This window comes from Pristis pectinata, chromosome 1 (assembly GCF_009764475.1).
Source record: "Pristis pectinata isolate sPriPec2 chromosome 1, sPriPec2.1.pri, whole genome shotgun sequence".
NCBI classification, from domain to species: Eukaryota; Metazoa; Chordata; class Chondrichthyes; order Rhinopristiformes; family Pristidae; genus Pristis; species Pristis pectinata.
The window spans coordinates 26,883,945-27,172,302 of NC_067405.1; the positions used below are offsets into that span (position 1 = coordinate 26,883,945).

The window sequence follows — 288,358 nt, forward strand, 5'->3', positions numbered from 1 at the left end:
TTCATTTAGATAAATAATTAATTTTTTAAAAGCTAGCATGCATTTATGAAAGGAAGATTGTGACTGACATGATCATATTTTTGAGTTGGCAAGGTCTGATGAGCAAATTGTGTTTGATGTTGTTACCTACCTGGATTTCAGCAAGGCTTTTGACTGACATCCCAAATGGCAAGCCAATCAAAAAAAGCCCATGCGACCCAAGGAAGAATAAAATTGGATCCTAAACTGGCTCAGTTTCAGAAAGCAAATGGTAACAGTTAATGTTTTTGTGGCTGAAAGGCTATTACTAGTGGTGTTTCAGCTTTTGGTACTTTGGGTCTTAATTATTAATATAACTTAAGAAAAACAAAAGATTGGGTGCATGATCAAATGTTTGCCGATGATACAAAAGTTGGCCAGTGAGGAATTTTTTTTAAAAACCAGACTGCAGGAACATACTGAGAGTATGATAGGTTAGGCAACAAAATGGCAAATGGAACCATGAGGTAATGCAATTAGGGAGATGCAACAGATAAAATATCCAATAAATAGGAGGGTACTAAATGGTGTGGAGGAACAGAGGGATCTTTAAGTGTGCATATACAAATCCTTAGAGGTAGCAGGGCAGGTTAATAAGGTGGTTAAATACACAAACACAATGCTATCCTTTTTTAGCTGAGGAATAGATACAGTAGTGAGGTTCTGCGAGAAAAACAAACACCAGTGGGCTATGGCTTGATTATTACATACTAGACTGGTCACCATACAACTGGAAAGATGCGATTGATCTGGAAAGTGCAGAGGTGATTTACGGGAAAGTTGCTAAAATTATACGTGAGGAAAGACTAGATAAATTGCAGCTGTTTTCTATTGAGCAGAAGGGAGGGTCAATGGAAGGGTTGGATAAAGTAAATAGGAAAGGCTTTTTTCCATCCCATAGTGGGGGGTGGGGCGCAATGTCAAAAACCAAGGGACACAAGTAATTGGTAGAAGGGTTAGAGGAGAAATATGGAAATTGGTACAGGTGGGGGTCAGGAACCCACTGTCTGAAAGGCTGATAGAGGTAGAAACCCTCATCACATTTAAAAAGGACTTGGTCTGTGCACTGCTCTTCAAGCACACATCCAAGTACTTAAAAGTGGAATTAAGCAAAGTACAGATAGGGGCCAAGTGGCCTCCTTTTAAGTTGAAGATTTCTGTGATTTTGTGAATTGAAAAGTGCTGATAGTTTTGTATATAACCAGACACCACGAATCTTATCATTCACTGTATACACACACAAAGCAGACAAGGAAAGATCTAGTGATACCAGAAACTGCACAATTTCAGTTTCTCCTTCTGATCCCCTTTCTTCTTTTCACAAGCAGTAGAATGTTTAGTCAGCATAAATGATTTCAGCTTTTGATACTTTCTATTCCTTCATAATCACGAAAACAAATTGCTTCCATTTGGTTTCAATCTGACATGCTCTTCAGAAATAGCTGCAAGGAACTATTATTGGGTGTGTTTTTTCCTTTGCATCAAAAGACTCAGTCACATCCCAGAAGTTCTGCCAGTAGCAACATCAGAAACTTTTGAGGCATGATGAATTAAGTTAAACCACTGACATCAAAGGAAGACACTAATTTCCATTAACAACATTATCCTCAAAATTATTTTAATTGCATATTTTACTTCTAGAAAACTAATTTTGTACCAGAGTTCTAATATTTATTTCAAAAGGTACAGGAAGAGACCAACTAACAAAGATTTCTTTTAAATTATCAAGACTCTCCCACCCCCCCCCCCCCCACCCCAAAAGTTAAAGCCCTCTGTAAAAATAAAGGGGAAGAAATTGCTAATTGGTATTTAGGATTGTTTTGATACAAGACCATAAGTATTTAAATTTTATCATTCATATTGCACATCTTTTGATCATGCATAAGATAGGAAGAATAGTTTATGGATTTAAAGGTATTTAGCAATCACAAGACAAACTCTTTTCTTAAAAAAGCAAAAACAACCAATCACATACGAATGTTTACAGATCTAAACACCAGCAAGAGCACGAGAAACCTAAACCAGGAGAAAGCATTGGATAAAAATCTCGTCCAGAAATTTAACCCACCACCTCATCAGGAGAGAGTAGTATGTGGAAGTTAAAATTAATTCTTTCTAGCTTGGGGTTCTAAACACGTAATTTTTATGATTGTGTTTGCAATGGGTGCTTCACTGATTCGAAGGCAGGCAAATGTTGTTTTAACATTTTAAAGATGTAGTGGTTTAGGAATATGATGACCACTTAGCATTGAGATCCAAGGCAAATTTTGCAAGTTACATTTACAACAGTACCTTGCGGTTAACATGAAGAAATACAACCGTTGCCTTTGCACAGGGGGTGAATGTGGAGGCAGAGGCTGGAAGGTGATAAGTGGAGACAAAGGCCTGCAGATTCTGGAAGCAAATAAGGCAATAAGTGGAACTGGATAAGGGAGGGGATGGATGATGAGCAGATGGAACTAGTGATAAGCAGCAGATGGATCTAGTTCATAACATTGGATTGTAGACTACCCAGGCGGAATACGAGGTGTTGCTCCTCTAGTGTGCGTTGTGCCTCACCCTGGCAGTGGAGAAGGCTGGGAATGGACAGGTCAGTGTGGGAATAGGAAGGGGAGTTGAAATGGCATGCAACCAGGAGCTTGGGATGGTCACTGTGTACAGAGTGCAGGTGCTTAGCAAAGCAATTGCATACTTTACACTTGATCTCACTGATGTAGAGGTCACATCACCAACACCAAATGTAGTAGACAAAGTTGGAGGAGGTGCATGTGAATTGTTACCTCAAGTGGAAGGGCTGTTTAGATCCCTGGATGGGGGCAAGGTGGTGGTGTAGGGACAGGCAGAAAGCAGAAAAAGTTGGGGAGGGGAATGTGTGACTGATGATGGGATTGTGTAGCAACTGGTAACAAAGGATGTGCTGAATATGGAGGCTGGTGGAGTGAAAGAAACAGACCAAGAGAACTCCATCTCTGTTCTGTCTGGGGGAGTCAGGGTGAGCAGGACATGGAGGAAATGTGGGTGAGGGCTCTACTAGCAGAGTAGAGGGAAGCCACATTTCCTAAAAAAAAGTTAACATTTCAGACGTCCTGGAACAGAAAGGCTCATCTCGAAAATAGATGCAGTGGAGATAGAGAAACTGAGAGAAAGGGATGGTGCCCTTACAAGAGACATGGTGGGAGTTGGTGTAATCTGGGAATCAGTGGGTTTATAATAAGTGTCAGTGGATTGTTTGTCTCCTGAGATGGGGACAAAAGATCTAAAGGGGACAGTGTGAGAAGTGCTCCAAGTGAATTTGGGGGCAGGGTGAAAATTGGTAGCGAAGTTGATAAAAGTGACGAGTTCCACACAGGTAGAGGAGGCAACACCAATGCAGTCATTGATGTAGTGGGGAAAGAGTTGGGGAGTGGTGCCAGAGTGTAGGTTTGGAACAAGGACTGTTCCATGTAGCCAACGAAAAGGCAGGAATAGCTAGGGCCCATTTGAGTGCCCATGGTTACACCTTTGATTTGAAGGAAGTGAAAGGAATTAAACTGCAAGGTTGTATTGATAGATTAAATAAATAAACTGTCATTCACCTTGAATCTGAAAAGACAACACTATGTAATTAGTGAAAAGTGAGACAACATGAAGATTCTTTGACTAGAATGGTTAGGAGATACTTCTACATGTGGATACTGATAGAAGTTTGGAACTCTTCTGTAAATGGGATCATTATCTGAGATTGTTTGTCTTAAATCCAAGACTGATAGATTGTTATTAACCAAAGGCATTACAAGATATTAGGATTAGTGTATATGGAATTAGGTCACAAATCAGCCATAATCTCATTGAATGATGGAACACTCAAAGGGCAAAAAGTCTACTCCTGTTCTTCTAGTTATTAGCAGAACCCCAGTAACCGTTAAATAAGTGAAATCTGGTTGTTAAGTTCAACAAGTCTACTCTTTTCAAAGTGCCCCACTTTAAAAAAGCCCCAGTTTCAAATGACATTGAAAATATGCTCGAAGGCTTTGTCAGCTCTCTTCTCAATCACTAGATTGAGCATATTTATTTGGATTAGGAATAAGAAAATAAATTAGAATCTGAGAAAGAAATTCAAAGTGAACAAGAGAGGTTCTGTCCAGCACAAAGATGAATGCCATTAGACAGTGATGCTTCACCGTCATCCAAAGGTTAATCCATATTCTTATCTTCCCTAGTTCTGGAAAGAAGAAATGGTTAAATGAAACAAGATTATTCAAGGTCATACATCCTAGCTGAAATCATTAATTCATAAATAAATGAAGTTAAAAAAAACTATTCATATTCAAACTCCTCAGTAGAAGCACTGAGCATTATTTTTGAACAAGCAGTTCAAAACTCATTTTAAAGATTTGTTTTATTCAAATTTTCATGGTGTGTAGTTCATGCAACCATACTCTCTGAATTTGTGATATGACAGTAAACAGATACATTGACAACTTAAACCCATTGACTTCTTTAACTTCCAATTTTTAAAAATATTTGAGCACTCTTCTCTAACAAAAAATGATTTTCACAAAACAATAGCCTACAGAATGAACGCTGATACAAATTAGTGCATTCAATTGCATTTATAAAGTTTTACAAAGTTTCTTTAACCTAACACAAGTTTTATGAAATATATTGATGCATAATAAATAAAATAGCAAAACATAAGCAAATCAATTGCCATGTAACGTCAATTCGAGGCATTGCAAAATCATTGTCCTGAAATGTGGAGTTTTCTACAAAATTTACAGTGTTACCTCAGCAGTGTCTCAGACAAATGACTTGATAACAATACCTGTTCATTCTAAAAAAAGGAATTCTCCTTAGAGTGGCTCAGTAAATTTATCCAGTGAGTAGTTGAGCCACATGCACCAGGAAGATCTGTTTCAAATGCTAAGCTGTGCTGAGCTGGATGATTTAGCTGAACTAGCAGTAGAACTGCTTTAGTGGGCTATGAACCCACTCAGGTAAAATGGGAAATTATCCAGGGTTCTCATTTCTGATCGCTATCCAACAATGTAATTGGAACTGCATATGTGGATGTTGGGCAAGCATTGCAATATGCTTGGCTGCAATGTCCCCAGTGTTTAAATAGCCATATGAAACTCACACTCGAACAACAGCCACTTGGGCGAGATACTGGACGGTGGTGGGTGGCCGGCACCCATGGATCTAGATCCAAAAGAATCAGCACCTCAGGGAAAATGGGTAGAACAGAAAATTTGTGTGAAATTCCTTGTTAAAGGGATAGAAACATCGTAAACATATTCTGGGAAACTAATTTGATCAAGTGATCTTCAGTGTCTTAACATTGTTATTAGGAGTTTCAAAAGGGGTAGTCTTCAGAAATGCTCTTTCATTATTCAAGTTTAAATATATTTAATTGAATCATTCCAATGTTTTGGGTACATCAGTATCACAAAATTATAGTGTTTTTACTTTAGTTATGTTGCAATCTCAAGTTCTAGAAGGTTGCTGAACATTACAAACCATTTTCACACAATTGTAACAAAGGTCTTTAACATTTCTGCCAAAATTGTGAATTTAATCTTCAAAAAAAATCTGTACAGTAGAAATTCCAAACTGTAAACAAAGTTTACAAACACTGAAAAAGAAAATGGTGGTTCACGAACCAACCACGTACTTCATATACCACTGGCCCATTAAGGACACGTGCTATTGAATGGTACATCCTTTTCAGGCTGTCATGCAGAATTTCAACAGTATCCACAATGCAAATGTGTAATGAGGAAAGTCACAAATCAAAAATATTGAAAAGATGACTGGTTACAGCTAATTGCTCCAATTGCTGGCTAATTAGGGTTAATAGGTAGACTCCCAGGGAAATCAATTATTAATTATACTTGTGTGGAAGGGCAAACATTTAGAAAAGTGTTAAAGGCTATGTTTGCCTTTCCCAACTATTCAATGGATGGTTCTGCATTTTGGTTGCTGATGCAATTCTGCATAGCCTAGTCTTTTGACAAGGCACACATTAATTTAAAAAAAAGAAACTTAAAAAATATTTAAACTGAACTAGAAGGATGAAAATCATTTAAGGCTGTTTAAGTGGCTGAGAGAAAAGCATGTAAACTAATTTAAAGCTGAAGACCATACTGGAACACATCCTTCAGCAGAGCAATTAAAAGACGGTTAAAGTTCAGGTTGTGTCCTGTATATGCAAGTGACAAGGACTTCATCCTGCATGGGTGCAAGGTAGAAATACCTCTACACAAAGTCAGTAGCGAGATCAGTACCTAATGTCCTCTAGCGCAATTATGACTGTTTTAATCGTTTGCGTGGAATACCAAAGGGTGGGCACTGTGCAGTTGCCAGTGCTCGGAAGGCCTCTGCAACTAAATGAGGGTGGGAGTGGATCATCGATTTCCAGCCTTCTGTCTCCATTACATCAGTGGCATGGCTGCGAGTAAAAGTGATAAAAACCTATCAGAAAATCAGCATCAATAATATCTGTAAATAATTAGTACAAGTATTAATAACTGCTGTTTAAAGATCTGCAAGAATAATGATTTTATTAATGAGGGATTCATTTTAGACGAGCAAGTTTTTTTTTTGGAATTACTGCACATTTAATGCTCTTTCCTCAAGGATAAAACCAGGTTTCCATGGGACTGATCCAGCTAGCTGCTGATGGGGAAGATTCTTTTGCTTTGTAATTTTCTTTTTCAGTCATCCCTTTATTCACCCTCCATTTTATTCCCTCGCCCCTCTGCTGTATCAGACTCTTGGCCACTTTGTGTACTCTTCCATTCCACCTTTTGACCTCTAAAGGCCAATCTTCCCTCTACTCTAAATGAAGCTCAACTCTTCCTCTTAAATGCTGAATAAAAAAGCAAAATGAACAAACTGATGCAGTTATATTTCACCCAACACTGCACTATTTAGGCCTTTGCACTTGCTTATACTGTCATAAGATGAAATATGGCTTAAAAATTATATATAGATATTGTATTTTGAAAAATCTGTACATTTTAGTTTACAAAACTTGTGTTTTTTTTTTAAAAGAATGTCTTTGGATTCAAGAGACATTTATAAACCGACTCTCACTGCCTTACCAGCTAGTTTCATCGATAACAATTTTCAGATAAGAACAAAACATTAGATTAGAGAGAAATGACTGAAAGTGCCTATTAACAAGTAGATAAGAAAATCACAATAAAGCATGTGTGAAATGGATGAAGGTCCTATTAAAAATTTTCTTCACAATACTTCACAAACTCTTTTCCTAAAACTTTCCAGTCTGAGATGGTAAACCTTTCAAGTCTCATTTTGCTCTCTGGATAGCTTTTTGTACAATTGTCTACATTGCAAGTGCCATTCTATGTTAAATTATAAATGGATAGAAAGGTCCAAAACAAAAACAGACTACTCTGCCATTAGACTGGTGCAAAAATTACACAAATGCACAGTGACAAACCCAAAATTAAATATTCCATCACATTGCTTACTTGTTACTCCAGTTTTTCCCATCCTTACACCCAAGTTGTCGGAGAACACTGCACCTATAAGGAAAAATAGTAAGAAAAAGAATAAATAACATCAGCAATTTAAAATAAACATTTAGCAGTCTAAACATCACATAACAGAAAGTGATAACACTTGCCTGTTAATGAAGTCTATTGCTTGTGCTTTCAGTTGCTCTGCACTGTGCAAATCTGCAAGAATGAGAATTTCTGCAACATTTTCAACTGAGAGGTTACTACACAAAGTTTCTTCACACATGACCTTTAGTCGATCTAGTGCATACTGTAAGGAGATAGAAAAAATCTATTACTTGACCATGATGGGAACTGGCAACTAAAAATGCAATTTACTAACTGAAGATTTAATCTAGATCAAAATGCCCATTGTCTCTGCAAGCAAATTCCATCTTTCCAACACAGCTGAAATGAATCCCTTTCAAAACAAAAATCATCTTTCTAATGAAAGAAAAAATACATTAATGTACAAGACCAATATTTTAAATTCACAATGAACACATTAAAAAATAATGATGCCCTACCACTTTTAAAGAATTCTCAGATATCTGCTTATTTTATGGCCCAAATTCCAAGCAGAAGAATATGGTCAGTTGGGCAGAGCAGTGGTCAATGAATCAACTCATACACTTCTGTGCAATTTAACGTACATCAAGTGATACTTTAGGGGAAATACAACAAGGTGAAGAATGTACAATAATGGGAGGATACCAAATGATGGGGAGGAACTTGAGAGTATGTGCACTGCAAGGCAGCAGAACAGGTTTAAAAAAAATTGATGGCATTTTCCATTGGAGTCAGAAATTTGTAAGCACGGATTTTTACCATGGATAAACTCATAACCCAGGCCAACATTTCCATGCAATTTGAGGGAGTGATGCACATTTGGACATGGGTGTTTGACAGATCATTCAACTAACGCACTGCTTCCCCATTCAACATTGAAGATTTTATGATACTATTTGAAAAATGGAAACTGTACAATATTTATGGCAATATTTCTTCCCCTGACACTTTCCACAAGTAGATCTGATCTCATTTGCTGTATGCAAGACAACAACAGTCACTGCCCTTCAAAAATATTTTTGTATGACATTTACTTGCCAGTGCCATAAGTGCTTCAGGGCATCTAGATGACTTAAGGTGCACATATAACTTACTTACATCTTCTTGGACACCTGTTTCAGAATACTCATTACTTACTTTGTCTGCAGCTGCCAACAGGTTGTCAGCCATTTTATCGAGGTTTGGTGCTTTTCCTGTGTAGATAAATCTCATCATTTCCTTAAAAACTTCTGGATCTACATCATTAATTTCTACTCTATTCTGTTGGGAAAAATTGAAAAGAAAAACCCAATATAAATGAGTATAAATGAACAGTGTTCAAAACTGGATAACCTCTTTAATATTCCATCAATTTATCAACTGCACTTCCACTTGCTCATCCAAGTCACATTAATGCCAAAACTAAAATCAAACTGTGAAACCAATTTCTCTATCAAGACTTCACTTTAACTTAAAACTAACAAGTACATAGAATTCTTACCTTCTTGCTTTCTTCCATTTCATGTTCAAACATAGCATTAAAAACAGGAGAACGAGCTGTCAAATAGAAAGGAAAAGACTATAAAAATCAGGATTTCTTTTTGCTAATAAGATGCATGTAACTTTACATCCAAGCTTACCTACCTGCTAAAATTGATTTGTGAGCTTTGAATTCTTGCCCTCCTACATAAAGGGAGCAATCTGTGAATCTAGAACTTTCCAACAGATTCCCCAAATCATCTGCCAGACGACATTCTGGAACCTTTAACGTATTCATATTTGATTGGCCGGATATATTAACAGAGTCTTGAACTACACTCACCTGAACCAGAGCAGAAAGAAAACAACAAATTTCAAAACCAATATACATTAGATTTTTTAAAATAAACTAGTATTTATTTCAGCTAAAAGAAATATCAATAGATTGATTGCTAAGGAACTACTTATTTGCCCCTCAGGATGTATTTAGTTTAACAACAGTCTCAAATTTCTTGTAGTCCAGGTGGCAAGACACATGGTTCCTGGGGTGAAGGACTATTGTTGCAAGGATGGATTAGAAGGACTGGGATTATTTTGTTTGAGAAGGCTGAGGGGAGATTTGATGGAAGTATATAAAATGACGAGGGGTCTGAAGAGAATGGATCATGGGAGGCTGTTCTCTTTGGTAGATGGTGTCAAGGACCAGTTGTCACAGATGTGAAATAAAAGGGAAGAGAAGAGAATGAAGATTGACACAAGGAAATACTTTTTTCTTTTGAAAAAACATAACGTGTAATTGGAATATGAAATGCATTGTCTGCAGATGTGACAGAGGCAGGTTCTTTACTGTGGCCTTCAAGAGGGAATTTAATAAATACATAATGATGAAAAATTTGCCAGGGTGCAGAGAAAGAGCCAGGAATTGGTGGAATTACTGAGTCATTCTGGTAGAGAGCTGGCAGGGACATGGGCTGAATGACCTCCCTCAGTAAGGCAACCATTCTAAGAAGGTTAACTTAATAAGGAAGAATATTTGTTCCGTGACAGCTGAGGCACATGTTTTTCCACAAGGTTAAATTTTTAATTTTGAATTGGGAAGAGAATGCATTAACTGTTATTATTAACAATAATGTGCTTCCCTTGAGCTTATTTACCAGCTGAATGGTTTTGCGTCCACTGTCATATTGTTTGACAGGCATCTGAACACATGACTGGATTCTTAGCTAAAACGTAGTAGGATTTAAAAGAAATTTATAAAACAAATATATATTCAAAAATTAGAAACTATGTAGAAATCTCTACAAGCACCATGATCCTTAACACTGTCACAATCACTTCAATTTCATGGAGCACAATACATCCAGAAATACAGATTATTGACATTCAAATTCATTTCTTGTAAAATGTTCCAATTTTCCAAAAATTAGCAACAGATGACATTTAGCAAACCACCTGACACTTCATGTAATCTCTATCAACCAAATGATTATATTTATGACAAATACATCACACAGCATATTCAATTTGTCTGACCAAGTGAAAATAAGATGCATTAGATTCATTGTAATTACTCCCATAGGCCACATTTCAATTATTCTTTACGCAGAGTAAAATGACATAAGCAACAAACTTGCCAATGTAGTTTCTCACATATCCTGTAAATACGAGGATCAAAATGAAATGATGCTATCATCTGGCATTCTTGAAACCTGCTCATCAGTCAACTGTTCCAGTGATAACCTGACAATCTAACTTTAGTATAATTCTAACCTGCATAGCACAGAAGTTCAACACTCTTGAGATAACAACTGCGTACTTCCAAACAATTTCACTTTACCTTTTGATATGTTATAATCCCACCATGTCAGATGATGTACATATGCAACATTACAAGTATACATAAAGCTAGCTCTTATAAAAGTATGTCATTGACTACATTAATTATTAGGTACTTTCTGAAGGGTGCCTAGAAGTTCACATTAAGTACATAGAAACTAGTGAACACAACACTAGTTCAACACTAAAAACAAACCACTCTACATGGTTTTAAATTCAAATCTAGAACCAGTACAAGAGGAAAAAAGTAATTATTCAGAAGAGTTGTGCTTTTGGGAATCAAAATTAGAGTTTCCATTTCTGATTGCCATCCATAAAAGTTGGATTACCCTTCACAAGTGATTTTCCTTTTTTTAAATAAGCAAAGAACTACCGATTGCATGAAACACCAAATTCTAAAGCTGGTGCACAGCATGTTGAATTAGGTTTAAAAAAGATAACGTTTTTGCATACTAAAATGGGAAGTCTAATTTTGAATAAGGTATTTTAGAAGTGTTTTCTAGAAGCAAATAGGGACAGCAAAGCAGAATGATAAGAAAAGCCTGCAAGAAACAAATGAACTTTGTAATGATTATAAATATTATGAAAGAAATACAGTAAAATCCCAATAACCCAGCTCCTTCAGGACCATGGTGATACTGGACAGGTGGATTTTCCAGATTATTGGAGAGTTTTTTTTTTAGTAATAAACTAAACACTTTCATTAAAGATTGTTACACAGCTATATAATAAAATTTCCAAAGAACAACATGTTCAAAAAGATTGAGAGAAAGGGCCCTGGTATATTTAAAAGGAGCAAGACAAACAGGGCCTGGTGAGTTTAAAGCAAGCACAAGAACTAGGGCCCTGATGAGCTTGTTCAGGAAATAGAACATGGTGAGCCAGATACCGAACCATCAGGATTTCCGAACAACAGGAGAGCAAATTATCAGTGTTATTGTACGATCATTTACTAGGAATGGTGGCAAAAATTCCTATTTAGGCCTTAGAACTTCTGAGTGGATAGTGTACAAAGTCAAAAGTTGATCAAGATCAAGTAAACTTGGAATGAATGGTTCATCAAATAAACCAAACTGATACAGCAAGATTTTACATTAAAATGCACAGCTACCTAAGCATTTGTGATTTAAAACATTCACCTACTTCACAAAACAGCGTAAGTTTATCGTCTGGAAGAAGACCATTCGCTTCATCTAGAAGAAAGTCTCTACGGATAAATTTTTTGAAACCCCAGTCCTTGCCTTGGACAAATCGATATGCCCTTTGACTTTCTATTAAAAATAAATTAAGAGAAAGAGGTATTTAAAAAAAAAAGCAGCAAAATGTACATTTATGTAGCAATCATATGAATACATTAGACAATATGCAGAATAGTTTTCCAACATTCATTATTTCTGGCAAAAGCTATTTATGTAAATAAAGAGGAAATCTGATCCACTTTTGAACCAAAACAAAAATTCTATTTCAATCTTTATGAAAAATGTCCTTCTATATTTTGCTTAATAAAACTGGTCTAATTCTTAGACAGATTAGTTAACTGACAATTACAATGTTTGCTCTCTTTGTAGTCTATACAAACATAACACTGATTATAGCTCTCCAGAAAAGATTGTAAGACAGTGCAATATTTATTTCTCTTAACATTAATGCTCAAAACAACAAACACTGCACTTCTTTGTTAATGATAGTAGACATCTTAAGTAAAGGCTCTTTGCACGTATCCTGGTCTGAGTACTGGACAGAACTGGAATCCGTCACATACCCATCATGCAGGATCGTCTTGGATCCAGCCAGCTGCCCGAACTCAACATCCACAGTGCCTGCCTGCACTAACACATTCCGAATATGGATGGCCAGTCAAGCTGAGTTTTTATACACGAGACTCAACCCAAGAGTTGAGTGTGTTCTTTAGGAAGACCTTAGGCATTGGATCCTGAAGCCCCAACACCCGATGATTTTGGCGCTTACTGCTATCAAAAACATTTGCAACTGCATGTGAAATTTTTTCGATACATAAAGACAACTTAAAAATTGTTCAAATAAATTTAAGTTTTAAAAACAGTAATTTGTAAAAAAAAAAATCAAATACTTTTAAACCTGTGGAAGACCAATAACCTTTAGCAGAGAAGACTGCAAGTACAGTGGAGGAAGTTTTTCAGCAATTTTGAACCTAGAAGGATTGCATCGCTTTCGTAGCCCTGATTAGCAGGCTGGTTGACAGAGGCAAAATGAGGGTACGGCAGAGCGACAGAACACTTAACACTGTCAAGCTGAGAAATTAAAGAGAATAGTGCTCTACAGAGCTATTGGCAATTCCCAAGCATGAGAGGTGCATATTCTTAGTAAATTGTTGAGATTGATAGACTGCTGAGTAACATGGCAAGCCACTGAACAGTGCAGCATACATCCAGTCTGACACCATGACAGTAAGCTGACCTAGACTGGCAACAATTGGTGCATCCATTGTAGCACTGGCAGCAGATGGTTTCTGCTTGCAATGTAACCCGCAACATCAGCCACCAAATATTGCACCAGTTGGGCGCATGTGGGGAAGTGGAACTGGGCACCACATCCACAAAGACTGTGCTTGAAATTACATAAACAGAGGAACATGCGCTAGTCAGGGAAGGAATAGAAAGATAGAACAGATGAATGTGTGGCTGAGGAACTGGTGTAGGGAGCAGTGTTTCAGGATCTTGGATCACTGGAACCTCCTCTGGGGCAGGGGTGGCCTGTACAAGAGGGACTGGTTACACCTTAACTGGAAGGGAAAAAATATCCTGGCCAGGAGGTTTGCTAATGCTACTCAGAAGGGTTTAAACTAGTTTGGCAGGTGGATGTGAACCAGAGCACCAAGTCAGAAAGTGGAGGATTGAGAGGAAGATGGATGTCATATCCAGTAAGAACAGCCAGGAGCAAGGTAATAGACACAATGGGATCGACAGGTTGAAGTGTCTGTATATTGCTAAGAGTATTATGGGTAAGGATGATGAACTTAGAGCATGGATCAGTACATGGAAGTATGACATTGTGGCCAAAACAGAGAGACTTGATTGAGAGGGGGACAGGAATCGATTCTTAATGTTCCAGGGTTTTGATTTTTTATTAAAGATGGAGGTGGTAAAATAAGGGTGAGGGGGGAGAGTTGTGCTATTAAATCAGGGACAATATCACAGCTGCACTGAGAGGGGACATAATGGAGGGCTCATCCACTGAGTCTATGGGTAGAACTCAAAAATAAGAAAGGTGCAACTACTCTGATGGGATTATACTGCAGACCCTGTGACCACAACTCCTTGTCCTTCAGCATAGCCAGGACAAGGATAGGTGCAGACGATATGGCAATGTTTTTAATTGGGCTGAGGGCTAATTACAACCATATTAGGCATCACTTAGGAACATAAATTGGGAAAAGATGCTCTCAGGGAAATGCATGGCAGAAATATGGAGGCTGCTCAGGGAACACTTGCATAGGGTTTTGGATAGGTTTGTCCCACTGAAACAGGGAAAGGATGGTAGGGTGAAGGAACCATGGTTGACAAGAGAGGTGATACATTTAGTCAAGAGGAAGAAGGAAGTATACTCTTCAGAATTGTGAGGTAGCCAGGAAGGAGCTTAAGAAGGTACTTAGGAGAGCTTGAAGGGGACACGAGAAGGCCTTGGCAAGTAGAATTAAGGAAAACCCCAAGGCGTTCTACGTGAAGAACAGAAAGATGAACTAGAGTGAGGGTAGGACTGCTCAAGGATAAAGGGGGAACATGTGCCAGGAGGTGGAAGAGGGGAGGTCCTTAATGAATACTTTGCTTCAGAGTTCACCAAGGAGAGGGACTTCGAATGTGAGATCAGGCTAATGTGCTGGAGCACATTGAGGTTAAGAAAAAGGTAGTGTGTGAGCTTCTGAAGAACGTTGGAATAGATAAGCCCCCGGGGCCAGATGGGATGTACCCCAGTTTACTGCGGGATGGGATGTACCCCAGGTTACTGCAGGAAGCGAGGGAAGAGATTACTGGGGTGTTGATGATGATATTTTCATCCTTCCTGGCCACAGGAGTGGTACCAGAGGATTGGAAGATGGCAAATGTTGTTCCCTTGTTCAAGAAAGGTAATAGGGATAACCCTGGGAATTATAAACCATAGAGTCTACATCAGTGATAGGCAAGCTATTGGAGAGGATTCTTAGGGACAGAATTTACAATCATTTGGAAAAACAGTCTTATTAGGGATAGTCAGCATGGATTTGTGAGGGGCCTCGAGAGTCTAAGAGTTTTTCAAGGAAGTGATAAAACAAATTGATGAAGGTAGAGCAGTGGATGTGGTGTATATGGACTTTAGTAAGGCATTTGACAAGGTTCTCCATGGTAGGCTCATCCAGAAAGTCATGAGGCATGGGATCCATGGAGACTTGACTGCATGGATTTGGAATTAACTTGCTGACAGAAGGCAGAGAGTGGTAGTAGATGGACAGTATTCTGCCTGGAGGTCGGTGATGTGGTGTTCTGCAGGGATCTGTTCTGGGACCCCAGCTCTTTGTGATTTTTACAAATGACTTGGAGGAGGAAATGAAAGGATGGGTTAGTAAGTTTGCAAATTACACAAAGGTTGGAGGTGTTGTGGATAGTGTAGAAGGTTACAACTGGATATAGACAGGATGCAGTGTTGAGTGGAGAAGTGGCAGATGGAGTTCAATCCAGAAAAGTGTGAAGTGATACACTTTGGAAGATTGAACTTGAAGGCAGAGTACAAGGTTAATGGTAGGATTCTTAGTGGTGTGGATGAACAGAGGGATCTTGTGGTCCAAGTCCATAGATACCTCAAAGTTGATGCACGTTGATAGGGTGGTTAACGTGGCATATGGTGTGCTGGCCTTCATTAGTCGAGGGATTGAGTTCAAGAGCCACAAGGTAATATTGCAGCTCTATAAAACCTTGGTTGGACCACACACTGTGTTCCATTCTGGTCACCTCATTATAAGAAGGATGTGGAAGCTTTACAGAGGGTGCAGAAGAAATTTACCACAACATTGCCTGGATTAGAGAACATGTCTTATGAGGAAAGGTTCAGCAAGCTAGGGCTTTTCTCTTTGGAGTGATGCAGGATGAGAAGCGGTTTAATAGAGATGTACAAGATTATGAGAGGCATACATGGACAGACAGCACTTTTACCCCAGGGCAGCAATGGCCAATACCAGAGGATATCTATCTGTTTAAGGTGAGTGGAGAAAAGTTTAGGGGAGATGTCAGAGGTAGGTTTTTGTTTTAAACACACAGTGGTGGCTGCCTGGAAGGCACTGCTTGGGGTGGTGGTAGAGGCTGATGCAATAGAGACATTTTAAAAAAACTCTTAGATAGGCACATAGATGTAAGAAAAATGGAGAATTATGGGCTGTGTGGAAGGGAAGAGTTAGATTGATCATAGTGTCCATATGTGCTGTACCATTTTATGTTCTAGACCCTACCATAGCCAATGGGACATTGAGGAACAAATATGCTGGCAGATTAGGGAAAGGTGCAAAAACAACAGGGTTGTTGCAATGGGTGACTTCAACTTCCCTAACATAGACTGGGGCCTCCTTAGTGCAAGAGGTTTAGACAGGGCAGAATTTGTTCAGTGCATCAGGGAGGGTTTCTTAAATCAATACGTAGACAATCCATTAAGAGGAGGGGCCATACTGGACCTGGTATTGGGTAATGAGCCTGGCCAGGTAACTGACCTTTCAGTGGGAGGACAGTTAGGAACAGTGACCACAACTCCTTAAGTTTTAAGATAGGTATAGATGAGCATAAGTATGGACCTTACAGGAGAGTATTAAATTGGAGTAGGGCAAATTATAAGAGTATTAGGCAGGAACGAGGGAGAGTTAGAGAAACAAAGTACTGCAGATGCTGGAATCTAAATGAAAAACACGATGCTGCTGGAGGAACTCAGGTCAGGCAGCATGAAGAAAGGTCCTGACCCGAAACGTTGACCGCCTGCTTTTCTCCATGGATGCTGCCTAGCCTGCTGAGTTTCTTTAGCATCATCATGTTTTTCAACTAGGGAGAGTTAATTAGGGACAGCTGTTATTGGGCAAGTCCACATCTGACTTGTGGAGGGTGTTTAAAGACAAACTGAGCAGAGTACAGGACAAGTATGTTCTAGAAAGAAGGAAGGACAAGTATGGCAAGGTAAGGGAACTTTGGATGATGAGACAGGTGGTGAATTTAGTCAAGGTGGTAAAAGGAAGCACATACAAGGTTTAGGAAGCTAAAAATCAAACAGAGCCCTTGGGGATTGTAAAGAGGCCAGAAAAGAACTCAAGAAGGGAATTAGGAGAGCCAGGAGGGGCCATGAAAAGTCTTTGTCAAGTAGGATTAAAGAGAATCCCAAGGCATTCTACACATACATCAAGAACAAGAGGATAACTAGGGAGCAGGTAAGACCACTCAAGGATAAAGGAGGGAACAGGTGCTTGGAGGCAGAAGATGTGGGAGAGGTCCTAAATGAGTACTTTACATCAGTATTTACCAAGGATGGAGGATAGGGAGGTCATTATAGAGCGTGCCAATATGCTAGGGCATTTTGAGATAAAGGAGGTAGTGTTCAGTCTCAAAGAACATTAAGGTAGATAAGTCCCCAAGGCCTGATGGGATATACCCCAGGTTAAGAGAGGGCCTTGACCAATATCTTCGTGTCCTGCCTACCCAAAGGTGAGGTCCTGGAAGAGTGGCGAGTAGCTAATGTTGTTCCATTATTCAAGAAGGGAAATAAGGATAATCCTGGAAACTACAGAGCAGTGAGTCTTACGTCAATGGTAGGGAAGTTACTGGAGAGGATTCTTAAGGATAGGATTTATGAGCCTTTGGAAAACCAAATTAGGGACAGTCAGCATGGCTTTGTACAGGGCAAGTCATGTCTTACTAATGATTGAGTTTTGAGGTGGTCACAAAGTGAATTGAAAAAGATAGACAACATCCACAGCTCTACATGGATGGCGTTTGACAAGGTCCTTCATGGGAGGCTCATCTAGAAGATTAAGATGTATGGGATTCACGGCAAATTGGTCATTTGGATTCAGAACTGGCTTGCCCATAGAAGAGGGGGTAGTGGTCGATGAGACTTATTCTGGCTGGAGGTCTGTGACCAGTGGTGTTGTGCAGGGATCCAGGGACCTATGTTTGTGATCTATATAAATGACCTGGATGAAAATGTAGATGGGTGGGTAAATTTGCAGACAATACAAAGATCAGTGGTGTTGTGGGTAGCATAGAAGATTGCTAAAGGATACAGCAAGATATAGATCAGTTGCAGATATGGGCAGAGAAATGGCAGATGGAGTTTAACCCAGCCAAATCTGAAGTGTTGCACTTTGGGAGATCAAACATAAAGGGATTGTACACTTAATGGCAAGACCCTTAACACTGTTGATGTGCAGAGGGATCTTGAGGTCCAAGTCCATAGCTCCCTGAAAGTAGCTACACAGCTTGATAGGGTGGTAAAGGTGGCATATGGCATGCTTGCCTTTATTTGTCGAGGAACTGAGTTCAAGAGTTGGGAAGTTATATTGCAGCTTTATAAAGCTCTAGTTAGGCCGCATTCAACTCTGGTCACCACATTACAGGAAGAATGTGGAGGCTTTGGAGAGGTTGCAGAAGAGGTTTACATGCCTAGATTAGGGGGCATGTGCTACAAGGATAGGTTGGACAAACTTAGGTTGTTTTCTCTGGAGTGAAAGAGACTGAGGGGTGATCTGATAGAAGTTTACAAGATTATGAGATGCATAGACATTTGTTATCTTTTTCCCAGGGTTGAAATGTCTAATACCAGAGGGCATGCATTTAAGGTGAGAGGGGTTAAGTTTAAAAGAAGACATGAGGGGTAAGTGTTTTTTTTAAAAAATGGAAAGTGGAGGGACATGGACATTGTGTGGGCAAAAGGGATTAGTTTAGTTGGACATTTGATTATTAATTTAATTAGTTTGGCACAACATTGTGGGCCGAAGGTGCTTGTTCTTGCGCTGTACTGCTCTATATGAAATAGGAGCAGAAGGCCATTTGGCCCTTAAGCAGTGGTTGAGGTTACAATCAGGATATGAGAAATGAAAACAAAACAAACAGGAGTAGGGGTGAGAAGATAGTTGATGTAGGAAGTGACAGGGTTGGAAAAAAGAGAGGTGCATGTTTACACCATCTGCAGGTTGTAAATCAGAAGGTGTGGACTGACGGATAGGACCAATGACAGTCAACACACTTAACTTCTATTGCTTCTTGTCTGTAACCTTCTGCAAGAGGGAGAAGCTTGATAACGAGTGCTGTGCAATCTATTTGTATAATGTGACCAGCCAGCAGTGTGCACACATGAATTCTGCGTCTTCCCAATTAGGAGTCAATGACATAAATAAGATTAAGGAGGTTCTGCTGTAAAAGAATGAGTAGTTTGGGTCCAAATGAAAAAAAGCAGAGCAACAAAAGGAACAATCTCTGGGTTATTCCACTTCCAGAGTCTTAAGTGGCATGGATTCAATAAGCACAGAGTTCAAATGAAAATCAGAAAACTGCAAATCTTGTAATCTGAAATAAAAACAGAATATGGAAACACTCAGCAAGTTAGGTACCAACTATGGAGGAGAAAAAAAAAGGTCCAAATTCTGATGAAGGGTCTTCGATCAGATACATTGACTCTGCATCTCTTTACGTAGATGTTGCCTGACCTGCTGCGTGTTATCAGCATCTTCTGAATTTAAAGCTCAAAGATTGGCAAGGGAGAAGTGCCTTTAAGTTCACGCAGCACTGGCACCAGTAATGAAAAGTGGGAGCTACTCCATAGGGATAGTCTTCACTTAAATTGATCTGGCATCAATGCCTTATGAATTCAATAACTAGGGCTGTGTTAACGCTTTACCTTAACTAGAGGAAGGAAGAAAGAAAGAACTCAGGCAAGGCAAAATCCAGAAAGTTAGAAGAGAAATGACAAGAGTATCATTCAGGGTAGCAAAATGGATAATGATAATCTGAATCTGTCAAAAAAGCAGCATACAAACACTATAGTGCCAATAAAGTCAAAATAGGGAAAAAGGTAAATGCACAAAGCATTCACAATAATATTGACAAATCAACAGGACAAATGGAAATAATTAGGTACATTTAATAGCTACTCTGGAGAATTGGTAGCAGAGGTGAGCAGAGTTTGGAATTAAATAGGCCAGGATACTTGACTTTTAAAAGAGATAGGCAAAATGGAAAAGAGGTAGCCCTGATAATAAATGATGTGATAAACAGTGTGGACAGAAAGGAGCTTAACTATGAAAATCATGAAATAGGAACAATACATGGCAGGAAACATTGGTGGGGGTAATCTACAGGCTTTCAGACAGTAGCAGTAAAATAGGGTGTGGTATAAATCAGAATTAAAAGGTACATTTAATAAGTATAATATAATAATCATGGGGAATTTTAATCTACATATAGACTGGGTAAACCCAATTAGCAGTAATATGCAAAGGATGAATTCATGGAGTCTAAACGAGATAGTTTCTTACATCAGTAGGCAAGAACCAATTTAAACCAGGTTATTTTAGATTTAGTATTATGCAATGAGAAAGATAAGATTTTAAGATATCTTTCATTAACCACATGCACATCGAAACACACAGTGAAATGCATCTTTGGGTAGAGTGTTCTGGGGGCAGCCCACAAGTGTTGCCACGCTTCCAGTGCCAACATAGCATGCCCACAACTTCCTAACCCGTATGTCTTTTGGAATGTGGGAGGAAGCCAGAGCACCCAGAGGAAACCCACGCAGACACGGGGAGAACGTACAAACTCCTTTCAGACAGTGGCTGGAATTGAACTCTGGTTGCTGGCGCTGTAATAGCGTTACGCTAACCGCTACACTACCATGCCTGATTAATACAATTAATATTTACATAGCTGATTAATATAGTTTTAGTTAAAGGGCCTTAAGGGAAAAGTGGCCATAATACAAGAGAATCTTATCTTAAGAAAAAACATGATCCAATTTGATCTGAAACCAGAATCTATAGATACAGATTAATAGAACCTGGGCTGGGACAAACAAATAACCCCCACAACTGGGGTATCTTATAATTAATCTATGTAATATAGTGGAACGTGGTTTCCACAGGTGTTGACAACACCCAGGAGGTGCAGAAGATGGACTCAATATTAACATCAATAATCTCTTATAGTTTTATTTCAGGAGGCACATGGCCCTTAAATTCTAGAGTTGTTCCAAATCTTTAACCCAGTTTTCACTAAGGAACAGAGAATGACCAAACCAAATAATTGGGACCAATTCATACACAGAATATTCACTGAGGATTCAATGGAAAACAAATGATGAACAAGGTAATAAAATGTTCCTATATTGCTAAGTTATTTGCCTTAAGCACATGTAGAGAACAACCTTAGCAGTGCTCTGGCAATTTCCAGTGCTGCATCCCTGAAGAGTTGGGGAGCCACTGTCCTACAGGAAATCACTAACATAAATAGGTGCGCTTAATTATGCATGTCCAATGTATTTCTACTGAGATAGTGCTAATGATTTGGTCTGAAGAAATCAAATCAGGAATATGACATCAAGATATTAAGCCACAACACCAGGAAGCTCCAGTCAAAAGAGCTGAAGCACAAAAATCAATTGGTACTAAAATACAAGATCCTAAAACGAAGGGACAAAGTTGAGCCAATGAATGGATCCATGCTGGAGGGCTATAAAATTATGAAGGCTGTAGAGAGATAGTAGTGCAAATCAAGAGGGTTTCCTGCCCCAAAATACTTTTTCAAGTGTAGCTAAGAAATTTAGATCAAAATCAATTCCCAATAGAGTACATTTCCTGGGACTGGTGACTGCCAGAATTCATCACACACAAGCATTTGTTAACACTGTAGAGCAGCTTCTCCACCCTGACAATAATGCTGAATTGTACATATTAATTAGATAAGGTTCAAAAGCAATCACATATTTTGTGTTGCATAATATTCACACGGAGGTCTTTCAACTTTGTTCTTTGATTAGACAGGGAGCCATGACCTCATACATGTTTGAAAACCCAAGTCATAAATGACTGTCATAATTGTTCTGTATAAGCTGTCATTTAATTTATGCTTGCCTACAAATGAAAACAGATCTGTCTTCAAAATACTTATAGCTATGCTAATCTTTTGCATTAATTCCCCATATTTGTTATGTACCCTCATGTTAGATTTAGATTTTATGTACCCAGATCAGTAAAGATGAACCATCTAGTCACCGTCTCAATGATAGTTTGATGGACTTAGGGGGCTGCCACATTTCCTTGCATTAGATATTGAGAAGCTCTGAGATATCCTGATGTTACAAAAGTAATTTTATAGTGCAAGTTCTTCCATTTAAAAAAAAAGGGAAGAAAGTGAAAAAGGAGGAAATGTTTTACTCTAATTACACCCATGTTCACTGAGACATCATCCCACATTAAAGGGTCTGCATAAATTCAAATTATGATTTTACTGCAGTTAACTCAATAGTTATCTTTAAGCTTTCAGAAGCTTGGGTTAAGCTCAGAAGTCATGGCAATTTAGGAACAGATGTTTAACAATGTGTTCCCACAAAATTATCAAATAGTTTGCGAATTGTTGAACAATAATAATTTTAAAAAATGTTAAACTGTTTAAGAATTCTACCAAAGATGAATTGACATGTATTTGATACATCAATATTCACAACTTAAGTATTGTAATAATTGAGGGAAACAATAGCAATGGGATAATAATAAAGCCAACTGTTGAGATGTTGAGGATATGTCAGCTGCAACATTGGCAAAGGTTTTTTATTACTTTAAATAATGCTATGGGATCTTTTGCACCCACCACTGAGGGCAGATGAAATTACAGTTTTCAGCAATGAAATATAGTTACTTCAGTGAAGCAATGTCTCAGCTCGAAAGTTGCTATTGTTCAGGTCTGCATAATGGGATTTGAGCCCATTGCCTTCCAATTTAAAAATAAAGATGCAACTGAGCCAGGACTGAGATCACCTAAAAGAATAAATGCCCATGCATGTATAAATTCCAGTACACATTGTTACTCCAATCAAAAAAGTGCCAATAAATAATTAAACATTTAGACATGCAGAACATAGCAAATTGCGTTTTTCAACATTTCAGCAAGAACAAACACTGGAAATATATGTCTTCAATTAAAAATTAATGCAACATATATGCAAGCACTTACCCATAGCTTTTGTTTCTTCTCTTTTTGCATTTAATAAAGAAAATTTAAATTTTGCTCGAACTTCACTTTTTGGACAACTAACTAAAAGCAAATACAAGGAAAGGTAGTCTTTGCTTTCTTCATCTAAACCCTTTGGGTTTACTCTGAGGCACCTGCAACATGTGCATTAAAAAAAGTATCAGTTAAGAGAAAAGATTAAGTACTTTCCCAATTAAGCATAACACAACAAATCATTAAGAACATAACTGCCAGTACTCACAGTATTCATTAAATACTCTGTACACTGTATATGTTGAACCCTGTTCTCCAAGATTCAACAGCTACATGGCGTAGAGACAGAAATTTGTCATCCATAAGTAAACAGTTAACAGTCCAACAGACAATTTAATATTTCTGCTATGTAGAATTTCCAAGAACGTGATTCTTCCCACAGCCATAAATCAGACCTTGATCTTGACCACAAGAGTGGGTTGTTCATCAAAAAGACTAATTTGAATCATTGTAAAAGGAAGGATGTCAGCTGTGACAGTCTACCTTTAAAGGAGCTAACCATTAAATCACTTACTTCCAAAATCAAATCTATTATGACAATGTATTTGTATACCATCTTTAGCACTTTAAAATGTCCCAAGATACCATATAGGAATGAAGTGATATTAAACCAAATGCTACAACAGTCAAGATACAAACAACCATGTTCAAAGGCTTAATCAAAAAGTTTATAAAAGAGTATCCTAAATAATGAAAGTGTTTTGGAGAGTTGCAAGTATATTTTTTGGGGCAAGGGTGTAAACTGCAGCCAAAGAAGCAATTCTTCACTTTTGAACCATAACATATGGCAGTGATTAAAATTTGCAATGTGGAATCTTTAAATCCTAATTGGAGAGCAGATATCTCAAATAGTTGCAGAGTGAAGATGATGTTAGTGATAAAGAGGGCATAGGAAAGGTGAAATCTAAAAACAATGATAATCTTAAAAATCACTTAATGACCTATTGTAGGTCAGCATGCCTAGACACAATGGGTAATCAGGTATCATGCAAATTAGGGTACACAGCAGAGTTTTAGATTGCCTAAAAGGCAGCGAGGATAGAAAGTAGGAGGCTAGCCAGCAGTACACTGGAATGGTCATACAATTAGCTCATGTATTGATGAGAGCTTCAGCAATAGATCAGATAAATTAGCCAACATTACAGGAGTTAGAAACAAGCAGCTTTGGTGATGGTGTGGCAAGCAGTATGAAGGGCATCTTGTAGTCAAATACGTCATTGAGGTTGTGAACGGTTTGGTTTAGTCTTGGACAGCTACAAGTAGGCTTGGTGGAGTTTGTTCCAGGAACCAAATCCATGGTTTTGATCATCCTGATGTTTGGTTGGATGAAATTCTGCTCATCCAGTATCGATTAATCTGCATAGCATACAAAGTGATATACCTGGCATGTGTCTTGAATTTTCTTGGTTTGCACTTTTAAAGTCTTTATACATGTGTTAGGCACTTGAGGTCTGAATCAATGCAGCAATAAATTTTATGCATACTCCCTATAAATCAACCATGACCAAGAGAATATTGTGATCTATAGGTTATGATATTAGACTAGCAATTGTTATGACTTCCAAGGTGGTACCAAGTCAATATATATTTTCATCTGTGGACTAGCTGAAGAGGGATCATAAAAACTCAAAGTCAAGAAAGCCTACTAACCTGTCCCAAACCAGTTCAAATACAAATCTCATCTCACACAATACAGCTGATTTTTAACACCCCTGTATTACCTTAGTAAATGTCTTCTATCAAATTTCATCAGAAAATCAAAGTAGCCCAATTTAAAAAAATACAGGTTTATTGGGATAAAGCTATAGTAAGCTCTTCCTCATCAATTCTACAAATTCCATCCCACCACTTCAACTCATAACTTGACCTATCAACCAATAAAACTCCTTTGTCACCATCCCTTTACAACTCGTAGCATAGCAGAGATAGACGCAGAATGGTTCTTAGTGGGGGGTGACCACTGAACCACCCTGCAACAAATGAAGTCTTTTGAGTTTAGACAATGAAGATCTAATTCCTTTATTGGTCACCCTGTCAAAAAACAAGTAAAGATAAGCCCTCAGTAACATTAGCATATGGTAACATTAGCATATGAAAACTTTGAAGACAAAATCTACTGCCACTTGCGAGGACATCAAAAGTTACTACATAGTAACATAGAACTATAGAACATTGAGCCATATGCCACTTGCTGCCCAAAGGACCTCTAACTCCATCTACGACAGTCTATACACCTTCATCTGTAGAACTGTATACTACCACATTTGAAATCTCATTTCTTTGTTTACACCTATCTTGTTGATCAGCAACAAGCCAAGAAACAACTGTCTCATTCTGCAAAAGTGAATGCCGAATTGGCAGACAAACCTTGGAATGGAATATATACCATGGGAAGGTACAAACAGCATATAGAAAGAAGAAACAGAGGAGATAACATTGTTCAAATCACTTTCTCGACCAATGGATCAGAACACCTAACTCTGTAAATGTTCCCATCCTCAACCAGTTTTTAGCCCAGCACACCTAGTGCAAGAGAATCAACACTGCATCCTTTTCAAGTGTTTCCCTTAAAAAGAGAAGATGATTCTGTCTGGCATCCTGCCAAGGTCTCAATGTCCATCTTCTCTGGATGAACTCATGGACTTAAGGATGCAGCTGAGTGCACTTAAAAAAAGGAAAAATTAGACATTGCAATCCTGGCAGAAGTGTTAAATGCCAGCTGCTCACTTAGTTAATCTTTCAATTGCATCTGTCAATATGGAAGACTGCTAGACATATTTAATTTTCATGAAACAGATCAAATCTAGGTAACAGACTCCTTTCAATCAATATAACATCAACTTATTGATAATGAGCTACACATGCTCAGTTACTGTTCCACTACAAACATTCTTCATCAACTCAGATATGGAAACAAGAGCTGAACAACAGTAGAGAACAGTAACCCTCTTGCACCAAAATAGCATTCAATTTAAGAGCAACACCAAATGACCCAAGTAAAACACAGTGGTCAATAGAGGTCAAAGGAAAACAAAGGCAGTGGCTGGGGCGTACTTGAAAAAGGAAAATGGATACAATTGTCCTTTTGCTCTGGTCTCAAATAATTACTCAACCATCCTCAGCTAATTCATCAATGGCCATTCCTCCATCACAAGTCCAGACTACATTCACATTCTTGCACTGCAAACATTCGAATAGTGTACATTATCAATACCAAAGTAATGATGAGAGAGCAGTCACCAGTACAAATGAACAACAAATGTGTGCCAAGTATTTACCGTGATATTTCCTAATCACTGAATTAAAATTGCTGTTATATGCCCATGTCTCAGCTGGCTAACTTTAGAATTGGCGACAAATGCCCAATGTAACCCTTTTTCTCCTGCAACCCTGCCAAATGACTTCATTGTTCAAACGTTTGCTTAAAAATGATCTCACATGAACACTTAATCCAAGAATTTGGGGCCTGTTACAAAGTAGAAGGGAAAATGCTTCTCTAGTTTTCCTCAATAATGACAAATGTATTCAGTCAAAACTTCATTGATATTGTGGCAAAAATTTACTGAAAGATAGAATGCAGGCATGATTACTGGAAAACTGCAGACAGTCACAGATGTGAAAAATAATCTCTTTACAATGCAGGAGCATTGTTTTTCTTGTAAAAGAAATAAATTGAGTTGACCTGAAGCAACTTTGTGGAACAATGACCAAGACAGTCATAAGTTTACACAAAATCCAAAGTAACAGTTTACCTAGGTATGCTTTACATCTTGCAGAGGAATAAACTCTAGACCATGAAGTTTGGGCAAATGACAATAAACACATCCATTACAAACATTTTAATTATATGTTGGTCACTTTTTTCTAAGAACTGTTAGAACATTAAACTTGGACTCATTATTTGAAAAAAGTTGTTTAATTAAAACTACACATTCACTCTGTATAAAATATCATTTCACAAGGATTCATCCTGGTGAAGTCAGTTGACTTGAACTGTGCATGTTAAAAATCAACTGAACTAAGACTATCCTAGGAATTTATCTGGATCATCTTAAAAGCATTGAAAGCCAAAGAACAATTCTCGTCCTTGCAGTAGAATCATTCTCAAAATTACTTTCTGGTATATGGCCATATCTGGGAAAAAAATGCATCTGATTTGGCTGCAGCTTAATGATACAGCTCAAATTTGAAGCAGTTGAATACTAAACATTTTTCTATTCTAAATATCTGATGGAACAGCTTTCACCCAAATACAAATTATCACTCACCTAAATCCATTGAAAGCAAATAAGCTTTGTTACAAGCTGACCATGTATTATATACACATACTAAAGAACAGGAGGTGAAGGAGAGAGAATAGCAGATCAAGTGCATAGTGTTGTGGATTCCAAATAAACAAGAGTAGGAGTGGGCTAGGAGTAGGTCAGTGTGTTCTCTAAAGTGAGAACAGTACCAATCATCACAATGACTACACATCAGGATGCTTTCAACACCATACTTCCTACCCAAAACAGTACACTAAATTTGAAGTCTTGCATACAATTATACACAGTAATTTGTAATTATAAATAGGAATTTGAGTGCTGAGAAATAAAATCAGTTATTTTGCATCAATTTATAAATAATTTTTATTGTTGCGCAAAGCATTAACCTTTTAATTATGGAGTCTTTGAAGCCATTACCAGGTATCCAGAAGTGATTACAGTCACAAGTGTACACAGTCAGATGTAAGTATAATCAGCTGTATTGAATTATTTCCTATATTCCATTCACATAGTCTTTTTGATAAGGTGACCAAAATAAAATGCATTTTATGTTGTTTCAATACATAGAAATAAAACTTACCACTTCATTTTATCATTTGGCCCAGATGAGAAAGTTGAACTCTTTAAAACTTCACCCATTTCCTCTCGACAAAAGCTGAAGTTATTGATGGTCCACATGTAGGAGAACTTTACCACTTTTACCTAGACATTAACCAAAAGAAAGGATTTGAAAGAAATAATAAAAATACAGCCCTAAGATGGATATGTTAAGTAGATTGCCCAGCAACTGAACTGTGACAATTTCATACAAGTGGAATAAAGGCATTTACCACTATTAGCTTTCTACCAAACATTGTTCTCTCTCTGGTTATAAATAGGCATGGAGAGCTTCCTCTGATGTCAAGCAGGAGTACCCAAGAGGAGTCATTAAGCTTTGGCCAAAAAGCTTGCAGCACATCATGGGTCTACATGATACTCAGCAAAACAATGAAGGTAAATGAGAAATGATTGCTATTCCTTTATTACTGGCCCAAATGCTGGATTTCTCCACCCAACAACGCTGCAGTATTTTTCTTCAAAGTTCACTGTCACCTTCTTCAAAGGCAAAAATGCTGGCCTTTGCAGCAACACACTCACCCCATAAAATGAATATTGATAAAAAGCATTACCTGGAGAGCACTACTAAAATATAATGGCTATACGAAAGGTTTCACTCCATTTTGCACGTATCCCAGTGGCACGCAGTTAATGAAGCACTTATTAGAAAAAAATGCCAATTTTCTATCACTTAAAAACTCTTCACCGTGCTTTAAGCTTTTGCTGAAAAGAACATTTTGCTTTGCTTTTCAGGATCACAAGTTGTCCCACATATTCATGACCACCTAAATTTTAGGTGTAGCCATTTTACACAGAGCAGGAAATGGATTTGCAATTCTTTGAGGTGTCACACTACCAAAGGAAACTTTGCAGATAAATGGCCAACATCTGAACACAATGGAACAAGCATTTATGGATCGCAAACATTAGAATTTGAACAAAGAATATCCCGCTTTTATCTCATAGCTTAATCTGCTCAAAAGACTAAATCTAGAATAGGTGATTATTTCAGCAATCTGTGTCTTATGATCGTTATTTGTAGATGTTCTGCCTGATCAGCAAGGTACAGTTGAGTGCAGAGGCTGCATAGAATCAGACCAAGAACAATGATGTGCATCTGTTCCTCCCTTGGAAGTTAGAACTTGTTTTTGACCAGGTTCTTGCACTTTTACTGCGCTTTTGTGCATTGCACTCTGGGGACGATAATTCCATTATGTCTCACAATACAAACACACAGCAGCTAAAAATAAGCACCAACTGCAGCCACTTGGCTCTCCAATGCCCTGTGGGAAAGGAAATTTGCTGTCCTCAACAGCCTCCAGATCAGTGGCAGACTACAACTTATTGCAGAGACAGAAATTTGGACAACTCCCACAGCCCACTGTGTGGTGGGGGGGGGGGGGGGGCGCGGGGGGTGGCAAAACAACAACAAAACCTAAAGCATTACAGAAAATCCCAGTAGTAGCTCAGGTCAATGGCTAAAGAGACATAGAATGAAGTGATATTAATTGAAAAAGGAAATGGAAAATCCAATTTAAGGATCCATTCACTTTAAGTCACTCATTCCTAAAATCCCACTTTTTTTTAAGAAAAGCAATGCAGTCCTTTAAGTGTGTAGAATTAAATTTAGAGGCAAACCCAACATAAGAAACAGGAGGAGTAACCATTTCGGCCTTCGAGTCCTCACTGCTCTTCATCAAGGTCATGTCTGGCCTCCTACCTCAACATTTTCCTATACTATCCCAAATAAAGTAAAATTTTGATAACCCACTCTCTAACCATGTGGAAATCCCAACAGTTTGGCATCTGGCTCAAGAGGTAATGTTTGCTATGCTCCCTTCTGATTTGCCAGGGCCTTGGTTCGCACCCTCTCCCTGTCCTTCAGGGTACAAAATTCCAGGTTTCTTCTGTGTTAAGAAATTTCTCCTCAGCTTAGTCACTGACTGGCCTACCCCTCATTTTGTGACTTTAAAGCACTATTCTAGACTCATAAGCCAGGGTAATCATCCTCCCTGCATCCAGCCCGTTGAGTCTTGCAAATTTTAATGAGATTTTCTCTCATCTAAAATCTGGAGAATACTGTTTCAGTCTATTCAATCTTTCCTCATATGGCAAACCCACAATCCCTGGAAGTAGTCTAGTGAATCTTCAGTGCACTCCGTGTGGCAAGGATATCAGTTGGTTTTTATGCAAGGAGACTAAAACTGTACACAATTGTCCAGGTGTGATCTCATCAAGCACCCATAAAATTGCAGTAGGATATCTCTTTCCTTGTATTCAAATCCTCTCATAATAAACACCAACAAATGACTTGTCTCCTAATCATTTGCTGCACCCGCATTTTTTTCTTTCAGCAACTTATGCGCATAGACAGAGCTTTGTGCATTCACTCCAAAGGCTCTATAGGGAAAGACCACAGTTCTCCCATTGGATACCAAGAGGCTGGACCCTGCTTTAATAAGCTCTCAAATCTTTTGGTAATGGAATATTTTGGAATGAAAAGCTGAAGCCAAAAAGTATTCTAAGTAAACACAATGATACACTCGGTACAGTAAAATAGACTAACATCCTGAATTACATACTTGCAAATTTTATTCAACAGTATTTTGGGGGAAAATACATGGACTGACATGGTCTGAGGGGTAGGCTGCAGCTGGTGCTGAAGGCTGGGTCCAGTTTGGTTGGTACTATTTGGATCTCAAGGTGCAGGTTGATAGGGGCAGGTGCCGAGTCTGATATAATCAGCCTGTCGTCATAAAGAGCTGAGGCTAGTCTGAGGAATTCCCAGCTCAGCCACCACACCTCAAAAAGGAGAGTAAGTATTCCTCAGCTGTTGGCAACCCTAGCCCTGGGCATCAAGTCACACACCTATAAGCTCTGCGATTTTTCCAAGGACACGCTTGTCCCAGACCCTCCAAGCATGCCGCCTCCATCCAAACCACTGCTATGTGTCCACCTTAGCAGCCAATTCAAAGGCAAGTAGGAACAGGCAATAAATGCTGATCTTGCCAGCAATGCCCACATTCTCTGACAAACTTTTAAAAATTTATTTTCTTTCTAGCCATAGAAACAGAAAAGTGGTAAATATTTAAGTGATTTCATTAGCCTCTGCCTTCTTTGAAATTAAGTGAATTTACCAGTTTTGCTCAAACTTCATTATAAGTTTATCTCCTTTTAATCTGTGCATGCTCATTTCATCAAGGGGCAAATGTAATAGAAAAATACATAAAGTCAGAGACTTGCAGCATGGAAATAGGCCCTTCAGTCCACCGTCTATGCTGACCATTAACCCCCATTTACACCGGTCCTATTTTGTTTTAATTCTTCCTATATTCCCAGAAACATTAATTCATCTATACAGCTATGTGATACAACTCCTCTGCATGGCACTTCTGGGTGCCAAATACGATGGTCTTATGCAAGTTAAGAAACAGCATTAAACAGACATGCATTTTCCAAAGTGGTAATGTCTAAATATAGTGCTTATTAAATTTATGCATTAAATTTCAAATAAACTGCACATGCCTATTTTTTTTTCTAAATTGACTTTAGTTCTCAATGAGGTTACCTCTCATTCCCCTAAATTCAAGAGGTACAGGACTAGCCTGTTTAAACTCTCTTCTTATGCCAAGCCTGTCTTTCCAAGAATTACTCTGGTAAATCTTTGCTGAACTGCCTCTATCTTTCCTTAGGGAGACCAGAACTGCACAATATTCTAGATATGGGCCCTATATAATTGGAACAAAACATGTTTACACATGTACCCAAGTTATCTTGCAATAAGTTTGCATTCCTAATGGCCTGCTGAACCCACATACCAACTTTCAGTGATTCATGTACATAGAAATCCTGGTCCCTCTGAACACTAACATGTTTCAATTTCTTGTGATTAAATAATTCTCCTTTCAATTTTTTCCTACCAAAGTTGATGACCTCACGTTTTCCGCTTGACATTCAATCTTCCACATGCTCGTCCATTCACTTAACCTGTTTATATTCTCTTGAAGTCTCTCTGGATCTTCTTTGCAAACAACATTACCCCCTAAGCTTTGTGCAACATATCCTGATTTGGCAATTATACAATCCCCTCATTGATTATAGATAACGACAGGGACTCAGCACCCGTCTCTGCGGCACATCACTGGTCACAGCCTCGCAACTCAAAAATGTTGCATTTATTCCTATTTTTGTTTTCTGTTCTAACCAAATCTCAGTCCATTCCAGTATTTAATCCTCAATACCGTGCTCTTTTAACACCTCCTTCATAATAGCTTCTTCACACACCTGTAGTCTATGATTCATTTTCTCTCTCCCTTCTTTCTTAAACAATAGGATTACATTTATTACCTTCCAAACCGTGGGAGCAGTTCTAGAACCTGGAATTTTGGAAGATGTCTGCTGTTGTATCCACCATCGTCACTGTCTCTTTCTTTAAACCTTTAAGATGCCAGTCTTTAAGTTAAGGTGTTTGCTTTTCAGTCCCATTAATTTTTCCATCCCTACCCTCCCCCCCCACCCCCCAAAATGTGAATTTGAGCTTCTCATTTTCTCTACATACATAAATCCTCTACCACAACAGGAAGACTCGTGTTTTCCTCCCCCAAGTCCGATACAAAATATCTGTTTAACTTCCTGGCCATTTCCTTATCCTCAGTCTGTAAAGGAACCACATTAACCTTTGCTAATCTCTTCCTTTTATGTATCGATAGAAACTTTCTCATTACACAATAGTAGATCTAAAATAGCTTGCTCCCATGTTGGTTTCCTAAATCAGTTTAAGTAACCATCTCACATACATCTGATATATTCATCCTCCACATTTGGGTGCCTATATAACACTTCCTGCCCATTCACAGCCCCTCCCAGGCTTCTATTTCAAAATCACCTGCCTTCAGGTTATCTACTTTGCCCCATGTTTTTAAAAATATTGAGTTCAAAAGGATACAAAAAAGGGAAGGGAACCAATAAAGTCCTTATTGTTGCACTTATGAGCTCAAGAAGTTGCTCCCCTGGCCAAGTTGGCCCAGTAAAGTTCCAGCACTGGCTTTGACAATAGGAGGAATTTGCTCGAGAATGACATGTCTATATAAAGGAGTAAAAACCCAAACCATCCAATTAGCTCCACCAGTCTACTTTTAACCATCTATAAAATGATAGGTGCTTTGGTAGGGCAGGTATCACTTATTCAGCAATAACCTAATCACAGATGCCCATTTTGAGCTCAGACAATGCCACATTGTTCAAAATCTCTGACAGCCTTTATCAAAACATAGACAAAAGAGCCGATTTCTAGATGTGTGAGCAGGACTGACCTGCACAACAAGATAACACTTGACCAAGAGTATCATCAAGAAACCCTGGTAATATTTGAGCAAGCTGTAATAGAAGGGGACACTTTAGCATTCCATGGCTAAATATAAACTTAACGCGAGATGAAGAAAAAATGTTTTCATGAAACATGCTACATGAATGCAAGGATATCCCAGGGCATTTTAGAAACAATAAAATGTTTTGTGATGTGTCATTTGCTGTTGTAACACAGGAAATGGAAAAGAATTTGATAATGACCAAATAATTTACTTTAGTAATGTTGATTAGACAATAAATATGTCAGGACAACAGAAATATCACAACTATTCCTCAAATACTGCCCTAGGATCTTTTACACCCAGAAAGCAATAGGGTTCAGAACCATTTGCTTTCATTTTACAATCACAGCTCCAACACCCAGTGCCTATCTGGCACTGCCTACGTATCCTGCTTTCTTTACCCAGCCCAGGGGTTCCAAATAGATAGTTTAAAAAAGATTTAACTACCATAACCACCGAATATGGGTTATTCATTCCAGTTCTGTTGCCTAGTTTCATTAATCAAAGACAAACTTTTATTACCAAATCCTCAGTAATGAACAATTGAGAAGCTCTCATGACTTAGAAAATTCCTGTAACGATGCAATCAAAAACAAAAGTGAATAGCAACAAGATTGCGCGATTACACCACAATTATTTTTTAAAAACTTCGAGGGATGTTATGAGTAAATTGTTGGAATGAATACCAAAATAAAAGGCTGCCCTGAAAGATTGAATGGAAAGCGAAACTAACAGCTCAGCCTTTTCTTCAGCAATATCCACAGTGGGCCCTTAATCACCCTCTCTGCATTTTGCCCATAAGGATCACCTGCTTTTCTACCAGATATGCACAACATTTACAATCAATCATGAATGAATGCCTCAAGTAAGATGTGAATACCAAAACCAACTACTATTACTTTTACCCATTTGGCAATCTTTGATTACACTGTTGTAGCCCATGTCTCACACAAGTTGTCTCTCTCCGTTCATACCCAACTATGAAGTAAAACAATTCAAATTTAAAGCTAAATGCCAGGTGAATGTCATAACACTTAAATTTGCTTTTCCAGAGAAAGTAGGTCCCACTGTCATGACTTTGTAATCAACCACAGAAGCATTGGGATGTACAGTACCTGGGTGTAACACCAACTCTCTGCCACAGGTCCACTAGACATTTCTCCAGGCGGAGGGGGTGTTGGCACCCTTGACATTGCCAGCTTGTCCACTGTTTTGAACCTAGATGCCACAGCGAATTTCAGGGTTTCTCCTGCAATGAAACAGTTAAATTACTAACCTCTAAATATAGAGACTGTGTGAGACAGAATCAAGTTAAAAATTCTAAGCAATTGAATTACTGAATCTCTTAAATAATTCCAAATTGCTGGAATTTGCCTGCACTGAAAAAATAGTATGTGTATTAGTTTTCTCTCTCATAGAGAACTATGCAAAATATACTGCTTTTTCAATCTTCCATTTACAACATCTGTAATGTTCAGTGTTACGGAAATAGAATACAGGGACATAATGGGTCAAATGTGACATCTTTGGCAAGCATTTTCACATTGATAAATCCTTTCCCAAACCAACTTCCCCTGTGCAATGCAAACTACCTAGTGAAATTCCCATAGATTAATGGGGAGGGGATCTAATAAAATAGCAATGTATTGTTAATTCCAATTAGATCAACAATGGCATCTTTTATACTATGATTGACATAAATTCATTTACACGTTGGGTGCTTCTAGCTTAAGCAATAATGCTTTCCATCATACACCAATTAATTTCGATCTGCACATCAGCATTAAAATGTGGCGGTGGAGTGGACTGGTTTCTTTTCAAAAAATTGAAGAACATAAATTATTACTAAGACAGAACATGAGGAGCAGAAGCCAATAAGGAGTGGGCAAAACAGCTCATCACAAAGCAGATGGCACCTGAAGCAAATAACCCAACTCTATATACTTGTTCATACCAACTTCCATGAAACACAATATTTTTTTTTCCCCAACAATTTATTTGCATACTTTCACACTTGTTAAATGAGTGGCATGCCAACCTGGCTGTATCCAAATTACTGTTCATGTAAATAAAAAGTAATCTAAAAATTTACAATCTGGCATAGCCAGCTAGCGTCACAAATATAGATAATGTTTCATCAGATTTTGGAATAGAAAAGGTCATTGACCCGAAATGTTAACTTGATTTGGGGGAATAAAAAGCCACGTAGTCCATTTCCATATTCCAAAACTAGATCCACATCTCTGTAGGTCATAGCTTCACAAGTACTTTTTAAGAAGTCTGAGAGTTTCTACCTTTACTACCACCCTTTCAGGGAGCAAGTTCCAGACCCCTAGCACCCACAAGTTAATTTCTTCCCCCACTCATCTCCCCTCCATCAATTACTTTAATTCCATCTCCCTTGGTTTTTGACCCCTCTGATAATAAAGGAAAATATTCTATTTGTCTTTCTAAATACCTTATTTAGAAGTCTTGCTACCTTTGAGGATCTGAGGAGTCACACACCAACTGTTCTGTTCCTCCATAACACTCAGCATTGTTCCACTTGTTGTGTATTCCCTTGTTTTTATACCACCCTAATGTACTACTTCACATTTCTCTGGATTTTAAATTCTAATTATCTTGTTTCTACCTAACTGACCAGTCTGTTCCAGGCACCTACCACTCTTTGTAAAAAAAAACTTGCCTCGCACGTCTCCTTTAAACTTAAATCTATCCCTCCACCCTGGGAAAATGACCTTCACTGTCTATCCTATCTATGCCTCTCATAAGTTTATGTACTTCAATCAGATTGCCCCTCAGCCTCCAACACTCCAGAAAAAAAATAATCCATGTTTGACCAATCTCTCCTTATAGCTGATACATTCATGTCAGGCAATATCTTGGCGAGCATCTTTTACACCCTCTCCAAAGCCTCCATAACCTTCCTGTAATGCAGTGACAAAAAGAGCACTCAATACTCCAAATGTGGCCTAACCAGTTTCATACAGCTGCAACATGTATTCCCAACTTTTGTACTCAATGTTCCAACTGACAAAGGCAGTATACCATGTGCCTTCTTTTTTAAAATCACAATATCTACTTGTGTTGCCATTTGGTGTTCACAATGTTAATCTCCTCTACACTGGAGAAGAGAAACACAGAACAGATGATCCCTTTGCAGAGCACCTGCTCTCAGTACACAGAGGTGATCCTGAGTATCCTGTAGCAGGCTACTTTAAATGTTCAATCCCACTCCCATTCTGACCTGTCTGCAGCTTTATCATCTTCTATCTCAACACTTTGCAACCCTTTGAAATGAACACTGAATTTTCCAACTTCAGGTAAACTGCACTCTCATTATTACCCATTATCATGATCATGTCTTATTTCTTTAAAATGTCTTGCTAACAGCTAGTACTCACGTTCCTTATATCTGATCCATCTTTCCCCATCTCCACATGGTCTTCTTTTACAACTCACCCCTTCCTCCAGTTCTGCTTTGAAAACCATAAACCCTCCACTCTTCCCCATTCTGAGGAAGGATCATTAACCCAAAACATTGACTGTTTTCTCCTTCCACAAATGTTGCTCAACTGGCTGATTTTTCCCAGCATTTCTACAGTTTTATTCGTTTTCCAGTTTTGCTAAGTAGTCCCTTGTACATGGCAAGGGACAAAAAGCTGTTGTGTGTGCAATTATGAATGCTACTTTTTGCCCCCTTGCTAATTCAGTGGCCAATACACTTCCAGTGTGGAATGCATTAATGCCTTCCACATGGGATTGTTTTAAGTTTTTCACCTGCAAAGTGGCACATCTCTCAAACCCATTAAATAGCTTATAGCAAATGCTAATTAACCAATCATTTAAAAAAAATTAAGATTTAACAGCAGAAGCTGCAACCTCCCCTCACCACTGCATACACAGCACTAAAACAGTAAGAGTAGCATCAAGTGCAAAGAGACTGAACTACACTGATTGAGGAAGCCTTATTTATTGTGACAACATAATTACTGGTCCATTCTCAAATCAAAAGCACACCAGAGCCTACCATTAGAATGTTGGAAACGCATATACAAGTTATCATAGTTGTACTGATATCCACCTTGAATTGGCATATCAAGGTTTTGACCGGCACTGTTCAGTAGCTTTCTGTACAAAATGGCTGCAAAGCTCATCAACCAGCAAACCCCAGGTGATGCTGTTGGATGCTTGACTGAATTATAAAGACAAAATACTGCAGTTCCAGAAATATACTAAGTCAGGCAGCATCTGTGGAAAGAAACAGAGTTAACATTTCAAGTTGAGACCTGAAAGGTTAGCAAGCCGAAACATTAACACTGCTTCTCCCTCTAGATGCTACCCAACCTACTTAGCGTAGATGTGCGCACATGTATACGTTTGCACATGGTCATAGTCTTTGGGTCTTCTAATAAAGTCAGCATTAAAAAATGCACCTTTCAAAAATTTGTGTTTCCAATTTGTCCAAAGCCTGCTGGCAGTTGACATGCACAACAGTTCACTGCAACAAGTTCCAGCCTGTAGAAATACAAGCGTTACTACCAGCACTTCAGATCAATTGAGGGCATTTATCACCAATACTCCCAAAACTACTTTTTACTTTTCTTTCTAAAACCAATCTTTAACATTTATATAATTTTAAAAACTGTCAGACCTCCTGCTAGTTCTACTCAAATCTTTGGAAATTCTCTCTAATAACAGACCTTGTAATAATTTTTAAAGCTATCCTTTCTCTGCAGTTTAAAATAAAGGTTAAGTACTGAGCCGACAGAGTTCAGTACTCAGTCCTTTACTATTTACAGCCAGATAGAGGTGAAATGACAGTCAAGCTTGGATAAGCCCAAAAATCAGTTTTTTTTTAAGAACACATTTGCTTGTTTCAAATTAAAAGCTGATTTACCAATGTATTACTCCGATGAATTTGGAGTCTTAATTGTGCATCGGCTGATGATTATTTGGTAAAATCATTACATGCAGAACATTTAATACCACATGAAAAGGCATGAAAACAGATTATTTGCCATATTACTTTAAGCACATGCAGTGATGAACTAGGGCTAAAAGAAAAATAAAATCAGCCCCAGCATTTCAAGTTGGACACAATTTAAAAAGAGATTTTTATGGTGTTTACAAGACCCACTTTGTTTTTGGGTCATCCATAGCCTGGTATTGACCAAAGTGTCCTTTAGACTTGCATCTCACTTAAAGGCTGACAGTGCATTGGCTAAATGTTGACCTTACACCCAAGTTGCTCAATAAATTTGTGACTTAAATTTACAGACACTGTGGGCCATAGCGCTGCGAGCTTATATCAAACGTAGCCCCAGTGTTGCCTTGTTTTGTGGCCTAGGGTGCTCCAACTTCAAAAAATTTGATTTGATGCAACTAAGCCACCTTTTTGCATAAACCCTAGTTAGGAGTACAGCTGCAGCAGGGGACCAGAGTGAGGTTAGATGTGCAGCGAGTCAGAGGCTGGAATGCAGTTACATAAGCAGCTGGCAGAGGGGACTGGAGGCACCGTTACTTGTGTGGGCTGAACTAGCGAATGGAAATGGAGCCTAGTATGCAGCTGCGATCGAGGGCTGGCAACAGGTGTAGTGATGAAGTTGATGAGAAGCTAAAGGGAGAGCTTCCTTGTCTCATGCAGGCCTACATACACACACAAGTGTATGTGCACCTGCTGGGTAGCATCTTACATATGAATTCATGACTCAGCATGAACAATTGTGCAGCAGAGCTGGTCTACAATTATCGTGGGCCCTCTTGCCACTGGATCAAAACCAATGACAACTGGTTTGCAACAGCTATTCTAGAAAAAAAGCTATTATCAACTGAGAAGGATTCTTGAAAATCACGACATCAATCCTGGCGCAAAATTCATTGTCTACCACAGCAGTGATCCTTGTGGTTCTGAGACCTGCACACATAACAGGCAAATACCAAAGTTGTATCTGCAAAATCTAAATTCACTGGCAGGACAAATAAACCAATCTCAGCACTTGCTCCCAGTCTAGTACCACCAGTATTAAGGCCCTAGTTACAGCAAGTTGACCATATTGAGAAGACCATGTTGTTCATGTCTGCCATCACGTTCTTGAAACTGAGCTCAGAATAGAGCATCTGTCATTGGAAGAGACTACCAGATGGACAGAGGAAAAAAAAAATTAAGATTGTGCTCAGGGCCTCCTTGAAGAATTGCAACATTCCCAGACTCCTGCGAATCTCTGGTCGATGACTGCTCAAAGTGGGAGGAGGAACAATTGGGATGGTATTAATAACCAAGGTCATTCATTGAGTGCACACGGAGCCCTATGTAAGTGGCAAAGAAGCATACCACCTCAGACTACCTACCTGCCCTACCCTATTGGTCACCATTTGTACCATCTGTGAAAGGGTCTGGGTTTCTACACTGGCTTCATTAGCCAACTTAGAGCTCAAGAAACCAGAGTTGAAGTCTTTCATCTTCGACCCACAAAGGAATGCCCAAGAAAAAGCTACAATTTGCAATGTATTAATATTCTGTTATAACTACTAGGATAACACTGCATTTTGTTTCACCTGGCAGTAGGCAATCCGAATAACTAGTCAACACACAAAGAACCAAAAAAAAGCAACCTGAAGGTTAATATCATGAAAAAAAATCACAGTAGAAATATAGCAACATGTTACTTTAGGTTTTTTCTATAGCTTGAAACATGCAGTCAACTGCAACACGAGATTTCATTTGCAGCAATCTCAGAAAAGGATGTTTTTTTTCGCTAATATTGCCATGTTCTTATTCCCCTCCATTCATAAGATAATATGTAACAGGTTATATTTGTTGAGCCTTACTGTCATTATTCAAATCCTACTGCAAATTTTGATGGCTTTTTCCATTCCCTCTCCCACCCAATACCCTAGATGGAGCCAGAATCCGGATTCTCACGCAGGCACCAAGAATACTGGGAAAACTAGGCAGATTAGCTCAGTGCCTGTGGAAATCACTCACCAACATAAATTTTTTTTAATATTTTATTTACAGAGTGGTAACAGGCCCTTCCAGCCCAACGAGTCCACGCCGCCCATTTTAAACCCCCAAATTAACCTACCCGTACGTCTTTAGAATGTGGGAGGAAACCGGAGCACTCAGAGGAAACCCACGCAGATACGGGAGAACGCACAAACTCCTTACAGACAGCGACGGGAATCGAACCCCGATCACTGGTGCTGTAATAGCGTCGCACTAACTGCTATGCTACCGTGCCGTAACCAGTAAATTCCTCACTCCCAAATAGTGTGGTGAAATCACATGAAAATGGTAAATCACCCTCAAATCTCCCCCAACATTCAATATGATCATGGCTGATCTGCCCCAGGTCTCAATTGCCCACAAACTTCCAGAGTAGAAAATTCCTACAATTTTAAAATACCTTGCAACTATGTCCCTTGCTCAAGGCTCTTCCACAATTGGAAACATCTCAATTTCTACCCATCATGTACCCTTAGAATCTTATCTATTTCAATATGATCACTCCTCATTCTTCTAAACTTCCACAGAATTTGGATCTCTTTCTTCATAATCCGTGATATTATTGCACCTTATTGAATAGGTTTTAATGGTGCACTAAACCAAAGTTACTGCTTAACAATGCCTTTGGCCCCAAAACAAAATGTGCCAGATAGTGTGGACTGCCATTCCCCTACAAAATACTGAATTTTGATATTTAAGGTTATGTTTTTCAGCTTCCACCTTACTTAACCTTATGTTCTATTCCTAATTTTGCACTCAATAATATGAAATATTAGCTGAAATGGAGCTTGTTGCTTCCTGGTTTGCAGCCATGACTATTAATGGATACAGGACGTCACCTTGACTTTACACCTGACAGCAACCAACAATGGAAATGGATAAATTTGCATAGGGTTTCACTAGATCTATAGGTAAATTTTCTTCTACTGCTTTGTCAACAATTGTAAAATTTGGTCAACACACAGTGAAACTAGTAGTTAGGTTACGACTTTAAATAACTTCGTGAAAACCCATCAGCAGTTCAGCCAAGGGTTGGTCCCTTAGTGCCTGTTGCTAGCCAGACATCAACGCAAAATATTTTCTATTGCTTCATTCACAAAATCTTTAAATTAATCTGCTTGACGTTTTATTTTAATCCAACAGAAATCACAAAGCTAGATAATAAAACTAAAGAACCTCAAATACAAGGTGAAACGCAAAGCTTCAGTGGTAATACTTCCATGTAAATTAAACTAAAAATGCTTCTGTACTTATTTTCATTTCAATCATAGACGAATACTCTGTCCACATTCTTCCACATTTGCAGTGCCAACTAGGCTGAAAGATGGGTCCACCTCTTTCCATCTATCTCATGTTAAAGAATCCATTAAATTACTCTAATGTTACTCTAACAGGAATATGACAAATACAGAACCTAGCAACCAGATCCACAGCTTCTCATCACAGTGGATTATGACAGTTTTCTATACTAATTTGATCACAATGAAATAATACAAAGAATAGTTAATTCATATTCATTTGAAACAGTGTACTTATGAAAAATGATTGACGCAAACCTATTTATTGGACTGCTTAACAAATATAATAGATTACAGACTATTCCAAAACTTTTGTTTATTATTCCACCTTTGAGTTTCAGGAATGCACGACAGTCAAAACGTGCATTTGTTCTAATTCTGAGCTAGCTATATTTAATTAGATACTGTCATGAGATGGATTTCTAACTTCTAAAAATTTTAACAACCAAATTTCTGACAAAAGCTTGCTAATTGCAGAACTACAATTAATATGAAGCCTCAAGCAGGATTATTCTGATATTTTGTTCCTCCTCTAACTGCAACAATTATAGAGGTAGTTGCATCAAGGTGAGTATAGAATTGAGCAGAACACAACTTGTATAATTATATGATAGCAGTCGAATGTTATGAAAATCAGGACACGTAGGTCATACTGCCCAAAATACACCCCCACCAGTAAAAGGAAGGTTATTAATAAAAGCCATCTTAATATGCAACTTTGGGCATGAACAGAAATTAGTTACATGGGAAGCAACTTCTGTTAGCTAATGATAGGTTTCAAATTTGGTGTGTCAAATAGATGTCTATTTTAACGCAAGAGTGTTGTGAACAAGGCGGATGAGCTTAGAGCTTGGATCGATACTTGGAGCTATGATGTGGTGGCCATTACGGAGACTTGGATGGCTCCAGGGCTGGAATGGTTGATTCAAGTGCCAGGTTTTTAGATGTTTCAGGAAGGACAGGGAGGGAGGCAAGAGAGGTGGGGGAGTGGCTCTGTTGATTAGAGATAGTGTCACGGCTGCGGAAAAGGTGGACGTTGTGGAGGGATTGTCTACGGAGTCTCTGTGGGTGGAGGTTAGGAACAGGAAGGGGTCGATAACTGTGCTGGGTGTTTTTTATAGGCCGCCCAATGGTGACAGGGTTATTGAGGAGCAGATAGGGAAGCAGATCCTAGAAAGGTGTGAGAATAACAGAGTTGTTGTGATGGGGGATTTTAATTTCCCAAACATCGATTGGCATCTCCAGACAGTGAGGGGTTTAGATGGGGTGGAGTTTGTTAGGTGTGTTCAGGAAGGGTTCTTGACACAGTATGTAGATAGACCTACAAGAGGGGAGGCTGTGCTTGATTTGATATTGGGAAATGAACCTGGTCAGGTGTCAGATCTCTCAGTGGGTGAACATTTTGGTGATAGTGATCATAATTTTATCTCCTTTATGTTAGCACTGGAGAGGGATAGGAGCAGACAGGCTAGAAAGGTGTTTACTTGAAGTAAAGGGAATTATGAGGCTCTCAGACAGGAAATTGGAAGATTAAATTGGGAACAGATGTTCTCTGGGAAAAGTACGGAAGATATGTGGCAAATATTCAGAGGATATTTGTGTGGAGCTCTGCATAGACATGTTCCGATGAGACAGGGGAGTCATGACAGGATACAGGAAACATGGTGTATGAAGGCTATAATAAATCTACAAGCATTCAAAAGGTACAGAGAGGTAGGTAATGTTAGAGATCTGGACGAGTACAAGGCTAAAAGGAAGGAACTTAAGATACAGATTAGGAGAGCCAGAAGGGGACATGAGAAGGCCTTGGTGGGCAGGATAAAGGAAAACCAAGGTGTTCTACAAGTATGTGAAGAGTAAGAGGATGAGATGCAAAAGGATAGGGCCTGTCAAGTGCAGCAGTGGGAAAGTGTATATGGATCCGGAAGAAATAGCAGGAGGTACTTAATTAATACTTTACGTCAGTATTCACCATGGAAAAAGATCTGGGGGATTGTAGTGGGGACTTGCAGCAGCCTGAAAAGCTTGAGCATGTAGATATTAGAAAAGAGGTGGTGCTGAAACTTTTGGAAAGTATCAAGTTAGATAAGTCGCCGGGACCAGATGAGATGTACCCCAGGTTGCTGTGGGAGGCGAGGGAGGAGAATGCGGAGCCTCTGACGATGATCTTTGCGTCGTCGATAGAGATGGGAGAGTTTCCAGAAGACTGGAGGGTTGCAGATGTTGTTCCCTTATTCAAGAAGGGGAGTAGGGATAGCCCAGGGAATTATAGACCTGTGAGTCTTACTTCAGTGGTTGGTAAGCTGATGGAGAAGATCCTGACAGGCAGGATTTATGAACATTTGGAGAGGTATAATATGATTAGGAATAGTCAGCATGGCTTTGTCAAAGGCAGGTCCTGTCTTACGAGCCTGATTGAATTTTTTGAGGATGTGACTAAGCACATCGATGAGAGCAGTAGATGTAGCGTATATGGATTTCAGCAAGGCGTTTGATAAGGTACCCCATGCGAGGCTTATGGAGAAGATGAGGAGACATGGGATCCAAGGGGACATTGTAGTGTGGATCCAGAACTGGCTGGCCCACAGAAGGCAAAAAGTGGTTGTTGAAGGGTCGTATTCTGAGTGGAAGTCGGTGACCAGTGGTGTACCTCAGGGATCTGTACTGGGACCCTTACTCTGTGATTTTTTATAAACGACCTGGATGAGAAAGTGGAGAGGTGGGTTAGGAAGTTTGCGGATGACACGAAGGTTGGTGGTGTTGTGGATAGTTTGGAGGGCTATCAGAGGTTACAGAGGGACATAGAAAGGATGCAGAGTTGGGCTGAGAAGTGGCAGATACAGCTCAACCCAGATATGTGTGAAGTGGTTCATTTTGGTAGGTCAAATATGTTGGTGGAATATAGTCTTAATGGTAAGACTCTTGGCAGTGTGGAGGATCAGAGGGATCTTGGGGTCTGAGTCCATAGGACACTCAAAGCAACTGCACAGGTTGACTCTGTGGTTAAGGTGGCATATGGTGTATTGTCCTTCATTAATCGGGGAATTGAATTTAGGAGCCGTGAGGTATTGTTGCAGTTATATAGGTCCCTGGTCAGACCCCACTTGGAGTATTGTGTTCAGTTCTGGTCGCCTCACTACAGGAACGATATGGAAGCCATAGAGAGGGTGCAGAGGAGATTTACAAGGATGCTGCCTGGAATGCAGAGCATGCCTTATGAAAGCAGGTTGAGGGAACTCAGCCTTTTCTCCTTGGAGAGACGGAGGATGAGGGGGGACCTGATAGAGGTGTATATGATAGGAGGTATTGATAGGGCAAGTCAGAGGCTTTTCCCCAGGGCTGAATTGGTGGCCACAAGCGGACATAGGTTTAAGGTGCTGGGGAGTAGATATAGAAGAGATGTCAGGGGTAAGTATTTTTTTTTTACTCAGAGTGGTGTGTGTGTGGAATGGGCTGCCGGAAACAGATACAATAGGGTCTTTCAAGAGACTGTTAGATAGGTATATGGAGCTGAGTAAAATAGAGGGCTATGGGTAAGCCTAGTAATTTCTAGGGTAGGGACATTTTCAGCACAGCTTTGTGGGCCAAAGGGCCTGAATTGTGCTGTAGTTTTTCCAAGTTTCTATGTTCTAAATTTCTTGTAAAATTTACATAGCTTCTCTCAAAGTATTTAAGGCTTTCCTCATGGTCCTGTGGTGTGCCTAAAACACAAGTAGTAGAGTTGCACTACAGTCTGTGCAAACTACTGTTGTTGGACTCTCCTTAGGTTGTTCCTTGGGGGCCAGAGGCAACTTGCTTCCATGCCAGTTCTGCAGAGTGGAAGATGTCTATGTGTGACTTATTTACCAAGGTGGCTGTTGCAATCTAGCCAAAACAAATTTGACAGAGCAGGTTCTTGAATCAATGGTAAGTAGGTCCATAACAACCAGAGCCTGGGCTCCATTGGACAGAAAATACATGGACACATGGAGCCAGATTTAAGCCTTGGAAGAAATTTGAAAATTCAAACCTTGGATCTGAAGGCAAGAGGACTTGGAAAGAAATGCATGATATTAAAAGATTTGAAGATAAACAGGAAATCTAAATGGAATGCACTGGGGAATGTAGGTTAATGAGGCTGGTAGCGATAGATGGATAGCTTAGTGTGTCAGAGATGTGCGCCGCTGTGCTATTGACGTTTGTGGCTGCTCCAGGGTGGGCACACTAAATCTGATTACATCTCAAGGGTTTTAATAACTCATCCAAAATAAGAATGAAGACAAGATATTGCAGGGATGCAAGAAAAACAGATGAAATGTATGGAGTATGTGTGCACTGGGTATGGAACGTCACTGTACTAAGATAGTTTTGTCAGTCTTAGAGGTTGGAAAGGTTGATGGCATTATTGTAAGAAAATAGAATTTATCATGGTTGCTAAACATAACAGCTTCATTCTTTTTGATGTTCATCTGAAAGCAATTGTCACTAACTCTTAATGACAATTATCCAAAACTGTGGTTAGTGATGTAGCATCAAGTTGTCAAAAGAGATGGTAGAAAAGTGGAGCCTGGGATTGTTGACTTAGCAACAAATAATAAAAAAACAAGGAGGAACCTCCACCTCAGGGAATCTTTTTTTGTAGTTATTGACTTGCTTTGTGCTACTTCAACAGCAATCTGAAATTAAGTCTGTAAAAATAAGAAATAAGCAAAATTTGTTTTTCCACCAGTTTAAATTATTAGCTAACCATTTTAGAAACCAATTTTATCACATGCCCCTCGGATGTTTCCTCGTAGCTTAAAGTCCTGATAAAGTAAACAGCTGTGGTTCCAACAATACAACAATAACTGAATTTTATATTTTAGAAACTGTTAAAACATCAAGCTTTAGATACAAATTATAATGCATTTTTTTCCACTCTTTACTGATTGGTTTCAAATGTTCTCCATTACTTCTGCTTGCTTGCTATCCCTCTCTCCCATTCTCTTTCTGGCCTTCAAAACAAATGCAAGGTAACTCGGTGTATAAGAACCTAAAATGTCTGAAACTATTTGCATGCTGTATTTGATGTTCAGCCAATAAAAAAAAGTTCTGATAAATATTTAGCACTTACTAGAGTATATAGGTAGAGACATTGGTAAAGGCTTAACCAATCTGAACTGCACTTTCACAATGAAAAAAGTCTGAACACTTAAGTACAAACACAGATGAGAATGACTCAAATGAGCAAAGTATAGGAAAGTCAAACCCTGTACCACTAAGCATCAGCATGGTGTCAATATCTTCACGAGATAGAAGAAAGGAGAAAGGAGAACAAAAAGGTAGGAAGCCACTATTAAAGAAGCTAGTAACACTGACATCATTCACACATCTTAAACTTGCAAGGCAAAATTTAGCTTTTTAATAGAGCATACTCACCTAGCGGCAACAACTCTATGGTTGCCCTTTTTAATCTGTGAATTCCAATTATCCAGGGAACGTTACCTTCACTCAGGAATATTGTATTTTGGTTAGAATGGAGTCATTGCCAGAATGTTCATGCCTACAAAATAAAAGGATTTTCTTTAAAAGAAGAATAGCTTGTTAATTCCTATATTTTTTTAAAAAAATCATTGTATGGCTAGCTACTGTGAACTACCAAAAATGTAAATGTGGTGTGTTCTCAATGAAGCCCATTTTGTAAAGCAAGTGAAGTTCTTTTAATGCAAAATGAAATGTGGAGTATAAATTTTAAAAATATATTTCCAATGTGTAACAAACTCATGCAAAACAGGATGTTAGAATAAAAGTTGTTCTTTAGCCTCACATGGAAGATAAAGTATCACAAAATTACTGGCCTTACAGAATTTGCCTGGGGGAAAACAATCCTAAATTAGTCCTTTGGATCACCTGCTAATACCAGTAATACAAATGAATGTGTAGCAAGATGTAGCAAGTAAACAGTATTTAAAAAAAAGATGCCTAAATTTGGTTTACTTAATTCAAAATTAAGTATTACATTCATTAGATTTCATTGTGATCTGTTTACTTCAAATACTTGGCTCAAGTGAAACTTTTCTACTAAAAGCTACTATACATTACATTAAATGAGACAAAGAGCACTCGAATGTTAAGAGTTGAGTGTTAGCAATTGAAGAAGCTAAGAGTTCAAGTTTCAGAGGAGTCTCTGGAGAACAAAACTGACAGTCATTATCATTTAATAGAAAAAGCAATAAATGGCTAATAAATCATTTAAACATGACCAGTGAATGAAAACAATTATTTTAAATAAGAGAAAAGATTCAATAAAATGTATTTGCAACATGCCCCCATCTTCACCTTAGTAGATTGCACAACATACCAAATTTAGGAACTTAGATTCAATTTATGGTTACTATTTATGAATCTGCAGTAGAATGAATACTTCAGATCCTGCATATTAAGACTAACAGAGCTCTTTTTGCCTTTGGTAAAGGTCTACAGCAACACTTTACACAGATAAACAAGCTTCCAGGCTCCCTCTTCAAATTCTTACCTCCATGGATCACTATAGTCAATAGGAAAGTGTTCCCAAAATGTCACATCATGGCACTTTATAACAGTGCAACAATAGAGCCTTCTGCAATTACTGAGGATTACAAGTACCCTAGTCTCTTGGTTGAAAAATCACTAATGAGCTAGTGCATGTGTTTAAAAAAATAATTCAAAGTATTTATGGAATATTCATCTCAACAGGATTGGGATAGGAAAGTGAAGAAATGATGTTTTAGTTATTCACATACTATTAGGTTACATTTAGTTTCAGACATTGGACCTCATAAAAGACATGTTGGTCTTGAAGGGAATATTGTGCAGATTCACCAGAATAAATCTACAAGTCTTGGAGTCAATGTGATAACAAGTTGTATAACTTGACTTATACTTTAAAAAGATTAGTAGATAGAATCAAGATATCACCCCAAATTTAGTCAGGGAGATACAGAGAAACATCTTCCTCTGACTGCAAGAATCCTGAGCAAGGGGGAAAAACACAAATTAATGCTAGCATTGTAGAGCCAGCACTTGAGGGGAATCATAAGGCACTGTTCCCACTGTACATAAATACAGACTTTGATCCTCCCCCAAAAATGGAATTAAACTGTTAAATGAATGGGTAATAAGAAAACCTGCAGATACATGGAGTCAGGCAACAGTTGATCCCTCGTGATCCAATGAAATGTCAATTCTAGTTCACATAGCCAAATGGCCCATTCCCGTTCCTATGTTCCACAGTAAATGTCCTGAAGATGTCGCTCACTCAAGAACCTAGGTGCTTATATTTTTCTTGCCTCCCCACCAGTGATTACTTGAAGCACTTATTCCTGAACTTCAATCAGCCTTGCTGTTGACTGTGACATCTTGCACATATTCAGACTGTTGACACATTTCTCTGCTGGGGCAAATCCCTGATCTTTATCACTTCATTTTATGGAATTGTTCATTGATGTGTTATACCACAAAACCAACAATTCCAATCATATTTTATGAGTCATGGAATAGAACACTACTCCAACCATAATAGTTGATAACAAATGCTATGCACAGACTAATATACCATATTTCCACAGAGTAAAATATGCAACAATTTGATCTGATTTGCCATCAGTTCAGAGAAGCCAGGAAGAATGGCAGATAGCCAAAGTGAAGTAGAAGTTGTGAATGGGGGAACTGCACATCCTCTCAATGACTGGCAAGAACGTGGTCATTAGGTGCAAGATGCTCTTGATGTTGCTGCATGTGGCACAGGTACCAGCTCATACCCTGCTCTTGTGCCAGAGCAGTTACCTGAGCTATGCTCCAAATGGAGATCCAAAATAGGTCAGGTCTGTTAGGGAATTGTCAGACATGAGCCATCTTTTAGAGGTTATGGAATAGGGGTAGCAGGTATTAATACAAACAAGAACCAACCAGTCTTCAAAAAATCTGTTTAAATGCAAAATAAAAGCAGTAATCAGTTCTGAAATTAAAAGGCGTCCACAGAGAACAGGCTGCAGCCTACAGCAGGAGGCTGGCTGCTCAAGGTATGGCTTGTAAAGTGATGTGGCCATGAAACATTTTCGTCTGCATCAGCCAAACATAAGACAATGGGCTATGTTAACTGGCCTACATCAAACAAGATACCTACAACAGTTATATTGCACCTTTCTTCCAGAGAAGGAGAGCTGCCAGACCAGACTGAATTTTATCACTTAGCATGTCATACATGGTCAAAGACATATTTGCTCTATCATAACTGGGATATTTGTGTACTCCAAGTCAGCCCTCACAACATTAATCTTGAGTGTCTGGTTCTTTCTCCTCAGTAGCTTTAATTAGTTTGTCCCAACAAAGGTGTTTGAACCTTCAGGAGGTGTCCTATCAGTTACAATGTGCGCCCACTGTAAATGTGTACTTTAATGGAACCATTTGTCAGACACAAAATGTTGAAGTAAACAACGTCATTGTAGTTACTGAAATTGTATTGAATCACCTACTGTTAGCATTGTTCTTAGTAGTATAAAAAGTTGATGAATTTTGAGTTTGTGAGACTCTGCTGCGAGGGTCTGCAAGAGAATGTCTGCTTGTCATGATAAATGCTTTCATTTCCACCAGTTTCTCCAGTGACTTCGTCATAGACGCAACATTTGTCCGTCAGGACAAGTACAGGTTTCCAAAGGAGGAAATCCATACTCAATGTAGTCCTCATCCAGATAGCAACCTGTGTGTGACAATGTCAAACTGTATGTACGAAACATTGTGTGATTATATCCCGAGATTCCATCTATCCCAGCTATTGTGAAGGAGGGGCCTGGCCTTCTTGTAGTGGAATGTGCCACTTAGTTGGATCTTGTTGTGGTAAAGCAACTTTGACCACAACTCACAGCATAGAATGGTCCTGCAGGCCCTACACAGGAGGAGGAGGAGGAGGAGAGGTGTTTTGTAGAAGGCCTAATCACCACAACTTTCAAATAAGCACAAGTCTTCACTTATCTGATGGCGAGAAGGGCCATCCCCATCAGATCCTTCATGCACGTCCACCGCAGGCTATAATTCAGAAGGGTGTCATGTGGATGAGACAGTTATCCACTACCTTGTGAACATTGCATTTTGCTAAGGTGTTCTAAAAAAAAATGAATGCATTAGTTCCTGAGGATGTTCATCCCAAGGACTCTATGCTCTATGGGCTGTTCAGTATGGACAATCTCTGGAACATAGACTCTATGGACTGTTATAGACAGTCTTTGGTCTGCACAAAAATTTGTTGGTCTTCCAGTGCAAGATGAGGTCCACAAGTGAATGCTGGCAACTGGCACATTCCAAGATCAGGAATAGGTGAAGGACACACTGAAGCTTGATGCAGGCAGCACAAAGGCTTTGTGGGGACAGACCACATTCAGCCTCACAAATATCTTATTTATGCATTAAGGATTAGTAACATTGACACATCGTAAGGGAATCTATTAGAGTAAAACGCCAATAATTTGACATGCTCAGGACCTTGATAGGGCCAGACTAGTGGAGTTTTCTCAATGTTGGAAGTTACAGCATTACAATAAATTTTGCAAAGGCTCCGATGAATCGAAAGGAATTAATGGGGACTGGGGCACCAGCAAGTCAGAAGGGTGTGAGATAAACTACTAGATGCAGAACTATGGAGATGTACGAATAGTTGGACAGAAGATTACTAGAGTTTGTAGTCTGACTGTAAATTACTTGGTACAGTGAATCAAGAAAATATATGGCCTGATTGTATTTACTGTTTATATTATGAACAAAGTATATTTTCAGAAAAAAATTGGGGATTATTCCATTGCACATTATGGTAAATACGTCATTTACCACACAATTCATAAAGAAGGGAATTCAATAAATTTTGTTAAATTAAAAAGAACGTAATGGCATTGTTCAGGCCAGGAGAAACGTTACACAGTTACTGAAAATTCTAGAACAGATGCCGTCACTGGATCAAAGCCAACCAAGGATACATTATACAATACAGCCAAAGTACAATTAGGTTTACTGCTCACCTGTCCATGTGCCAAAAAAAATTCTCTCTTCCTTGCTTCACAATTTTTAAATCATTCTTCTTTTTCAGGTTTTTGTTCTCTACCTTCTGATCTCCAACCTCACTTCAGTACCAATCCTTAAGGATTCACCTCCCTGCTTGCCAACATTTGCCACTGACAAAAAGGAGAATTTTTCAAAAGCTATCAGTTTTCCTTTAATGTCAAATGTATGGTATAAGGTAACCAATTTCAGTGCTGTGGTCTCTGGTTTGCTCAACTTTACTCAGTAATTCACTTCCATGCATATCATTGCCTAAGTAGATATAAATAACCCTGCAGGTGTTAATTTATCATTTGTACAGCATAATGGTATATGCAATATTTTGTTGAGAGAAGAAACTTGTACATGACATATCAACTGATGCAAATTGCTCTGGACAGAACACACTCGGTGCTTTGTCTGAATCTGACTGCCAAGTCACAAGGGATGAAGAGTCTGAAAAGCAACTTAGAAGCAAAGATAGTTAAGGGATTGGAAATTAATTGAATGGGTAAGGCAACAACATTTGAAAAAGATAAATTATAGACTAGTAGCGAGAAATTCTTCACATCAAGTGATCAGTGGACTTGCAAATACAGCAAAAAAAAGACAAAACCCTAAAATTACAGTAACAGGTGAATGGTACAATGAAGAACAGTAGAATCTTTCAAGATGGATGAATTAAGACATGCTAAATGCTATTCTTCATCCATATTTAGCCATTTTAAAACCAGAGGATAACAGCAAGCTTTGTGTCTTTTGGACTCAGTGAGCTTAACAAATTTCAGGTACTCTGCATTTCTAGCATTTTCATTTCACATTTCCAGCAGTTTCCTCATCTACTAATCCTGCTACCTCAACTTACAACTCGTCTGAGCCTTTTGTTCCCTCACTATTACTAACATCAATTTTTTGTCATTTAATGTACTTTACTTCCACCCATCACTGACCTCCCCTTTTGTCCTTTCCTCTTTCTCATCTATTTACCTGTAACATTTTTTCCAATTCCAAGATGTTAACTATTTCTTTACAATGGCTGCCACATTATTTACAGCTTTTTCAAAAAAAAATTGTGCTAACATAAGGATATAATGCAAAGATATAATTGGATCTTGCGGGAAGGTACTAAGTTGGCAGACAGCAAATTACAGCAGGATAGGACAGGAGCTATGGGGCTCGGAAGCAGCTGCTGTCAGGACAAGTTCACGTCTGATATGTGGGAGTTGCTCAAAGAGCAGCTGATCAGAGTTCAGGATCGGCTGTTCCCGTAAGGAGCAAGGACAAGGATGGTAAGGCAAGGGAACATTGGATGACCCGAGAGGTCTTAGACTTAGTCAGGAAGGAGGAGGAAGCTAAGATCAGACTGGGCCCTTGTGGAATATAAAGATAGCAGGAAAGCGTTCAAGCAGGGGATTAGGAAAGGCCAAAAGAGGCTATGAAAATGTCCTTGGCGAGCAGGATTAAGGACAATCCCAAAGCATTTTATACTTATATTAACAAAAAAAAGAGGATAACCAAGGAGAGGGTTGGTCCACTCAAGGATAAAGGAGGGAATTTGTGCTTGCAGCCAGAGCAAGTGGCTGAGGTACTAAATGAGTATTTTGCGTCAGTACTTACTGAGAAGAATTTGGATGATAGTGAAAACAGAGTGGGGCATGCTAATTGGTGGGACATATTGAGATTAAGGAGGAAGTAGTGCTGGGCCTTTTGAAATGCATTAGAGTGGATAAGTCCCCAGGGCCTGATGGCATATATCCCAGAATATTGAAAGAAACGAGGAGATTGCTGGGGCTTTGACAAGGATCTTTGGTCCTCACTAGCAACAGAAAAGGTCCTGGAGGACTAGAGTAGCAAAAGTTGTGCCTTTGTTCAAGAAGGGAAATAGGGACAATCCAGATAATAATAGGCCAGTGAGCCTTGTGTCAGTAGCAGGGAAGCTATTGGAAAGGATACGGGGTGGGGAGGGATAGGATTTATGCACATTTGGAAAGCATGGCCCCCTTATGGACAGTCAGCATGGCTTTGTGTGGGGTAGGTCATGTCTTACAAACTTGATAGAGTTTTTTTTTAAAAGGTGGTGACAAAGGTGATTGATGAGGGTAAGGCAGTGGACATTATCTACATAGACTTTAGCAAGTCATTCGACAAGGTCCCTCATGGCAGGTTGATTCAGAAGATAAAGATGCATAGGATCCAGGGTGAATTGCAAGTGTGGATTCAGAACTGGCTTGCCCATAGAAGTAGGGGTGGAAGGCTGTTATTCTAGCTGGGGGTCCATGACCAGTGGCGTTCCACACGGATCAGTGCTGGGACCTCTTGTTTGTGATGTATAATCAATGATTTGGATGAAAATGGAGATGGGTGGATTAGGAAGTTTGCAGATGACACCAAGATTGGTGGAGTTGTGGACAGCGTAAAGGGCTATCAGAGAATACAGTGGGATAGAGATCAGTTACAGATATGGCCAGAGAAATGGCAGATGGCATTTAACCCGGACAAATGTGAGGTGTTGCACTTTGGGAGGTCAAATGAAAGGAGAAAGTACACAGTTAATGGTAGGCCCCTTAATAGTATTGAGGTACAGAGGGATCTTGGGGTCCAGGTCCATAGTTCACTGAAAGTGGCTACACAAATAGATAAGGTGATAAGAAAGGTGTATGGAATGCTTGCTTTCATTGGTAGGGGTGTTGAGTACAAGTGTAAGGAAGGCATGCAGCAGCTACATAAAACTTTAGTCAGACTACACTTGGAGTATTGTGTGCAGTTCTAGATGCCCCATTATAGGAAGGATGTGGAGATTGTAGAAAAGGTGCAGAAGAGGTTTACCAGAATGCTGCCTGGATTAGAGGGTATGAGCTACAAGGACAGGTTGGACAAACTTGGGTTGTTTTCCCTTAGTGTTGGATGCTAAGAGGGTCCTGATTGAGGTTTTTTAAAATTAGGAGAGGCATAGATAGGATAATCTCTGAGAACCTGTTCCAATCTTTTCCCCAGGGTAGAAATGTCAAAGACCAGAGGACATGCTTTTAAGGTTGGGGTGGGGTGGGGTGGTGGAGTAGTTTAAAGGCAACTCGAGGGGCAAATTTTTTTTTATTTAAACAATGAGTGCCTGGAATGGGTACCAGGGGTAAGTAGTGGAATCAGGCAGTTTGGTAGAGTTTAAGAGGCTTTTTAAGAGAGACATGAGAATATGAAAGGAATGGAAGGATATGGATGATAAACAGGAGGAGGACATTTAGTATAAATCGGCATCAAGATCAGCACAACATTGTGGGCCAAATGGTGTGTTCTAACATCTCAATATTTTGCTTTCACCTGAACTTTCATCATTACCATTTTAAATTTGAATTTCATTTTCCTCTATTTTCTGCTAATTCTTTTCAAAATTATTCATGTCAAAGAGACTTGGTCCCATTTCTTGTGATCTCTTTTTCGTTATACAGTTTAGCGCAACTTATTCTGCCCACTCAAGGAAGTTACTTGTTCTTTGGGCATGCCAAACCATGTAACAGCAAAATAAATTCACTTGGATACAGCTCAAAGTAGAGGCATAATATTCCCATTTATACATCAGGCTTCTTATGAGGAAAGGAATCTTTCATCTGAAATATTGTCTATTTTCACTTAAGATCACATTGCGCATCTTTTAAACATACAACAGTAAGAACTCTTATACAACAAGCATCTCAGAAATTATGTCTTATGGTAGAAATAATCCACCAGAGCTTGCTTTTGGCTCATGATAAAGGTAACCCTAATCCTTAAAAAAAACATACACATTAGAATTCTTCACTTGAAGGTCCACTAATAATATACATCAAGAATCATCTTGTTGGAGGACTGCAGCAAAATAACATTTTCTAGTCTGGTTTCCATCGACAGGAAAAACAAGATCAACTCCCTACAGTAAACAAATCTCTTGTTCAACAACTGAATTTTCTTTTCATTCTGCCTGGGCAAGTCACCTACAGGTTTATACTTGTCTGGCTGGGCAAGTTCATCTAAGGTGACAAGGGATGTTGTCATCTTTTCCCCTAACAGCAGTACATAGATAATGCAATAAACAAGGACTCGTGCTATTGGCACTTTGATTCAAAATCTGTCAAAACCTGTTGCTACAGGCCTAACTGTATTCCATTCTGGCTTTTTCCATATTGGCTATTGTTAATAACATAAAGCCTTCTCTGAAGGTTTCCTGTGTAATTGCAGCAACGATCAAGAATATAATCTTCAATGTTCTACTGAAAGTACAAGTGGAACTGATGTGTAGTTTCGGTTTTAGAAATACAATATGAAGGCCCTTGGCCAAATTTACATTGTCTTGACACTTTCCAAGAATAGTTGAACAAATTTTTAGCATACAAAAGCAGTGTATTGACAACCCTTCCAGGTGAGCCAGCGCTTCACCTGCAAGTCCAAGAGTGTCATTTATTGCATCCTGTGTGGCCTCCTGTACATCAGAGAGACCTGATGCAGATTGGGTGACCGCTTCGTCGAGCACCTTCGGTCCTTCCACCGCAACAGCCAGCACCTTCCAGTGGCCACCCACTTTAATTCCACATCCCACTCCCATAATGACATGGGTATCCATGGCCTCCTCAACTGTCATGTTGAGGCCAGACGCAGGTTGGAGGAACAACACCTCATATTCCGCCTTGGGAGTCTCCAACCTGATGGCCTCAACATCAATTGCTCTAACTTCCAGTAACCTCACCCCTTTTCCCTCCACCCCCCCCCCCCACCATCTTCCCTTATTCCTGTTGCTCCCTTCCCCCACCTTGATGACCTGCCCATCTCCTACCAGATTCCTCCTCCTTCAGCCCTTTGCCTTGTCTACCCATCACCTCTCAGCTTATTACATCTCCCCCTCCCACCCCCACATGGACTCACCTATGACCTGCCTGCGTATGCTCCTCCCCCTACCTTCTTGTTCTGACTTTTGCCCTCTTCTTTTCCAATCCTGATGAAGGGTCTCAGCCCGAAACATCAACTGTTTATTTCCCTCCATAGATGCTGTCTGACCTGCTAAGTTTCTCCAGCACTTTTAGTGTATTGTTCCAGATTCCAGCATCTGCAGAACTTGTGTCTCTATTGAGTTTACCAAAAAGTTCCATAATATAAAGGGCATCTTTGAACTCTGCATGACCAAAGAACTATTTTATTTATGAAAGGAATGCTCTCTTGGAAAAGATTAAGTGAAATTTTGTAAACCAAAAAGGCTGGCAAATGCATTATGGTATTTTGAGACAGTGGATGCTTGTGGCAAAGAGTTGCTATTTATTGCAGCAAAAAAAAAGTGCAAATTATAGTCAAAAGCCACTATAGTGAAACTTGAAAATGCCGGAATTCCTCTACCTGGGAAGATGAAAAACCTCACTCCCCTCCAGAACCACAAAGTCACATATAAAGTTAGACTTGTGTTTTATTCCCAAATTAGAATTATTTTGAAGTTAGGCCTATATACTAAATGTTGCTGAACATTGTTGTTACTGAAAGTAAAACAGATAACCAGTTCAAAGAGCATAAAGGAGAAATCAGGTAAACTTGGTTCTTATTCTCTTTCTGAGAATAACTGAAGAATATATTCTTGGATCCAAAGCTAGAATCAGAAATTAATTTCCAAGGAACTACACTGATTTGACCCAAATATTTCTCTTTCATTTACTGTTAGAAGAGTATTTAAAATCCTACTTACAAAATCCTATTTTCTGCAACAAAACAAGTGCCATCAAGCCACATAAAATGTACCTCTTTACACAGACTGCCACATCACCACACTGCACCCTCCTATAATACTACTTTTCTTGGTTAACCTAATTACATTAATTGTTTTCACTCAATTGAGTCAGATTTATTATCCTAAACTTTCATTCTGCTTTTTTTTAAAAAAAAAGATACAGAAAGGACTGAACAATATGGCTCAACCTTGAGGATAGTTTGAAGATCAAGCTGATGGGAAGATGAGCCATGTTTGCTCAAGTTGTGGTTTTACAGTGAAATATCCTTAAGCAATTTCAAAGTTTGGAAATAATATGCTCTTCACACAGTCCTAATCTCCTGTGCAAACACCATTTGTAAATTACCCAGATTTAGAAGAGGTGTATGTAAAGAACACAATATAACAAAAAATAAACAAGAAGCAAAAAGGAAATTGTAGCCAAGAGGAAAATGCCACGTAAAGGTTGATTGCAAAGTACCACGCACAGGAGTTAGTTTTTTTTTCCTCCAACAAAATCATAAGCATAAGTAGTCAGATGGGGCAAGTTGGCTGCAACGGGTGGTGGATCCTACTCCAAAGGAATAACGATAGCCATCTTCAGCATTCAAATACCTCTAACAGAAGAAATTGTGCTAAAATATCATCTAAACTTAGCCTTCTATCATTCCTTTCATCATCTGTCAGGTTTACATTTCCAAATGATTAACTGCAAGGTAACAAAGATGGGAAGTTAATTAGATAGTTTTATGCAATTGGAGAGTAAAGTGCATTGAGTAGACAGAATGGATTTACTTTTTAAGAAAATGGCCAGAGGCCAAGCTTGGTATTCTCCCAGATGTAACCTACAGAGTTTCGAAAATTATGCTCTTCAGGAAAGTAGTGAGATGCTAACATACTTTTTAATTACCCCTCAGAACTATAAAGAATTTGGTACTGAACTGGTACCAGGGAAAGTTTGTTAAAAAATACAAGCTCCGGGTATAGATCCTATAATGCACACAAGTGATTTTTTTAATGTAATGTTCATGGATTTCATATTCCAGGAGCTGGCTCCCAGCATTTACGTTATTATATCTTGTTCCTCTATCCCATTTGTAAAATGAAAGAACTAATCTGTTGTTACAAATAGCAAATGCTCTACAGGTCTTCTGTGCATATTGTAGAAACAGCAAGGTTGGGCTTTAGCCGAATACGTGACTACGCTGTAAAATTTCACTAATGATGTTACTCATTCTCACTTCCAAAACAGCCACTATAAGAAAATAAACATTCAATATTACAGTTCAAATTCTGGTGCTATTAAAGCTGACGTAATGTTTCACAGCAGAGAAAACAGTCCTGTTATTTTGCTTTGTAGATATTTCTATCAGCTTCACTTAAAAGAAATACACAAGCATAAGCAAGCATGTGTGTTTTCAAAACTGTTTCTCCAGAAGTATCTTCAAAATTCAATTTCACAGCATAAGGCAAAAAAGACATGAAGCACTGGCAAAAATTTTATGAGTCATACAAAATACTAAATAGCTTGCTCTCACTGACCTTTACTTGAGACTAGGTCTGTTTATTTACATTTAATTTTACACTGGGAATAGTTCCCCCTGTTGACTAACTAGTTCAAATTAGCACCTTTTCAGACATTACTAATGTTACACATTCCTATCAAAATATGTGCCTTTCATGGTTCAACAAAATGCAAAAAAAAATTGTGGATACTGGAAATCTGAAATAAACCCAGAATGTTGGAAATATTCAGATTTCCAACTTGTGACCCGAGGAGATAATGGAAAAATGAAATACATAATACAGTAAAATGTCAATAATCTGGCACCCCATTGCTTGGAAACCTTAATACCTTGGCAGCTGGCTCACTCATTAATTCAGAGTGCAAGCCAGGTGACCAGAGTGTGATAAAAAAAAGCCATGGTTGGGGTCCAGAACACCAGCAGCAGGAGCATGGGTAGGTTTGCATCAGATCCAGTGTATATTTTCTACTTTTTTTTAAAGAAACTCAACAGGTTCACTGGAAAATTTATGATACTACTGTACAACATGCAAAAGTGCAAAAAAGCAAGTGTATTGGGGTATAATTAGGAGTAGCATTCCAAGGTCTGCAAAAATTTGCCAGTCCAGCAGCAAAGTTCCAAAAGGTGCCAAATTATTGGAGTTTTACTCTGGAATGGTCTAGAGGAGCTGAAAAATAGAAAATGCTATTTGAATTAGTGGATATGCTCTTTGCTTTTGGAAGCATGCAAATTCCTTATTGAAAGATAAGATTCTGTTCCTTGAACTTCAATAGAAAATGGCAGAGGCAGGAGTCAGTGTTAATGGTACTAGGATTGTTTGATCATTGGTCCATTTTGTTTTTACCATCAAGGATACAATATTCAAACACTCACAGCTACCATTTAGCAAATGAAGCAAAATGATTTTAAAACAAAAGTTCTCACATTCCAAATTAGAGCTACAGCTATAAAATTATGGTTATCTTGTCACCAACTGACTTCACACCAGAATATGGACGTGGACTATATAATACAAAAAGGTTTCTTAGATTGTAGCTGAGAGCTCTTATACATACACAATTCCTGTGGCAATAGTGGTGCAAGCATCATAGGTGCCCTCAACTCCATCCCACAACAATCTATTCCAGTCCAGCACACTTGGTTGACAAATAATCAAGGACATAAGCCAGCTGAAAAATAGCAAGGTCCCTGGAGCAGGTAGTATCCCTGTTGGAAACCTTAGACTTGGCAGAGAGCAACTTCAGTCACACATTTACTGTCACTCTCTCTACCACTTCATCTCTCAAGTGTGAGAAAGGAGAGGGATCCAATTCACTCTTTCATCTAAGATCTGCAGTAGGGAGTGCACTTGGCAGTTTAAAAAAGTGAACAGCATGTCCCAATATCTCTCGTACTTAGTGGACCAGATTCACATTATTTTTAAACATCTTATTTATACAGGCACGATAACAGGCCCTTCCAGCCCAATGAGCCCACGCCACCCAATTACACCCATATTAACCTACTAGCCGGTAGGTCTTTGGAATGTGGGAGGAAACTGGAGCACCCGGAGAAGACCCATGCAGTCTTGGGGAGAATATACAAACTCTTTACAGACAGCGATGGAAATTGAACCCTAATTGGCGGCGCTGTAATAGCGTTACGCTAACCACTGTGCTACCCCTATATTATTATACATTATAAAACAGGAATTCAAGCACTGAAGACAAAATATAATATCACACATCTAACTGGATTTTTCAACACTATCAAATAAAACACTGCTGGGAGTGATTAAAAAACACTGCTTTAAATATAGATTCCTACACACTAGCATTGTCACCACAGTACTCAGAATTACTATCCCAGGAGTTGTACTTTTATGAACAGATTCAATGGCATCTAACTTGATCTTTACTCTCATATAGATCTTGGTGCAGTCTCTTTAAAGTTGCATAACCCTCAAAGTAACATACCCCAATTCAACATAGAGATATATAGTAAACATCGAAGTTGCTGTATACGTTGAATATGCTTTTATATACAATAATCACTATGAGCCAATAGTAACATTCCTCCACTGACACATAATCCCTACTATAATCAGGTTACGTACACTTCAAATGATTTGTGCCAACTATTAATTCTTAAACTATTTTCCAGCCAACAAATACTTTGAACAGTGCCTGATATTTTAAAACTTTCTGTATGGTATGCAAGTATAATCACTATTTGGTAAAAGATTTAAAACATCATTTATTCACAATAAACAGATACAAGTTAAAACTACAATTAAGTATAAAGACCACTTGTGTCAATTAATGGCAACAGAATTGGACACTAAGCAGAATAAGTGTGATGGCAGCAATTTACTCAAAAGTTGTCTATAATAGTGTTGACAGTACTCAAACATTTTAGGCACTGTGTTACTTCCAGTTTTATTTAAGGAAAACTGTCAGGAGTATGGTAGGCTAGTTAGAAATTCTCAAGTATACATTATATTCTATATTTCAAAATTCAGCAAAACCTGACCACCAATGGTGTGAAGAAAGGATGTTTTGTCACTAACACATTTCTCAGTATTTCTTACCAGGACGCTGCACCTCATCTCCAATGAGCTTCCAGCGGAGTAAAGTTAATTTACAGGACAACAGGAAACTGCTTAACCTTCATCTCCAGACTAGAAGTAGGGTCACTCCAACTGCAGGATACAGACAACACTTGAGGCCAAGCCCCAAGTAATTGTGGACTCATTTAACAAAGCATAGAAAAGAATGGGCTTTGCACTTAACATCCACAAAACAATGGGCCTTAGCCAATTATTCAGCTGCACAATAACATCCTCTGACAATAAACATTTATAATGAGACTCTGAAAAATGTGGACTTCCCACAGGAAAGACTGATATTGACACTATTGTCTTCTCTGTGCCAGCATAGCCTTCAACAGTTTGAGGCAAAGTTGTTTAAGTGCAAGGCAAAGCTGGCAATAATTCAGCATCTACAAGACATCAGTAATTTTCTCTGTCTTGTATCCTCGACACCCAGGCTACCTATAAATAGGCACCTCAAAGGGCACTGAGAGATACCACCAGTATTGCTGCTGAAAAATGCTCCAAATCCTTTAGCAGACAAGCAAACCTACAGTAGTATCCTCTCCCAAACATCAGGGCTACAGGCAGTCAGCTCCAATGGTAGAATATGCCACTTGCTTGCCCAACACTATGCTCCAATAACAGTTACTCTACACTAAGATCCATTGTGGTGAGAGATTACCAGATGGGTGGAGGACAGAGGCATACAAAATTATGAGGGGCATTGACAAGGTAGATAGTAGGAAACTTCTCTCCATAACAGAAGTGTCAAAAATTAGTGGGCTTAGGTTTAGGGTAAGGAGCAAGAGGCTTAGGATGGGATCAAAGAATTTTTTCCATTTAGGGTCTTTGCAACCTGGAATGCACTGCCCAAGTAGGTGTTGAAAGCAGGTACTCTCAACATTTTGGTAACATTGCAATAAGCACTGGAATTGCCATGAGACCACCATGTATCACGTTGGGAAATAGAACTAGCATAGATGGGCACTTGATGGTCAGCTCCTGTGCTGCATGACTATGACATAATTTATGGATGCTTTTAAAGCCTCCTTGAGAAAGTGTAACATTCCCAGTAACATGCAAGGAATCCCTAGCCAATGATGCTAAAACTGGAGAACCCTTAAGGATGGTAGTGAGTGTCAAGTCCCTTTGTTATGTAGAAGTACAGCACAATAGCAGAAGGGGTGTACCACCTCCCAGGCCACCTGACTGCCAAATCACTTCCTATTCCACTAGTGGTGAAGTCAGTGTTCTTCGCTAGCCTCATCAAGCATCCTACAGAACCAGACTGGAAGCACATCACCACCAATACAGAGGAACTGTCTAAGATGAACCTCTCTCAGCCAGTACCACTACAACTTGTGTCATTTAGTCTTGTGGTCTCCATCCTAGAGATTCCCTTGATTCTCTCTATTCCTCCCCTTTCTCTGCAACTCAGAACATGTTTGATTTCTAACTTCTGTTTTGATAGAAATATTGAACGAAAAATTATTTCTCTTTGCAGTTGTTGCTTGAATCATTGAATATTATTTTCATTTTCTTTCCCAGATTCCAGAATCTGCAATTCCTAGCTTTTCCATTTTAAGCAAGGGATAGTTGCACACCATTAGAAATGCATCTTTCAGTATGTTTTAAATACAACTAAGAAATCTCAATCTTATCTCCAATAATGCAATATCAATTCATGTATCTCCAGTTAAAAGTAAAGGCCATCTTGTGTCATTGCACAATAGTGTGTGTTATCACCAGATCTTTCACTTCCTATTGATCCATAATAAATAACAAAGTTAATGAAATTACTACAGATGGGTATAGTATAAAATAGTGAAGTTCTCTTTTAATTCCAGTAATAAGATATCAGGAAATTTATAAAGGTACTTTGTAGTGGTCTATGAGGATGCTATAAAAATAAATGTTAATGACTAAGATTTATTGACAGAAGTAATCCTAACATATTCCTGGAAGTCTTTGGTGCTTAAATTATTAAGAAAGGCAGTACATTTTAAGGGGGGGGGGGGGTGGGATTAACTGTTTACTCAGAAAGGTTGCAGATAAATTTTCAAAGTTTAGAAACCCAACAGAGAAACAGGCCCTTCAGCCCACCATGTTCATGCCAACTTTTATACCCATCTACACTAATCTCATTTGCCTGCATGAGGACTGTACCCTTCTATGCTTTGCCTATTTAAATATCTCTCTAAATGCCTCTGAAACATAGTTATTGCATCCAATCCATCCATCTCCTCTGGCAACAGTTTCCAGATATCAATCACTATCAAAATATTTACCCCTCAGATCCCCTTTAAAACTCCTTCCTCTCAATTTAAAACTATGGTCTTATTTTTGATGTCTCTACCATGGGAAAACATTCTGACCATCTAACCTATCTATGCCTCTCATAATTTTATGTACTTTAAGGTCACCCCTCAGCTGCCTTCGGTCCAGGGAAAACAAGCCCAGCTTATCCACTATAGCTCCATAAAAGACCTCCAATCCAGGCAAAATCTTGGAGAGTCACCTCCGCACACCCTCCAGCACAATCCTTCCTACACAGTGTGATGACCAGAATACAAACAATACTCCAAGAACGGCCTAACCAGCGTTTTGTAAAGTTGCAAGATAACATCCCAACTTTTATATTCTATACCTCAACAATGAAGGCACACATGCCTTCCTCAGCACCCTATCTACCCATGTTACCACTTTCAAAGAAATAGGGATTTGGACCCTGGGGTCCCCTTCGTGCCCTCCCATTTACTGTTTATGTCCTACCTCTATTTGACTTCCCAAAATGCATCACCTCAAATCTTCCTTTACAGTTTTGAAGACTACTCAAATGTTGACCATTCTACAAAAGATCGTAAGTAGAAAGTCAAAATTCAAAAGGAAATGGCAACTAAACATGAAACTTACCACCAGACTATGCAGGTAGAAGCTTCCTTTCCAATGGCTTTAGATGGCTGATCAAATATGTTTTTGTAATAAAACAATACACTACCTTGACAGTTAACATGGCAATTTATAAGTTACAACAATTGCAAATGAAACCAAAAGGCATGACCCTAATTGAGGGCTTAAAGATTTACTGCTTGGACAATTTTTTTTTCAACCAATAACTTGCATGAATTAAATTTCATCGCCAAAATTTACTTTCAGGTCATAAACAGTTCTGAGCAGAACAATTACCGTGACCACATTGGATATTATGACATAATTTCACTTAATGCTGCATTGTCCAATAGAAATTGGTGACTAAATACATGCAGCTGTATTAACACCATTTTAGCAGGAAATACAGCAAAAGCATTTACTTAAATTACTAACATCCCAGTAACCTCAGAAGGATGTAACAATCAAAAACCATACATATACTGATTTCTTTTTTCTTAGTGTCATTAATGAACATACCATGGTTCAAGTACTTATTCACATATTATTTGAATAATACCACCAGGAATGGGTGCCCAAACTGATCAAATACTCTAAATTTATTATGGAGAAATACAATTAGCTATATCAGAATCCCTAAATTAGCAGTTTGTGGCCAATATATTGGGCAACGTTGACAATCAAACCAACATCAATCAATAGGTTAAAGTAAAGTAGAATTGGGATTTCAGATGCACAAAGAGTGTTTTTCTCTAGGGTAGAAGATGGGATAATAAAGAAAATCAAATCAGGACCCACTGCAAGCATCAAATGAAAAAAAAAAGTTTGCAAAAAAACTTTCAGGCACTACCAACTCAGGTATGTAAAAGGGGTAAAGGAAAAGGGAAAAAAGAACATGATTACATATTAAAATTGCAGATCACCGTACAATATTTCAAAATATTGCAATTTCTATGGCAAAATTCATTATAAAAAAGTGCTAGTATTTATATGCAGTATGTGCAGATGCTATTACAGTATTGCATGTGAATTAAAGTTGTATGTCATCCTAACTTTATGTGCCTCCATGCCATTTTTAAAATCATGTACAAAATGAAGGGTTATTTGCAGCCTTTAGCCACTTGGTGGCAGCATGACATGAACACAACCAGTAATTTGCCCTTTCACAACCTGTTATATTGGTTTTGTGCTTTAAAGTAAGGCTGAAAGCTAAAAACTGTTTCACTGTACCAAAATCATTTAAAATATATCCCTATAAATTTTGGGTTTCTTGTTTTGGCTCATGATACAGCCTTGATCTCTGCCACAACCCTTAACCTACTTTCACTGCAGCAGCTGTCCTGAGGCACTCTTCTGTTTCCCCACATGAAGTAACTATGTGAAACTTGCACAGTTTTGGGACATTCAGAGGAGATACAAATTGGCCAATAGTTCTACATCTGCTGCCAGATGATTTGGAAGGGAATGTAGGTGGCATGATTGGCAAGTTTGCAGATGGCGCCAAAACTGGTGGTAGAGTGGACAGCGAAGAAGGTTGTCCAAGGTTATAACAGGACCTACATCAATTGGGAAAGTGGGAAAAAGAATGGCAGATGGAATTTAACTCATATGTGCAAAATGATACATTTTGAGAAGTGATCCACTAGGGCAGAACATGCAGAGTAAATAGCAGGGCCCTGGGGAATGTTGTTGAACAAAATGAACAAGTATACAGAGCCCTGAAAGTGGCAACACAGGTAGACGGAGTGGTGAAGACGATGTATGGTATGCTTGCCTTCAGCAGCTGAGGCAGTAAGTAAAATAGTTGGGATGTCATGTAGTACGAAACGTTGGTTGGCCTCACTTGGTAGTATTGTGTGCAGTTCTTGTAGCCACACTACAGGAAAGATGTGATGTTAATGTCCTTCATGCAAACTTTAAACATGTAATAAAATTCACTTCTATCAGAAAGCAGTTATCTTATTTGGAACATTATTCCAAGAGGCTGTCTCTCCATAATTTACATAGAAGACTATTATAGAAAAACTATTTATAATAAGATAAGCAGTGCATCATAAATAATAGTTATCCAGGATGATTATAAAGCAGTGGCCTCAGCCTGCTGATCCCATCAACAAACTACACAATGAATAGGAAATGGGCGATTTAGATTTATAATATTCAAAGTTATGAATGCCACAGCAAAGTGAGTAGCTTAGTTTAATCAGGGAATGTAACAGGACAAAGTCAACTTAATACATTTCTGGAGGAAGGACAATCATAAAATATGCATATGATGCTAATACAAATATATTCAACTTGTTTGAACCGAGTCATCATTATGTAATATGTACTGAATGAGGAAAATAAGTTAATTGCAAATGCCTAGTCTGAGAACATAGAGGTGGAGACAACGTTGAAAGAAATTTAGTTTCAATCTTGTACAAGTACCAATATTACTCTGGTTATTTAAACAAATTATAATGAATAATAAGCTAGGTACAGTAGGGCAAAAGTTTGAGAAATATATATTAAGCAAATTAACAGGACTAAGAACTAACAAAAGCCCCTAGATCCAATGGCAGATTCATTAGCTGTCTTACAAAATTCTCTAGATTCTGGAAAAAGTCCCAGACTGGAGAACAGCAACAGTACTTTGGAAGGAAGAATTATTTAACATTAGTGGCCACAAAGCTTTTGGAATTTATTATCAACAAAGTGATAATATGGCACTTAGAAAAACTTAACATGATTAAGCAAAACCATACTAAGAGAAATAGGAGTAAACAGGTCATTTTCAAATTGTAATTAGTGGGAAGTTTCCAAATAATCCTGAGATGTCAGCAAGTTACAATTTATACAAATTACTATGATGAAGGGACACTGTATAATGCAGTCAAGTTTAGTAACTATGCAATTTTTTCCCGTTTTTGTGAGGAGAACACAAATGCCCAGGAGTTTAAGGGTGTTTTGTGCATTAAGTGAATACTGCACATGGGGCAAATGCCAAATGCCAAATGAAAAGTCACAGAAAATAGTGAAAATAAAGGATGGTGGTTATTGAGGTTTACTCTCCTTTGAGGGTGTAAAACCTTAACCTGCGCAAGCCAGAGGCAACTGTTTACCAAACAAGCAGCTGCCACATAATTTACAACTTGCTAATGGGAGAGGGACAGCATATGTAGAAAGACCTTTAAAAGTGATTTCATTAAATAGGGAAAGGGGTAGGGAGGAGAGAAAGATATTTAATGAAAAAAAATGCTTTCAAATTGAAGATAGTTCACTACTTTTTATGATGCACTCCTTGTGTTAGTGTTAATTACTAAGGGTCATAGGCTGAAACCTTTAGATTCAATTTGTCATTAAATAATTAAAATGAATCACGCACATCAATGACATCACCACGTGCAGGAAAATGACAGGGAAATGTGTTAACCCTAATGGTGTCTGAACTAGTCAGTTCACTTCCCCAATGAGGAAGACTTCCACTGGAAATGAGCACAGACACTTCAAAACAGGAGATTTTTATATCAATGATTTAAGAAATAGATGTGCTAATGGATTCAATTTCAAGGCAAGAATGTCTATAAAAGGATAAGGGCAAGTTAAATAAGTGGCCAAAAAAAAAGTAGATGGAATTTGCTGAGGGGTCTGTGTTGCCCCATTTTGATAAGATAAAAAGGCACAGTATATACAGTATTAATACATTTCCATTCTCTACTTGCTATAAAAGTTAATGACACTTTGCTTTCTTACTAAAGAGGAATCTTCAAACTGAAGTTCATGCTAGAAATCCTCCTCCTGGCAGCTGGAAGATTCACATTACAAGAGAACTGATGTGCATAACACACAGAAACACTGACCACCAGGTTGTCAGAGCATCAGGGTTTAAGCCAATCAAGGGAACCTCTTCAAAGGAATCAGGCATTGCTTTCACAGATTAGTAAACGGTGTGGTATCTGATATTTTTGTTATGCAAATTAAATAGAAGAATGTCTTAGCATTTTGCCTTTAACAATCCTTGGACAACTGTTCATGATAATGTTTAGGGTTACAAATAATGTCCAGAGATTGATTTACCATCTAAAATTAAAGTGCACTATTATATGTCCTACACTGAAAAAAATGACAACACTTCAAAAGCATTTCATTGCATTGAAAGTAACCATATCAATGCAATTTTCTCATTTTAAGCTGGTACACCAGTTCAGTAATAATGGAAGTGGCAGGTTAGCAGTATTTCTCTCCCCCAAGATGATATACACAGACCATTAAAGAAATGTCAAGGCAGCTCAGATGCAAGACCTGTGAGACAAAAATGGCTCAAGGAAATGTATTGTTCTTGCCACAACTTCTCTTCCTTGTATTACATAAATATTTTCATCAGTTATAACAACTTATAGCAAATTTCTTTGGGTAATATAGTTCTTATAGTGCTTACTCCAACTCTGAATTAGATGATAAATTTCAATTTTTTTCAAGCAGAAATTAACATACATTATCAGCAAAGTGTAATATGAAGGTCTGAGGCCTGGCAAGTTAAAGTTTCATCATCACTCAGAAAAATGAATAAAAAAAGGAGTGAGCAGGAGGGTTGGATTACACTAAGCAGCTAACATGGAGACAGCTAACTGTCCAAACCAGAAAGGCTAAATAGTCTGTTGCTATGCTGTAACATTTATAGTGCAGGTTGTAACCAAATTCATATATGGTCAGGATGTTTTTGTCACTCCCTAGAACTTTATCTGTAGATAGTTGTTAATTAACCAGCGTGATGTAATGCATTTCCAAACTGATCAAACAATGTTATTAACCTCCGTAAAAGGACTAGTATCATATATATTTAAAGCACAAGATAACGTGGGTAGTTGGAGGAAGACCTGAAACTAAACAAAAATTATTGCAGATTCAGTTTACAATTTTAAACAGGCTTACACAAAACTAAAATTGACGATAACCAACTCATCTTCCCCCTACCCCCACCTCCCCAACAACTGTGAAATCTATCTTTTTTACTTCACCTGCTCTTAAGTATTAACTGGCAGTGACTGAATTGTTTTTAAGAATCTACGAGGTTGACAATACTAGAGTGGGCACTAACATCCATGCTGTTAAATTAATTTAAATGTGACTTATCAACCTGCCATCTGGTTATGGAAAATGGATTTACTAGCATAAATATCAGAAAGCCCTCAAATGTCAGGCTCAGGAAATAAAGTTAATAGAATATGAAGCAGATCAAAAAAGATTGCTGACTTCACCACAGCTGTATTTATTTGGTTATATGCCCTCTAGATGCATAAATCCAATTTTAAGAATCATTTAGCAGCTTCCTAACGCTATACATTACGGACAGACAGAAACCTAAAGTTTCAGTGGACATTAATTAGCAAATGCATAATTAAAAATACTTTTACATGCTCTATTCACACAGCCATCGAGTAAAACAAAATCACTGGAAGAACACAAGTCAGAGTGGCCTATTTTCTAGCCTGGTGTTCATAAATCTAACCTATAGACTAGTGATTTATGTTATAAAACTGCTAATAACCTTACCACCTTACAAACAACATTATTATAAATAAAGGTTTATTTCTTTTCCATCTTCTGGGCTTTGACTACTTTCCAAATTGTGATTTGAAATAAAGTGTTTAAAAAAAAATGCATGTCATCTTGCTATCACACACAATACACTATTTTAAGCTTGTGAAAGAAAGTGACTGACATTCAGGGAAAGTTTTTTTTTGCTTTTAATCACATTGGGTCAATGATTCAGAAATCAAGTTCTGCAACATTTCTACAATAACACAGCATTTCCCTGCAAGGCAAGCTTTCTACTTAGAAGCAGAGACTGCACAAATTTATTGCAATAAAGGAGATACTTTAGTGCATATCTACAGTAATTTTTTCATCACAGTAGATGTCATTAAATATCATAGTACACGTATTTAATAGTGGGATTCCTCAACATCTGATAGTCAACTTGAATTTTGTAATTTCTTCTTAGACACAGCTATAGATGCTCATGGTCATTAGTGCAAACCAGTGGAGAGTCTGAATGAGCCACAAAGCAAGGGAACTAATACATCTATTTATATTGCTCTCTAGCACAAAAGACCTGGAAGGGAACTTGAGTAGAAGACAGTGGTTCAAAAGGAAGCAGGTGAATCTCTCTGAACTCAATTTGTCTGAGAATTCATGAATTGTATGGGAATGGAGCAAAAAAATATAGATTCAGGACCAGGACAGAGCACAATAGAATCCACCACAATAAAACCTACCACAAATACCAGAGAACCAAGGGTCTAACAAGAACCAAAAAAAAGTATTAGAACACAAATAGTACTAAGTAGTTCATATGACCAAAAGCTGACAAATCCCAAAGACCTCACAATCAACATTCCAGTTTTGGAAGAGCTGGCTATAGAGATAGTGAACATTCTGGTTATCAACACCCTGAGTTCTATAGAATGGAGGATAGCAAATGTGACACCACTATTTGAGAGAGAAAAATGGGACACTACCAAACTCTTAGCCCAAGGTCTGCTGCTGGGAAATGCTGAAATTTATAATGAAGCATGTATAACACCTTGAGAAGAATAGTAGAATGAACTGACAGCACGGATGTATGAAAAGAAAGCCATGAATGACTAATCTCCTGGAGCTCTTTGAGGATGTCATTAGTGGAATTTATAAAGGTAAACCAGAGAATGTGGTGTATTTGGATTTTCAGAAAGCTTTCAGTGAGGTCCCACACAGGAGGCTGGTCAACAAGGTTAAAGCACACAATGTGGGTTTATTGGGCAGTGAAGGTGAAGGGGGTGAAATAAACCGATCTTCCTCAGGCTGTCAGGCTGTGACTAGGGTGATACCACAATGCTAAAATCAATTATTCTAAGTTTGCTGATGATACAATTTAGGTGAGATTCTGAGTGGGGGAAACATAATGTAAAGAGATTTCAAGCAGATACAGAGAAGCTGAGTCATAGGATAAGTTATGTGCAGTACGATGTGAAAAATGTGAAGCTATTCACTTTGGTACATAAAATAGTAAACCAGAGTTTTGTTTTTTTTTGGGGGGGGGGGGGGTTGGAATGTGATGATTGGATAATACTGATATTCAAAGGGATCTAGATGTCCTTGTACACAAGCCATTGAAAACCATTATGCAATTGCAGCAAGCAGATAGGAAGGCAAATAGTATATTGCCTTCATTACAAGATTTGAGTACAGGAATAAAGACACCTTAGTGCAACTTTGAAGTCTTGTTGACACCACACCTGGGAGTATTATGTACAGTTTTGGTACTATTAGCTAAGAAAAGTAAATATTTGCTATTGAGGGTGTGCAATGACAAGTTCACAAGACCGCTTCCAATGACAAGTTCACCATTCGTCAAAAAAATTGTGGCATAATAGCCTGGCAGCTCCAGGGACCCAGGTGCTGTGTAGAGTCCCACATCTTCCCTCCATGATGGCATGGATTTTCACAAGGTGATCTGGTTTTGTCTCACTTCCCAAAGTCACATCAGTGGTTTAATTGGCTACTGTAAATTACCCTTTAGTGTTGATAGGAGATACTGAATATAGGAGGTACAAGTATATATTATTAAAGGTTGAATCAAGAGGGAGTCGATGGGTTTGTGAGAGAGAATTAAGTGCAAGGATGGAAGGAAATAAGTAAAGGGGGAATGGGACTTCAAACTTCCAGCATAACCATGGAGAAAACGAGCAAATGACCTTCTTTGCCAATAAGTAGCAGGGGCACAATGCAAGAAAATTGTGTTAAGGAACAAAATCATCATGATTTGGATGAATGGCAGACCAGGTTCAAAAGGCCTACTTCTGCTCCTATTTCTTGTGTGCTTATGAAAGGCATCTGTAAAGATATTAGCTGAAGCACAACTGTTTTGTTTAAAGTATTACTGATACAAAGTTCATTAGTACACAAGGCTTGTGACTTTCTGGCCTTGCACCTTTGAAGGCCTTCAGAGCATGTGATCGTGAAGGGGTGTAGAGACGCCCTGGATTTTTAGAAATTGCTGAGCCAGAACTCCTGTTCTTCCTTGGTCAATGCCATTACATAATTCGTAACTTCTGAAGTTAGATGGAATCTCAATTACATTTTTAAATACTACAGAAACAATTTAACATTTACAGGATGTAGATATTACCAGCAATGCCAGAATTTATTATCCACCCTCAATTACCTCTGACTGACAAAATAGTTAAGAGTCAACCACAGTGCAGAATCTAGAGTTACCAGAGAGGCCAGATCTGGTAGAAATGTCAGAGTTACTTCCCTCAAGGACATAAATAAACCAGATGGGTTTTTACAGCATCCTGTTAATGCCACGGTGACTATTATTTCAATTCAACTTTTCTTTAATTTTCCATATTTATTTAAAAAGTAGAATAGTTTAAATTCCCCAGTCGTCATGATGGGATTTGAACTCATGCTCTTGGATTAATGGTCCAAAACAATGGCTGCTAGTCTAGCAAATTGATTAATTTCCTGCAACTCCTGTTTCAAAGCAGTACCAACTCAAGTTTCAGGTAGCAAAGAACGACGAAGCTGGAGCATGAGATTACACAATCTTTAAAAGAAAATTGCACACCCAAGGAGTTTGTTTTCTGATATCAAAAATCAGAAAGTGGAGGAAATGAAGTCAACAACATCCACAGAAGATAAAATCAGTAACAAAATTCAGCAGCATTTGGCATGGGTCTCATTCACCTTATTTGAATTATAAGGGAAACAGTTAAGACTGCAGGGTAATGATATTTACTTGTAGGACAAGGAGTAATTATGGCCATGAGTGAATCACTATGCTAAAGAAAATGGACAACAATGCTGTTGCACAAAAACAGGTTATAACCTGGACAAGGATAACATGAGGTGCAGTTAGTAAGATCATTAGTGATCTACTTGCAACCTCAATTCCACATTCCCCTCGATCTGCAGAATCTTTCAACCCCTTGCTTACCAAGAGAAAGAGCCAAGAATAACAAAAGACAGATACAACTGTTGATAATTATGCAGAGGGAAAGTCAGGGAAGAAAAACATCTGTTACAATCTACATGACAAGACAAACAGCCATTTATGAAACACATCTATGTCAACTGCTGAGTTTCAACCTTATTCCTACCCAATCCCATCCATCTCTGCAGGAAGTGTTATGCAATGACAATTTGTCACTTTGATAGATTTTGGTTTATGTCTCACAACAAAGGCAGACACTTAACATACAGTGGCATGTAAAACTTTGGGCACCCCTGGTCAAAATTTCTGTTACTGTGAATAGCTAAGCCGGTAAAAGATGACCTGATTTCCAAAAGGCATAAAATCAAAGATGACACATTTCTTTAATATTTTAAAATTACTTTTTTATTTCCATCTTTTAGAGTTTCAAAATAACAAAAAAGGAAAAGGGTCCGAAGCAAATGTTTGGGCACCCTGCATGGTCAGTACTTAGTAACACCCCCTCTGGCAAGTATCACAGCTTGTAAATGCTTTCTGTAGCCAGCTAAGTCTTTCATTTCTTGTTTGGGGGATTTTCGCCCATTCTTCCTTGCAAAAGACTTCTAGTTCTGAGAGATTCTTGGGCTGTCTTGCATGCACTGCTCTTTTGAGGTCTATCCACAGATTTTCGATGATGTTTAGGTCAGGGGACTGTGAGGGCCATGGCAAAACCTTCAGCTTGTGCCTCTTGAGGTAGTCCATTGTGGATTTTGAGATGTGGTTAGGATCATTGTCCTGTTGTAGAAGCCACCCTCTTTTCATCTTCAGCTTTTTGTTAAACAGACAGTGTGATGTTTGCTTCCAGAATTTGCTGGTATTTAATTGAATTCATTCTTCCCTCTACCAGTGAAACATTCCCTGTGCCACTGGCTGCAACACAAGCCCAAAGCATGATCGATCCACCCCCGTGCTTAAGAGGCGTTCTTTTCATGAAATTCTGCACCCTTTTTTCTCTAAACATACCTTTGCTCATTGCGGCCAAAAGTTCTATTTTAACTTCATCAGTCCACAGGACTGGTTTCCAAAATGCATCAGGCTTGTTTAGATGTTCCTTTGCAAACTTCTGACGCTGAATTTTGTGGTGAGGACGCAGGAAGTTTTCTTCTGATGACTCTTCCTTGAAGGTCATATTTGTGCAGGTGTTGCTGCACAGTAGAACAGTGCACCACCACTCCAGAGTCTGCTAAATCTTCCTGAAGGTCTTTTGCAGTCATATGGGGGTTTTGATTTGCCTTTCTAGCAATCCTACGAGACCACAACTTAACCTCCACCGTTCCTGTTAACTGCTATTTCTTAATTACATTACAAACTGAGGAAACAGCTACCTGAAAACGCTTTGCCATCTTCTTATAGCCTTCTCTTGCTTTGTGGGCATCATTTAATTTTCAGAGTGCTAGGCAGCTGCTTAGATGGAGCCCATGTGCTGCTGATTGTTGGGACAAAGGTTTGGAAGGAGTCAGGGCATTTATAAAGCTTTGAAATTTGTATCACCTGGCCTTCCCGAACGATGACTGTGAACAAGCCATAGCCCTATCAAGCTAATGAAGGTCTGAGACCTTGGTAAAAGTTATGAGAGCTCAAATCTCTTGGGGTGCCCAAACTTTTGCATGGTGTTCCTTTCCTTTTTTCACTCTAAAATTGTACAAAACAAAAATAATACACTAATCTTGCTTAAAATGTTGAAAAGAATGCTTCATCTTTAATTTTATGACTTTTGGAGATCAGTTCATCTTCTACTCACTTTAACTATTCACAGTAACAGAAACTTTGACCAGGGGTGCCCAAACTTTTGCATGCCACTGTATGTACAATTATTTATATTTGATTAATCTAATGGAGTCCCTAGAAGATGTACCCAATGAGGGGGAACCAGTGGATGTCGTGAACAAGAGAGACTGCAGATGCTGGAATTCTGGAGCAACACACGCGAAACACTGGAGGTCAGGCAGCATCTATGGAGGGAAATGAACAGTCAATGTTTCGGGCTGAGACCCCTTTGATATACTGGAAATACATCATGTGCATTTCAAAGATTAAATGTTTTGGGATTAGACTTTTGGGGTAACACATGATTGGTGAATTCTTATCTATTAGATGTGACCAAACTGTTAACAATTGTTGAAAGTGCTAAATTATATAGGCACATGCAGTGCGAACCCATGAATTAACAATTTTCAAACTATTTCAATTCCTTTTATGGTTATAGCAGAAATGCTAAACCTTTCAACTATTAACAGCTGTTTTCCCCTTCATTTGCAGCTAGAACTGTTAGCAGCTGTTCTCTTTCAATACAGGCAAGGTAACTGCTCCCTAAAGGAACTACAATACCATCAACAAATGGGATTCAAGCCAACAACTTAAATGGCCTAGAATTACAATAATGACAAGACCACCAAAATTTTCATATTACTTAAAACTGTAGTTGTCCATCTTTTTTATTACTATGCCAAAGTACCAAGAAAGGTTAATATTTGCTTTAACCATAATATATATTTAGTCAGTCAAACATGCCTGCTGTGTCAGCATCATGTGCCACAAGTTTCTGGCATAGTCCTCACAAATCATAAATCAAAAACCCAGGAGACAACGTGTCCTTTCAATTCTGTCAGAAGAAACATTTGGAAATTTTTAGGACTGCCTTAAATATTTTCTCAGTGCTGATGGTCTGTCCCACAAACAGCCAAGGTATCTCTCTGGTGACTCAATGCAAAGTACCTAACATTTGAACTACAGGTGAATCTAAGGAAGCACTTGTAATTTAAGCTGGATAGTGATTTTTGCACATACCTTTATAGACATTCTTACCTTTCAGAAGCTCGACTGTTAAGCATTTTATATGAGAATTCACAATTTATAGCATGGTCTTTAACATGGTAGAATGTTCAAATGTACTATACAGGAGCTGCAATACTTTGGAAACAGCTAATGAACAAACAGGAAATCTGATCAGGATCAATCACACAACTCATTGAGGAAAGATAAGGCATGCTCCTTGACATTTTTGTGGGTTAACATGAATTTAGCATTACCTTTTATTGTTTCTAACTGTAAACAGACCCATCTGTGTTCCCAGCAATTAGGAAGGTTGTGCCTTTAATTCTTCCTTGCTTACTGATTGGCCTACAGGCCTAAGCATCAAACCAATGACTCACTCCCACGAATGCATCCTTCACAAGAACTCAGACTGCAGGATTTCTACCTGAAACATCAACCATCCCTTTGCCTCCACAATCAACTGACCCACTGTGTTCCTCCAGCAACTTGTTCTTTTGCTCCAGATTCCAGCATCTGCATTCTTGTGTCAATATTCCTTAGAGCCATTATGCCCAATCAATAAAACATGGCTGATCTTTCATCCTAGTGCCACTTCTCCAAACTAACCCCATATCTCTCAATTCTCTTAATATCTAAAAATCTATTGATCCATCTTGAATATACTCAACAACAAAGACTTCATAGCCCTCTTAGGGAGAGGATTCCAAAGATTCTCCACATTCAAGGGATGAAATTGCTGTCATTCTTGAATGGGTGACTCTTTAATTTGAAACTTTGATCCCCAGGGCATGGAAAACATCAACTCCATCAGCTCCTCATCTACTTTGCCAATAATTTCCTTTCAACTCCAGAGAATATAGATCCACTCAGCTTAAATCTTTATTCATCAACAAATCCACCATCCAATCCACTAGTTACAACCTCAATTCTAGAAGATTGTCAAAGGTCATGTTGACTCTGATCAATTCAGTTATTTTCATGTACCCTGATAGCAGACACATGGAAAATAATAAAATAGATTAAAATAATAAAATAGATTTGCTTCAAAAATCATTTCCAGTATTTTTCTGACATTAGCTTCAATGATCTATAGTTCCTTGCTTGCTCTCTTCCCCCTTTGCTAAATACTGGTGATCTGTTTCCTATCAACACAATGAGTCTAGTCAATACAACCTTTTAAAACTGATCTCACTAGAACTTCTTCAATGGCTTTCTACATACTTGGGTCTGTTTCTCTGCACCTTGAACAACAGAAGTAAAGACAATCAAAATTATTAAACGGTTTTCCATCTTGCTTACAAAACACCAATGCAAAACATTATACAGCTGAAGTCTACAGAGTATAGGTCCTCACCAGGTCACGATAGCATTCTGTTCCTGAGAACTGTTCGCAAACTGAAAATGCAGCCGCAAACCATGTTCCCACATGGCAGAAGATACCTGCAGCCCCATAGCAGTCAGCAAGTCCATCCTGTCAGTCTCCCACACATTTGTTGTATGCACAGCCTGTGCACAACTAGGTTGTTCACAAGCTGGGGAGGACTTGAAGCTGCTTTATCCTAGTATATCAAATTTCAACTAGGTCAATTTCAAGGGTGTGTTACCAAAACACTACTAGCACATCTCCTGTCCCACCAAGGGCCCCAAACACCTTTGACCATTGCTACACAACCAAAGATACCCACCAAGCCCCCCTCACCCATACTTTGGTGAATCAGACCACCAGGCTGTGCCCCTTCTCCTTGCATACAAACAGAAGCTGAACCACGAAGATCCAGTAATAGAGTGTCATATATTGCTGGTCTGAGGAAACAGATGAACTTCTATGCGACTGCTTTGAGTCAGTAGACTGGTCCATCTTCAAAGACTCAGCAGCCAGCCTAAATGAGTATGTCACCACCATCACAGACTTTATCAGCAAGCACGTTGAGGACTGTGTACCAAAAAGGACAATCCGGGTGTTCCTAAACCAGAAACCATGGAAGAACCAGGAGATCCACTCCCTACTGAAGTCCAGAACATTCAAATCAGGTGACCATGACCTATACAAGAAATTGAGATACAACCTCCGTAAAGCTATCAGGGATGCCAAGGGCAATACCAGTCCAAAAAATAGAGTCCCAGAACAGCCGTCAGTTGTGGCAGGGTTTATATGCTATAACGAGCTACAAAACAAAGTTGGGTAGTATTGTCGACAACAGCACATCCTTTTCTGATGAGCTTAACATATTCTACACACATTTTGAAAAAAGAATTAGAATGTCACCACCCACCCCAACAGCTCCAATGCACCCAAACCCACAGTCACCGTTGCAGACACGAGATCAGTCTTCCAGAGACTGAACCCATGGAAAGAATCTGGCCTGGTTGGTATCCTTAGATCCTGCACAGATCAGCTGGTGGGGGGTATTGGCAGCCATTTTTAACCTCTCCCTGCTTCAATGAGTTTTCCACCTGCTGCAAGAAGACCACTATCAGCCTGGTACCCAAGAAAAACAAGGTAATGTGCCTTAATGACTACCACCCAGTGGCTCTGACATCCACCATTATGAACTGTTTTGAGGGGCTGGTCAAGGCACATATTAACTCCAGCCTCCCAGACAACCTCAACCCATTGTAAGTCACCTACTGCCAAAAGATGTCTATGCCATCTCCCTGGCCCTACATTTATCTCTGGAGCATCTGGACAGTAGAGAGACCTACATTATTGACGACAGCTCCACCTTCAATACTAGAGTTTGCTTACAATTAATCTCCAAACTCTGAGACCTGAGACTCAACACCTTCCTTTGCAACTGGATCCTTGACTTCCTGACCAACAGACCGCAATCAGCGAGGATAAGCAGCAACACCTCTGCCACGATCAGTCCCAACACTGGTGCCCCACAAGGCTGCATTCTCAGCCCCCTACTCTACTCCCTATACCCTCATGACTGTGTGGCCAGTTTCTGCTCTAACTCCATCTACAAGTTTGCAGATGATACCATCATAGTGGGCTGTATCTCAAATAATGAGTCAGAGTACAGGAAGGAGATAGAGAGCCTAGTGAGACGGTGTCATGACAACAACCTTTCCCTCAATGTCAGCTGGTCATTGACTTCAGGAAAGGGAGGGATGGTGCACATACACCCATTTACATCAACAGTGCTGAGGTCAAGAGCTTCAAATTCCTTGGAGTAAACATCACCAATAGCTTGTCCTGGTCCAACCACGTAGATGCCATGGCAAAGAAAACTCACCAGCACCTCTAATTCCTCAAAGGCTAAAGAAATTCAGCATGTTTCCTTTGACCCTCACTAATTTTTAATCAATGCACCATAGAAAACATCTGATCTGGATACATCACGGCTTGGTATGGCAACTGCTCTGCCTGAGTGTGCAAGAAACTGCAGAGAGTTGTGCTGCGCTGTGTCCACATCACAGAAACCAGCCTCCCCTCCATGGACTCTGTCAACACTTCTCACTGCCTTGGTAAAGCAGCCAACGTAATCAAAGACCCCACCCACCCTGGACATTCTTCTCCCTTCTCCCATCAAGCAGAAGATACAAAAGCCTGAAAGCATGTACCACCAGGCTCAAGGACAGCTTCTCTCCCGCTGTTCTAAGATTATTGAACATACTTTTTGTACGATAAGATGGACTCGACCTCACAATCTACCTTGTCATGGCCTTGCACCTTATTGTCTGCCTGCACTACACTTTGGTATGTCAGTCATGAAATACGGCTGTTAATGGTGCAGCAATTAATCAGAGATGCGTAACAAGTTATAGGTGCGAGGAGATTACGTTACAGAGAAGCAAGGTCACAGAGGACTTTGAAAGTAAGGATGTTTAAAAAAAAGCCTTTTAGAAAAGCCTAGTGGTGATGGTGGGGGAGAGACAGAACAATACAAGTTAGCAAAACTGCAAAGTTTTAATTGACCTGAAATTGATGGAGCATGAATCAGAGAAGGCCAGCCTGGAATGTGTTAAAAGGCAAGTCCAGAGGCAATGATGAGACTGAAATGTTTTAAGACTGGCTGAGACAGAAGCTGTAGAAGGCCTTATGAGTAATGTGGAAACACACCATTCGTGATGTGATTGGAAAATTGAGTTGAGCACCACTCAAGAAATATGTTCTTATTTCTGGACAGTACAACACTATCAGAAATCCAGTCTTCCAGACAAAAGACCCTTTAGCATTAGTTCTAGACAGGAAACATGAAAAAAATTTTAAAAAAATTCTCCAACAGGAAGTAATATCTGAGACAATGAGATCGTATGCATACAAGTTTCCAGCACCAATAAAAAGTTAGACCGAATTACAAATTTACTCATGTACAAAAATATAATTACTCCAGCATACAATAGATATCTAGCAGGAAGGTATATCAACTTCACCCCGCTAATGCGATAACAGAGCCTCTCAACTTAGTAATAATGTAACGAAGTTTTTTTTTCAAGCAGCCAGAATCAGTTCAAACAGCAAGCTCCAGATTTCCACATTTAACTGCAGATACATAGATGCCAGAAGCTGCTGTCAAATGTACTCCTTCATAACAATGAATGCTAACAATCCCAGCTTGATCTTTTAACCAAAGAACAATCTACTTCAGTAAATGCCCAAACTGATTTTTACATTTACCTCTGACCACTAACATTTGTCAGCAATTCAAGAAAATCCCTCTCATTCCATTTCAAAAGGAGGGACTACCTATGGTTATAAACTGTGGTTATAACCTTGGCTGGCTTTAGAGGCATTTTTCATCAACTGGCATTCATATTGTTTACTAGCTGAGCTTATCAGTACATCAGCCCTAAAAACAGACAAGACGTCCAAATCCAAAAAAATCACACACCATTACCATTTCCGAGGACTGTTTGTCCTCTATGTCAAGCTGCAAGTTGCCAAGTATTTTTCAAATTATGTAATGCTTATATTTGGAGTTTAGGGGCCAGACACAATATCACTTAATATCAGCAGCTAAAAGTCCACAAAAGATTTGAAATGAACCTTGCATGGCAGGATAAATTATTAACATCTAATTAGAGGATATGCATGCAACGACCCAATCTGATGTACTAAACAATACATGAAAAATGAAAAACACTTAAGTGTTGCAGTCTTTACAAAAGACTATCTTGAACATGGAACAGTTATGCTACTGGCTAGGTCATTTTAAGAAACAATTTTATTGTTTTCGAATTAACAAAAGACAACCGTGTGCTTGAATATTGTTATAAGAGTGGTTGCTGTTAAGTAATAGTTGTTCTACTTATGAGCATTGGTTTGTGGTGCTTCAGTCCTAGCATACCCACCTTTCACCAGAGCTGCCAAAGAGAACTGGGCGTGCAAGATAGATGAGAGATGGGATAATTTAGGTAACATGAGCATCATATAAACTACTTGTCCACAAGTGTGAATATTGATAGTTGTGACAGCATTTTGGGTGGAGTGAACTCCAGAGACTCTTTGGCAATGACTATTTCAAATTAAACACTGTAGATGATCTGTGGAGTGGAAAGAGGGGATGTCTTTTCTCCACACAGGAATCAAAAATCTGGTTCAAACCACATCCAATTTAAGAGACAGCCAAATGGCATATTCAAAGTAAGGAAGGTCATGCTCAGACTACAATGCATACCAGTGCTCCCAGATTTACTTCATATTGCCCTAAACAGGTTCCACTGTCAAAGGATTACTGGTAATATTCTTTTCTCCTCTCCAGTTTTAAGAACTGGAAGGTGCTGTGCACAAGCGCTTTTAACACATTGTACATGGTTCCACCAGCCACCAAAAAAAATTTGAAGCAGCGAGGGTCATCGTCCAATAGCAAAGAGGTCCAATATAATTGGACACCAAGTTCTGCTACACAGAGGAAGGACAATCCATGATCGTGTCTCCATATTTTATCTCAGCCTCCTTCAGCCCTCTGTCTCTCTACCCCTATTCCTCAACTGTCCTTCTGGCTTCCATGACGTGAACATCTCACCTCCCTTCCACAAGTTCCCAGAATTCATCTGCTTCCCTTTTCCCATCACCTGCCAACTATTCCCTCCCCTGCCGACCCCCCACATAAAAAAAAACCCTCCCACCCTGGTCATTCTCTCTTCTCCCCCCACCTCCATTAGGCAAAAGATGCAAAAGCTTGAAAACTTGCACCACTAGGCTCAAAGATAGCTTCCATCTTACTATTATAAGACTCGAGTGGAACCCTTGTACGATAAAGATGAACTCGATCTCACAATCTACCACGTCGTGGTTCTTGCACCACATCTGCCTACCTGAACTCTCTCTGTAATGATAACTATCATATTCTGCATTCTGTTATTGTCTTTCCTTTTGCACAACCTTGATGTACTTATGTTTGGAATGATCAGTCTGGATGGAATGCAAAACAAAGCTTTTCACTGTACCTTGGTGCATGTGACAGTAATAAACTAATTACTATCCTGTCACACCCAAAAGAAACAAAAGCATTCACCAAGTGCTGTGCTTTCTCTACTTTTCCATAGTTACAGTTTTCCCCATGCCTCGCTCCCAATCTTCTGAGCCATCCTTTTACCTTGTCATTAATCCCACTTCATCTCTCTTGAACCATCTGCCAAATCCTTGCAATATTTTCACCAATGCTCATCACCTGCAACAAACCGACTCTGAACGTAATTCAAGGGAAACCAATGAAATTCTTCATGTCCTGCCAAATATTTATTCCTCAACCAATACCATTCATATCTGGTACATGATCATTATCATGTTGCTGTTCATGAATTACTGTCTTCTAATTGACAGCCACATTTCCCACAATACTCACCTTAAATGCAATTAGTTGATCGTGAAGTGCTTTGGTATGCTCTGAGATTAACGAATTTTAAAGAAGTACTTTAGTACTTTTGTTTCCTGTTCCTTACAATCTTCAACAATTAGATAAGCAACACTAAACAGATACATATGCATTACCATTTAGCAAGCTAATCAAAACACCATCTTCTTCTCACTCTCAAAATTCACACAATTGGCAGGCAAGGATACCTAAAGAAGTACAATACTTATAATACACATTCAATATTTTTGAGTATATTTCATGCGTTAACTCTACCAACTTAGCTCTAAATACACACTGTTAGACAAAAAAAATTCCCTTTAAAAGGATTTCCCACACTTGCATATTAAGATGCTAAAACTAGCAAATACATCATAGATGTCACAATTCCGTTCAGACAAAAAAAAATTAAGTTTAAAAATAATAAATTTAATTTTCAAGTTACTCCAGTACTGATTGAAAACAGAAAAGATTTGCTAACAGGATTTTTCAGTATCAATACCAAATCATTCAGTTTATTTTGTCACCAAATTCCAATTAGAAAGCAATTCATTCAAAACTTTCACTGAAGATTAACTTTCACCTAATCTAAATCAGTGATCAAAGAAACCAGCTTTAGTGAAACTAGTTTTAAGTAAGAATATGCAATGAGCTGCCCTGGTACGTCAACTCAAAGCAGATACAAGAACAGAAGAATTAAGCAGATTTCTGCAATAATCTACCAGTTAGTGCAGATCTGGTCACCATACTAAAGAATGGATGTGATTTAACTACAGAAGATGCAGAAAAGATTCATAAGGATGATGCCGGGACAGGAGGGCTTGAGTTATAAGGAGACTGGATAGGTTAGGACTATTTTAGACAGAACAAAGGAGGCTGAAGGATTACCCTATACAGAGGTTTTTTTAAAAAAAACATGAGGAACATAGATAAGATAGATTGTCACAGTCTTTTTCCCAGGGTAGGGGAGTCTAATACTAGAGGCCATAGGTTTAAAGAGGGGAAAGATTTAAAGGGGACCTGAAAAGCAAACGTTTCCACACAGAGGATGGTAGGTATATGGAGTGAGCTGCCAGAGGAAGTGCTAGAGGCAGGTACAATTACAACGTTTGAAAAGACAATTGGACAGGTACATGAATAGGAAAGCTTGATGGATGTGGGCCAAGCACAGGCAAATGGGACTGGATTTGGAAGACACCATGGCTGGTATGGACGAGTTAGGCTGAAGGGCCTGTTTCCATGTTGTACGACCTTATGACTCATTTTGTAATACAATTCAAATTGCAAGTGCACATTTTTAAAGGTGGCATGGGGAAAAAATGATACCCACTTATAATGTGGCACAGTGGCACAACTAGTGGAGCTCCAGCAATGCCAGTGCTGTCTGTTGGTAGTTACCATGACCTTTTTATTTGCTCTGAGTACTCCAGTTTCCTTGCACATTCCAAAGATGTGCAGAATGGTAGCTTAATTGGCCATTGTAAATTGTTTCTAATGTGCAAGAGAGAATCTGGGGCGAATAAAATAGGTACTTGATGATTGGCATGGACTCAGTGGGCCAAAGGACTCGTTTCCATGCTGCCTCTCTCCAACTCTATGCTCACATAGTAACAAGGCGCTGTAAACCAGTCTCTATCGTGTGTGTTTTTCCCCCTGCAAAAGTGATTCACTTTCACTCCAGGGGAACAGAAATAAATTACATAAATGGAACTGCTTGAACAGCAAATACATTGCACTTTTGCTAAGCCTGCAGGTCAACTCTTCAAGCAGTTTCCATTGCAACTCCTGGCATGCTCAGAAGTGTTTTCAATCCAGTGAGAGAAAGAGAACACATCTCAAATTAAACAGATGCTCGGTCCTTTTTATCCACCAAACAGCTATCCATGGATCTGTGTATTTGAGTGGTCGGCTCCAGGCCCCATCAAGTGTTTTCTGATATATATACACACACACACACACTGAGCAACCCATCATTGTTTGTATAAGTATAGTGACTGTTTCCAGACCACTTCTATCAAGAGGCTTATTTCCATGCACATTTCTAATAGAGTAGGTTTTTGTTTAAGTAGTTCCACCTTGATTTCAAAACCAATTACTGCCTGCCTGTTTCAATGGAAGTAATTTGTTAATGTCATTTCTTTTCAGGTATTTAAACATTTCAATTATTTTATTAATGCGCATTAATGCTTTTAAACATTTCAGGGAACAATTATGTTTATTTGGGGATGTATTGGGTGAAAAGGAGCGAGCCTTAGTGGTACCCATTTTTGTTACCCGTTATCTATCCCTGGAAGACATCAAGGACTTACACATGCTCCATAATGGACTACCAACTGCACCCAAAACAATCTACAGCAAATATAAATGGAGAATTAGGAGTTGGTCAATTAAACAATCATAATCCTGATGCAGGGTCTCAACCCGAAACTTCAATTATCCCCTTGCCTCCACAAATGCTGTGTGACCAGCTGAGTTCCTCCAGCTGCTTGTTTTTTTAAAAATCCAGATCCCATCATTTTTGTACCATAATCATAGATCTACTTCAGTGATCATGAAACTAAATTCTTCAAGGAAACAAAAACCATTGCATATCAAAGTGACAGCAAATGAGGAATTGTGACTCACATAATGACTTGTGCCTGAGTTTTGCAAACTTAAAATATGGTCAAGATTTAAAAAAGCATCCAAAGAATTGCTACAAAAATCACTTGAACTCAAAATAACAGGCATTCAAAAGATCAGAGAGAGCAGGCAGGCAGGCATTCAAACTATCCACCTCCCTGCACAAACTCCCAGCTTCCTCAATTCCCACCACCGCACCACCCCCTATCATATCAATCCTAGATCTATAGAAGGACACAGTGGTCACATATGTAGTAGACACAAAAGGCTCCGTTTTCCCAGACTATTGAAATTTTCCCAAAAATCTCAACCTTCTTCTGAAGAGGGTCAAGGCAACAAAAAGAAAAACATCTTGTTACATAGTTCAGTAGACATCTCAGAAAACCAGAGGGGAGTAGGGCAGGGAATTTCTGACAAATATAAACACTAAAACTTAACTCTATCCCTAGTTGTTTCTATTTAACTAAGAGTTCTTAATATAGTTAGACACTGCAATTAAGCATTCCATTACCTATCTTAATAGGCATAAAATTTCAAGGACAGAATGAGGAGTGTTTCAGGATCTTGCATGCAGAAAGCTCCTCAGCACAACATCTGTTTTCTATGCATGTGTTCACTGCACACAACAGGTTGTTTACATCATGAAATCCTGTAACATTCTTCAGTATTGCAGCATCAATCAAGATTACATGCTTAAATCCTAAAAACAAAAGGGGCTTGAACCAACAACCTTCTTGGCAAAGTGCTACATGAAAAAAATCTAAAATTACTGAAGCAAAAAATGAGTTGCTGGAGGAACTCAGGTCAGGCAGCATCTGTGGAGGGAAATGGACATTCACGTCAAGATGCTTCATCTGGACTTAAAAAGTAGAGGGGAGGTGGCAAGTGATACGTGGATCCAGAAGGGGTTGATTGGCAGATGGAGTCAGATGGGAGAGGGAATGGTAGAAATACTAACAGAGGCTGGGAGGCGATAGGTGGAGGCATTAAAGTGCTCCAAATGGTGGAATCTGATAACAAAAAAGGGAAAGTGGAGCCTTCCTCTGCCAGAGCCCCAGCAATTTCCTCCCTTAGTTCCCACAGAGGATACACATGGTCAGAACCAAAAATGTATCCACCTTTGTCTGTTTCAAGACCTCGAACACCTCCTCCTTTGTAATGTTAATAATTTCCAGGATGCAACCATCCCTTCCCCTAAACTCACTAGCTTATATGTTCTTCGACATGGTAAATAGTGGCAGGAAGTATTTAAGATCTCACCATTTCCCCAGCTCTGCACATAGATTACCACACTGTTAAGGGGACCTACTCTCTCTCTCCAGTTACCTTTTTAATCTTTTAGGATTCTCCTTCATCTTATCTGTCAGGGATAAATCATGGCCCTTTACTGCCCTAATTCCCTTAGGTGCACTCATACATCCCTTATACTCAAGGGGCTCGCTTGATCCCAGTTGCCTATACGTGACATATGCCTCCTCTTTCCTGACCAGATCAATATCAGTCGTCAACCAAGATTCCTTAATCTTTCCAGTCTTGCCCTGCACTAACAGGAACATACTGACCCAGAACTCCTCCCATCTCACTTTTAAAAGCCTCCCACTTAGTAGAAAATGAATGACAAATAAGCAGTCCCGGTGATGAACTTCTGGGGTCAGAAGTTCATCAAGAATGATGCCACTGTCATAAATTATCTGGTTCAGCTTCACACCTGCCAGGGAGAGGGATGAAGTCAGTAGTTAGAGAAAGGATTTTGCAATAGGGACCAAATGCATTTGCTTCAGGCTTTCCATTATTTTGGAGGCAATTTCTGTTCATCCAGTAATAGATGTCATTCAAGAATTGCGATAAATCATTGAGTCACGGAATGGCTACAGCAGAGAAAAAGGCCATCTGTGCTGGCTTCAGCAGAGCAATCTAGTCCCAGTCTCTTTTCCCACAGCTTCAAATTTTCTCTCTCGTGTCCAATTCTTTGAAGCTCAGACTTTTTCCACCACCTTTACAAGCAGCAAGTTCTTGATCATAGGCACTGTTTAAATTAGTACTTCTCACAATTCCTCCTCCATAACTTGTCAACTTTATCCTATCTAAACTAGTCATGACCCTCTAACAAATCTCTTTTCAATTACCTTTGCTCCAATAAGAATAACCCAGCCTCTCTGGTTAAGCTGAAATCTCTTACCCCGGAACTATGCTACCGCGTCTTTTGTACAACCTCTCTAGGACCTTCACATCCTTCCTAGATAGCAGTGGTGTAACTAGAAAGGCTGTTGCCTCACAGCTCCAGTGACCTGGGTTCAATCCTGACCTGGAGTACTGTCTGACCAGAGTCTGCACATTCTCTCTGTGACTGCATGTTTCTCCTCCAGTTTCCTCTCATGTCTCAAAAATGTTTGGGTAGGTGGATTAATTGGCTAGTGTAAATTGTCCTCAGCATACAAGCGAGGGAGAGAATCTGGGGAGTTGAACGAAATGAAGAAAGAATAAATGCAACTTTTGCAAGTGGGTATCCGACAGTCAGTGCAAACTTGGTGGCTAAATGGCTTCCTTCCAATGCTGTAAGATTTTATTACTCTGAAGTATAATGACTAGACTGATGTAATGCTCCAGTTTTGACATAACTGATGTTGTAAAGGTTCAACATAATCTTCTTACTTTTGTACTCCTTACCCCTACTTATGAAATCAAGAATACTATTTGCTTTACCAGCAAGTCCCATCACTATCAAATATCTGCACAAACACACTCAAGACCCATTTCCAGCAATCCTTCAGAACAGTGCCTTTGACTCCAATTCTCTCTGCTCTCTTTCACCCTTCTCTACATTAAATTTCATCCATCTTTTTGGCTGCCCATTCAGCCAACCAAATGTCCTTTTGCAGTCAATTACCATCCACCTTACTGTCCAGTCCTCCAAGATTAAAGTCGTGTGCTTTTTAAAGCTTCCTCTGAATAGTAATGACTTCCGTATGGATATTAAAAAAAATACACTGACCCTAGAGAACACTTTTGATCATTCTTCCAGTCTGAAAGCACCTATGAACATAAGAATTGGAGTTGGTCATTCAGCTCCATGTTCCTGTTCTGCTATTTAATAAAATCATGACTGACCTTATTTCTCACCATTTCTTTCCCACACTAATCCAATGTCCCTTGATACCTTTGATATCTAAAATATATATTGTTCTGTCTTGACTCAGCAATTGAGCCTTCACAGCCTTCATGGGCAGTGAATTTCAAAGATTCATTATCCTCTGGGAGAAGAAATTACTTCTCATCTCTGTCCTGAATGGTTGACTCCTTATTTTGAGATGCTGACCTCAGGATTTACACAACTCAGGAACTGAAAACATTAACTCTGCACTTACCCTGTCAATCTTCTCAACAAATTTTGTACATTTTACATCAGAACACCTTTTATTCCAAACTCACGTACACACTAGTCTGCATAATCTCTTCTTGTACAACAAACCCACCATAGCAGGAATCCATCTGGTGAATCTTCACTGTACTCTATTGCAAATCTATTGTGACAGTCAGCTAGTTCTCTTATTTCTTGGACTTTTACTCAATTCTACTAATCAGCCTTTATGTAGAGAATGTTAATTGCCATCCAAACACCTATATAGATGACATTTACTGCATAACATTATCAAAATATTTAATCAAGTTACACAAGCACAATTTGCCTTTAATAAATTTGTACTGACTCTTCTCATTAACTTAAGCCTCCCATTGCCAAATAATCATTTCCCTTGATTTTTGTCTCCAAAAGAATCCCCACCACAAGAAGTTAAATTAATTAGCTATGTGTCATTCTGGCACCTCTCCTGCATCATGACTACAGAAAGTCCTTCAGCAATCTATACCTCCACTACACTTCAGCAATTTAAAATGCACACAAAGCATTTCTAGTTTCTTTATCAATTGGCACATTATCTCTACCACTGCTTTTTATTTGAGATTTTAAGCAGCTTCCTCTTCCTTGGCAAGGATCAATAAAAAGTACTGTTAAATATTCCAGATTTGCCCTCTGCCTCCATGCCTAGACCAACTTCTTGGACCCCAATCAACCCCACCACAGAAAATGCATCACTTGTTAGTTACTTTTTCCCGTAACAAGACTTTTGCCACTCAATACCTCAAGTGGCCATAACTTGTATGGTAGTTAAAAGTGAGCTTGGAGAGGGCCTTGGTGAGTCCAGACCTGGAGTACTGTTTGCTATTTTGGACTCCTTCCAAAAGAAAGATGTACACCATAGAGTATTCATTAAACTTGTTCCAAGGCTGGCAGGTTTCCCCACAAGAGGAGAGATTAGAGAATACGGTCTCTGATTATTGAGAGTTCAGAAGACCAAAATCTCTCATTGAAACATTAAATGTTTTTAAAAAGACCTCAAAAGCCTTCATGTCAAAGCCAGTCACTCTCAGCTCACCTCTTGGATTCAACTCTTAGGTCAACAAGGCAGTTATGCAGAGGCCCAGAACCAAGTGGTCCCAGAACAACCTTAGTCAACAATAATTTGTTCCCTGACAACCACCTAAGTGCTGCTTGACAGCACTGCTAATAATGTATATAAATTTGCTCATGAATGAGTGTAGATTGTTTAGGCATTAATTAATCAAATTGGATTTTTCCCATTATTTTTGAATTGGACATAGTAGGCAATTTTCCATACTATGCAGCACATGCCAGTTTTGTAACTGTACTAGATTAGTTTGGCTAAAAGCAAGAATAGTTCTTAGCACAAATCTTCAATGCTACAGCTGAGATCTCTGGTCCCACAGCCTTTAATGTATCCAGTGATCTGTTTCTTGAAATCGCAGAATAAATCACCTTGACCGAAGGCTGCCTTCTGCAAAGATCTCCAGGAAATCAAAATGTATCATCCATTTGGCATTTCTAGCCAAACATTATTTCAGCTTTGTCTTTAGCAATTACATGCTTGGTTGAGGATAGGGATGTCTTTGGAGTCTTCTCCTCCCATTACATATTTAATTATCATCCACCACCACCTTGGAATCAATCATTCATAGAAACTATGAATAAATTGCATTAGTATTTGGCTGTAGACTTACAACTGAAAATAGAATTAAGCATTTTTTTCATTGATTTTATACTGTAACTTACTAATTTCACTATGTACACATTTTAAACAAGTCCCAAATTCACACCAATCTCAACATACCTAATATTTCAGACTCTATAATCATGTTTTGAAATAGTTAAAAGTGAAATTAAGAGTTAAAAGCTGCTTCTAATGTGTGATTATTTGGTATATTTACAGTATTATGTTGTTTCAACTGTGTAGTTAACTTACACAAATACCTTGACACAAATCAAATTTCTGAAAGTACTTTTAGGTACAATGAGTCAATTCAGAAGTATGGCAAATAACTGTTATGCATACAGGCAAACCCTGAGAGTACTGTAATGTGCATGCTTAGCGGTTAGCCAAGGGTTAATTTCTGAGAACTCCTCCTTTGAGTCGCAATACTGGTCCTTGAATTTTAACCTGAACTACTCAAACAGTCACACATCCTCAGTTAATGCCTTCATTCCTTAAGAAGTGAGAAAATGCAAGGGATAAGTGGCCCAATATATGAAGTTAAGATAGTCTATATTAAAAAAAAGCACTGCGAGGGTTTTTAAGAATTCAGCTACCAGTGGTCAAAAAAAAGTCTGATAAAATAAATTAGCAAGACAACTATAGTTATACAAAAATATTTGAAAAAGTTAGCTAATATTGATTCTCATGCAAGGAAACCATAATGAAAAGTAAATGACAGAGGGAGAAAGAATATTTTGCATGTTAACAGAAAACAAACATATTACAAGAGTAGGTGGGGGAACCAGAGGTAGAAGAGCAAGAAACTTAAAGAAATTAGTAAAGAAATAGCATTGGAGAAACTAGTGGGACAAAGCCAACATTCTATGGGAAAATGTGTATCATAATGTTTCAAACAAAAAAATATATACACATAAAGAGATTATATTTAATCCTTCCAAACCGTCTAGACTTTAGAAATGTTCCCTGTGGATTAGGCTTCAAATACAATTGATACAAAAGGAAGAAACATGCAAGAAAAAAAAGTATTAGACAGGAACAAATGTCAGTGGGAAAGTTATATTTTGCAAACTGTTCTATAATGTCAAAAAGAACGTATTTTCTTGTCCTGAGTAGATAAAAGAAAACTAATAAGCAAATCTATTGGATTTATGAAAATTGAACAAGACTTCACACTAGCTGTAAATAGACAAAACTATGATTCAAGGATATTGCTATGAAAGCTCTTCAAGCACCAATGGTCTACTCAGACTGACTATTTTAACTGCCACCAGTTCTCTGGACTTAGTCCCTTATATCCCTCGGTTTTGTTTTCTAGTCCATATGCCCTCTGATATTCAAGTGTCATGGCATTCACTTCATCAAACACACTCATGAGATTGGAGGCAATATATTCCCCAATCCATGTTAATGGACAGAGGATGTGTTATTTTTGTTAACAGAACATACCAGTAGGATACCACACTATCACAGCTTGGCACTCAAACAACCTATGTTATAGAATTGGAGACATAGCTAGGTAGGAAAATGGAAGACCATGCAAAGTAGCTGCAGAAGAAAATAGAGAGGTAACATTGGTGGGCAAGAAAGTGTTTTTGATATATTGAAAAATGTGAAGTTGTCCTATTTGGTAGAATACAGAAATGCAGAATTGTATTATTTGAAACAGTAATATAATGGGAAGTGACAGTAATCAGTGGCTCAAGCAGCATTTGTAAAGGAAAAGGAACTGTTGACATTTCAGGTCAAAACCCTGCATCAGGACTCTGGTTTCATTTCAGGTTTTGACCCAAATTGTTGAAAGTGCTTCCCTACACCATCACCAACAACCACCACCACCCCACCCCTGATGTTGTACTGATGTTGGAGAGAGTTCAGAGGAGATTTACGAGGATGATTCCCAGAATGAAAGGGCTTACATATGATGAGTGTTTGTCAGCTCTTGGACTGTACTCACTGGAGTACAGAAGAATAAGAGGGGACCTCAGAAACATTTAGAATGTTGAAAAGACTGGACAGAGTAGATGTGGCTAAGTTGTTTCCTTTGGTGGGTGAGTCTAGGACCAGAGGGTACAATCTTAGAATTAAAGGGTAACGGTTTAGAACAGAGATGAGGGGAAATTTCTTTAGCCAGAGGGTAGTGAAATCATGGAATTCTTTGCCACATACAGCTGTGGAGACCCGATCATCGGAGGCATTTAAGGAGGAGATAGATAGGTATCTAATTAGTCAAGGTATCAAGGAATATGGGGATAAGGCCGGAAATTGGGGCTAGATAGGAATAGTTTTAGTTTACCTCATGAAGTAGCCTCGATGGGCCGAATGGCCTACTTCTGCTTTGTCTTGTGATCTTTTGTGACCCCCCCCCCCACCCAACATAGAATACAGCACAATACAGGCCCTTCGGCCCACCAAGTTGTGCTGACCTTCAAATCACTCCTAAGACTATTTAACCCCTTCCTCCCATATATCCCTCTATCTTAAATTCCTCCATATGTTTATCTAACAATCTCTTGAACTTGACCAACGTATCAGCCTCCACCACCACCCCAGGCAGCGCATTCCATGCGCCAACCACTCTCTGGGTGAAAAACCTCCCTCTTACGTTTCCCTTGAACTTCCCACCCCATTATCTTAAAGCCATGCCCTCTTGTACTGAGCATTGGTGCCCTGGGAAAGAGGCACTGGCTGTCCACGCTATCTATTCCTCTTAATATCTCGTATACCTCTATCATGTCTCCTCTCATCTTCCTCCTCTCCAATGGGAACAGCCCTAGCTCCCTTAGTCTCTCCTCATAATCCATACTCTCTAATCCAGGCGGCATCCTGGTAAATCTCCTCTGCACCCTCTCCAATGCCTCCACATCCTTCCTATAATGAGGCGACAAGAACTGGACACAGTATTCTAAGTGTGGTCTAACCAGAGTTTTGTAAAGCTGTATCATCACTTCGCGGTTCTTAAACTCGATCCCACGACTTATGAAAGCTAACATCCCATAAGCTTTCTTAACTACCCTATCCACCTGTGTGGCAACTTTCAGTGACCTGTGGATATGAACGCCCAGATCCCTCTGCTCCTCTACACTGCCCAGAATCCTGCCATTTACCTTGTATTCCACCTTGAAGTTTGTCCTTCCAAAGTGTACTACCTCACACTTCTCCGGATTGAACTCCATCTGCCACTTGTCAGCCCAGCTCAGCATCCTATCAATATCCCTCCGTAAGCTTCGATAGCCCTCCACACTATCCACAGCACCACCGATCTTTGTGTCATCTGCAAACTTGCTAGCCCACCCTTCCACACCCTCATCTAAGTCGTTAATAAATATCACAAAAAGCAGAGGTCCCAAAACTGATCCTTGTGGGACACCACTAGTCACAGCCCTCCAATCCAAATGCACTCCCTCCACCACAACCTTCTGCTTTCTACAGGCAAGCCAATTCTGAATCCACACAGCCAGGCCTCCCTGGATCCCTTGGCCTCTGACCTTCTGAAGAAGCCTACTATGTGGAACCTTGTCAAGTGCCTTACTAAAATTCATGTAGACTACATCTACTACACTACCCTCATCAATCTTCCTGGTCACCTCCTCAAAGAACACTATCAGGCTTGAGGCAAGATCTTCCCTTCACAAAGCCATGCTGGCTGTCCTTAATCAGTCCATGATTTTCAAATGCTCATAGATCCTATCTCTAAGAATCCTTTCCAACAGCTTGCCCACCACAGACGTAAGGCTCACTGGTCTGTAATTCCCTGGACTATCCCTACTACTTTTTTTGAACAAGGGAACAACATTCGCCACCCTCCAATCCTCTGGTACCATCCCCGTGGACAACAAGGAATCAAAGATCCTAGCCAACGGTTCAGCAATCTCCTCTCTCGCTCACGAAGCAGCCTGGGGAATATTCCGTCAGGCCCCGGGGACTTATCTATCCTAATATTTTCTAACAGCTCCAACATGTCCTCTCTCTTGATATCTACATGCTCTAGAACATTACCCTTACCAACACTGTCCTCAGCATCATCAAGACCCCTCTCCTTCATGAATACTGAAGTATTCATTGAGAACCTCACCCACTTCCACAACTTCCAGGCCCATCTTCCCACCTTTGTCTTTAATCGGACCTATTTTTACTCTAGCCATCCTTCTGCTCTTCATGTACGAGTAAAAAGCCTTGGGATTCTCCTTAACCCTATTCGCCAAAGCCTTTTCATGTCCCCTTCTCGCTCTCCTCAGCCCCTTAAGTTCCCTCCTTGCTACCCTATATTCCTCACGAACCCTGTCTGATCTTTGCTGCTCACACCTTATGTATGCTGCCGCCTTCTTCCTAACTAGTTGTTTCTCCTCCCTTGTCACCTATGGTTCCTTCACCCTGCCCTTCCTTCTCTGCCTCACCGGGACAAATTTATCCCTAACATCCTGCAAGAGATTCCTGAACATCGACCACATCTCTATAGTACATTTCCCCTCAAAAGTGTCACCCCAATTTACACTCTCAAGCTCTCGCCTTATAACCCCTAATTCACCTTTCCCCAATTAAATATCTTCCCGTCCTCTTTGCTCCTATCCCTGTCCATGACAATTCTAAAGGTTATGGAGCAGTGGTCACTGTCCCCCAGATGCTCACCCGCCGATAGATCTGTCACCTGAACCGGTTCATTACCTAAAACTAGATCTAATATGACATTCCCTCTAGTTGGCATGCTAACAATCCATAAGTGAAAACATTTCTAGCAGTTAGATTCTGACATTAACCAGACAAATATGCAAACATAGATCTACAATAAACAACTGCAGCTGAATGCAGAGATTTAACTATTGATAATGTAAACAAAATATCCTAAATATTCACTCAGTCACACATGGTAAGACATTTGCTGTATTGCCTTATTTGTATTTAATCATAAAGAAAGTCACAAATATTTTTCCACTCAAGTCAGCTACAGTAAAATGAATTCCAGACCTACAATTAAATTTTGGAAACAGTGTTACACAATTATTAGGATATGCATGACTGACTCCTGATGGCATAAACAAGTACAGGGAACATTTCTAACAGTGCCATTAGATAATGGCTTAGTCCAGATGAAAGTTTTGAAGCAAACCCATTTACACTATAGTATTAATGATAATGAGAAAAGCATGTGTGCATCTGTAAAACACTAGCTCACTATTCTTCCCAAGCTCAGTTGAATCTTATTTCCTACATTATTCTTCTCTTCACTCTTAGTTGGCAATTCATGGAGATCTAATACAAAGAAACAGAAACATATTTTCAATTCTAATGAAGGTTACATTCAATCTTTCTTGTTACAGATGACAAAGTTTGCACCTTCAGCATTTTCTGTTAATGTAACTTCTAGCATTTACATAATAGGTGGCTTATTTGTTTTTTAGTTTAATTACTTTGTCTCAAACAATGATCTGAAGGTTTTAAGGATGGAGGAACAATGGATAACAGTGGATAACAATGGAATGATTCAATTGTGCAAATCTCATTTGATCATAGAGAAAGCAGACAGAATACAAACCTTTCAATTTATTACTATCCCTTTAGTTTCTTTGTAGAATAACCTTTAACAAATAATGTCAATGAAATAGCACTAAACTCTGAAAGGAAGCAGATCCCACTAATCCAACCTGGAATCAGGAATGAAGTGGCAATTCAGTCAAGCCACAAATAGGATATTTGTTTAACTTTGGCTTCTAAAAGAAATAACAAGATGTAAATTAAGATCAAAAATCCCAGTGGAAAGGATTAAGTTTTGTGCACTTCAACATCTGTAACAAACAACCTCTGCCTCATGAATATGAATGCAGAAAAAATGTAAATAAAGGTTGGTGACCTACTATAACAAATAGCCATGTAGGAATATAACAAATAGCCATGTAGGAATATAACAAACTTGCCTCAAAAAAGGGACACAAGGTCAGACATTAAATATTCCTGGATACGACGTGTTCAGGAGAGATAGGTAAGAAAAGAATGGAGGGTAATGATGAAAATTATTATTGCAGTGCTGGAAAGTGGGAATGTCGCAAAGGTATTTGAGGTGTAAGATGTTTGGTTAGAGCCAAGAAATAAGAATGACCACACTGCTGGGTGTACAGGTCATCAACAAGCAAACATGGAGGGAAATTACAGATGGATACAAAAATAGCTTTAATTAAACTACCCCAGTCTAAACTAGGATAATAATAGTGTAAGTGCAGAGAGTGTGAAGCATTACTAAAAGGTATCCAGGATAACTTTCCATAGCAGCATGCTTCTAGTTAGAGGAAATATTGACAGATCTGGTTTTGAGAAATGAGGTGGGGTCAAGTGAAACACGTTACAGTAGGGAAATGTTTAGGAGATAATGATCATTACATCATTAGTATAGAAAAGGAGCAATCCAAGTTAAAAATAATTGAACTAAATTCAATGGGATGAATGTGACTCTGGCCCAGGTATACTACAACCATAAATTGACAAGAGGTACAACAGAACTGCCTTATGAGATGCTTCAGGTACAGATGAGGCACATTCTCATGAGGGTCAAAAAGAACAAACAAATCCAGAACTTCATGAGTGAAATATACAGAGGAAGATAAAGCTAAAAGGCTGCATTTGACAATTGGTAACCAGGAAGATTACCAAAATGAGGAATTGGAAATTAAAATGAGGGGGGCAAAAATTCTTTTGAGAAAGATTAGCTGCTGGCATAAACGGAATCCAAGAGTAATCTATTGGCATAAAAATAGTAAAATGGAGATACCTGAAGCAATGTGACCTGTGACAGCAAAAGTGAAAACTTTCAAATGAATGCAGAGGGCATTATACTAAATAAGTACTTCAAACACGTCTTCATAATAGAGGCTGCTTCCAAAGTTAAAGTGGAGGATATAATTGAGACACTGGGTACATTAAAATTTGATAGCACTGGGGAGCTCTTAGGACTGGACCTAAAAGTAGATAAGTCACCAAGACTGGATCTGATCTTGAGGGGAGTACAAGAAAAATGCACAAGACACCAACCATAATCCTCCACTGCTCTTTGGACATGTGGGTGATGCCCCAGGACCGGAGAGTAGCAAATGTTCAAACAATGTGCTGAAGAATAAGACCAGCAACTAAGAGCCAGTTAGTTTAACCGCAGCAGTAGAAACATTGATCCAGGACAGGATAAAGGCATCACCTGAAGGAAAATGAATTAAGGCAAGCCAGCATAGATTTGTTAAGGGAAAATAGTACTTGATCCATCTGATAGAATTCTTTGATAAAGTAAAAAAAAAAGTTGATGAAAGTAATGGCGTTCCAGATGATTTTTGATAAAAGCTATTATATTGCAAGTTTAAAATCAAAACTGAAGGATGGTGTACAAAGAGACATTGATAGCATGGACACAAAGAAATTGACTATAATACTAAATTTGATATTATAAACTGCGAGGATTGTGACTATTGTCACACGATACAAACTGGTAGAATGGGCAGATGCATGGCAAAGTTTAATGCAGAGAAAAGTGAGGTGATGCATTTTGAAAAGAATGAGGAAAGTCAATATAGGAAAAAGGAGAGCAGGAACAGAGGTAGCTTTGGCTATGGGTGGACAAATCAGGCTAAGGAAGTTACAATAAAACCGTTAATTCAGCAATATGGGACTTATTTTAAGATATTATACATAGAATAATAAAGTTCCTACGGAATCAGTGGGTGGACAGGGAGTGCCAGAACTGGTGAGCCAGATGCTGAACCATTGGGATTTCTGAATAGCCAGATAGCAGATTATGAATTTTAGTGCAATAATGCATGTACAATTCTGAGCTTTGTCAATATAGACAGAGGTGGGGTATAAAAACATAAGTTATGCCAAACCTTCACAAAATATGTACCACTTCAATTGGAGTAGTGTGTTCAATTCTGCCACCAAAAATTAGTTTGTCTTATTAATCATGTTGGTGTTTTTATGAGAGTATATTGTGATCTCCATATTATAAGGATGTGAAGGCTTTAGAGAGGGCACAAAAAAGATTTACTGTGATGAAGGACTACAGGAAGGGCTGTTTAGAGGAGATGGAATTATTTTCTTTGAAGAGGAGGCTGAAGGCAGAATTGATAGTAGTACATTAAATGAAGGGGCTGGATAGAGTGGATAATTCACTTTGGCACAAGAGCCAAAGACTAAAGGTCACGGGTATAAACAACAGAAAAAAAAATTAACAAATGACACAAAGAAAAACCTTTTCTGTTTTGTGCAGTATGGGGCTGGAATCTGGAATACACTGAGTACAGATACAGTGGAATCAATTCCCTCTTGACAATCCACTATACATACATATGACAGAAAAATTTGCAAGACCACAGAAAAGGGGCCTGTGGTTGAAGCTAGGTAGCCAGTGTGGACGAGATGGGCCGAATGGTTGCCTCTTGTACTGTAACCATTCTATGATGCCAAGATCAAATTATTCAAGAATGACTCTAGATCATGAATGCAAAAGCACGTTTTAAATCATTACTGCTAAATTTGAATCCGAATAAGCCACTCACTTGAAACTACTTTTATTCATCTTCCAACCCTCAGTTAACATTTTTTTTAATGATGATTCATCTAATTTTTGTAAGACACTGCTACATGAATGCTGCTGTATCTACAAAGTACATTTTGCAACCTTAGGCAAATCCTAGTTTACTGTCAAAATCAAGTAAATAAAATTAAATGTATCCATTTTTAATAGTTGTATTGTTTTGTTACAAGCTATGCAACGCAATTAGCTGTAGTATATATAAAAATAATAAACCGCTGCAACAGCTGCGCATATTCTCGAAAATATTACAGCGGTCGTTTTTAGACCTATTAGATGGCAGATATACAATTTAAAAGCAAACCTTCACTGCAGTGTTTTGTTTTGAAAACTTTCTTGGAGCTGAATAGACCTTATAAATAAACAATTTCTCAGGACATGTTGGATGACCTTTCAGAAAACTATACCTCACAAAAATATCAACATGATAAGACAAAATCAGTTTTTGGTGGCAGAAGTATTGTGTTACGTCAATTTCAATGCCAGTATCATTGGCAGTTTTCCCACGTTCAGCACAAATTCACCCCATCCATCTCTGCCTATCCAAGTTCCTCCATCTTTCCAAAACTTCACTTGCAACAAATCCAGAAACTGAATAGAAAATACACCACTGTACATTATGATCACCTTCAAGGTCAGAAAGTGACAAAATCAACAATATGCAATACACAGGTAATAAAATTATTTCACAACCAAGCAGACAAATGAAAGCAATTAACAAAAAATATCACAGGGAAGACAATTCAGACCTGTACAGGGTATGCAATTTAACTCTGCACTACTCAGTCTTAGCAGCCTATTCATGCCAATAGCGTCAGGTAGACTTCATTTTTTCCACCCCACCCCTCCAAATCCACCTGTATACATATATCTAATAGAAATGCTAATCAAACAAGTTCAAACAAAACTCTCAAATCCTCTTAGGATGTCACTTACAGTTACTAATGGAAAAACATAACGTTTAGAATGTGCATCAAACAACTGCTATTTTCTGTTTGAGAACCTAGTTTTTAAATTATGCATGCATCATGTCAAAACAAGCAGCCACAAAAATAACACCTTTTTTGTCACATCCTTATCTATACATCAAAAAACACCCAAGTTCTACTGTCTAAGGGTACCAATTTCCAACTCCAAGCTAGATGTTTTATGCTTTTACAATATTGTCACCAACATCCAAGTCTTTTCCTGGCCATACCTCTACAACTTTGGCAGCCTATTATGCAGCATACGCTCTCTGGTATTCAACTCTGATTTATTTGCCTATCCAACCCAAGCACAACAGGCCTCAACTATGTGAACTGGGTTCAGGTGCAGTTGGCTCTTTAGATTTAAAACAAAAATCTGCCTTCTGACTTCATTGCTGGGTGGCAATGTGAGATTGTATAGAGCGTAATGGGCTCAGTCCATTAGTGAACAATGTAGGAACTCAAAAGGAACAGATATAAGGAGATGGTACTGAGCCAGGAAGACAGACCACAGAAGGGAAGAGGGCTGGATCCTTAATGGAAAACTGCCAAACTAGAGGAGACCTGTGCGGGAGCAGCACCGTCTGTTTGTGCCGGAGTCAGGGAGTCTTAAGCAGAGGTCTGCTGGAGTTGTATTTCCCTGCAGCCAACCCCACCCCACACACAAATCTGTAAAAGTAGGAATGTTTCCTCACTCTCAATTTCCAGAGTTAGGATGTATCAAAATAATAGCATACAAGTAATATGATAATAATGAAGTGTTATAATAGAAATGGCATTTAGTGTTTTTCTCCTTCTATGAAAGAGCCAAAATAAGGGGAATAGACTTTCCCATGTTTGTGATCCTTCAAGGGAATAGAAAATGCAGTCACAATCTCAAGTAATATTTGACTATAGAGTATATAGAACAGATCACCTGTGTGTTTTATATGTTAACTATTTTCTCACTAAAAACGTTTATCATCCCGACTCCGAGTAAAGGGGAAAAACCTCCAAAAACTGCTATCAGAATATGCTAACTAAATGTTTTTTGTCTGTCAATATTTAGCTCGGTTTATCCTTGTATTATACCTACAGAACAGACTACACAAGGAATCAAAATCATACAGCACAGAAACAGGCCCTTCAATCCACCACATCTATGCAAAGCATCAAGCGCCCATCTATACTAATCCCATTTACTAATACTTCGTCCATAGCTTTCTATACCTTGGCAATTCAAATACCAGTCTATACACTGAAATGATGCGAGATACCAGCCTCCACCCCTTTCTCATTCTGTATTCCAGATTGCCACCAGTCTCTAAGTGGAAAAAATGTTCCTCAGATCCCCTCTAACCTACTCCTATTGTCTGCCTGCACTCTCTGTAACTGTAATACTTTATTCTGCATTGTTGTTGTTTTCCCACTTGTACTACCTCAACGCACTGATGTGATGTAATGACATGCATGATTGGCATGCAAAACCAAGTTTTTCCACTGTACCTTGGTACATGAGACAATAATAAACCAATTTGCCAATGATCTTTGGTTTTAGACATGTCCATTGTGGGGAAAAACTCTTACCAGCCACACTATCTATGCCCCTCAATTTTGTATAGCTCTCTCAGATCCCTCCTCAGCCTCCTATGCTCCAAGGAAATCCAGCTGAGCTAGTCTCTCCTCATAACCAAAACATTCCATCCCAGGCAACATTCTGGTAAACTCTGCATCCTCTCCAATGCATTTACATCCTTCTCATAGTGCATTGGCTAGAGCTACACACAATATGGCCTAACCAAAGTTTTAAATCCATACCATGACCTCCATGCTATTTTATGCCATAGCTAATGAAGGCCAGCATCCCATATTTCTTCTTCACCATTATCTACGGACTTGTACACTGTCCCTCAATACTCCCTAGGGCACTATCATACACAGTGCAAGTCCTACCCTTATTAGTCCTGGAAGAACAGATCAAGGAGTTGCAAAGGGAGCAATCCTTTGGAATGTTGAAAGGGGAGGGAAGAGGTGTGTCTGGTGGTGATATCTCACTGAAGCTGGTGGAACTTGTGAAGGATGATCCATTGAAATGAGCTAGTAAGGAATCTTTTTCATGCTCTGGCCAGAGGAGAGGTAGTGAGAGGAAAGGTGCAGGAAATACTCAGGACAAGAGATTCTGTAGATGCTGGAATCTGGAGCAACACAAACAAAATGGTGAAGGAACTCAGCAGGTCAGGCAGCATCTATGGAGGGAAATAAACAGTCGACGTTTTGGGTCAAGACCCTTCCTCAGGACTGGAAAGGAAGAGGGCAGAAGCCAGAATAAAAAGATCAGCGGAGGAGGAAGGGCACAAGCTGGCAGGTGATAGGAGAGTTTAGCTGAAAGAGATAAGGTAGATGGGTGGGGGAGGAGGAATGATGCAAGAAGCTGACAGGTGATAGGTAGAAAAGGCAAAGCACTGAAGGAAAAGGAATCCGGTAATAAGGACAGTAAACCATAGAATAAAGGGAAGGAGATGGGGAATAGATGGGCATGTCATGAGGGCGGGGGAGGAGAAAGAAGGGGTGAGGGGTCCAGGGGTGGGGGTTTGCTAGAAGTAGAGAAATAGATGTTGAGGCCATCAGGTTGGAGACTACCAAGGCAGAATATGAGGCATCTGGCCTCAATGTGACAGCAAGAGGCATCCATGGATAGGCATGTCCGTATGGGAGTGGGAAGTAGAATTGAAGTGGCTGGTCACCGGGAGGTCCTGGCTTTTGCGGCAGACAGAGCGAAGGTGCTTGACGAGCAGAAATACTCAAGGTGCAGTTTGAGGACTCTGTTGACTAGGTTTTGTTTTGGGGGGGTGGGGGGAAAGAAAGAGGGGAAAAGAAAGAGCTGAGACATCTGGTGAAAAGTCGTATCAGAGAAGATAAAAGTTGAGGGATTGGGAGAATGGAATTGACACAAATCTGGGAGTTGGTAGGCTTATAATGGATATTGTTCACTAATCTATCCCTCGAGATGGCAGCAAGGTAGCGTAGCAGTTAGCGTAATATTATTACAATGCCAGCGATTGGGGCTTGGTTCCCGCCACTGTAAGGAATTTGTATGTTCTCCCTGTGACTGCGTGGGTTTCCTCCGGGTGCTCCAGTTTCCTCCCACATTCCAAAGACACACAGGTTAGTAGGTTAACTTGGGTGTAATTGGTGCAGGCTCATTGGACTAGAAGGGCCTGTTACCGTGCCGTTTAAAGTTCAGAAAATCCAGACAGGGAATAGTCAGGAGTTGAACCACGTGAATGCCACTGCAGGATGGACATCAGCAGCAACAGTAATGAAATCTTTGAATGCTATACGACCATAGGAAGTAGCACCAATACACCTGTATCAGTACAGTAGCACCAATACAGCAGTCTTCATGCTTCCTTCTATAATTCCACAACTATTTGACTATTACAAGTTATGTCATGTCTACAGTTATGTAATTAAGGAAAAATCATTTTGCCACTTAATCATTGCAATAATTTAGGACAGGGTGAAAGATCTATATTTTTGTTGGTACAATTACACTATTTCATCCTCTTTCGATTGCACTCTAATGAGATGCCTTAAGTATAGATGAGGGATAAGAGGACTGTGCAGAACTGAATGCTATATAATACAGTACACATTTCAACTGAACCATCACAGAAGACTGAAATGTTAAATCTGGATGAGGAGCCAACCCAATTGCTAATCAATATAGACTCAAAGCACCAATTATTGGACATCATGTTAAGCAATCTGGAAAATGTTTAATAGGTGTGGGGTCTGAATGCTGAGCAGATAGTAGTTCAAGTGATGAGTGCTCAAAGAGAGCCAGTAGAAGTATTAACCAGTGATTTCCCCCCAAAAAAAAATCCAGATTGCAAGATCTTAGTAGCAGAATTAAAGTATTTAAAGTGAAAATCAACTGTGAAGGAGACAATAACAGAGCAAAAGGAACAGAGTGCATGTAAGTAGTGAATATTTTGCATCTATGTATTAGTAAAGAGTTACTCTAATCCAATATTGTGAATTCTGTATTTGACAAATTGCTGGATGTACTGACCATTCATGAATCTAAATTTAAATGCAATGTGATGTAAATATTAAAATTTAATTGTGTAGATGACAATATCAAATTGCAAAAGGCAGCACACATTTTTCATGCCAGAATAAGGTGGTTTTTCCACTCACTGTGAAAGATGACAAACCGCTGCAAAATATCAGTCAATAGAATGCAAGCAACATGAAATGTCATTATGAAACAAATCATTACATTTTCACCCAAATTTCCCCCTGGATCAGAAGGTAAAACAAGTTGACTGCATTAAAATTAGGCATAGTCACATAAATGTTCTCAATAAAGCAGCCAACAAAGTTAGTTTTGTTGTTTCATTGGGGGGTGGGGGTGGGGTGGAAAAGAGGAATTTCTCATGCTGCACAAGTTCTCCATCCAAATTGAAACAAGAATATTCCAGAAGTAAAAGTTTTAAACAGATCTTGCAACAGTTGGAGAGAGAAACAGTTAATGTTTCAGGTTGATTATCTTTCAGGAAAAAAGCTTTAAAAGAATATTGTAGAAATGGTTATAATTTTAGATCCAAATTATGCAAAAGTGCCTTATGAAGCAAATTCCAATTTCACATCACAGAGACACGCAACTCCCTATCAGTGATATCACAAATTGGAATATTTTAGCCTTCTCCCTCCACTGAACAAATTCACAGAACAAATCCACAGATGTAGAAGATAAACCATAACTTGAGGTTTATTCACCAATTCCACAAATTCAACCATGAAAAAATGTTTGATATAGCAGTACCAATAAAGAAACAACTTGTAGTGTTGACATGGAGAATGCACTTGTTGAATCATTGAAAATGCTGTATGTACCACTGCATAAAATTTTCAATGACACCAATGCAACAGTAGAAAAAAAACTTGAGACATCCAAAAAGTGATGAAGTTTTCATAACTTCTCCATTCAATGCATAATCCATCATGAACATCACACAAGAAAAATGAAAATGTTACAAAAGCATTTTTAAAAATTGTCAACTTCACTTGCTCAGATGGGAAAACTCACTGACAGTTCAAAATGTTTGAAGAGCTAGAACCTGAACCAAACACTTTAAAGTTTTGATGTAATGAAGTAGTTATCAGTGTCTTAAATATAAGAGTGAAACTACTGGAGCTTATTAATCCTTCCTTGAAGGAATAGGCCTAGCCACAGTTATGAAGATGACAATGGATGTAGGAATGTGATATTCTTTAATCATGCTAAGTGGCATTTGCAAACTTTTAACTTGGTACTCCAAGGCAATAATATAATATCTGACCATTGCTTCTTGAACAAGCTAAAGCATCTGCAAAAGATGGTGTCAAGACATAATCAATGATTTTCCCATCATAAGGGTATTGTAAACACATCAGGAATATTAGTAAAAGATCAAGTTGAAAAATACAATAGGCAAATTACAAAGCCATCAGATCACTTTCAGCCAGATCTAAAGAAATGCAGAAATGGAGATCCTGTCTTGCTACTTTAGCCTATTGCATGGTGTCCATTTGTGAGCAGAGTTTAAAAGGGATGCCAAAATATGCAGAAGGAGTGGGTTTTTGGGTGGATAAAGATCTTAAGACAATATCAAAAAAAGTTTAAGATATCTTTATTAGTCACATGTACATCAAAACACAGTGAAATGCACAGTTCTTTCTTTTTCAATCTTTTTATTAATTTTCAAATACAGATTAATACATATAACATCAGTAATTATACACGTACTACAAAGAGATCGGGAGGACAATCATGACATATATAGTCATAAAGAATAAAAAATATATTCTAGGCCCCATGGTTTCTTAGTAAACAAATATTACGAAAAATCAAAAAGAGAAAGAAAAAGATTTATTGTACGAAAACCCAAATCGAAAAAAATAAGTAATAAAACGAAACAAACTAAAAAAAATTTCAAAAGAAAAAACCTGGACTGATATTTCTTGATGAACAAAAAGCATTATTATGTCATCAACTCCACTCCTCTAAGTTCAAAGATTATTGAAAAGAGATCTATATCATATGAAAATATTGAATAAATGGACTCCAAACTTCCTCAAATTTAAGCGAAGAATCAACAGTGACACTCCTAACTTTTTCTAAGTTTAAACATGATATAGTTTGAGAACACCATTGAAAAGTAGTGGGAGGTACTGGATCCTTCCATTTAAACAAAATGGATCACTTGGCCATTAATGTAACAAAGGCAATCATATGACAAGCAGCAGCAGATAAGTGGCCAGATTCCATCATTGGTAGCCCAAAAATTTCAGTGATTGGGCGAGGTTGTAAATCAATATTCAATACAGTTGAAATAATGTTAAAAATGTCTTTCCAATATTTTTCCAAAAGAGGACAGGACCAAAACATGTGTGTCAAGGAAGCCACCTCCGAATTACGTCTATCACGTATATGATTTATATGGTGATAAAAACAGGCTAACTTGTCCTTCGACATATAGGTCCTGTGAACCACCTTAAATTGTATCAAAGAGTATCTGGCACACATTGAAGATGTATTAACTAATTAAAGAATCTTCTTCCATGTCTCTGTGGGTAAAAGCATCTGGAGTTCTCTTTCCCATTCATTCTTAATTTTATCAAGTGTCCCTCGACATATTTTCATAATTAGATCATAAATTATTGCTTTCAAGCCCTTCTGATAGAGATTAAAGCCTAAAATTTTTTCCATAATTTCAATTTTATATGGAGTCAGAAAAGAAGGCATAGTAACTTTTAAAATTTCTAATCTGTAAGTATGGAAAAAAGTGTGATCTAGGCAAATTGTATTTATTAGACAACTGTTCAAAAGATAAAAAAGTTATCAATGAATAAGTCACAAAAACATGTTATTCCCTTCACTTTCTATAAAGAAAAAGCTGAGTTAATTCTGGATGGTTGAAAGAAAAAATTAGGTTGAATAAATTTAACTTATCAAGCCTCATTCAATCCAAAGAATTTATGGAATTGAAACCATATGCGTATTGTATGTTTAACTATTGGGTTAGTCATATGTTTACTCAATTTAGTAAGTGCAAAAGGGAATTAGACTCCTAAAATAGAAACTAATAAAAATCCTTGCACTGATTCATACTCAAGGTATACCCATTTGGGACATTGAATTACATCTAAATCTTGTGCCCAAAAAATTAAATATCTGATATTAATTGCCCGGTAATATAATCTAAGGTTAGGCAAAGCTATGCCACCATCCTTTAATTTTTGTAAATATTTCTTACTTAACCTTGGGTTTTTATTCTGCCATATATATGAAAAAATTTTAGAATCAATAGTGTCAAAAAAAAGATTTCAGGATGAAAGTTGGAATCGCCTGAAATAGATACAGAAATTTTGGTAAAATATTCATTTTAACTGCATTAATTCAGCCTATCAATGATAAAGATAATGGGGACCATTTCATAAATAATTGTTTAACACGATCAATTAAAGGTAACAAGTTAACTTTAAACAGGTCCTTATGCTCCTTGTTAATTTTAACACCCAAATACATAAAATGGTCTGTTACTAATCTAAATGGTAATTGACTATAAATTAGGGTTTGCATATTTAATGGCGTTCACTCTTAAGATTTAATCTATAACCAGAAAAAAAACACTAAACTGAGCAAGCAGTGATAATATTGCAGGGATGGATTCCTCCAGATTAGAAATATAAAGTAACAAGTCACCTGCATATGGAGATACCTTATGAATCCCCTGTCCATGAGTGATACCAAATATATTAAAAGAATCCTGAAGGGCAATTGCCAAGGGTTCCAAAGCAATATCAAATAAGGACTTAGAGGGCAACCCTGTCTAGTACCTCGAAAAAGCCTGAACAGAGGGGATCTCTGATTATTAGTAAGTACTGAAGCCATAGGTGTACGATAAATCAATTTGATCACAGACATAGAATTGGGACTAAAATTAAATTGCTCAAGTGTATTAAATAAATATTCCCATTCAACTCTATCAAACACCTTTTCAGCACCTAATGAGATAACACATTCTGGGATTTTGGATGGGGGGGTATATATAATATTCATTAACCTCCTAATGTTAAAATGCAAATAACGATTCTGGATAAATCCTGTCTGGTCATCAGAGAATTCATGGAAGAACCTTTTCCAATCTAGAAGTCAATATTTTGGAATCCACATTTAATAAAGAAATGGGTCTATAAGATGCACATTCAGTGGGATCTTTATCCTTTAAGAATTAAAGAGATAGTAGCTTCATAAAAGTACTGTGGTAGTTTACCCACTGATAGGGCATCTTTAAAAATTTTTCCTAACTAGGGAGAAGGAAGATCAGAAAATGATTTAAAAAAATTCAACTGTATACCCATCAGGACCAGGTGTTTTACCCAAATTCATTGAAAAAATTGCTTTCTTCCTCTGGAATGGGTGCATCTAATATTGAATGTTCATTACATGATAATTTCGGAGTCTTCAGGTCCCTTAAAAATTCATGCATTACTGTAGAATCCTCAGGGAATTCTGATTGGTATAAATATAAAATTCTTGAAAAGATTTATTAATTTGTTCATGGTCCACTGTATAGTTACCAGCTGTTTTACGACGTTTAGTTGAAGCAGCTTTCAGTTGATTAGCAAGCAATCTACCAGATTTGTCACCAGGTATATAAAACTGACTTCTGGTTTTAAGTAATTGATTTTCAATTGGAGATGTTAATCGTAAACTATGTTGTAATTGAAGTTCTGTTCTTTTTAAAGAGCTCCAAATTAGGAGCATCAGAATTTTTTTTTTAAAAATCGATTTCTTTAATCTTATCAGCCAATATATGTATTTCATTATTAGTTAGTTTTTCCAATCCAGCAGAATATGAAATAATTTGACCATGGATATATGCTTTAAAAGTATCCCATATTATCCTACTGGAGATTTCTTCAGTAAAATTAGTTAAAAAGAAAAATGACATCTGTTCTTTAATAAATTGGACAAAGTCTAAATCTTGCAATAGAGAAGGATTAAATCGCCATTCTCTGACACCAGAGGGTACATCTGCTAATTTAATTGATAATTTCAACAGCGCATGATCAGAGATGGCAATTGCATCATATTTACAGTCAATAATAAATGGAGCTAATCTAGCATCGGTAAAAAAATAATCAATCGAGTAATTATGATAAACATGAGAAAAAGTGAAAATTCTTTATCATATGGGTGTAGAAATCTCCAAACATCTAAAATTCCAGAATCGACTAAAAAGGAATTAATAAAGACAGCAGATTTGTTTGGAAGTGCAGGATTCGACACAGATCTATCCTTTGGAGGGTTTAAACAGCAGTTGAAATCTCCACCCATAATCAAAGTATATTCATTTAAATTAGGAAAAGATGCAATTCAGGATGATCAACATTAGTGCATAAGACATTAACCATAACTTTTTTTTATTATGAAGCCAGTAATTAATAAAAATCTACCATTCGGGTCTGAAATCATCTCATGATGAACAAATGAAACTGAGTCTATAAAAAAAATAGAGACTCCTTTCACCTTTGTTTGTGAATTAGAATGGAACTGTTGACCCCTCCAAAATCTAAAAACGCGTTGATTATCCTCTCCCCTAATACGAGTCTCCTGCACAAAAATAATCTGAGCATTCAGTCTATGAGAAACTTTAAAGACCCTATTGCGCTTAATTGGATTAAACTGTTCGTATTCCAGGAAACAAAATTAATCATTTTATCCATTTTAATAGACTAAAAACATATGGTATGTAAAGGGTTAACCTTACTGTACAGGAGGCTCATTAACAGGAAGAGGAAAAAGAGTTCAGAGGAGCCGGACATGATGAGAATTCAGACATTTGCAGTTCATCAGTCCAGAGGAAAAAAGCTAACCTAAAAACAGCTCCACCCCCTACCCACAAAAGCCCAAAAACTGGCCAATAGGCAGCCAGAAAGCTATCTACTAGTTTGAATACCCCCAACACTATTGGTGGCAAGTTTCCAAAATTGAAAAGAATGTAAACCACCATTTGCAGCCAAACTATCGAAAAACCCAAAACAAATTTACTGAACTAAGCAAACTTGTTAAAAAAATTTAAACAAAAGCAAAGGATATTAACAGTCAACATTTAAAAAAAGTTTTATGATTATTTCAAAAAAAAAATGACCACGTTGTCAAGTTCTTGATTATTATTAAAACAGATCATTAAAAAGGTATTGAACTAGAAGCAATAATAGAAAAAGGAAAAGAATCATTAAGTATGATAGGTGTCCATGTTCCAGAACCAAGCAGGAGAACGATAATAAAAGAGAAAAAAGTATCTCCAAATTTAGGAAGAGTCAAATCTGAAAGTTAATTATTACTTAATAGACCAAGTATTAAATCAAGGAAGAACACGTTTCTTAACCCTCTAAAATTGAAGGCTAGTCCATGAGAAAATCTTCAGCATCCTTGACAGAATTAAACCATTTACGAGATTTATCGGGTAATGTAATTCTCAGCCGGGCTAGAAATAATAATGCTGGATGGTAATTGCTTTGATAAAGACGCAACATAACTGGTTTGTAACTCAGTCTCTTTCATGACTTCTGGGATATAATCTTCAACCAAATGAAGATTCCACTGTTTATATTGAATCATTCCACGACAATGAGCAATTCGAATCAAATGTTCTTTCACACTCATGTAATGAAACCTCAATATTACTGGCCGTGGTTTTTGCGCTGGCGGAGGCTTTGTTCTTGTTGCTCGATGAGCACGATCAAGAATAGGCTGAGCAGAAAACACTTCAGAGCCAAAACATTGACCAGAAGTTTAGAAAAGAATTCAATGGGGTTGCCAGTTTCAGCATTTTCTGGAAATCCAATGATTCTTACATTAGTTCTCTGCGACTCTCCAAGTCAATAATCCTCTGTTTCTGCTGTTCCAGCTTTTGTATGGTCATAATTAAATCTTTTTCAAGTGAGTTCAGTCTGGAATCTCTTTCTACCAGCTTAATCCAGCTCAGCAATTAATTGCTGCTGTTTAGCATTTTCCTGAATGAGTGTATGTCTGTCCGTCTTCAAATGTCCTTTAAAAGTGTTTCCAAATCAGCAAATCTTCAATCAAGCTTTTTATCCAGTTTAGAAATAGCTTCCAAAGTAGGAAGAGGGTCTCCATTATTCTTGCCATTATCTCCAGCTTTAGATCTGGTATTCATTTCGACAGTTAAAAATCAAAATTAATCTTGTAACAGTATTATAAAAGTCTTATTAAAAGGTAGTACATGAAAGTTAGATGGAGCAGAGCCAATATATGTCTTACTCCATGAAGGGCCACCAATAGACTGCCGAAATGCACAGTTATTCTTCATCTTGGCCTTTATCCCTCAACCGACACCAAAAAAATAATCATAATATTGCTGTTTGGGGGAAGTCTGCTGTGCACAAATTGGCTAAGTTGTTTACATTGCAAAGGTAATTGCACTTTAAAGATACTTTGATAGCTGTAAGACACATTCAATTACAAAGGATCTTTCCCAATTGTGGAAAGTTTCTCTTCCCAAGACCTGGATCAGGCACAATAAATTGAATCATGTTCATCTGTGCTGGAATACATGATGATTTCCTAAATTTATGAGGCAGAGTAATTTATCATTTACATCTGATCCAATAACTAAACAATACAAAACTAAACATGCAAAACTTTGATTATAAGGTGCTAATGATCATAATAGTTGCATTACCAAATGCAAGACTGAATATAGGGTGGGAAAGCTGCCATAAATCTAAAGCTTCACTTCTTGCAGGTCAATTTGAGAGGTAAATGTATACTAATAAGAGTCCTTAAAAGGTTCTTAGACAAAGCATTTTTCTCTTTATGAATTGTCTAATCTCAATGAATTAGGCAATGAATTAGGCAATGAATTGTCTAATCTTAAATTCTTGCTTTTTACATTTTAAATCTCCATACAATTAATTGAAACAATGGATTTTCTTTAAAATTAAACTGATTTTAAACTGGAAATAACATCAATAAATTTTAAGCTTGCAAATTATCACATCTGGATATTATCACAATGGTATTAAAAAGATCAGGTTATCGTCACCTAGCGGAATGTGCACTTTTCATTTGAGTTTAACAAACATTTATGTTCTTGAATGGCTGCAAAGCATTTTAAAACAGAGCAGCATTGAAAAATTTGTACAAAATACAAGTTATGATTTTTGAAATATTTGCCAAGAATTACATTTTGGTATCAAAAAAACAAATAAAGAAAAATCAAACTAAACTATAACAACCCAATCTGACAACCTTCATTCTCTTCTCCCATTTTCCCTAGACTTTCGTTTACTTGTCCATTCTATTACTATATAGTGAGAAACCTCAGCCTCACTAATATTTGAAAACCAATTCAATGAAATTCTGGAATTGTACCTGTGAAGGAGAATATTTATATTCAGTGAAAACAAAGGTTTTCATGGTTCACAAATAAATCCACCCTATTTGCAAATTCCAAAAGAGAAAATCAAATCCATTACAATCCTAATTATAAAGGCAGTTCAATCTATGGCACATGGATCCAAATTCCATCTTCAAATTAAGCCCTCAGGAATTTAAGGCGCAACAAGACTGAGTGAGAGTTAACGACCTCTCAGGGCTTGATTGGCTAACTGGGTAGCAGACAAACGTGCAATAGAGCTAATATTCAAAAATGCCCAGAAACATTTTGTGCATTTGCACATTACTAGTTTCAATAATTGCTCAAAGTATTATAGCACTGAATTTAAGAACTCATTAAAATTAAAACAAACTTACACAGTTAAACAAACATGCACAAAAGAATTTAAATAAAAGTTTTCCATTTATTTGGAAAAATTCTTCCAGAACTGATTGAATGTGATGATGCAAAATTGGGGGAAAAAGCATTCAAGGCAACTACAGCCATGTTAGCATGAATTGGACAAGAAACACAACTGCAACTTGGGTACAAAACAATAGCTTTGAGTATATTTTTTTAAAATCCCAATTGTGTTTTAAACACCCATTTTGATTTCCGTTTACATAATAAACAAATCAGGAAACATTGGTGCATTTTACAGTGTAATGAAAGTTTGGCCTGACCGCCACAGCCAATCCACAACTCACTGTAGAAACCATCAAACATTAGTATTGACAGGCCATCTAGTACCAACCGTCAAGAACTGAATGAGTAGTCTCGTATGCATTTTCTGCATGCTGTTAAAAATGTTTCAAGTTGTACTGCACAAATGCCAGTATTATTTGCATTTCTTTGGATGAGATACTTGCCTGTGAATGTCAACAATTATTATCATTGCTTAGCGTATTGTTTTGGAGCAAAGCTTGAAGTTTTCAGTCTTCAAACTGCTGTGAAAAGTCTACTAAAATACTTGTACTAATTGAAAGTAGTGATTTCCCCCATAACCCAAACTAAAAACTAGGCTATTGTTTCATGGATAACTGCAGTCACACTCCTCTTCTGGCAGTTCCTTAGGTCTGCGAATGACTTGCTCCCACTCTGCCTTCTGTCATCTCAGTCTGCAGAACAAATATGACATCTATACACTTGACTACACATGGGGCAGGTGGGGCCTGATGGGATGGGTGGTTGGATTGTTTGGGCAGTGGTACTCTCCTCCCATTGATACCAAGCTTCTGTCTGCTTGAGATGCATGGATTTGCATACAATCATGAAGTAAATGCAAGGAGACAAATTTGTGCAAGCAGCAAAATTTGAGATGGGTGTTTCGCAGACTATTCCGATTGAAGTCCCATGGATGGATAATTACAGTTACATTAGTATCTTATCCTAGCAATCTCTTCAAAAACTTTCAGCTGGGAGAAAAAAAATTATGCAAAACAGGAAAGCCCTGCCAGAAGTCAACATTTTATGTAGTGAACCAAAACCAATTATTAGGTACCTACTGACTTGGCACCTAACCTTATGCCCTCCTAGTAAGAGGTACAAGGTCAGATATCACTATCAGTTTGCTCATTTGAACTTGAAGCAAAACAATGCTAATTAAAGATTCCCCACAAGCTTCACCTTTTAAAACTCAATTCAAATAGCTGAGATAATGTTGGATGAGAATTATGCCTTAAAACATAGGGCATTTCATACTCAAAGGATTAAATATTCAACATGGTCCAATTTTGATTTTAAAGTGCTGTACACTGTAAAGCTTAATCTAACCCAAATTTTCCTTCCAGCCAATAAAACTCAAAAGTATTCATGATGACCATTTTGTTTTCTCACACAGAATAAGAAATATTCAAATCACCATTATAATGAAATGCTACAAAATATTTTTGTTTTTTTAAAATGAGTGTGCAAAGCACAATCTGATTAGTCAAACAAAAGAGCTCCACTATGGTACTCATTTCAATTTATTGTTAACATTGTTGACACAAAACATCAAATTAATAATACACCTTTCATAAATAAATGCAAAATCTTTGATTTTTTTTGATCACTACACAATAATCACTGGCACAGATGAAAAACATCAGTGGTAACATCTACATCATACCTTCATTACAGTAAAAACTTCAAGGTCTCCAGTTGTGCATGATTAAAAAAGTCACTGAGTGCCAAAGAAACACAAGGGAAGATTCATACAAGATAACTCTAAGGGACATCTTAAAAAGCAGCACAGAGCCATTCAATTTAGAAACTATACAATGTTGGATTGCCACAACTCAGTTTCAAAACAATAAGTAGGAATGCAGAAGTAATGGCCAAAACAAAAAGCAGAAAAGTGACCAATAATCCAAACATTTGGTGATAAAACACAAATATAAATAGAATGCAGCCATTTGACCCCTTTCAGCCATTCAATACTATGTTTGATGTTCTACCTCAGCACCACTGTCTGCACTAACCCCATATCCCTTGATTCCCTTAATATCTAGGGCTCTGTCAACCTCTCATGCACTTCCAGAGACTTCTTGGGTGGAATATTCCAAAGATTCACTTTTCTCTACGTGAAGAAATTTCTTATCTCTATCCTAAATAGTTTACACTTTATTCAGAGATTATGACCCCTTCCCTCACAAGGCATCCCATCAATTCCACATGCAAGAATTCTGCGCATTGCAATGAGATCATCTCTCATTCTTGCTCTAGCAAGTGCAAGCCCAGTTTACTTAACGTCTCATACAACAAACCCATCTTCTCAGAGATCAATCTGGTGAATCTTACTGCACTCCCTTTATTGCAAGGATGTCCTTCCTTGGGCAAGGAGACTAAACCCATACACAATTTTCCAGATGTGGTCTCACCAGGGTTCCATGTAATTGGAGCAAAACATCTCTACTTTTGTAGTTAAATATGTTTGCAATAAATGTCAATGCACCTAATTTCCCTTTCTAATTGTTCAATATACATGCACATTAACTTTCAGTGGTCTATATCCAAGGACACAAATCCTTCTGAACACTATCACAACATCAAAAGACAATCCAGGGAAATTAAGTGTATGGTCTGTCACTGTGGAAGTTTTAGGTGTAAAGGAGGAAAAAGAGAAAAATTTGTAGAGTTGGAATGGAACAACAGATCAATAAAAAGCATTTATAAACAAAATAGAATGATGGAAAAATGAAAAGATACCATGCACAACAACAGAACAACTTGTAACGTGCTTAAAAAGTTTAATTTTAATGTAGAGACCAAAATCTTACAAGTAATAAAAAAAAGCACAAAATTTGGGAATACGAGACCATGGGGAGCTGAGAAAATAAGTAAAAAGCAGGAAAAAACTGCTAAAGCGCAGCAGTGTTCAGAGGACCCAAACGCTCATTTCCATCACATTCTTTCCCTTGCATTCTCAACATTATGAAACACCAATGCATTCCACCACAATACCAATGACTTCTGAAGAGAGAAAGTTAAAGATGTGAAGTTACTAAAAATCACTATCAAAGCCAAAGCACTGCAGTCCTCAGGAGAAAAATAGCCTGCTGCTGATCAAGTTTAGCTTTACCGCAATAGGCCATGGCCAAAAGTCATAGTGAACAAGTATATGCCATGATACTGGAGCCCAAGATCATATCTGTATATAGGATACATTCTGCACTTTCAAAACATTTAGAGGGAAAGAGAATTAAATGCAATATCCTAGCCTGAAGGAAGCAAAATAAATTTTCATCCAGCAAGAACACTTGGGGTTAAAATAGAAAAATGCTAGAAACAAACAGCAAGTCAGGAAGCATCTGTGTAAAGAGAAATAGAATTAGCATTTCAGGTCAAAGACACCTTGTCAAAACCGGGAAAGGGAAAATATTTTTCCCCAGCTCTGGTCAACAGATGTCCAATGTCAACTATTTCTTTTTCCACAGATTCTGCCTTATCTTGAGCATTTTCTCCTTTTATTACAAATTTCCAGCATTAGCTGATTTTTGGATTATCAGGAATATTTACTTGCACTCATTACTAAAATGAGTGCAAGTAACTAGACAGGTGTTGCAACCCCCCCATTTACACAATTACATAGCAAGAGAAGGACGCTGCTAGGACTCTAGAGCTTGAGTTATAGGGAGAGGTTGGGCAGGCTAGGACTTTATTCCTTAGAATACAGGAGATTGGGGGTGATCTTAGAGGTGTATAATATCATGAGAGGTATAGATAGGGTGAACAGTCTTTTCCTCAGGGAAGGGAAACTAAAAACCACAGGGCATAGGTTTAAGGTGCGAGGCGAAAGATTTAAGAGGGACCCAAGGGGCAACTTCTTCACACTGAGAATGCAATTAGCTGCCAGAGGAAGTGGTTGAGGCAGGTACAATAACATTTAAAAGAGACATATAGGAGGGGTTTAGAGGGACATGGGCCAAATACAGGCAAATGGGGCCAGCTTGGTGGGCATCATGGATGAGTTGGGCCAAAGGGCCAATTCCGTGCTGTAATACCCTATGACTCTAAGGACTCTGGTGGTTGTGACAGTGGAAGGCCAAATCAATGTCACAGAGGGAACTTGTCCCATTGGAAAACAGAAAAATGAAAGAGGTACAATTATATTTGAAATTGTGACAAATCAGACAAACGATTTTAAACACAGGACCGAAAGGGTGGAAGATGAGGCCGAGGAATTACCATAGTTGTAAGAGCCAATAGGGAACAAAATGTGGAAAAAAAAACTGCTCTCAATCTCAAGATGTCCCAAAGCATTTCTGAACTGGATTTTTTTTTTGATTACTATTATAAAGTAAAGATATACAAATATAGGAAATAACTGGTGTAGGCCCTCAAGCCTATTCTAACATTCAACAAGACTGTGGCTGACCTATGACCTCACTCCATTTATTTGCTTTTTCCTCATTAACAACTTTAACATTTTAAACCTCCAATTTAAAATTAACATTTGACCATGCATCAACTGCTGTTTCCATGAGAGTTCCAAACTTCTACCAACTTTTGAATGTAGGCAGTGTTTTCTAACTGCACATATGAAAAGGCCTGGCTCTACTTTTTGTAGGCCTAAAGAGTGCTGTCCAATCTCCAAGCATTGGAAATAATTTTCCACTCATTATTCTCAGCTCCTTTGGTCTGATCAAATCACTTTTTAGTCTTCCAAATTCTAACCTAGTTACCTCCTCCCAAAAACTTGAGACTAAGCAACATTGTAGCAAATCTACATTGCAAACCCTCCAGGGCCTAAACATCTATGCTGAAAAGTAGCCAGAACTTTATACTGTACTCCAGGTGTAGTTTAACCATAAAACTTAATAACTATAGTCCTTGGTATTCTAGCCTTTAGCTACAAGGATCAGCATTCCATTGATTATTGAATTAATTTTGGTACCTCTCCACAATAATGAATGCACATGGGCTCTCAAGTCTTCTTGAACCTTCACTGTTCCAGCTTTTCATCACCATTTAGAAAGTAATTTGCCATATCCAACTTAGAACCAGCTCACATTTTCCTGATAGGTCCCCCTAACCCACACCCCCTTCCCTGCCAAAATTCATTCATTGGACAAGTCCAACTATTCATTAAAATGCTTGTAAAAACAGAAGGTTGTTAAATATCAGCCACAAATTACTGTATGAGATTAGTAGCACACAGGCCAGTGGTTAAGGCCACCAGACTGCTTTCTTAAAAAAAACATGAACCAGATTTTGTTTCTAAAACAGCAATCATAGTCACCATTACCGTTGATAGCTTTTTATTCCAGAACTAATTTAAACGATTTTAATTTAAATTCCCTAGCTGTCATGGTGGATCTGAACCCAGACTCCAGATTGCTACTTCAGTAATTTATTTGGAATTTTATGCATCTATCTAGATTTTTAACAATATTATTCAAGTAGTAAACTTGCTATGTTGCTCCCTCTCCTGCTATCTGGCATTAAAATGACTAAATATCCCACAGATCCCCGTCCGAATGAAAGGTCATTGAGTCTCTTTCTCTCATATTGCTGCCTGACCTGAGTATATTCAGCATTTTCAGTATTTTATTTAAGGTATCTGTGGGGGGCAGCGGGGGGGTGCTGCACATCACATCCTACATCTGCTCGATAATCACAACTTTACTGCCATTATCTCAGCAAATATCTTAACTCAGTCAATAATTTGCTTTTGACCCTCAGAAGTTTTAATCTTAGTTCATCTAAGCATTACTGTAGTAAATTTGTGGAAGTTCACACCAATAATATCCATAACCAATCCCATATCTATTACTCAAAAAAAAATTCAAATAAGTTCTTCAAACTCTACCTACCTCCGTAGAAATCCACACTAGCTTTTCCTGATCTGCTGTAAATTTCCAAGGTGTCCAGTCATGTTATCCTTACTTATTGCTTCTAGTATTTTGTTTACAACAGCCATTCAATTAACTGGTCTAGAGAATTTCCTGGAAGATAGAATGGTTTTAAGATTTAGTAGAACATTTTAGGCAGGATATTATGCATAAATTCAAATACTCAAACATCTTTCTTGGCAATATCTTTCAAAACTGTATCTAGACTTTCAGCATTTTATTGCCAAGAATCATTTCTACTTAACAATCAAACATTTGCCTGTTTTAATTATTTGCATCATGAATGATACATCAGTTAATATTTAATAATACATCTTCATTTTAGTGCAATCATAAGTGATCATGAACAAACATTATGACAACAAGGGTCAAAATTTCATACAATGAACATCAATCTCTTATAGCTTTCCATTTAGAATACATAAACTTCAGTTCTCCTTTTCTTTAATTATCTGGCAAATTAGCAATACTAGTTACCATTTAATCTTGAACTTGTGCTTTGACACAGGAGTAATTGTGCAACTAACAAAGATGTATTTAAGGAAAAACTAAATAATTATGCAGGGAAAGGAACAGAAGTTTATAAAGATAAGCTCAAATGAAGGGGAGGAAAGATACTCAACTGGTGCATAAACAGTATCAACCAGTTGAATTAAATGGTCTGTTTCAATGCAGTTTATTCCACATAATGCCAAAAGTAAATTTCTTGCATTACATCCTAACAAAACATCCATTATGGAGACACAAGACACTGCAGATGCTTAAATCTAGAGCAACAATCTGCTGGAGGAACTTGGCAGTTTGAGCCGCGTCTATGGAATACATCATTATCGTTTCAGGTCGAAACCCTGCATCAGGACAGAGTCGAGAGGGAAGACAGCCAGTAGAAAGAAGAGGGGATGGTGGTGAGATGGGAGCCAATAGTTGACTGGTGGATTGTGGATGGGTGAAAGATGACGGGCTGATGAAGCCATGTATGGGAGGGGTAGAGGTGGAGTTGGAAGTGGATGACAGAGTGGATACAGGCCCTTCAGCCCAACCAGTCAATGCCGACCACGATGCCAACCCAGCTAGTCCAATTTCCTATGTTCAGCCCACATCGATAGGTGAAGGCAGGCAAAAAAAAGGGCAGATGGTCATGTGGTGGGGGGGTGGGGGATGAAGGTGGAGATACCACAGAGGATGATAAGCAGGAAAACAAGGGCTACTGTTGCTGGAATCTGATGTGAGGAAGGCAAGAATAGGAACCATTTGGGGAGAGGCAGGCAGATGGAACCAAAGGGTTACCCGAAATAGGAAAATTTAATGTTCATTGAGTTGCAGACTACCCAAGCAGAATACAAGGTACCATCCCTCTAGCTTACAGTGGGCCGCACCCTCACAGTGGAGAAGGCTGAGATGGACAGGTCAGTGTGGGAATGGGATGGAGAGTTGAAATAGCATGCAACCTGGAGCTAGAGACGGCCACGTTGTCCTGAAGATACAAACAGTATCCTGAAAACAAGAATATTTTTTTTTAAAGACACTTACAATATCCCTTCCCCAAAATACAATCCTTTGGCACACCATCCCAAGGAGGTAAATTTTTAAAAAGGCCAACACAGGAAAAAAGCTATTTTGCACTTTATGTCTGCATTCTCCATTAAAGGTCTGAGATTTCATGTCCTTCTCAATAATCCAGTTCACACAAACCAAAAGTAAACAGTGCTGCACGCAAATTGTTTGCCACATTTCCTACATTTCATCTATTCTTCAGCTGTTCCACAGGATCAAGGATGACTTGCTTCCACTCTGGTTTTGTGGGTTAAGAGGTGACTGATGAAGTCAATGTGGGAACTGAAAACTCATCTACAGAAAGGGCTGGTGGTGCTCGAAAGGGAAGGCAAGTAATTGGTGAGGTGGGAGCTGATGCACTCCTTTTGCTGCTTATGCAAAGCTTTTGTGTGCTCCGAATTCAAGGTTCTCAATGCCACCAACAATGCTCCTTCATTCTGAGCGGTCATAGGCAAAGGACTCCCAAACATCTGTAGGGATAATGCAGTTTCCCTCCCCAAGGATATTTAAGCACATTGTTCTTTCCCCAGCTGGTAATATATTCAAGTGACAAGAGCCTGGAATCGAGTATCTGCTTTGAAGAGTTTGATGTCAGGCATGCAAACAATGTGTTCACCCAATGGAACCAAGTGCGATTATGTCCTCAACACTGGGGTTGTTGGCCTAGGGGAGGGCACCAACATTACTTTGCCTAATCATCCAGCCCACTGGAATGATTTTGCAGAAGCAGGGTTGTTGGCATCTTTCAAGTGTATTGAGGTGCCTGCTATAGATTGTCCATGTCTCAGAAGCATGTTGAATGGCAGCAATCACTGCTATCCCACAGACACATTTGTGCCAGGCCCAAGTTCTTGATCTACAAACATCATTTTCTTTAAAGCAGTAATGCTGGCACATTGAAGACAACTGAGAGTTTTAACACTGATGTCTGCCTTTGCCAAGAAGTGGCTCCTAAGATATAGGAAATGGTTCACGTTTTTCAGGGTCTCAATATGAACCTTTATTGTCAGAGTGTGGCAGAGGAAATATGCCTTGCATATTTTGAGTGCAATGTCCATCCTTTTGTGCATTTCAGTGAAACAGTGAAAGATGTCTTGGAGCTCAGTCTTCCATCAGGTGTGAATCCAAGTTTCAACTGTTTACTGCAGCTTAACCTCCAAGGTTTGGGTGACTTTAGTTCTGATGCAACACTAATGAGAAAAATTGGAAAAAACCTCAGGGCAACAATACAGCTTTGTTTGACACAGGTCTCCACCAAGGTTGGGGCCCCCTGTTTTAGATCCACTGGCTAGGATCATGGATTGTATGCCATCGTCAAGCAAAAATGAAAGGGTAGCAAATTTCTGTGGGCAGCCAAATTTGAGAAGGGTGTTCAACAATGGTTTCTGATTGAAGGAGATACAAGTCAAACATATATACACACAGTGAGGCTCCTTACATTTTTCTTGGAGCAGTCATGTGGTGAAGATCATATCCACTGTGCATCTAGATGCCTGGAATCAACTCTGCAATTTGGGGAGCAGCTATGACCACTCAAAGAATTGCCCATGGAAGACCCTCAGGGTGACATTCCCCATAGCAGACAGAGTCCTCTCTGCAGTTATCACAGTTGGACTGGTTACCCTTCTTGAAGATGGTAACAACTATAGCATCTAATAATATATTCTTCTCTTCCAAGTCTCTTTTTTAATGAGATTGTGGATTCATAACTGAAGGTCTTCACCAAATTTTGGCATCAACATTTCTCCCGATGTCTTTAAGTTGGGATATGGCCTTTTCCAATTCCTTGACAGCAAGGAGTGAGGACAGAACTCAACTAAATTGGTTGTTGTGGAATGAAGTCAAGGGTGCTCACATCAATAATAGGATCACTGTTGAGGAATTCTACAAAGTGTTCTTTTCAGATGTTGACCCTCTCTGATAAGTTCATGCTGTCCGTGGGTCTGAGCAGATTGTGGCCTTGGATGTTTGGGCTGCAGGTGGCCATGTCAGCACTGAAGCCTATGATCCTTCTCCACTCTTTCCATCCACCATCTATTCTTTAGGTTGCAAGGTTGCAGGTTTTCTGTTGGGTCTGCCTTCAGATGACTACAGAGCTTTTTTCCTCCCCCCCCCCGAGGGATTCCAACCCAGGAATGCCTTCTGTTCTTGAATAATTAGCTCCTCGATCTCCTGGTCATTCTCATCAAACCAGTCCTGGTTCTTCCTGGTAGACAAGTCAAGTGTTTATTCACAGTTGCCAATGATGGATTTCAGGGCAACCCATAAACTCTGGTTCCTGTAGGGCAGCGTTGAGAGTTTACCTGTGAAGCACTGTCTAAGAACAGCTATATTTGTGGACTTCTGAGCACTTCCACATTGATCTTCTTGAACAATGCTTCTGTTAGTCCCAATTCTTTTTTTTAAGGCCATGCTGATGAAATCCACATTGCCATAAATGACTACATAAACACATCCACTAGCTGTGGAATGCTTTGAGGCACAGAAATGTTGCAAAACCTCTCTTGTTACTGATGATAGAAACACATTTACTGAGTGCAAGCTCATCCTGGCTAATATTTTAACATAAATGAAAAAAAGTATCAGTACACTAATATTGCAATACTCCATTCATGAAAAAAATATTTAAATTACACATGCAAATTAATTTTGTCAATCAATAGATTCTGGAAGTTCAAAGGGAGCCATCATTCACAGCAAATATTGTACTCAAAACCTATATAAATGCCTATCTAATTCTTTTAAAAGACAATACAAACCATCCTTCAGACTTTAAATGAATCAGATAGGACTATATGCATTATTAACTTTCTTGGTTCCAAGTTTCTGGCCAGATTTAGTTAGGAAATCAGCACTGTTGCTATCTTTTAACATGTTATAATGCACTGTGGTACCATTTCACAGGTTTCCATGAATGAGAGGGATGGGGTGTATGCAAATTGGAAGTCCACAATATCATGATTGATATCAACAACAGTTACACTTGACTAACCTCCAATGAATTGGCATCAAGACACAAACTTGTTTTAAAAAATTAATACAAGGCAAATATAACAATACAAAGAGGTTGAGTACACACAATAACTCAAAATATCGACTGAGACCAAAATTAAGGCCTATTCCAACAGATTAGAGTGGAAGAATCATCTAAGATGGAGTGTGTCAATTGGTCACAATGTATGAGGTTCTAGAGAACAGAGAACAACATTTCTCTTAACGTGATGGCCACCTTTGTGTGTGGATGCATCAAGCTGTGCATAGAACCAAAGTAGTCAAACACCAAGTGTCACTATGCACTGAGGTTCTACCTGTCCCTGGTGTTGCAAAGGATGGGCATGGCCTTTTTAACCACGTGATATTCTATTCAGTTGAACTTTGCATACTATTCATCCTTCATAGAAAAGTTTCAAGAGATGCAAAAGCCTACCTTTGACCACAAGTCAGTGGTCTCCAAACTCTGCAGGAGAACAACACAATGAATTCCAAGGGATTGTTTCCAAAGTAGATGTCAAAACAAATGGCAGAATGCCTCATCGCCAGAATTCCCCAATAAGCACCAATACCTCACTTGGCTGGCAGTGAGAGGCCCCTGTGTCAGATCCTTCTTGAACTGGCAGGGTCTCCCTCGCTCTCCCAATGCAGTGCCCTCGAGACAGCTGTGAACAGGAGACAATTGTCCACCTCTTTGTAGAATGTGCATTTGCAAAGAAGGTCTGGAATAGGATGCTAGGACATTGACAAGGTTTATCGCAAGCAGCTGTATAACAGAGGATTCTGATCTACAGGCTGTCCCGAGACATTTACCAAAACAAACGTACTGCTGGATGATGATGAAAAATGAACTTTAGTCTGCCAAAAACATTTGGTCTCCCAATGCAACAAGGTGTATGCTAGTGAATACTATGACCTGGCACATTCCAGGCTGCAGGAAAACATACTATATTCTACTAAATCTTAAAACCATTCTATCTTCCAGGAAATAGAACATTAAGACATAATGACACTACAAATGTGTAGACATGACAACACTACGAGGGTAAAGAAAGCCATGTACTGTTTTGTATTTCTTTATTTTTTTTAATGAATACATTTTATTTTTGAAATAATATAGTGGAGGAATAATCATCTGGCAAACTAACTACAAAGAGCTACACACAAACTAATTGATCACTCTCCTTCTTCCAAGTTGTGTTCAATATCTCAAATCCCAATACCAAACTGGGAACAAGACCCCTCCAAGCACTACCAAAATCAAGGGAGATGCTGGATATAGATATTGCTTCAAATGTCAATGAAGATCAGAAATATCATTCATCAAAATATTTAAGCATGAAAGTTCTGGTAAATAAAAACAACTACCAGACATATTCAGCAGGTTAGGGAGCTGCATCATGAGAACATTCCTCCCCACCATCAGTAGTATCTACACGAGGCACTGCCTCAAGGCGGCAACATCTATCAAAGAACCCCACCAACCGGGCCATGACATCTTCTCACAGGTACCATCAGGCAGGAGGTATAGAAGCTTGAAGTCTCACACCACTAGGTTCAAGAACAGCTACTTCCCTTGAACCACTTGGTTCTTGAACCAACCTGCAAATCTTACTCAGAATAGCAACACTATGACCACTTTGCATGACAATGGACTTCATTTTTTGTTTTTTTTGTCCTAATCTTGTTCTATCTTGTAAAAATTCTGTACAATTTATGTTTAATGTATATGTTTTTTTCTTGTGAATGCTGCTCAGCTGGTACTACGTGCCTGATGCTGCTGCAAGTTTTTCCATTGCACCTGTGTGTATCATAATAAACTTGACTTTGACTATGGACAGAAAATCAGTTAAAATTTTAGGTTGCTGATCTCTCATTAGAACTGGGGAAAAGTGAAGACAAGCATATTTTAAGTTGCAGGGAAGGTGTGGGGGTGAAGGGGAGGGAGGAATGGGGAGAACAAAGCGAATTTCTCAGAGAGAAAGAATCCACATGACAAATGCCACTGGATGGTGAAGGTTAACCATTGCTGGTCTGTGTAGATAAGGGATAAATGGAGTCAGATGAGGACAAAAAAAAAGGGGAAAAGAAATGCTGGAAATGATAGATTTCAGACTTCCAGTATCTACTCTGAAATAAAAGAATCCTGAAGACATTCAGTTGGTTTCTGTCGAGAGAAAGAGAGAAAATAAAAGTTACAGGCTAATGACCAAAGAGGAAAGCTAGTTATCTGAAATTGATGAATTTAATATTAGAGTCCCAAGGACTGCAATGTGCCTAGACAGAATATAAAGTTTTGTTCCAAATTTATGCAGGGCTTCAATGGAACAGTATTGAAGATCAAAAAAGAGAGGTCAGAATGTGAATGAAATGGCAACTGGAGGTTCAAAGTCACCCTTGCAGACTCAAATTGTTCTGCAAAGCAGTCACCCAACCACCATTTGACCTCCTACAAAGCCCAATTCAAGCTCAAGAAATAGTGCCCCATCTTCTGTTTAAGCATGTTGCAGCCCCAGGACTCAATATTGATTACAACATTGTCAGTGGCCAGTCTTTCCTGTTTGTGTCAGAACTGGCCAGATCTAACACAACGACATCAAGCTGTAAAATTTATTCAGTTGTTTCTCCACCAACCACCCACGCCCCCCAATTCTATCTGACTTCCTGAGTATTAAGCATTGTCTTTTATTTCAGATTTCCAGTAACTGCTGTGTACTGCATCTCTCAGTTCCAGCATTTTATTTTCCTCTCCTCATCTCCCAATATTTATATCTCCTACAGACAGATCAATAATTATTAACAGGTCTTCACCATCTCTTAGACAGCTCCAACTATATGCGTGGCAAATTAGTAAGTTTGTTTATTGCCACATGTACCGAGGTACAGTGAAAAGCTGTTTTGCATGCCATCCATACAAATTTTTCATCACATCAGTACACTGAGGTAGTACAACAGAAAAGCAGTAACAGAATGCAGAATGAAGTACTGTATTACAATCACAGAGAAAGTGCAGTGCAGGCAGACAATAAGGTGCAAGGCCACGACAAGGCAGACTGTGAGGTCAAGAATCCATCTTATCATACAAGGGGACCAATGGCCTTATAACAGCGGGATAGAAGCTGTCCTTGAGCCTGATGGTACATGCTTTCAGGTTTTTGTATCTTCTGCCTGACAGAATGGGGGGAGAAGAAAGTATGTCTAGGGTGGGTAAGGTCTTTGTTTACGTTGGCTGCACTACCAAGGCCAGCAAGGAGCATAGACAGAGTCCATGGAGAGGAGGTTGGTTTTCATGATGTGCTGAGCTATATCCACAACTCTCTGCAGTTTCTTGCGGTCTTGGGCAAAACAAGCAGTGACGTGTTCAGACAGAATGCTTTCTACGGTGCATCTATAAAAAAATTGGTGAAGGTCAATGGGGACATGCTGAACTTCTTTAGCCTCCTGAGGAAGTAGAGGTGCCAATGAGCTTTCTTAGCCATGGCGTCTATGTGGTTAGACCAGGGCAGGCTACTGGTGATGTTCACTCCTAAGAATTTGGAGCTCTCAACCCTCTCGACCTCAGCACCATTGATGTAAACAGGACGGTGTGCCCCGCCCCCCTTCCTGTAATTGTTTTGCTGACATTGAGGGAAAGAATGTTATCATGACACCATGCCACTAGGCTTCCTCCTTCCTGTACTCCAACTCATCATTATTTGAGATTCAACCCACTACGATGGTATCATCTGCAAACTTGTAGACAGAGTTAGAGCACAAGCTGGCCACGCAGTCATGTGTGTATAGGGAGTAAAGTAGGGGGCTGAGGATGCAGCCTCATGGAGAACCAGTGTTGAGTATAATCGGGGCATCCAGATTATCTTGGTCTTTATTCTCTCAACCCCCATACCTCCTCTGCAACTTGAAACATTTGGCTTCACTTTCGTACCTAAGCTATGAAAGGTCATCAACTTGAAACATTAACCGTTTCTCACAGATGCTAACCAACCTGCTAAGTATCTCCATAATGCTTTTATTTCAGATCGCAATGATTTATTTTTGTTTTATGTACATGGGCATCAGTTGCCAGAACAAAGTAAAAATGCCAGCTTCAAAAATGACAGGGGTACAGCAGAATTAATCAGAATTAAACCTTGGGCTTTAATTGCATCATTATTTCACCAGTTTGGTGAAATGTGCCATAAAAGTTAAAGCTAAAACAGAAATTCCTGCAGGCCCTTTGAGAAAGAAAATTCAGAAATATCAGAGTTGAATACCTTTAATGGTAAAGGTTATAATTGATGGGAACAAAATGCTCACCAGATCAAGCAACTGTGGAGAAAAAGTAGTAACAATTCAGGTTGATGACTTGATGAACGTTCTGATGAAATACCATGGACCTGAAACATTAACTCGGTTTCTCTCTTCACAGATTGTGATCTGCTGAATATTTCCAGAATTTTCTGCTTATACTTCAGATGTCCAGTATCTGTAATACTTTGCTTTGAATGCAGAGGTGAAACATAATTAACCAATGATCCATTGCTTTCTCAAAGCATAGACTCTAAATAGAAGAATCACTGGTTAATTCCATCATTAACAAGTTACTATGATAATTATTTTTTCAAATCCTAAGTACCAATTGAATGAATGCAGCTACTTTATCTACCAATTGCTGATGCAGTTAAACTACTACCTTTACACTCCTGCATACCTTTGATTCAACTCCCCCTACACAAACAACATGATTTACGGCATACAATATCCATTCCAAATGGATCAAATCAAGCAGCTATTAAATCATACAGAAGTTTTTGTTGATTTACAATATATTTTTTCCTTTAACAAAGAAAACAATACAAGTAGTATGGTTTGGTTTTCCTCATCTTTCTGCATCTCACATCTTCCTCCATTTCCTTCAATGATAATAGGCAGGCTTGAACCGAAGCCTATCATCAACTCCTGTGCAACCTAGAAGCCCTGTGGTGATTCCAGGGTCCTCATCTCTTCACTGGTAGACATAGGAAAGGAAAGAGGAAGCTATTCTAAAACATTATACAGAGAGAACAATGCAGCAGGGTTTATGTTACCTATATATATGTAGATATAGATGTATATAAAAAAGCTGACCTGGGAGTCATGAAGTTCACTGAACATAATAGAACCAAAAGCAACCTCCCTAGCAACTTCAAAACATTTTCAAATTCTATCACATCACTAGATACCAATTTCTAATACTATTTAATGAATAACTAAGTCCGAATTACAAGACCAAAATGAATTCAAACAATTGGGTGAGGTGAGACTAGATCTGGAGGTCATCAGTTTAGGGTGAAAGGTGAAATATTTAAGGGGAATCTGAGGGGGAACTACTTCACTCAGAGGGTGGTGTGAGTGTGAATGAGGTGCCAGCAGAAGTGGTGGATGCGGGTTCAATTGTAACATTCAAGAGAAGTTTGGATAGGTACATGAATGAGAGAGGTACGGAGGGCTATGGTCTGGGTGCTGGTAGATGGGACTAGGCAGAAAATCAGGCTGGCATGGACTAGATGGGCCAAAGGGCCTGTTTCTGCGCTGTAGTGCTTGTGTGACTAATTTAGACAGTTTGTGAAGTTTATGGAACAGTTTGCATACATGCATTTATAAAGGCCCCAAAACTAGAGGTAGATTAACTACAACAAAAGTTTTGGAGGGAAAGGCATGCGATCCCAGCAACAGATCTAAAAATCATATTTGCAATATGTATTTCTTCTGATATTAAGTTTCTGAGTATAGGCCTTTGTACAATACAAGACTTTCCTCCACATTTTTGTGATATTTATTAACGACTTGAATGAGGGGGTGGAAGGCTGGGTTAGCAAGTTTGCAGATAACAGAAAGATTGGTGGTGTGGATAGTGTGGAGGGTTGTCAAAGCTTACAGAGGGATATTGATAGGATGTAGAGCTGGGCTGACAAGTGGCAGATGGAGTTCAATCCAGAGAAGTGTGAGGTAGTACACTTTGGAAGGATAAACTCCAAGGCAGAGTACAAAGTAAATGGCAGGATTCTGGGCAGTGTAGAGGAGCAGAGGGATCTGGGGGTTCATATCCACAGATCACTGAAAGTCACCTCACAGGTAGATAGGGTAGTTAAGAAAGCTTATGGGATGTTAGCTTTCATAAGTCGTGGGATCGAGTTTAAGAGCCGCAAAGTGATGATGCAGCTTTACAAAACTCTGGTTAGACCACACGTGAGAGTACTGTGTCCAGTTCTGGTCGCCTCATTATAGGAGGGATGTGGAGGCGTTAGAAAGGGTCCAGAGGAGATTTACCAGGATGCTGCCTGCATTAGAGAGTATGGATTGAGGAGAGACTAAAGGAGCTAGGACTGTTCTCATTGGAGAGGAGGAGGATGAGGGGAGACATGATAGAAGAATACAAGATATTGAGAGGAATTGATAGAGTGGACAGCCAGTGCCTCTTTCCCAGGGCACCAATGCTCAAAACAAGAGGGCATGAAGGTAATGGGTGAGAAGTTCAAGGGAGATGTCAGAGGGAGGTTTTTCCACCCAGAGAGTGGTTGGTGCATGGAATGCGCTGCCTGGGGTGGTGGTGGAGGCCGATACATTGGACAAGTTCAAGAGATTGTTAGATAAGCATATGGAGGAGTTTATGATAGGGGGATATGTGGGAGGAAGGGGTTAGATAGTCTTAGGTGTGGTTTGAAGGGCAGCACAATATGGTGGGCCGAAGGGCCTGTATTGTTCTATGGTTTGTTCTATTTTAAAAGTCAACTTAAAGATTTAAATAGAAAAGCAAACCACTTCTGTCTCAAAACACTCCAAACCAATTTTCCCCCCAATGGAGTCAATTTTTAAAAAAAAATTTATTCACAGGCAAAACTGGCAATTGTTATTATCCCCCCCCCCCCCCAAAAAAACAATTGTCCCTGGGCCATTTTTCAGAAGATTTAAGAGACTGCCACAACAATAACATGCTGGACCTACATATAGGCCAACCAGACACGAATGGCAAATTTCCTAAATTTCCTTCCCTGAAGGAACTTAGTGAATGATGGGTTTGTACAACAATCTGGTAATTATAATCATTACTGATTTCAGATTTAATTACATTTAAAATTCCCCAAATACTAAGTGGGATTGAAACTTCTCTCCATATTAATAGTCTTGGCCTCAGGATAGAAGTCCAATAACATAACCACTATTGTAACAACTTTTTTTCTATTTATACACATGGCCTGTTCTTATAATCCATCTTTAGCTGCTCAGATTTGAAACAATCTAGTGGTTTATCAGACCAGACCAATTCAGAACAAACATCAGCAGTCCCATGGATTATTTAAAATTTAATCACACTGGCATTACATGAAAGAAAACTGGGTTTTTTTCCTACAGACAACAGATTATCCAAGGTTCATCAGATTCTTTCCCATTATGCAACTTCATGTGAAAAAAGATTTGCCCAGAAAGTGCATTTGGTGGCCCAGTTCTTTAACTCTTGTTCATTTATCAGAATATCAAGTAATAAATTAGCACAATACTACACAGATTAATACAGTGTTTTCATGACAAAGGCTCACATCTACTAGTTATTAGTGTATGCTGTATGACATGCAAAGGAGATACCAAGAACAAAAACAAGACTCTTCAACCACCCTTGCCTACTCTCCCCACATCAGCTTTACCTGCCGCAAAGGACCACCTTCCAAGATTCAAAAGATCCAATCAGCCAACAGCACTTTTGTTTCCACTATTCAATTGGTGATATAAATTAAAAGCCATCCCCACAAGCTAGCTGCCAGGTTACATTGGTAAAGCAGCATTACAGTTTGGTCATCTAAATTCCCATGAGATATGTTTATAAAGAACAGATTATGCAATAACATAAAGGAAGGCTGGATAAGGCTTTAATTTGCCATGTCATATCTCACTGTCACTACAAACCCCTACGTGGGTCAGAAACAACAAGAGTTTAAATATTTTCAACTAGATGCAACTTTCCGAAAGATTTTAAGTGTCTGCAGGGAAAGAAGTAATTAGGTAGCTCAGCCAATATTTATATTTCGTTTGCTCCATTATACAACTCAGCTGGGCCAAAGGGTGAGGACGGAGGGGGGAGGGGGAGGGGGAGTGGGGGTGGTGGTGGAAGAAAGGGACAAATCTCTTTGTTCGTCGCTAACCAATCGCCTCAGGAAGCCCTAACTGAGAAGGTTCATATGCGACCGAGGAGAGATAATACGCGGCGCGCTAAAGCTGCCACAAATGACTAGCACAAGCTCCGGCACATCCTCATCACAGGATCCACACATTAAATTTTCCGTCAGTCAAATAACAGTTAATATTCTCGAATGCTTTGCAACCTTTTTCCCAATCCGGCAGTAATGTTCGCCCTCCTAGTGAGCGAGGATTATTTTAGGATAACAGAAGCGTGTCGCCGATTCCGGGTGAGCCCAGGAGGGGCCGGAGCCCGGTGTCCATCATTACCTGCCGCTTTGTGAAGTTTCCCCCACTCCCATTTATTCGGGGACCGCCGGGTGGCGAGCGCTTTCTTCGGCCCAAATACAACACTCAAGTATCATTTTCTCTGCCAAAAAACAACCAATAGCAAACAAAAATAAAAAGGGAAAAGCCTGGCAGGTTACTTACAGTCCCCAGGCCGGAGCCACACGGGCGCCGAAGGGCTCCTAACGTCCGCGGCCGCCACACAAGTTCAGGCTTTCAACTGTTTGGGGCGATCGGCCGCCCTTCGGCTACCTTCGTCACATCTCGGTAATTTCCGGCCCTTTCCGGAAGCCGCGGCCTCTCTGTTTATGAGCGAGCTGTCAATCAAATAGACCGGCTGCCTGGAAGCAAATTTAGTCGTTACAGGAAATACGTTCATGTGATTTTTCATTGCAGGGATGCATCGTTTTTTTTATGTGTATATTTTTGCAGCCTCAGGATCCCTTTTTATAATCAAAATGTTTATCAATATTGTAACTAAGGATTGCAGAACAAGACAAAATTATGGATACCCAGTTGTTACCCTTCCAGCAGAACTTGACCTGTGATTGTGTTAACTTATCTAGCCATCAGCCTAAAATATTAACCATCTTTCTCCTTCCACAGATGCTGCCTTACCAGTTGAGTATTTTGGTATTTTCCATTTTAGTTTTCTAGTATCAGTTTTTTGCTTTTGCTCTAAATATGCAGCTTATTTGAGGGATAAGAATTATTATCAGAAAAAGTCCTTTTTTTTCAAATTCATTGTTGTGTCCAAATTCAGTTAAATTGTTTCCAATTTAATCTGAGAGTTTATTCAGAGTTCTTCCAATGCTGAAAAGTTACAGGCTTGAATACTGGTAATGATGTGCTGATGAACTTTTAAGCAGGTGATCTACCATTGACTTTAGAATTTCTAGCGTACACTGCACAAAGGAAGGCCACTTTTTATTTGTTATCCAGCTAGATGTACATATCATGGACTTTAGTTAAGGATAGGTCTGCTTGTTTGGCTTTGGGTTGCAGTATTGCTGGCATGTATGAATTTACCAATAGAGGGTGGCAGAAGAGAAGAAGGAATAAAGATGGCTGCATTCTGATTAGCACAGCACATGGCTTAGCCTCTCTCTTTATTATTGTAATTATAGTTACTGCAGTGGCAGTATTTTGTTTTTACAATCAAATATTCACATTTTTTTTAAAATGCAGTGCAATAAAATGCCAACAATTGGGCAGGAACCAACATTTGATTGATCAAAAGATTTTGATTGCTATTTGGAAAATTTTGAATAGTGATTAATAAATAATATTGCAGATGAGAAAAAAGCAAATATGTGCCTCTCTATTTTAGGCCCAACAGATTTTGGATTCCTCAAAAGTATGGTTACACCAAAGTAATTTGTGCATTTCTCTTACAGAGAACTGTATTGAAATGCTCACTAGACACTCTATGACATTTCAAGCCAAGCTGATGTCATTGCAGAATGTTTCAGATTTCAGCATTAGCACCAAAAGGAAAGAGAATCTCTTGTTGACTACATCATTACATTGAAGGGTCTGGTAGGTTCCTGTAATTTTGGTGCATTCCTAGATGATGCCCTGTGAAATCAATTTGTCTGTAGTCACCAAAGAGAAGCTTATAAGAACTGACTATTGTCACAAGAGAATTTGACTTTTAAGTGAGCCTGAAATGTTGCACTGGCTTTGGGATTTGCCTAAAGGATATTAAGGAGATGGCGTACCATTCTGACCCAAGCACAGGTTCTGCTCAGAGCAAGAGGTGGTGAAACAAGTGGCAAAACACAAAATAGCTTTTGTCTATTTCATCAACAAACACAGGGACCTCAGAAGCATTCTTCTCAAACAATAGCTGCACACAACACAAGCAATAAGGTTACTGTTGTGGTGGAAATCATCAACAAATTTACTGTAGGCTTTATCAGGAAAGGTTTCACAATTGTGGAAAAATTAGTCACCTACAGAGAGAATGCAAAAGTATGTGAATGACACCAAAGAAGACACAGAATCGGAGGAATTGTAATTGGTTTTATCAACTGTCTGCATAAATAGAGGGAGTGTAGACAGCATTTGCCTCCAGATAGACCTGACAGGAAAATCAGCAAGCATGCAGCTGGGCACCCAAATATCTGCATCATTTGTACTCAAACATGCGTACAAGGAGAAGCTTAGGAAATGCCCCTTGCAGTCATCACACATTCACCTCTCATCAAATGTAAGAGATAGAGTTCCTGTTGTGGGAGAGGTTCAAATTCCAGTGAAGAATGAAAACAACAATTAGATCCTGCCCCTGGTGGCAATAAGGTTTGATACTGTGCAGGTTATTCTACCTGCTGACCTCTCTGGAAGAAAATATTTGGAGCTCCTTTTGTGGCAGAATATACAGATCCACGTTTGTTTTCAATACAAGAGACACAATTAAATAACTGAATGTTTGCATTAAAATTAATTGAACAGATGAACTAAGCAAAGACGTAACCTGAGGCTTATGCATGAGGGATGTAGCCAACTTGAGGAAGAAGCAGCAAGAGGTGTGGCGCACATCCTCTTTCAGCCTTTTAAGTTCACACATGTCAACATCAAGAATCTCTTAGGAGTATTTCTCTTGTCTATAATCCTGACTACATATCAAATCCAATCAGATAAAAGGGTTATTGCAATTTGTATGGATTATCTCCTCCAAAATAAGGGTTTGGTTTATCAGCCTAATAATTTAATTGTACTGTCAGGATGGCAGAACATCCATTTATGTAAAGGAACAGCAGAAAGATTTATAAAATAGAGTGAACAACAGCAGGTGCAATGTTGTGGTTATTGCCAATGTCAGAGATACAATGACCTTCATTTAACTCCTTTTGCCCAGCAAGAAAGAACCATAAACAGGACTAAGACCAGGTGAGCCCACACTCTTTTTGGACGGTGTTCTTTTCTTAATCAAATCTCACTTCAGACAAAATTAATTTAAATTCAATAGTTCTGTCTGCATAACTTCATTTTTGCTAATGTATCAGGAGAGAGGGAGTGGTGTTTGCTCATTCACTGGTGTCATACCCAACAACTGAATTGCCAACCAAAAGTGGCTAAATTAAAAAAATTACTTCTTTAGCAAGAGGAGTAGGATTGCTTGCTCAGGCTGGGCCTCGGAATGAGCTCCAAATCTGGGTTAAGAAAGATTTCAGTGAGCAGTCAGAGTCTCAAACCAAGGTTCCAGCACTTTTCTGTATCTTCAGGAGAGAAGAGCGAAGTCAAGAAAGCTAAGACATTGTCATGCTGCTAAAACGTTCTGCCATTGTTTGCAGAAAACGAGCTGGGAAACGAAAGCAAAAGCCTAATTGCTGATTGTGGACTCATATTTCAGGGAATTTGAATTCAAATTTTAATTTATTTTTAGAAGTTCAGCAAAAATAAATGTTGGCATGAATGTCATAAAAACCTTGAATGTTCACTTATGTTATTTAGAGGAGAAATCCTGCTAACTAACTGATCTGATCTGTATGTCCAGTTGCAAGCCATTAAACTTCTGCATAACCACTAAAGCAGTTTACCAGCAGGCTGGAGACAAAAGAGACTGCAGATGCTGGAATCTGGAGCAACACAAAAAGCACCAGAGGAACTCAGTGGGTCAGGCAGCATCTGTGCAGGGAAACCGTCCATACATGCTGCTTGACCCGCTGAGTTCCTCCAGAGCTTTTTGTGTTGTTACCAGCAGGCCATCCAGTTGTATCAAACTACTGTTAATAACTGTCGAGGTTCAAGAAGATGATATGTCTTTGAAAATAATTGTCAGCCCTTCAAAGCAATACGTACATGGAAAAATAAAACAAATTCTGGTATCTTTTGAACACAATAAAATATTATTTCATGTCAATGTGTTTATCAGGCTACTAATGGAGCAATTTACAAATTGGTATACTGTCCATCTTATCACCGCACAGTATTTTAAATTCACCAACTTATGCATCTTGGACACTAATAAATATGCCAATATGGAGCATATCATGGTCTGGTTCCATGTAGATACCCTTAATGAGTCTGAGCTATCATTTTAATTTGTTTCATAAAAATGTATAGCTAGTTACAGAAACTGAGACAGCAGTAGACAACTCACTCTCGTCCCCACAGCTGAAAGCATAACACATGTGGACCACTGGATAATATATATGGCACATGATGTGTGATCAGAACACTTTATGTGCTAAAAATGTTGCTTTTACTTATTAATGTTTATCTTTAAAGTAGTAAGCGCAGCACTGCATGTCCAAACAAAAGGCTTGATGCTCAGGGTTATAAACTAACTGCATCAAGCAACTTACTTCTCTATGTGAGAAAACTAAATGGCTCAAGGGCACTATGAATTGCAAGAGCGAAAAAAATTCTGTTCTGTCAATCTATGCAAAACTACTGGGAGTTACTGAACCTTTCCATCATTAATACTTTACTCCAGGCAACAATTGAGAGATCAGCAATACTGAAAGTACCATCAAGTCATTATTTGTTCACAGTTTTGAAGTTTTTCAGGCAGTATGAATACACATTCATAATCAGGATCAGTTTTTTTTGCTAATATAGACATTTATTGCAATAAATATCAGAATCCACAATTATTTATATTTTTTACTGTTTGAAAAATTATGTTACTTCTAGATAATCTTGTCTTTATTGTAAACATATATTTTAAAAAAATCATTCCACTCTTTAACTGTCCTGGAAATCAAAGGCCGATTAGCTTGCATTTTCCTTCGTGGTTCAGAACAAATTTAATTCTGAAGATCACGCCATTGTACCTAAATTTGTAAGAATTACAGCAGTACATAAAAACATGGTTATAATCTATAACCTTAATTTCTCAGCTCTGTTCACCTCTGATTATTTGACATTGCAAAATTTTATTTGAATTTAAATTTCTCCTGTTCCCCTGCCTGGTTTTAACTCCTGGTACTTCCAACTCAGCAGTACTGTGGGAGTACCTTCACCAGAAGGAGTGCAGTGGATGAAGAAGGCAACTTGCCACCTTCTCAATAACAACTTGGGATGGGCAATAAATGCTAGGCAAGCCAATGTTGACCCACATCCTAAAAAAATGGATTTAAAAAACAGAGTGGGGATGATTTTAAACTTGCTGCCTGATTGACTTACTGTAGGTCAGTTTATTGTTATTGAGACACTCTGAATTTAACTCTAAAATAAATTGAGTGGTTTCTATAATTGATGGATGACTTGCCAATTTTACCAGGTGCTAAATTAGAAAAGAACTGTTTCTATTATTGCGTGTGAATTCAGTGTTAAGAGGAGGCATTATTTAGTATTGTTTTTAGGCACCAATGATCCTCTGAGCTGATTAAGATGGTAAATTGACCTGAACTGCTAAACTAGTCTGTGCTTAACATAAGATGCCATCTTGGTGTTGCTGTTGAAGCCAACACTGGGTAAGGCTGCTAAAGGCTCATAATAGTCTTAAGTTGCATAAGACCTTAATGATGCTTGACATGCCTGTTAGCAATCATTAAAAAAGATTACACAGCACTTTAGGAGCTACTGCTTGGCCTAACATTCTTTCCTAACTGCAAACAGTTGTTTGGAAGTATGCATAGCATTTATTTTGAATCAAACTGCTACTTAAAAGGATACCCACATTTGATATTTACTTGTTGGAGATATGCAGAGGACCTCTGCAGCACAATCAGGAGATCTTCGAGGATATTTTGTCAACATTTAATCCAGAAATTACTGAGAACTTCTAATAATCTCCATGAGAAACAGTCATGGACATCTTCCCAGGGTTCATTTTGATGAAGGGTGCAAGATGGTGTCTTTCCTTCTGGCAGGTAAAACACCAAAGTGCTTTCAAGAACTTGAGTATTCTTGGTCACGATTCCAGCATCTGCAGTCTCTTGTATCTCCATTCTTGGTCACTGATCCATTTTCCAGCATGTTGACAAGTATTAGCAAGAGCATTCAATCACCCTCTCCCTCACATCCACCACTTCTCTCCACTTTCAGTGGACATGCATCTATACTTACTGCTCCACAAAAACTGTATCTTGTCAGTACTATAGTTCTACATTGGCAGGTGGTTGACTTAACACCTCTAGGCAAGTTATGGTAAGCAGCAAATAGGGCCAACATTATTTGTGAGATCCAGACTTTCAAAGAGATATTTCCATTAGCACTGCAGCCATTTAGCATCTGCTTTCAATCTTTACCCAAATAACACCCACATTATTTTTAAAAAACGACTTCAAACATTTCTTTCTTGAAGAGACTAACAATGCAATAGATTGTATAACCCTCTTTCAATACTTGGATTTGGGTTTAAATCCAGTGGGTGACAGTAATTCTGCATATTGATGATGTGTGGAGGAGGTGGCAGTCAGACGTAAGTGGGCTGGCATTTTAAATAATGCTACAAGAGCATGAAGTCACTCAACACAGCTCTCCACTCTAATTGCTTCATCAACGCACTTACCTCAAATAGAAGTAGAAATAGTGAGAGATACAATGCAGGATAATGGAATGAAAAGTTCTTGCTTCCACAAGCTGCATAAATTCTAAATAAAATAGAGGAGTTTCGACAGGTCCAACCCATAGTCCCCAATAATTTTCACTCTGTGATTATGGGATAGCTACTGTGGAGAATAAGAAGTGCTCTTTTGAAATTAACATCTGAGATGAGCTTTCGGGCAAAGTGAGCTTTATTCTCCATCTCAGGCTAAACCTGAGTTGGTTTTGCCTGGAACAGACAATCTTTGAGAGAAATGGAAACTTTCTAATCATCCATTCAAAGTTTTCCAAAGAGAAATGGGAATATGAAAATCTCAAAAACAAGTTGAAGAATGTTCATTTTCCTTCAGTTGATCCCTGGACATGAAGCAAAGTAAGTCAGCAAAAAATATTTGCTGTTTGGAGAAATAGAAGTTCAAGGGATGGGATGGGGGTGGTAACAGATGTTAGGTTGGTTGGTGGTTTGCAAGTTTAAGGCAACTTGAATGGAACGGTTTCGTTTGATGTTCAAAAATGAAGTCAAATTTGGTCAAAGTCAGTGCTTCATTTTATTAGAAGTATATAATAGTATCTTACTTTCTGTGTTGCTGACATTCACCTTACTTTCATAGCAAGCATCTTACCTCACTTAATCTGTTTATGCTAAGCTTTTTCACCCACAACATCATATGGCTGCTGCCTGAGCTAGTGACTCATGTGCCTCATTGCTGCTATGTGGTATGTATGGCTAGATCCACAACGAGTAAGTGTGTGACAGTTACAGTTCTGTATGTTAATGATGTGAGGGGGAGGTGACAAGCAAATTGACATTCCGTAGATAATGCTGCAAGAGCATGAAATCTGCACCCAACTCCAATTGCACCATCAAAACAATTAACTCCAATGGAAATGACGATGGAAGAAAAGCAGAACAATCTTTTGATTCGTTGTCACTAATGATATATTGTTACGTCAGCATAAAATTACCCCATGCTTTTTAAAATCCTTTTTCCTAAATCCTTCCTTTTGGGAAATGGTCAAACTCAACAATTCTGAGAAACATTAATATTCAAAAGTAGACTGGCTAGATGGATTGAAAGAGTTCAGAATGTCCCAACACTGCATTTTAGATTTCACTACTGAGGAAAAGCTTGCAAGCTGTGTATAGGCTCTCTTTGGAGAGTGTTGACTACTTACTCACATGTGCACAATTGATGCAAATGCAATTTGGAGCTCAAATGATTGATCTTTTCAAAAGACAAATGCATTTTCCTGTGTTGGGGGTATACTTGGAGTAAGTTGATTGGTTCCTAATTGTTTCTAAACCTAAATTAGTTGATTTAATTTCCTTTATGCTTCATACGGATATTGATAGAGAAGTTGCATTTATTGTTCTTTGCTAGTTGCTTTTGAAAGGTGGTGGAGAACCTGCTTACTGAATCAATGTAGTGAATGTAGTGAATGTGCTTCCATAATGTAGTTAGCTAACAACTGTATAGACTTCATCACAGTGGTGATAAAGTGGTGATGTAGTGCATGGCTGCAACTGATTTGTCATTAATGTGACGGAGTGAAGGCATAAAGCCACTCTGAGTTGTTTTTCCAGGGGCTTACTAAAGTCAGTCAACAAACTGAAGCAATTACCACTGGTCCTGAATTTTCTGGTGCCCTTCAATGCAGACTTCAAGTGTTTGAATCAATTAAAGATATTTTGATCAGGAAGCATCACAATAAGTTCATCTCAAATCAAATCTCATTTACCTGCCGCTTACAGCTTAAAAATATGTCAGCCATTTGGGGTGAGATCCTGTTGGTCTCCCCTAAACTAACTTCAGGAAGATGATGGAAATTATGAGAAATCTGACTACGACTGAAAATGTAAAGGACTGTTTTTGATGATTTGTTGTTTAAGGAAGACAATAAGCATTGCAATCTGTGAGTGGAATTTTATTGACTTTGATGAAGTTTGCAGATGTTAATAACCAGCTGTTACCGCAGCTTATAAAAATTAAATATCTACATCATGGCAGTTGATGAATATAATGATGTCACTGGTACAGCTCAGCAGCATGTGTTCTCATGTTTCTTCAAATCTGAGCAATTAAAAGATTTATTCTCGATTGGTGATGGGCTGCTTCTACTCTTCCTGATCCCACAGGAAATAATTTAAGCCTTAATTTTCTTGGGCCTCTTTGATTGTGCTAATACAACTAATCTGAAAGTACTTAATTCCAATATGTGGAGGACAAAAGGGGCATCTCATTGTCAAATTCAGATTCTGTGTGTCATTCACCACAGATAGTGCACCATCCATATAACAACATAAAAAGTAACTTGTCAACGTGATCAAAAACCACTTGTTTTGAGTTTTTTTGCTGACTGTTGCATCAGACATCTGCATAATTTGTCTATGAAGGGTAACTAGGGAATACTGATGCAGACATAATATATGTAAACTCTTTGAAATTAACTTCCATTCTTCAACATTCTCTAATCCATAGCTAGCACGGGGTCATGATGAGTTCTTCTACAAAAAGGAGGGCCTAGATAGCTCCACTTGCGACCACCTTCAAGAATTTTAACAACTTCCGTGACAGAGCAGTCCACTTAATCAGCAGCTTGTATATCACCTTAAATGTCCATCCCCTCCCTGCTTGTGCACTGATTACTGTCAACAAGGTGCAATTCAGAAACTCACCAAGGCTTCTTTAACTCAACTTCCCAACTACACCAATTTCTCAAAAATGGATTAAGAAATCTTTTGAGTAGGTGATCAACAGACAGTATTGGCTACCTACATATTGTGACACTGAAGAGATTGGAGCTATTCTGAGGACTGTACTTCATTTAAATAGAACAGGGTAACTGTTCCATAAGGTAACCTGATGCAGTTTATTGGACTGGAGCTGGTGCACCATCAGACACCTTACAGACTGTTCTCCATTAGAAAGGTAAATTGTGAGAGATGCAATTATGAGTATCTAGGTTGGTGATGGGCTGCTTCTGCTCTTCCTGATCCCACAAAAAATAATTTAAACTTTTATTTTCTTGGGTTCTGATTGTGCTGGTAGTTAAACTAATCTTAAAAGTGCTTTCACATACATTTCTGTTTTAAAATTATATTTGAGATCTTAAACACATCATAAGATCCTGCTTTGCATATTAAAAGGGGCTCTGGCCACTTGTGAAAACATGTGATGTGTGAAGTGCAGAGTTGCACTGCCTTTGGATTGGTAAGAAGCTTTATACCAACTTAATGGAATTTTTAAAAATTTTAATACCAAACCTAATTGCTCTTGAGAGTGTGTAGTTAGTCCGTATAAACTGTTGCAGTCTATGTTGTGAAAGGTTTGTACAACTGATAGTTATTTCACAAGACAGTTTAGTGGACTGAGAGTCACATCCGTATGGCAGATTTCCTTCCCTGGAGTAAATTAGTGAACCACATGAGTTTTTCCAACAATCTGATAGCTTCATATTCACCATTATTGATACTTTAATTCCAGATTACTTAATTAAATGAACTTAAATACCACAGTTGCCACTGTGGCACCTGAGTTCATGTCTACAGACCTTTAGTCCTAGCTTCTCAATAACTAATCCATTAATTTAATTATAATGCCACATTGCTATTTAATAGAAATAACATTAACCTTAATCACACTTGAATTATTATGGAATTTCTAACAATGTGAATAACTTATCTAAGCATAAAAAGCCATCACGTTTGTTGATTTTATGGCAAGTGACAGCACTTTGTGGATACAGTCTCCTTCCAAGTTGCTCCTGGTGACATCATCAACAAGATCGATATTTTGATATTAGGGCACTAATGAGAGGATGGCAGACCTCCTGAAAGGAGAGTAGGTGCCTCTCTCATAGAGACAATGTCATCCTTTGCATAAAAGCAGAAGGCAGTGCACCACCCCCTTCTCAAGGGCAATCAGGGATGAGCAATAAATGCTGGCCTTGCCAGTGATGCCCAGGTCATAAAGATGAATAAAGAAATTGCAGACGTATATTCTCAAGGCTTCTATTATGGGTTGCCTTCAGACTTTACAAGCAAGAAGAGGTCCTCAGTTTCAGAGTCAAGTTGACAGCCATCTGATCTTCAATCAAAATGGGGAAAGCTTTACATGGTTAAGAGTTTAATGCTGTTTGTGCATAAGTGAACAAAGCCAAATTAAAGAAAAATGGTAAAGAAGTTAAAATTGAAGGAACTGTATTTGAATGCACTAAATATTCATGACAAAATAGACAAATGGCATAAATCTAGATAAATGGATTTGATGTATTAGTCATTACTGAGACATGGTGATCTAGGTAGGGAATTAAATATCCCAAGTATCTTGACATTTGGAAAGAACAGACAAAATGGAAAAAACATTGTTAGATGATAGGAGAGCCTTGATAATAAAGTGAAATGTAAGAATATAAGTAGTTTTGGAGGATTAATTCATAGAATGTATTTGGAGCAACTTTCTTGGAGCCAATGTAGAGCAACATACATTGGACTTTGTCTTGAGTGATTGTAGTATGAATACTCATGTGACAGTGACAACACTGACCCTTCTGGTCGGAGGACAGCATTGATCATTGGGTCGGAAGCGACACCACTGTCAATCAAGGTTTGGCTCCACCTCACCCATTAGGTATAAACCTAAGAATTAGCCTTGGCGAGCACCTTTGTTCCTGGGCATACCTGACCATTGGCTTTGATAAACACCTTTGTCCTTGACCCCAAACCATTGGCCTGTTTGAATTACCTGTTCTTGCTCTACCCAGCCTTCCAGCACTATAAGAGCACACTCCTGGCTCGCTCTCTCTCGACTGCCCCAGGAATAGTGAAACAACACTGCAGAGACCACTGGTAAGAGTGTGCAACACCACGAGATTTGGGGGCGTCTCAGTCAGATTCCAGGAAGTGTTAGAGCCAATGCTTGTCTAGGTCAAGGTGCTCAGGCATTGAAGTGTTTATCCCTTGATAAATTGTAACTTGTTTAGTGTGTGCGCGCGTGTGTGTGTGTGTGTGTGTGTGTGTGTGTATCTCACCCTTGTTGCGATTTCCCCCACGTTCGCAATCTCCCGCTTGTGTGTGTACGAGTGTGCACCCGTTCCCATTCATTCTGTCCCTGTGTTTGCCTTTGTGATTAAACTATTTTTAAGATCCAAAGACTGTGTCCAGAGTCCTCCATCTATAAGACCCAAAAGAACCCGAAAGAAAGATGTCATATGGTTAAGTAGAAATCTCCTTCTAAGGGATCCTCCAGGGGAAAATGATCACAATTTGATAGACTTTTGTGTTCAATTCAGGCAGAAACTAGAGTCTTGGGGCTAGAAATTATATCCTGTTTCTGTGCACTAGATAATAGAGTTTTACCTGAAAACTGATTGCTCAAAGCAATCAGTAACCCATGCACATGTTCTATATTTTACAATAATAAAGCGATTAATATTTAGCATGATTTTATGTGTACTTTCACTTCTTAATTCTGCTTTCCTTTGAATATAACAATGGGCCAGAATTTTCTGAGAAATCCTAGCAGTTCTGCTTGGAAATGATGACAATTCCCAATATAAGTATTAGAAAATTCAGAACTCATGCTCAAGTGGGCACAGATGCTTGCCAACAATTTCCTGATTGCCCACAGACCTTGGATGTCTCATGAAATCTAGCATTGGCGTGCCAACTTCCTGAACTACAGGTTATGTGGGGAAACCTGCCCAATGAACCTGTGCCAAGGGTAAACCTGGTGCAGATTCAATGATTCCATGCATTATAATGGAGAGAAATGGCAGTGAATGAGAGAGCTAAGTTAGAGGTAATTTACATTCTTTTGAATTAATTTGAGTTTACTTGAATGTGCTTACTTGTTTTTAAGTGTTTTATTTTGTTTTGAAAACTTAATTTTTTACATTTCTCAGTAGTCTGATTATTAACAGATTTTAAGTTCTTCTGAGTGCAAAGGTATTTATAAAAATCTTATCATTTTGTCAGGTTTGATGGCTGGTTAAGCTTGTGGTGTGTTTTAGCCATCTAGAACATAAAACATAGAACAATTACAGCACAATTCAGGCCCTTCAGCCCACAAAGCTGTGCCGAACATGTCCCTACCCTAGAAATTACTAGACTTACCCATAGCCCTCTATTTTACTCAGTTCCATATACCTATCTAACAGTCTCTTGAAAGACCCTATCGTATCAGCCTCCACCACCGTTTCCAGCAGCCCATTCCACGCACTCACCACTCTCTGAGTAAAAAACTTACCCCTGACATCTGCTCTATATCTACTCCCCAGCACCTTAAACCTATGTCCTCTTGAAATTTTTCGGCATTTTAGAATCTTTCAAGGGAAAGTTCAAAGGAGATGTGCGGGGCAAGATTTTTTTACACAGAGAGTGGCGCATGCCTGGAATGTGCTGCCAGGGGTGGTGGTGGAAGCAAATACAATGGAGGCATTTAAGAGGGTCTTAGATGGGTACATGAATACATAGAGAATGGAGACATATGGACAATATGCAGGCAGAAGCAATTAGTTTAATTAGGTGTCATTTGCTTAATTAGTTCGGCACAACATCAAGGGCCAAAGGATCTGTTCCTGTGCTTTATTTCTCTGTTTTCTATGTTCTATGCTTATGGGGTAGGTGTGAATCAGGTCCAGATATTTAAGTGCAGAAAGCAATCCTGAAGAAGGCATGCCAACGCATCTACTTTCTTAGAAGCTTAAGGAGATTTGGCATGTCACCAAATACTCTAATTAACTTCTACAGATGCACTGTTGAAAGAAGCTTACAGAAGCATATTGATTGGATGCAGAGCTGGGCTGACAAGTGGCAGATGGAGTTCAATCCAGAGAAGTGTGAAGTGGTACACTTTGGAAGGACAAACTCCAAGGCAGAATACAAGGTAAATGGCAGGATTCTGGGCAGTGTAGAGGAGCAGAGGGATCTGGGCGTTCATATCCACAGATCACTGAAAGTTGCCACACAGGTGGATAGGGTAGTTAAGAAAGCTTATGGGGTGTTAGCTTTCATAAATCGTGGGATCGAGTTTAAGAGCCGCGAAGTAATGATGCAGCTTTACAAAACTCTGGTTAGACCACACTTAGAGTACTGTGTCCAGTTCTGGTTGCCTCATTATAGGAAGGATGTGGAGGCGTTGGAGAGGTTGCAGAGGAGATTTACCAGGATGCTGCCTGGATTAGAGAGTATGGATTAGGAGGAGAGACTAAAGGAGCTAGAGCTTTACTCATTGGAGAGAAGGAGGATGAGGGGAGACATGATAGAGGTATACAAAATATTAAGAGGAATAGATAGAGTGGACAGCCAGCACCTCTTTCCCAGGGCACCAATGCTCAAAACAAGAGGGCATGGCTTTAAGGTAATGGGTGGGAAGTTCAAAGGAGACGTCAGAGGGAGGTTTTTCACCCAGAGAGTGGTTGGTGCATGGAATGCACTGCCTGGGGTGGTGGTGGAGGCTGATACATTGGTCAAGTTCAAGAGATTGTTAGATAAGCATATGGAGGAATTTAGGAAAGAGGGATATGTGGGAGGAAGGGGTTAGATGGTCTTAGGAGTTGTTTGAAGGTCGGCACAACATGGTGGGCCAAAGGGCCTGTATTGTGCTGTATTGTTCTATGGTTCTATGGTAATCCTGTTTGGTTGTATCACAGCCTAGTACAGCAATTTCAATGCACAAGAACACAAGAGGCTGCAAAGAGCTGTGAACACAGCCTGGTCCATCATGGTCATAGCCCTCCCCACTGTTGACAGCATCTACAGGAGGGTCTGCCTCATGAAGGCAGCATCTATCATCAAGGATCCCCACCATCTGGTCATCCCTTCTTCTCACTGCTACTATCAGGCAGGAGGTAGAGAAGCCTGAAGTCCCACACCATCAGGTTCAGGACCAGCTACTTTCCTACAACCATTATGCTATTGAACTGATCTACACAATCCTAACCCTACCTCAGCAGTGGAACACCACAGACCACCTCTTGCATTACCATGGACTTGTCTTCGTTTTTTTTTGCAGTTAGGTCTTGCTTTTGCACAGTCTTTTTTTACTGTATGGTATAATTTTATGTGCAATTTATGCACAATTTACATTATGTGTTTTGTCTGTATCTATGTGAATCTGCTGCAACCTTGTTTTTTTATTGATCTGTACCTACTGTAGTTGCGCACATGACAATAAACCCAATTTGGCTTGAAGGACATGTGTTCCTCAGCGTCTTGCCAATCAAGCTGGAGCCATCTTAATTGAGAAAGTAGCTGCCCTGAAGATCCCCTCAAGGTGAGTACAGATTCAGTGCATGGATGACCATGAGCATGGATAGCTTGCCACTGCCACGGGGTTCCAGTCCATATTTTCTGAACCAATCTATAAAAGAATCCAGAAACTTGACAACAGTGGGGACAGGAATCTGCTCTACCCAATTACCACAATGCCCTAACAGTCAGTGGAACCAGCATCCAAAAAGTTAAAATAGTTTTCAAGGGAACATGAAGATGCAAGCCATGTATTACCTTAGACCGCTTAAGGGGAAGTATCTCCACAGGATACGGGGAGTAATAACGCAATTATAATAATTTAGATGAAGATCAGAAGGATTACTGTTTAGTCAGTTCTGTGCATTTTTATCTTATTATGATATTTTAGTGGTTTGTTCAGAACTTAGCAATCAAAAGGAAAAATGATGTACAAGTTTGAGAAGAATTTTGTACAGTAGAGCTTGGAGAAATTGTGATGATATCTTGATAAAGATCTAGTTTTGCAAATGATTATGTGTAACAATGAAAAGTTTGAAGAAAGATTAGTACAACAAAATCCAGACAATAATTTTGTGGTCATGAATCTTTTAGATGTGGTTTGTGTTAGTGATGCTTGGATGCCCATTGTTAGAAATGAATCATCCTTTTCCTTTATGGCCTATGCTCTGGGAATCCTGTTCTATTTAACTTTGTCAGTAACACAATAGCAGGAGATAAAGGAAGGTTGTTGAAGCATTAGGCCATGAAGTAGACTTTTTCTAATTACCAGATTCCTTCAAGCCAGTACACAAAACAACAAAAGTTGACAAGAATTGACTGTGCCTCTTCAGGAAGACAATAACAGAATTGTAACATCTGCCAAAATATGGCCCATAATTATCTTCCTATTGTCCAAGGCAAGAGAAAGATTTCTTAGTCAACATAGGAAGTACTCACCAAATTGCATTGAAGTTTTACTGACTCCTTCCAGGCTGCTGTGGAGAATGTCAGTAATGTGGAACTATTTTTAGAATGTTGACATATCAAGTAAGTGATTGGTGCCTTGTGTGTGAAAGCAAGGGCCTTTACAACTTCCTCTATGGATATCTAAAAACAACAGAACTTTAGGTTTTCATCCACAACAAGAAAGGTTCTAGGAGCTAATATTTTCATTTGACTGAGATTTTTTTTTAAAGTGGGAGGAGATTTAGTTAAGTAAAATGGGTAGGGATAACACAACTAGAATGTATACAAGGAAGTATGAAGCTGAATTAAATGCTAAAGTGTATCTTTTTTTTTCATTTTTACAATTTTTTTTTCAAATTTACAAAATGAGTGGTGAGTATTGGATTCCCTGCTGCCCTTCAAGAGGAGCAAGAGTGGTTTCTGTGAGAAGAATGTGTTTCAAATTATGAAAAGGAGATTGTGGGCTAACTGGAACAAAATGGATTCAGGGGACAATGGTGTGTCATGAAACACCAATGTCCCCTGAATCTTGTTTGATTGATATGGTAACTGTTGAATTGAGAGCCTGAAGTGAGATCAATTTCACTGACCACTGAAATCCTGATGTAACAATTCCTATCGTCAATATAGTGCATCCATCTAATTTGATGATTTAGTCATGATTTGATGCTGGTTCACAAGTCTTCTGAGTGAGAAAGTAGCATACTTGAGGGGAAATCATAATCGGTAGACCCAAGAGCCATCCAGAAGTAAGAAATAATGAATTTTTTGATAGATGATGTTTCCTGTATCCACCAGCTTGGCTACTCCCTTGCTTTTAGAATACTGCCAACCATCTCTCTTCATTGATGCAAGTCTGAGGCATTGAAAAGCTATGGAAACATATCAGTTGAATTTTGAGACTTGTTCTCGCCCTTTAGCCAGGAACATTAGGCCCAGGTTTTTCAGAATAGAGCTTATAGCCTGCACTCACCACTCAAGTACCCAACTGTCGCAAAATTACCTGCTCATGATCCATAAGGCCAATCTTCCTTATCAGGATAATCCTGGACCACCTCGGTAAGATCCTAGATGATGCCAAAGCTCTGAGTGATATAATCTGGTGATGTAAACAGAACAAGCCTCACCCATGAAATATCTCTGGAAACTTTTGATATTTGGCAAAGCGACACCACCAGTTTCCCTGGTTGTCAAGATTATTCAATGAGGTTCAGAAACATTAAAAAAAAATTTAAAATGAAATAAATAATTAAAGATGCTTTGAAATTATTTCTTAAAATATCACCTAAAAACTTAAAACATTTTAAAAAAATTGAAATCATTAAAGCAAACAAAAAGAATAATAATAAAATATACCATATCTTATATTTCCCTGCAGCACAATGATCTCTGTTAAAAATGAATGGGTTCACAGATTCTGCACCATGTTTAACTTGGCATAAGATCTGAAAGTAGATTTGCCAGAATTGATGCTGGGATATTTCAGCAAGTCCCTGCTCTGTTGTGGAATTCCACACAGAGACAAATGGCAAAGCGTAGGTGTAAAACTGCCAGAGGAGTTCGTCCAGTAAGTTTGGGACCTCCACGTTCATAAAAGATTTCTGAACCTGCCAGTAGTTCCACATAGAGTGGTAGGCACTTCCCAGCAAAACCTGGGCTAGTGCTTCATCCTTTAATCTCCTGCAGATCTTTAAGAATGAAATACTGCACTGATTTTATGGACAATCTGCTGGAAGAGCTCGATTCAACCCAAAACGTTGACAATTCCTTCCCCCCACCCCCACAGAGATCCTGCTCGACCTGCTGAGTTCCTCCAGCAGATTGTTTGTTGCTCCAGATTCCAGCATCTGCAATCTTTTGTGTCTCCACTGATTTTGTAGATGTGGGTTCCAACACTGTTCCAGCCATCCTGAAAACAGACTGAGGAAACAAGGAAAGTCCAAACTTTTTTTTCTCCAGGATATTTCTGTGCAGTTACTCCTTAGTCTGTGATAAGAAATGTAAGGAAATATGATGGATTTTCACGTGTGAGCTTACTGTATTTTAATTGGATGAGGGAGTAATATGATGCATAACAATAACAGTAACAGGAAGAAACAGTCTAGAATCAGAGCTTGCAATCGTAAAATGTATAAAGTTCAAGTATTGAGTATTCAGACTTCTGGTCAACCAGTATTGTTCTTTCACATCCATTAGATCCAAATGTATGTGCTAGTATCAAATATAGATGATACAAATAGGCAAAGAGAATGGAGTAAAACTGTGGGAAAGAAAAAAAGTATCCTCTCAAATGGACCAGAGACATGCAACACTCCACCAATTACTCCCTGCCTCCTCAAAACACACTAAATGCCTCTTTTGCAGAGTGGTAAATAAACTAAAGGAGTTCCTCAATCCTTCACCCTCAGAGACAGTTAAAGCTGCAAGTTTGGAATTTGAAACAAAAGGCATTGATTTTAGTGGCAATGGCAGAGCTGCAGGGATGGAAGGTAAGCATACGGCATGTTATTTTAACTGGCATTATTACCACCAACCTGTTTCATCACAGATACAAGTCATTATGCCAACATCCAGGCAATGGCACCCATTAGATTATCTCATCATCTAAGCAAGACACCACAGTGATGGAGGTGGGTATTGGGGTTTGTTGTTGGAGTCATAGTAAAGTCTAATTGTTAATTCTCCTCCAAACCAGTGGGGGTCTTTATGTATTGGGGATTATTTTGGTTAATGTCTGATCTTTGGCAGATGTCTTTGTTTTTAGTTAAGATATAACAGTATTATCTGTTTGTAGTGCAGATCAACACCTGTGAAAACACCATTGAAGGTGTAGACATGGCTGAAGAAATGCTTTCAATTGGTGCATTTAGATTTTTTGTGAAAAGGGACATTGCCCTTTCCTATGCCATATTGATTGTTAAGATGTTTTTGGACATTAGGGCCTTGGGAACTTTTGCCATCACAGAACAAACCTAAGATGAGCTAAGAACATTTTTTTCTATTATGGTCTACTGGATGATAGAGTCAATGAAACAGAGCACAGTTTCACTTGTGATAATTCAACAACTTTGTGAGATTTAAACATATTTTAGTATCGCTATTATTTGGCATCCAAAATAATTGTACAAGACACCATAAAGAAACAAGTACTTTAAGGATTTTCTGCTTTCCATGTGGAACAGACTACTGCACAAAGCACTACAGAGTACATACCTGTAGAACTCAGGAAATGATTGCTGTAAATAAGATTGAGCTTAGCACACAAGAATCATACCGACAGAATGGAACAGAAACAAGACTTTTAGAAAATCTACTTAAGGTCAGCATCCTAAGAAAGAAGATTTTTCATCGATGATCAAGTCTAAGTTTTGAATTGCTCTAATGACTTAAAGGTAGAAAATAGGAAATCATAGTTGTTGATGCTGTTTGTGGTTCCAAATGGTACCTCATTCAGATTGCTGACAAAATCATCATTACAGTCCATCTATAATAGCATCTTGACACATCAACATTCATCAGATCGTTCAATAACATCAGCTGCAACAACAGAAAAGTCATCAGTGAGACCTGCAGCAACATCTATTCAGACTGTAGAGGATAAAGTATCTCCAGAAGAAGAGTCTGTTGATGATTCAGATGTTCAGAAGTGAGACTGTTTCAAGAGATCATACATTGTAAGAAAAGCTACCAGAGTTTGTAAACCTATGGTAAAACAATCAAATGCGTAATATACTTTACAATTGCTTTTGATGATATACAGATATAACTAATTGAAACAAAATGTTTTCTTTAAAGAAGAAACAATGTAATACATTTCCATATATGGACAGATGGTACTGTTATTTGGTGAAGGAGTAATATCATACCCACTTTGCAATAGCAACAGTAACTGAAACTATCACCTTTGAGTAGGAGTTTATGGAAGCATTGTCTACATAGTTTAAGTTTTAAGTAACCAGTCTAGATAATAAAGTGGTATTATTCTTTGATATCCATTGTGTCTACTTCTATATGTTAGCACCGTGTGCAGAAGACATTACAGATGTTACAAAACAACAACAGCCTATTTTTAAAACAGAAATTGTCCCAAGCGATTTAATAGAGGTTTTAAGAAAGAGACTTTGAGCTGATGAAGGAGACACTTGAAAAGTCAATCAAAGTTTGGGGAGGGAGGTGATTTTTAAGAAGAATCTTAATGGAAGGAGGGAATTGCAGTGGCATTGGAGTTTCTGAAGTGAATTTCAGAGTGTGGAATCTGGTAACTGAAAGCACAGTCAATGGTAATAAGTGAAAATAAAGGCAGCTGTATATAAAGCTGAAATAGTTTAAACAGAGGAAATGCCCCAGAAGTAAAGATTCATGTATGCTGCCAGGATAATGAGTATTTCACTGGCCTAATGCACAGGCTGTGATCACACAAAAGCTGCACAGTTTGAGGATGCAATCGTTTTTGGCTGATGGAAGTGACTAAGTTCAGCCAAGCAGGATGCAAGCCAATGTATGTATCTGAAGTTAATGGCATCATGCACCAAGGGGAAGCCTGAAATCTATTCAAAATCTCAAGCTCAGTTCAAGCAAGAGGGAAAACAGAATGATTTGTATTTATAAAGCATCTCTCACGATCTCAAGATTTCCAAAGTGCTTAATGCCAATGAGACCCTTTGAAATGTAATCACTGTTGTAATGTAGGAATGAAACTGTAACTTACATCTTCAACTGGAAAGATCTAAATTTGGAAAAATCAAAAGGCATAGCAAATGCCGTGCTTGCCCTACTTTGAGGCTACAAGACTAAGTGTAAAATGTACATAGTTCAGATGTTAAGCATAAGTTTCTGTTTCACTTAGGAGTAGGACATCAGTATCACTGGCAAGGTCAACATTTACTGGCCATCCGCAGTTGCCCTTGCAAAGATAGTTGTGAGCCACTTCATGAACTGTTGCAGTCTGTCTGTTTACAGTAAAGCTGCCTAGTGGCACAGCAGGTAGTACTGCTGCCTCACTGTTCCAGTGACCCAGGTTTGATCCTGTCTGTGTGAAGTTCACCCATTCTCCCCGGGATTGCATGTATTTCCCTATGTCTCAAAGATATGCTGGTTAATTGGCCACTTTAAATTACTCCAAATACAGGTGGCTGGCAGGAGAATCGGGGGAATAGATGGGCATGTAAGAGAGAATAGATTACATTGAAATTAGTGGGAGAATGACAGTGAAAGGATTTTTCTGAGAGCTTTAAGTTTTTTTTTAAGATCTCTGTTAGTCACATGTACATCGAAACACACAGTGAAATACATCTTTTTGCATAGAGTGTTCTGGGGCAGCCCGCAAGTGTCACCACGCTTCCGGCGCCAACATAGCATGCCCACAACTTCCTAACCCGTACGTCTTTGGAATGTGGGAGGAAACCCACGCAGATACAGGGAGAACGTACAAAATCCTTACAGACAGTGGCCGGAATTGAACCCGGGTCTCTGGCACTGTAAAGTATTACGCTAACCACTCAAAACTAGATGACCAAGTAGCCCTCTATTATGTCATACGAAAATATGAAGTGAGGAATTCTGTTGATGACGAAGAAAAGAGATCTCTTTCAATGGTCCTTACTGAAGTTAAAGTTAAACTTACCAGCAGCAGATGTGGTCTTCGGATAAGTACACTTCATCTTCTCCTCCTCTCTTCTCATCTAATTGCCTGTATTTTTTTTCAATCTTCCAGCTATGTTCAGTTTCCCAGAGAAAGCCAAACCAATAATTCAATGCCTGGAGCATCTTGATTCAAGCAAGACCAGCCAGTGAGACGTTTACATTTAGCAAAGTAGACACAATCTTTAGGATGGACAGAGTTATACCAACAACTAGCATTTAATGCCTCCTTTCAATTGTCCAACTTAACATTTTGCACAGCTGTGTGAGGTTGGAAAATGGCCGCAGTGGCTTTGAGTCAACATTGCATGCTCATTTCTGTCATCATCCTGCAGTTGCAGCTGCTTGTATCCAAACCCATTTATTAAGATGGAGTCCTGTACACTCTTTAACATATGAATCATAGACATTATTATCAAGGCTTTATTATCCATATTAGGATTAGAATACAGGCAATATATGGCCTTCTTTAGTTTCTGTTGACTTCAAGTAATATCTAGTCAGGTAGAAATGACCCGAACAGTCTATGGTTAGGTTTTTATACTTAGCTGATTGTGATATTCCAATTCAGTGATTATTAAAGCCAATATAATCAAAGAACCAATGATGTGAAACATGAACAGTCATATTTATACTTTACCAAGTTAATGCACCTAAGAAAAAACATCTATTAATCCTTGCTGAAATTAAAATTAGAAATAACCAGCATTAATGAAGACTTTATTTCAGATACATTTACTTTCCACATTTTACTAGGTGGCTTGTTTATCATATTGTTTTAAACATCAGGCAAAAGATCACTTTGCATTACTTAATCTTTATTCTGCAATAGGTTTCAATGAATAATAAAAATAAGCTCAGAGGTAGTTTCTCTTAATTTGATCTTAATTTCCTCTCTTTATGAAAAACATACACTTCTAAAATATACATCACCAATTAGTAATTGGATATTTATTTGAAAAAGTAACATTCCAGATGTTTATGGGGAAGTGATGGACCAGGACTATTTGGATATCACTCTTGAGGAGGTAACAAAAGTGCAATGGAATGAATGGCCTCCTTCTATGCAGTGTGACACCATAGAACAGAACATTGTATTTGGTGATCTTAGGAATAATTTCGGCAAGGCCTGCAATTTTGGGCAGAATCTGGATCCTCAGGTTTCTTTCTCATTGAAGAGAAAGATTAAGAATTGTGTCTGAGGGAGGAGATGGACTTTTTTACCTGTCGCATTAACATTAGCTGAGAAATTTTGGGGTCATTTCCAGCGACCGTCCCATTTTACTCCAGTGTTTTATACTTCAACAGAGGTTCCATTGTAGGTCTGCTGAAGACCTGAAAGTGAAAATAAAATTTAAGATACTCAGTTATGACAACTACATTAGCCCTCTGTTTTATCTTAGCATAGAAGGGTGCTTGTCTTACCAGGGCAACAGAGTGTCTTTCTATTGCTGATAGAGGTTCTGCTGTCATGCCCCATACCATTCAATAACACTTAAATTAGTGTGGACAAAGAAGTGGTAGTTTTGATCTATTATATCTCTATTACTAGGAATGTGTTTTTAGGATTTCTACCTTGTGATTGTTCCAGGTTTACCTGTGCTATTTTGGAAAAACTGTAGGTAAAAACTACTTATCATCTTATTGGTAAAACTGAATTAATAACCATTTCAAGAAAGTTCATTCCTAAGATCCTACCACCATATGATGTATTGGAGCTCAGGCTGAAATATGGATATCACATAATTTTTCCCCTATTTGCCAATCTTGAAAACAGTGAAAAAAAAACTTATCCCAATAAGCCTTTTACTCAGCTAAACTGATGGAAATTTTGATTATTTCTCGTAATAGTAATTATTTTCCTGCAGAGCTACTTTTGATCTCGGTTGGTAAATACAATAGGAGCATGTCACAGGGAAACAGTGTAAACTGTCATTTCAGGATCATACTATTTTTGGAGCTGGTTCTGCACAGCTTTTGTTGACATGTCACACCAAATTTCCCATTTTATCTCATTGTCAATCTCTTCATGGTTAATTGCAATTTGTCTTGTAGCAGGCATAGCAATAGAATTATATCTAAATAGGGATGTACAATTGGTTACTTACTTCCGAACGCTTGACCTGGTATCTCCCTATTATGGAACATGATCTCTGTCCCAACTAAGGATCAGTCCTGCCAGAGGCTTGTTCCATAGGTGTGTTGTTCACAGGAAAAGAAAAGCTTAGCCTATTTCTGCCTTTGCACGATTTATAATGTTACGGACTCAGTGAAAGTCCCTTTAAGATAGAGAGTGTGTGTGTATGTGTGTGTGGGGCATGCTTACGTCAATAGAAGATAAAGGACGTAATGACGTTGTTGAAGAAGTTAGAAGAAGAAGGAGAGAGAGAGAAGGGAGAGAGACACCAGCCTGCTTGTTTTCTCTATCGATGGATGAGAAACAATAACTGTGTTTGCCATAGAAATCCATGTATGGAAGTTGGAAGTAATCCGGTGGAGTTCACTTTGTTGCTGACCTGTAGAGGGAAACAGGTATTTGTGTGTGGTCGACCATGGTTCGGATGCTTTTCGGGGTGAGGAAGTCACTACCGAGTAAACACTGGAGTGTCATTTGGGTTCCATCGTGGAACATTTGGATTTCGTATGTACTCTCTCTATGTTTTTCTACATCTACATCTTATCTTCAGACAACGGTGGTTATTGAAGAAGCCCTTGCTCATGTTTCACCTTATGGCTTGTGGAACTGAACTTTAAGAACCATTCCGGAACTGGGAGTTTTGGACTTTGTCACACACACACACGAAGAGTTTAGTTTTGGGGTTAACGTTCAAGGTTTAACATTCTTGAATTCTAACATACTAACATTTTTACTTTTATTTTACGTATTATCATAAGTAGTGATTAATAAAATAGTTTTTAACACTAAATCATGCTCAGTGTGTTTCTTTTGTTGCTGGTTCGTGACAAAATTGGGGGCTCGTCCGGGATAGTTCCCAAGGTTAACGAGATTCGTCCGGGATCCAATCCAAAGATTTTTCAGGGAGGTCTGATAAATTCTTTTTAATTGGCTTGTGTGTGTGGAAACCAGCAGCAATGGATATTAAGGCATTTTTGGAGTCACCAACCCAAAAGGGATTGGAGGTGGCGAAAAAGGATGATTTGATAAAGATTGCTACAAGGCTAAACCTTACAGAAGTAAAGCAGTCTATGAGAAAGGCAAATATTCAGAGACTGATAGCTGGCCATTATGTGGAAAAGAAGGTGTTTGAGAAGGAAGTGTTAAAACAGTTTCCTGGCAGTGAAATAGCAATTTCTGAGGCACAGGTGCAGCTGGCAAAGATAGAGGCTGAACGAGAACAAACCCAGTTAAAGATAGAGGCCGAACGAGAACAAGGAAATTAAATGCTGAACGAGAGCAAACCCAGTTAAAGATAGAGGCCGAACAAAAGAAATTAGAGGCCGAACAAAAGCTAACTCAGATGAAGTTAGAGGCTGAATGGGAACGGGAACTAATTCGGTTAAAGTTTGAGGCAGAGGAGAAGGTAAAACAGAGGCAGCATGAGTTACAAATGAAGCGTAGGAGTTCGGAATCTGATTCTGATGATGGTTTTTCAGCCAGCAGGGAGGTTCGATTAGTCCCTCCGTTTGAAGAAGATCAGGTTGATCAGTATTTCCAACATTTTGAAAAGGTTGCTGTGAGTTCAAACTGGCCAAGGAAAGGATGGGCTCTTATGGTACAGAGTGTGATTAAAGGTAAAGCTCAAAAAGCTTATTCGGCTTTGTCTGCTGAGGATGCAGCTGATTATACCAAGGTAAAACAAGCTATTTTGAAGGCCTATGAATTGGTCCCTGAGGCTTATAGACAAAAATTCAGAGATTTGAGGAAATCTGCAGATCAGACTTATATGGAATTTGCCAATGGAAAGAGAATATGTTTTGAACGATGGTGCCTGGCTAAAAATGTAGATGGGGATTATGATAAATTGACAGAATTGATACTAGTGGAAGACTTTAAAAGATGTGTTCCAGCTGAATTAACAACATATTTAAATGAAAAGGCAGTGGAAACTTTACAAGAAACTGCTAGGTTGGCAGATGATTATGCTTTAACCCATAAATCCAAATGGGGACAACCTAAAACCTTTCAAAAGAGTTACAAAGACAATCCAGGTAAACCGGAGATTAAATTGGGAGGTAATCAAAAAGGAAAAGATGAAAAGAAGCCAGGGCTGGAGAAACCTGTTGAGCGTACTTGTTATTACTGTAGGAAACCTGGCCATGTGATATCTAATTGTGCCCTTTTGAAGAAAAAGAAGGAAGCTGTGCCCAATGCTTGCTTTCAGGCAATTAAAAATCAAAAAGGTTTAGGAGATGCTGTTAAAGACCAGTCCTTGCAAGAGGGAAAAGCGGAAAAGTTGGAGGAGGTGAGAAAAGAATTCCGTTCGTATGTATCAGAGGGTTTTGTTTCACTGAATGATGAGTCACCCCAGGTGCCAGTGAAAATTCTTAGAGATACTGGGGCTAGTCAATCTCTCTTGCTGGACAGTGTTTTAAATTTTGGTGAAGAAAGTGACACTGGTGAAGTAAATCTAGTACGAGGCGTTACAGGTGAGACCATGTCTGTCCCTTTTCACAGGGTGATTTTAAAGTCAAAGTTCGTAGAAGGACCAGTCGAGATAGGGATAAGACCTAGTTTGCCAGTGGAAGGAGTTTCTTTGTTATTGGGAAATGACCTTGCAGATGGAGAAATTGTTCCTGTGGTACGGTTAACGACCAAACCAAGGATTGTTGAGTCTGAGAATGATCCAGATGTTTACCCATCATGTGCGGTGACTCGAGCTAGAGAATTAGCCAAGACAGACAGTCCGATGCAGTCTGATGTAGTTCCTTGTGACAGTCCTAAACAGGAAGAAAATTATGATGCCTTATCTGAGACTTTTCTGTCTTCATTGGAGGATCAACATCCTTATAGTGAGCCTGAATTTAAAGATTTGTCTTTGTCGAGGAAGGATTTTATAGTGGAACAGACAAAGGACCCTGAGTTGACAGAATTGAAAGAAAAAGCTCTCTCATGTGAGGAGATTGAAAAAGTGCCAACTGGATACTATGTCAAAAATGGAGTGTTAATGAGGAAATGGAGACCTCCTCATGTTCCTGTTACTGAGGAATGGGAAGTTATTCATCAGGTTGTTGTTCCAAAAGTTTATAGGGATGAGATTTTAAACCTGGCCCACAGTATGCCTTTGGGTGGTCATTTTGGGGTGAATAAAACTGTAGGGAAGATCTTGAAACAATTCTATTGGCCTGGTTTGAGAAAAGATGTGGTGATGTTTTGTCGAACCTGCCACACATGTCAGATGGTAGGTAAACCAAATCAAAAACCCCCTGTGGCTCCTTTGAAGCCAATTCCTGCTTTTGGGGAGCCCTTTTCGAAGGTGATTGTGGACTGTGTTGGTCCATTACCAAAGTCTAAGACTGGAAATCAGTATTTGTTAACCATCATGTGTGCCACTTCTAGATTTCCAGAGGCAATACCCCTTAGAAATATTAAGGCCAAGACGGTGTCAAAGGCTCTTGTAAAATTTTTTACCTTGTTTGGTTTGCCAAAAGAAATCCAATCTGATCAAGGTAGTAATTTTATGTCAAAAATTTTTCAACAAATAGTCTATGAGCTGGGAGCAAAGCAGATTGTATCATCTGCATATCACCCAGAATCTCAAGGAGCTCTGAAGAGATTTCATTCTACTCTCAAAAATATGCTGAAGACTTATTGCTTTGAAAACACCAAGGATTGGGACGAAGGTATCCATTTACTTTTGTTTGCCGTTAGAGAATCAATCCAGGAGTCAATAGGATTTAGTCCGTTTGAGCTTGTATTTGGACATAGGGTGAGAGGACCTTTGGAGTTGTTGAGAGAGCAATGGGTTAATGAGGAAGTGCACTTGAGTCTGTTGGACTATGTCCAAAAATTTAAAACTCGGTTGGAGAGAGTCTGCCAGCTAGCGAGAGAGAATTTGAAAACAAGCCAGATAAGTATGAAGACATATTTTGATAGACGTACTCGGCCTAGGACATTCGCAGTGGGGCAAAAGGTGTTGGTATTTTTCCCTAGCCAAAATAATCCCTTGCAATCTCGTTTTTCTGGACCCTATGTTATTGAATCTCGAGTGACTGATCTAACATATATAATCAAAACACCAGATAGACGCAAGAAAACACAACTCTGTCATGTAAACATGCTAAAACCTTATTATGAGAGGGATTCAGTTGTGGCCTTGGTGGATGGTGTAAAGGTTGTTTCTAGAATGCCTGATGTTGATGTTGAGGAAGGCCAATTTAGACCAAATATTGTTCCATTGAAACTAAAAAACAAAAATATCCTGGAGAACCTTGAAACGAAGTTGGACCATTTACAAGTTTCACAAAAACAACATATGAGAGAATTAATTTTAAAATTTAAAAATCTGTTCCCAGATGTTCCAAACAGAACATCGATAATTACCCATGATGTTGACGTTGGGGATGCAAAACCAATCAAACAACACCCATATCGAATGAATGTGGAAAAAAATAAACTTGTTGATCAGGAAATAAAATACATGTTGGAAAATGATATTATTAGACATTCTACTTCAAATTGGAGTTCGCCCTGTGTTATTGTACCTAAACCTGATGGAACTGTTAGATTTTGCACAGATTACAGGAAAGTGAATGCTGTAACAAAGTCAGATGCTTACCCTATTCCTAGGGTGGATGATTGCATAGATAGAGTGGGAAAGGCAAAATTTCTCACAAAGATTGACTTATTAAAAGGGTACTGGTGTGTTCCATTAACAGATAGAGGAAGGGAGATTTCAGCCTTTGTAACCCCTTCTGGATTGTATGAATACAATGTTTTGCCATTTGGAATGAAAAACGCTCCGGCAACATTTCAAAGAATGATTAATTCAGTGATTCATGGGTTAAAACATACAGATGCCTACATTGACGACTTAGTGACTGGGAATGATACATGGGAGGATCACATCTCTGCGTTAGACAGGTTGTTTGAAAGACTTTCCAAGGCTAACCTTACAGTTAACTTGGCTAAAAGTGAATTTGGCCATGCCACTGTGACGTATCTTGGTTATGTTGTAGGTCAAGGCAAGCAAGCTCCTGTTCAGGCAAAAGTTCAAGCAATATCTGAGTTCCCTATTCCCACAGGTACGAGGACTGTTAGAAGATTTTTGGGAATGGTTGGATATTATCGAAAATTTTGTAAAAATTTTGCTGATATTGCTCTTCCCCTAACTAATCTTCTGAAAAAGGGAGTAAAGTTTGTTTGGACAGATTCTTGTCAAGAAGCATTTGAGAAGCTGAAAACCATTTTATGCTACCATCCTGTGCTCAAAACACCTGACTTTGAAAAGCCATTTTCATTAGCAGTAGATGCCAGTGATGAAGCTGCAGGAGCTGTGTTGTTGCAGAAGGGTGACCTTGATGATATTGACCATCCTGTAGCTTACTTTTCAAAGAAATTTAATGAGCATCAAAAGAATTATTCCACTATAGAGAAAGAATTACTATCGCTTGTTTTAGCCTTGCAACATTTCAGTGTATATGTTTGCACCGCTCAGAAACCATTGACTGTATATACAGATCATAACCCATTGGTGTTTCTGAGCCGAGTCAAAAACAAGAACAGAAGGCTGTTAAACTGGAGTTTAATTTTGCAAGAGTTTGATCTCATGATAACTCACATTAAAGGCAAAGATAATGTGATTGCTGATTGTCTTTCTCGATGTTAAATGGGAAACATGTATCTGTACTAATCTGATAGTCTGTAGTTGTGTAGCATGATAATTATTAACATTACTAACTGTATGCGCGGTTAAAATTTTCTTGGGAAAATTTTTTTTTAGGTGGGAGGTGTTACGGACTCAGTGAAAGTCCCTTTAAGATAGAGAGTGTGTGTGTATGTGTGTGTGGGGCGTGCTTACGTCAATAGAAGATAAAGGACGTAATGACGTTGTTGAAGAAGTTAGAAGAAGAAGGAGAGAGAGAGAAGGGAGAGAGACACCAGCCTGCTTGTTTTCTCTATCGATGGATGAGAAACAATAACTGTGTTTGCCATAGAAATCCATGTATGGAAGTTGGAAGTAATCCGGTGGAGTTCACTTTGTTGCTGACCTGTAGAGGGAAACAGGTATTTGTGTGTGGACGACCACGGTTCGGATGCTTTTCTGGGTGAGGAAGTCACTACCGAGTAAACACTGGAGTGTCGTTTGGGTTCCATCGTGGAACATTTGGATTTCGTATGTACTCTCTCTATGTTTTTCTACATCTACATCTTATCTTCAGACAATGGTGGTTGTTGAAGAAGCCCTTGCTCATGTTTCACCTTATGGCTTGTGGAACTGAACTTTAAGAACCATTCCGGAACTGGGAGTTTTGGACTTTGTCACACACACACACACGAAGAGTTTAGTTTTGGGGTTAACGTTCAAGGTTTAACATTTTTGAATTCTAACATACTAACATTTTTACTTTTATTTTACGTATTATCATAAGTAGTGATTAATAAAATAGTTTTTAACAGTAAATCATGCTCAGTGTGTTTCTTTTGTTGCTGGTTCGTGACAATAATCTTTACTCTTGGGTTGCTTCTCTCTGTACAATTGAAATATTTTATCAATGTGAATGAATTCTAGGTCCTTTATTAACTTATAATGCTTTTTCCTGTGTGGACTGAGGGAGCATCTGATTGTGATATACAAAATTATGAGAGACATAAATAGAGGAATGTTTCACTTTGGGAGAGGCATCTAAGACCAAAGGGTAGAGGTTGAAGTTCAGGAGAAGGTTAGCAAATCAAGGAGAATCAAGAAGAGGTTTAACAAATCAAGGAGAGAGGGAATCTGATTGGAGATGAAGTCAATGATCAGATCAACCTTACTAAATGGTGAAACAGGCTTAAGGAGGTATATGGCCTATTTCTGCTCCTGTTACGTTTTAAGAGGGAATAAAAGAGGTACAAAAATCTGTTTAAAAAATTATAATTATTTTTAGATTTAGAAAATAAAACCTTACACACAGTGTTTCTCAATGGTGTTGTCATGGCAGCATTTCCTAGATTTGTGAAGTCTAGAAACTCTGAACTATGTTGTTGAACACCTTGACTAATACTGCCTTCACATTTGCCACTAGCCATTTTCAATGACCTATTTCTGAAGAGAATAGATCTGAAGCAGTTCAGTAATTTTCCATTACCGGAATAGGATGGACAACATTTCAAGCACAAATAATTATTTAAGAAATACCATACTGAGGAATAAATGACACTTGTGCCACATTTTTGCATCAAAGCAAGGAAGAGCCAGTTGCACTCTCCTTTCTGCCACAGCTTTATGTGGAAGTCCTGCAATGCTGCTAATGGAGGGATAAAACTGCGGCTCTTTGTGCATTGTGAATGAGCAGCAATGTTACAGAAAACCAAACATTGCCTGAAGGAGAAATGAGCGCCGCCTCAATGTCAGATGGATGATGGACAATAGGAATAACTATGAGCTATTCCAATTTTCCTATTAAATTAAAGAGTGCTCAGAACATAATAGTAATAAGAGGGAGAGAAGATAGGATGTGGCACCAGGGTGACTAAACAGTCTTCCACAGTGCTGCTGGGTAGTCATCCCACAGTCTCCTTCGGTTAAAATTGGAAGTGCACGTGTTTGGAGATTGGATTTGGATATGTGGTTTTAAATTCTTTTATACATATTGGATCCAACCCAATTCAAACCTGTGGGGTATTAAAATACCCCTATATATTTCAAATGATTCCATATTAAAGTAGCATTGTCAAGGTTCATTTGGGAGCTAGAGGAAACTGAGACGTTGAACAACCACTTCTGCAGTGTGGCTACATATTGAGGAACAAGCTCCAGGTTGTTGAGAGTATGAGCCACAGACATTACGATCATTAGTGAAGGTTATTTGGTAGCTTTATCTTGCTGGAAGTCATATGCCTGATGTTATGTAGCAGTTTCAATTTGGCTATTGGTCAGAGAGAGGATGTGTCTGCAAATAGAGCAGGAACAGAGACCTGGGCTGCAGTGAACAACCTCAACAACACCCAAAGGACTACACATTTTGCAAATACACAGAAGATGACACAATTTTGTGTAGGAAGAAACAGAGTTAATGTACCAGAACTGTACAAGCAATACTTTATACCATTATAATCTAATGATAGCTTTGTACCCGCCAGTACAATAATATGGCTTTAGGTCTGCACTAGTCCCCAATTCTCTGGTCTATGAGTATTCCATCTCTAGGTTTCTGATTCCAGGCCCTTGTACCTGGCATCTGCATAGTTCTGGGTCTGGCACTGGGTGGACTTTAGGGACCAGGATGGACAGTGGGGGTAAGCAATGGGGGAAAGATCGAAGATCAAGACCTCCAACCAAGTAGAAAGCTGATGTCCCATTGAGCTTTGGTTCCTGCAGCGGGTGCTTCAGAGTACTGAAGAGGCACACCACCAAGTCCTCCAGATCCACCAGTGTGATGAACAAACCAGGTTGGGATTTTCTTCCAGGTCAGCATCTTCAGCACCAGGCATATGTAAACCCTGTGAAAAGAATACATCACTTCCCATGCTACTAACCAAACCACCTTGTCAAGCCCCTCCTTCCCACATTGGCCTCAGCCACCTCAGAACCCACAGAATTTGAGTGGATGCAAGTTATCCTTGACCCTGAGGGACCGTCTGAAACTGAAGAAGAGAAAATCTTCACTCTCTGGCCTCTGCTGCTCTATAAAATCCCTACACACTCATACTCACGTCTGTATGGACTGGAGAAATAATGGACTGCAGATGCTGGTGAGGAAGTGAAGGGTTAAGAATTGCAACCATACCTATAACTGGCAAACAAGATGTATATATATGCATTTATATTTCTTTAGCAAGGACTAGCAAGCTGCTGACCCAATAGTTAGGTTGGAATGTTAAGTATGTTAACTGCCTTTGTTTCATGTAACGAACCATTCCGATATGTCAGACGGTGGCGATACTGAGTGTAATTAACATCGAGGTGAAGACTTGGTCTGAACAATGAAGGGTGATACCTGCCTTTGAAAGCCTTGATTATAACTCAATTATACTAAGACAAAAGGTGTGATAGCTGTCTCGGGATCTCTATAGCTTGACCGAAACTCGTGGCGCCGTTTGCATGGGATGTGCGTGACAATTCCTGTATAAATGTCTGTCTGCTCTTTGTTTGGAGAAAACTCGGGAAGCGACTCAGTGAGTGCTGAAGAGAATTCTCCTAGCGGTGCACTGCTAATAAAGGTATTTGTTCGAATCGACCTTGTGGCACTGTGTTATTTACAGCAGACGGAAGGGGAAAATTGATTTCGGGACAACACTGGAATCTAGATGAAAAGCGCCATGATGCTGGAGGAACTCAGCAGGCCAGGCAGCATCCGTGGAGAAAAGCAGGTGGTCAAATTTTCAGGTTAGGACCCTTCTTCAGGACCCTACTGAAGAAGGGTCCTGATCTGAACCATTGACCGCCTGCTTTTCCCCACGGATGCTGTCTGGCCTGCTGAGTTCCTCCAGCATCACAGTGTTTTTCATCTGTATGGACTGCTCTTTTGAAGGGGTTGGTAGATGCTTAGGGATCCTTGGGATACTTAATAGCTCTTGGCAAGTCTACAGCTGGGACAACCAGTGTGGTGAGCTGCCATTGAGCCATTTGGATCTGTGGGGATGGAAATGATGAGTTGGGATCTGCAAATAAGCACATAAAGAGTCACATGTTGTTATTAAGCCACAAGTTGCATCTTGTTTAACTGGCATGAGGTACCTACTGCTTGTACAATTATGAGCCATGACAGTATGATGAAGCTATTCAAGTGGTGGCAATGACTCGAAACATGGCAGTGGTAAGGGCCCAGTAGAGTCAGGGGAATTGATATAGTTCTCTGCATTCTGACTGGGAGTCCCAAAGGCTATGTTGCCCCTGTGTTGCAGGGTTAAGGATATTTCTTTGGCACTGCAGAAGAAGTTGGGGTGGCAGTAGAAGTTATGCAGTCCATGTTGGAAATGACATAAATAGAATTAGGTTCTACTAATAAATGTATGTAGAGCTTAGATCCTTACAACACAGGACCTCACAGATAATAAAAAGCAAAAAGCTTCAGATGCTGGAAATCTGAAATAAAAACAGAATTATGGAAATAAATTATCTGCGAAAGGAGAAACAGAGTTCAGATTGATGTCTTTTCATCAGAACTGAGAAAAGTTAGAAATCAAACATTTTAAGTTGGGGAGAAGGTGGAAGGTTAGAACAATCTAAGGGAATGTTTGTGATAGGATGGAGACATACTGTGGTAACCCAAAGAATGTTAAGGAAGAAAGGGACTTTGATTCATGGGGCACTGGCATCAGTAAAGGGGAACGAGGCAGCTATTCAATTAGGAGGGGCTCTGGCTAAAGAAGATAGGAACCAATGTCTTGAAAATGAATAATAAGAGTTGCAGAAAGGCTAGATACATGGGTAAGTGTCTGAGCTGGGGCCACGTTAGGGATCAGTTGGGTCAATGTTCTGATGAGGGTACATCTTTAATTTTATCGCAATAAGTCAAGGCTATAGAATGGTGTAATTATGTGATAAATAATGATGAGAATATAAGAAGAAGGGATGGTTTAATATTGATAGTACATCAATGAATGCCAAATCAAGGAAAAGTGGCAAAACTTGAACATTAAAAGCATTGAAGCATTGTAAAAAAGGTTGAATTAAAGTACAAATAACTTTAATTGACAAGGACATATGGTTGCATGGAGTCTAACGTTAGAAACTAAGTATAATCCTGAGTACTGGGCTTGTCAAAAGGGCTGAAGGGTGGAAGGGGAACTGGTGGGGGAACTGGAGGGATGAGAAGTGAGTCCTGATAATAAGGGGCAGAGATGAATGATTTGGCTTAAGTAGAATCATTTAGCGAGGAGATAAGAGATAATAAGGAACAAAAGCTCTGTGGTGAGTACTTTAAAGACTGCTGAATGGTTAAATATGCAGTTGAACAATATATTATTCAAGAACATCTTGTAACAAAGTCAATACAAAATCATAGAAGACTTCACTTGTCTTAGCAACTGGACAAATCAAATTGGCAAAATAAATTTGGGAGAACACACACCAGTTCTCATTGAGGGGTCAGTGGTGGAAATGGTGAGCAGCTCAAGTCCCTGGGCATCAACATCTCAGAGGATTTATCATAGGCCCAACACATTGATGCAATCACGAAGAATATTGGGCCAACACATTGATGTAATCACGCCAGCACCTCTACTTCGTTAGGAGTTTGTCACCAAAGACTATTACAAATTGCTGTAGATGTACAGTGGAGAGCATTTAGCCTGGTAGGGAGCCTCCAATGCAGAGGATCACAAGAGACTGCACAGGGTTATAAACTCAGCCAGCTCCATCATGGGCACAGCACCCCCTCACCATCAAGGACATCTTCAGAGAGGCGGTGCCTCAAGAAGGTGGTATCTACCATTAAGGACCCTCACCATCCAGGACATGCCCTCTTCTTGTTACCACCTTCAGCGAGGAGGTACAAGAGCCTGAAGACCCAAACTCAACGATTCAGGAATAGCTTCTTCCACTTTGCCATCAGATTTCTGAACAGTCCATGAACCCATGAACACTACCTCGTTATCCCTTCTTATTTGCACTATTTATTTACCTACTTTTGTAATTTTTTTCCTATTATGTCTTTGCACTGTATTGCTGCCATCAAAGAACAAATTTCCCGTCATATGTCAGTGATAATAAATCTGATTCTGATTCCGAAAAGTTTGGAGAAGTTCATTGAATGTGGACAAGGTAGTTTCGTAAAGCATTGAATCATGGAACCAACCAGGAGCATGGTGATCAAGATTGTGCCTTGCATAAATATATACAGTTTTGAACAGAAGGGAAGTGGATTGTCACCATCCACCCTGACAGCCACCAATGCAGCTGAACCTATGATCACATTGGAGGACATAAGATCAGTCTTCCAGAGAGTGAACATGAGGAAAGCACCTGGCCCAGATGGTGTCCCGGGCTGCGTGCTCAGATCTTGTGCTGATCAGCTGGCAGAAATATTTGCGGACATATTCAACCTCTCCCTGCTTCAATCTCAGGTTCCCTCCTGTTTTAAGAAGACCACTATCATCCCAGTACCAAAGAAAAGCAAGGTAACATGCCTCAATGACTACCGACCAGTGGCTCTGACATCCACCATCATGAAGTGCTTTGAGAGGTTGGCCATGGCATGCATCAGCTCCAGCCTACCAGAAAACCTGGACCCATTGCAATTCTCCTATCAGTGAAACAGGTCTACAGCAGATGCCATCTCCCCGGCCCTACACTCAGCTCTGGAGCATCTGGACAGTAAAGACACATACGTTAGACTATTGTTTATTGACTACAGCTCTGCTTTCAATACAATAGTTCCAAGCAAGCTTGTCACCAAACTCCGAGATGTAGGACTCAACATCTCCCTCTGTAACTGGATCCTTGACTTTCTAACAAACAGACCGCAATCAGTGAGGATAGGCAGCAATACCTCCGACACGATTATTTTCAACACTGGTGCCCCACAAGGCTGCGTCCTCAGCCCTTTACTCTACTCCCTATACACTCATGACTATGTGGCCAGATTCTGCTCTAACTCCATCTTCATGACTATGTGGCCAGATTCTGCTCTAACTCCATCTACAAGTTTGCAGATGACACCACCGTTGTAGGCCGTATCTCAAACAGCGATGAGTTGGAGTACCGGAAGGAGATAGAGAGCTTAGTGGAATGGTGTCATGACAACAACCTTTCCCTCAATGTCAACAAAACAAAAGAGCTGGTCATTGACTTCAGGAAAGGGGGCAGTGTACATGCACCTGTCTACATCAATGGTGCTGAGGTCGAGAGGGTTGAGAGCTTCAAGTTCCTGGGAGTGAACATTACCGACAGCCTGTCCTGGTGAAATCACGTAGATGCCACCGCCAAGAAAGCTCACCAGCGCCTCTACTTCCTCAGGAGGCTGAAGAAATTTGGTTTGTCCCCTTTGACTCTCACCAACTTTTACCGATGCACCATAGAAAGCATCCTATCTGGATGTATCACGGCTTGGTACGGCAACTGCTCTGCCCAGAACTGCAAGGAACTGCAGAGAGTTGTGGACACAGCCCAGCGCATCACAGACACCAGCCTCCCCTCCTTGGACTCTGTCTTTACCTCTCGTCTTGGTGTAGCAGCCAGCATAATCAAAGACCCCACCCACCCGGGACATTCTCTCTTCTCTCCTCTTCCATCAGTTAGAAGATACAGGAGCCTGAGGGCACGTACCACCAGACTTAGGGACAGCTTCTACCCCACTGTGATAAGACTATTGAACGGTTTCCTTATACAATGAGATGGACTATGACCTCACGATCTATCTTGGTGTGACCTTGCACCTTATTGCACTGCACTTTCTCTGTAGCTGTGACACTTTACTCTGTACTGTTATTGTTTTTACCTGTACTACTTCAATACACTCTGTACTAACTCAATGTAACTGCACTGTGTAATGAATTGACCTGTACGATCGCTTTGTAAGACAAGCTTTTCACTGTACCTCAGTACACGTGACAATAATAAACCAATATCAATAGCAAATTAATTAGTGATGTCATTGCAAGGTATGCTTTAGGGAAATGTGATCATATCATTCAGAATTTTACATGAGTTTGAGAAGATGATACTTTATTTCAAGTTGAAGACTCTCAACAATTCCATTGCTGTATTAGTGAGTTAGCGGAATGTGTTTGATAAATTGTCAGAGAACTGCTAAGAAGTTCATAGTATTGTTGATAATATATCTGCATGGATAGGGGAACTGATGAAAGTACAAATACAGGGCAAAAATTTAAAAGGGTTATATTCGATGTTGCAGGCTATTAGTAAAAGAACACTGAGAGAATTAGCCTTGGGTCCTTGGCAATTCATGAACGACAGTAATGAATTAACACAAGGGGCTGAGTGTAAGGCATTAGAATTTGCCAACAGTGCAAGGCTTTGGGGAAAAGTAAGCTGTACTTAGGATGCAAGGTTTTTGCAAAGGGCAACTTGTGATGTAGGTATAAATGGTGTTTGAACAGTGAGAAATAAGTAAATATTGGTTTTCAGTGGGAATTTTGGATTCCGTAAACAAAATAATTAAAGATAACATGCAGATACAGAATCAGGAAAGCAATTGATATATTAATCTTAATTGCAAGGAGTTGAAGTCCAAGAGTAAGGATGCTGTGTTGCCAATAAGTGCTTTACTGAGACCACACCTGGATATCTGTATTCAGTTTTGGTCTCTCTGTCTCGGGAAGGATATGTCTTGGCAGTGGTGCACTGTAGGTTACATCCATTAATTCTTGTGATTAGGAGTTATAAAATGAGTATTGATTAAAGGGGATGGGCATTTACTCACTGCAGTTCAGAAACATCAGAGGTGATTTAATTAAGGCTTAACATATTGAGAAAGTAGATTTTAGCAGACTGTTTCCTCTGCCAGGAGAGCCTAGTACCAAGAATAGGTATTGGTATTGGTATTGGTTTATTATTGTCACTTGTACCGAGGTACAGTGAAAGGCTTGTCTTACTAACCGATCGTACAGGTCAATTCATTACACAGTGCAGTTACATTGAGTTAGTACAAAGTGCATTGATGTAGTACAGGTAAAAACAGTAACAGTACAGAATAAAGTGTCACAGCTACAGAGAAAGTGCAGTGCAATAAGGTGCAAGGTCACAACAAGGTAGATCGTGAGGTCATAGTCCATCTCATTGTATAAGGGAATTGTTCAATAGTCTTATCACAGTGGGGTAGAAGCTGTCCTTAAGTCTGGTGGTACATGCCCTCAGGCTCCTGTATCTTCTAACTGATGGAAGAAGAGAGACGTCCTGGGTGGGTGGGGTCTTTGATTATGCTAGCTGCTACACCAAGACAACGAGAGGTAAAGACAGAGTCCAAGGAGGGGAGGCTGGTGTCTGTGATGCGCTGGGCTGTGTCCACAACTCTCTGCAGCTTCTTGCGGTTCTGGGCAGAGCAGTTGCCGTACCAAGCCATGATACATCCAGATAGGATGCTTTCTATGGTGCATCGGTGAAAGTTGGTGAGAGTCAAAGGGGACAAACCAAATTTCTTCAGCCTCCTGAGGAAGTAGAGGTGCTGGTGAGCTTTCTTGGCGGTGGCATCTACGTGATTTGACCAGGACAGGCTGTTGGTGATTTTCGGTCTGCCATTTGGTAATGAAATGAGAAGGAATTTCTCTAATCAGGTGGCTCTGCCTCTTTGGAATTCTCCATCCCAGAGGCCTGTGAATACTCATTTGTTGAGTATATTTGAAACCAACAGACTAACGTACTCTGACTATCGAAAGGCATGAGAATCAGGAAAGAAAGTGGAATTGAGGTTAAGGTTCAGCTACAATCCTTTTGGATTGTGGGGCAGGCTCAAGAGACTTGTTGACATATTCCATTTCTTACGTTAAAGTAAAAATGGAGAACATAAGTAAAGTTCAATGTTGGAAAAGTTTAATCTAAAAATTGCCCTGTGGATATAAATTATGTTTGCCGAAGTATTTTGTCACCAAGTAACTGTGTTTGCAGTTTATGTTATGTTATGTGGTTTTATAAGCAAGCCACTGTTTAAATATTTTGTTTCAACATATAAGAACAGATGAGATCAAAGCAGCCATTTTAATTTATTTCACTTGAAGAAATTAAATGCCCAATTTTTTAATGACTCTCACAGGCAGGGGTGGGGGCAAGGCCAGGGGTGGCAATGAAACAATTGTGAGACAGAACATTTTTTAACTTGAAAGTATGAGGCCCATTCAAACAAGTTTAAATCATCTCTTGGTGGAATTTCCAAAGGCTTTCACGAGACATTTGCTAACGTTATTTTAGGCGCTTGCAAGTCAGCTGATTGCAGTAAAAAAAATATTTTTCTTTGCTTTGGAAGAGGACTCATCAAAATTGTTCACTTTTTAGAAAATCCAACAGTATCTTTAAAATGGAAATATTTTCAGCATTGAGTTGCAGATCTTAAATATCCCGGATGGATTCTAATTCACAGAGCATTTTTGGCAGAAACTAAGCAGGCTTGTTAACTTTCTGTCCACCCATTATAATAAGATGACTTTAACTGCATTTTAAGTTCATTGATATGTTGCTTACAACGTCATTAACAATTATTGACTGTGATTGAAAAGTGTGGGTAGTTTGATTTTATTATTTTATGTTACTTAATGTTTTTATTTAATTCTGCACACTTAAGAGTGTTCTTGTGTGAATTGTTTTATTTTATTAACTATTTAAATCCACTTGAATTGCTTTTAAATATTTCTGACCATTGGAGACATTTAACACAGTTCAAAGGTTTTTGAGAGCAACAGTGTCAAAGGGCTATCAGGAAAGTTGGGGAGCAGAATGAGTGGGAGGTACCTAAGAAATGTCTTCCAGCCAACAGTAAATCTGGCAGACACTCAGGTATGTGTGGAAATAAGGATTCAATGATATTTTGTTGTAAAGGCAAGGTACAAATCTAAAGCAGTCTGGCTTAAACTTTCCTTGTACGACCCAGAGGAAAAGTCTTAGTCTTCCTAGCCACACAAAGGTAACAAAGCAATCAGCAGGAATGTCTTCCCTGTTATCTAATCTGGTCCAGGCTTCACACAGAAAAGCTGCAACGTTTCCTTAGTTGGATTGGAGTTGAAGTTAGAGTTGTATTTAGAGCCTGAAGACTTCATGGATCAAAACTTACTTGAAGAACTTCTGTCTTCTGTCCTGACGAATCAGTAAAAATAAAGAAAAAGATGGTTTATTGGAATAACATTCACCTGTTGGATTTTAACTGTTAACTATCCAGGAGGGTCAATTGTGCTTAATATAGCTGACCGTTGGTGCTTACTCTACCCACAGATCTAGTTTCTTTTCATGACTCCAAATGACTCTGGACCAGTGGTCATTCCCATGGATATTCCATTAGGTAGAACTGCCTGTAAATGGCAAATCTGCCTCACCCTATGTTCTTAAGGCCCCAACACACCAGTCTTCCACCCCCCTTCCACCACCACCACCCCCACCCCGACTGCCCTGAGGGCCTTCATATGAATGGCATTCTGTTATATACACCAACCATCCCTGGTGCAAAGTCTGGATGCGAAGTGTCTCTGTCCGCTCAACCACCCCAACCCCCAGCTCAGGATGATTGCACTCCAATCCTGAACTTGGGCATTATCCACAATGGAGCGGGAAATCAGATTTGCCAACATTTGATCCCCAACTCATTCCTCACTTCCACATTGAAATGTCCAGGATAGTTAACCTGTGCATGGCTTGCAGGTTGTTCTGAAGAGCAGTACAATCCAGCTCAAGAACATTCCAGCCAAATTCTATTCGATGCTCTTCGATTCTCAGGAGTAAAAAAATGGGAAGATACCTTAAACTTTTGTAACATTTGGGGCTGGCCTACCTTAATATATCAATGACCTTGCCCACCATTCCTGCCCCACTATCCCTCCCCCTCCCTGCTTCAATCTCCACCTAATTTAGGATTGGGAAAACTTGACCCCCTGGAAGTCTTTGTGAAGCGGTGATGCCAGGGAAAGGTAATGTACTTCATGGTGCATGATGAACAGATCTCAGACTAAATGTCATTGTCTTATCCACTCATGGAACAACGCATACAAGTCAAAAGAACAACTCGAATACTCTGAGCTTTTCCTTCAAGTCTCTTGGTAGAAAAGCCATTTTCCTAGTGGAGAATGAGTTTTCTGCACTTCACTTTCACTCTGCTTAAATAACTAAAGCCTGATCTTGGTCACTACTAAAAAAGCTCATACTGTATGATGAAAGAATCATCATCTAAAGAGTTTGCCAGTGCCATACATACTTTCGATACCAAAGGATTTCCATTTTCTAAGGTTCTGGGAAAGAATCAATGAATGACTGCCTTCATTCGCCTTCACCTTCTCTCCTTCCATCCATCGAATGATCCCTTCTTTTATTATAGATTCATCCACATCTCCTGTGACTGCTACTACCTATCCAACATGAGTAACCATGCTTTCCCAGTATGGGGAACCATGTCTTTGTCCTTTTCTATGTATGCCACTTATAGCCAAAAGCCAGTAAAATCCAACACCCCAGGCAACATTTCATCATGTTGCTGACTCTGGGCCCAGATCCAGCTTCATTTTATTGAATAGCTCATCAAGATTGTTCTGTATTTGCAATACAAATCTGCATGAAAAGTTAGAGCCATGAATAAGAGGATGACATTTTGTCAGAAGCATCTAGATCACCATCCACACTACTTCTCACATATCCTTGATGTTGTCAGCAATGATGGCTGGTAGTTGGCCTTTACAATGCCATTGGAAAAACAGAAACAAGATGAAATAAAATAAATGCTCGAAAACTGTAAATAATTATCAAATAACGACTAAAGATCCTGAGATGGGGGAACAAACAGTATTGTGTTTCTGTAAATGTGTAGTTCAACAAGGAAAGCCAACCAATACTTGAAATGATATAAATTGGACCAAATTTGTTAAGTTGAACTATTAAGAAAAGTAGGAATACAGTTCAGGTCTAATCTTTAGTAAATCAGCACAAGTAAATTTCAGACATTATTTTCTCGACTAAAGTGCCAACATGAAGTAATTTGTTTTGCATCAGTTGGCTTGGTATATCTGTTTTGGAATCACTTACAGCTCAGAATGCCAAGAATCAGCATGCAGAATGTAAACTCTTGGTTAGAAACATCAATGTACCCAATAGGTGCTACTTCTCTGCTTTAACACATTCTAACTGATGACAAATGGTGCGATCATAAAATCTACTGAAGAATTTAACATCATATTTAAATAAAGCCCTTGAGGAAAAAGCAGCTCATTAATACCTTTGGATTCCAGTGGTATGGAATTCATTCCATTTCTTTTGGAAAGATATTCTACAAAATATTGCATAAGCAGAAGTTTGATTCACATTTCTGTCCATGGTGACAGCCAGAAAAATGCCATGTATGTCGTTGATGAGCAAAACAAAAGAGCTGGTCATTGACTTCAGGATGGGGAAGCGATACACATGCACCTGTCTACATCAATGGTGCTGAGATTGAGAGGGTTGAGAGCTTCAAGTTCCTAGCAGTGAACATCACCGATAGCCTGTCCTGGTCCAACCACATAGACACCGTGGCCAAGAAAGCTCACCAGCGCCTCTACTTCCTCAGGAGGCTAAAGAAGTTTGGCATGTCCCCCTTGACATTCACCAACTTTTATCAATGCACCATAGAAAGCATCCTGTCTGGATGCATCACTGCTTGGTATGGCAACTGCTCTGCCTGGGACTGCAAGAAACTGCAGAGAGTTGTGGACACAGCTCAGCACATCACGGAAACCAACCTCCCCTCCATGGACTCTATCTATACTTCTCGCTGCCTTGGTAAAGCAGCCAGCATAACTAAAGACCCCACCCACCTGAGATATTCTCTTTTCTCCCCACTCCCATCAGGCAGAAGATACAAAAGCTTGAAAGCTCAAGGATAGCTTCTATCCCGCTGTTATAAGACTATTGAACAGTCCCCTTGTACGATAAGATGGACTCTTGACTTTACAATCTATCTCATTATGACCTTGCACCTTATTGTCTACCTGCACTGCACTTTTTCTGAAGCTATGACACTTTACACTGCATTCTGTATTGTTTTACTTTGTGCTACCTCAATGCACTGTGTACTGAATTGTTCTGTATGAACGGTAAGCAAAACAAGTTTTTCACTGTACCTTGGTACAATTGACAATAATAAACCAATTCCAATTAAAGTGAATGGGTAACTTTTTCTGTTTGTAGCCAGAATAAATGGTGCCCATTATCACTGCAAGCAGTGTTATCCCTCATTTCACTGAAGGGATCCTTTTTAAGTAGCATGTAGGTTACAGTGCTTCCAGAGGTTAGATTACTTTGAAGCTTTGTTACCAAAGTCAGAACTTCAACTAACAATTATGCTAGGAAGCAAACACATAGACTGAATGGAGTGATTGGACATGTCTACCTACTGTACTTGTGAGAGACATTCCAAACTGCATGTAGTAAACTATAACATTGGCTTCAAATTCAACCACATGTGTGAATGGCCAGATGCATGAATCCCATGGATCAAGGTCAAGATTTGAGGGATCACAGCTGAACAAACTAGACAGAATATTGATTTTACATTAGAAAATGAAAATGCTAACTTTATCATGTCACATTATTGTTGAATGTACTATTATTTAAGGAAGGAGTTTGCAAATATGCATCAATAAGCTTTTCTAGCCAATAAAATGTATTCCCAAATATCTACTGGATCTTTCAAACCTGTTAGGTGAACTCTTTTACAAATTATTAACACATTAAAGCAACCAAATACACCTATTACTTATATTCAACTTCCATAACTAGGTGAAATCAGATTTCTAAAACCTATGTGTTAACTTCTTATGGCAGGAATGCCATTTGAAAGAAAGATTCAGTTTTAAATTACATCTACTTTTTTAATATATTCATTCATGGGATGTGACCTTCACAGGCTGATCCAGCACTTAATTACACATCCCTAGATGCCCTTGAGAAGGTAGTGGTCAGCAGCTTTCTTGAACCACTGCAGACCTTGAGGTGGTGGTGCAGACCTCACAATGCTCTTAGGGAGGGGGTTTCAGGATCTTGACCAGTGACGGTGAAGGAACGGTGATATATTTCCACGTCAAGATGGTCTGTGGCTTGGAGGGCAAATTTCAGGTGGTGGTGTTCCCATCCTTTTGCTGCCCTTGTACTTCCAGTTGGTAGAGGTTGTGGGCTTAGAAGGTGCTGTCGAATCTTGGTTAGTTGCTGCATTGCATCCTGTAGATGGTACAATCTGCTTTTACTGTGTATTGGCAGTGGAGTGAATGATGAATTTACCAGTGAGAAATAAAACCTGGGTAAAAGATTTGATAGGTTATGAGTAAAGATTACAAATGGGATTGTCTCAAAATTCCATAAATTCTTGACTAATCCCCACAGATTGGAAGGTGCCCTTGTACATGAATTATTGAAAGTTAACATGGAGGTACATCAAGCAATTACAAAAGCAAATGGTATGTTGGTCTTTATTGCAAGAAGATTTGAGTACAAGAGTGAAGAAGTCTTACTGGAATTACATGGGGCTAAAGTGAGACTGCAACTGGAATATTGTTTACAGTCTGTGATGTTCTTATCTAAGAAAGGATATATTTGCTATAGAGATAGTGCAAAAAAATTCATCAGTTTGGACAGAGTAGATGTGGCTAGGCTGTTTCCCTTGGGTGAGTCCAGGACCAGAGGGCACAATCTTAGAATTAGAGGGTACAGTTTCAAAACAGAGATGAGGAGAAATTTCTTTAGCCAGAAGGTGGTGAATTTGTGGAACCCCTTACCACGTACAGCAGTGGAGGCCAGATCAAGGAAGAGATAGATAGATATCTAAATAGTAGGGGTATCAAGGGATATGGGGATAAGGCCGGAAATTGGGATTAGAATAGGTTTTTTTTCTCCCCCCCCTTCCCCATTTCTCATTTATTTTTTTCCCTTTTCCTTGGAGCAGACTCGATGGGCCAAATGGCCTGCTTCTGCTCCCTTGTCTTGTGATCTTGTGATCTTGTAATCTTGTGACTCCTATAATGGGGGAGGAGATGGCAAACATATGAAATTCTTACTGGGCTTGAAAGTTTTGAAGTTCCCCTGACTGTGTTATCTGGAATCAGGATTGCAGTCTCAAAATAAGGCATTGGCCAATCAGGACTGAGATGGGAAGAAATTTTGTAAGCCAGAGAGGAGTTATCTTTGGAATTCTCTATTCAAGTGGGCTGTGTAGCCTTATTCATACAGTATGTTCAAGACAGAGATTGAAAGATTTTTGAATACTAGGGAATTTGTAATTAGTGCAGGAAAATAGTGCTGAGATAAAAGATCTACCTTGATATTATTGAATGGTGGCCATATTCAACTGCAATGGAAGATGCATCACATGGACAAATGTGCGCCAAGCAGTATTTGGGTGGACTGAACATCAAGGGGCATATAAAACATGGTGATTGGGTTGGGACTTCAAGGGTGGATCCAATCGAGTCAGGACATCATTGATCGGAGGAACCAAATACCATTTGCAGTGAGATTGGGTGGGATTGTCCAATAAGACAAAGTCTCAAATCAGAACTATGCGAAGGAGGATCAATGCATAGAATTTCTCATATTTCCTTACAATACAGAAAAATGCCATTCAGCCCATTAATCTATGCTAGCTCTCAGAGCAATCCCATCAATGACATTCTCCTATGTATTTCCCTTTAACCTATTCCCACTCTCATGCCTGCTCACACCCCTTTCCCTCTTCCTTCCCCTCTTCCTTACTTCTGCCATCAACCAACACTAGAGTCATTTACAGTAGCCAAGTAAACCTAACAACCATCACATCATTGGGATACAGGGGGACTCTGGAGTACCTAGGGGAGACCCCTTGGTCACAGTGAGAATGTGCAAACTCCACACAGACAACACTGGAGGCCCTAATCAAACCATGGTCTCTCGAGGTGTGAGACAGTTGCACTACCTGCAGCACACTCTGCCACCCAGGTAAGGCTTATCCACTTTAAGTAAAGCTGAAGCAAACCCCAACTGTCTCATTAAGACCCACTTCTGTGTCAGTTGTCTGTGTTACCTCTACGGGATACACAAATTCATTTTATGTAGTGATGTGCTGCAGGGTTCTTGACACCACTGATGGCTCCCTGAATATGCACAACATATGCATAGAAGACTCAATTCCAATACATATACACAAAGGACCCAATCACATCTAGCATTTGGGGTTCAGATTTGCATAATGCAATAAAACTTCATGCTGAATTCATCAAGAATTTAAGAAGTATTTTAAAAGGCAAAATTAAAAGAAAACAAACGAATGGGGAAGAGGATTAGGATGGACAATTCTATTGGAAGAGTTAACTCCATCAAAGGCAAAATATTTTGATATCTTTATTGTAAACAAAATGTTCAAATTAACATAAATTATCATTTGTCTGAGAGTGCTAATAGATCCTAAAGAAGGGATTAAAAGAAAAACTCACTAAAGTATTGAATTACAATGGCACACTACTGTTAAAGGATCATTTTACAGAGCTGCTTCTGATCCTACCAGTGACCATATACAAGCAAGATCATGTAAATCTTCCAAAACAATTTATTTTAATATTCCTTTTAAATTTGCTCTGATGAATTTCTGCAATTATGATTTAAGGGCTGCTCTTCAACGGAATGTTTTGATCTCCTTTCTGTTCAATTACATTTTTTTTGCATTTTCATGCATTAATTTGATCATCAGTTTAATCATCAGAGCAAAGTTTAATTTCATTTAGATTGTTATTCCAGTACTCCATTAAACTGAAAAGTCCTGTATGCCCAGACCAGCATCTTTGACATTCGGTCCTTTTTTTGTAATTCATTATGGTTGAAAAAGAATGTAATAGTTTCTTAATTCTTAAGCATATGTTCTTTATCATGGGTGCAAATAAGCTGAAAAATATTATGAAAATCAAAAAAACTGTAGATGCTAGAAATCTAAAATGAAAACAGAAAATGTTGGAAATTGTCAACAAGTCAAGCTGCATCTGTGAGAAAAGAGGTCAAGTGTTCTTTTTATTTTACAGTGAGAAGTATTATTCCTGAGGGATGGTGGAGGCAGATGCCCCAACAACATTTAAGAAGTATTTGGAATGTCCCCAGATGTAGGGTCTTGACCCGAAATGTCAAGTGGCCATTTCCCTCCATAGATGCTGCCTGACCTGCTTCCCGAGTTCCTCAAGCGCTTTCTGTGTAGCTATAGGCCTAGTGCTGGATTAATATAGAAGGATACATAATGGCTGACATGGACCAATAAATAAATTTGTTTTCTTTGAAAGAAGTGGCACAGAAATCTGGGTTTCTTTTTGCCAGTTATGCAAATCATACTTCAGTTATCTGTTAATTATTTATGGTATTGAATTAAGTAAATTTAGGTGCCTTTTAGCTTGTGATTTAAGTGGGCTGGAAAATTTGAACTAGCAAGGAGCTGAAGTAAAAAAAAATGCTCACTGGAAAACAATTAGGCCTTTAAAAATATCAGAGTGTATGAAATAAAAGGAGAATGCCAAAGGGTCATTGAGCATAGCCACAGACTTGATATCAAAGCTGAGCTTCTGCATGTCCACATTGAAAAGCATATAATGTTGAGAAGATCACTGGTACGGCAGAAGACTCGGGACATATTAGAAACCAGCAAAGGATGCTTCAGCAGGTAATGAAGAGAGAGAAACTAGATTATAAGAATAAACCAAAAGACACTAAAAACATCTCAATAATAGTGGAAAATTGGAGGTGAAAAGGAAGGAACAACTTAAACCAATCATTCTCATTGGTGAAGAAGTACTGGATCTACTAGATGGGATTAATGGCTGACTGTTAGGGGAAGCAAGCGAATGAAGAATTATACAGGACCCAGGTCCATTCAGGCTCCAAAGGTTTATTATTGTAAGCATATATGTAAAGGGAAAATACATTATTATGCCCTTTTACAGTTCTTCCCAGTTTATTACAAATCAATAATATTAACAATTGATTTCATACATCAGAAATAGATCCAGATATTAAGAGAATGGTTCTCCCATCACATGGATGACTGAAAGGCAGCTGTTGGGTCTCTCTCTCTCTGATGTGAACCAGGCACCATGTTCTCTGTCCCTGAACAAGATCAATAATCCTGTATTCTATGACCTTGTGTATCCAGCTCAAACTGCTTCACTGTAGATAAGGGAGGTCTAGCTGGTCAGTTCTGTTTCTGAGACCACAGAAGTGGACTGTGATCAAGTCCCACAATACCTAGTTAGTTCTCCATTTTGTAACATAATATGTAACTATCTTCAATTTTGTAATGTGTCTACTTATGCTAGGGTCCCCTTCCAATTAACTTTGGCCAGCTCCTCTCTCATGCCTCTGTAGTTACCTTTACTCAACTGTAATACCGATACATCCGATTTTAGCTTCTCCCTCTCAAACTGTAGGGCGAATTCTATCATATTATGGTCACTGCCTCCTCAGGGTTCCTTTACCTTAAGTTCCCTAATCAAATCTGGTTCATTGCACAACACCAAATCCAGAACTGCCTTTTCCCTGGTGGGCTCGACCATAAGCTGCTCTAAAAAGCAAACTCGAAAGCATTCTACAAATTCCTTCTCTTGGCATCCAGTGCCAACCTGATTTTCCCAATCTATCTGCATATTGAAATCCCCCATGTCCACTGTAACATTGCCTTTTTACATGCCTTTTCTATCTCACAACAGGAGTACAATTTGTACTCCACATCTTGGCTACCATTCGGAGGCCTGTATCCAACTCCCAACAGAGTCTTTTTACACTTGCAGTTTCTTAACTCTACCCACAAGGATTCTACATCTTCTGACCACTTATTCTTATTTTAATAAGGTTCTATGCTATCTTGTATCCTTTGCGACCTTGGGAAATTCCTTTAGCCTCATAGAACCCCCTCAACTCCATCTCATATTCTTTCAGCCTCTAATCCTAGTATTTGTTTCAATCACCAACTCATATTTATTCCAGCATGACAATTATCCAGAGACACAAGAGACTGCAGATGCTGGAATCTGGAGCAGATAAACAAACTGCTGGAGGAACTCAACAGGTCAAGCGGCAACTTTGGAGGTAGGGGGATGATCGACTTTTTGGGTCATGACCCTGCATCAGGACGGAGAGTGTGAAGGGAAGATAGCCAGTATAAAGAGGTGAGAGGGAGAGGTGAGACAGGAGCCAGTAGGTCATCGGTGGAACCAGGTGAGGTGGGGGATAATGGGCAGATGGAAATGGGAAAGGTGAACAAAGGGAGAGAGAATCTAGGCATACTGTTAGGAGTGAGAACACAGGAGGTGTGGGGTACCTGAAATTGGAAAGTTCAATGTTCATAACATTGGGGTGTTGGCTACCCAAGTGGAATATGAGGTGCTGTTCTTCTAGTTTGTGTTTGCTCTCACAGTGGCAGCGGAGGAGGATGACAACAGACAGGTCAGCGTGGGAAGGGGAAGGGGAGTTGAAATGATATGTAAATGAAAACTCAAGATGTCTCTCGTGGACGGAGCGTAGGTGATCCACAAAATGTTCACCAAAATGAGCAACCAGAGTGTCACAGAGAGAGTGATGCCTATGGAAACCAGAAAGAGTGGGACCCCCTCCTACTCTGATGTCTGAAGATGTGGTTGGTGGTGGGCTCTGGTTGCAGCTGGCAGAGATGATGAAGGATAATATGTTTGATGCCGAGGCGAATGGGGTGAAAGGTGAGGATTATGGGAATCCTACCACTATTCTGTGGGGGGGGGGGGGAGGGGGGAGGATATTTCTGAGGTCCTGGAACAGAAAGCCTCATCTTGAGGACAGATGCAGTGGAGACAGAGAAACTGAGAGAAAGCTATGGTATCCTTACAGGAGAAAGGGTGGGAGGAGGTGTAGATGAGGTAGCTGTGGGAATCAGTGGGTTTATAGTAGATATCGGTGGATAGTTTGTCTCCTGAGATGGAGATAGAGAGATCCAGAAAAAGAGAGAGAGAGAGAGATAGAGAGAGAGAAATGGTTTAAGTGAATTTGAGGGACGGGTGGAAGTTAGTAGCAAAGGTGAAAACATTGATGGGTTCTGCATAGGTGCGAGAAGCAGCACTAATGCAGTCATCACTGTAATGGAGAAAGAGCTGGGGAGGAGTGACAAGGTAGGTTTGGAACAAGGAGTGTTCCATGTAGCCAATGAAAAGACAGACGTAGCTGGGGCTCAAGTGAGTGCTCATGGCTACACCTTTGATTTGTAGAAAGCGGCAGGAATCAAGAGTTTTTGAGGGACAGTCATCACCTTGAAACATTCTCTAGATGTTTTCCTGTAAACCATCCAATCTATTTTTCTTCTCTTTCCATATTCCCAAATGCCTTTGATAGAGACTTGGGAGACTTCCTTATAAATTAAGGTAACTGGGTAAGGAAGCAGAAGATTTACATAAAGGAAAGAATAAAACTGAGCTATTGTTAATAAATCAAATGCCATGGCATTCATAGTGATAGTTAGACCAGGCTTCATCCCTTTGAAGCAGTGTGGTTGAAAATTCTGTGTTTCATTAAACTAGTTGAGTTGAGATCTGTAGAAATCCAGAGAACAAAAGATTCTGAGAAGGATTGTTAACGTAGATGCTGGCAGACTGTTCCCTCTGGCTAAATCATTTAGAACTTGGTAGTGTAGTTTAGGGAGTAGGGCGCTTAGGAGTGACGTGAGGAGAAAGTGTGATATCCAGAGGATGGTAAATCTTAAGATAAGATAAGATATCTTTATTAGTCACATGTATATCGAAACACACAATGAAATGCATCTTTTTGCGTAGAGTGTTCTGGGGGCAGCCCGCAAGCGTCGCCATGCTTCCGGCACCAACATAGCATGCCCACAACTTCCTAACCTGTATGTGTTTGGAATGAGGGAGGAAACCGGAGCACCTGGAGGAAACCCACACAGACACAGGGATAATGTACAAACTCCTTACAGACAGCAGCCGGAATTGAACCTGGGTCGCTAGCGCTGTAAAGCATTACGCTAACCGCTACACTATCCCAGAGGGCTGAGTATATCCAATACCGAAAGTGATTGGTTATTGAAACAAAAGCAATCAAGGTGGAGCTTGTCAATGATCTTGTTGAATGTTGAATAGGGAGGTAAAGTTTATCGATGATCTTACTGAACGTTAGAGAAAACCTGAGGACCAAAGTCTGTATTCTGGATTCTATTTTAAAGCTTTTCTTAATTTCTGAAGCATATTGATGCTGATCACCATGGCATCTTTCCATATCCAATACACATTGGAGAATAACAAAACAGATAGATGAGAAGACTATGAATTAAATTTTTTTAGATTTATAAGATCATGTCAGAGACACTTCTGTTCATGGCTGAAGAGCTCCAACTTATTGAACATTTTATATGTGTATTTTGGTGGCAAAGATAAGATCGTAGCTGGTATGTACGTTAGGGGAGGGTATATTTTGTTAGGGAAGGATCCTGACTATTCACCAGAGAAAGTTCTGGTCAATATTGTAATTAGAAGGCCAAGGCTTAGACTGTTGATCTTTCCCTGCATAAAGGTCAGCAACTTTGAGAGTTGACATCAGCTGTTTTCCATTGTTTCTCCAGCATGAAGTTACTTACAATGAGGAATCCACAGGAATATCCAGTGTCAGGCTGGATCAGAGACTGGTTCACCATAATTTCCAAGGAAAGGAATTACTTCGAATGTCTTGGATATTAATTATTTTAAATTTGAACATACTTGCATTTTAAGTGTTTTAATTTTACATCCATACAAGTTTTTAATAGATTTTAAGTTTCTCATTGAATCATTCCAAATGTCTGAAATGTTCACATGCTAAACAATATGGCAATGCAAATGAATTTTGAAGAAGAGTACAACATACTTCAATTTTTCCCTTTAATCTCTGTATTCCAAATATTTTTCTATTACGGCTGTTGTCTTAATTTTTATTTCTGTTTCACTTTAACCTTCAATTCCTTTGACAAATAGAGAGGTATAGATTTGGATGGTCAACCTTCCTTCTTCAGAATGGACTGGAAACATACTAATTAAGAAAATCTTTTAGTTCACATCTTGTGAATTCTGCATCCTGCCTTCATTTCATTCTGTTCCTTCCCAATCTGTATTAGGGTGATATTTTGCACTTGTTCTTTTCTGCAGTTATTTTTCAATTGTTCTGAAATGTTTCTACAAATGTGTTCCTCAAAATCCTTGGTACATTTTGGTGGTCTATACCAAACAACTGCGAATAAAACAGTCCCTTTTCTATTCCTTTATTTTAAACAAAGAGATTCAAGTACATCAACCCTCTGCAGAGCTGTAATACTAGTCCTGATCAATACCATACCATCCACCACCACTCTGCCTTCCTGGCTTTTACTCTTGCCATTCCTACCTTTGTTTAGTCCAGGCCTCTGTAGGAGCCCACTCATAGTAACACCAAGTGACAGTTTGTGCCTCAGTTATTTGCACTAAATACATGAAAGGAAATTGTGTTCGCCAAAAGACTATAACACCAGATCCTGTTGAATGATCAACATATTTCAGGTCAACGGTTCTGATATTTAGCTGTGCTTCAAGAGAATTACTCAGTGTCTTGAGCATGAAACTGAAGGCTTTGAAACAGCATTCTGTGGCTGAGAATGCAAAGCAACTTCTCAATTCCTCAGTTCAACCAAGCCTTATGACATGTGAAGCAATGCTATTGTGGTTGACCTAACCATGTATTTTTCTTGTGATGTTTTTCTCATCGCTTATGATTCAAGCTCTGGCATTGTTTCTTCAATCCAGATACCCTCAGGGTGACTGCATGAATAAAAATTGGGTCTCAGTCAAGGAGAACATCCTTGCATGCTTTCCAGGCAGAGTGACTGGCTGATTTAGTTTAGTCTAAAGGTAGTGATATCATTTATTGTATCCCTATCATTGTGTCAGTTGAGGTGAGCTAGCTCACAACAGACTACAGACGGAAGCAGAAACTAGGTCTGCTTGCAAGTTTCAGCATCCCATCTGGCAGGGTGGATATCCCCAGAATCTGCTTCTGGATAACATCACAATCAAACTTTGGCTGAAAAAAAATCCAAGGTACTGATATTCCAAGGGAAATTCATTGGAATGGATGAACCCCCTGCCTGAAATTAGAGAAAATCCTTTACCTTGACACACAGGGAACTGAACATTTTTCTCTACCACCCACTTCCACCACCCCTCCCAACTATACTATAGGACTCTGTGTGCTTTATGAACACTATTTATCATAGAACAGCTATAAACCAGAAAGATTGGTAATATATGCAGTTAAACAGCATCGCATGAAGCAATTTATTTCTTTATGCTTGCTGCTTTGAGAACTCTTTCTGAGCTGAAGTAAATCAGTCAAGAGCTTGTGAACTTTCTTAGGTTAAATGCATTCAAGACAGAGTTTCTAGAAATTAATTACATCAATAAGTTTGACAGCCCTCTATACTTAATACTCTATATTTAAGCCTTTTACTTCCTTGCGGGCACTTTTCTGTATTTTCACTTTACAGCACAGGCACCTGTTTCTGCATCTTTGAACTTTGCAATCAGGTCCTTCAATCAACATCATGTTTAATTTGCATTTTGAGCAGCCTTATGCCTGTTTAATTAGTAGGCTTTCCTGGATTGCACCAGGTGGACCCTTGGACAACAATTGGAAGGTCAAGATTCTCCAACACTCCCTCTAACTCTCATGATTTTTAATTGCTGCCTGTATGATCTTTAGCTGTAAAAATGTGTTTGTTCCTCAGCACTGAGGAAGGATCAGACCTGCAGTTGGGGAATGGGACAGCATTGGAATGGAGGAAGTGAATGGATATCAGCAAATAGGGTAGACAGTGGGAGATGAAAAGGATCAGACACGTGATTATTTGTCTGGTGTCTGGTTGCGGGTTCAGACACATGAGCAAGGGTTGAAAGAGAACAGCTGCAAGGGATGGAGCAAGGTGGAAGGAAACTGGGAACAACCACCAAGAAGAGGACTTCAAGGAGGACCAATCTATAAGCTCACAAATGCTTTGGACATCATGGCAATGGAACAGTTACATTAGCTCCATTTAACAAATTCAGAAGCAATCTTCAAGTATCCTGCTGCTTGGGTACAAATATCTTGCACTGTTCACAAGCCTGGAATGTAAAAAGAGTTTAGTGCAAGTGTCATTGAGATTGAGTTACAAGTGTTTGATGTCAGCATGCCTGCTCAGCAACCTCTGTGGAAAAGCATGTCAAACACATGCATGACCCAAAATGAATTTACAGATGTGCAGCATATTACACAAAGGACCTCACTGTGATTGTGTTCAGCAACCTGATTGTGCTCAGCAATTGTACTTTTTCTTAAGGTAAAATCCAGTTGCAAAGCATTCTAAAATCTTGAGCTGCGTGAAAGAATTTCAGATGAATCTTCTAGTAATGTGAAATGTGTGTCTTGCTTTCTGAGGCTGATGATTTGCTTATGCTGCAGCCAGATTTGAGAGTCTGCAGTTTCAAATGATTATTTAGGTCAGCTGTAAGGTTATATAGCAATATGAAAACTCTTGAAAACTCAGACTAAATATTTTAATAGTACTGGTTGCAAACTCCATTATCTGTATTCACTTCCTTGCATCTGGACCGAGGAACAACAATAACTAGTTCTGTAAAATCCTACTGGGGAACAGTCTCAACAGGGTGACAACAGCAGGCAGATGCCCTTAGTTCTCACTTAACTCACTTAGGTGGAAGTAACTTGGCAAGCAATGTCATGATCCATTATGTCTCCTAAGATTGCTTTCCAAGCTCTTGAGCTATATTTTCCTTGAATGACTAATTTTATCAAAAATCTGGTGTAATGCAGGAAGAATGTGTGAATAAGCCCGTTAAAGGCTAAGTGAGTTCATTAAGTGGTACAAGACTGCAACATTTTGCAACCACGCCAACAAACCAGTAAATGAATGTTTTACTTCTTGGGCTGATTTTTCTGGGTCATGCTTCTCACTGGCACAGTGTACAAGAGGTGAGATGTGCCTGTGGTGAGTGCAACCTATATTCCGGACTTGGGCAATGAAAAGGATAACACCTACCATAGAAAGTATCCTATCTGGATGTATCACGGCTTGCTACGGCTGCTGCTCTGCCCAGGACCACAAGAAACTGCAGAGAGTTGTGGACACAGCCCAGCGCATCACGGAAACCAACCTCCCCTCCTTGGACTCTGTCTTTACCTCTCGTTGTCTTGGTGAAGCAGCCAGCATAATCAAAGACCCCACCCTCCTGGGATATTCTCTCTTCTCTACTCTTCCATCGGGTAGAAGATACAGGAACCTGAGGGCACGTACCACCAGACTTAAGGACAGCTTCTACCCCACTGTGATAAGATTATTGAACGGTTCCTTTATACAATGAGATGGAGTATGACGTCACGATCTACCTTGTTGCGGCCTTGCACCTTTTTGCACTGCACTTTCTCTGTAGCTGTGACACTTTACTCTGTACTGTTATTGTTTTTACCTGTACTACATCAATGCACTCTGTACTAACTCAATGTAACTGCACTGTGTAATGAACTGACCTGTACGATCAGTTTGTAAGACAAGCTTTTCACTGTACCTCGGTACAAGTGACAATAATAAACCAATACCGATACCAATACAGAGACCCAGTGTTCATCAGTGAGTTATTGCCATGCCAAGTGGGTAATGAAGACCTATTCAGGTAATGATGAACCATAAGTCAGACCTTCCACAAGCTTTCCATCCAAACAATTTTCCCATTGAATATTCCTATGGAATGAATTGCTTCTTTGAGTATTGGGTTGCCTTGTCACCTCCCAGTGCTTAGCTCCCTTGTTCGCACTCCTCAGAATTTTACCTGTGTAATCTTATTCATATTTCTCTCTTTTTATTCTTGTACTCTATAGTCATAGAGCCTTAGAGATATACAGCACAGAAACAGGCCCTTCAGCCCAACTCATCGATCTCGACTAAGGTGCCTTCCTGATCTAATCTCATTTGCCTGCATTTGGTCCATATCCCTCTAAACCTTTCCTATCCATGAAACTGTTCAAAACTGACCTATAAATGCTATAATTCTACCTGCCTCTACCACTTCCTCCAGCAGCTTGTTCCATATACCCACCACCCCTCTGTGTGAAAAACCTGCCTCTCAGGTTTTAAATCTTTCCCCTCTCATGGTAAGCCTGTGTCCTCTAGTTTTAGGCTCCCCTACCCTGGGAAAAAGACTGTGACCATACACTTTATCTATGTCCCTCATGATCTTATAAACCTCTATAAGGTCGTTCCCCAGTCTCCTTCACTCCAAGGAATAAAGTACCAGTGTATCCAGTCTCTCCTTATAACTCAAGCCTTCCATTCCCAGGAACTGGAGTATTGTGTTCAGTTCTGGTTGCCTCATTATGGGAAGGATGTGGAAGCTTTAGAGAGGGTGCTGAGGAGATTTACCAGGATGCTGCCTGGACCGGACAGCATGTCTTGTGAGGAAAGGTTGAGTGAATTAGGGCTTTTCTCTTTGGAACAAAGGAGGATGAGAGGTGACTTGATCGAGGTGTTCAAGATGATAAGGGGCACAGATTGAGTGGACAGTCAGAGACTTTTTCCCAGGGCAAAAATGGCTCACATGAGGGGGCATAATTTTAAGGTGATTGGAGGAAGGTATGGGGGATGTCAGAGGCAAGTTTTTTACAAAGAGAGTGGTGGGAGCGTGCAACACACTGCTGGCAGAGGTGGTGGAGGCAGATACTTTAGAGACCTTTAAGAGATTCTTAGATAGCCACATGAATGATAGAAAAGTGGAGGGCTGTGTGGGAGGGAAGGATTAGATTGATTTTAGAGCAGGATAAAGTGTCGGCACAACATTGTGGGCCGAAGGGCCCATACTGTGCTGTAATGTTCTATGTTCTATGTTCAGTAAGGCATTTGACAAAATCCCACATAATAGGTTAATCAAGAAAGTTGGGATGCATGGGGTCAGTGTAAATTGACTGTGTGGATCCAGAACTGGCTTGTCCATAGAAGACAGAGGGTGGTGGTTGAGGGGACTTATTCAGGCTGGAGGCCTGTGAGTAGTGGTGTTCCGCAGGGATCTATACTGGGACCTCTGCTGTTTGTATTGTACATAAATGACCTGGATGAGTATGTTGATGGGTGGGTTAGTAAGTTTGCAGACGATACCAAGATTGGTGGAGTTGTGAATAGTGTAGAAGACTGGCGATGGATGCAGTGTAATATAGATCAGTTGCAGATGTGGGCAGAGAAATGACAAATGGACTTTAACCCGGACAAATGTGAGGTGTTTCACCTTGGTAGGATTAACGCCAAGAGGCAGTACACTCTTAAGGGTAAGACCCTTAACAATGTTGAAGTGCAGAGACCTCGGGGTGCAAGTCCATGGCTCATTGAAAGTGGCTACACAGGTAGATAGGGTGGTTAAGAAGGCTTATGGAATGCTTGCTTTCATTAATCGAGGTACTGAGTGTAGGAGTCAAGAAGTTATGATACATCTCTGGTTAGGCCGCATTTAGAGTATTGCGTGCAGTTCTGGTCATCTCACTATAGGAAGGATGTCCTCACTATAGGAAGGATGACGAGGCTTTGGAGAGGGTGCAGAGGAGGTTTATTAGGATGCTGCCTGGATTAGAGGGCATGTGCTATCAGGAGAGGCTGGACAAACTTGGGCTCTTTTCTCTCGAGCGGCGGATAAGCAATATCTTTTTCCCATTATTAAATGATCCAATACCAGAGGGCATGCATTTAAGGTGAGGGGGGTAGGTTCAGAAGAGACGTGAGGGGTAAGTTTTTTACTGAGAGAGTGGTGGATGCTTGGAATGCATTGCCCGATAGGGTGGTGGAGGCAAATTCATTGGGGGCTATTAAGAGGGGCTTGGATGGGCAGATGAATGAGAGGAAAATAGAGGGATATGGGCATTCTGTAGGGATTAGCTATGTCGGCACAACATTGTGGGCCGAAGGGCCTGTTCTGTTCTGTATTGTTCTATGTTCTACGTTCTAACTCCATCATCTCATCAGTGTATCATCCTCATTACTCATTTCCTACTTGAAAGGGTGGGTTTTCTCCTGGTGCTCCGGTTTCCTTCCACATTCCAAAGTTGTACGGGTTAGGAAGTTGTGGGCATGCTATGTTGGTGCCAGAAGCGTGGCGACACTTGCGGGCTGCCCCCAGAACACTCTATGCAAAAGATGCATTTCACTGTGTGTTTTGATGTACATGTGACTAATAAAGATCTTATCATTAAAATATTCCCCTTTTTATTGTATGAGTTCACCCCGACAAGCACGCATTGTTGTGCTCAACACTGTAAATAAATCAAAAACTGAACCCTGTAATAAATACTGAATCCACAATGGTAACTGTGGTGAGCAAATGCCATTAAGGTAGCCATTAGGTAGTGTACCTCCAAACTTCTTTAATCTTCTGTGCTGGTACCAGTATACTGGCCTCCACATAACTGAGTGCCACTGGAGATGCTGGAGGTTTACGGGATGCAGTTCCTCCCAGTCCTGGACAGGAAGGAGTCATTGCTTCAACACAGCCCGATTCAATATTGGGAGAAGGCCCCTCAGCTGTTTGGTTCTCCCTCACCCTGGGGCACCCCCTTGACTGAAAATCCATGACTTTCTAATCCGTTCTACCTACTTCCTCCCCCCTCCCCCTCCCCCCCCCCCCACTTGATGCATGCTGTCAGTTACACCAGTCACTGCCTCACACTTTTCCCACTCCATCTAGACCAGGACCCGGAACACTTAACTACTCAACTATCAAAATATTTTCCTCTATCAATCATTCCATACACACCAACAATTACATTTGTATTTATCCTACTTCTTCCCTTCTACACAACGTAATTTAAAAATAAAATATCATTCAGCGAATATATCTTTGCAGTGAACCATGTGTAATTATGATGAAATTTAGTATTTTGTCTGCCAAATTGCTGCAATTTATGTTTGGGTACTTTGACAAAGATCTTTTTGACATTTGGAAATATTAAACACTATGTTACATGGAGCAGTGCAATGAAAAGAAAATATTGCTGCCTCTTCCCATTTTGAATTTATATCCAGGATGAAATGTTAGATTGCTGTGTGTGGGCATCCATCTCCCCCATTGAAAAGGCAGTAGCATCCTTTATGATGCTTCTGACATTTCAGACAAGCTAGCCTATTGGGTGATGCAAGTTGCTGATAGCCATAGAAGAAATTTTGATGTTGTAGCCATGTGGGCTGTTCACTAGCTTTTAAACTTTTTCACTATTTCATACTATTCAACAAGCAAAAGCTAAGAAAACAATCAATGTACAGGATTTTAAAACAGCACCCAGGTCTATGATCATAAAGACATTTTTGAGTATAGTGTCATGCATTGTCATGATGGATATCTGAGGGTGTACAGCTGTTGACTCCCAAGTCATTGATGAGGTTGGAAATGACAAAAAAAGGCATTTTTCCTCTCTGCTAATAACATGCAAATGCTGGAATATCAGTTCTGTATGGAGTTACCCATTGTCCAAGTTCACATCTCACTGACTTCTGAATTGTACTAGAGAGTAGTGATTGATATACATAGATATTGAGATTAGATCTAAAGGTAACTGGTAGTACAGAAAGCTAATCTGGTCTTTCAGTGGTATTGCTTGGATGTAGTTGGTATCAACCCGTCCTTCCAAACATTTTTTACCCCATTACAAAAATAGTGAATTGAATCTAAGCATCAAAGTGATTATTTAACAAATCTCCAAAGCTTATGCTAAGTCAAAAATTCTGAGGACTGTTTCCTTATCAAACTTAATCATTTATTTGACCAATTAATAAAAATAATGCAATGATTGCATTCATTTGAAAAGGCAGTGATTTCCATTCCACCTTATCAATGTCTCCATAGCAGACAGGGTTGTTTCTCTCTGAGAATGCTCAATTCTTCTTAGGCATAAAATGCATTGATGCACAGAATGCTCTGATGCTCAAATATATTACAGTTCTGCGAAGGTTTTAAAACACACAGCATGATATAAACAATCTCATTGGTAGAAAGCATCTTTTTTTCCAAATGGTATCCTTTCTCTTGCAGAATGTTATGCCATTGAACTGTCAAAGGAAAGTGGAATGTTCCGCTCTGATTAGTCTATTAGCTAATGTTGGATCAGGAACAGAGTTTTAGGGCCTTGTCTGTCATGTTCCTGAAAATGAGGACAGTGGATGATTTTAATTGCCTTTGCTCAGTAAGCCGTGGCCTGGCAGATGTTCACCATTTGTAATGTTTTTCTGGAACAGCACATAAATACACATTGGCCCTCAAGCTGCAGCAGACATATATTAAAGTTTGACAATTATACTCTAGCTAAATGACAAAGATATTTTGAATACTGTTTAGATATGACTCGCATGAGATCTTCATTAAAAATGTACTGCTTGGACATTCTTCAGCTCCCATGTTAAGTTTGCTTTTTAACTGGTGATGATTTTGTTAAAACTGAAGTTGCTGTGGAGAAAAGTAAAGGAACAAAGCAAAAATGGGTTGGCAACATCACAACACAAATTCAATTATAGAATCATAGAAATTGCAACATCCTTCAATGCATCATATCCATGACATTCACAGATCCTTTTCAAATTCCATTCACTTCCTTTTGAAATGATGATACAATACTCTCTTGGTGGACAATGTCATTGTATTTCATGTTCCCTGTGCAGAAAATAATTTTTATAACTTCCTCCTTTGTTCCTCTGAAGGCAGTTCTTCAAGTTATGTCTATTTTTTATGAGTTCACCAATTGGTAGAAGCAATTTTCCACTGTTTACCTCACAAAGCCTTTCATAACTTTGAGAACTGCTATTAAATCCTAGACCTTTTCCATTCTAGTGAAAAAGGCCTTGTTTTTCAAACCATAACTATGATCCTTTCATTCCTCATATTATTCCAGTCAGCCTTTAATAGGCCCTTTCAATGGCTTTATTATTTTTTATATTGAGGTGCCAGAACTTCATGTAATGGTTTACCTATGAGCTAAGCAATATCTTTAACAAATTCAATGTCAAATTCAGGCTGCTTTGTTCAAAGCACAAATCCAGAATCCTATCTGTCTTTTTATGACCTCCTTTGCCTTCTCAGCCTCTTTTAAAGATTAATATCCCACTCATACAGTCTAGGTTAATCTGTTTCCCAAAACATATTATCTCACAAGTCTCAACAGTGATTGGTGTCTGCCACATATCTGCCCACTCCATTAACCTGTCTATCCTGTAATCTTCCACACAGTTTGTAATACGGTAACTTTGAATGTGATATCACAAAAGTTGATATCATTTCTCTAGCATTGTGCTCAAACAATTTATAAAAAAGATAAATGGAAAGGATTCCATTATTGACCCCAATGATATATCAATATCCACACCCTGACATTCAAGAAACCCAATACTTTTTTCCTGCTCTCTATCTTCAGTTTGTCATCTATCTATCTATCTATCTATCTATCTATCTATCTATCTATCTATCTATCTATCTATCTATCTATCTATCTATCTATCTATCTATCTATCTATCTATCTATCTATCTATCTATCTATCTATCATCCAGTGACACTTCCTTTAATACCATATATCAATTCTCAATTTTTGTATGTACTACATCCACATCTTTTTGTCACATGCCCTTTTTATCAATGCATTTTGATTTTCTCAAAGAAAAAAATCAATGTCAAGTACAACTTGTTCTTTACACATTCATATTGACTCTCCCTAATGCCTTTCTAATAGGGTTGTATAATTTGATTTTGCGGTGTGGAGCTGGGAGACCTGATTTTTTGGAACCTATGTTGGCGCAAGCAACATGTGCATTGCACAAAGAATGTTCTGCACTGAAATTCAAAGACTACCACTAGTTTCTTGTTGGCAAGATTTTAATGTTGTTGCCATTCTATTGATTTGTGCTGATTCTCTACTTTGCAACAGGAAATTGGAATGCTGCTCTAGCTCTTAAGCAATTACTGTTTAAAGAGGAACATGCATCTTGGGACTTTGATAAAGTCTGCAAAGTATTAACTGAAAGCCTGGAGTTGGTTGGCTGAGGGCATGTTGTGTTTTTGTCTAGTTTGTCCCATCTGGAAGCCACTAACTGGTCAGTAAAATTGGAGGGAAGGAATCTGGCACCATACTTTAATGATACAATGAAGAAAATATTGCTGTAATAAAATTAAGTGATGAATAGTGTCCTGCATCCTTGACGTGAAAGGAAAGATTTACGAAATAGTAGCTGGAGTTACAGCTTCCTGCAGCAGTTCACAAGGCATTCCTCTGCAAAAGTATCCTTAACAAACTTAGTGGTGAATAAAACGTATGTGTGAAATCTTAAACATATAAGCATAATTGATCGCCATTGCAGATGAACAGAGACGTTTTGAAAAGCGGTCACCCCAATCTATATTAGCTTTTTCCAGTGGAGAAATATTGTCCCACTCCCACTAGTTCCTAATGCCTCATAAACTTGAAAACAAATTTTCCATTCTGCTATATAACCTTGCTCTTTCTTCACTAAGTGTTTGATAAAGACAGGGTTTCTGAGAGTACAAATTTGAGGTCTCTCATCGTTGGTGCTTCTCTCATTAAAAAAATCCTCTGTTTTATTTCCAATGCTTAGCATTCCAAAAGGATAAGGAATTGACTCGAGTTATTTCGAGCAGGCTGTTGCCTTGATTGCATTCTTTCTTCCCATATTTTATAATTCAATACATTTGTTTCTGTCCTCTCCCATTGTACATTTCCTGCCTTTTTCATGTCATTTTGTTCAGATATTATTTTGTGAAACATGATTACACATTATGGTTATTTTTTTAATTCATTTTTTTTAACTAGTTCCAAATTACCTTTAATAGCCACCTATTCCGCACTGGTTGAAAGAGGTCTTATATTTCATACCAAGAAAAAGATTGTATAGTGTAGGGCTATATCTGGAATATCTTCCATCAATAGTGAAAATATGTTCCATATTGAAAGAGAGTCACCATCTTTATATGAAGACTTTATCTGGCAAATTATTCCTTGTCTGAGATGGTAAAGCTATGAATCATTTTCATGCATTGACTGTAAGGCAAAACTTTGTTCAAGTACAGGCAATTGACTGAATCTGAGACCCACCTGGCTGATATAAGCTGAGTGTCATACAGGGCGGTGCACTATGAATGCAGCGGATTGCCTTCCAATCTTTTGTTGGCTCAGAATATATTACAAAAAGCAGAACACATTGTAACCGACATTATACTTGAGATGTTTCAAAAACTTTAGTCTATTACAGAATGAAGATATATAAAACTTCTATAAGAGATTGTTATAACCAAGGGAGAAATTAGTCACATGACACAATTAGCCAAGATTACATTCATGCATTCAATATCTTGTATGTAATAAATTTCAACAGGAATAAATCCTATTGTGAAGTCTAACATTAGGTTCCTACAGTTTGGGAGAAATGTTGAACATTGATGCTTCATAATAATAATAGAGTGACAATGCAATGATTATATAGACTACTTCCCAGACTGAAATAGTGTTTCAAGGAGAAGTGTTCTATAATCCTCACAAATTGTACATCTACTAGTTAGGTCTTCTATACCTCTGTCTGCGCCAAGAAAATAGATAGATCTTTTAGCTCTTGCCTTCATTTTTATTATTCCCATGATTTGCATTGTGTTTTTTATATAATCTTGTTTTGTAATTCCTTCAGTACACTGCCCTGTGCCCCCACTTTATACAACCCTGGTTAAACAATTCATAGTATCTGCAATTAAACTGTTTCACATATTCAGATTTTTGTCTACATCTGATTTCCACTTAATGTGTACTCATATATTAGCTTCTAAATAGGGCCTTCGTATTGTAGCCGTATTTACACTGCTGTTATGTGGAACTCATCTTCTAGCACCTATAGAATATTAATTTGGTTTTCTATAATTTTTGTGGCTTCTTTATAGAGTAGTATTGACAAGACATCCATCATAGAATTTTGCTTGGATGTTCTGTCTCTGTAATCAATGGCATGGTAATATTACAAAGAAAAATTTGCATCCTCGAGGCCACAATTGTGGGAATAGCAGACTTTGGTTCTAAAATGGTCAGCATTGACTTGTGGTCAATAATTACTCCAAACATACAAATATTCTTTAACTTGGTTTGATTTTTTTCACTTTTGGTCACTCTGCATGACATGTAATCAATAGGCTTCTCTGAGCTATTGTCTGGGGCATAAGTCATAGTCATAGAGTTATACAGCATAGAAACAGGCCCTTCGGCCCATTGTGCCTATGCCGACCATCATGCCAATCTATACTCCCACTTGTCTTCATAAATTCCATGTCCTTCTATGCCTTGTTCATTCAAGTACTTTTCCAGATATCTCTTAAATGTTGTTATTGTTCCTGCCTCTATCATCTGCTCTGGCAGTTCATTCCAGATACCAACTTCTCTTTGTGTGAAAATGTTAACTCTCAGATCCTGAAGAAGTAACCAAGAAAGTCATGAGGGCAGGGCAGTAGATGTAGTCCATATGGACTTCAGTAAGGCCTTTGATAAGGTTCCGCATGGTAGGCAGCTATGGAAGGTGAGATTGCATGGGATCCGGGGAGAGCTGGTTAAGTGAATACACAATTCACTTGATGGTAGGAAGCAGAGGGCGTTGGTGGAAGGTTGCATTTTGGATTGGAGCCCTGTGTCTAGAGGTGTTCCCCAGGGGTTAGTGTTAGGCCCATTGCTATTTGTCATTTGTATCAATGATTTGGATGAGAATGTACAAGGCATGATTAGCATTGGAAATGGTTCTGGGGGAGGTGGGACTCAGTGCAAACCGGATGGCCTACACCTGGGCAGGATTGGGATGAATGTCCTAGGGGGATTGTTTGCTAGTACTGTTGGGGAGAGTTTAAACTAATATGGCAGGGGGATGGGACTCTATGCAGAAAGACAGAGGGAAGCAAAGCAGAGACCAGAGCAAAAGTTAGAAAAGAGAATAGTAAGAGTGGGGTACAGAAAAGTCAAATGCAAAGGACACAAAGGTTTACTAGATTCTAAAAGGGCAATGAGTGCAAAGACACTTTATCTGAATGCCAGTAGTATTGGAAACAAGGTCAGTTAACTTGTGGCACATATCACTACAAAGGAGTATGATTTAGTGGCCATTACAGAAATGTGGTTGCAGGATGGAGCTGATTGGGAATTGAATATCCAAGGGTATCAGGTAATATGGAAGGATAGGCAGGAAGGTAAGGGAGGTGGGGTAGCGCTCTTAATTAAGAATGAGATCAGGGCGATAGTGAGAGATGATATAAGATCTAGGGAGCAGAATGTTGAGTCCATCTGGGTAGAGATTAGGAATAGTAAAGGCAAAAAATCACTGGTGGGAGTTGTCTATAGGCCACCGAATAATAACATTACAGTGGCACAGACAATAAACCAAGAAATATTTGATGCATGTAAGAATGGAATGGCAATTGTCATGGGGGACTTTAACTTCCACATAGATTGGGCAAATCAAGTTGGTTGAGGAGATCTTGACGAGGACTTCATAGAATGCATCCGTGATAGCTTTCTTGAACAGCATGTTACTGAACGTACAAGGGAAAATGCTATCTTAGATCTGGTCCTGTGCAATGAGACAGGTAAAATTAATGGTTTTGTGGTTAGGGATCCTCTTGGAAAGAGTGATCATAATATGATTGAATTTTTCGTACAAATGGAGGGTGCAATAGTTTGATCTAAAACCAGTGTATTTATGCCTAAACAAGGGAGACTACAATGAGATGAGGGAGGAGTTGGCTAGCGTAGACTGGAAACACAGGTTATATGATGGGTCAGTTGAGGAACAGTGGAAGACTTTCACAGTGCTCGACAAAGATATATTCCAGTTAAAAGCAAGGACAGTAAAGGTGGGGAGACCAAGCCTTGGATAACTAAGGAAATAAAAGAAGGCATCAAGCTAAAAGCTCATGCATACAAAGTTGCCAAGAGTAGTGGGAAACTGGAAGATTGGGAAAACTTTAAAAAGCAACAAAGAACCACTGAGCAAGGAATAAGGAAAGGGAAGATAGATTATGAAAGTAAACTAGCACAAAAGAAAAAGTGGATAAGTGTGGCTAAAGTGAATGTTGGTCCCTTGGAAGATGAGAAGGGGGAATTAATATTGGGTAATGTGGAAATGGCCCAGGCTTCGAATGACTATTTTGTTTCAGTCTTCACAGTGGAGGACACGTCTAACATGCCAAAGAGAGGTGTTATGGATGCGATGGGAGGAGAGGACCTTGATACAATCGCTGTCAGTAAAGAGGCAGTGATGAGCAAACTAGTGGGCCTAAAGGTAGACAAGTCTCATGGTCCTCATGGGATGCATCCCTGGGTACTGAAAGAAATGGCCGAAGTTATAGTAGAGACGTTTGTGATAATTTACCAAAATTCTCTGGACTCTGGGCAGGTCCCTGTGGATTGGAAGACAGCGAATGTCATGCCACTGTTTAAAAAAGCATGTAGGCAAAAGGCAGGTAAGTTTTGGCCAGTTAGCTTAATGTCCGTAGTTTGGAAAATGCTTGAAGCTATCATTAAGGAAGAAATAGTGAGACATCTGGGTAGAAGTGGTTGCATCGGCAGACATAGCATGGATTCAGGAAGGGCAGGGGTTCTGTTTGACAAAATTACTGGAGTTCTTTGAGGATATAATGAGTGCAGTGGATGGAGGGGAACAGGCGTTCGATAAGGTGCCGCATAAAAGACATACATAAGATAAGGATGCATGGAGTGGGGGGGAGTAATGTATTAGCGTAGATAGAGGATTGATTAACCCATATAAGGCAGAGAGTTGGGATAAATTGGTGTTTCTCTGCTTTGCAATCAGTGGTGAGCAGGGTGCCACAGGGGTTGGTGCTGGGCCTGCAACTGTTCACAATATACATTAACAATTTGGAAGAGGAGACTGAGTGTAGCATATCTAAGTTTGCTGATTACACTAAATTGAGTGGAAAATCAAATTGTGCAGAGGACGCAGAGAGTCTGCAGAGAGATATAGACAGGTTAAGTGAGTGGGCAAGAGTCTGGCAGATGGAGTATAATGTTGGTAAATGCGAGGTCATCCACTTTGAAAGTAAAAGTAGAGATCAGATTATTGTTTAAATTGTGACAGAGGGACTTGGGAGTGCTTGTGCATGAATCACGAAAGGTTGGTTTGCAGGTGCAACAGGTTATCAAGAAGGCAAATGGAATTTTGGCCTTCATTGCTAGAGGGATTGAATTTAAGAGCAGGGAGGTTATGCTGCGACTGTACAGGGTACTGGTGAGGCCGCACCTGGAGTACTGCGTGCAGTTCTGGTCCCCTTAATTGAGGAAAGATATACTGGCTTTGGGGGTAGTGCAGAGGAGGTTCATCAGGTTGCCTATGAGGAGAGATTGAGTCACCTGGGACTATATTCATCCCATGAGGGGGGATCTTATAGAAACATATTAAATTTTGAAAGGGATAAATAAGATAGATGAAGGAAGGTTGTTTCCACTGGTAGGTGAGACTAGAACTAGGCGACATAACCTCAAAATTCAGGGAAATAGATTTAGGATGGAGATGAGAATAAATTGCTTTTCCCAGAGAGTAGTGAATTTGTGGAATTCTCTGTCCAGGGAAGCAGTAGAGGCTACCTCATTAAATATATTTAAGACACAGTTAGATAGATTTTTGGATAGTAGGAGAATTAAGGGCTATGGGGAAAAGGCAGGTAGGTGGATCTGAGTCCACAGCCAGACCAACTATGATCTTATTGAATGGCAGAGCAGGCTCGATGGGCCAGATAGCCTACTCCTGCTCCTATTTCTTATGTTCTTGTGTAAGTTTGCAGAGGATACTTAAGTAGGTGGTGTTGTATACAATGGAGATGGTTATCAGGAGTTACAGAGGAATCTTTACAAGCTGGTTAAGTGGGCCGAAGAATGGCAAATAGAGTCTAATTCAGATAAGTGCGAGGTGTTTTATTTTGGGAGGACAAATCAGGGTAGGACTTTCACTGTGAACAGTTGGTCCCTGGGGACTGTTGTAGAACAGAGGGACCTAGGAGTACAAGTACATGGTTCCCTGAAAGGGTCAGCACAGATAGACAGGGTGGAGAAGAAGGCTTTTGACATGCTGGCCTTTATCCAATTCAAAGTTGAGTTTATTGTTATATGCAGAAGTATGTGTATGCACAGGTGCAATGAAAAACTTACTTGCAGCAGTATCACAGGCACACAGCACCATATAAGCAGTCTTCACAAGAAAAGCTTATAGAAAAGCTTCAGGGTATTGAGTATAGAAGTTGGGATGTTATGTTGCAGTTGTACAAGACACTGGTGAGGCCGCATTAGGAATATTGTATTGGTCACCCTGCTATTGGAAAGAAGCCATCAAGCTTGAAAAAGTGCAGAGGAGATTTGCAAGGATATTGCCGGGACTTGATGGACTGAGTTATGGAGAAAGATTGAGCAGGCTGGGACTTTTTTTATAAGATACCTTTATTCGTCACATGTACATCGAAACACACAGTGAAATACACCTTTACTTAGAGTGTTCTGGGGGCAGCCTGCAAGTGTGGCTACACTTCCGGCACCAACATAGCATGCCCACAACTCCTAATCCGTATGTCTTTGGAATGTGAGAGGAAACCGGAGCACCCAGAGGAAACCCATGCAGACACAGGGAGAACGTACAAACTCCTTACAGACAGTGGCGGGAATTGAAACTGGGTCGCTGGCGCTGTAATAGCGTTACGCTAACCACTACACTACTGTGCCTGCCCCAGTGGAATGATAGGAGAATGAGGGGTGATATTATTGAGGTGTATAAAACATTCAGGGGCAAAGATAGGGTGAATGTGCACAGTCTTTTTCCCAGGGTTGGGGAATCAAGAACTAGAGGACATAGGTTTAGGGTGAGAGGGGAGAGATTTAATAGGAAGCTGAGAGGCAACCTTTTCACCCAGAGGGATGGTCAGCTGTTAGAGGAAATGGTTGAGGCAGGTACATGGGTTTACAAAATGTTTAGAGGGATATGGGCCAAATGTGGACAAATGGAACTAGCTTAGACGGGAATCTTGAAACTTGTTCAGTATGGACCAGTTGGGTCAAGGGGCCTGTTTCCATGCTATATGACTCTTTGACTCTATGATCCCTCTTCCCTCTTGCCTTAAACCTATGCCCTTTTAATCACCCATGCCATGGGAAATAGACTCTGGCTATCTACCCTATCTATCCCTCTCATAATTTTATACACCCCTATTATGTCTCCTCTGAGCTTCCTTTTGCTCCAGCGAAAACAGACCCAGCCTATCCAATATCTCCTGATAACCCAAGCCCTCCAATCCAGGCAAAATCCTTGTGAATCTGTTTTACAACCTACAATACTACCTACAATGTGGTGACCAGAACTGAACACAATAATCCAAGTGTGGCCTAACCAACATTTTGTGTACAATCACTGCTAACTCCATAGTTGGAAGCAAATTTTAGCATGGTACTGCTTTTGTAATCCACCAAAAAGGACTCACTATTGAAGTTTTATTTCCACAAATCGAACACCTGTTTCTGATCTTTCCAACACTGCCATGCTTCATCTTCCTTTAATAGTTGAAAATTATTTAATAATAGAGTGAACCGTGTGACATAATTGCTTAGAACTTGGATTATATTGGATTGGATAAAGAAATGACTGGAAAAAAAATTAAGTTATCATGTTTTCAGGCTCTAGAATGACCCAAACAATCTCTTTAACAGGCTCCAGCTCGTTTTCACCAACTCATAGATCTAAATAAATGGCTTCCATCAGCACAAAGGCATATTTGTTTTATTTTAAGCTTAATGAATTCTTTTGAATACTTCCTCAAATAAGCAATGGGTTTCTTCCTCTATTGCAGTTGCTATTAGAATTTCATTATAAATACATAAACAATACTGGATATAGCATTGGAGAAACAAAGGAATGCAGATTGATTCTCTTCTTTGCCATTAAGCTGGGCATAAGCATGAGGCAAATCCAGATTTATGAAGAATTTTGCACCTGTCAGGTCAATTTTATAAATCTTGAAGTGTGGGCAGAGAGGTTGCTCACCTAATGCTCTGTTAAGGGTCTCTTTATCTTCTATTCAGACCTGGGTGATCTTAACAGGTTTAGGTACCACCACTTTTGTTCTTTCCCAGAGGTGAAAGTAACTTAAATTTCTTACTGCTATGGTCATGTAAATTTCTTGTTGGTACCAACGTATTACAGACATAACCTCACTTCTTACCAATACACCACACCGACCTGATTTGATTTTATCGTTTCCAATTTTTTTACTCTAAGATGCCTTGTGTATGAATCTTTAACATCTCCTCAAATTGCCAATATAATTTCAATATCTGGCTCAATTTCAACAAGTAGGATCATGTATGGCTTCATTCTCAGCATTTTCACCCTCACCCTCTATTTCAACAAGGTAATTCACCCTAAAATTATGAATGAAATGGATCCATTGCATTGTTGTAACTATTCAAGACTTCAGGTCTGGGACTGGACTGACATTTGTACTGTTTTCCATTTTGACTCAGCTTGTTTCTTAACTTGTAACAAATTTTACAGGTGCTGCTTTTTGTTCTCATGTTCAAATCTGCACCTCAGTCTTGCTGTGATTTACCGTGAGCTTCACAGACTCCTACCAATGCAGCCATCCTCAATATCTTAGTCGCTTTTAATTCCTCACTATCCTCATTGTGAATGTGAAGTACCTGTGGTTAGTAGTTTTTTTAACGTTTGATGAAACCCACTGCAGAACGTGAGGACTTATGCACAAGAGATATGAGGAGCTGAAACAAGTGTGCAGTTTATTCAAGTACTCTTCACAGACTGCATTTGGAATGACATATACAAGATTATTATAATCTAGAGAGCAGTTAGTCATAAAACACAATCCTAATGGAGCAGCTGTCTTAAAGTAATGATCTTTGCTTATAACCAATATAAATAAACTACACAATTTAATGGTAGTTACTGTTATTGGTGGGCAACTTCTTTTGGTATTTTAACTTAAACAGGATAAACATTAGAAGGTATTTCTTGAAATAATGAGTACACTTGGAGAATAAGATCAGAAGGAATTTTCATACTAGTTCTTAGAATTAATATCATACAGTTGCTGGAGGAAATATTTTCTTCAATATTTACAACATCCAACACATAATGACAGAGGGCATCTTCTCACTAATTTTTACTATCTTTGAAGAACAATAACCAGAGGTAATCCTCTTGCTAATGTTTGTATTTGTCAGAATCTTTTGAGCAAAACAGCTGCAATTATTTTTAAAACTCAGTAAAGTTTCACGTGGAAGCAATTTGAAAATATCTAAAGATTATCTGGAATTGTTAAACTTCTAATCGAGAATAACAAAGAAACTAAATCAAAACTCTAAGTAGCATGCCCTAGATATTTAAATAAAATGCCACAGCCTTAAGTATTTGAATGCAAGCAGCTGCATTCCAAAGAATAACAGTGTTGTTTATTATGATTTTATGAGGTCTGTGATTATACAGTAGAAAATTTTGAAGCAGCTGCTACCATGTTTGATTGCCCATTGGCATTTTTTTAACCATACTTCATAGCTCATTTCACATATCATTAAGGAACCAATTTGAACAATGCGAGCTTACATAGAGGTGCATGGAAGAAGAAATATGTAATTGTGCAGCAATGTACATTTTAATCTCATCATCATATTTTAGATATTTGATTCCCTCATATTCAGTGAACTTTGCTAATGAATCCATCGATAAATAATGCATGTTTTTGTAAAATTCATCAGTATTTTTAGATCTTCAATTTTATATGCAGAAATTGATTCATATCAGATTATTACAGCAATCTTACTATTTTGGAGACACAAGAGACTGCAGATGTTGGAATCTGATGCAAGAAAACAAACTGCTGGAGGAACTCAGTGGCTCAAGCAGCATCTGTGGAGGCAAAGGGATAGTCGACATTTTGGTTCGAGACCCCTGCATCAGGACTGAGAAGGTAGAGAGAAAATAGCCAGAATAAAGAGAGAGGAAAGAGTGAGACAGAGGCTGGTAGGTGATTGGTAGAATCAGGTGAGGTGGCGGGCGGGGGCGATGGGCAGGTGGAGTCAGGTAGGGGAGGGGGGTTGGTTTAGAGACAGAGGTTGGTGGGTGATGAATGGAGATTAATTAGGAAAAAACAAATTAGGCAGATGGAGTCGTTGGGAAGGGGAGGAGAGAGGAAGGGGCAGGGTAGAGACAGGTGCTGATGGGTGATAATGGGAACCAGCAGAGGTGGGGGAAGATCGGCAGATGGAGCCAGGTGGGGCAAGAGGAGGGGCAAGTTTTGAGATCTTCCAGCATCTGTCTCTACATTCCCCCCCTCATGCCCCCATCTGGCTCCATCTGCCTATTTTGTTTTCTTATCTGTTTCCATCTATCACCCACCAGCCCCTGTCTCACCCCACCCTCTCACCCCTTTATACCGGCTTCCTTCCCCTACACTGATGCAAAAACTCAAAAGTTTGTAACCTATCCTCCACGATTCAAAATTATTTATTTTCAGCTTATATGTAACTGGATTGGCCATCAGGGGATTGGTCATTTCAAAATTCATTTTGAGTATAGTGCCCATTCCATCCTGACTATTTCTTGAGTGCTGCAGTAGTTGGAAAGTATGCATGAAAGTCTGTCTTGACTGTGCTGATCCAGAACAGTAAATGAACTAAGAAAAAATACAAAAAGTAGTATTTTTAAATTTTGTTTTCAAAATCAGTTCTTGGCTAAAAGGTTTGTGCTCAAAAGTTCACTTTAGTGAATCTACCCTGGAGTATTTCTTCTGGATAAAGTAAATTGAAACACATTTGATTTAATTGTTAATATAAATTTCTCAGTAAAGATGTAGAGAGAAGACCTTTAGTCTAAATATCAATCAATACTGATGAAATTCTAATACCCTGAATCACATCTGTTGACAAGAACCTTCTTCTCGAAACCCATGCTGGCAATCTGTTCAACACACTTGCCACCATTTTACTAAAATACCTTCCTCCTGGATTTCCTGTTTACTTCTGCTGTCCTTTATCTGTCAATACCACCGTTCTGTACAAATTCCGCACAATACAGTTAAGTTATTTGGATCCCGTTTGTAAAAATTGTTCAGAATTTTTAGTTTTTTTAATAATATCTCATCCATAGTCCTCCTTTTCAAGAAAAAAATGATGCTAATTAATTCTTCCTCATTCTCTTAAGTCCTGAGATCAACAGTTCAGCTCTACTATGCATCCCCTGAAATACTGAACAATTATTCTTTTGAAATGGTTGTTGTTGCCTGAGCATGATTTCTTTTAACATGGGACTGAACAAAGTTGTGATCCCATGTAAAGGGAGTCCAAGATGTCAGAAGACCAGGTCAGTGACAGAGGCATGCTGCATTCAGCATTTTGAAACAATCCCTCTGGATTTATTTGTGATAACTCTTGCTATACTTCAAGACATTCTGTTTACTTTTTCAACATCCTGAGAACCAGGTGCTAAAGTTCTGTTCTGTGTAATCTTACTCTTCATCTGTAATGGTTTTAATGACTACTATTGGGCAGAAAATACAAAAGCCTGAAAGCACATACCACCAGGCTCAAGGACAGTTTCTATCCCACTGTTATAAGACTATTGAACAGTTTGCTAGTATGATAAAGTGGATGCTTGACCTCACAATCTACCTTGTTATGACCTTGCACCTTATTGTCTATTTGCACTGCACTTTCTCTGTAGCTGTTACACTTTATTCTGCATTCTGTTATTGCCTTATCTTATGCAACCTTGATGCACTGTGTAATGAATTGATCTGTATGAATGGTATACAAGGTATGTTTTTCACTGTACCTCAGTACACGTGACAATAATATTCCAATTCCACCTAAGCTTTCTCTGGCTCCAATACTTCCAGTACACTCTCAGTTATTATGTAGTCAACATCAACCTTCAATCAGCCAAAGCCTGTGGCTTCCATTATGTTGAATTATCAGTTCTCCACCAACTAATTGATTGTGTCAAGATCAATTTGAAGTTGTATATACTGAAATTTACCTGTTGCCATTTACCACAATTTGGTATTGTCAGCAAATCTGGACATATTTGGTGCAACTTGTTGCTCTAAATCATTTATAAAAATAATAAACAATAGCAATTCCAACATGTAATTTTGAGGCATTACACTCTATACTACTCATTAGCCAGAAACCATTTTGTACTGCCAATCAGTTATTTGTCAGATCAGCTAAATTCCATCTATTTTATGAGCTTGATTCATCTGTAGACCTCCCTGAAATCTGGTAAGATCCATTGTCTCTTCCTTAACTAAATATCACAAATTAATCAAGTATATTTACCCATTTAACACTGGTGTCTCAATTTAGTTCCTGCCCTCAAAAGGATGTCTTAATCATTTTCCCCCATAATATGTTCACTTTACAAGGAGTAGCTATAAGACTTACATCTTTAAATTGATTGCTCACTTTCACCCTTTTATTAAAGTCATATTTGCTATTTTACAATCCTGGCGTGACTATGTTGTTTGAATTCTGAAAAATATGGACAAAGAGAATCATATGAATTTGAACTAATTTCTTAACAATAGTTGGATGGAAGTTAGGAACTCAGCTTCCTTGCATTTCTATAACTTCCTCATACATCCAATCTTGCAATTTTAAAAGTTTTAAGTCTGCAGTCACCTTTAAATTGTATCCCTAATTCCGGCATTCACCTCCTCCACCTCATTCCTCTGTGAACAATGTTAAATAATAATAAGATAGAATTTGTTGGGAATGCAGCAAACTCACACTGCATAGCCAGTGTCTGTTCCACTTGGAGTTCATTGGTGATACGGAAACTTGCTGAATTGTCCACCAGTTATACTGGTGAATCTGCCCAATGAACAATACCAGATTAAAGCTAGTGTAGAACCAGTGAGCTTATACATTTGAATGGAAAGGGATGGTTTATAGAGGAAGGGAAATTACAAGGTAATGTACAATTTTTTGTATTACTTTGGTTAATGTTTTTGACTGTCTATTAGTGATATTAAGTGATTTAATTTTTACTTTATCAAACTTTATATATACTTAGTTCATTATAATATTTTTGAATGTTGGGGATAGTTGAAGATACTTAAGGTCCTTAATTGCCTTGTTAGCTGGAAATACTTGGGGGTATGGCCCTGTGGTCAATTCTTTCCAGACTTTTTATAGGGTAGGCTTTTTAAATAACCTAAAACATTATCTCTGCCTGATCTGCTAAGTATTCTCATATTTTTGTTTTTATTTCTTTTTAATAAGTCCGTGTGTATTTCCTCTTTAAGACCACATAGTTCTGAGCATGCTCAGTATCTTGGGTGTGGTAGTAAAAACATTGTTTTACATTGTGTAGCAGAGTGTTTGTGTAATAATCCCATGTATCAAAGACTTGCCTGTCACAGTTTAAACTGGCAATGGCATGAACAAATTTGAAAGCATTTTGAACACATTCTGTCTGTGAGTACCATATCTACTTTTGCCATTGATTTTTATTTCAGTGTGTGGGATTCTTTGGATACTACCTGTAACTGAGTCAGTCTACCATTTAACCATACTGCTGCCAATGAGACTGAATTTTAACACCTAATCTAATGAATCATAAACCAATGAACATTGAAGATGTATGTTGAATGAACAGTAACGTTAATTATACACCATAAGCATACTATTAAGATGCACACTGTGCACAAAGTATTAAGATAATATTTATCTTAATTATTACAGTGTTATGGTAAAGCAGCCAGCATAATCAAAGACCCCACCCACCCTGGCCATTCTTTCTTCTCCCCTCTCCCCTTGGGCAGAAGATAGAAAAGCCTGAAAACAGGTACCACCAGGTTCAAGGATAGTTTCTATCTGCTGTGATAAGACTATTGAACGGTTCCCTAGTACAATAAGATGGACTTTTGACCTCACAATCTACCTTATTATGACCTTGCACCTTATTGTTTACTTGCACTGCACTTTCTCTATAGTTGTTACACTTTATTCTGCATTCTGTTATTGTTTTACCTTGTACTACCTCAATGTACTGTGTTCTGAATTGATTAGTATGAATGGTATGCAAGCAAGTTTTTCACTGCATCATGTGACAATAATATTCCAATTCCAAGAGAGGGACGCATAGAAGTGCCTATGCGTTGATTGTGCATTCTGAATCCTGGTAAGAAGTGAAAAAAACTAGCAAGAACAATTGTGAGTTCCTGGCAGACGTAGATAAAAGAATTTATAATGTGAAATTCGGAAATGGTTGAGGAATTAAACAACTACTTTGTATTTACCTTTGTTAAAAAAAAAAGCAGCAAAAAAACCCAGAAGTATGAGAGAATAGAAATAGAGAATGAGAAACTAAAAGATGTAATTATTAGTCAAAACTAATACCAGAGAAGTTGGTGAGCTTGAAAGCTGATTATATCTTAAGAACCTAAAACATCTCAGAGTTTTGAAAGAAGTACCTATAGAGATAATGGATGTACAGGTTATCAGCTTCCAAAGTCTTATGGATTGTGTAATGGTCCCTTTATATTGAAAGGTAGCAAATGTGACTCCAGTATTTAAGAAAGAGAAAACTATTGATTTGTTATCCTGATACCAGTAGTAGGAGAAGTGTTGGAATCGATAATGAAGCTGGTTCTAAGGATGGTGGGTTTCCTGTATGAGGAGAAACTGTGTAGACTAGGCCTGTATTCTCTGGAGTTTGAAAGAATGAGAGAAGATCTCATTGAAATTTACGAAATTCTTACAAGACTTGAAGGTTGGATGCAGGGAGAATGTTTCTCCTGGCTGAGGACTCTTGAATCAAGTGTTATCATCTCAGAAGAAATAGATCATCTAGGACTGAGTTGAGGAGAAATTTCTCTGCTCGGCATGTGGTGACCTTTTGGCATTCATTACCCTGGAGGGCTGTGAAGGTTGAGTCGTAAATAGATTTCTTGAATCAAGGAATATGGGATAGTGCTGGAAAAGGCACTAATGTCAAAGATCAGCCATGACCTTGAATGGCGAACAGTCTTGTTGGGCCAAATGACCTACTCCTGCTCCTCTTTTTTTACACTGGGGAACATTGGATTTCAAAGGTATTAACTTGCAATGGTAGGATTTGTAATTATAGATGATGAATTGTGTGTGTGTGTTTTTTATATATATATATATATATATATATATATATATATATATATATATATATATATAAATAAAATTATACACACACACATATTTAGTTACAGGATATCTATGAAACATTATCACCTATAACTGCTAACTTCATCTCAGCTGACTACCTTGTTCACTCGACAGTAAAATGTGGTATTTGAGAGAATTGTGCTTTGTTGTACAAGGCAAGAAGCAAGTTTAAAAAAAATATTAATCAACATGACATACATCTGAGACAAGTTGCTGTAAAATGTTACTTTTTTGATCTTGAGCAGGACCTGAAAACACAGATCATTGATAGACAGGCAGTTTTGATAGGAAGCCTTTGCATAAGTTATCAGACTATCGAAATTACTCAGGTTGGCAAGATCATTGTCACTTTCAGTGTGTAGAATAGTCGATGTAGGAAATTGCATCAAAATTCATTAGACCATGTAGTGTGCTCTAAAATCAACAACAATTCTGATGATCCAGTGTATGCGATTATTATTAACTGCTCTCCCCATTGCACTCAGCCATGTGTTGTATAGAACATATCAATACACTAGTTGAAATAAATACATCTGTCAATTTAACCTTCAAAAATGTTCACTGTCATTTTAGTCAATGAGCAAGTTCTTGGATATTTGCTCACAACAGTCTTGTACCTGTTGACGTTTCTAGGTGTATTTTCACTGCAAGTGATGTTAAATTCCAAGAGTGCTAAAATGACATTCTATGTAATCTCAGGTGACCATGATATTTTTCAAGCTTCAACACAAGAGTCAGCTCTTCACATTATAGAGATCACATATGTGGAACTTACAACAGATCCCACAACCTGTGAAGAAAAGGTCATAGTACATATGTTGGTTATCTAAGTATAGTGTAGTAAATGATATCAAAGCTGCAATGATGTGTAATGCTGTTCTACACCTGTCACATAAGTGTAAACTGATCATGGAAAATGCACCCCTTGGTGATCAGAATCAGATTTACTATCACTGACTTATATAACATGAAATTTATTCTTTTGCAGCAGTAGTACAGTGCAAAGACAAAATTACTATAAATTACAAAAATAAACAGTGCAAAAAAAGGAATAACTAGGTAGTGTTGACACAAGAAATTCTGCAGATGCTGGAATCTGGTCCGAATTGCTGACTGTTTATTTCCCTCTCAGCCTGAAACTTCGACTGTTTATCTCCTTCCACAGATGCTGCCTGACATGCTGAGTTCCTCCTGCATTTTTTGTGTATTGAACTAGGTAGTGTTCAGGGGTTCATGGATGGTTCAGAAATCCAATGGCAGAGGAGAAGAAGCTGTTCCTGAACTGTTGAGTGTGGGTCTTCAGGCTCCTGTACCTTCTCCCTGATGGTAGTAAGATTTAGAATATAGAACATCAGTACAGGCCCTTTGGCCCAAAATGGTTGTGCCAATATTTTATCCTGCTCTAAGATCTATCTAACCCTTCCCTCCCACATAGCCCTCCATTTCTCTATCATTCATGTGGCTATGTAAGAGTCTCTTAAATGTCTCTAATGTATTTGCCCCCACAACCTCTGCCGGCAGTGCATTCCACAAACCCACCACTCTTTGTGTAAAAACAAAAGCACTTACCCCTGACATCTCCCTTATATCTTCCTCCAATCACCTTAAAATTATGCCCCCTCATGTTAGCCATTGCCACCCTGGGAAAAAGTCTCTGATTATCCACTCAATCTGTGCCCCTTATCATCTTGTACACCTCTATCAAGTCACCTCTCATCCTCCTTCTCTTCAAAGAGAAAAGCCCTAGCTCACTCAACCTATCCTCCTAAGACATGGCCTCCAATCCAGGCAGCATCCTGGTAAATCTCCTCTGCATCCTCTCTAAAGCTTCCACATCCTTCCTATAATGAGGCGACCAGAACTGAACACAATACTCCAAGTGTGGTCTAACCAGAGTTCTATAGAGCTGCAACATTACCTTGCGGCTCTTGAAAGCAATACCCCGACTAATGAAGGCCAACACTCCATACACCTTAACAACACTATCAACCTGCATGGCAACATTGAGGGATCTATAGACATAGATCCCAAGGTCCCTCTGTTCCTCTGCACTGCTAAGAGTCCTGCCATTAACCTTCTATTCTGCCTTCAGATTTGATCTCTTGAAGTGTATCATTTCACACTTATCCCGGTTGAACTCCATGTGCCACTTCTCAGCTCAGCTCTGCATTCTATCAATATCCTGTTGTAATCTACAGCAACCGTCTACACTATCCACAACACCACCGACCTTTGTATCATCAGCAAACTTCCATATCCTCATCCAAGTCATTTATAAAAATCACAAAGAGCAGTGTTCCCAGAACAGATTCCTGCAAAACACCACTGGTCACCGACCTCCAGGCAGAATATGCTCCATCCACCACCACCCTCTGTCTTCGATGGGTGAGCCAATTCTGAATGCACTGAATTTATTTCTGCACCTATGAGGTAATCACCTTGGTATCCCATAATCACTAACAAAACTTGCTACAGTTATTGCTCACAGAAATCATCATGTTATTGTGTCAAGGGAGAAGATGTAATTCCCAAGAAAAGTTTGTAGTGCTGAACACAAAATAAATGTCCATCATGTTAAGCAACCGTGATATCAGATCAACAGATACAAGTGGAAAGGTTACCCATATGGCAAGGGATTGATGTTAGCCTTGATCTTTGTAGATCAAATGTCTGATCATTTGTTTGTGATTATCAGCAATAATAGTAAATTTCCTGTTATAGAACCCACAATATCTACGCCTGTGAAATTTACCATTCGAAAGCCTAATTGTGCCTTTGTGTTGTTGGGTGTTCTGCAAATGTTGAGGTGGATGCTAATGACAAAAGGACATTTTTCAAACTACTTTGTTTCAGACATTGCAAGGAAGGGTAACTATGGAAGCAAGAACTTTACAGGTTTTGCAGAATATAGAGCAATACTGCGTTCATGACAGGAACACTGCCAGCTGCACAAACTGTATGTACTTGTCTTCCAAAGATCAGTATCTACATGAATGTGACAAAGTCAAGGAGAACATCATGAAAGCTAATGCAGACAAACACTTGAAATTCAGATCAATGCCATTGCAGACTGGGGATATAATTCTTGTGAAATGCTTGCCTGTATGGTTATCATGTGCAACTCCATCTGACATGCAGCCATTTGAAGTTACTGCCACAAAGGCTTCCATGATCACAGCAGTACATTATTCTCACAAGATCACATGAAATATGCCATTATTCAAAATGTTTAAAACATTACCCAGATCAGTGAATCTAAAGTGAATAATCTGAAGGCTGTAGAAGAAACAGAGCAACCTCAGTTGATACAACAGCCAGTGCCCTCGCGTCTGGAAAAACATTAAATGTTAGGTGTCCCATGAGTGGAAAGTGCCTTTTTATCTGAGGTGTTTACTTTAAAGTTTAGCTTTTGAATTTGCTTTTAGTTCCTTGTTTCTGTCCGGAATATCACAGTCGCTGGATGCCAATTGTGCCCTAACTTTATTGTGGTGGTAGTCTTTTATAGTCACCTTAACAGTGTGTTCTTCACATAGAAAAACACAAAGATATGCCAAACATATCCCTACCTTAGAAATTACTAGTCTTACCCATAGCCCTCTAGTTTTCTAAGGTCCATGTACCTATCCAAAAGTCTCTTAAACGACCCTATTGTATCCGCCTCCACCACCGTTGCCGGCAGCCCATTCCATGCACTCACCACTCTGAGTAAAAAAAAACTTACCCCTGACATCTCCTCCGTACCTGCTCCCCAGCATCTTAAACCTGTGCCCTCTTGTGGCAACCGTTTTAGCCCTGGGAAAAAGCCTCTGACTATCCACACGATCAATGCTTCTCATCACCTTATACACCTCTATCAGGTCACCTCTCATCCTCCGTCGCTCCAAGGAGAAAAGGCCGAGTTCACTCAACCTGTTTTCATAAGACATGCTCCCCAATCCAGGCAACATCCTTGTAAATCTCTTCTGCACCCTTTCTATGGCTTCCATATCCTTCCTGTAGTGAGGTGACCAGAACTGAGCACAGTACTCCAAGTGGGGCCTGACCAGGGTCCTATAAAGCTGCAACATTACCTCTTGGCTCCTAAATTCAGTTCCACAATTGATGAAGGACAATACACCGTATGCCTTCTTAACCACAGAATCAACCTGTGCAGCTGCTTTGCGCATCCTATGGACTCTGACCCCAAGATCCCTCTGATCCTCCATACTGCCAAGAGTCTTACAATTAGTACTATATTCTGCTATCATATTTGACCTCCCAAAATGAACCACTTCACACTTACCTGGGTTGAACTCCATCTGCCACTTCTCAGCCCAGCTTTGCATCCTATCTATGTCCCGCTGTAACCTTTGACTGCCCTCCACACTATCCACAACACCTCCAACCTTTGTGTCATCAGCAAACTTACTAACCCATCCCTCCACTTCTTCATCCAGGTCATTTATAAAAATCACGAAGAGTAAGGGTCCCAGAACAGATCCCTGAGGCACACCACTGGTCACCAACCTCCATGCAGAATATGACCCATCAATAACCACTCTTTGCCTTCTATGGGCAAGCCAGTTCATGATCCACAATGCAATGTCCCCTTGGATCCCATGCCTCCTTACCTTCTCAATAAGCCTTGCATGGGGTACCTTATCAAATGCCTTGCTGAAATCCATATATACTACATCTACAACTCTTCCTTCATCAATGTGTTTAGTCACATCCTCAAAAAATTCAATCAGGCTTGTAAGGCAGGACCTGCCCTTGACAAAGCCATGCTGACTATTTCTAATCATATTATACCTCTAGACACCTACGTTAGACTATTGTTTATTAACTACAGCTCTGCCGTCAATCCAATAATTCCAAGCAAGCTTGTCACCAAACTCCGAGACCTAAGACTCAACACCTCCCTTTGTAACTGGATCCTTGACTTTCTAACAAATAGACCACAATCAGTGAGGATAGGCAGCAATACCTCTGGCACGATTATTCTCAACACTGGTGCCCCACAAGGCTGCAACCTCAGCCCTCTACTCTACTCCCTATACACTCATGACTATGTGGCCAGATTCTGCTCTAACTCCATCTACAAGTTTGCAGATGATATCACCGTTGTAGGCTGTATCTCAAACAGTGATGAGTCGGAGTACAGGAAGGAGATAGAGAGCTTAGTGGAATGGTGTCATGACAACAACCTTTCCCTCAATGTCAACAAAACAAAAGAGCTGGTTATTGACTTCAGGAAAGGGGGCGGTGTACATGCACCTGTCTACATCAATGGTGCTGGGGTCGAGAGGGTTGAGAGCTTCAAGTTCCTGGGAGTGAGTATCACCAACAGCCTGTCCTGGTCAAATCACATAGATGCCATGGCCAAGAAAGCTCACCAGTGCCTCTACTTCCTCAGGTGGCTAAAGAAATTTGGTTTGTCCCCTTTGACTCTCACCAACTTTTACAGATGCACCATAGAAAGCATCCTATCTGGATTTATCACAAGCTTCATATGGCAACTGAACCATAGAACCATAGAAAAACTACAGCACAGAAAACAGGCCATTCGGCCCTTCTAGTCTGTGCCGAAACATACTTGGCTAGTCCCATTTACCTGCCCCCAGCCCATAACCCTCCAGACCTCTCTCATCCATGTAGCTATCCAATTTACTCTTAAAAGTTAAGAGCGAGCCCCCATTTACCACATCAGATGGCAGCCCATTCCACACTCCCACCACTCTTTGAGTGAAGAAGTTCCCTCTAATGTTCCCCTAAACCTTTCCTCTTTCACCCTAAAGCCATGTCCTCTCGTACTTATCTCTCCTAATCCAGGTGGAAAGAGCCTACTTGCATTAACCCTGTCTATGCCGCTCATCATTTTATAAACCTCTATCATTTCTCCCCTCATTCTTCTCCGCTCCAAGGAATAAAGTCCTAACTTGCTCAATCTTTCCTTATAACTCAACTCCTGAAGACTCGGCAACATTCTTGTAAATCTCCTCTGCACTCTTTCAATCTTACTGACATCCTTCCTGTAGTTCAGCAACCAGAACTGCACACAATATTCTAAATTTGGTCTCACCAATGACTTATACAACCTCACCAAAACATTCCAACTCCTATACTCAATACTTTGATTTATAAATGCCAGGATGCCAAAAGCCTTTTTTACAACCCTGTCTGCCTGTGACTCTACTTTCAAGGAATTATCTATCTGAACTCCCAGATCCCTTTGTTCCTCTGCACTCCTCAGTGCCCTACCATTTACTGTGTACGTCCTCCCTTGATTTGTCCATCCAAAATGCAACACCTCACACTTGTCTGAATTAAATTCCATCTGCCATTTTCTGGAACATTTTTCCATTTGGTCCAGATCCCTCTGCAAGCTTTGAAAGCCTTCCTCACTGTCCACTACACCTCCAATCTTAGTGTCATCTGCAAATTTACTAATCCGATTTACCACATTATCGTCTAGATCATTGATATATACAACAAACAACAATGGCCCCAACACAGATCCCTGAGGAACACCACTAGTCACAGGCCTCCAATCTGAGAAACATCCATCCACAACCACTCTCTGTCTTCTCCCACTCAGCCAATTTCGAATCCAGTTTACAACCTTTCCATGGATACCCATTGACTGAACCTTCTGAACTAATCTCCCATGTGGGACCTTGTCAAAGGCCTTACTAAAGTCCATGTAGACAACATCCACAGCCTTACCTTCATCTACTTTCTTAGTGACCTCCTCAAAAATACTCCACAAGATTCATTAAACACGATCCACCACGCACAAAGCCATGCTGACTATCCTTAATCAACCCTTGGCTGTCCAAATACTTATATGTCCTATCTCTCAGAACACCTTCCAATAATTTACCCACTACTGATGTCAGGCTCACTGGCCTGTAATTACCCGGTTTACTCTTCGAGCCTTTCTTAAACAATGGAACAACATGAGCTATCCTCCAGTCCTCTGGCACTGCACCCGTGGCTAAGGACATTTTAAATATATCTGCCAGGGCCCCTGTAATTTCTACACTAGTCTCTCTCAAGGTCCGAGGAAATATCTTGTCAGGACCTGGGGATTTATCTACCTTTATTTGCTGTAAAGCATCAAGTACCTCCTCCTTTTTAATCTCTATATGTTCCATGACACTAGTGCTTGTTTCCCTTCCTTCCATATCCACGATGCCAGTTTCCTGAGTAAATACTGATGCAAAAAAACTGTTTAAGACCTCCCCCATCTCCTGAGGCTCCACACACATATGACGACCCTGATCTTCTAGGGGACCAATTCTGTCTCTTACTATCCTTTTGCTCTTAATATACCTGTAGAAACCCTTTGGGTTTACCTTCACATTATCTGCCAAAGCAGCCTCATGTCTTCTTTTTGCCTTCCTGATTTCCTTTTTTAGTATTTTCTTACATTTCCTATACTCTTCAAGTACCTCATCCGTTCCTAGTTGCCTATACCTGCTATACACCTCTCTCTTTTTCTTAACCAGCTCACCAATATCCCTTGAAAACCAAGGTTCCCTATGCTGACTGGAACATAAAAACTCTGCACTCTCAAAATTTCTTCTTTGAAGGATTTTCGTTTACTGAGCACATCCTTGCCAGAAAATAACTTATCCAAATCCACCCTACCTAAATCCTTTCTCATTTCCACAAAATTGGCCTATCTCCAATTTAGAAGCTCCACTCGAGGACCAGACCTATCCTTATCCATAATTATCTTGAAACTAATTGCATTATGGTCACTGGACCCAAAATGCTCACCTACACATACTTCTGTCACCTGACCTGCCTAGTTCCCTAATAGGAGATCAAGTATTGCATTCTATCTCGTTGGTACCTCTATATATTGATTTAGAAAACTTTCCTGAACACATTTGACAAATTCCAAGCCATCCAACCCTTTCGCAGTGTGGGAGTCCCAGTCAATATGTGGAAAGTTAAAATACCCAACTATTACAACTTTCTGTTTCTTACATCGGTCTGCTATCTCCGTACAGATTTGTTCCTCCAATTCTCTCTGACTATTGGGCAATCTATAATACAACCCTATTAGTGTGGCCACACCTTTCCTGTTCCTCAGCTCCACGCTGTTCCTCATCTCCACTCCTCAGCTCCTGTTCTACTGCTCTGCCCAGGACTGCAAGAAACTGCAGAGAGTTGTGGACACAGCCCAGCGCATCACCGGCACCAGCCTCCCCTCCTTGGACTCTGTCTTTACCTCTCATTGTCTTGGTGAAGCAGCCGGCATAATCAAAGACCCCACCCACCCGGGACATCCTCTCTTCTCTCCTCTTCCATCGGGTAGAAGATACAGGTGCTTGAGGGCACGTTCCACCAGACTTAAGGACAGCTTCTACCCCACTGTGATAAGACTATTGAACAGTTCCTTTATACAATGAGACAGACTATGACCTCACAATCTTTGCACCTTATTGCACTGCACTTACTCTGTAGCTGTGACACTTTACTTTGTACTGTTACTGTTTTTACATGTACAAACGGGTAACAATGCACTTTGTACTAACTCGATGTAACTGCACTGTGTAATGAATTGACCTGTACGATCGCTTTGTAAGACAAGCTTTTCACTGTACCTCGGTACAAGTGACAACAATAAACCAATACCAATAAATCCTGCCTCTCAGGATCTTCTCCATCAACATACCAACCACTGAAGTAAGACTCACTGGTCTATAATTTCCTGGGCTATCTCTATTCCCTTTCTCGAATAAATGAACAACATCTGCAACTCTCCAATCCTCCGGAACCTCCCCCGTCCCCAATGATGATGCAAAGATCATCGCCAGAGGCTCCGCAATCTCCTCCCTCACCTCCCACCGTAGCCTAGGGTACATCTCATCTGGTCCCGGCGACTTATCCAACTTGATGCTTTCCAAAAGTTCCAGCACATCCTCTTTCTTAATATCTACATGCTCAAGCTTTTCAGTCTGCTGCAAGTCATCTCTACAATCACCAAGATCCTTTTCCATATGAATACTGAAGTAAAGTATTCATTAAGTACCTCTGCTATGTCCTCCGGATCCATACACACTTTCCACCTGTTACACTTGATAGGTCCTATTCTTTTATGTCTTATCCTCTTACTCTTTACATACTTGTAGAATGCCTTGGGGTTTTCTTTAATCCTGCCCACCAAGGCCTTCTCATGTCCCCTTCTTGCTCTCCTAATTTCCTTCTTAAGCTCCTTCCTGTTAGCCTTATACTCTTCCAGATCTAGCTCTCATTACCTAGCTCTCTGAACCTTTTGTAAGCTTTTCTTTTCTTCTTAACTAGATTTATTACCACCTTTGTACACCACGGTTCCTGTACCTATCATAACTTCCCTGTCTCATTAGAACGTACCTATGCAGAACTCCACACAGATATCCCCTGAACATTTGCCACATTTCATCCGTACTTTTCCATGAGAACATCTGTTCCCAATTTAATCTTCCACTTTCCTGCCTGAGAGCCTCATAATTTCCCCTACTCCAATTAAACACTTCTCTAATTTGTCTGTTCCTCTCTCTCTCCCCAATGCTATTGTAAAGGAGCTAGAATTATGATCACTATCTCTAAAATGCTCTCCCACTGAGAGATCTGACACCTGACCAGGTTTATTTCCCAATTCCAAATCAAGTACGGTCTCTCCTCTTGTAGGCCTATCTACATATTGTGTCAAGAAACCTACCTGAACACACCTAACAAACTCCACCCCATCTAAACCCCTTGCTCTAGGTAGATGCCAATCCATATTTGGAAAATTAAAATCTCCCATCACGACAACTCTGTTATTATCACACCTTTCAATTTCATTTTGTTCTTTCATGGGATGCCAATTCTAAGGCTGTCTTAACTATCCATTGACATGAGCAAGCAAGCCACTCTGTTAAGCATCAACCATCTTGGCGTAGATTTGGAGTCACATAGAGGCTGGACCTGTGAGGACAACAGTGATACAGAAGGTAGAGTGGCTGTTGCACAAGCCCAGCAATCTGAGTTCAATCTTTTCTTCCAGTGCTGTCCATGTGGAGTGTGCACATTCTCTCTGTGATCGCATGGGTTCACTCCAGGTAATTGTTTTCTCCCACATTCCAAAGACGGGTAGGTTAATAAGCCACTGTAAATTTTCCCTCATGTGGGTGAGTGGTGGAATGTGCTCATCACACCTGGAAGATGAACTCTTGATCTCCCAACCAACCTCATCATGGCCCTTGCAGTTTATTTGTCTACCTGCACTGCACTTTCTCCGTAACTGCAACACTATATTCTACACTATATTTCTGTTTTCTTTTTATTACTTTGATGTAATTATGTATGGAATGATCTGTCTGGATGGTACACAAAACAAAAGCTTTTCACTGTATCTCAGTACTCAGTAATAATACCAATGGAATGTGTGGGGAGTTGATGAGGATGTTGAGAATAAAATGGGATTAGATGGGTGCTTAATGTGTAATGAATTTACACTGCTGATTGTATGGACTCGGTGGGCGAAGGGCCTGTTTCCGTGCTGCATAACTCTTTGGCACTAGGCCTAAATGTCTTCCTGCAAGGTACAGTATAGGGGGTACTTTAAGAACTGGTTTGTATCAAATGGTGTCACTCTTGATATGTTGTTAATTTTTGAGATTTAAAAGGATGTCCTGTTTATAGCTCCTGTTTATGCTCATAGCAGCAAAACATAGCCCATAGATGCTAGATGTTTGAGTTTAGGATGTTGCTACTTGTGTGAGTAGCTGGACAATGATATGCTGTGAGGCAAATAGAAGATGAGTGTCCCAGGGAGGGTTCTGGTTTCCTGTCATTTTAACTCTCCTTCCCACCAAGGACAGACACCGATCTGTCTGTCCTTGGCCTTCTCTGTTGCTTATGGAGAGGGCGAATGCAAATTGGAAGAACAACATCTTGCATTCCCTTTGGGTAGCCTACAACTCAATGGTAGAAGCATTGAATTTTCCAATTTCAGGCAACCCTACCCCAGTGCTCTCCTCCCACACACACTCACCTGCCCCCCTAATTTTCTTCTCCCTTTGTTCACCTTTCTCATCCCCTTCACCTTTCTCATACCCTCTCCTCACCTGGTTCTATCTGCCCAGCATCCTCTCCACATCTGGTTCTTCCTATCACCTCTGTTCATGCCCCTTTGCACAGCTGTATACTGGCAATCTTTCCTGTTCCCTCTCAGTCCTGATGCAGGGCTTTGACTCAAAACATTGATTTATTCCTTTTTCCTCCACAGTTAGTGCTCCATCTGCTGAGTTCTTCCAGTATTCTGTTTGTTGTTCCAGATTCGAGCATCTGCAGTGTCTTTTGCCTTCTGGGTTCAATGGGAAATCATCAGTAGGTCATGGGAGTTTAATACATGGGAAGGCTGCAAGTCACGTGTAAAAGGCACAAGACCTTGCCATGGTTGTTTCAGGAGCAACTGAACCTCAATGCTAGTTGAAGATGGCCCAGTACTATGATTATTACAGGACAGAGCATATTGCAAGTCCTTGAAGAAAGTAAAGCCAATAGAGATGGCTTGGACACAGGCAGTCAGTTTTAAGGGATAGCTCCTCTAGCTAAAATGATATATTTCAGGTCCATTTGTTGATTAAGGAAACAACTGTAAATATGTGTATCAACACTACAGCAAGTTGGCCTGTCAAAGGTGAGGATGTGTTTCTTGAAGTATCCTTAGTATTTTCTCTTGAGGTGTAACAAATGGCATTGTGTACGTGTGCAGTAGGGGGCCTCTTAGGTTATAGGGGCAAGGGAGCAATTGGGAAGAGATGGATGGGTCCTATACCTCTCATGGTTATGAGTGTCAGCGATTCACAGAAGTAGATGTAATTGAGTTACTTGCATTGAGGGACTGTGTGCTTCTGAGGAGATCATACCCTTTGTAGCATGGAGATCTGGTTCTCATACTTCAGGATGTATTAGCCCCACCTGAGCTGACTGCTGGTTCGGCAGATTTGTAAGGTGTTAAGAGGTCTTCAGCTAGCAGACATGGGTTGCAGACTGCACCTTGAACAAGGTAGCTATGGATAGCGGTAGTTCAATGGCTACTCTGCCTTTGACATAGTGAGACAAAGTACAACCCTACATGAGAGTGAAGTGAAATCAGACAGCTCTGTCCATGAGGGCATGTATGGTGACTCAAGTGTAGGGAATGATGAACCAGCATCATTGTAGACTGGGACAATCCATCTGATGGGGAAATGTGAAGCTTGAGATGAAAACAAAGCCAAGTTGTGGAATTTGAGACCTTCCTGGGAAAAGGTGAGGCAGAAGGTTGCATGTGTGGTGCACTGAGAAAACTGAAGAAACATCTTATGGCAGTAAATGGAAACATACCTCCAGATGCAAGGGTGCACAAGATTAACAAAGGCATATCTTCTGGCACCTCATAGAGTGATACAGCACAGAAACAAGCCCTTCAGCCCCAACTGGTCATGCTGACCAAGAAGCCCATTCAAGTTCATCCTATTTGCCAACATTTGGCCCATAACCTTCTAAACCTTTCTTATCCATGTACGTACCTGTCCTACTGTCTTTTAAAAGTTGTTATTGTACCTGCCCAACCACTTCCTCTGGCAGCTCATTCCACATACACACCACCCTTTGCGTAACAAAAAAAAATGTTGCCCCTCAAGTTCCTATTAAATCTTTCCCCTCTCACCTTAAAACCTATGCCCTCTCATTCTTGATTCCCCAACTCTGGGGGGGGAAAGACTGAGTGCATTCACCCTATCTATGCCCCACATGATCTTATACACTTCAATATGATGACCTCTGGTCTCCTACGCTCCAAGGAATAAAGTCCTAGCCTGTCCCACCTCTCCCTATAACTCAGTCTCTTAAGTCCTGGCAACATCCTTGTAAATCTTTTCTGCACTCTTTCCAGTTTAATAACATTTTTCCTATAGCAGGGTGACCAAAACTGAACACAATAGCCCAAGTGCAGCTTCACCAGCATCTTGTACAATGGCACCATGACACCGCCCCCCCCCCCCCCAACTATTATACTCAATGCCCTGACTGATGAAGGCCAGCGTGACAGAAGCCTTCTTCGCCACCCTGTCTATCTGTGACTCCACTTTATGGAAACCATATACTTGAACTCCCTCTGTTTTACAACACTCGCCAGGGCCCTACCATTCACTGTGAAAGTCCCACCTTGATTTGACTTTTCAAAACGCAACACCTAGCACTGATCTGAATTAAACTTCATACCTCCCCAGGTCACTCGATATGGTAACCATACCTCCACAGTATTGTAAGTACATAAGACTGATAAGAAAGAATAATTACTACAGGTGGAGATAGGGAACTATTTCTGTTGTTCGTAGGAACAAATGTTTGTCCATATTTTGGACTGCTGAATTTAACAATATTATGGGAGCTTGTTTATACATAAGTGTGTCCATAAGTCAGGTGTTTGTAACCTGGGGATGGCCTGTACATTGTTCTAACCAGGAACAGGAGTTTAGATGAGAGTGGCTGCCTTCAATGAAGGATATTCTGTTTACAAATCAATCTCTCTCCTGTTTCCTTATGCTTGCAGCAACATGAAAAAACTCTCAGACACTGAACAAGGCAATCACGAATCAAATGAAATTGGTGACAATCTGGTTGTTTTTTCCAGTACTGAAAGGAGGATATTTAATAAACAGCAGATTTCTTTAATATATCCCCCTTGCTTGCTTTTTCTGTTTCTGTTTTTGCCATAAGTTTTGTTTTGGTTTACAGCAAATTATTATTCATGATTAATTCTCCTGATATAATAACAATACTCTGTCAGATCTGTGGCGAATTTCCAACATTCTCAGTTTTTGGTTGGATTTCCAGCATACATAATACATTGCTTTAATATTGATATTTTAGAAATACCGATATTTTCATACTCTTTGTTGATCTTATGACTTAAAGGCAAATCTATTTAAACTTTCATAGTAAAAGAAACATTTTTTCTGTATCTGTTTGAACAACTAATACTACTAGTTTTCAATTTCAATTAGTGTTTTGTTTGGATTGTGGTCTTGACTGGGATTTGCATTTCATTTCATTTCTAGGAGGGAGAAAGTGTAACATAAGGAATGAGGAAGGGGTCAATTGGATAGGACTGATCTCCGTCCAAGGCCAGTGATGAGTCCAGTGATGGTACTCATAAGTATATCTGCCAATTGATGATCCTGCTGCTGAAGATAATAGCTGAATTTGAGATATGCAGTTTGATCAGGGGGAATATTGAAGTGAGGGAGACAAAAATTAGAGGCTGCAAGTATGATAAATCCCAGTCACAAGAAATTCTGTAGATGCTGGAATCTGGAGCAACACACACAAAATGTTGGAGGAACTCATCAGGTCAGGCAGATTCTATGGAGTGAAATAAACAGTCAACGTATTTGAATTCAGCATAATCTTTAATAGCCAGGGTGGTTACTGTAGAGAACTGATAACTACAGGGAGTCAGAGAATGATACATGTAAGAGCATGCTAAATGCACGAAGTTTGAAGGAAGCTTGTGAGGAGCATACATGCAGACGTCGTGACCCAAGCTCTGTGCTGCAATGATAATGAATGTTAAGGTCTTTTGTTATGATAGCTGTAAAGGCTTATGGGGTTATAAGTTGTACAGAACACATGCTGAAGTGACGCATCCATTGGATCTGCAGCAATTTCTTGCTGGGCCACAGGTCAGTGATTTCCTTGCATGCAAGCTGTGTCATAATTGGCAGACTCTGGGAACTCCAGAGCAGTTAAGCAAACAATATCAGACAATTTCCAGAGTTGCGTTGGAAAAACTGTTTTACAAGCATCGTCTCTTGCCATGGTGAGAGGCCTTAAAGTGGTGGTTCTTAAAAACAAAAGGGATGTCATTTTGAGTTGTGCACATGAACTGGAACACACAGGCCCACAGTGGGAGTGGAGATGGACGTTGTGGGGAAACGTCGGAACTGGAAATCATCTTTTCCTATCCCATTAACAGCCAGACCCTGTGCAAGACTGGGGTTTCCATTCATTTGAAAAGAGATTCCTGATCTGGGAAATAAAAGGCAAAAAGGTGTCTCTCCTAATTTATTTTGAACTTTCTGAATTTTGTTTATTTTCATGTTTTTAATTATTTCTTAACATTTTAATGTTTAATTTTTACCTTTTTAAAAATGTTTAAAACCATTACATCTATTATAAATATCAGAGACATTAACTTATAAATTTTTAAATTGCAATTCCTGCCTTTGACAAGAGCCTGAAGCTCTGTCACTGAGGCCTCATGGCTCAACTCCAGGAGTGGAGGGGCAGCATAGTTGGGCGCTTGCACCCAGACAAAGTGAATGCTGGCAAGTTGTGGGGCTTTTGCGTGGCGGGGATTCATCGGTGAGGATCCCATTGCTTAAGTGAACTCTCCAGCAGCAGTTCCAGAAAGGACAGGGCCCTTTTAACTTTGTTTGATCTGGCTTTCATCTCACTATAAAGTCCTGCTTTTCTGTTTGAGGGATGGGTGGTTTCTTAAGAATATTGGCACTCCATTCTTACAGCCATGATGTCAAATGTACACTGATCTGATCGTGGTCACTGTTGAACACTCAGCACCCTCTGTGCATGGATATGTCTCATACACAGGGACTCATGATTCAATGCCATTTGCATTTTTTGATCCATTTTCTACTTTGAATCAATCACATAGTGTTTGAAAACTTGCATACTGTGATTACATTGACACAAGAGATTCTGCAGATGCTGGAACTTGGAGCAACACACACAAAATGCTAGAGGAGCTCAGCAGGTCAGGCAGCATCTATGGAGGGAAATGAACAGACGATGTTTCGGATCGGGACTAGAAAGGAAGAGGGCAGAAGCCAGAATAAGGAGGTTGGGGGAGGAGCACTGGCTGGCAGGTGATAGGTGAGTCCAGGTCAGAAGGGGAAGGTCGGTGGGTGGGGGAGGGAGGGAGGATGAAAGGGAGTGATGTAAAAAGCTGAGAGGTGATAGGTAGAAGAGGCAAAGGGCTGAAGAAGAAGGAATTTAGTAGGAGAGGGCAGTAGACCATGGAATAATGGAGGTGGGGAATATATGGGCAGGCCATGAGGGCAGGGGGAAAGAGAAGGGGTGAGGGGGCCACAGGAACAAGGGAAAACAAAGGAGAGGGGGAGGTGATTATATTTCAAGGTTGTAGATTTTATCTACTCCTAAACCTGATGAATAAAGAATCTCCATTTTTATAGAACAATACTCGTTAGTGTCACAATGATGTAAGTGTAATCTGACAAGTTTACATGGGTAGTTTCCATTATAAATGCAAACATGGCATTTTGTATAAGGAATGTGTAATTGCAAGATCGCAAATATGGGACCAGCCATCGAGCACCTATCTGTGCTAATCTCATTTTCCAACATTTAGCCCTTTGCCTTCTCTGCCATTGTGTTTCAAGTGCTTTATCTAACTACAACATAATGCTGTGAAAGGAGCTGCCTCCACCACCCCCCACAGGCAGTGAGTTCCAGATTTCAACCATCCTCTGGGTGGAAAAGCCTTTCTCAAATCATCTCTAAATCTCCATACCTTTTTAATCTATGCCCTCCACTTAAAGACACATCTACTAAGGGGAAGAGTTTCTCACTATTTACTCTATCATCCTCAATTTTGTATACCACAAGCAGGTCCTTAGTAACCCCCACCCCCAGTTCTCTGTCCTCTACACTCCAAGGTAAACAAGGTCAGCCTATCCAGTAACTCCTCAGAGTTGAAATGCTCCATCCCAAGCAACATTCCAGTGAATTTCCTCTGCGCCCTGTCCAGTGCGATCACTTTTTTCCTCTAGTATGGTGACCAGAACAGTACACTGTACTCCAGATGTGGGTGAATCAATGTTTTATAAGGTTGTACCAAAACCTCCCTGCTCTTATATTCAGTGCACTGGCTAATGAAAGCAAGTATCCATAAGCCTTCATAACACCTAATCTATCTGTGCTACTCCCTTCAGTGATACTTGGATATGTATACCAAGATCCTTCTGTTCCCAAGTACTTCCTGGGATCCTACAATTCATTGTGTATATCCTAGCCTTTTCATTTCTTCCAAATTCCATCACTTCACATTTGTCAGCATTAGATTCCACCTGCCATTGCTCTGCCCATTTTACAAAGTCATCCATACTGTTACATAGCTGAAGACTACCATCCTCACTAAGATGACACAAACATTGGCGGTGTCAGTGAACTTGCTAGTCATACCTCCTACATTCACATCCAGGTCCCATGGACTCAGGGCAATTTGGACCAGTCCCCCATGTGAGTCCTTGTCAGAGGCCTTGCTAAGATTACTAAAAGCATTTTGAAAAGTAAAAGGCTAACTATAATATAGATTTGTCAAATACATTGTCCTCCAAAAATTAAAGTGATAAACTTTGTTGCTGTGGGCTACGTAGCAACAAAATATGAGAAACTAAAGATTTTTCACATTGTCAACTTTCATCACTTACCAGTTGGCGATACTCGGATATATTTACTGGCTGCTAACTGGATGGAGCAGGAGCTGAACAGGCACCAAGGAATTGAAAATCTATCTTTGATCAATTTAACCATATCTGTGCTACTTTAGTACACAGTGAAATTTCCCAGCATCGTTTTAATTCTGCCAAATGCCGTAATACTAAATGAAATCCACTTCAATTTACTGACTGATTAGGATTCTTTTGGATGCGATCTAAGAAAAACACCATGAATGATGAAAATTATAAAAGGGTAGGGATATTTTATCATTTGTTTTTTTAATTTTAAAGTATTATTTTATTCTTGGTGTCCCTAATGAACTTCTGCTGACATTTTAATTTAAACTTAGAGATTCATTTTTGGAAAATATATTTTAATATTTTGAATATTGTTTGCGCAGAACTTTAACTGGCTTAATATTATCCACTCACTTGCAAAAGAAAAGCCTTCTGCAGTTTGGAGCATTGCTAAGATTTTAAGTGAACTGTGGAACAAGCAGTTCAAAAGCAACTCTTCCTATACAAACTTTTCTGGACACGAATAACACCAAGATAATTGGCACATCCCAAAAATATAAGGAGATTCATTAATGCAACCCACATGACCACATTACACTACTGGGAAAGTGATAATAAATGGGGAAACAATTTTATTTCATCAACAAGTAGACTGTGTGTGACCATTAAAAGTACACCAAGAAAGTGGATGCCAATTATCCTGGAAGTTGCCAAAACACATTTATTTTACATTAATCTGCAAACCTACCATTGTTTCAAAGAATAAGAAGTAGAAAATATTGAAATCAGTAAATGTGGAACAAGAAACAGAATTAATGAAAGGTTTCTCTATGGATGTTGCCTGGCCTCTTAAGGATTTCCAGCATTTTCTGTTCTTATTTCAGCTTTTCAGCATCTGCAGTTTTTTTATGTTCTATTGTTCCTCCATTGAAGTCAATGGAAGTGAATTACAATGCACAGCCACTACTACTTGGAGCTTGGAGCAAGTGGTCAAGAATGAATGCCCACCTTAAAGAGTGCTCATTTGTGAGGCTGTGCCAGAATTGGAGGAAGGACCCCTTGATAGGAGTACTTCAATACCAGGATGAATATTTAAAATTTACCTTAATATCTTCCCTCAAATTCAATGCATAGTGGTCATGTCTGTCATTAACACGAAAGAAGGAATGGTCGTGGAATTAGAAAAGGCAGTTTAGACCTGATAGATGAGTTGGACAGCTAACATAAATGGGTAGAGGAACAGTAGGTAAGATTTAATGCAGACGTGCAACAGACATAGAAAGGAGGTTGTGGAGTATATGTATTGCCTTTTATTATTGAAATAGATTAGGATCAAACTGAGAGAGATTTAAGAGCCTTATAATCAAGTGTACCAATAATGCAATCAATAAATTAATCAAATGTCAAAATACAAGGCTGAAATACTCATAAGACAGGTGGAGGATATTTGGTGCATCGTGCCTCTGCGAGAGTAATTCAATCCATCTCATTGCCTGCACTTTCCCTGTAGTTCTGTAAATTATTTTCTCCTGAGTGCTTATTCAATTCCTTATTGTAAGCCCTAATTAACTATGTTTCAACCACTTTTGGTGAGTTCCAGTGGATAGTCACTCTGTACGTAAACGTCTGTCTTGTGTCTCTTTTGCATTTCTCTTTGAACCAAATTCTAATGGGAACAGCTTGTCCCTACTTGCCCTATCTAAACCCATTTTGATCTTCTGCACTTCTACTGAATCTCCCCCGACCTTCTTTTCTGCAAGAAGGAAAACACCTGTTGTTTCCAATATAATCTTTCCATTGAACTCCTTCAACCCTGGAAGCAATTCACTAAGTCTTTTCTGCATCTTCTCGGACCCTCAATCCCCTTCTAAAACTGTGGTGACCAGTGTTATGCTTTGGAAAGATTTAAGATGGCACAGAAAATGCTGGAGATATCAAGCAGGCCAGGCTGCATCTGTGGAAAGAGAAACTGAGTTAACATTTTAGTGCCAAGACCCTTAGTCAGAACTGTTCTGTTAACACTATTTCTCTTTCCACAGATGCTGCCTGACCTGCTGACCGCTTCCAACATTTCCTGTTTGTATTTCAGATTTCCAGCATCTACAGTTTTGATTTTCAGGATAATTTCTTTGCTTTTGCTTTCGTTGCTTCTATTTATGAAGCCCAGGATTCACCTGTTTCACTCGTTACTCTGTCTACATATTCTACTATTTTCAAAAATTTATGCACATGTACGTGCAGGTCCCTCTGGTCCTGTGAGTAAGGAACTATTGACCAATACTAGAGGTGGTCAGCTGACTCTTTGGCCCTGTGCGATGTCCAATATTTGGAGAACTTTGATAAAACTGTAGATTGTTTTGGTCATGTTGAACTTCAAAATTTGCCTCCCTCCCAGTTAAAATACAAGAGAAATATTTATAAAAACAGTGCAAAGTTCAATATTATGAGCTATTAGGAATTATTTAATAAACTTTTCTGCTGAGAAAAAAAACATACCTGAAAGGTGATCTAATTGGAGTATAAATTATTGTTACATGTATAATTATGACACTACAGGGGTAGAAAAGAGAAGATGTTTTAAATTAATATCACTCCTAAATTTGTCTTTTATTAAGAAATTGTTCTGCACACAGAGTGTGATGAATATTTGGTCGATGTTCCGATCGAGGAGTGGAGCCAGGATTGTGAATCACGAAGGTATGTAACAACAATGAAAAATTAGGAAGGGGACCATATAAACGTGTCCAAAGACCTTTGTTATCCAAAGGCATCTTATGATTTGCAGCAAAATAGAAATATAATGAGGCGTCTGCTTTGATGTAAGTTGAGTGAACATTAAATGTGGTGAAATTAAGGTTTTATTGTTTGCATGTGCCGAGGAGAAGTGTTGTAAAGAATTCCAAAATGAGAGTTGTGTTTATTATTCTCCATTTGGTACCACAGGATTTTTTACTATGTGCTGGGAGAGCAGATGGGCCATTGATTTAAGGTCTTATATAAAGGACAGAACATCCAACAGTACAACTCACCCAAAGTGTCAGCCTCAATTATGTACTCCAGTCTTTGGAGTAGGATTGGAAGTATAACCTCTGGCTTTAGGGGGGATAGTGCTATCCTAGCACCACAACTAACAAAGAACCAAATAAGCTTTGCACACATTGTTAAATCTTTTAGCCTAAACAACCATGTTCTGCTGCTTGCTACTGTCTGCTAAAATAGAAGTAATAAATCTCATCATAAATAGGCTTTCTTATTAGAGTATTTCAAAAGATGACTTCTTTAAAGAATGGAATGAAATTCAAACATGGGGTCTTAGACTTGCATGAGATTTCAGACAAATTAATTGGCTGCTTGCCAGCAACAGCGGGAAGCTTTTGGCCACCAAAGCCCCTCCCATTAACACAACATCTGAATTCAAAGAACAGATTTGAACTCTGCAGGTTGAAGCGATATGGTATCACAATCTGCTGCTGAGGGGCTGCTAACAATCTCTCACCAGAAATCAATGGTCGTTTTCACAATGTGGATAGCTCCGCACATCGAAACATGTTTATGCTCTGTGAATGGAATGAGATTGAATCTGATCTTGTGAGAAACTGCGTGCATTTCCCCACATAGATGACTGTGGGTTCAGGATTTCCGTGCATGTGAAGGCAGAAATCCTGAACTTGTTGACAGGACTTCACTGTACTTTGATGCTGGATTCATGCAATCAGGCAATAGAGTGTGAAATCGTGGCAATTCCGCAGCACTTATTTTGGGGATTCTGCTTGAACAACCTGTGTCAGATTGGACCTGGTATGAGATGTTTCATCCTAATTGATTTCATTCAGGTAGAACAGCTACAAGAGATTTAAGAAGTTAGTATTTTTAGAACTTTTTTTAAATGGTTTTGGTTATTTTTAAATGTTTCTAAGTGTTTTCTAGTTTATATCCAATAATATTCTGGATTTTTCCATTTTTTTGAATATTAATGAATGCCAGAAATATTTGCAAATATCCATAAATATTTAAAGTTTTTAACCAGTTGGCTAAGCAAAGGGTGTGTTAAAGATTCCTTTGGTATTCTTGTGTGTGGGGCTTGTTCTGCAATGTCTTCTATTGATGGCACCTATGCATGGGAGAACCGCCACCCTGCAGAACCTTGCTGAAGGCATATGTTGACTTCTAGCAACTTCCTGCTGTGATTTGTAAGTAAGTTTGAACATTGTCTTGAGATTAGCAGCAAACATGGGCAGCTCTCCCCTAATTACAAAACCCAGGCCATAACTCTGCATTTGAATCCAGATATTTGAAATATTAAATAAATAATTCTCTATTAAATAATGATTCAAGACTGAAGACTATGTAGAATAAGCCTGAATTATTGAGCCTGTTCCTTCCTGTAGATGATGTAGGCTACAATTTATAATGGATTCTCACAAAATACTGAACTGCTGTAGGATATCTTCCTTTTAACAATACTTGTATTATTACCTTCAATATTTTTGGCCTTTAATCATTCTGTTCTGACATGTCTCCTCAGAACTCTGCATAATTTTCAAAGATCTCCATGGTCTCATCACCCCTGCCTCTATAATCTCCAGGTCTATAACAGTATGAGGTACTTGTGCTTCACCAGCTATGGCCTCTAGCTCATCCCAGTTTTAATTGCTGCTTTATTTGTGTCTGTGTTCTCGTTGGCCAAGACACTGGTGCAATTAATTACTTTTAGAGGTGCAGTGACTGTTACTGTAGACAATCTTATTTCCAAAATAAAGCAGATCTAAGAAATTCCTTTGGCCCTAGACACATTAATCTAAACTTCAGGTTTATCAGTATAACATTAAGACTTTAATAAAATATGGGAATTAAATTATTTTGGAATTACAATGACATTTTCAGAAAACACCTTTGACAGATCTGTAACAGTGCTGTAATACTATTTGAGACGATGTAACAAGATTACTTTGTAAAAATGGGACCAATAATGCTCTCAAAGCAGCAGCATGAGCACTGTACACTGTATTTGTATGCACAGCAACCATTGGGAAATGTACATGGACATGCATTATTTTCTGGAATACATTATGCAAAGTTCATGCCACAGTCTAGTTACTAGGCCCACAAGTGGCTATGTGTGAATAGTGATACTCTTAATTTTAAAAAAAAGCAAAACACCCTAGTAAAATGTTTAATTTGGTTTGCTAATACAGAAGGAATATTTCATTGAGTGGATAGACAGAAGATGTCAGTTAAATGTTAACGTTATAGAAATTGGCATAATAACTAACTTATGGAAACTCTCTTAGTTGGTGAATAACTGAACGCTGTGGCATTTACAAAATAATTGATAGGTACTATTTCAGGTAGTGTTTATGCCCATTTATGAGATAGCACATTCTACTATATAATACGTGGTTTAAAAAAAACATCAATATTGCATCATTAATGTAGAGAAACATCCTGCAGTCCCTGGTTGTGATGTAAGAGAAACTGGAGATAAAGAAGGAAAAAAATTAGAAAAGAATGATTGAAACCTTATCCAAAGAGAGAGGTTTTAGGTGGGATAAGAAGAAAAGATGCCAAGTCAAGATCTGAAGTACAGAAACCAGGTAGCACTGGTGAGTAACGACAGGCAGGAGTGCACAAGGACTCCGAATCCAAGAACTGAAAGCTGGTGTGTGGAGTAGGTAGTGTAAAGCTGGAGGAGATTTCACTGATGATAAAGGATGAGGCCATATAGGATGATAAATGTAAATTTAAGGTTTTGGAGATCTGGGAACCACTGAGGACAATGGCAACGGAGGTGAGGTGTAGGATGGGACATGGGCAGTGGTATATTGAGTGGATTGATGTTTCTGGAGGGTGGAGAATGGAGGCAATCAGGACACTAAAGTACTCCAGCCAGGTGATGACAAAAGCATGAGTGACCAGTGTAAGAAATTAGTCAGTGCAGTGTATGTTTTTACTGTATCAAAAGATTAAAGAAAATGTTGGGGAACAAAAATGTGTCATTTGTCATTTTCACTTAGCTCAACTCTACAGCCTGAGGAAAAGCAAGAGGAAAGGAAGTCGCCCGTGCCAGAGAAAATCCTAACAAACAGTAAATCTTGACCAGGTCAGTTAACCTTTATGTTGGGAGAGACTTGAATTTGATGATGACTTTAAGTTAGATCATATGACATAGCAGCAGGATTAAGCCATTCGATCATGGCTGATTTATTTTTCCCTCTCAACTCCATTCTTCTGCCTTCTCCCCGTAACCTTTGATGCCCTCACTAATCAAGAACCTATCAACCTCCACTTTAAATATACCCAATGACTTGGCCTCCACAGCCATCTGTGGCAATGAATTCCACAGATTCACCACCCTCTGGCTAAAGAAATTCCTCCTCATCTCTGTTCTAGAGGGACATCCTTCTATTCTGAGGCTGTGCCCTCTGGTCCTAGACTCTCCCACTACTGGAAGCATTCTCTGCACGTCCACTTTAACCAGGCTTTTCAATATTCAGTAGGTTTCAATGAAATTCCCCCTCATTCTTCTAAACTTCAGCAACTACAGGCCCAGAACCATCAAATACTCCTCATATGTTAACCCTTTCATTCCCAGGATCATTCTTGTAAACCTCCTCTGGACCATCTCCAATGCCAACACATCCATCCTTACATATGGGGCCCAAAACTGCTCACAATACTCCAGATGTGTTCTGACCAATGCCTTACAAAGCCTCAGCATTACATCCTTGATGGCTCCCAGTTTATTTTGATAATTGGAAATGCCCATTTTGACACAGAAATCCCAGAGTTTGCCACAGGTGGGAAAGCATCCAGTTCACTATCTATACAGTAAACTCACTATTTTGTGTCAAAATTACTGCACTTCGTAAATCAAATCTGTAAATAATCTTTGCATATTTTGTACTTTTCATTCTATCTATGTATCAAGGGGTTACAGAGATATCACACTTATTACCGTTCAATCACTTCTTTCTGTGTCTTTAATATGATGCAAATCTGTGCCAGAAATAAGGCTGCCAAAAGGTATACATGCTGTCTTAAAACTAAGCTTGGGTGTCTTTTGATTCCTCTCGAGTGACCAAATTGGCAATGAAAGACACAACTACACAAGTAGTTTAATTAAGTAACTTTATTTAACTCTTAATTAAAAGAACAAAGAAATTAGTAACTCAAGTCATTTTATTTAACTCTTAATTACAAATCTATTTTAACTCTTAACTGGAAGAGGAAGCTCAAGTAACTTTATTTAGTAGCTTTATTTAACTGTTAACTAAAAGAATAAAACTGAGACTTCTTTATTTGACTCTCCACTAATGAATCAAGCTCAAGGTTGCATGCAATTCACGGTAAAACTTATCAGCAATCAACAGTAAGCAGTGCTGCTTATGTATTCTTAACTACTCAGTTTTTAGCTGTCAGGGAGCCCCAACAATTCGACGAGACATGAAGGGGTATCAAGGTCACCAGGCACTGGTCACAATTCAGCCTGTGGAGAAGCTCAAAAAATCCCTTGAAAAGGCCTTACTATTATGCTGTTCAGGGTCTCTCTTATCTCCCCTACAAATGAATAACAACTCCATATAAGGCAAGGCCACATAGGTGATTTACTGGAAACCACCACATGATTTCCAGTAAATCCTCTCAGACAGGCCTACCTCTGTAACCACAGCCTAAAGAGAAACTTAAGTCAGCCATGTTGTTAACATATTTGGCCATTTTATAGCTATTACAACAGGGAAATCACTAATTCTCCTTCGTCTTACCACACATGCTTTTTTTTCTCTTAAATAATCATATTTGTGAAGCACTTTGCTGTAACACCATGTTCTATTTTGAAATTATATGACTGCTTGTATCCCTTGCACTGTAATTAGTATTTTGTTGAGACCATGATACGGAAGAAAAGCTTATTCGGCAGAAGTATTATACTAAATAGAAGGATGAGTAGTGCTTGGAAAATAAATAACTTGCTATTTCTCAGCTGGAGCATAACATCTCATTCTTTTTCAGTGAATCTCTGCAAAACCAATGCTGGTTATGGACACTTTATTTATACATACAGTCACACTCATAGCCACTTATTTTTAAAATTTATATTGAAGTTGTACAGCCTGTAAGGAGGTCTTATCTATTGAAGTTGCGAAGCTCTTTGATAGCAGCCGTTCACATCAGTCTGGATTTCCCTCCCATAACCTTGCCAGAGGTAAATCCATTCAGTTACTTTAGAAGATATTCCTCACTATGGGTGGTAACTTGGTACATTAGGATAATTTAATGATGGTTATTCTCACAGCCTTTGGCCAGAAACTCAGTCATTATGGAGCAAGTAGGAAATCCAGTCAAGCAGCTAAGTGGTGGACAGATTGTAGTCAGAGAGGTTTCTTTGTTCCCTGCCTACTGCAAAAGCTGTTTGAACACATGATTGGAGCCTTAGCCCTCCAAGCAGTCAAAAGTCTGATGATATGGAACAACTCCATCTGCTTCCGCACAATGCTTTAAAATTAATTGCGTTGGGAAATATCCTGATTTGCTGACTGTCTTCTTTGGTTACTTATCTCCTTTCTTAGCCTGTTTTTTTTCCCTATCACCACATGTCCACATGCCACTCTGCACTGACCAAATGTAAAATATGTGAAGTGACAACTTACAATGTTCACAATGCCAGCATGTTGGAGAACATGGTCCAAATGCATGCTCAAATATTCAATTGTACAAGATGTTGCTTGATATTTTGAATGAATATTAATAGCTTAAATTGCCCTTTGCAAATGAGAATACTATTGCTTTCCTTAACTGACAAAACATTTCTGCATTTCCTCAGGCCAATACAAAATATGCAGTAGATTCTGCATACTTCACATCTTTAGTCCATTATGTGCGATCTGGTTTACAGAGGTTGTTGCTGGTGTGCCAGTTAAAGTTATAACCAATTATGAGTCTGTAAATAGTGCACACTTGCCAGATTTCGTTTCTGGACCACTTTCTTCACCTGCTGCAATGCAGCACATGTGCAGTCACACTGCAATCAATTATGCAGGAGATCTACAGGTAGTAGGAAAGATTAAACTCAGGAAAAAAACCTCAGGATATTAGGGATATTGTCAATTCCTGCAGTTAAGGGCCTATTTTGTTTTCCAGCATACTAGCTTTTTCATGATCTCACAAGTAGATATGGGCTGGGGGAAAAGACAATGTTTCCATGACAGCACCAGTTTGAGAATGAAATCAATCAAACTTCGTGTCTCTATGGAATCAAGAGACATCAGCAGACAATGGTAATCAAAACTGATCATCAAACAATGTGTCACATCAGTCAGCTGGACTGACAGTTTGTCAGCAGGTTCATTGTGTGGGTCAAAGGATCAGGGACTATCTGGAACATCTCCATAAATGAAGCTGAGACCATTGTTTCCATTTCCATGAATAACAGCGCACAATTATTTTGCACCAATTACTGCTGCTTCTGCTGGTAAATATTCAACTAATGTGTAATTTTTGTCATCTGAAGGTGTAAGTGAAACAGATTGCTATTTAAACCAGAAGCAAATTTTTGCTTTCTGATTGTACTTTCAACAAAGAAGAAACTATATTTAAAAAAAAACAGAAAGAAGTCATTATGTATCTGAAACTGAGAGAATCCTCTTCTCTCGTTTTCAGATTTCACACTATCTTTCTTTCAATTTTAAAAAAGGCTATTTTGCAGAAATGTCACTTAATTGCTGCCAATGCTTCCTTTCCATTCTCTGGGATACATTACCGTGGAACCTCCCGATCTTTGGTGGAACTTTGGAAAAACCCTGTAAAATTTCTCCTCCTCTTTTCAAGACAGTACTTCTTTTACAAAGGCTGATTTACCACCTGGGTATTGCACAGTGTGATTTGGATGCAGCTTAAATGATTGTTCACTGTTTGGCTCTGCTTTCATTATGAATACCTCACAAATTGTTATCTTCCTTTAACTGTATCTTGGTGGTTTCCCAAAAGAATTTATGTTTTGTATGGATCTAAAGCTCAATTCAGAAAAGAGGGAAGCTACCAAGTACATATCAAGGTCTTCAGCACAGGGCTCATCCTATTGATCTGTTTGGCCTCTCCTCACTGAAACAAAATTAGAGGCAAGCTATCTTTAACAGCTTTTCTTCAGTACTATTGTGCTGAACTGATGTGTAATTCTGCCATTAATAGTACTGTTTATATTTGTATGTCATAAAACAGAAAATGCTGAAAATACTCAGCAGGTCAGTCAACAACTGTGAACAGATAAACAGTTAACATTTTAGTCTGATCAACTTTTCATCAGGACAAGGAGAAGTTAGAAATCCAAGATGCTTTAAGTTGAAGAAAGGGGGAGAGGTAGAGAGAACACAGGGAATGCCTGTGATAAGGTGGAGAGTAATAAATCAAGTAACAGATGATGGTGATACCAGGTGAGGGAGGGTCTTGAGGGTGAATTAATCCCATGTAATCTCTAGAGGAGATGCAAATAATGGAGCTGAATGAGGACAGAGGAGAGAAGGAAAATACACAATGCTGGAGCTATAAAAGGCCTGCCAAGTGGTTCCATCCTTTTCTGTTTTAGTTCCAGATTTCCAGCATCTGCAGTTTATTTTGGCTTTTCAACACTGTGTAATTCAGCACTGCCCAGATATCATGTTTAATTGTAACTCTGTACACAGACCATGTTAATTCAGTGGAAAAATTATAAAAGAACTTAAATATTGTTCTATTCTTGGGGGGGGGAAAAAACTGCTAGCACGAAAAGAAATAGCAAATATAAAGATACCAAAACAAAATTAATCATAATATTTAATGATTTATTTAACTGAGTGGAATTGTTTAAAAGCATAACAACTGAATGTGTATTTGAAACTGGGTCACGAGTGTTAAAATACTTGAATATTGCGATTAGCTGTGAAAGTTGTCCAAAAAGATCTTTTGATCGCTATATTTTTCTCCATTCCCTTCATTCTGATATGAGCTTTAGGAAAGCCCTGATGTTTAGATGCAATGGTGGCATCCAGCTGGATGAGAACACACACAAAGCAAATTTTCAGTTAGCAAAGCAGGAAGGGTAAGCCTCTAGCCCAGATGTTTGACTGTGTCTGTAAAGGCTCATGATTGTTGGTCTGGCCTCTTCCACATATACTTCATCAGTGTGGAGTGTGCAAACAAAATTTGGTAAGTCTGTGTCTGGAGCCAGATTTGATGGGGTAGGGGAAAATTCTGGGGAGAGTGCTGTATAGAGGCTCATGGATCAGATCATTAAGCAGAGAGTATAGAGCAAGATTCAGCTGGTGGAGAGGATGGTAAGGGGAGCAAGGTGGGTGGTGATTGTCAAGTCGGGATGTAGTCGAGGTGGTGATCAGTAGTGAAGTTGGTTGAGAGGGATGTTGGCCTGGGGGGTTATTGATGGCTGAAGATGGTTGAATAGAAAGGGGTGGGGAATTGGGTCAGATAGTTGTTGGGTGGGTGCTGAGTGAAGGTCACAGGCTGGAACTTCCTACTGTGGTTGGGAGGGGGGAGGGTGGAAAATTTACTCTGAAGTTACAAGGCAGATAAATACTTTACTGAAGTAGATTTTAGTTCACCTTTGATTTTCCATCGAAATTGGATTACCCAGCATACAAAAAACTTGGCAGTTTTGTGATCTCATTTCGAGTCAAGGCATTCAATTTGTTTTGCAGGAATAGGAAGATATTCAACAGTAGTTATGGTTTAGCACTTCGTTAAAAATTGTCTCAGTCAATATGCCTAGCCCACTCAAGAGTTGATACAGCAAGCATGATATATAACACTTTAAGTTCTCTTCAAGTAGACATATCAAAAAGATTTTCATCTGCAAGAACTTCATTAGCACTCCTTTGGTAGAGTAAGAGAATCACTGTATGCTTCAGGATCTCTGTATTTAACTGCACATGTACAGGCTTCAAAAATAGCTGTTACATTCAATAATGATAACAAATTGATTACTGACAGTTTTGCTATCATCAGAACTACAAATTCTGGGCCAAAATAATTTTCACAGAACGCAAACAAATTATACAAAAGTACAGACTGTCACAAGTCATTAAAAGAGAGATTTCCGTCAAAAATAAAATAAATCACAATATCTTCTGTTCTAATCTTATAATGATGAACTATTCTAACATAATTAGTTTAACATGCAGTTGAAATTTACAAAACTTCTTTTATTTTGAGGACTGCCTCTGCATCTAAAACCTTAGCTTTGACTTTGCCAATGCTGAATATTAAGGGTGAACCAAGTAATAGATTATGTAAATAATGCCACTTTGTCATTGAACACATCAAGGTAATAGATGGCAATTTCAAGAATATATCATTGGCACCTTATGATTTTAAAAACAGAACATCCTGGAGATCCTCTGCAGGTTGGAAGCACATGTGGAAAGAGAAGTAATAGTTCAGAAATATAATCTAAGGTAGGATAAGATCTTTATTAGTCACATATACATCGAAACATACAGTGAAATACATCTTTTGCATAGTGATTTTTTTGGGGGGCAGCCCGCAAGTGTTGCCATGCTTCCGGCGCCAACGTAGCATGCCCATAACTTCCTAACCTGTACGTCTTTGGAATGTGGGAGGAAACTGGAGCATCCGGAGGAAACCCACACAGACACGGGGAGAACGTACAAACTCCTTACAGACAGTGGCCGGATTTGAACCTGGGTCGCTGGCGCTGTAAAGCATTATGCTAACCACTATGCTACAGTGCCTGCCCCTATGCTACAGTGCCTTCCCCTATGCTACTGTGCCTGTTTTTCTGTTTTTCTCTTCACAGACACTCTGCTTTGTTGAGTATTTCCAACATTTATTTAGATTTCTAGCACTTCCAATATTGGCATCAAATTACTTGGCACTCTAATGACATACTTTGTAAATAGTTTCAGCCTCCTTAGCATAATGAGCATCATTTTAAGCATGCTAATACAATTTTTATATTAGTGATTGAGTGCAAAGTTAGATATTTGCATAGTGTGCCAATCCTGGCTTTTTCTATTCCCTCTCCATTCCTAATCTACCAACGAGGAGGACATCAGAACACAGATGACCCCTGTATTACAAGTTTGTTGTGTTCCTAGAAAACAGACCACATTGCAATTTTCTGTAACACAAAATTTGGCATTTGCACATGCATCAAGAAGTGCAAGATGCTGAAAATAGTTATGTTTTCTCAGATAAAGTTTGTAAGAGCAAATTTTTATTCCATATCCCAGATTCTTTGCCAATGATATGTGAATTCCACAAGGGCAAATTTCCGGTACCCGAACTGCCGTAATGTGGATTTGCCTATACAGCATTAAGTATTTGAAAGAATTCATTGGGAGTCTGAGCAACTTTTGTCTGTATCAAATGATTAATCTCATGGTTTAGCTTTAAATTTCTAATCTGTTATTTTAAAAATAATCTCTAATTTAATTTTACAAATTTAGATTTAATTTTGTTATCATATTTGAAACCTTTATTAATGATTATTTTAAAAAAGTTCACAGACTAACCATTTACATTAAACATTTCAAGCATAAACTCAAAAATTATACTTGTGTCAATTAATGTATAGGATAAATTTCTTTTCACCTTTTGAAACGGAGCTTCTTTCAATGCTCAGACTTGTATGAGAAGAACAAAGATCTTATCTGAAGCAATTTCTACTACCTTTTCCGGGAGTTTTGAATTAACCATCAATTTGATCTCTAAGCGATGGGGCTAGACATGGCACTGTGGAAAACATCCAAGAAACTCCAGTAATGGTTGTCAGATGATTTCACCAGAGTCCTGAGCATGGCTAACCTCACTAATGTGCAATGAAGCTCACTTTTTTGACTATTGAATGCTTTGAGGGAACAAACCATGAAAAGCCACAAGATTGGGTTGTCTTTTCTTTATTTATCATTTTTTTGGGATGTGGGTATTGCAGGCAAGGCCAGAATTCATTGTCAATTGCTAATTGTACTTGAGATGTGCTGATGAGTCCTTAAAAGTAAGTGAGGGTTCTCCCACAGCGCTGTTGGATAGGAAGTTCTACAATTGAGGCCCAGCAATGATCAAGGACTGGCAATCCTTTCTCAATCAGGATTCTGTGTAAATCATGCTGGATCTAGTGTTTCCATGGGCTTGCTGCCCTCATTCTACTTGGTGTTAGAGGTCATGGGGTTTGGGAGGTGCTGTTGGAGTAGTCTTGTTTAGTTACTGCCATGCATTTTGCAAGTACAATGCAATGTAGCCATTGTACACCAATGTAACATTCATGTTGGTGAGTGGGGTGTCAATGAAGTGAGCTGCTTTGTCCTGGATGATGTTGAGCCACATTCATCCAGGCAATTAGAAAATATTACATTATATTCCTGACGTGCCTTGTGGATAGTAGAAAGGGTTTGGGGTGTCAGGAGCTGAGTCCAGCCATATTGGTATGACCCAGCTGGGTCATTCTCTCTCCTCTCATCAGGTAGAAGATATAGGAGCCTGAGGGCACATACCACCAGGCTAAGGACAGTTTCTATCCCACTGTGATAAGACTATTGAACGGTTCCCTTATACAATAAGATGGACTCTGACCTCACGATCTACCTTGTTGTGACCTTGTACCTTATTATCTAACTGCACTGCATTTTCTCTGTAGCTGTGACACTTTACTCTGTACTGTTGTTGTTTTTACCTGTACTACCTTAATGCACTCTGTACTAAGTCAATGTAACTGCACTGTGTAATGGATTGACCTGTACGATCGGTATGCAAGACAAGTTTTTCACTGTACCTCAGTACAAGTGACAATAATACACCAATACCAATGTGGCAAGTCCAGGTGAGTTTCTGGTCGTTGGTGATCCCCAGCACTTTGTGACGGAAGTATTTTTGAATGTGAAAGGCTGGTGCTTAGCCACTTTGTTGTTGGAAATAGTCACTGCCTGTCTCTTGCGTAACACAAATGTTACTTGCTACTTATCATAGATTCACAGAGTTATACAGCGCAGATACAGGCCCTTCGGCTCATCATCCATGCCAACCAAAATGCCTATCTCGGTTCATCCCATTTGCCTGCATTTGGCCCATATCCCTCTAAATCTTTCCTATCCATGTACCTGTCCAAGTAACTTTTAAACATTGTAATTGTGCCTGACTCTACCATCTACTCTGGCAACTCGTTCCATACGCTCACCACCCTCTAAGTGGAAAAAGTTGCCCTCAGATCCCTCTTAAATCTTTCCCCTCTAAACGTATGCCCTCTAGCTTTGGATTCCCCTACATTGGGGAAAAGACTGTGACTATCTATCCTCTCTATGCCCCTCATAATTTTATAAATCTCTAAGGTCACCACTCAACCTCCTATGCTCCAGGGGAAATTAGTCTCAGTTTATCCAGCCTCTTGTTATAACTCAAGCTCATATTTGTATGTTGTTGCAATCTTGCCATATGCAGGAAGGATAGTTAATAAACGCAAGTTGTGAAAAATGAATGCATGTAAAAGAATAATTTTGGAGGAGCTGCGAAAGGAATTCGGCTTTTTGGTCCATGTAAGGACAAGGCCGTGTTAAGGCCTGGAGCTGAGAGTTCCTGGCAAAACTCTACCTTGCCATTGGTAAGCAGGTTATTTGTGAGCAAGTGCATTGTAGATGACACGTACTGTCACTTTGCAGGCAATTAGAAGTAGACTGATTGGACTTAACCTGCTTCCCATGGGCAGGATTAGATTTCCAAGTAATCTTCAGTCATGAAAGACTGATACTGTGCCTTACAATATAGGGATTCAAGGTAAGATTTAGGTGTGTCATTAAAAATCCCACCTGAAGAAGCAGTGGCTATTTATTTGGGGACTTTTATAACTGTGGTGGGCACAGTGCTGAGCAAAATTCTCAGGGGGAAGTTTTAACCCTGAAGTACAATTAGGTTTGTCAGATTAGGTTAAATTTTTGAAAGTGATTTAAATTTAATTGCAGATTTACCTGCTTCCTGCTCCATGACCGAGAACTTTCCATGATCTCAAACCAATTCCACCTTAACCTTGTTCCTGTTACCTCATCCCCTCTCCTCGCCATCATTTGTGCCTTTTGATCATTATATATTCTTCTGAACATACTGGCTCCCCATCTAATTCACTATGACCGGGTGATTTCTTTTCCATCCTCACCCCTCTTTCCCCAGAACTCTGCATTGGGCTTGAGATCCATAATCCTCATCTCTGCTGACTCAGTATTCGATTTCCTCTCCTCAACCCAGCATGGGCATGTAAACCGTCAATGGGCTAGTCATGGCTACAGAAACATTTGGGAGGCTTTGCAATAATGACCTGCATGATACCCAGGAAACACTTACTACCAGGTTTTCATCCAAAGCTCCTCCCCTCAAATCTAAATGTATTAATCTATAAAGATCAGAGCCTCAACTCTTCTGATTGATATGTATGGCTTGGTTTCAATTTACGTTGGTTAAGTTTGCAATTTAATATTAGATTAAAAAGCATCAAATCTAAAAATCAGGCAAAGGCTTCAAAAATGTTAACATATGTAAAGAAGCTAACTTAAGAAAAGATGAAACTTAATGCAGATGGATCTGAGATACAAGTTTGGAAGAAAAAGAGTTGACAAGAGTCCTGTGTGACTTCTATTGGGGTAGTTGAGGGAAACATTTGGAAAAAAAAAGATTTAAGGGAGTGAGTGGGACTGCCCCAAATATGGACAGTCACTGCAAAGTGGCAAATAAGCACAAAGCTGTGCTTAACTATATAACCAAAGCAGCTCAAGTGAAAGGGTGATATCTAAAAGAGGGATCTGGCAAGGTTGTCTCTTGTATCTTGTCTAGTCTTCAGTGAGACATTGAAGTGACATTTAAACTCTAGAAGTGGTGTAAACGTGAATCATTGACTTGTAAATCTCTGGAACGCTGGAGGTTGAAAAAAGTTGACAAAACTTTGCAAAAGTTTACTAACAAAAAAAACCAATGAATTGTGCCAGAAATAAAAATGGGAATAATGGACATTGACCGGGACAATTACTTAAAGGCAATTCGACACATTAATTTTTAAAAATTGAATTGCCTTTCAGAATTTTCGTGCCTTTTCATTATGTTCTGCAAATCAATTTTTTTTCCTGTGACAATGGAAAAGTATGTGGAGATGGCATCTTTTTTCAGTGGTGGGTGTAAAATGTTTTTAGGACAATGTGGAGTAATGGGAGTGCAACCTTATGTCTGTGCTGTAATGGGAACGAGTGAGGCAGTCAAAATAAATCCACAAAGAGGTTAAAGGAAAATTGAGAAGTTGCAGTCCAAGGTCAGGGTCACCAGGCCTAAAGCTGCTGGAGGTCATCGTCCAAAGCTGCTGGAGGTCATTGTCCAAAGCCACCTGCAGTATTCCCCCACAAAGTCAGCAGATATGTATCAGCCATGCCCATTGCACTTAAATATAATTACATAGTTTGGTGAAGGTACACTGAAAATAGGTACTAAGGGGATACACTTGGGTGACTTGTCTCTGCAATTTTACCTGCTTTAGAACTGGTTGTTCCTTTGTTTAGCTGCTTGTTTTATAACTGATGGCATGGCTATGCCCTTGTAGATGCTGGAAATGAAAATTTAAAAACAAAAAATATTGGAAATGCTCAGTAGGCTAAGCAGCATCTGTGGAGCAATCGTAAGTTAATGCAACAGTTTGATAATCTTTCATCCACATGGTGAATAGTTGTTTTTATCTCTAAGTTGTAACATAATAAAGGAGGGCATCAGAGAGAGCAGAAGGATAACTGGTGGAAGAGAGGAAAGATTAAATGGCAGAAGGAATAATTGTGCAACAGGGAAAATGAAATGCAGTTGGCTCTCTTTGAACAGAGAGCAGCATTGGACAACAAATTTTGAGATGTTGCAAATATCTCCAGCTCCAGCCTGGAAGAACCCTGCTGTATGAAGATCATCGCCATTGTGACCATGGCAACCACTGGCACAGATGGTAGTTCTGCTGTGTGGCTATGCCATGTTTGAAGTGGGTGGCCAGATTTCAGAATAATGTCCTTCCTGAAGTGCAGACGCTTCTCATATTGTTTTATACTGAAATTCAAGTAAAATCGTTCCCTGAACAACCTAGCCGGAGATGTCAACATTGTGAGAGCCTGTTCCCTCTCTAACCCCCATTCTACTCCCCCCTTCAAACAGCTCACGCTTCCTATCGTGCCTTCAGCCCCCTTCCTCTGTCATTTTGCTTGCAAGACAAATACCTAATAATGTATCATGCACAGGCAGCTACAGGTTTGCACCAGAAGGCTTGAAGACAAAATCCTGTAACATCTCCTTTGTAACTGCAGCAACTTAAAGTAGTAATAGAAAACCGAAAAGACTTGTACAGTCACTGTAATGACCAGTGAAAATGAATCTGACCTTCAAGCAGCGAAAAATCTATTTAAATAATGACGGTGGGTCCTCTGCTGCTAAACACATATTCTGCTTTGTGAGGTGAGCTGTAGTGTCAAGGTGCAATATTTCAATGGGGATGTGAAATTAGCATTGTAGGCTGATTAATTTCATGACCTTCCTCTACATTCTTCCAACAATTGTGAATTATGCATTTGCCAATGCCTCAAATAATATGGCAGATTGTGTGATCCCTGTGTGCAGACATTGAAAGCCATATTGGAATAGAACTCATAATGGACACTACAGAAGCAAATTTTGCAACATCTTTTCAAACTACCGTTAATGATGGCAATAATAGCCAAATAATATGTCCTTCCTGAAGTGCAGACATTTCTCGTATTGTTTTATACTGAAATTCAAGTAAAATTATTCCCTGAACAACCTAGCCAGAGATGTCAACATTGTGAGATCATTTTCCTTCTCTACTCCCCATTCTAATCCCCTCTTCAGACAACTTGCACTTCCCATCTTGCCCCCAGCCCCCTATAAGATAATAGGAGAAGGGAAGGGAAAAGAAAGATTCTGCAGATGTCCCATCCAGTTGCTGAATATTATCCCCTTATTCCAACAATCCATAACCAGAATCATGGGTATAACCTTACATCAGTCACTCTACAGCATGACATAAATTGTTTCATCACCTCAGAGAAACTAAAGTAAATCACCTCTGCAAAACTGTATATTAAGCCCTTTCATGGTCATTGATACCAGAGATCTGGATTAAATGAGATTTTTGTTAGCCTGCTCACATGAAAACAATGGCCTTTTCTGCAATCTTTTGGCAGTGTACCAGAGAACACAAAGCACAGTAGATTCTAATGTTTGAAGTATGTTTGAAGTTACTTATTTATGAGATTGAACCTAATTTTGGTGTCAGTTCACAGAGACTGTTAGAGAAAGAATCTATTGGGCTGTGTTGATAATTGTGCTATCAACCTCTGCACATTTGCAAAATGTAGAATCACATAATCACAGAAATTATACTACAGGAGGTCATTCAACCCTTAATATATAACTATTATGGTAAATGGTGGTAAATGAAGAATTATGCACCTTAATCCTTCTTCCCAGCTCTCAAGCTGTAGCTTTGAAGGTTAGAGTGTTTCACCTATCACTTGGATGAATTTAAGGCCTTTCACACTGTTAAGAATGCACTTACTTCTCGTGCAAGAAGCACTTACTTCTATTGTACTTGGTCTTTTTATATTATGTAGGTTCAATAACTTCCAAGAAGTTCAGTGCTGAGTCTCTCAACTCTCAATTTTTAGAGGATTATAGACAGCAACTTTTGATTTTTGTGCTTTCTGTATTTGTCACTGTTGCTGTCAAATTTATACTTTAATGTTGAGCACCAATGGGTATACTGTTACTTTTACCACAAAATTAGTCCCATTAATTGTTTGGTTAATGCTATCCCACAAAGTGTCTCTTCATGTGGATCTACATTTCAAACAGTGCTTTATTGAGGGTGTTAAATTATTGCTTAGTTTTGTATTGAAGTTACAGTACGGATTATTCTCATGTACTATGATTAGAATATTCTAAACTGAACATGAGTCTGAGCTGAATTGTTTTCTTCTTTGAAAAAAAATAATTTTTGAAGACACAATAGAGCCAGTTTTGTAAGTCCTAAGTAGTGAATGATTCATGGATAAGTAATTACTGGAGAAAGATAATATCATAGGCTTTGATATAAAGCAGTACAAAAGCATTAGTGTGCCCAATTTAAACAAATATATGTGGTTTTAAACAAAGCAATAGTTCCAATTGTTCACTGAATACAGAATGTTGCCTAGACAACAGATTAGGAACAAAACTCATAGTTACTCTTAGAAAAGGCATGTTAAAGTTTCCTGAAGATAGACATCATAAGTTTTGTAGAAGAAAGAATAGCCAATCAAAGTATTTTGAAATGGGTTGTGCAGTAGTGTCTGGAAAAAAAACACCCATTTAATCTAAAATGCTATATCTAAAATGGTTGAATTGTAGATTGAATGTTCAATTGAAGACTGGATGGTGGCTAATGCTGTTTGGTTGTTTAAGAAGGGTAGCAAGGACAAGCCAGGAAACTACAGACCGGTCAGCCTGACATCAGTAGTGGGGAAGTTGCTGGAGGGAATTCTGAGGGACAGGATCTATCGGCATTTGGATAGACAGAATCTGATTAGGGGGAGTCAGCATGGCTTTGTGCGTGCAAAGTCATGCTTGACAAAATTTTTTAGAGTATTTTTAACCAAAAAGGTGGTTGAGGGTAGGGCGGTGGATGTTGTCTATTTGGACTTTAGCAAGGCTTTTAACAAGGTCCTGCATGGTAGGTTTGTCTGGAAGGTTAGGTCCCATGGAATCCAGGAAGAACTAGTTGGGTGGATTCAACATTGGCTTGAAAGTAGGAAGCAAAGGGTGGTGGTTGAAGGTTGTTTCTCAGAATGGAGGCCGGTGACTAGTGGTGTGCCGCAGGGTTCAGTGTTGGGACCCTTGTTATTCGTTATTTATATAAATGATTTGGATGAGAATGCACCGGGCTTGATCAGTAAGTTTGGGGATGACACAAAGTTAGGAGATGTTGTTGATAGTGAAGAGGGTTATCATAGCGTACAGGGGGATCTTGACCAGTTAGGGAGTGGCAAATGGATTTCAATACAGATAAGTGTGAGGTGATGGATTTTTGCAAGTCAAACCAGAGTAGGACTTGTACTATGAATGGTAGGGCACCAGGGAGTGTAATGGAACAGAGGGACCCAGGAGGACAAGTGCATAGTTCATTGAAAGCAGTGTCACAGCTAGACAGGTTGGTGGAAAAGGCAATTTAGCACGCTGGCCTTCATCAGTCAGGGCACTGAGTATCGGAGTTGGGACATTGTGTTGCAGTTGTAGAAGTTGTTGGTGAGGCCGCACTTGGAGTACTGTGTACAATTTTGGTCACCTTGTTATAGGAAAGATGTGGTCAAACAGGAAAGATGTGGTTAAACTGGAAAGAGTGCAGAAAAGATTTATGAGGATGTTGCCCGGACTAGAGGGCCTGAGTTATAGGGAGAGGTTGGCCAGGCTAGGTCTTTATTCCTTGGAATGCAGGAGAATGAGGGGTGATCTTACAGAAATGTTTAAAATTATGAGAGGTATAGATAAGGAGGATGGTAACAGTCTTTTCCCCAGAGTAGGAGAGTCCAAAACTAGGATGCATAGATTTAGGGTGAGAGGGGAAAGATTTAAAAAAGACCTGAGGGGCAACTTTTTCACACAGAGGGTGGTGTGTATATGGAACGAGCTGCCAGAGGAGGTGATTGAGGCAAGTACAAGAGTATCATTTAAGAAGCACTTGGATAGGTACATGGAGGGGCAGGGCTTAGAGGGATATGGACTGAACACAGGAAATTGGGACTAGCTGGGTTGGCTCCATGGATGGCATGGAATGATTGGGCTGAAGGGCCTGTATCTGTGCTGTATTGCTCTATGACTCTAGATAGCAATTAGAAAGGTGCCACTCAATAAATCTGTTTGAAGAGTGGCATTCATGTATTTAAAATTGACTGGTTCTGAAAGAATATTGAAGTTTTCCTTTCGATTTTTTTTGTGTTACTTTGTTAATGGTGATACTTCCATTATTGTTGAAAATTGATTTATTTTTCCAAAGCATTTTCGGAAGGAACTTATTTTTGGATAAGAGTCCATTCTCACTAGGGAAATAATCAGTTGTGATTGTGGATGTACTAGGATAAATGTTCTGATCAGGCCAATTATCAGGTTTTCTTGGGTGCTACATTAATGTTACCTATGGGCTAGTAGCCAAGATGAGAAAGTATGTGCGAGTTGTCCTTCATGGTCTGCTTATCAGGGTGATGAATGACTTAAAAGATAAGCAATACACAAAAAGTGCTGGAGGCTTAGCAGGTCAGACAGCATCCATGGTGGGAAATAAACAGTCAATTTTTCATCAGGACTGGAAAGGAAGAGGGCAGAAGCTAGTATAAGAAGATGGGGGTAGGAGGAGGAGCACACGCAGGCAGGTGATAGGTGAGTTCAGGTGATAGGCGAGTCCAGGTGAGAGAGGGAAGGTAGGTGGGTGGGGGGGGGAGAATATGTAATAAGCTGAGAGGTGATAGGTAGAATGGGCAAAGTGCTGAAGAAGGAGGAATCTGGTAGGAGAGGGCAGTGGACCATGGAATAGAGGATGGAGGAGGAGAGGAGAGGAGATGGGCAGGTCATCAAGGTGGGGGAGAGGAGCCACAGGAATAAGGGAAGACAAAGGAATGGTGGGGGGGAGGGAAAGAAAAAGAAGGGGTGGGGTTACCGGAAGTTGGAGAAATCGATGTTGAGGCCATCAGGTTGGAGACTCCCAAGGCGGAATATGAGGTGTTGTTCCTCCAACCTGCGTCTGGCCTGAACGTGGCAGTAGAGGAGGCCACGGATAGATAGATCGGTATGGGAGTGGGTTGCGGAATTGAAGTGGGTGGCCACCAGAAGGTCCTGGCTGTTGCAGCGGATGGAGTGAAGGCACTTGACGAAGCGGTCACCCAATCTGCGTCAGGTTTCACCGATGTACAAGAGGTCGCACTGGGAGCATCGGATGCAATAAATGACACCTTCAGACTCTCAGGTGAAGCGCTGCCTCACCTGGAAGGATTGTCTGGGACCCTGAATGGTGGTGAGGGAGGAGGTGCAGGGACAGGTGTGGCACTTGGTGCGGTTGCAGGCATAAATGCCGGGGAAGGTTATCAGTGGGGAGGGACGAGTGGACAAGGGAGTCACACAGACAGCAGTTCCTTCAGAAAGCGGAGGGGGAGAGAGGGGAAGATGTGACTGGTGGTAGGATCCCATTGGAGGTGGCGGAAGTTGAGGAGAATGATGTGTTGGATGCGGAGGCTCTTGGGTGGTAGGAGAGGACAAGGGGAACCCTGTCCCTGTTATGTCGGTGGGGGGGGAGGGGGTGAGGGCAGACGTGTGGGAAGTGGAGGATATATGGGTAAGGGAAGCATTGATGGTGATGGAAGGGAAACCCTGGTTACTGAAAAAGGAGGAAGAATGGAAAGCCTCATCATGGGAGCAAATGTGGTGGAGGCGGAGGAACTGGTTAAAAGATGAGGTTGCTTTTAAAGGTAGGAGGTTATACATGGTATGGTCTTACAAGAGATGCTGACATTTTTCCTGCCTGTGTTATATTTGCAAAATTTGGGGAGTCAAAAAGCTTGGACTACAGGGGAATGGAGAGTTATGAACGTCGAACAGGAAAAGTGGATTTGTCACCAGATCCAATCTTCTGGCCTGGAGGTCTGTGTGGCTTACTCCTACTATTTATTGTGTAAATCATGGTGACAGAACATAAGAATTGTGGAGCCAGGAAACAGGTTAGTGGTCAAGTGATGCCGATCGTTATGAAATAGAGAAGTATTGGTGATGTCTGTGAGACTCCTGTTCCTTCAAAGGCACACTTTCCATCCAACAACATTGCAACGTGCTGGAAAGATGGCGGAGTGAGGGGACTTGGAAGAGCAGTTGACCATTAAGCCAGCAGGGACAATTCTAATCTTCACCAAACCTGTAGGTATTCTTACAACAGATGGCAAAGCTCCATGTTTCATGTCTGCTGTCCTGCAGTCTGTGTCATTAATTCATATGGTCTTTGTTAAACAGAAAAACCTCCATCAGTAAATGTGTGTAGTAAGACAGTAGCAGGTGGGCTGCCGTCTGTCCCTGGTCTTGCTCTGACCTACGTGGCAAAGCTTTATTTATTCTACTTCTGTTCCTAAAAAGAAAATAATGTGGGGAATTCTTCTCATATATTTTAATAAAGTCATTTAGGTGGAAACAGAAAAACTGTCAAAAGGGTAATGAAGATTATTAAGTAGCCTCTGAATATTGTTATAAATTTTGCCTCTTATAAAATTTCTATGGTATTTTCAAATGGACTGCTGTAAGTGGAATGTTCCAGCAGCCCTGGGTGTTGATTCAAAATGCCAGTGAATGGTACAGGTACCAAAATAATATAATTGCCTAATTTTAACAGCCAGGGTTTTTCAATTAAAAGCCAAAAGTTCCACTTGAAATTGCTGACATCTTTGTAGATAACTGAGTGGAGGTTTAAGACTCCCAGCGAAGGCAGAAATCCTCTACTTTGATTCAGCTGATTGTCACTCTTGGGAAAGGTGCACTCTGGTGTTGGATCCCTCGAAGTCTAGATGGGAGTCTAAAATTCCACGGATTTCCTATCATTTAGTTTCGGAAACCTGCTGCCTGAACTTGTGTTAGGTTAACCTGCCAGAAGTGAAGTGCGTCTATCAATCTGTATGGGTAGAAATTGTGAAGGGAGGATGGCAGGAACAAGATAATTAAGATAACTTCCCTTTTATTTAATTGAGTTGATTCAAATATACTTAATTGTTTTTAATTGTTTCTTAATGTTTATGGGTGTTTCAGTTTTATGATAATTTAAGACAATTGTAGCTGCATTTTACATTTTTTGACAGTTTTTGAAAATTTGCAAATGTCAGAAGCATTTTGATACCTTTGACATCTGGTAAACCTGGGGGCAGAGTTAATCAGCTGTCAAGCACTCTGGGGAGGAGTCCATTAGTTTCAGCTGGTGAGCTGCTGCATTGTGCCACACCCTGTCAATCAGCTGGAAAATTCTGATGGATGATTTCTGACGATGAGACCTGGTGCAAGTGACAGGAGATTTTGAAAGCAGGTGACTGATGAGCTCTGGTGGCTTACCAGTCAATGGAAGGTCTTAGTCAAGATAATTACATGAGCATCCTGGTGATTGTACAGAACTGCTCTTGATCTTTCTCCATGGTCCTGTAACTTTTGCCTTTTCAAGTATTTGTTTAATTCTATTTTAGTGATTACTACCTAAGCTCCTTCCACTGTCCTTTCCGAATGGATAATAGATCACAACCCATTGTGTGATTATGTTGTGGAATATAGCTTCTTCTAAAAACTACCCCACACTTACCCCACACTGTAAATTTCCAATGTCCCCAGTTCCCTCGGACAGGAACCCTGCAGAAGGCAGTTCTTTACTCACAAGGAGCAAGTGCAAGGGGAAAGTGAAGCTGACTGGTGTGCCACTTATTAGTGTTGCTGACAATCAGATATGTGAGACAGTAAGTAACTAAAGTGGGCAGACCAAATAAATCCCATGATCCTTCAACCTTCTTCAGTCAATCTTAGGTTTAGGAGAGATCTGAGATGGAACTGGAGAAGGTCTTAATTCACCCACTCCACATTGAGGTTGGGGGAGAATTTTGGTCCGTATTCCCACTTCTAAACACATAGCAAAGACTTCTGATGAAAGCTCACAGTTTGAAGTTTTATCAGTGATCTCTTCCTAATGATGGATGAGTTGCCCAAGCACTGGTCTTTGCAGCCCTCCACTGGGGACATGTCACCATTCACAGCTTTTTTTTTACTTTCTTTTGTTTTCTTTCCATACAATTCAGCAGATTCTTTATTAGTGTAACCCATCTCATTATATTAAAGTGTCTTTAAACCTAAAAATAATGCATCTACTTGCAAAGCCACTGAATTAGTTCAACATTTAATTGACTTGTTAGAAATGACTCCTTGCCCATTGGTCCTTGCTGATTCCCTTTTATTACATTGTCTTTTTGGATGAGATGCATTAGCCATAATTGATATTAAACTATCTGGCCTGCAGTTTTCGATATTGTCTAGATGCCCACTTCTGAAAGGCCCTTTTGACAGTTTTTCTGTTTCCACCTAACTTAGTACTACAATCAGATTCCTCTGTAAATTTAGTACTAACAGGGGACCTAATAAAGGTAGACAAAATTTATGAGGGGGATAGATAGGGTAGCTAAAAGGAGCTTTTCTCCATAGTAGAGGTTTCTAAAACTAGAGAGCATAGGCTTAGGGTAAGGGATAACAGGTTTAGAAGAGATCTGAGGAAGAATGTTTTTACACAGTGTATGATTGGAATCTGGAACACACTGCTTGAGTAGTTGGTGGAGACAGGTACTCTCTCAACAAGAAGCACTTGAATTGCCAACACATAGAAAGCCACAGAATATATGGTATTAGTATAGATAGGTATTTGATGGTCAGTATAGACATGGTGGGCTAAAGAGCCTGTTTCTGTGTTGTATGACTCTGACTTTATCAGGGAAGGGGACCAGATGAGAACAATAGTTACAAGATAAAGTGAAAATACCTGATATTGTGGGAAACAACAATTTAATAGTATTACAATGACAAAGATGGAGGAAATAATGAAAAAATTTGGAAAAATGTAACTTTATGAAAATTAATTTAGCTGACTAAATGTTTGTATGCAGGCAAGTTAAAACTGGATTGTGTGTGCACTTTTTCAATCAATATTTTGCAGCATTTTTTATCAATGTAACATTGTGCCTAAATCAAACATATCATTATGAGAAAAATAAACAAGTATAAATGTACACGTAAGTGTGAAAATTAGTATAAAAACAAACACCACCTGCCAATGCAACTGCAGCTCTAAGATCAAGACCCCTGTCAAATAAGGACCTATTTAAAAAAAAGCTTGCAAATAAAGTCATTTTTAACACTAAGGAATTGCAGATGACAAGTAAATTTGACGATTTCCTTTGATTATTCTCATTTGTTTTATATAATGTCTTCAGGTTGTACACATACCTCCGAAGGCAATCACTTTTCCCCTTTCTCATTGTATTATATCAAAAAATAAACAAAGATTAAGGGAAGCCTCATTGATAGGGGTTGGGTTAGTGGTTATATATTGCTGCAATGTTTATTTGCTGATTTTATTTGGTTTAATATTGAAGTTATTCAGACCTTTTTAAAGCTGCATCCAATTTCCATTTTGTGATAGTTGTCAACTGAACTATGTGAGGTAATTTACTTTGGTAGGTAGAACAAAAAAGCAGAATTTTTTTTTTAATGAAGAAACATTGCAGAATGCTCCTGCATATGATATGAAAAAACTGACATAGTGTAAAACCTTTTTTATACAATGATTGATCAAGCTTTGAAAGGTACTAAGTAAGAATAGAGTCAGGGCAGATTTTATCATGGTGTTCAAAAGGGAGTTGGTTAAGTACCTGGGGTTGGGGAGGGCATTGGAGGAGAAGACTTATCTGTTCTTACAGGGAGACATGTCAGACCTGATGGGACAAACTGTTTCTTTTTGTGCTGTAGCAATTCCATAACGCAGATGGATCTGGATGTCCATGTCCATAAAACACAGAAAATTTGCACATCAGTAATTAGGAAGCCAAACGGAATGCCTGGATGAAGTATAAAAGTAGGGAAGCTTTCAATAGTACAGGTCATTGGTGCAATCAAATCTGGACTACTGCACCCGATTTTAGTATCCCTTTTCGAGAAAGATATGTTACATTGGGAGTGTTTGAAGAGGGTTTTCACACTATAAAGGAATTATTTTATGAGGTAAAGTTAAGCAGGTTGGGTCTATAATCATTGTTTAGAAGAACGAGAAGTGATCTCATTGAAACAATTAAGATTTTGAGGGGTCTTGCCAGAATTATGCTGAGATGATCTTTACTCTTATGAAAGAATGTAGAACAAGGGGATATAGTTTCAGAATAAAGGTTTGGCCACTTAAGATGGAAGACTCCCTTCTGTCAGAATTGTGTATCTTAGGAGTTCCTTACCTAGAGTGCTGCAGAAGCTGAGTTATTGAATATATTCACCGTTGAGGTAGATGGATTTTTGGACTGTAGAGAAATCAAGGGTTCTGATGAATAGTCAGGAGGGTGTAGATGAGGAATGGATCAGGATGGGCATCTTTTCACTGATTGGCAGAGCAGACTTGATGGACCTGCTCCAATTTCTTATGTTCTTCTGAGAAGGAGTTTCGTTTACTCTATGATGAAATATGACGTGTTTGTGAGAACAGCAACATTATTTTACTGGGAGCCTTCAATCTAGGGAAAACAAAGCAGTCACACTAGGTAAATGTGTCATAACTCAAAGTTTCAAAGATAGCTGTGAGAGGTAAAGTTCAGCTTCATCTGCTACTTGTTAATGGCCCATAAAATGTAAATAAGGTGCATGAGGCAGTAACTGCAGAGTGAACAACTTTTAATGGGAACATAGATGAGGAGAAACAAACAATCTGCTGGACAAACTCAGCATCTGTGGGAGAACAGCAATTGTTGATGTTTTAGGCTGAAACCATGCGTAGTCCTGATGCAGGATTTCGAGCTGAAACATCAAGAGTTCCTTTCCTCCCAAGGTGCTGCTTGACCTGCTGTCTTCCTCCAGCAGATTGTTTGTTGCTCCAGATTCCAGCACGTGCAGTCTCTTGTGTGTCTCTGTAGATGAGAATCCTTCTTGAGCTTGTTTCTTCATTCTGGTAAATTAAAGCCGATCTGTACCTCCACTCCTCTTATCTACCTAGTTCTATATTCTTTAATACCTTTCTTTAACAAGCATCTATCAATCTCAGTTTTGAAATTCGTAATCAATTCAATGTCCTCACCTTATTGGGGATGAGGGATACTGATTTCCATTACAACTTGCCTGAAAAGGTGCTTCTTGGAATTACTCCTGAACAACAGTTCTAATAATATTATGATCTTTTTCCCAACAGGGAACTAATTCAATTAAGTTAAGAAATAATTTGAGTGTTATCTAGATTAAGTATCTCAGTCAATTGTTTCCCAGGCTAGTACATTTAAGAGAATTCAAGCCCGCTGTTTGGAACTTGCCCTTGCATTTTAATCCTTTTGGCCTTTATACCTTTCTGGTAGCTGTACACTGCATCCCATCAAAGTACAGTATTATCCTTCCTGAGGTGCAGTGCGAAGGAGTGAATTCAATACTTCAGATGGGATCTATTTCTGCAGAGCTATATCATAATCTTCACTGTTCTTGAGATAATTTTAACAATTTATGAATGTTGACCATTTTATTTTGGACTTGGACAACTACCATTTAATGATTGTTGTGTTTTGATTCTGTTATCTCTTTGGTTATCCACAATTCTGAGCTTCTCATTTTAATCACATTTAAATATATTGCTCTGTGAATTGGGCTGTGGCTGTCCAGTATGGATTAAAAATTAAATTGCAAGGAAGTAACTTCTTAATCCTAATCCTGGACCTTTGAGATACTTTCATCATACCATTCAGTTTAAATTTCTTGCTTTACATTGTATAATCGTTGTTCTATCTGGTAAAGGGAATCCATGAAAAATGAACCCTTAATTCCACTGAAATTAGTCTTTTTGCATTAATACTATTGCAATTGATCATTATCACAGTGTGAGGTATTAGGAAAATAGGGGAAAAAAAGATCAGTGAAATGAAATTGTGCTCTGCAACAATGAACATTACTTCAGTTGGTTAATTTTCCACTGACCACTATTTGAACAAAGGCTTTAAAAACTTCCTGTGGAGCCAATGTTCTGACTTTTGACAGTTAACCTCACATCCTTGAATCTCACAAATCAATTCCAGCCTATAACATACTGAGTGAAACAAATCTTATCATTATCTTTTACAGATAAGCAGACCAAACAAAACAGACATATCATTTCCCCTTTCTAAACATGACAGACCAGACTATTCATGGATTCTGGATTACTTGGAACAAATTTTAAAATAACATTGTCGGTATACATTTTCAACCTACCTTCACTAAAGTTTAGCTGCAGTAATTCCTTAAGTTTTGATTGTTTTGAATTTTATTGAAAGTAGATTCAAAAGTAAAAGAATCATTTTGACATTTGTTTGATCAGTATGTCACTTAAGCCTGCTGAGGAGCAAGTGAAAAGGTGCCCACTGGTAGCAGTCCTCAGGCTACAGACCTTTCACAAAAGATAGTCATGAGATGGAGAGCAATTTCCAGACTGATGCTGCCATTGAATGGCACTCTGACAGCTGAACAGCTGTGTTGCTGACATTGAAAGAAACTGGGTGTGATTCAAAGCAGTAGGAAGCGGTCATTCAATAGTGGAACGTCTTTTAATATAACTTCATGAGAAGTGTATATCAAATCTTCTCTTGTTGCCTTCCAAACAAAGAAATCATATCAGTTGTAGTGAAGTGCACTACATACTTACTGTGAGGAATTGACTTTTTATTGTATTCACATACAAAAAAAATCCAGTGATATTTAAGGAAGGCTGTCTCCCACTTCCATCACCTCCATCAACTTCTGTACACACCTAAATAAAATCCAGGCTGGCAAGACATGATGCCATTGAGATGCTGTTTTTGGTGGATTCAATGATTCTGACACACAATGAGATTATAAATGTGCTTGTCTTTCACCCACATCCTCTCAAATTTCTGCACATTCACTTGCATGTTACCAAAATCAATAGTACAGATGTGTTTTTAATGCAGTGTCAGTTTACCTGTCAAGAGTAACCAAACTTTAAAAATACAGAACATTAGATTTAGAAAATATACAGAAGTGTTTTCTGGTTAGATCAGGATGCTGGATTAAGTTGCTAAGCAATTACACAAAAAACATTCAAAATCTTTCAAAGATTGCTTACTAATATCCTTGTGACAAAAAGATCCAGCTAATATTTTGAGGCTCCTTTTGGTCTGTTAATTAGCTGAAAGAGCCAAAGGTAATTAATTTCCCTGGGACACCTATCCAGTTTCATGGGTGCGGTTGAATCCTGTCCAAAGTTTTTAAGTAAGCTTAAAAAAATCTGAAGAAGTAGAGAATCCTGGAAGATGACCATTAATGCATCCACTAATTCCAGTGGCATTTCTTTTATTCCAGTTGTAATTGGTTCATTATTGTCACGTACTGAGGTACAGTGAAAAATGTTGTTTTGCATGCCATCCATACAGATCATTTCATTACAGCAGTGCATTGAGGTAGTACAAGGAAAAATGATAACAAAATGCAGAATAAAGTGTTACAGTTACAGAGAAAGTGCAGTGCAGGTAGACAATAAGGTGCAAGGCCATAACAAAGTAGATTGTTGAGGTCAAGAGTCCATCTTATTGTACTAGGAGACTGTTCAATAGTCTTATAATAGTGGGATAGAAGCTGTTCTTGAACCTGGTGGTACGTGCTTTCAGGCTTTTGTATCTTCTGCTTGATAGGAGAGAGGAGAAGAGAGAATATCCTGGGATGGGTAGGGTCTTTAATTATGTTGGCTGCTTTACTGAGGCAGCGAGAAGTGTAGACAGAGTCCATGGAGGGAAAGCTAGTTTCCACAGCTGTGCTGAGCTGTGTCCACAACTCTGTGCAGTTTCTTGTGGTCTCTTTAGTACTCTTGGACGTAGATTATCAGACCCTTGAGATTCGTTAGCCCAAGGCCTATTAATTTCCATCACATTCACTCTTTACCACTCATAAAAGTTGGAAGAATGTGGTACTTACATAAAAATGTCACAATCTCTTTCATGGTTGTGGTGCTGTCATAAGTGTCCTTCATCCATAATTCCATATAAATAAGTGGTGGCCAATTTGATCCATCAGCAAAATGGCAAAGGCATTATTTTATACAGATGGTCAACCAAGCTGTTAAAAGAAACTTTATTTCTTAAAAACAGAATGTGAATGTTGAAAAATTAAAATAGACTGAAATGAACATGAAGGTTGGGAACATAGTTTAGACACTCTAGGTACAGGATATGACATATAATTATTTCCACTCCCTTCAAAGCCAAAGTTGAGTTTATTGTCATATGCACGAGTACATGTATGCACAGGTGCAATGAAAAACTTACTTGCAGTAGCAGCATCACACGCACATAGCATCATATAAGTTGCATTCACAAGAAAAACACAAATTAAACATATTATACACAATTTTTACAAGAAAGAACACAATTGGAACAAAAAAGTCAATTTTAGTGCAAAGTGATCAAGGAGTTTCTAAACTGTAGTGATTAGGGTTGTGCCAGGTGGTTCAAGAACTGAATGGTTGAAGAACGGTAGCTATTCTTGAACCTGGTGGTTTGGGACTTCAGGCTTTTGTACCTCCTGCCCGATGGTAGCTGCGAAAAGATGGCAAGGCCCAGATGGTGGGGATCTTTGACAATGGACGTTGCCTTCTTGAGGATGTTTGGTTAATTGAATTAAGGAAAAACACATTACTTTTGGGATAAATTAAGAATAAGTAAAAATGGATATTGTTTTCAAGAAAAGGCTGATAGCAGAGATGTAATTAACTGTTCCCAGTGGAACAGTGTGTATATCTGAGAATGTTAGTAGCAAGTCTTAGAAATCTTAAAATACTTTATTAAATTTTTTTCCAACAATTTCGTTTACTCAGTTTCTGCTGACATAAAATGTTATTTTCACATTGAAATTAAAATGCACAGCAAAAGATCAATACTCAATAAGGTTGAAACCATCCAGATCAAAGTGGCCTGCTTGATGGGTAGCTCATTCCTTGCCCTAGATGTTCACTACCTTCACTACTGAAAAGTTCTTTCTCACACTTGTGACCACTTCCAATTAAATGGCAAGGATAGCAGGATTTGGGAATATACCAGCTTCAATTCACATATCCTTCTGTCCTGGACACACATCAACATGTCTTTATTGTTCATGGGGCAAATTCCTAGAACTCCCTGCAAAATAACCCAGCAGAGCAAATTTGGCACATAGATTACAAATGCTAGGCCTCGCTACTCTTGCATTTGAGAGAAAATGTGTCGGCTCAAGTCCCACTCCAGAGACCTGAACACTACAGCTGATGCATGTAAAATTTTGATGCTATCTTGATATGGGTTAGTTAGACGGCTGCAGAATTAAACAGTTTATTAGCTCTCAGAGAGGTGAAGGTGACTATAAAAAATAACATTATTATGTAATATGAGATGTACAATTCTAACAGCACAAAATGGTTAATGAGAAATGGATACCTCAGTTTTGTCAGCTTGCAGAGGTGGTCTTCCCCTTGCCTAACTTCTCAAGTTGATCCAGGTGTTAAGACAAGACTCACATGGATCCACCTGAAAGAACTATTCTTGTGTGTCTTGCTCTTTCTGCTCTGTGCTGCCTGATTTTTTTTGTTTTTTTATATATAGAGGCAGGGAAAACCTCCAAATTGATCGCTGAGCTACATACATTCCTTAACCCAGTCATCCAATTGTATGAAAACAGGTAGCAAGATGGACCTCCCTAGCCTGAGGACCTGGCCCAGAACACTTTTTGTTTAAGTACCTGATTGATTCCTAGGGGTTGGCAAGCTGAAGAAGTGGTTCTCAGTGGCGGAACCTGCCACCCCTTATCACACCCCACCCACCTAGGACATTCTCTCTTCTTGCCTCTCCCATCAGGCAGAAGGTACAAAAGCCTGAAAGCACATACCGCCAGGCTCAAGGACAGCTTCTATCTTGCTGTTATAAGATCATTGAACTTATAACAGTGGGATAGTATGCTAAGATGGACTCTTGACCTTACAATCTACCTCACCATGACCTTGCATCTTACTGTCTACCTGCACTGCACTCTCTCTGTAGCTGTGACACTTTACTCTGCATTCTGTATTGTTTTACCTTGTTTTACCTCAATGTGTAATGAATTGATCTGTATGGACGGTACGCAAGACAAGATTTTCACTGTACCTCGATACAAGTGACAATAATGAACCAATTCCAATTCCAAACTGATGCACATTTTAACAAGGCCCACTTTCTGAATTATCACCCTGTCCCACTGATAAGGTCCATGAAGAATTTAAACTGTATCCTCCAGGGAATAATGACATGCTGAGATAGATGGTCAGCACAAACACGTCATAACCAAGGGAGTGCATGTGTGCAGAAGGGCGTAAAACTGGTCACCTCAAAAACTCTTAACAGGCCCTCATGTTTTTTGCATGTTTACTTAATTGTTAACCTATCTACTGTAGTTTGCTGTAGTACTATTTCTTTCATATCCCAGTTCAGTGCTGAAGGCATGTTGATACTATCTTTTGAATAAATGTTAAATTCGGGCTTTTTTCTCTCTCAGGCGGCAAAGATAAAAGCAGTATTTCAAAGAATAGCAGAGATTATAACTGATATCCTGGCCAATATCTATCCCTTAGCCAAGATCTTTTAAATCAGATTATATGGGTATATGACATTGCTGTCAGTGGGAGCTGTGTAAGTGGAGATTTGTCGTTGTTTCTAACATTACAGCAATGACTGCCTTTCAAAATATTTCACTGATTGTAGAGAATTTTGGGACATCCAGAGATGGTGGAAGAGGCTATATAAATTTAAGTCCTTTTTCAAGTAGACACAACTTTCCCAAAGGCAACTTGGGACAGGTGGCCTTGCCAGCAACTCCCACATCAAATGAATTTTCTTATAGTTCAAAGAAAAAGAATTATCTCTGACTCTATGTGAATGTGTGGCAGTCATTCTGTTTTGAGTGATTAGTTTAGCTGGATGAGATTTGCATTATAGCCTGTTTTTGTAAGTGTATGTAGCCTTTTTTACAGCAAGGCCTCTGTAAAACACTCTGGTGCCACAGAATAGCATATCACCACCAGAGCATATTAAAACAAATGATAGCATCTTGAGTCACACAAATTGTACAGCTAAAATCTGGTAAAAGAACAGATGTATCTTAAATTTTAGATTTGTAATGCACTATAAGAACTTACTGTCTCTTTGGAAAAAGAGAGACAGATTTCTTTGAGGATGGTGGACTTGATCCAGGTATGTCCTGATGAAGAGTCTCGACCCAAAACGTTGACTGTTTATTTCCCTCCATAGCTGCTGCCTGACCTGCTGAGTTTCTCTAGCACTTTTTGTGTATTGCTGGGTTACAAAACACATTCTTTACAAGTGCATCATGACATTTAGCACAGAGTGAGTCAGTTCCTGTAAGGGGCCAAAGCTGGCTTTCAGCATACAGCTGTAAATTTTATTTATTCTTGAGATAAGAAAGAAGAGTTATTCACATCCAATTTTGACCATTTTTAAATAATCAGGAGTTCAGAATAATGACAGTGCTTAATGAACTACACAAACCCTAGTTGGAACATTAACAGAGTGAAAATAGTGATCTTTACTTGCAATGTTTACCACTAATATGCAGTTCTGTTAATATGAGTTTTGTATGAAAACATAATATTTATTTTTATGTATTAGATGGGTGAGGCCATCCTGAATTCTAATGCAATTATGTTTTGATGCTCAGCCCTGCAAAGTAAGAAGGATTGCAGGATCTTACTGAATTAGTTGACCCCCAATGAAGAAAGAAGCAAAGGGAGAGATGTACTTACAGGGAACAGAAAAAATGACTGTTCCTGAAGACTGTCAAGTGACATCTTCTGGAAATTGCACATGGATATTAGGTGGCATTGTAAAACAGGGAAATTGCACATGGATATTAAGTGGTGTCGTAAAACAAGGAAATTTGAAGTCTCAAAGTTAAAATATCCCACAGTCACAACACTATTCCATTAAAGATCTTGGGGCTAGAAATTGTATAGTAACTAGAACCATGCCCTAATGTGTAGAACTGAGTGGGAAACCCACGCCACTTTCACCTTGGCTCATTGGGGAGGGTGGTAGTGGGGTAGGACAATCCCAGGGGAAGGTGGGAGGACTATTGCACATGCACAATATACATGGAGCATTCTTGTAAGAGATTCAATTTTCCCAATCTTTTTCAGGTGATCAGGTTGCTTGAAATTTTCTGTGTGGATGTTCTCAACAGAAATCACTGCTGGTAGGAATGGGGTGGGTTTGTGTTTCTTAATGCTGGAAGTAGCAGTTCAGACATGAGTGGGCATCATGGTGATAAGACTGGAGTAGCTGAGGACTCATTCTGGAAGGTAGTAAATCTCACCCACAAACTGAGAGATCTGGCAGACTTCCCAACAATGGCTCGAGTAAGAACTACCTCTAAAGGACCTTCCCTTCATGGAGCACTCAAACTGGATGCTTTCCTTCATTAAGTCCTGTTTTACTGGATGAGGTTTCCCAAATCCTCTTTGTTTCCCAAATGCATTTTCATGCTTCAATATTGCAGTGGCGGTGATATTGAATAAACATTGCCTGACAACTGATGTCACTGTATGTGTAAATTTCCCATTACGTGCTGTGTAGACAAGGAGTAACTAAACCCATTGAGTGACTAAACCACACTTCAACCTAGTAACATGTAAATTACGTGCCTTATGTGATCAAAATTCTGGTGAATGGTGTAAAAAAAATCCATTACTCTTTATATGGGCATATTAAACATCAGTTTAGTGCACGGCCTCCTAGCAACAATATCCCACTATGAGTTAAAAGGTAAGATAGAACCAAACTTGCATGTAGAAATGTGCAGGAAGACCATGGCAGAGGAAATCAGGTAGGAAATGAATCATGGGATTGAGAGTTTAGAAGTCCAGGGGGACAAGTATGGAGGTTTGGTCCTTGTGTCAAGGAGTTGGGTAGTTAGTTGGGGGCAGCAAAGAAAGGAGCAACATTGAGGAAAGGATTAGGAAAAGAAGCATCAAAGAAAAGAACATTGAGGGATGTACACAGGCCAACCTCTATATAAACACTTATAAAGGTCAGATTTTAGATTAACTTCCTTTGCATAGCTCACAAAATGTTCCACCATATGCAAGGATTCTAACTATTTTATTGTTTCTTATAACAATCATCAGTAGGTGATCCGATTTCATGATTCTGTGGTCACTCTCATAATTTAGCCACTGGGCAAGTGCATTTTAGGAGCTCAAGGATGGCAAAGGCACCAGAACAATGCACAAAAGTGAAGAGTTGAATTTTGTGGCTGCTATTGTAAGTTACTGAATTTATCAAATTGTCCCTGAACATTCTCTTATTGTTACATCAGAAAGTAGACTATTTGACATTGACTGATAGTTGAAAAGTAAGGAATGTGGCACTGTGGGTGAATGGGGCAATGTGATTATTAGTATTATTCATGAGCTATCTGAGCTGAGTGTTGTGTAACGAGCTAAGATTTATAAACAATCTTGTTGTTCTTGAGTACCTTGCGGAAGAATAATCACATTATGCTGGAACTCTTCGTTACGATGGAGAGCGGGACCGTTAATTCCGAACTGAGAGCCCTGAATCTAAATACAGTAAACCATGAATGAATGAAGCACAAGGTGGCTATGATAGATTGGGGAACATTACTTAAAGACTTAATGGTGGATTGACAATAGCAAGCATTTAAAGAGCATGTAGATGAATTACATTTGGTCATTCGTGTCCAGCACATAAATAAAACAGGAAAGGTGGTTCAACAGCGGCTTACAAAAGAGATTAGGGAGAGTATTAGATCCAAGAGGGAGATCTATAAAATGACCAAATAAAGCAGCAAACTTGAAGCCTTAAAGGAGTTTAGAATTAAGTGGTAGACGAAGGAATTGATTAAGAAGGGGAAAGTAGGGTGTGGCAGTGAGCTTGCAGAGAACATAAAAACTGACTGTATAAGCTTCTATAGGTATGTGAAGAGAAAAAGATTAGTGAAGACAAAGGTGGATCCCTTAAGTCAGAAGCAGGGGAATTTATAAAAGGTGTAATAGCAGAGCACTTGGAGAAGAGTGACAGAATCAGACAAAGTCAACATGGATTTACAAAAGGGAAGCCAAGCTTGAAAAATCTACTTGAACGTTTTGAGCATGTAGCAGCAGAGTAGATGAGAGAGAATCAGTGGAAGTGGTGTATTTGAACTTCCAGGAGGCTTTTGATAATATCCCACATTAGAGATTTGCATGAAAAATTAAAGCAACGGAATTAAGGGTAAAGAACTGACATCAGAGAGGACTGGTAGCAAAGAGTCTTAAAATAAATGGGTCTTTTATTGGGTGGCAGACAGTAACTAGTGAGGTAGCAGTAACTAGTGAGGTAGCACAGGGATCAGTGCTAGGAATCCAGCTATTCACAATATATATTAACAATTCAGATGAGGGATTTAAATGTACATAACATCTCTAAGTTTGCAGACAACAGAAAGCTGGGTGGGAATGTGATGAGAAGGATGCAGAGAAGCTCTGCTCTGATTTGGACAGATTGAGGTGGTGGACAAATACAATGCAGATGCAGTATAATGTGGATAAATGTGCAGTTATCCACTTTGGTGGCAATAACAGGAAGGCAGATTATTTTTTGAATGGTGATAGATTAAGAAAAGGAAGGTGCAATGAGGCCTGGGTGTTCTTTGCACCAGTTGATGAAGATAAGCATGCACATGCAACAGGTAATGAAGAAAGCACATGATATGCTGGCCTTCATATTGGGAGGATTCAAGTACAACCAGGGAGGTCTTCTTGTATTGGTTTATTATTGTCACTTGCACCGAGGTACAGTGAAAAGCTTGCCTTTCAAACCGATCGTACAGGTCAATTCATTACACAGTGCAGTTACATTGAGTTAGTACAGAGTGCATTGAAGTAGTACAGGTAAAAACCATAACAGTGCAAAGTAAAGTGTCACAGCTACAGAGAAAGTGCAGTGCAATAAGGTGCAAGATCACAACAAGGTACCAGGTAAATCGTGAGGTCAGAGTCCATCTCACTGTATAAGGGAACTGCTCAATAGTCTTATCACAGTGGGGTAGAAGCTGTCCTTAAGTCTGGTGGTACATGCCCTCAGGCTCCTGTATCTTCTACCCGATGGAAGAGGAGAGGAGAGAGAATGTCCCGGGTGGGTGGGGTCTTTGATTATGCTGGCTGCTTCACCAAGACAACGAGAGGTAAAGACAGAGTCCAAGGAGGGGTGCTGGTTTCCGTGATACGCTGGGCTGTGTCCACAACTCTCTGCAGATTCTTGCGATCCTGGGCAGAGCAGTTGCTGTACCAAGCCGTGATACATCCAGATAGGATGCTTTCTATGGTGCATCGGTAAAAGCTGGTGAGAGTCAAAGGGGACAAACCAAATTTCTTTAGCCTCCTGAGGAAGTAGAGGCGCTGGTGAGCTTTCTTGGCCGTGGTATCTACGTGATTTGACCAGGACAGGCTGTTGGTGATGTTCACTCTCAGGAACTTGAAGCTCTCAACCCTCTTGAGCTCAGGACCATTGATGTAGACAGGTGCATGTACACTGCCCCCTTTCCTGAAGTCAATGACCAGCTTTTTTGTTTTGTTGACATTGAGGGCAAGGTTGTTGTCATGACACCATTCCACTAAGCTCGCTATCTCCTTCCTGTACTCCGACTCATCACTGTTTGAGATACGGCCTACAATAGTGGTATCATCTGCAAACTTGTAGATGGAGTTACAGCAGGATCTGGCCACACAGTCATGAGTGTATAGGGAGTAGAGTAGAGGGCTGAGGATGTAGCCTTGTGAGACTGTACAAGTTCTTGGTGAGACAGCATCTTCAATATTGTGGCAGTTTTGTTCTCCTTATCTGAGGAAGGACATTCTTGCTATTGAATGAGTGCAGAAAAGATTTACCAGACTGATTCCCGCAAAGGCAGAGTGATGTATGAAGAAAGATTGGGTCTATAAGGTTTGTATTCACTGGAGTTTAGAAAAGTGAGAGGGGATTTCATAGAAAGCTACAAAATGTTAACTGGATTGGAGAAACTAAATACCAGAAGGATGTTCTTGATGATAGGGGAGTCCAGGATCAGAGGTCACAGTCTAAGGATATGGGGTAAGCCATATAACACTGAGATAGGAAAACATTTCTTCCCCCAGGGGGTGAACCTATGGAATTCTCTACCACACAAGGCACTTGAAGCCAAATCATTAAACATATTCAAGTGGGTGTTAGATAAAGGGATCAATGAATGTGGGGAGGAAGCAGGAACAGGCTGCTGAATTTGAATGAACAGCCATGATTATATTGGATGGTGGAGCAGGCCCGAAGCCATGTTGCTATTTTGCGAAGCATGGGCAACCAGGTAATGTGTGCATTATGTCCTTCATTTCTCTTTGTCCAGGTTCTGTTGCTTCTTCATTTCCTCAGTGTGCAGCACACAACAGTCCATCATAAATCTTAACACTCATTCAGCTGAAGTCTGTAGAACTCCTACCAATTGGCCCAGACAGCAGATGAGCTGCTTGAGGGCACTGATGCATTATCCTTCATGTCCATCGTGGCAATATGGCTTGCACTGCAGGCCTGCTGTGCCTTACACTGCAAGATATAGAGATTTGCTAATGCACCTATTTTGTTATGTGAAGTTGGACTTGCTGCTTATCCCTGCACAGGATTTCTGCCAGCTCTCTCCACCACTGTGACACAGTATAAGTTTAATTACATGATGTAGATTGATAGGTAAGTCAATGCAAATATGCATGTTTTGTAGGAACTATCTTACTAATCCTTCTGTCCTGTAAAATAGTCTGATTTTATGACTTACAGCAAGACTGACATCTCGGATCTCTTAACTAAATATCTTTATTCACATTGTATGTTATACTTTTATGAATATTATGAATACTCTTACCAATGTTACAAATCACTTAAACAATTCCACTCACAAATCTGCGTATGCGTGAGAATGTTCCTTTAAATAGAGTCAAATTCATTGTCTCAAGTTGATTGATGAGATTGACTCCTGTGATTGCAGGTAGGCTGTTTCTGGCTGCAGTTCTTATCACAGCAGACCTCAGTAGTTGTCACATAGGCCAGGCTAATAGTTTGCAATGTAAACTGTTTGCCTTAGATAGTATAGTTTATCAGTCAACTATACAGGAAGGAAATAGAGAGCTAGTGGCATGGTGTCATGACAACAACCTTTCCCTCAATGTCAACAAAACAAAAGAGCTGGTCATTAACTTCAGGAAAGGGGGTGGTGTACATGCATCTGTCTACATCAACAGTGCTGAGGTCGAGAGGGTTGAGAGCTTTAAGTTCCTGGGAGTGAACATTCCAACAGCCTGTCCTGGTCAAATCACATAGATACCATGGCCAAGGAAGCTCATCAGCGTGTCTACTTCCTTAGGAAGCTAAAGAAATTTGGTATGTCCCCTTTGACACTCACCAACTTTTACGGATGCACCATAGAATGCATCCTATCTGGATGCATCACGGCTTGGCACAGCAACTGCTCTGCCCAGGACTGCAAGAAACTGCAGAAAGTTGTGGACACAGCCCAATGCATCACAGAAACCAGCCTCCCCTCCTTGGTCTTTACCTCTCGCTGTCTTGGTGAAGCAGCCAGCATAATCAAAGACCCCATGCACCTGGGTCATTCTCTCTTGTCTTCCATAAGGCAGAAGGCAGAGTCTGAGGGCACGTACCACCAGGCTTAAGGACAGCTTCTATCCCACTGTGATAAGTCTATTGAATGGTTCCCTTATACGATGGGATGGACTTTGACCTCACGATCTACCTTGTGACCTTGCACCTTATTGTCTACCTGCACTGCACTTTCTCTGTAGCTGTGACACTTTACTCTGTACTGTTACTGTTTTTACCTGTACTACCTCAATGCACTCTGTACTAACTCAATGTAACTGTACTGTGTAATGAATTGATCTGTACAATCAGTATGCAAGACAAGTTTTTCACTGTACCTCGGTTCAAGTGACAATAATAAACCAATACCAATACCAAAATGTGAATGGTCTTTCAGGAAGGTTCGGTGGTCTTTTAGAGTTGTGCCTTCAACCTTGCTTTTTTTTTCTTGTTTAACTATCTGAAGGGCTGATATTTCCAGGGTCCCTCCTCAGGTGTCTTCGTTGCTTATAATTGAAGACATTTCAAACATTTCATTTGAGTAAACCCTCAGACACTTAGCTAAGAAAGGATATACATCTACCTTGCTTGATTGGTCAGACTTTGCAACTAACGTATAATTACAGACAAATTTCTGATATTGACTGTTTTTCATAATTTTTACAAATCATGATTTTCAATGTTTAAATATTTTGTGATGTAATATTCACTGCATTCCCATCCTCGCTATTTCGCTGTTCCCACTTGCCACTGTGAAATCAGTTTAACACCATTCTTAAGACAATGATATCATTTTTAAACCTTCACCCTCCTGCCCTATACCACCACCACTATATTGCTTCCAGTCATCTCCTAAGAACAAAGATCACAATGAGCAGTTATATCACATCTCCTGTTTGTTTAGTAGTTTTTAGAGTATTGTCACGAGGCATCAGTTCTTGCTTCACAATCACAGCTGGTTGGATTAAGTTGATGTGTAGTGTAAGTCCTGTTATGGTTCCCAATAAATTCATTTTCATGTTATGACCTGAAACAAAATGGAGTAGCATTTCAAAATTTTGACAAAATGGCACTTGGTTCTCTTTATTGTCTTTGAATGTTTAGTTGTGAATTCCAAGTATTCAGATTACAACATCTCTATAAGAAGGTACCTAATCATGCTTCATTATTTGGGCTTCTATTAAGGTAATAAGGTTTACTGGATCTGGGAGTCACTATTATTAGTCCAACTTTGCTCATTGGAATCTGTAGGAACAGAATCTCATCAATCCTTTTATCCATGAAAGAAGTTCAACTGTATGATTTACAGCAAGACTGATGATTAGGCTCTTCAACCAAATAACTTTATTCAGATTGTGTTGTACCTTCTACAAATGCGATCAATACTCTTACTACTATTACAAATCTTTACAGAAACATGAGAGATTCTGCAGATGCTGGAATCTGGAGCAACATGCACAAAATGCTGGAGGAACTCAGCAGGTCAGGCAGCATCAATGGGGGGAAATAAACAGTCAACGTTTCAGGTTGAGCCCTTTCATCAGGACTGGAAAGGAAGAGGGCAGAAGCCAGAATAGAAGGTCGAAGGAGGGGGAGGAGCACAGGCTGGAAGGTGATAGGTGAGTCCATGTGAGAAGGGGAAGGTAGGTGGGTGGGGGAGGGGGGCGGGGGTGAAAGGGAATGATGTAAGAAGCTGGGATGTGATAGGTAGAAGAGGCAAAGGACTGAAGAAGGAGGAATCCAGTCGGAGAGGGCAGTAGACCATGGAATAAAGGGAAGGAAAGGGGGAATAGATAGGCAGGTCATGAGGGCAGGGGAGGGGATAGAGAAGGGGTGAAGGGGCCACAGGAATGACGGAAGACAAAAGGGCAGGAGAAAGAGGGGAGGGGATACTGGAAGTTAGAGAAATCAATGTTGAGACCATCAGGTTGGAGACAACCAAGGCAGAATATGAAGTATTGTTCCTCCAACCTGCTCTACCTGCTGCAGTACTGATATTTTTACATCCTGCTCTTTGTCCTCATTGACTGCTGCTTCGGAGGAAGCCTTAGTTGAATTATGATTCAATGATTGGCCATCTGCATTCCGTTTTTATGATGTTACATTATTCCACTGGCCTGGGTTATTTCCAATGTAAACAGTTTGTCTTAGATGGTAAGGTTTCTCCGTCCACTGTTATCATGTAAATTGCAAATTGCCCTTCAAACAGATTCTGTAGTCTTTTTGACATACTGTTTACCTTGATTTTTCGTTTATGTTTAACCATTTAGGGGGAGGGGGTGGGTGGAGAATAACTCCATAGTTCACTTTTATTTGAACCTAACATTAGAAATAGGAGCAGGAGTAGGTCATCTGGCCCATCGAGTCTGCTCCGCCATTCAATAAGATCACGGCTGATCTGGCCATGGACTCAGATCCACCTACCTGCCTTTTCCCCATAACCCTTAATTCCCCTTCTATGCAAGAATCTATCTAACTTTGTCTTAAATATATTTAATGAGGTAGCCGCTACTGCTACTCTGGGCAGAGAATTCCACAGATTCACTACTCTCTGGGGAAAAGCAGTTTCTCCTCATTTCCATCCTAAATCTATTCCCCTGAATCTTGAGGCTATGTCCCCTCGTTCTAGCCTCACCTACCAATGGAAACAACTTTCCTGTCTCTATCTTATCTATCCCTTTCATATGTTTCTATAAATTCCCCTCTGATTTTTCTGAATTCCAGCGAGTATAGTCCCAGGTGAAACAATCTCTCCTCATTGGCTAACCCCCTCATCTCCAGAATCAACCTGGTGAACCTCCTCTGCACCACCTCCAAAGCCAGTATATCTTTCCACAAGTAAGGAGACTACCCATTACTCCAGGTGCAGCCTCACCAGTACCCTGTACAGTTGCAGCATAACCTCCCTGCTCTTAAATTCAATCCCTCTAGCAATAAAGGCAAACATTCCATTTGCCTTCTTGATAACCTGTTGAACCTGCAAACCAACCTTTTGCAATTCATGCACAAGCACTTCCAAGTCCCTCTGCACAACAGCATGCTGCAATCTTTAACCATTTAAATAATAATCTGATCTTCTATTTGTCCTTCCAAAGTGGATGACCTCATGTTTACCATTGTACTCCATCTGCCAGATCCTTCCCCATTCTCTTAACCTATCCATATCTCTCTGCACACTCTCTGCATCCTCTGCAAGATTTGCTTTTCCACTAAATCTAGGGTCATCAGCAAACTTAGATATTGCTACACTTGGTCCCCTCTTCCAAATCGTTAATGTATATTGTAAACAGTTCCCTGCCCAACACTGACCCCTGCGGCACCCCGCTCAGCACTGATTGCCAACCAGAGAAACACCCATTTATCCCAACTCTCTGCCTTCTATGGGTTAACCAATCCTCTATCTACGCTAAAACATTACGCCCAACTCCATGCATCCTTATCTTATGGATAAGTCTTTTATTCAGCACCTTATCGAATGTCTTCTGGAAATCCAAGTATACAACATCCACCTGTTCCCTACTATCCACTGTGCTCATTATATCCTCAAAGAACTCCAGTTTGTCAGACAGGACCTGCCCTTCCTGAATCCATGCTAGGTATGCCTGATGGAACCACTTCTATCCAGATGTCTCCCTATTTCTTCCTTAATGATAGCTCCAAGTATTTTCCCAACTACAGAGGCTAAGCTAACTGGCCTATAGTTACCTGCCTTTTGCCTACATCCTTTTTTAAATAGTGGCATGACATTCACTGTTTTCCAATCTGCTGGGACCTGCCCAGAGTCCAGAGAATATTGGTAAATTATCACAAACACCTCTACTATAACTTCCGCCATTTCTTTCAGTACCCTGGGATGCATCCCATCAGGACCAGAGGACTTGTCTACCTTTAGGCCCACTAATTTCCTCAGCACTGTCCCTTTAGTGACAGCAATTATATGGAGGTCCTCACTTCCCACCTCATCCATAACATCTCCCTTTGACACGTTCTTCATCGTGAAGACCGACACAAAGTCATAGTTCAAAGCCTCGGCTATTTCCGCATTACTCAATATTAAATCCCCCTTCTCATCTTCCAAGGGACCTACGTTCACTTTAGCCACCCTTTTCCGCTTTATATAATTATTAAAACTTTTATACCTGTTCTTATATTTTGTGCTTGTTTACTTTCATAATCTATCTTCCCTTTCCTTATTGCTTGCTTGGTTGTTCTTTGTTGCTTTTTCAAGGTTTTCCAGACTTCCAGTTTCCCACTACTCTTGGAGACTTTGTATGCATGAGCTTTTAGTTTGATGCCTTCCTTTATTTCCTTAGTTATCCAAGGCTGCCTCTTCCCACCCTTACTGTCCTTGCTTTTAATTGGAATATACTTTTGTTGAGCACCATGAAACATCTCTTTGAAAGTCTTCCACTGTTCCTCAGCTGACGCACCATACAACCTGTGTTCCCAGTTTACGCTAGCCAACTCTTTCCTCAACCCGTTGTAGTTTAGGCATAATACACTGGTTTTGTATCTAACTATTGCACCCTTCATTTGTATGAGAAATTCAATCATACTGTAATCACTCTTTCCAATTTCACCTGTCTCATTGCACAGGACCAGATCTAAGATAGCATTTTCCCTTGTAGGTTCAGAAACATGCTGTTCAAGAAAGCTTTCATGGATGCATTTTTTGCAAGTTAAAGTCCCCTATGACAACTGCCATTCCATTTTTACATGCATCAAATATTTCTTGGTTCATTGTGCTATTGTAATGTTATTATTTGGTGGCCTATAGACAACTCCCACCAGTGATTTTTTTTCCCTTTACTATTCCTAATCTCTACCCAGATGGACTCAACATTTTGTTCCTTAGATTTTATACCATCTCTCACTATTGCCCTGATCTCATCCTTAATTAAGAGCGCTACCCCACCTTCCTGCCTATCCTACTGTATTACCTGATACCCTTGGATATTTAATTCCCAATCATCTCTACTCTGCAACCATGTTTCTGTAAATGGCCACTAAATCATACCCCTTTGTCTTGATTTGTGTCACAAGTTCACTGACCTCGTTTCAAATACTATGGGCATTCAGATAAAGTGCCCTTACATTCATTGTCCTTTTGGAATCTAGTAATCTTTGTGTCCTTTGCGTTTGACTTTTCTGTACTCTACTCTTATTTTTCTCTTTTCTAACTTGTGCTTTGGTCTCTGCATTGCTTCCCTCTGTCTTTCTGCATGGATTCCCATCCCCCTGCCGTATTAGTTTAAAATCTCCCCAACAGCACTAGCAACCAATCCCCCAAGGACCTTGATCCTGGTCCTGCCCAGGTGTAGAGCATCTGGTTTCTACTAGTCCCACCTCCCCCAGAACCAGTTACAATGCCTCAGGAATCTGAAACTCTCCCTCCTGCATCACTGCTCAAGCCACATATTCATCCCAACTATTTTGACTAGCATGTGGCACAGGTAGCAATCCCAAGGTTATTACCTTAACAAGATAGACATGGCATTAGTAGCTTTTGTGTGTTCAATTGGATTCAGAACAAATTATTGTAAATGCTGGAAGTGTCAAATAAAAAGTTAATGCTGAAAATATTCAGTAGGTGCAGAGAGAGTGTGTTCATTGGCCTGAAATGTTAACTCTGTTTCTTTCCCCACAGATTCTGCCTGTCTTGCTGAGTATTTCCAGAATTTTCTGTTTTATTTGTTGAACTATATTCACAGGGATTAATGGAATGTTAGTGACTTTTCTATATTAATGTCCACTTATCAGTCTCGACATTAGAAGGGATCTGGCTGGGGCTTAAGCTAGGCCTGGCATGAGCTTTGCCCGGGCTAACAATGAAGGACCGCCGTTGTGATGAAAAGCTGCCAGTGACCATGAATCTGCATTACTTCAGGAGTTACCTACCCTCAGGAGAGGAGGGTGAAAAAAAAACATAAATAGGAATAGGAACGCTGAGGGGCAATGTAAGATTGTAATTATTATTCTCACTTCAAAATAAATCACACATGAGAGAAATTATGGCTATGGAAGGAAGTAAATTAGAAGTTACAACAATGAAATTAATCAAGTTAATACTTATAAGCCCAATTACACTTGAAACAATACTCAGTTAAATATGTTAGGATTTACTTAAGAAAACTAAGAACAATTTCACTTAAATTTTGCTTAAAGAGCAGGATATTAATTTTAAGTATATTAGTTGTTACTTTAGTTTGCATGATGGCATTAACCCAAAATTTTTTTAGTGGGTGATCACTCCTTTTTGAATTTTTCTTCTTCAGACTTGACAAATTCCTGAAGTGAGAGTTGATAATGCTGAAGTGAAGTCAATGTTCCAAAAATGGAACCAGTTGTATTCTTCCAGCAATGAAATGTAAAGATTAGAACTTTACCATACCTCTGAAGTGGCATCTTCAACCTTTATTTCAATACCGTTTATTTCAATAACATTGAATAACGTGCAGGAAAAGATGTCATTCTAACTTTTTTTTGTTTGTGGAGACTGAGTCATAAACCTATGAGTAAGAGAACCTCCTAACCAAGGTTTAGATTGTTTTTTAATTTATTATATTAAGGAACAGGCAGCTGTTGTCTGTATGAGAAAGCTGTTTTATGGCAAACCACAGTAAATCAAATTTAATGATCTTCCTCAATACTGGTCAGAAACATGTTTTACCCTGTAAGACAGTTACAAGCCCCTGAATTCTCACTCACTGTCATTCACACTCTGTTTTCTTTCAGTTTTATCATTTGGTTATATTTCCTAATGCATTTTTGTTTCTCTGCTTTCCTTTACAATTTCCTCAGTTTAACATGTATCCTGGATGCACGCTTTATTTGGCAAGCATAGAACATTTATGAATAATTGCTAACTGGTTTCAAAGTGGAAGGTCGTTGAAACATAAATTACTGCATTAACAGGGTCAAAATAGTCACCCTAACTTTCCACAGCATTTAATTTGTTTTTACAAAACTAATGCAGCAATTTATTGACACATGCACGGTGAGCTGATGGAGAATTCCATTTTTGTAAGGCTAATGGCAGAGTAGCACAAATTTATGGCAATTTGCAACTCAGTTTTTTTCTTCGCCACCACCAAATGTTGGAATTTTATTCATTTGCAATGCCACATGTGTGGCCTTGTCATTTTTACAACAAATTGATTCATTGTCTTTTGTGCTCGGAAATAAAATGAAAGATTAAATTGGCTAATGTTGTAAAATAGATTGTGAGGAAAAAGAAGAAACAATCCCTACCTTGTTTTATTAATCTTCAGTAAATATTCTCCACAGAGCAAAATTAGGCCTGAGAAACACATTGCATTAAGATGTTGACGATGTGTGATTAGGTATTTCTTCAATTTATACAAATATAAAATTTTCATGATTTCTTAAATTAAGAGAAGACATGAAATAGTCTGGACAATGCTTCTCCAGAAAAACAATGAGACCACCTGGTGGGTCAATTCCTTTACTTACTTTTGAATTTTCATCTGGTATAGGATCGTGCTGAAAGTCATTGTCATAGAGTCATACAGCATGGATAAAGGCCCTTTGGCCCAACTCGTCAATGCTGGCTGTGTTGCCCAGCAAGCTTGTGCGTTTGGCCCATAGCTCTTTAAACCTCTCCTATCCATGTACCTATCTAGATACCTTTTAAATGTTGCTAATGTGCCTGCCTCAACCACTATTTTGTGAAGAAGCTGCTCCTGAAGTCCCCTTTAAATTTCTCACCTCTGATGTTGAACCTATGCCCTCTTGTTTTTAGCACCCCCTCCCTGGGGAAAAAGACTACGTGCTTTCACCCTGCCTATGCCCCTTATGATCTTGTATATCTCTAGAAGGTCAGCCCTCAACCTCCTATGTTCCAGGGAACAAAGTCCTAATCTATGCAACTTCTTGTAACTCAGGCCCCCATGTCCAGGCAACATCCTGGTAAATCTTTTCTGCACTCTTTCTAGTTCAGTAACATCTTTCCTACAACAGGGTGACCAAAACTGTACACACTCCAAGTGCGGCCTCACCAACGTCTAAAATAACCGCAACGCAACTTCCCAACTCCTATACTCAATGCTCTGACTGATGAAGGCCTGTGTGCCAAATGCCTTCTTCACCACCCTATCTCTCTGTGATGCTGTTTTCAGTGAACTAGGCATTTGCACTTCTAGGTCCTTCTTTTCCATAACAATCCCCAGGCCCCGACCATTCACTGCATAAGTCCTACCCTGGTTTGATCTCCCAAAATGCAATACCTCACATTTATCTAGATTGAAAGCCATTTGCCAATCCTCAGCCCACATACCTAGCTGATCAAGATCACCCTGTAATTTTTCATAACCGTCCACACTATCTACAACATCATCTATTTTAGTATCATCTGCAAACTTGCTAACCATTGCCTTGTACATTCACATCCAAATTGTTTATATAAGTTACAAACAACAACGGTCCCAGTACTGAACCCTGTGGCACACCACTAGACACGGGTCTCCAGTCTGAGAAACAACCTCGACCATGGCCCTCTGCTTCCTATCAATGAGCCAATTATGAATCTGATCCGCTAGCTTCCCCTGGAAAAAAAAAGAGGGGAGAGGAGTGGGAATTACTTCAATGCGGAGATGTGCAACATTCTGTTTGAAAGGGTCATAGATGAAGAATTGAGCAATGCAAGTCAGAAATCTTGGATGTGATGGATGCATCTTACATCTAAATTTTAGTGTGTAGCTTAAATCTGGTATATTATTTTCCTTTTCCGGGTTCATCCCTAGCCTCTCACAGACCAACCAGGTGCATGACCTAACAAAATGTCAAGAGTTGAGAACTGATTCTTAACAATAAGTGTCCATTTGAAAATTAAAGCATTACAATGCAATATTATTAAGAAAAAGCATTGAAAATAACAGACGTTGAAGTTAAAGTTGTGTCCTGATCAGTTAGCTAGTGTAGTAACTTGGAGGAACTACTCAGACCTCGCCTGCTCCCAGGTCCAAGTAATTCCTACTAACCTTAACTCCCACTGTGTCTTCACACCTTGACTGGCGTTGCCCAGCCAGGATTGGGGAAGGGTGAGGTCAATGACCCAACCTGACATACCCAAGAGGCATCTTACAAGGTGGAGCAGTGCATTGGCTTCAACCAGCATATCCTTTTGTCCAGCTTACCACTGCCAAAGGCTTATGAACTTTTTAAATGTCTCTGTTAAAAGAGATTTTTAAAACTATTCAAATAGATTTAAACAATTAATTAATATATTCATAATTCTTAAGGTGCATGACAAACTTTTCCTTAGCTAGAGGTTTAGAACCAGGAATAATAGTCTCAAAGTAAGGGGTTGGCTATTCGGGACAGTCAAGAAGAAACCTCTTTGCTCAAAGTGTGGTGTATCTGTAGAATTCTCTACCCAAGCGACTGTTAGATATTCAGTTATTACATATATTTAAAGCAAAACTTGAGAGGTTTATAGACATCAAGAAAACCAGGGGACATAGGATTAGTGCAGGAAGGTGGCACTGAGGTAAATGATGCACTTTTATTGAATGGTGGAGCAGGCATGAAGGGTCAAAGGGCTACCATTTCTTATATGATTACAATGCTTTAATAAAATATACACTTAAATTCTCTTCAAAAACATCTTAACAGCTTAGCAAATAATTAAAATCATCAAAATAAAATAAAACTCAAGCACTTAATTTTTTCACAGTGTCAGCAATCCTGGGCTGGGTGGGGTGGGAATGATCCATTCATTCATCAGCCCTCCGAGTTAAAGCTTGGGGATTGAGTGTGAAATGCATTCAGCCCCTCTCTCCATTTCTTCTGCTGGGCTCAATGATAAGTCCTGCAGCAGAGCAGGAGGTCAGATATGCTAGCAACTGACCTTCAGCTTGGACTTCTGCATTCTTCTGATCATGAGTGGAAGCCCAAGATGAGCTGGGCTTCAAACCCTACTCAATGGCTGGCTATCAAAGGGCTTGATGTGGCCCAGTGATACCGTGATGAAAAGGATTAGGATTAATGTCAATCATACTGTAATCAGTTCATGCTGCTCTCACCTCATCTCTGAATATATTAATTTTGAACACTACCACATGCATTTTCTCCTTCAAGGCACACATCATCCTTTCTTGGAAACATATCGCCAGTACTTCAATTTCATTGGATCTCAACCTGGATTTCCTTAAACAACAGCACTGTGGGAGCACATTCACTGCGAAGCCCGCAGCAATTCAAGGAAGCTGTTCACCACTACCTTCTCAAAAATAATTTGGCATAGGCAATAAATGCTGGCCTAGCCAGTGATAACCAAATCCCAAAAATGAAAAAAAACCTTTTGATGCCTGGTGGCATTGAACGACATTGTTACTTTTGCCTCCAATTCTCACTAAACTCACCCTCATCTGAATAGTAAAATGCAGCATAACATGCAACAGATCCAAATGGTTCTGGCAAATGTCAGACCTACCTTTTCACCCATGCAAAGCAACTTAACTCCAAGAGATCTTGCATCATATCATTAACAACAGATGAATGAGCTGGCATAAAACGTACCTTATATCTTTCGTAGAAAACTTCCAAATTCAAAAAAAGTCTGGTCAATCTGTCAGCGTCTTTTAGTCAGTAAACAACAACTGGCATCAGGGAACTGGTAAATTGCATTTTATATGTTTGCAAACAGGGAGATCTGTGTCCCATATTTCTGCCATTACACAAGGCAGTTTTTAGCCAATTTGTTTTACTCCATATCATATTGAGAAAAAATACATTAATAATTTAGTCTCTAAATATAGGGGGCATGATAAAGAAGTTTGCAGGTGATACAATAATCAGTCCTATATTTGGTAATTGAAGTGGAGAGCAGGAAAAAGTTAACAAAAAAATGCTGGAAGAACTCAATGGGTCAGGCAGCGTCTGTGGAAGGAAATGGACAGTCAGCCCTCCAGTTCCTCTAGCATTTTGTGTTTTGCTCCACATTCCAGCATCTGCAGTCTTGTGTTGGCAGGAAAAAGATGGCCTTGTCAGTTGGGCAGATAAACAACAAGTGGTATTTAATCTGGAGGAGCTTCAGCTGATGCATTAGGGAGAAACAATGCATTAAGTGGAACCACGATAATGGAGGGGGAGTTGAGCAATAGGAAGGGAGGGGAGAGGCAAAAAGACTTTGAAGTGTATGTTCATAGATGCTCAAAGGTAGCAAGGACAGGTAAACACAGTGTTTAATAGACCATACTGCAACTTTCCTTTAATATGAATGCTTGGAACATAGAGCATGGAAGACATGTTAGAACAGTATAAATTAGTCAGACTTTAATCACCAAGGCATGTTAGGCTATGGACCAAGTGCTAGTAAATGGTGTTAGCTTAGATATGTGCTTGATGGTCGCATGGACGTGGTGGACCAACGGGTCTGTTTCTGTGGTGTATGGTTCTATGACTCTGTGATCACAGTGTGTGTGGTGCATTCATTCACCATATTACAAAAAAATTGTGATTACAGTAGAGAAGAGGCAAAGGAGATTTACCAGGACATTGCCAGGACATGAAAATTGTAGCAATGAAGATAGATTGAGTAAGGTAGGACTGTCTTCTTTGGCTAGTGGAGGCGGGTGGAATTGAGATGTGTAAAATTATAGGGTCCATGACATGGTAAATAGGAATGTCCTTTCTCTCTTAGCAGAAGGTTCAAAAATATATTTAACAATATGTAACATGATTAGAGGAGAAATAAGGATTGTTTTCACTCATAGAGAGTTAGGGATCTGGAATTCACTGCCTGAAAGAGTAATAAATGCAGAATCCCTCATCAAATTTAAGAAGTACTCAAATATGCACTTGGAGAGCTGTGACCTACAGAGCGATGGACCTAGTCCTGGCAGATTGGTCAGGTAACCCTTCTTCAACAGGCACAGACAAAATGTCTGAATGGCAGCCTCCTGTGTCATAAATTTTCTATGATTCTGCAAAGTCTTTCTATGGGCTGGAACCATATCTAACATAAAGGAGGATGATTGCTATTGCTGGAAACCACTCACCTCAGCTCCAGGATGCTATGGCAATGATAACAATCATAGTTGCTGCCTTCTTTCATGTCAGAGGGGGAGTGTGATTTGAAGACTGCACTGTGTTCAGTTCAACTTACAACCCAGTTGATAATAAACACTCCATTCCCCTCAAAGTAACATGCAAATAACATTCAGGCTTAGCTTGTTATGTTCACAATACATAAATACCAGGCAATAATCATTCTTAATGAAAAGAACTCAACCATCTCCTTCTGATATTCAATGGAATTGCTTTTGCTGAATGACCCATCATTATCATCAAAATTAACTGGAAACTCAACTGGACCAGCCACAAGAAAACTGTACCTTTAAGAATAGCTGATCCCTGCTAACACAAATTCTTCCACACACGTCATTAAATGAAACGCAATGGATAATTTTTTTAAAAACTACATACGCTAGAAATCTGAAACAGAAAGAGAAAAAACTGGAAAAACTCAGCAGGTCAGCAGCATCTGTGGAAAGAGAAACAGTCAACATTTCAAATCAATAATTGTTTCTATTTCCACGGATGCTGTCTGACCTGCTGAGTTTTTTTTCCATCACTTTCTCTTTTTGTTTGGTTACCACCTTCAAGGGTAGTTAAGGATGTGTAACTAATGTTGTCCTTGCTTTATGAAGTGTAATATGGTTGGGGAAAAGTAGGCAAGGAGAGAGGAAGGTTTTAGCAATATGATTCTCCAGAAGTCTGTTTTTGGATGTTGTTTGCCTCTTTCTAAAAAAAAAGTAAACCAACTTAACATTAGACACTGCAATATTTGCTCCAAATTTTGGACTTAAATAAGAATGGTCAGGTAGTTCACAGGACCCATATGTCAAAAGATAAGCTAGCCCGTTTTTATCACCATATAAATCCTGTATGTGACAGATGTAAATCGAATGTGGCTTCTCTGACACATATGTTTTGGTCCTGTCCTCTTTTGGAAAAATATTGGAAAGACATTTTTAGCATTATCTCAACTGTATTGAATATTAATTTACAACCTCACCCTATCACTGCAATTTTTGGATTACCAAGGATAGAGGCTGCCATTTATCTGCTTCCGCTAACCGTATGATTGCCTTTGTTACATTAATGGCCAAATGATCCACTTTGCTTAAATGGAAGGATCCAATACCCCCTACTACTTTTCAATGGTTCTCTCAAACTATATCATGTTTAAACTTGGAAAAAATTAGGAGTGGTACTGTTGATCCTTCGCTTAAATTTGAATATATTTGGAGTCCATTTATTCAATATTTGCACATGATATAGACCCCTTTTCAATAACTTTTCAATTTAGAGGAACAGAGTTGACGACATAATATTGCTCTGTTTCTACTGAGAAATTTCAGTCCAGTCTTTTTTTTCTTTTTTTTTTGTCTTTTTTAATTTTTTTTAAGTTTGGTTTGATATATTGTTTATAATTTTTCTTATTGATTTGGGGATTTTTTTTCCTTTCTTTTATATACACAATAAATCTTTTTCTTTCCTTCCTTGTATATCATTCATTTACTAAGAGATCGTGGGATCTACAGATTTTTTTAATATTTTACTATTCTTTATGATTATCTATGCCATGATCGTTCTCCTGATCTTGTATTACATGTACAAACATCGATGTTATATATTAATCTGTATTAATTTGGAAACTAATAAAAAGATTGAAAAAGAAAGAAAGAAAAAAAAGAATGGTCAGATGAGCATAGTGTACATTTCCACCAATCCATAGAAATGACATCAATATAGCTGCAATCAGTTACATGCAAACTGTCATTGATGGACCCTATCCTGGCTGGGGTATCTGGAACATGAGATCCCAGCCTCAAAATAAAGAGCTGGATTTTCAAGACGCAGTTGAGAAGTTGAGAACAAATTTTTTCACACAGAGGGTGCTGGATCTTTTGAACTATCTACCCTAGAGGGTTGTGGAGGCTAGGTTTTATAGCTTTTCAGATATTATGGAAATCGAGGGCAGCGTGATGGCATAACATTTAGACCTGCTACCTCACAGCTCCAGGGACCCAGCTTCGATCCTGACCTGGGGTCCTGCACGTGTGGAGTTTGCATGTTCTCTCTGAACATGAGATTCCTCTGGGTGATCCAGTTTCGTCCGCATCCCGAAGTTGTGTTGGTAGATTAATTGGCCACTGCACATTACCCCTCAGGTATGTGTGAGAGAGAATATTTTGCAGGGGAGCAGGGAAGGAGGAATGAGACTAACGGGAGCAGGGAAGGGGGAACGAGACAAAAAAAAAGACCGCCACATCCAGCAGGCTGCATTTGGAGAGGGCAGCGGAGTGAGAGGTAGCAGAGAGATTGGGCTTTGGCTCAACAGGCTTAGGCGGTAAAGGGGCGAGGCGAGATCCACTTATCTATCATTCTCTTCAGTGTCAAGAGGCGGAGGCCATCTGCAACAACACTGGTGAGTAGCTGGTAAGTAAAGGTAAGGTTTACTGTTATTTTTATAAATTTTTAAGTAGACTACAGCTAGGTAGGGAAAAAAAAGAGAAAAAATATTTCAGATGGAGAGCATGGCCATGTGCTGCAGCTGCATGATGTGGGAGCTAGTGGACCCTGCTGTGATGCACGGTGACAACATCTGCAGTAAGTGCATGAGGCTGGAGGAACTTTGGCTCAGAATTGATGAGCTGGAGTCTCAGCTTCAAACACTGTGGAGCATCAGGGAAAGAGAGAGATATGTAGATGCTGTGCATTGGGAAGCAGTCACCCCACTTAGAGCAGGTACTTCCAGGGTCTAGGAGACAGAGAGATGGGTGACTTTCAGGGGGGAGAAAGAGAAGGGAAACAGGCAGACAATGCAGAGGACCCCAGAGGCTGTTCCCCTCAATAACAGGTATTCCACTTTGGATGCTGTTGAGGGGGATGACCTACGGGGATCAAGTGGCAGTAGCCAGATCTCTGGCACTGGGACTGGTCCTGCTGTTCAGAAGGGAAGGTAGGAAAAGAAAAGGAGGGCAATAGTGATAGGGGACTCGATAGTCTGGGAAACAGACAGGAGGTTTTGTGGGCATAAGCGAGAATCCCAGATGGTATATTGCCTCCCAGGTGCCAGGGTCCGGGATGTCTCTGATCGGGTCTACAGCATTCTTGAGTGGGAGGGAAAGTAGCCAGAAGTTGTGGTACATGTCAGTACTAATGACGTAGGTAGAAAGAGGGATGAGATCGTGCAGAGCAAGTTTAGGGAGCTAGGCAGAAGACTGAAGAACAGGACCTCAAGGGTAGCAATCTCAGGATTGCCACCATTGCCACGTGACAGTGAAGGTAGGGGTAGGAGGAGATGGCTGATGAATGCGTGGCTGAGGAGTTGGTGCAGTGGGAAAGGTTTTAGATTTTTGGATCATTGGGATCTCTTCTGGGGAAGGTGGGACCCTGTACAGAATGGATGGGTTACACTTGAACTCAAGGGGGACCAATATCCTTGCAGGCAGGTTTGTTAGTGTGGTTCAGGAGGGTTTAAACTAGTTTGCGAGGGGGATGGGAACTGGAGGGGTAGGACAGTGGAAGAAGTGCATGGAGTAAAGTCAGATCTAACATATAGAGAGGCCTTGAGGAAGGAGAAGCAGAGTATAGGGTATAAAAGTAGAAAGCTGGATGGGCTAAAGTGCATTTACTTAAATGCAAGAAGTATCAGGAATAAGGGTGATGAGCTAAGAGCTTGGATAAATACGTGGAACTATGATATTGTGGCTCTTGCAGAGACTTAGCTGTCACCAGGGCAGGAAAGGATACTGAATATTCCTGGTTTTAAAAGAGATGGGGGGGGGGAGAAGAGGAGGAGGGGTGCTGATACTGGTCAGGGATACTATTACAGCTGCAGAAAGGGTGGATAATGTAGAAGGATCCTCTCTAGAGTCAGTATGGGTGGAAGTTAGGAACAAGAAAGGAGCAGTTACTCTACTGGGAGTATTGTCTAGGCCCCCTGGTAGCAGCAAGGATGCAGAGGAGCAGATTGGGAGGCAGGTTTTGGAAAGGTGCAAAAATAACAGGGTTATCATCATGAGGGACTTCAACTTCCCAAATATTGATTGGCATCTGCTTAGTATGAAAGATTTAAATGGGGCAGAGTTTGTTAAGTGTGTCCAGGACAGATTCCTGTCACAGTATGTTGACAGGCCGACTAGAGGGAATGCCATATTAGATCTGGTATTAGGTAATGAACCGGGTCAGGTGACAGATCTGTCGGTGGGTTAGCATTTGGGGGACAGTGACCATTGCTCCATAACCTTTAGAATTGTTATGGACAGGGATAGGAGCAAAGAGGATGGGAAGATATTTAATTGGGGAAAGGCGAATTATGAGGCTATAAGGCGAGAACTTGGGAGTGCAAATTGGGATGACATTTTTGAAGGGAAATGTACTATGGAGATGTGGTCGATGTTCAGGGATCTCTTGAAGGATGTTAGGGATAAATTCGTCCCAGTGAAGCAGAAAAGGAATGGCAGGGTGAAGGAACCATGGGTGACAAGAGAGGGGGAACAACTAGTTAGGAGGAAGAAGGCAGCATACATAAGGTTTAGGAAGTAAGGATCAGATAGGTCTCTTGAGGAATATAGGATAGCAAGGAAGGAACTTAAGAAGGGGCTGAGGAGAGCAAGAAGGGGACAGGAAAAGGCCTTGGCCAGTAGGGCTAAGGAAAATCCCAAGGCATTTTTCACTTATGTGAAGAGCAGAAGGATGACGAGAGTAAAGGTAGGACCGATTAGAGACAGAGGTGGGAAGATGTGCCTGGAAGCTGTGGAAGTGGGTGAGGTCCTCAATGAATACTTCTCTTCAGTATTCACCAAGGAGAGGTGTCTTGATGATGCAGAGGACAGTGTTGGTAGGGTTAATGTTCTGGAGCATGTAGATATCAAGAGAGAGGATGTGTTGAAGCTGTTAGAAAATATTAGGACAGATAAGTCCCTGGGGCCTGACGGAATATTCCCCAGGCTGCTCCATGAGGTGAGGGAGGAGATTGCTGAACCGTTGGCTAGGATCTTTGAGTCCTCGTTGTCCACGGGAATGGTACCGGAGGATTGGAGGGTGGCAAATGTTCTCCCCTTATTCAAAAAAGGTAGTAGGGATAGTCCAGGGAATTTTAGACCAGTGAGCCTTATGTCTGTGGTGGGTAAGCTGTTGGAAAGGATTCTTAGAGATAGGATCTATGGGCATTTATAGAACCATGGTCTGATCAGGGATAGGCAGCATGGCTTTGTGAAGGGCAGATCACATCTCAGAAGCCTGATAGGGTTCTTTGACCAGGCAGATTGATGAGGGTAGTGAAGTCAATGTGGTCTACATGGATTTTAGTAAGGCATTTGACAAGGTTCCGCATGGTAGGCTTCTTCAGAAGGTCAGAGGGCATGGGATCCAGGGAGGCTTGGCCGTGTGGATTCAAAATTGGCTTGTCTGTAGAAAGAAGAGGGTTGTGGTGGAGGGAGTGCATTCAGATTGGAGGGCTGTGACTAGCGGTGTCCCACAAGGATTGATTCTGGGACCTCTACTTTTCGTGATTTTTATTAATGACTTGGATGAGGGGGTAGAAGGGTGGGTTGGCAAGTTTGCAGACGACACAAAGGTTGGTGGTGTTGTGGATAGTGTGGAGGAAGGTCAAAGCTTGCAGAGGGATATTGATAAGATGCAGAGCTGGGCTGAGAAGTGGCAGATGGAGTTCAATCCAAAGGAGTGTGAGGTGGTACACTTTGGAAGGACAAACTCCAAAGTGGAGTACAAAGTTAATGTCAGGATTCTGGGTAGTGTGGAGGAGCAGAGGGATCTGGAGGTTCACATCCACAGATCCCTGAAAGTTGCCTCACCAGGGGATAGGGTAGTTAAGAAAGTTTATGGGATGTTAGCATTCATAAGTCGTGGGATTGAGTTCAAAGCCACGAGGTAATGATGCATGCAGGTCTACAAAACTCTGTGTCCAGTTCTGGTCTCATTATAGGAAGGATGTGGAAGTGTTGGAAAGGGTGCAGAGGAGATTTACCAGGATGCTGCCTGGTTGAGAGAGTATGCATTATGAGGAGAGACTAAGGGAACTAGGGCTTTACTCTTTGGAGAGGAGGAGGATGAGAGGAGACATGATAGAGGTGTACAAAATATTAAGAGGAATAGATAGAGTGGACAGCCAGTGCCTCTTTCCCAGGGCACCAATGCTCAATACAAGAAGGCATGGTTTTAAGGTAATGGGTGGGAAGTTCAAGGGAGATATCAGAGGGAGGTTTTTTACCCAGAGAGTGGTTGGGGCATGGAATGCGCTGCCTGGGGTGGTGGTGGAGGCAGGTATATTGGTCAGATTCAAGAGATTACTAGATAAGCATATGGTGGAATTTAAAATAGAGGGATATGAGGGAAGAAGGGGTTAGATAGTCTTAGGTGAGGTTTAAAGGTTGGCACAGCATTGTGGACTGAAGGGCCTGTATTGTGCTGTATTGTTCTATGATTCTACGATTGGTCTCCTTGGGACTGGCATTGACATAACAGGCTTAATGACCTTATTCTGTGTTGTTATGTATAAGTTATGGGGTTAATACAGGAAAAATAACACTGAAGTAGAAAATCAGCCAGGATCTTATTCAATAATGGAGCAGGCCTACTCCTGTTTCTAATCCTTATGTTTCTATGTTCACAGAAGAATATTCCTGCTTGCTTAGAATTTGGATTAATATATATGAAAGCGAAACTGAGCCACGAAAGATTGTTGTTCAGAGACACAGTTCTACCTCACAATTTATGGATGAATGGATTAAGTTGAAGAGAGACTACACTAAGTCCCTCTCCATCTTTCTGAAAATATTTTTTACATTAAAAAAATGATTTATACATTTGACTCCATTGTCAGATGTTTGCAGTAAACAATTCTAATTCTCAATCTCCATGTGATCCTAGTTTATCTCTGCCCTTGATCAGACATTGGACAAAAGATTCTTCAAAACGTACACTTAAACTATGTGGCATGTTACAGTTGAAAAGATTTCCATCAATGCTCAGGAGGAAGTTTGGGCAGTAGACGCTAGCCTGGAATTCTCCCACAGAGACATACCAAGCTGATATTACTGTGTAGCCTAAACAGCCAGCAGGTTCAATTATCATCAAAGCAACTAATGGTAGCACTTACTGTAAAAAAAAGAACAGAAAATCCTGGAAATGCAACAAATCTATCAGCACCTGTAAAGATTAAAGACAGGTTAATACCTTGCACATAGATCCTTTATATGGATTGCAAATAATGACAGATCTGAAGATTATTTCCTGCCATTGCAATTTTTATTTTATGCTTTGAAAAATTACATTTTTCCCACTTTGCCAGCGGTTACAGTACTAGAAATTCAAAAATAATCAGGGATGTCACATTATTGGGTTATTGAATTTGAACCAAATTAGAAGCCACATAAAAGCATAATTTGTGAATTACAATAACTAGAATGTTTACTTGTTGTACTAAGAACCCAGGTTATGAAAGTTGGCATATTGCTCTGTAAATCTGTAATACATGTAAAAAATCAATTGCACCCTTAATGGGAACAGACTGCATGTTTCCTGGTCTGCAGACTCGTTTGAGTGCTGACAAATTCCAGTTATCATTCTGCCATTATATCTATAGAGCACTGAGACGTCTAATGGATTAATGCTGAACTGCAAGACAAAACTAATTTCCACAATTCACATCTGTGAACAATTATAAACCCAAGGCAATAATAATGCTCCCATGAGTTCTTCAGGCTTGATCAACTTGAATCAAACACATAATGATGTTTCACTGAAGCATGTTTTATCATGTAATGCTATGAAAGAAAGGAAAATAACTGTTGTCAGTTTTTACATCAATAGAGAATTCTTACCTACTTTTTCCATTAGTAAATCCCCATTGTGCTTACAATTTTCCAAAAGTAATTCAGAATGATATGGGATCAAAGGGAGGGAATTAATACAGAAACTATGCACATCCATGACAGTCTGTTTTCTCAGGTCCCTA

The 288,358-nt window shown here is 39.4% G+C and overlaps 1 protein-coding gene across 6 annotated transcripts; it reads right to left on the reverse strand.

Moving 5' to 3' along the window:
- Positions 1-4,046: 4,046 nt before the first annotated feature.
- Positions 4,047-132,277, reverse strand: spopla (speckle type BTB/POZ protein like a). 6 transcript variants are annotated; one of them, XM_052011746.1, is made up of 13 exons: positions 132,148-132,277; positions 118,942-119,073; positions 47,079-47,202; positions 34,490-34,623; positions 27,989-28,110; positions 23,093-23,244; positions 12,030-12,157; positions 9,216-9,393; positions 9,073-9,128; positions 8,730-8,852; positions 7,652-7,794; positions 7,497-7,550; positions 4,267-6,448 (listed from the first exon to the last, which is right to left on the reverse strand). In XM_052011746.1, exons 4-13 carry the CDS (start codon positions 34,565-34,567, stop codon positions 6,304-6,306), a joined length of 1,179 nt encoding a protein of 392 aa, XP_051867706.1. In that variant the 5' UTR covers positions 34,568-34,623; positions 47,079-47,202; positions 118,942-119,073; positions 132,148-132,277; the 3' UTR covers positions 4,267-6,303. The 6 variants fall into 6 exon arrangements, with proteins under 6 accessions (XP_051867686.1, XP_051867706.1, XP_051867724.1 ...); XM_052011726.1 differs by lacking the exons at positions 47,079-47,202; positions 118,942-119,073; positions 132,148-132,277 and adding exons at positions 4,047-4,219; positions 37,405-37,525 and having other exon boundaries at positions 6,285-6,448; XM_052011764.1 differs by lacking the exon at positions 47,079-47,202.
- Positions 132,278-288,358: the final 156,081 nt, after the last annotated feature.

Excerpts from the sequence above, each read along its gene's own strand:
- spopla (XM_052011726.1), bottom strand. The coding sequence starts at position 37,471 with ATGCCAATTCAAGGTGGATATCAGTACAACTATGATAACTTGTATATG. Across the intron at positions 28,111-34,489 it reads AGAGTTGGTGTTACACCCAG|GTAAAAGTGGTAAAGTTCTC; the intron begins GTACTGTACATC and ends GTTAATGTCTAG. Across the intron at positions 12,158-23,092 it reads AGAAGAAACAAAAGCTATGG|AAAGTCAAAGGGCATATCGA; the intron begins GTAAGTGCTTGC and ends TATTTTTAATAG.